At 43.7% G+C, this 272,731-nt stretch overlaps 2 protein-coding genes across 5 annotated transcripts; both read left to right on the top strand.

Annotated features, from left to right (window-relative positions):
* The first annotated feature begins 44,791 nt into the window (after nt 1–44,791).
* FILIP1 (filamin A interacting protein 1) lies at nt 44,792–220,618 on the top strand. Of its 4 annotated transcripts, none has more exons than XM_044289440.1 (7): nt 44,792–45,153; nt 149,215–149,493; nt 182,445–182,618; nt 184,792–184,970; nt 204,955–207,769; nt 214,474–214,695; nt 218,893–220,618. In XM_044289440.1, exons 2-6 carry the CDS (start codon nt 149,221–149,223, stop codon nt 214,678–214,680), a joined length of 3,648 nt encoding a protein of 1,215 aa, XP_044145375.1. In that variant the 5' UTR covers nt 44,792–45,153; nt 149,215–149,220; the 3' UTR covers nt 214,681–214,695; nt 218,893–220,618. The 4 variants fall into 4 exon arrangements, with proteins under 4 accessions (XP_044145375.1, XP_044145378.1, XP_044145374.1 ...); XM_044289443.1 differs by having other exon boundaries at nt 44,793–45,153; nt 214,474–214,531; XM_044289439.1 differs by lacking the exon at nt 218,893–220,618 and having other exon boundaries at nt 44,793–45,153; nt 214,474–216,750.
* A 10,669-nt stretch (nt 220,619–231,287) lies between these two features.
* Nucleotides 231,288–264,048, top strand: TMEM30A (transmembrane protein 30A). Its single transcript, XM_044288664.1, has 7 exons — nt 231,288–231,650; nt 249,565–249,681; nt 251,445–251,552; nt 255,158–255,245; nt 256,648–256,782; nt 257,155–257,364; nt 258,478–264,048. The coding sequence occupies exons 1-7, from the start codon at nt 231,423–231,425 to the stop codon at nt 258,669–258,671; spliced, it is 1,080 nt and encodes a 359-aa protein (XP_044144599.1). The 5' UTR covers nt 231,288–231,422; the 3' UTR covers nt 258,672–264,048.
* Nucleotides 264,049–272,731: the final 8,683 nt, after the last annotated feature.

The raw sequence follows: 272,731 nt of genomic DNA, 5'->3' as shown, positions 1-272,731 counted from the left end.
GGAGTGTCTTTTCTACTGCAGCTCAGGGGGCGTGTCTCAGCTCTCCCTATCACAGCTCAGGAGGCAGTAGAATTAAACTGAGCATGTGCGGCCTACTCAGTGAGCAGGTCAAAGAAATAAGAAAAAAAAAACAGCAGGTGGCGCTATGCAGATACATTTTATTGAATAACTCAGTAGCTATGCTTCACTTTTAATTACATGTAATTACAAAAGTATTCAGATCCAGGTGCTGGTTTGAAAACTGTAGAATATTTTTCGTGGGACAACCCCACATTCTTATCAATAAGAACTGAGCTATAATCAGTGTTTATAATGTCAGAAAGCAGAGATAAGGAGTCCGTCAGCTCCTGGTCTGACAGAAAATCCAAAGGGTGCTAGTAGAGCATGTCAGCTCTGTACAGAAAAAGGGACTCCATATTTTTAATAAAGACCAACTGGAAAAAAGATTTTTAGCTCAAAATTAGTACAATGCAATAATAATTTTAAAAAATTGCCCCAGGTGTACATAGCCTTTACACGGGCATCGCGGACAAGTCGCGGGTGCGTTGCGGGAAAATGTGCGATTTTTCCGCACGAGTGCAAAGCGCTTGAATGCGTCTTGCACGTGCGTGAGAAAAATCGGCATGTTTTGTACACAAAAAGCAGTATCTGTGGATCACTGCAGCTGGGTAATGGATTCAGGTGCTCTTGGTTTATGTGACCCACCCAGTCACAGAAAAAGGTTACAAAACATAAAGGATAAACCAGGCACTCAACTATGGAGTAAATGGATCAATATTATTTATTCCCACAATAGTAAAATATATACCTATAAAATACAATAAAATCACTTCAGTACATTAAACAAATAGCAGCAATAGTAGACATAAACTCTAAAATCACTTATAGCAGCACTGGTGGGCATGTATTCTGAGATCGCAGATAAAGCTTAAAATACTATAGTCATTGATCCAATCTAGGAAAAACGCAATTCCGTACTTTGTAACAAAGTCTTATGGGCACTCCTCAGTCTTGAGTCGGTAATAGCAAAGTGCAATTTGTGCACAACGGTGGCGTCTCACCTAGTTGAGCAACTATGTTGCTTTACCTTGCGTGTGTCTTCTTATCCTGCGTCCGGACCTGAAAAGGGTATGCTGTCGGCACGACGTCACCTGGATATCCACTCACGAGAACTATGTTTGTGGCCTTGTTTGCAGGGATTCCTCCGGTGTTTGTCGCTCTCAGCTGTTCAATTTCAACAGGTCCAGGGAAGCTACTGTTCCAGCATGCCGGTACAAGGTATTAAACCATACGCGTTTCGGGGTTCTCTGGATGAGGAAGGGGTCATCCAGAGAACCCTGAAACGCGTATGGTTTAATACCTTGCACCGGATGACCCCTTCCTCATCCAGAGAACCCCGAAACGCGTATGGTTTAATACCTTGTACCGGCATGCTGGATCAGGAATCTTCCGGCATAGAGCCCCGATGACGGAACTGTATGCCGGAAAAGAACAACGCAAGTGTGAAAGAGCCCTTAGCCTATGGGTGTTTCGAAAATTGCCAAGCAAGTGCGTAAATGTGCCCACCTCTCCATTCACTGCTATGGGACTGCCAGCACGAACTCCCATAGCAGTGAATGGAAGGTGCCTGCGCAGGCGCTCTCTGTTCACTTGTGGGGAGGGGGGGGGGCACACATCTGGAACCAGCTTCTATCTGAAGGCATATCCTGGATGGTAAATATAAGCTTCCAGGCCACGTTAGACCAAGACCACGTGTACCAGAATCTTGGCATGTCAATACTGTAGCAAAGCATCCTCTTTCAGGTCCTCCCTGCGCAGCGGAGCTCTCCCTGTATCACAAATTGGTTGTCCTGTAGCGTCTCTACGGTGAGATGTTACATGTTATGTATCATAGTTAACAACAGTCCGGAATTACTGGGACTGTCCCAGATTTTCAGAGATAGGGCAAATTCTGGCTGAAATTAGGCATGTGTAAGCCCTGGCCATAAGCAGACAGTCCTTAGGCGGCCTAAGTCCGTGTGCCTGGAGAAAGAATATTGTCACACGGCCATTAAAAAAAAGTCCCGCCTCAACATCTACCCTGCTGCAGAACCCAAAATAAAGGGTGTGCCACCTTGGTGTGATCATTGACCAAGCACCACTAGCAGTTTATACTGTGTCAATCGCATTAAGTTCCCAGGTCCCTTTTCCACAAGTGTATTTTTAGGTTTAACTAGTGCGGGGGGGCAGTTTGCTCGGGACCATGGACACCCATTTTAATAGGTCACTGAATTCATCAAACGTCTGCCGAAGTTTTGATTGGTGTACATTTCCTCTCCTCACTTGCAAAAAGTTAAATGAAAAATCAGGAGCTAAAAAGCTGAGAATTAAAAAAAAAAAAATTTCCATTGTCTTAAATTCCTCAGACCCTCAGTGTTATGTCGGGAGAAGGGCAGTGCCATCCTTCTGGAGAAGACTTGCCCTGTTTTCGCCCCCTGAGCTGTTAGTATTGTGAGTCCTCTTTGCAGTAGTTGAAGTGTATGACTTATTTGTCCGCTTGTAAAAGCAATGGCGGAATGACTGTACAATAAGAATGTGGTTTTCAGCCAAAAATGTGTACAATGCAGCCTTTCCGCCCACCAATACAACTGATGCCTATCTGTCCCATTCACATGGCACTTCTGTGCTACCAGGATACAAAGTCCCGGACACTCAGTCCCACAGTTACACAGTCCTCTTTCAGAACATGTATACACGTCGTCTCGCTGTGCTCAATACAGCATATCATCATTTTATTTGAACGTATCTGTCCAAGGAAGGGTTTGGAGGTCAAGAGATCGATTAAGATGCCAGGAAAATTTTGGAAGACTGTGGCTATTGCGGTGGTAAGCGATCCTAATATATACAATATGTAGCCAGTTTGGCTGAATGAGGATGTCTATGCAAAGTGCTGCATCCAGTAATATTTCATATAACTATTATGTGTACATATGTGTGCTGTAATGGTCATGATGCAAGGGTTGTTTTTTTAAACTTATGCCACTTTTAAATTCTTCTAACATAATTATTAGAAGAATCCCTTTAATATGATCCCATTGGATTTCTTTATGGTGGTCTTTTGGCTGGAATAATAGGGGAATATCCTGATAGAAAACCCTAATACACCAGTGAAGTCATGATCCACCATAAAACCAATTCCAAGAAACTGATCATACAACCTGAAATTCTAGAGGAGAAGTCTAATTCTTACTTTGTCAGAGAAGAAGTCTAATTCCCGCTTGCGCTGTATACAAATGTGTTTGCAGTCAAGGAGGTGAAGACTATAAGAGCATAAGTCAGCCTGTTCTCTTCCAAAAACCATCCCTTCTGTCTTGACTGACGGCCCTGAGGACAGGAAAAGACAACAGCAACATTGCCGAAATCCGAGAAATTTCTTGTCCTTGCTTCAATGGCACTCTGCTTATGTGTCGGAGGCTAGGAGTTCTTATTAAGTATTCCCAATAGATTACAGTAGCACATTAGCAGGATTTCGGCAGGGTTGCTAGGCGTAGGCCGTGTTCACACATAATGGTAGTGTACTACACAGCCAATTACCACCTATGGTTCTTACAGGTAAAACATTTTAAAAGATTCTTCTTAAAGGCTATGGACACCTTTGGTTGCATTTTTTTGTTACTGCATTCTACTTATTTTGGGCTAAAAATCTTTTTTTTTAATTAAAAATATTAAGGGACTCAGAAAGCAGCTATGATGACTCGGTCTGTAGCCCTTATTTGTACTTTCCTAATGCAGTGCCCCAGTGGAGCACTGCAAAGGGTTAATTATTGCTAAAATAGTTAATTTAACGCCACTGAGTTAAATATTGTAACTTACTGTTATAGTATAGCAGTTATTTCTTTCTGCATTATGTATACCTGCACCCCTCAGGCCAGGAATTGTAGAAGGACTTTACCGGTACGGAATAGCACGCCTGTGGTTTTAGAGAGAGACTCAGGGACTACTATACCATAATTGCTACTGTCTATACCCAGCCATTAGGGAAAAGTAAGCTCTGTGATATACCTCAGGACTGTACCAATTGCTGCTATATGTACTACTATGCTCATCATCAATTCAGAAAGAAGATAGATTTTAGTTATTGCCACCAACGGGCCTCCACCATCTGCTGGCCCCTACATCTAACCCTCCTGCCTTACACCCTGCCAAATGTCCACAGTCAGGGACACCCCAGCTACCACCAGGCAGGAGCCCCGGAGGCCCATCCCAGGGAGAGCCAGGGTGAAGATTGTCACTGTGAGTACTCCTACCATCATAGCCACTACCACTCATCCCATCCTCACCTTCCTCCACCCCCAGGTCCCTTCCCTAATAGTTCATAAACACTCATTATAGCTAAATGGTTATCAGTTTGATAAGATTTTAGCTATCATGAGTGTTTATGAGCTGTTAGGCGTTCAGACATAAGGACTATGGGTTGAGCTGTCAGAGCAGCTTTCTGACATTCATTGAAAAGGAGGAAGTGAAAGCTGTAGAGGGAAAACTCGTGAACATTTTTTAAAGGGCTTCTGTCACCCCACTAAAGTCATATATATTTTTTTGACTACTTAAATTCCTTATACTGCGATATATCAATATATAATGCTCTTACTCTATTTCGTTCAGCAGTTTCTTAAAAAAAATGGACTTTTATAATATGTAAATTACCTCTCTACCAGCAAGTAGGGTATGGATGGGGCTGTGCACGCCGCGTATTGAGAGGGGAGCACAGCTCTATGCACATGTGAATGAATGAGGAGGCGGGACCTGGATGCTTCTGGGATGATCACATGTTCATCATGTGATTGGGGTTGATGACGCGCGAGTCCGCGCTCCCCAGAAAAGGAGGACTCCCAAGCATCTGTCCAGGACTTGCACCAAACGGAGGACAGGGAACCAGACTGTCTGGGCACACTAGCCCCAGGACCTGGTTCAGTACATATATATATATATATACTATATAAAGCTGAGTGTATGTATGTGTGTATGTATGTATGTCCACTAAAGGAATCCGCAGTGTCGCATTTACAATCACGAAATTTGGCACACAGGTAAATCAGGTGTCCGGGAAGGTTTTAGACCAGGTCTCAGCTCTCTAGGACGTGCCGTTCCTGAGATATTCCCAAATAAATGCATTAGCCAATAGAAGCTTGGTCAAATGACCCTTATCAGCCAATAGAAGCTTGCAGGTCCTCTAGTCTCCACATACACAGGTTTACTCCAGGTTTCCATAACAACCAAGCCATTTTTCTTCACTGCTGTAGGAGAGCTTTAAAGGAAATCTGTCACCAGGATAATCGCTATTGAAGTAAATCCATGGCCTAATAGCACTTGGTACCTTATTTTTAGATGTGCCTTTGATCCAGCAATAGATGTTTTTATCCTCTGAAAATCCAGTTTATTTGGTATGCAAATGAGCCAGTAAGGTGCCCAGAGGGGCGTCACTCTTGTAGGAAGGAGCCCAGACACGCCCCCTGCCACAATGTGTCAATCCTCAAAAGACCAACTTAAAACCCTGCCCCCAGGTCCAGCTAAGCCACACCCCTGATTCGGTTAGGCCACGCCCCTCATACTCAGACAGCACAGTGCTGCTGTCTTAGAGTGAGCTGTTCAAAAGGACACACCAAATCCGGTTAGACCACGTCCCCTCCCACTCCTCATCTGACAGAGATTGAAAAAACAAAGTTAAAAATCAACTTCTAGGTCCCGCTAAGCCATGCCCCAATCTGGTTAGGCCACGCCAACTCAGCCGACAGGGATTGAAAAAAAGTTAAATATCAACTTCTGTCAGCTGCAGAGGTGGGAGGGAGGGTGACTTTCTCTCTGCAGCTCAGAGAGCACAGACGCTGTTCAAAAGGACACATCTCCGATCCAGTTAGACCACCCCACTCAGTCCACAGGGTTTAAAAAAAATAAAGTAAAAAATCAACTTCTAGGTTCCGCTAAGCCACGCCCCGATCTGATTAGGCCATGCCCCCGACTCCTCAACCGACAGGGATTAAAAAAATGAAGTAAAAAATCGACTTCTGTCAGCTGCAGGGATGGGAGGGACGGTGATTTTCTTCTTGCAGCTCACACTCAGACAGCACAGTGCTGCTGTCTGAGAGTTAGCTGTTCAAAAGGACATCCTTGTGTCCGTCCAGGCCCTGTGCCAGATGGAAGACAGGGAGTCTGAAAGCCGGACTGTCCGGCTTAAAACTGGACCTCTGGCCACCCTAAGGGCAGGCTGCGCTGGAGGTCACAGTTAAAGGGATGGTCCGCTATGGAGGCCAGTGTTAAGGGGCAGCTTGCTGTAAAAGCCACTGTTAAGGGGGCGGGCCCCTGTGGAGGTCACTGTCAAGGGGGTGGTGTGCTGTGACACTCACTGTTAAAGGGGACCGCTGTATGGAGGGGCTAACCATCGGGACGCTGCTCTGCCCTGGCAGCGGCCCCATGCTTGAAGGGTTAATCCCCCCGCACACAACACCCCCTCCTTTCAAGATGCAGAGCACACAGCACTCCTGCCCCCCGCTTTCAATATGGCAGAGCACACAGCACCCTCCCACCCCCACCCTTTCATGATGGCAGAGCGGCAGTGGGCAGAGAGCTGTAATGTCCAGCTAACACTCTGCTTGAAACGGCCAACATGCTGGCACAGATGTCGGCCGTTTAACCCCTTTCATGCAGGGGGTTAAAGGCAGGAGCCTGATCAGGTTTAGACCTCCCGGTGTCCCGTTGCCGTATTACGGACCGCATTTGTGGATCCACAATACACAGGCACCGTTCCATTCACTTCATTGGGTCCGCAAATCTGGAGGTGCGGAACGGAACCCTACGGAAGCTTCCATGGGGTTTCGTCCCGTACTTCCGTTCCGCAAAAAGATAGAACATGTCCTATCTTTTTGCGGAACAGGCTGATCGTGGACCCATTAAAATGAATGGGTCCGTGATCCACTGTGGCTTCCCCATGGTCGGTGTTCGTACATTGCGGCCCGAAATGCAGGCCTCAGCACGGCCACGGGGAGCACACGTTCATGTGTAGGAGGCCTTAGTGTGAGTTCAATACACTGCAGTACACTATATAGTGTACTGCTATCACGATCGGCGTAACTGTCACATACGTGACACGGAGGGAGGAAAAGAGGGAGGCCCTGCCCTAGTGAGAGGGAAGGTGGTGACCCCTGACTCACCTTGCGACTGGCGCCTGGCTGCCCTGTCGTCCCTAGACGGGTTCCTCACCCGTACGCCGATCACGTGCCTAAAACCCTGGCTTTCCCTAGGATGAGCCCTAGATAGTGAACAGGGCGGTGGGAACACTAGTCCGCACCACTAGCTCTAAAGGAAAACACCAAGGGGAGGACAGACAATACAAACTAAACATATAATCCCAGGAGGGCAACAACAGGAGACAACAAAAGCCCAACAGGGATCCGGAGGGTAGCACTCTGGAACAACAACCAGATTCTCAGCTCCAGTGGGTCAGCATAGATGTCCAGGCAGGAAGCTCTATAACTGGCAACAAGAGAAGTGTGAGAGGAGAATATAAGGAGTTTGGGAGTGGCAGACAAGAAACAGCTGAGGAGGAGAAGCTACGGATCCCTGAGTGAGACAAAAAGGATAGCAAGGCAAACACAGAAAACAAACACTAAGAAACACCGTGATCTTTAGACATAGAGCGCGCAGCCACCCGCTGCGACTTCCTGACCCCGGGTATAACGGAATCAGACGTGGCTCTTGACACCCTCGTGACAACTGCAGTGTATTGTAAGCCATCAGACGCACTGGATCTTCAAGAACCAAGTGGGTCTGGGTCCAAAAAGTCCAAAATAAACTTCCTATATCCACATAATTGGTTAAAAATGTAAAAAATGAAAAACACGAAACATGTTTGGTATCGCCACATCCGTAAGGACCTGATCTATAAAAGGATCATGTTACTTTTACCGCATGGTGAACACCATAAAAAAAAAGAAAAACTATGATGGAATTGCAATTTTGCCCACCACACTTCCCAAAAAATGGTATAAAAAGTGATTTAAAAAAAGTCATATGTATCCAAAATTAGCACCAATTAAACCCTGGCCTCATCCCACAAAAAATGAGCGTCTACATAAGCTAATCGTCCCAAAAATAAAAAAAATTAGGCTTTCAGAAAATAGAGACACAAAAAACGTTTTTTTTTCGAACATGCTTTTATTGAATAAAATAAACAAAATGCACATATTAGGTATTGTCATGTCCGTAACGACCTGTTCTATAAAAATAGCATGGGATCCAACTCATCTGATGAACACCATTAAAAAATGTGCCCAAAAAAATCTATTTTTTATCACCTTACATCACAAAAAGTGTAATACTAAGCAATCAAAAAGTCATATGTGCCCCATAATGGTACCAATCAAACCGCCATCTCATCACGCAAAAACGGAGACCCTACCTAAGACAATCGCTCAAAAAATTAAAACATATGGCTTTCAGAAAAGGGAAACAAAAAAATGAATTTTTTTTCAAAAATGCTTTTATTGTGTAAATTAAAATATAAAATGCACATATTAGGCATTGCTGTATCCGTAAGAACCTGCTATATAAAAATAGTATGTGATCCAACCCATCTGGTGAACGCCGTAAAAAAAAAAAATTAATAAAAAATGTGCCAAAAAAGCCATTTTTTTTAATCAGCTTACATCACAAAAAGTGTAATACCAAGCGATCAAGGCCAGCAATCTCAGCCACCAGTCAGTGCCAGCAGTCTCAGTCACCAGCCGCAGTCAGCCGTCTCAGCCGCAGCAAGCACTCAGTGCCAGCAGTTTCAGCCCCAAACCACAGCCAGCAATCTCAGCCACAGCCACCAGTCTCGGCCACCAGCCTCAGCCACCAGTTAGTGCCAGCAGTCTCACCCATAGCCGCCAGTCTTGGCCTCAGCCACCAGTCAGTGTGGTTAAGTTCCCTTGCCATTTAATATAGACTGTTCCTACTAATGTTTATGCACTACTGTTCTAGCGCCCGTTATTGTAATGGGCTTGATGTCTAGTCTAGTATATATATTTTATATATATATATATATATATGTATTACCCTGCTATCTACTGATGTGGGGCAAGGACCTTAAAAGAGCAGATTACAGAGGGGTGCCTCTTCCTTCCTTTTAGCTTGGACAAAATTCCACGTCATGTTTCAAGGTAAAAATCACTTGTAGAATATATCTAAGCTCTTGTGTTAATGGGTTAGACATGGACTTACAGGATAGTTTTCTTCCTTCTGGAGGAGAGATCATTTGCATCCCCAGATACGTGAATACATGCATTGGAAAATGGATCTGTATGTTTTCTCAGAGACACTTCCTGGTCAAACCACAAGAGGGCCTCATACTCATCTGTTTTATCATAGAACCTGCCCATCACAGTGTCTACCAGGCAGCAGTACACCATCCTATATACCGTACCGGTTTTCTGCGTCTTGCCACCATGTAGACAAGATACTCGTGTTTAGTAGTTTATGTGACCCCTCTTGGTGGATTCTCTCTTGGTCGCCTGGCTGAATGTATAGTCATTTTATAAATAAATAAATAAATAAAAGACAACATGGAAATCTTGAGGGTCTTGACTCCTGTCTATGCTTCCATGATAATATCTCCAGGGAACAAGTTAGGCTTTCATTCATCCAGGGCACAGATTCAGTTTGGTGCCGCTTCCCTACAAACTAAAATGTAACCTTACAGCTTTTTTTTGATGTTCCCACGCAGAAGTTACAGATTATCAGTCACATAGAAGTACCATAATTCTTCCTTCCAGTTCAATTCCCAAAATAGTGCTGACCAAAGAAGAGCACCAGGTCTCCTAGTGCCCATACAAGTGTGCCAGCAATATCAGCACCCGTATTGTAGGGTACACACAGTAGTGCCCTTTCACAGACCTAGCTACAATAGTGTCCATTGATAATGTTATCCGCAGGGTCCATTTATTGTATTAGCTATATAGACTGTCAGCTACAGTGCCCATAGATCATGGCTATTCCAGACATACTGTGCATAAATAAGGCCATATACTACTCAGATAGTGCCATATGAGTAGTACCAGTGCACATAGAGATATAATGCCCAGGTACTTTCCCAGAAACATATGGGGTCATTTATTAAGACTGGCGTAGATGCCGGTCTTAATCCCTCTGCGCTGGCACTCGAGGCTCCTAAGTTATGTAGAGTCACCGGCCTCACCGCTGGCACCTAACTGCCTTAAATCTACGCCAGCTCTCTTCCTGGAGTAGATTTAGATAGTTTTATAGGCAAAAAACTGGCGTAGAAAATGATAAATGAGACAGACTCGTCCCTCTTCCCTGCCCACTCCACGTACGCCAGTTCTAAATAAAGGGGAAGAAGTCACAGATTTAAGGCACCTTTGCAACAAAATCTGCACCAAATATATGCCACAAAAAGTGGTATATATTTGTTCATAAATGACTCCCATAGTGTATTAATTGCCCAAATATCATCCAGATCTACATGGTGCATACAGTGCAGCCACAATCTCCTGGCACCACAATAGACCCAGCCAGGCTCCACTTACATATACATCTCTGCATACTGCTGCCAGGAAGTAGCCCCCCTCCACCCACCCAACTCAATCTGCTGCCACATTTATGGGTATACTCATTTTTATTTAAAAGGGTTGCCTAAGATTTTTATATTGATGGCAGATCCTCAGGATAGGTCATCGGTATGTGATCTGTCACCCCTGTGACCTCTTTCTAGGCTAGTGACATTGTGTACATCGATCACATGTGCGACAGACTCAACAGAGGCAAAGGGTCCCTTCCAGTTTAGATAAGTGTTTGTTGTGACGCCAGTTGCAGTGAAGCAATAAGGGCACAGGGCCCCTTTTAGGGTCCATTCACACGTCCGTCGTTTCTTTCCTGATCTGTTCTGTTTTTTGCGGAACAGATTCAATGGGTCCTGAAAAAAAATCGGACATTGTGCTGTCCGATTTTTTTCAGGACCCATTGAAAATGAATGGGTACAGAACTGGTCCAGATCTGTTCTGCAAAAAACGGAACAGATCAGGAAAGAAACAACGGACGTGTGAATGGACCCTTAGTGATATGGTGGTACCCAGGTGTAGGAATGCCAGAGTGGTGTAGGGTGGCCTAAACATCCCTTAATGGATAACTGTCAATTTTCATATATTTTTTTTGTAGCATAGGATGTGGCTGATTAATATCACCTCGGTGCCCCTGTTTAAACTTTTAACTGTGTATTCAATAACTCTCAATTTCTGCATTTTGGTTCCCTCTCCTGGCTATAAATACGTACGCTGAAAATCCTGTTGCTATGTGTCCTCCAGAGGACGTACAAGCAGGCATTGCGCGCGCGCTCCCTTTAGATCCTGATGCAGCCAGGGTTTGAAGTTAGAATATACCATCGGATTGGAGAAAACTCAGATCCGATGGTATATTCTGAACCCGAGGCGTTCTCATGGTGATGGGGACGCACCTCTAACAGGGCGCTTCCATCCGCGGCACCCGAGGGGTTAATTGCGCGGACAACATATTCCTGTCAGAGGTTGGGTGCCTTCTACAATGTTTACATTGGTGGGCAGTGCGCCCCCCCCCCCCCTCCTCACTGACAGGCCGTTAGAGCATATAAAGTGACATATATTCATCTATTGGTCTTAATATGCTTAATTAAACGATACCATTATCACACCTCGCTGCCTTTCCGTTACCTATAAAAAGTGTTTTTATCAATATGCACAGTACCTTACTTTGTGCCCAAGGGGCTGTCCCTCATTCAGTTGTGTGCCCAGCCGCGCCCCATATGGCGATACCATATCCTAGTATCACCCAGCTCGTTAGTATTCACTGCACTGGGCTGCATTTTTTTCTCCCGACGCAGTGAAATCCTGCGCATGCCCAGTACTATTTTAATGGTGTTGCACGTGTTACGGTGCTCCTACCTGGAAACCTGGGCGTTGTCGTCTGAAGCAGAGCAAATGGGGGGGGAATAGTTGAGGGATTTGAAGAAATGATTGAGTCCAGACCTTATATATAGTGGAACAGCAACTTTACTTGAATAAACATTCCTTCAAACTGTTTACAGACTTTGTCTTGGTTTCCAGCAGGCATTGGCATTAACTGTGGCAGGAAAACTCCTCTCTGCTACGTCTGTTGCTCTCTGTTGCTAACAGGTTAGCTGTATAACTTGGCTTTCTCGTTATGCTGTACTTCACTTTGTAGTCTGCTCTGTCTCTAACTTTGTCCAAGGAAACTTCACTCCTGGTCTCTGAGGCTTCAGGTTTCTGCCTCCATGTCCAGCTGAGCTGAGGGTGCTTCAGTTGGTCAAGACAGGGCTCATCCAACAGGGACGGACGGGCTCCTGCTGCCTTTCCCCTAGCAGGGAGGTACTCTCCAACAATTCTAACTAGAACTCCACCCTCCCTGCAGCAAGTGGGACACGCCCACAACACCACAGAGGGGTTGTTAGAATGGAGGAACAGCTCCATTCTCTGTACTTATAGCTATGCCATTGATGCTGCCACCTGCTGGTGAACCAGGCACATTACACATTAACAGTTACATAACAAGATATAGGAGTACACATTTTGCAGGCTGTGGAAATAAATACATATAATGACACGTGGTTAACCATAGAAGATAGTGTCAGGGCATAAGGTAGTGAAACGTGATTTCGGCACTGTGTACTTTTCAGCTGCAGTTGGAGCCGGGTCCTCTCAATCACGTGTGCGTCCTTCGGAGTCCTCCATATTGATGAGCTGCCAGCACGCCCACCCACTCACCACTGATTCCCATGCACAGTATAGGGAGAGCGCTGTCCATCAGCAGGGCATGTTAGCTCACTGCCCTTGTCTACCAGGATCTTATGAACAGTACTGCAAGAAAAAGAGTAAGGGTCCATTCACACGTCCGTTTTTTCTTTCCTGATCTGTTCCGTTTTTTGCGGAACAGATCAGGACCAGACCAGGACCCATTCATTTTCAATGGGTCCTGGAAAAAATCGGACAGCACAATGTGTGCTGTCCGTTTCCGTTGTTCCGTTCCGCATGTCCGTTTAAATATAAAGCATGTCCTATTATGTTCCTGAAAAATCGGATCCTGGTACAATGCAAAGTCAATGGTTCCGCAAAAAACAGAAGACATTCGGATGTCATTCCGTATGTCTTCCGTTTTTTGCGGAATCCGTTCCTGGAAACACATAGCAAATTTTTATTTTTTTTTCATTTTTTTTCCAAAGAAATCCAAACAACTTTATTTGATTATTGAAATGTATACATGTTTCCGTTTTTTGCGGATCCGCAAAAAACGTATGACATACGGAAACATTTTCAGGAACAACGGATCCGCAAAAAACGGACCGAAATTCGGATTATAGAAAAATACTGACGTGTGACTGTAGCCTAAATGATACTCCACTGGAGACTTTATGCTGCCCTCAGAAAGGGCGCGATGAACCTTGTGACAGATAACCTTTTAAAAGGGTTTTCCGAGATTTTTATTAGTGATGACCTATTCTCTGGATAGGTCATCAGTATGTGATCAGTGGGGGTCCGACACCCGTTTTGAGAAGGCACCGGTGCTCCTGTGAACGCAGCAGCCTGCCCGAACCGCACCAAGCACAGCGCAGTACATTGTCATCACTCGGCCTAGGGAAAGCAGCGAGAAGGTCGTGAGCGCTGCTGCCTTCTCAAACAGCCGATTGGCAGGGGTGTCAGGTGTCAGACCTCCGCCGATCAGATACTTAAGACCTATCCTAAGGACAGGTCCTCAGTATAAGAATCTCGGAAAACCCCTTTAAGTACATGAGAGCTCTGCACAGTTGTCATTTAGACACAACTAGGGCTACTTTCACACTTGCGTTTTTGCTGGATCCGTCATGGATCAGCAAAAACACTTCCGTTACTGACGATACAACCGGCTGCATCCGTTATGAACGGATCTGGTTGTATTATCTTTAACATAGCAATGACGGATCCATCATGAACTCCATTAAAAGTCAATAGGCAATGGATCCATTTTCTATTGTGTCTGAGAAAATGGATCCGTCCCTATTGACTTGCATTGTGGATCATGCCAGATCCGTTTTGCTCCACATCCCACGACGGAAATGATGGGTATTGGATGGGAACGCAACCAAACAGAAGGGAAGGCATTTTGGAGCATTCTGTTCTGTTCAGTTACGTTTTGTCCCCATTGACAATGAATGGGGACAAAACTGAAGTGCTTTTCTCTGGTATTGAGACCCTATGACGGATCTCAATACCGGAAAATGTAAACGCAGGTGTGAAACTAACCTAGGGCAGGTTTTCAGCGGTAAAAGAGGACATTTTCCATTTGCTGACAGCAAGCAGACATCTTAAAGGGGTTGTGATAACTTGCCTTTAATAAGGTGCCTGGGAACCGGCGGAGTGGGCTGGCGCTCCGCTGTGTCAGTAGCTCCCATTGCCATGCATAGAAGCTATGGAAAGCAACCTATGCTGTATCCCAGTTAGGGAAACCCTTAAGAATAGCAAAGAAACAGTTGTGAGTTTTTCATTATACCTTGGTTTATGTTCAGAAAGCTGGAAAATCCCTTTTAGAATATCTCTGACCGCTTGTGTTAAACATCCTTCCCAGACCTAACGTTAGGAAAAGGATGGGAAGTAGACAACATTTGCTGAGAATCGCTGAAGATCTGTCAGGAATATATATTGTTCCAATTATTCACTGGATAAATGTTTAGATAGCAAAGCCTGAAGGCTAACAAAATGCCATATCTGCCATATCCATCAGCTAAACATATTCCTCAGACAGCAATTTACTACAGTTCTGTCAAAAGTAGAAGTGGATTATCAGAAAATCTGGACCTGTCTCCTCTCCTGACATGTCTGCTTTAGGACCTCATGTAATACCAGTTCTGGAGCAGCTGCCATTCCTTTCTTATTCCTGCTATAAGGTAGGAACTAATTATTAGTAGTTACGAGTTGGGGGTGTGCCCTGCACAGTCAGACATTATCCAATCAGTGCCACCAGTGACAGACTGTGCAGGGACACACCCTCATCTGGTAACACCCATCTGGGCCTTTATTGCAGACTGCTAGTAATTTGTTCATAACTTATAGCAGGAATAAGAAAGGAATAGCACAACATGGAGTCATAAGAATAGATGCTCCGGAATTATTTTTTACAAGTGAGATGCAAGTAGGAGAGGGGACAGACAGGTCAGGAGAGGGGACAGGTGGTCCTCTAAAAAAAACCACTAAAGGTACAGAACCCATCAGTAAAGTAAAAACCCCCGAGTTCTCCTTCCCTGTAAACTTTTTAACGTTTTTTTCTTGTCATGCCTTGTGTCGGATAAATGGGTGACTACTGGTGTAGATGCCTTCAGAGCTCCCACAGGGGATTACCAATACCATCATCTGGGGGCGTGGCTTAACTGTCATGGCGTGAAGACGCTTCTTGCTTCAGCTCCTCCACAATCCGCTCATTTTCCTGGCCATCTGTGCTTTCAGACAGTGGAGTTAGGCCTGACAAGTGCAATGAGCAGGACACTGGTACAATGGCCAATGATGCAGTGGGTCAGGATATGTACATATATATATATATATATATATATATGTTTATAAGTTGTTTGTGATGCCAATTGCAGCTTGCGCAGGTACTGTAGCAGGGCCCTTTAAGATGTAATAACTCACGTACCAGGTGGGGAATGCCAGAGGGGGATAATGTCTCTGTGTAATGTCAGCGGTGTCTCCTACCTTGGTACGGCTGGACGCCTGGATCCTGGCTCACTTGCAATAAAATGAGTGTTGTTAATAGGAGTAATGGAGAAATGATTGAGATCCAGACTGGATATATATAATCCAACTTGTCTTTACTTGAGGCAGCATAAATCCATATGAGTACAGCAATAGTCTTTAGGTCCCAGCAGGTATAGGCAATGTATGGCAGGGATCAGTATCTCTTCTGCTTCTATACTATATGCCTGGAGAATCTGGCAGGTATCTGTCTTCTGCTCTGTCTTTCTTCTGCTTAGTAATGGGCCTGACTAGCTGAGGAGGAATTTGGCTTCTCCTGGACTTTGGATATGTACTCACGGCTTGGCTCACAGGGAATGCTTCTTCCTGGAGGTGGCTGCTTGCTTGTCAACCAGCTGAGGCTGATGGGTCAGGCTGGGAAGGCTCTCTGGTCTCAACAGAGACAGGTTCCTGACTTGGGATCCCTGTTTCTGGGAGCTCCTACTAACACAGCCTACCCCAAGTGGGGGTAGCTGGTGCACTAAACTAACTTCCTTCTTCTCCCCATGAGACAGGACATGGGACAGACCAGCCCACTTCTGCTCACAGAGGAGGGGGCTAAAACTGGAATGAACTATTCCAGTCTAGCAATACTAAACTGGCTATGGACCTGATCACACATTGCTGCCACCTGCTGGTGTACAGGGAACTTACAGCATAATATAAAACAGGCCTAGAAATACATTAAATCACATTAATCACAATATAATTACACAAGATGACAATTTACATACACCTAACATGTTCTAGCGGGGAGAAAGAGTTTAGTAACATACTTCGGATTAAGGAGTCGTCTGGGGGTCCTGCACCTAACATCCAGGGACTTTAATCTCTTTTCAGCCTCCTACCTTGCTCTGCTCAGCGCGTCCCCGTCACCATCTTGGATCCCGGATCGCCCGGCTGCCTGCGCTCAGTCTCTGCGAACCTGGGACTGCTGGTGAGTCGGCTCCCTCGGCTCTCTTCCAGCGGCGCTCCTTAATATTGGATTTGCGTCCTTTTGGTGAACGGTCCGGCCACACACATACCTGTAACGGTCAGCAGAGGAAGAGACCGTAGAGCAGGACTCAAGTACAGTGCAGCGGACAAGGAGGCTGAAGTAGAAACCGGCTTTATTAAAAGGGAACTCTAACTGCCGGAGAAGCAGATTTACAATATGAACAGCTTGAGAATTCACAATAAAGATAATGGAAATTTGCATAAAGAACACAAATGAATCACAAACACAAGTACAGACAATAGCAGGCTACTCTCTTCTAGGTAGTCCTATCTGTCCCCGCTACCCGGGGTGCACCTCTACGGTGCACTAAACTAAATCCTATTCCACTATGTCCTAGCTCCGGTTAGCATCAGTGCACTCACAGTTCGGTGTCCGGCACATGCAGGCAGATACAGTCTGGGTCCCGATCTGGTTGCTTGCTTGCTTGCTTACTTGCTTGCTTCAGCGTGGCTCAGCTCTGGCCTCTCTTTGTAGTCTCTGTAACTCTGGTTAGAGATAATCAGCAGCTCTGGACGTGTAATCAGGCAGGGCCTGGAATTCACTCACGGTTCCTCTGGTAAGTGCCTCACACTACAGCAGTCTCTCTTCTACACCAGGACACATCAGCTCAGTCAGAGAGCAAACACACTCTAATGTCCCAGATACTGTGTCAGCAGGCAGGGAGCAATCACTCTAATCTTCCCTGTGGATCTCCCTCTCAGTGCACAGCGTCCTTCTTCCTGTGTACTCAGACACCTTCAGCCCAGGCTCTCTGTTCAGCCCGGGAAAAACACTTAACTCCTTGTCCTCTGGAAACAACTCCTCTCACTGTCCTACTCAGCCACAGTGGCCTCTGGTGGCTGGAGGGAAACATGACAGTCTGCTATATATATATGTGTTGGAAATGTTGCTGGATGATCAGGGCTGCCTCTTACATGCCTCCCCACTTAAAGGTGGCCGTCCTCGGCCTTGCTATATAGTCCATAGAAATAATGGTTAATGTAACTTTTTATACAGCAGTACAACATTGTCCACAATACATACAGGTGGACCAAATGAACTCATCAGCAGCGTACCTGTTTGGTGGAACCCCTGCAGTAAGCCTACTGGATCTCCGGAGGTCCTGGCTATCTGTTACGACCTGACTCTCTCCACTAGGAACTGCCAGTCTGGATTCATCCACCACAATAGGAGGTTCGGGTGTGTCCGAGGGCCCCTCTCCATTACGGGCTGGCAATGGTTCTGTGACAGTGCCTTCATCACCTGTAACCTGGGAGGCTTCTTCAGTGTTGGGAGCAGTCCACCAGTCTTCACCATAATCTCCATCAGAGATAACAAGTTCTGAGTATGGGGCAGGAGGAGGTGTCCTCTGAACAGGTGCGGGATCTTTGGACCGGCATGGCCGTAACATATTCCTATGTAGAGTCCGTGAAGCAAATTCCTCATTCTCAACCTGCACTTCGTAGACCGGACCATTAGGGTACACTCTCTTGATCACTTTATACGGCTGTACTTCCCAACGCTCACTCAACTTGCCTCTGGGACGTTTCTCTCGTACCAGTACCCGATCCCCAGGCTGCAATGGAACCTCCTGAACTGGAGGACGGTCTGTATGAGCTCTCTCCTGTAACCGCTGACCTGCCAACCGGCGAATGGTCTGGAGACGCCGACGGTGTTCTTTCACCCATGAGGTGGTTGATCGCTCTATTAGGTCTTCTGGCTGTTCTAGGTTTAATTCCACAATCTCTCGACCAGCCCTACCGAACAGTAACATGTATGGGGTGTAACCGGTGGTGGTGTGGACACGATTATTGTAAGCCCAGACTAATTCTGGCAGGTAGTCAGGCCAGTGTGCCCTCTTGTCTTCCTCTAGTGTCCTCAGCATTTGCAGCAATGTGCGGTTAAAGCGCTCACAGGCTCCGTTTCCTTGGGGATGATAAGGAGTTGTCCTGGATTTTTCAATGCCGTACAGTCGATGTAGCTCTTCCATCACTTTTCCTTGAAAGCACGCCCCTTGATCTGAATGGATCCGCTTTGGACACCCATAGACCCGAATGAAGTCTTGACAAATGGCTCGTGCAGCGGACTCGGCCGTCTGGTCCCGAGTTGGGGTGACTACTGCAAACTTGGAGAAGTGGTCGATCATGACCAGGCAATACTGTGGACCTCTTGACGATTGTCCCACAAGAAGATAGTTTATCATCAACACTTCCAGCGGTTCTGTGGTCTGGATGGACTGTAGGGCTGCTCTCTGTTCTGTACTCTTCGTGAGTTCACACACTCGACACTGTCGGCAAACTTCTTCAACTGTGGCCTCCAGTCGCGGACAATACACATAACGCTGCAGCCACTGGTATGTCTTGACTGGCCCGAAGTGAGCTCCAAACTCATGATCCTCTTTGGCTATCTCCCGTGCCATTCTTCTGGGTATCACTACCTGCCACCTCGCCTCTAGGTCGGCAGGCTGTTGCCACTTGCGGAACAAAACAGCTCCATGCACTTCCAGTCTGTCCCATTGATGTAGAACGGACTTCATCTCGGCATCCAGATCAGTCCTTTCTTCTTTGTTGGGTTTCCTGCACTGGGTTACCCAGCTTTTCATTTGCTGCAGTCCAATGTCTTCATCTTGCAATCTGCCCCATTCTTCATTAGTTCTCCCCAATGCTTTGGGTAGCTTACGGACCTCCCCACTTGTCTGGGCCGCGACTGTTGGGGGAGCAAACTTGCGGAAGTCAGGAGTTTCATCTTCTTCCTTTTGTTCATCCATATCCCCTACTGGAGTTTCAAAAGTAACCCTCGAGAGACCATCAGCATTAGTGTTCTCTGTAGCGGAGCGGTAGCGAATTGAGAAGTCATACTTTGCGAGGCGAGCCACCCAGCGTTGCTCCAGGGCTCCCAACTTGGCAGTACCCAGATGGGCCAGGGGATTGTTATCCGTCCGTACGAAGATCTTAGCTCCTGTCAGATATCCTGCAAATTTCTCCGTCATAGCCCACACCAGGGCAAGGAGTTCCAGCCGGAAGGAACTGTAGTTATGGGGGTTTCGCTCCGTATCTCGCAAGGATCTACTGGCATAAGCGATCACCCTCTCATGTCCATCTTGTACCTGCGACAGGACTGCCCCAAGTCCGTAGAGGCTGCCATCAGTAGCTAAGATGAATGGTTTATCGAAATCGGCATAAGCCAAGATGGGGGCCGATGTCAGGGCTTCTTTCAGGGCCTGGAAGGCCTCTTCTGCTTCTGTCCCCAGGGGATACTTTGGCCCTTGGGTTGCCCAGCCGTTCCTCTCAACAACTCATTCAGAGGGCCCGCTATTTTTGCGTAGTCTTTGATGAACCGCCGGTAGTACCCAGTCAGTCCCAGGAAGGCCTTCAACTCACGCAGTGTTCTCGGCACTAGCCATTGTCGTATTGCAGCCACTTTGTCTTGGGACGGTAGCACTCCGTCTTGGGACACCCTATGGCCCAGGTACTCGATCTCCCTCTTGAAGAGATGACACTTCTTTGGCTTTACCTTCAGGCCATGGGATCGCAGTCGCTCGAGTACCTGCCCTAGCCGATTCAAGTGTTCTTGAAAAGTAACAGAGTATACGATGATATCGTCTAGGTATATCAGAGTGGCTTCAAAATTCAGGTCTCCCAGGCATCTCTCCATCAGCCGCTGAAAGGTTCCAGGGGCATTAGTCAGTCCGAATGGCATCCTGTTGAATTCAAATAACCCCATGGGGAGTATGAATGCTGTCTTTGCCTTGTCCTGCTCAGCCACTGGTACTTGCCAGTACCCACTTGCTAGATCCAGGGTGGAGAAGTATTTGGCTCGTCCTAGAGCCGTCAGAGACTCCTCGATGCGTGGCAGAGGATATGAGTCTCGCGCAGTGCAAGCATTCAACCGCCGGTAATCCACACAAAATCGAATAGTGCCGTCCTTCTTCTTGACAAGCACCACTGGGGCTGCCCAAGGGCTCTGGCTTCCGCGCACCACTCCGGAATCTATCATCTGTTTCAATAGCGTCTTCACTTCCTGGTACAACTTGGGCGGAATCTGACGATATCTCTCCCGAATTGGTGGAGTGTCCCCCGTCGGTATATCATGTGTGATAGCATTCGTGCAGCCAAAGTCATCGGCGTGGCGGGCAAACGCAGCCTGATTCTCCCACAGCATGGTTTCAACTGCTCGCTGTTGGTCTAAACTGAGAGCCTTAACATCTATCTCCATTTGATCCAAGATGGTTCCCCCATTCCATTCTGGGGTCGGCGCCTCTTCTGCACTGGCAGTAACTGCCAGGGTCCAACCAGCATCCCCTACCGGAGCTAGAGTCACTTCTCTCTGACTCAGGATTTCTCCCTGATGTAGGTACACAAGAGCCAGTTCCACCCCTGGCGTCAAGGGAACTTCTAGATATCCCACATTCACAGCTCTTATGGGTACTCGTCCATTCTGGACCACTCCCAGTGTCCGGGCCACCAGGACGTCCTGACCCAGCTCTCCTAGGCCTGTTGGTTCAACGAACACCTCCATGCCTTCAAGATTACAGAAAGTTCCCACGGGTAACGTCAGCACGGTCTCCCGACCAGGGGGAAGGGTGAAGGTAGCCTTTCCTGGCGCTCGGATCGTTCCCACCGCCTGGTGTGCTGGTACACTTTTCTGTGTTCCACAAAAACGGATTAGCCGTTGAAATGCTTTCTGGGTAGGTTTGTGCGGGGTGGCTTGTTTCCAGTAACCCGGCCCCCGTTTGGTGAACATGATCTGATCCAATTCTCGCAGGATATTCATGCCCATTATCACCGGCACATCTTCTTTGAACGTTTCGGGGACCAACAAGATACCTTTCCGCCCCACTTCCTGTCCACATAGCCGTACATTCATCCACACGACCCCTGTGACAGGAATCTGTTGTTGGTTAGCCGCTGTAACCCGGACCAGTGTCTCTCGTTCTGCCTTGGCCAGCGCTTGAAAGTAACGGTAGAAGAATGACTCGGGCATAGTTGTCACCTGAGACCCAGTATCCACTAAGCAGTCGACAGGAACACCTTCGAACTCAGCTCGTATAGTGGGGCACCCTGCGACCAGGTGTTCGGAGCTTTGCTGGGTAACTTGGCTCTCCACCTCCCCTGCAGTACGCCCCACTACTGCAGGGGTCGGTAGTTTAACGGCGGCTCTTGGCGTCCAGCTGGATTATTCCGACACTCTCTGGCGAAATGTCCTAGATCTCCACACTGCCAACACTGTGCCCCTTGACGGCCCACTTTTTGCCTGCGAGTGGGAGGTGCCCTCAAAGCTTGGCTGGATGGCCCCACTGAAGGGTAATGAGGGGCTTGATGGTATGGTAAACTAGCATAAGGGCATTCGGGTGTAGGAACCCACGGAGTCGCCTGATAGGTTTGTTGTCGGGCTGGATAGGCAGCCTCAGTAGTATGGCGCGACTCTATCCGTTTCTCCAGGTGTGTCAACTTTTCGCGCATGGCACTCAGGGAGCTCTGCAAGTCTTGTACCACTCTGACCAGGACTTCCTCATTTCTCGTAACCCCGGGGGGTGTAACGGTCTGGGTCCGTATTACTCCAGAAGCATAGTCGTCTTCCTTGTTTCGCGTCACGGCCTCTGCCAAAATTTGTCGAAAGGTTAGGGTAGGGTCTACTCTGACTCGTTCCCGCAGAGCCTGTTTCAGGGGATTGCTGTAGAGCCCCAGAATAAATTGTTCCCGCAGTATCCGGTCTATGGGTCCCATGCCAGTAACCCCATCTGCCTCTTTTTTTTGTACCTCGGCCATCACTTCCTGTAGGGCTGTAGCGTACTGAGAGACACCTTCGTCTTCCCGTTGAATCCGGTAAAAAAACTTCGCCCGGAGGTGCCCTGCACTGGCTGTTTCCCCATATATTTCTTCCAGGAATCTCACCATCTCTTGCAATGTATTGCGCGTGGCTTCTGGTTGTAGGAGAACATTTCTTCGGGCCTCACCCTCGAGAGCGGCCAAAGCAATTTCTACTTGTAGTTCTGGGCTGACATTGTAAATCCTAACAGCACTCTGTAACCTTGTCACCCAGTCTGACAGTGTCATGTTCTGGCCATCAAATTTGGGTAGCAAGTTGAACAACGTGCCAATAGGAAGGGCCCTTGCAAGGGTTCCACCATTGCCTGAGGTACTCACATTAACATCATGCACATTGCCTTCAGCCGCCTCCATCTCTGTGACTGTACCCTGCTCGCAGCGCCACTTGTAACGGTCAGCAGAGGAAGAGACCGTAGAGCAGGACTCAAGTACAGTGCAGCGGACAAGGAGGCTGAAGTAGAAACCGGCTTTATTAAAAGAGAACTCTAACTGCCGGAGAAGCAGATTTACAATATGAACAGCTTGAGAATTCACAATAAAGATAATGGAAATTTGCATAAAGAACACAAATGAATCACAAACACAAGTACAGACAATAGCAGGCTACTCTCTTCTAGGTAGTCCTATCTGTCCCCGCTACCCGGGGTGCACCTCTACGGTGCACTAAACTAAATCCTATTCCACTATGTCCTAGCTCAGGTTAGCATCAGTGCACTCACAGTTCGGTGTCCGGCACATGCAGGCAGATACAGTCTGGGTCCCGATCTGGTTGCTTGCTTGCTTGCTTACTTGCTTGCTTCAGCGTGGCTCAGCTCTGGCCTCTCTTTGTAGTCTCTGTAACTCTGGTTAGAGATAATCAGCAGCTCTGGACGTGTAATCAGGCAGGGCCTGGAATTCACTCACAGTTCCTCTGGTAAGTGCCTCACACTACAGCAGTCTCTCTTCTACACCAGGACACATCAGCTCAGTCAGAGAGCAAACACACTCTAATGTCCCAGATACCATGTCACAGCAGGTTGGCAGGGAGAAATCACTCTAATCTTCCCTGTGGATCTCCCTCTCAGTGCACAGCGTCCTTCTTCCTGTGTACTCAGACACCTTCAGCCCAGGCTCTCTGCTCAGCCCGGGAAAAACACTTAACTCCTTGTCCTCTGGAAACAACTCCTCTCACTGTCCTACTCAGCCACAGTGGCCTCTGGTGGCTGGAGGGAAACATGACAGTCTGCTATATATATATATATGTGTTGGAAATGTTGCTGGATGATCAGGGCTGCCTCTTACATACCCGAGCAGGATCGGGTCTAAACACTGGGACTTGGCTGTGTGGCGGAGGTGAGCGGTGGCTGCTGCGCTGAGCTGCCTGCTTCCTGTTTGAGGTCAGTGTCGGGGACCTGAGGGGCTGAGCGGTGACCTGTTTACTAGCATTCAGGGTCCCTACCTAAGCTTACCTAAAGGTACGTCTGCTCCTTCATCTTGCTGCAGGATGGCATGAAGCCTTGATTCACAGCACAGTGGACGCAAGTATTGAGAGAGTGTGCTGAGACTGTGCACCCCATAGACTATTTTATTTCTTACTATTGGGGCATCTGGGACCTGTTAGGTTCCTGTCTCTCTGCTATTCATAAGAGACTAAGCCTACTTATCCTAAGGATCACCTGTTTCACGTGGTGACAGGGGTGACAACCCTCTTTTGGCGATTTATCATAAGCCTCATATACATGAGCCGCAAGACGGGCATTTCTGGTGGACCCCTTCCTCCTAAATTAATGGTGGACGTCATGAGTCAAACGGAAGATAAGGGTCCTGATGGTCCTCCTGAACAAGAGGCGATAGACTTGAGTAGAATAATGTCGGCTATCACACAGTGTCAGTCTACTCTCACAGTTAAAATTGACCACTTACAGTCTGACCTCACCTGTCTTAGGCATGACATTGATAAAATCTGTGACAGGACCACTGAAGTGGAGCAGAGACTGGGTGAAGTGGAGGATGTGGCCCATCAGGGAGAGAACCAAGTCAGAGCCCTGCAGCAACAAGTGAGGGCCTTGCAGGCAAAAGTGGATGATGCTGAAAATCGAAATAGGCGAAATAACATATGTATTATGGGCCTACCAGAGGGGGCTGAGGGCCAGTCGCCTGAGGTTTTTGGTGAGCAACTTATTAAAAAATGCCTGGATCCGATTTATATTTCCACCTCCTTTGTCGTTGAAAGAGCACATAGAATTCCTACCAAACCCTTGCCGCCGGGTGCTCCGATGCGCCCCTTCATATTGAGAGTTCTGAATTATCGGGACCGTGATACCATCCTGGCAGCAGCCCGTCAGTTATAGGACATTAAATTTGAAAACTCCAGGATTTCGTTCTACCCAGACTTTTCCTCGGAGGTCCAAAAATTACGACGCCAATTTACTGTGGTGAGGGCTCGCCTGAGGGAAAAAGGCTTCCGATATGCTATGTTGTATCCGGCTCGTCTCAGGATCCAGGATGGAGATTCTGTTAAATTCTTTACTACTCCGGAGGAGGCCTCGGACTGGCTGGACGGGAAAGGCTGAGTATCCATGGCCCCACGAGTTTTAATACCTTTGAGCAACTTACGGATGTCCACGCTATCTGCGGAAGCTGAGGATAGCTTGAATGTCTTCACTCACTGTAGACTTTTATGTTTTCAGAGTTTAAATTGGGGTCTGTTTAGTTTACTTCTGCTGGGACTCTCCGATTTAGCAAAGAATTGCTAGCCTTAAGTTTGGGATGATAGGCTTAGATAGGTTGGGGTCGTCTGGGCAGGGTGGGGGAGTATGCCTAACATTGCTATTTTTTAAGGTTACTAAATGTAATATATATGTCTGTCTTCTGTCTTGTGGTGGGTGTGGGTGAGTGAATGGCCTGGATGTCCTGGGACTTTTGCTTCTTATGTGGTTGGATTTATAACATGATGGCAACCTGTAATTTTATATCCTGGAACATCAGGGGGCTTAATGACAAAGTGAAAAGATCTCTTGTATTCAATTTCTTGAAGAAATTCTCCCCAGGTTTTATTGCAGGAGACCTACTTGAGAGGCCAAAAGCTGTTGGCATTGAAGCGTCCATGGGTAGGATCATCATTTCACGCGGTATATAGTAACTACGCTAGGGGAGTCTCTGTCTTGGTATCTAAATCAATCCCTTTTCAACTGCATTCTGTGCAGACTGATCTGTCTGGGCGTTATGTTACTGTACTTGCTGCTATACGGGGAAGAGACTACATAGTGGTGGACATATACATCCCCCCTTTCAGAGAGGAGTACTAGATGACATTATGGGCAAGGTATCGACTTTGCCGACTGATCCACTAATTATGATGGGTGACTATAATGCAGTGTTGGATCCGATTGCAGATAGACTTTGTCCCCAGGTCTCGCACAAAAGGTCACTTGTCAATAGGGCTGACGGGCATGCTCTGACTGAAGGATGTAGATTTCTTCACCCAAGTGACCGTCAATATTCCTGTCCCGTATAGATTTGGTGTTTGTTAACAGGGAGTATAACGGATCTCCTAGCACCCCGACCGGGTACCTCCGTCGATAGATGCTCCTAGTGCTTTCCGAGGACTCCAAGCACTCCACTTGACACCGTACGCCCTGCAGACCCCACGAACCGCCGCAGCTTGGTTGGTGTCTCACCGTCCTCCACCCACGCTGGACCTACGACAAGGCTTCAGGCTCCAGTGGGTGAACCTCTCCTACAGCCAGAGAGCAGGAACAGCTCTTACAAGAGCTAGTAGTTATGCCAGGGGAGTATAGCAAATCTTCAGCGTATAGCAATCCCCCAGTTTGATCAGTTATCCAAACACCAGTCTCAACATGATGAAGGATAAAACAGGAACACTTTATTGAGGGCTACCCACCCGTATTTATGCAGGTCCCCATCTGGTGGACACGCCCCCAGGGGACCAGAATGGAGACTGCGACACACCGAACAGATACAACACATCCCCACAAAGCATCATGGTTTCCTCCTCTCTGCCCCAGAGACAACCGAGGGATAATCCAATTATCTCTAAGGACAAAGGGGAGATCGCCAATACACATGTGGGGACAACAGGACAGACATCACCATTTAAACACACAATGTCACACCCTCCCAGCAACCACAGACATTTAACATATTCCCAGATAGCTCAAGTCTGAGTGCATATCATTAGGCGAATGACACTCAGACCACACGAATACAATTAAACTAGCCATCTGGGTGCCCTCACATAACAAATTACAATTCCAAAGAAAGATTTAAGCTGTGCGGCCGGCCTGTCTTCTTTAAAGTTAGTATGGGCCATAATCCTGAGGCAAGAGGCTTTTAAACAGGCCTCTCCAAAACCCAGTGGCGAGGTTGGTTTCACCACAGGGAGCTATTGCCGTGGCTGTCTAGGGTTGAATACCTCCCGCGGGGCATCTCTGATCATGCCCCGCTACTCGTGATTTTGGCTATGCAGCTGGCACCCCCGGATAGGCAGTGGCGTCTCATTGCTAGATGGCTGGAGGTCTTACCTGTGGCTTGTGCAGCTCTAGAGGGGGCAACAGATTATTGGGCTTCTAATGAGGGGTCAGCTAATCCTAATGTTGAATGGGAGGCCTTTAAAGCGGTCCAACGCGGCACTCTTATACATGCCATTGCCTCACATAGGAAAGAACTAGTGAGTACTAGGACTAAGCTAGAGGAAGAATTAGCTGATAAGGAGGTTGAATATACTAGGACCCCTAGCCCTGAGACCCGTGAGGTGTGGGAAGAGGCCCAGAGGAGATATCATCTTCATTTGTTGGATTATACTCAGAAGAGGCTACTGTATCAGAAACAAGTGGTGTTCTCAGAAGGGGACCAAAACGGGAGGGCTTTGGCTTATTTAGCAAAAACAGAAAATCCTCAGACAGTGGTCTCCCTTATTACTAGTGCGGAGGGTGTTCAGTTTTCCCAGCCGGGGGATATTTGTACTCAATTTGCCTGTTACTACTCTCACCTATATACCTCTAAAACACCTTATACAGCTAGTGATATCCAGGGGATTTTGAAGAATGTCCAGCTTACGCCTCTTTCCCGCTCGGACAGATCTTTTCTGGACGCTCCTATTGAGGTGGGGGAAGTTAGGGCAGCGATAGAAAGCATGACGTTGGGGAAGTCTCCTGGTCCGGACGGTTTTCCGGTAGAATGGTACAAAGCAGATGTAGACAAACAAAGTGCGCGGTTGTTAAATATCCTAAACTACGCCTTTGAGTGCAACAGATTGCCCCCATCATTCATGGAGGCGACTATTGTGGTAATCCACCAGCCTGGGAAACCTCCGGACCAGTGCAGCTCCAATAGACCAATCTCCCTTTTGAATGTAGATGCAAAAATCCTAGCTAAACTTCTCGCTAGACGACTCAGGGATGTAATCTTGTCTGTGATTGATCCCGATCAATCTGGTTTTATGCCGGGTAAGACCACTGATATTAATCTTAGAAGATTGTTTACTAACTTACAGGTCTCACATGATAATGCGGGATCCCGAGCGATCTCTTCCCTCGATAATGAAAAGGCATTTGACTCGGTTGTGGGAGACGTTGCACTGTCTGGGCTTCCCCCAGTCTTTCATAAGGTGAGTACAATTATTGTACCAGGCCCCTATGGCAAGGGTTAGGGTTAATGGGTACCTGTCACACCCCTTTGGTCTACACAGAGGTACTAGGCAGGGGTGTCCCCTATCACCTATGTTATTTGCCCTGTTTATGGAACCCCTTACTTAATTAGTTAATAGATCTGGACTGATTGAGGGATGGTCTATAGCGGGAATACAGGAAAAGATTTTGCTTTACGCTGATGACCTACTGGTGTATCTAGCTGATGCAGGTCCCTCCTTGGAAGCACTTTTGGATACCATAGATGGCTTTGGGAAATTCTCGGGCCTTAAGGTTAATTGGAGTAAATCTAGTCTCTGCTTAATAGATGAGATTGATCGAGCAGATATAACGCCCCTGTCGCGTTTAAAGGTAGTAGATTGTTTAGTCTATTTGGGGATTAAGGTACACAGAGACCCCAGACAGTTCTATCGGCTCAATGTAGTCCCCACTATGGAGTATATCACTCGTAAACTGGAAGCTTGGGAAAATTTGCCACTGACATTAATAGGTAGAACAAATATGATAAAAATGGCCTTGTTGCCGAAACTTCTATATCTCTACAGAGCAGCTCCCATAAAGATCCCCCATATCCACTTCGTTTCTCTAGATAAGATGTTCTCTCCCTTTTTGTGAAAGCATCAGTCCCATTGCATTGCTAGGAAATCTTTGAAAGCCTTATATATAATCAGGGGGGGTTGAGACTACCAGACATGTATGTGTACTATATCGCTGCCCAATTAGTGTATGCCTCTTGGTGGATTAGGGAGGTGCCAATAATCCTGCAGTGGTATTAGAGGCGGCTCTTGTGGGCCCTTATGAGGCATTAGCCAACTTGGTATATCGGGGGGGGGGAGGGGGGAGTGTCTCCAGTCCTGGATTACACTGAAGCAATGGCTGCAGAGGTGATGGCTTGGAAGCAATTTGTGGTGACGCACATCGAGGGTGAGGGATGTGATACTTGGTCCCCATACATTTCATTGTGGTGCAACAAACAGTTGCAAGAAATGTTTCAGTTACCTGATTATGAATTTTGGCCTCAAAGGGGTGTGAAGTACCTCACTCAATTGTATGTGGATGGGGTCTTCTGTTCATTTGAGAGCCTTCGCAGGGAATACAAATTGCCTCATACATGTTTCTATCGGTACCTCCAGCTGAGGCACGCCTGTGAGGCCCAATTTAAATCCTTATCCTTGTGTCTGAAATGTGGCCCCATTGAATATGTGGCTCGGTTGAAACAACCATATAAACCTATTTCATAATTTTATGTTGAAATTATGAAAATGCAGGATTCACCGCTCTGTCGCTCCTTTGAGCGTTGGAGGGTTGTTATCCCAGATCTGGAGGCGTCTCACCTAGAGGAACTGAGCTCTTTCTGGAAGAGCACGGTAATAAGCGCTCGTGATCAGCTCATTCAACTTAAATGAATACACAGGGTTTATCTCACTCCAGTCCGTCTGCATCATATGCGTAGGCTCCCTGACCATTCTTGAACCAGGTGTGGAGAACATAGAGGATCCTTGTACCATATGGTATGGTCATGTCCTGCTGTGCGGCGGTACTGGAATGAGATTTGGGATTTTATCTCCTCAAAGTTGGGGCTCCCAGGGATACTCTCTCCTATAGTCTGTCTGTTGGGATTAGTGGCGGATGTAGTTCCTACCAAATATGGAAGGAAGTTGCTCCGTTTACTTATGTTCTATGGGAGGAAAGCAATCCTTTTGAATTTGAAACCACCAAAGACCCCTACCCTTGGTTCTTGGATCCAACTGATAAACTCTGACCGGCAGATGTATAAACTCACTTTTGCAGCAAGGGGGACTCCTGATAGGTTCGATCAGATTTGGGGACTTTGGCTATGTGCGCAGGGTACTGTCTGATCTTATGTGCAAGATTCCGGGACTCCAGGTTGTATGAATGTGGGTGTGGATGGTTGTCTGGATCTGTACTCGTAAATATGCCATGATGTATTACGGGACTGCTCAGTTGTTTAGCAACACGATGTTATCGATTTACTCTGATGTATTTCCCGGTCAGGGATCCTTTTATGAGTACTGGATTTTGGATTTGTTGTTCTATTTCTATAAATAAACACTATTAAAAAAATAAAATAAAATACCATCATCTGTAGCTTAGAATATGAACTGCAAAGTCCACAAAAAATTATTATATTGATTAAAAAAAACTAGCATTATCATTAGGAGTAGACATTGTAGGTGTAAGCTATTATAGGGGTTGTCCCAGCTTGGTCTTTCAGTAAGCACTAGCCAGAGCAATGCAAACAGTGTAGTGCAGCAAGGGAATCTCTTTCCATATTTTGGGGTTATGGAAGCAAAGTAGCTTGCTGTGCGATCACATTCACTGCCTTTGGAGTTATGGCAACCGAGAAGAGCTGGACACTCGGATGTTTATGTGCAGTTAGCCCTGGAAGAGCCAGTGCAGAGGATGGGAGTGGTAGTGGCCCAGATGAAGTGTTATGTCACGGTGTACTGCCTCAGGCCGGGCATCAGATCGGTGGAAATGTAGTATTGTAGAATGAGGCCAGAATTAGACTTATAAAAATCTTTTTTTTTACTAAGTGCAACGTAGAACTTCAAATACATTACAATAGCAGCAGATTTTTAGTGCAGTCTTCTGGCACCAGTAGGGATGATGGTGGCAGTTTTTTTGGCTGCAGCTTAGCACTAGTATTATACTGGCCTAATAGTATTCTGGGTGATGGGTGTCTTAGCCGTTGCCCCTCACCTTACAGCAGTGTCTTTGATACTGTCACTCTGCTGTCTGTCTTCTCAAGGATTTACTTGAGGCATGAACAAATTTGATCTTTATGAAGAATCCTCTTTAGGAGCAGGAGTTCTGCAGTGTGCTTCCTCTCCAGTCTGTGCCTCAACAGGAACTCCACCTCCTGGCAGGAAGCCCTGTTTCTTGCCAACCATTTGCCATCCATATCTTTCTGGAAGTTAAGGCCAAACATACAAAAATAAATAACATAACATAACAATATAATACAATTCAAACTATGTACATTTGTAGTAACCCCAGGTCTGGCCTACTACATCTATAACTCTGTCCACCCCTGGCTGGCAATTATTGCAGTTTTTCCTGGCTCGGCTATGGAAGGGTGAGATGGGACAACCTCTTTAACTAGTTACTAGCAGTACAATTTAAGCTACCATTTGTGCCTCTAAATTTACTATTCATGTATGAAGTTGTAATACGGCTGTAGATTATACTTGAAATGAAACTGATCATGACAGGACCACTGATGATCCCAATGTTTGCGTTTTTTACCGCGGATTTCACCCTTTACAAATGAAGGGTTAGATCTGTGCCAAAACCGCTTCTAATCCTCAACAGAAGCCGCTATTAGAAATTGCGCTTTTTGGTGTAGTTTTGCCGCAGAAATATTGATAGATCCGCACAGAGAGATCTTCTGTATGTTCACCTGCACCCATGTGCAGGTAACCCTAATGGGGTCCTTTGGGTGTCCGGTGTGAATATCAGCATTTTGCCAAACAAAATACAGCCGTATGTAACGGTATGTCATCCTTAATTTTTTTCTTGAATCTGTGCCGGAGGCTGCAATCGCGAACCAAGCCTTATAATAAATGCATCAGAAGAATTGTCTTTGATGTTTAATATAGCCGATGTCTCCTTTTTTGGACATTCACAAAAATATTCCATTCACAGCCATTAATGCCATGCACACACTTCTCCCGACCTCTAAGTGCCTTCATGTTTCATGCTTATCTCTTCTATGTAATAAAATATTCAATGCTGCACCAAAAGATGATATTTGGAAGAAGAAAAGTTTCAGTACAATCTCCTCACACCCCTTTATCCCAGCATGATTCTTTCTTGCTGTCCTACGGGCTATATATTCCAGAATTCAATTTGCTAATGCTAGGAATAGGAATTGATGTGGAATCTGGAAACCATCTTACATAAAAGATTGTAGAAAATGTTCTGCATGGACTCTGGTTTCCCTCAGTGAGAATTATCTAAATATACAATGACTGTACAAGAGACATGGGAAGTCAAGTCACCAGATTAAGCTTCTTGCGTGACATAAAGCCAGAACGGACGCTCAAAATATAAGCTGTATCTGAGCAACGGTAATGGCAAATCTATATATTAGACTCGAGGAGCCTCGTCGGCCATCTCAGAAACGTTACGGGTTTATCTTATCCTGCAAACAGATGACTCTATGTTACACATGTTCAGGATTGTCCTATATTTGTTCTTTCTTGAGGTAAACTCCCATGTCATAGAGAACAAACCTTATTATAAGAGTGGGTAAAGTGAAGAAGTGAAGAAAATGCGGAGCCAAATGGATCCGTCCCGACTTACAATGCAAGTCAATTGGGGCGGATCCGTTTTCACTGACACAATATGGTGCAATTGAAAACGGATCTGCCTCCAATTGACTTTTCAGTGCAAGTCAAAACGGATCAATTTGCATTATCATGAACAACAACAAAAACAGACGGATCCGCACCTAACGCAGGTGTGAAAGTAGCCTTAGTGAGACAACCCCTTTAAGTTTTATTGTGGCCTTGGAATCAGTTCAGTCTTCCAGTGTGGTGCTTCAACCCAAAAAGATTGTGGATGTCTGATTCAGACCCATCCTGATGCAAGATATTGCTTTTTGAGTTTAATTGTATTTTTGTGCATTTGCCTTAAAACAAGACATACAATTGTTGTTTGTTCCTGTAGCTCTTAGTGGACAACCACAATATTATCCCAGTATAAGCTGTAATAGTAGCCTTGGCCTCTTGCCACTTTGTGTTGTGGAGAATATAGAAAGGAGGGTGTGATACTGGATATGTACAGGAAAACCCATATCATTCAGTTTCATAACAGACAAGTCCTCAAAGGCTTCCAGTTATCATACGAAGCAATGAAGAAAGTGGCTAGAGTAAGTAGTTCATATCTATCTATTGATCTCTCTCTATCTCATATCCATTATCTATCTGTCTATCTATCTATCTATCTATCTATCTATCTATCTATAGTATCTATCTATCTATCTTCTATCTATCTATCTATCTATCTATCTATCTATCTATCTATCTTCTATCTATCTCTCTATCTATCTATCTATCTATCTATCTATCTCCTATCTATCTCCTATCTATCTCTCTATCTATCTCATATCCATTATCTATCTGTCTATCTATCTATCTATCTATCTATCTATCTATCTATCTATCTATCTATCTCATATCCATTATCTATCTATCTATCTATCTATCTATCTATCTATCTATCTCATATTCATTATCTATCTATCTATCTATCTATCTATCTATCTATTGATCTCTCTCTATCTCATATCCATTATCTATCTGTCTATCTATCTATCTATCTATCTATCTATCTATCTATCTATCTATCTATCTATCTATCTAACTCATATCCACTATCTATCTATCTATCTATCTATCTATCTCATATCTATCTATCTATCTATCTATCTATCTATCTATCTCATATCTATCTATCTATCTATCTATCCATCCATCTATCTAATCTCATAAAGCTTTTTTTTAAACTTGGACATCCCCTTTAAACTTCTTTTCATTGGTAGTATAGTTGTTTGCAATCTATGTTGTCTGTAGGCAGATTTTAGCAGTTCTTAGTATCTGATCTTTCATATCTGATCCAGTAATGGTACAAACAATGGGTGTCATTTACGATTATAAATACGCCTATATTAGGCGTATTTCTGGCACTGGTTGTGTCAAAGGTTGTTTGCGCTGCAATATGCAACTTTTCTTAAAGGGTCACCAGAATTAACCCTATTAAGCGTGCTGACATTAGCGATGTGCTAATGTCAGCTAAACCTAACTAGCCTATTCCTACTTTTATCTATGCCCCAGTTATGCCAGAAATCTAACTTTTATAATGTGCTAATTCGCCTCTAGGAGCGGGAGGGGGGGGGGGGGGGGTTTGTTCCTGCTCCTAGAAGCTCCATTCTCCCACCTTTGTCGCTTCCCTCCAAGTCCTGATTGACAGGGCCAGGCAGCGCTCACATCTGTCTGCCAGCCCTGTGCCCTGGTGAAATCTCACGCATTCGGCGCAGGCGCGGTGAGGAAGCTGGCAGCCTGCGAGCGTCTTTCCCTCTAAAACGCCGGTCTTAATAAATGACCCCCAATGTTCCTGTGTACAAGGTAAAGAGACAACAAATAAATTACCAGAAATGTTTGTAATACAAGGTCCCTTAGTAGTGTCCGTATCTGTCTATGTATCCACCCATCCACTCACTCACACCTGCATTTTCATCGAGTTCCTCCACCCAAAATAATATTGTCTTTGGATGCAGCTGGATGAGTCTAATAAAAGAAGCCTGGGTTATTCCCTTCCTATTTCCCGTGCTCTTCTCTGATGGATGTTCAAGAGAAAGTTAGAGAATGTCACAGGGCTGAAAAACTGTGATTCTGAAGCATCGTACAGATCGATTACATCCACCATGTTGCTTTACAGGTCTCAGTAATCATATTTATCATGGTAAGGACCTAGAACACACTCCGCAGCCCCCTCCCCTGTGGAGCTCACAATCTAATTTTCTTGTAACAATCACATTCACGGACAATGTAATACGTATGACTATATTACCATTCTGCCAGCAGCTGCCGTATATGTGTGACCAGGTTATCAATATGGTTGTCAATGCTAAAGGTGGTCATGCATGCAGCTATTCCCCTGTATCCCCTGCCCCCCATACATATGCATGCTCAGTTTTACCCAGTGTGCATGTGTGTTATAGAGTAAGGTTAAAGGGGTTGTCTAACTTCAGGAAATGGCATTTATCATGTAGACAAAGTTAATACAAGGCTCTTACTAATGTATTAGGATTGTCCATATTGCCTCCCTTGCTGGCTTCATACATTTTTCCATCACATTATACATGGCTCCAGGGGTTACGACCACCCTGCAATCCAGGATCGGTGACCGTGTCTGCACATTATAGGAAAAAGTGCCGGTCTCTCTGGTGGCCAGAACCACCGGCCCCCTTGAATCTCTGCTGCAGCAGTGGTCGTAACCCCTGGAAAGGAGAAGTGTATAATGTGAAGGAAATATTAATCCAGCCAGCAAAGGAAGCAATATGGACAATCACAATACATTAGTAACTGCCTTGTAGTAACTTTCTCTACATGATAAATGCCATTTGATTCAAGAAGACCTTTCACCGCTCCTGACATGTCTGTTTTAATAGCTTAATGCATTCCCCATGTAATAATAATTCTAGAGCAACTTTCTTATGTCTCCATGTTGTGCCAATCCTCCCTATGTTATTTCTACTAGAAGTTATGAATGAATTGCTATTAGCCTTCAGTAAGGATACAGAGGGGTGTTACCAGCTGGGGGTGTACCTGCACAGACTCACTCTGTCCAATCAGTGCTGTAATTTTCAGACTTTGCAGGTACACCCCCCCAACTGGTTCCCTCCCCTCTGTACCGTTACTGCAGACTTCTAGCAATTATTCATAACTTCTTTTTTTGAATCAACTCATTTTTATTGAATGTTTTAAGAAAGCATTGTCAGGACTCACATTCACAGTACGCCATTATAAACACCAGAATAAGATACTATCACAGATCGGGTAATTATTCATAACTTCTAGTAGAAATAATAGGGGATTGGCACACCATAGAGCCGTAAGAATAGATGCTCCAGAGTGGTTATTACATGGGGAATGCATGAAGCTATTAAAACAGACATGTCAGGAGTGGTGAAAGGTCCTCTTTAACCGCCTCCGGACCGCCTAACGCAGATGTGCGGTCCGGAGGCGGCATCGCGAGACGCGAGATGACGCGCTATGCCGGCCCGCGCATGCGCAGTTCGGGCCGGCATTTCGTCAGGGAGTAAATCGTCATCAGCTTGCCAGCCAATGATCGTGGCTGGCAAGCTGATGATTTTTAAAAAATCCAATCAGAGCGCCAGATAGCAGATCATATTAGTAAATATGATCTGATGTATGGCTGCCTGCTCCTCTGCTGGTTCTTTTCGTCGGTTGGATCCAGCAGAGGAGCAGGCTACACAGTGAGTACACCAAACACTTCACACTTAGCCCCAGATCACCCCCAATTAACCCTTTGATCACCCCTTTGATCGCCCCTGTTAATCACTAGTGAAAGGAAAAAAGTGATCAGTGCAAACTGTCACTTTTTTTTTTCACTGGTATTGACCGTTAGGTTTTAGGTATAGTTTAGGCCCCTTGGTTAGGTAGTTTAGGGATCGGTTAGCGCCCAGCCCACTGCACCGCAGTCCGTTATTCGCTGATTAGCGTATCGCTAATCAGCATTTGTACTTTTATAGTATCTGGAAGTGATCAAAACTGATCACGGTCAGATCTATAATAGTATTAGTGTCACTTTAGTTCGCCCTCCACCCAAAACGCAGTGTTTGCCCGATCAGGCCTGATCGGTCGCCCACACGTGCGTTCGCCCACGCCCGCCCCACTGCAGTGACAAAAAAATTATTTTTTTTGATCGCTGCACATTCACTTTACACGCACTGCGGCGATAAAAAAATCAGTTTTGATATTTTTTATCAACCGCAGCGGCCTCCGGTACTTCGCTAGCCTCCCCTTTGTAAGACAGGCTTGCTTTTTTTTCTTGGGTAGTCTCAGGGAATACCCCTAAATTTAGTTGCCCAAAATGTCAAACAGGGGGTATTCTTCTGAAGAGGCCTACAGGCTTCTGACCCAGTCGGATGAGGAATGGGAACTGTCAAGGAACCATGAACCAGACGTACAACAAGAGATAAGTGGAAATAAGAAGGCTTTATTGAAAATCAAGCTGTAAGCAAAAGTCCAAACGGATGGCTAAACCGAAGCAGGGTCTAGCGTAGACAGAGGTCAGGAACCAGGAGGGTAGTCAGACGAAGCCTGGATCAGGAACCAGCAGGGTAGTCAGACGAAGCCAGGATCAGGAACCAACGGGGTAGTCAGACGAGGCCTGGATCAGGAACCAGCAGGGTAGTCAGACGAAGCCAGGATCAGGAACCAACGGGGTAGTCAGACGAGGCCAGGATCAGGAACCAGAAGCAGCAGCAGTCTTAGAAGCATGTGAACACAGGAGGACCAAGCAAGGAACTGAAGCCACAGACCTCCTATATGTATGAGCTAGGCATCCAGCTCCTCCCAGTGGGAAGGAGAAGCCGCAGGGTGGGAGGCTACAAGAAACCCAGAAACCAAGATGGCCGCCAGCACATGTCAAACGAAGGAGAACAGTAAGAAGGTAAGACCATGACAGGAACCCTCATCTGATGAATCCAGCGGGTCAGAATACGAACCTGTAGAAAGCAGTGGCTCTCTGACCCAAAGTTCGGACGAGGAGGCTGAGGTCCCTGATAGCACCAGGCATACCCGGCCCTGTGTCGCTAGACCGCAGGTTGCGCAGGATCCGCTTCAAGAGCAGCAGAGTGGGGCTGGTGCTGTCGGATTACGTGGTGAGGCATACACCAGCAGCCCAGCCCTCCCTGGACCTAGTACCAGCACTGCCGTACAACCTGGTGAAGTAGCGAGCACCAGAAGGGCAGTTGAAGCTGGTACGGTGGCACGTGCAGTAGTGACCCCGTCGCAGCCACCGCAAAGACGTGCCCGTAGAGCCCCTAGAATCCCAGAGGTGCTGGCAAACCCTGATTGGCAGTCCCCAACTTCAGCCGCACCTGTAGTTTTCCCTTTCACGGCCCAGTCTGGAGTTCGGGTTGAGACAGCTCAGATCGGTTCGGCCCTGGGATTTTTTGAGCTGTTCTTGACTGCGGAGCTCTTAGACTTAGTTGTGGCAGAAACAAATCGGTATGCCACACAATTTATAACCGCTAACCCGGGAAGCTATTATGCCCAGCCTTTCCGGTGGAAACCAGTCCAAGTTTCCGAAATTAAAACTTTTCTGGGCCTCCTCCTCAACATGGGTCTAACTAAAAAGCATGAATTGCGGTCATATTGGTCCACAAACCCAATTCATCACATGCCCATGTTCTCTGCTGCTATGTCCAGGGCACGTTTTGAGGCCATCCTGCGTTTCCTGCACTTTAGTGATAACAGCACCTCCCGTCCCAGAGGCCACCCTGCTTTTGACCGGCTCCACAAAATTCGGCCCCTCCTAGACCACTTCAACCTGAAATTTGCAGATTTGTATACCCCAGAGCAAAACATCTGCGTAGACGAGTCCCTGATACATTTTACCGGGCGCCTTGGCTTCAAACAATACATCCCAAGCAAGCGCGCCCGGTATGGGGTCAAATTGTATAAGCTCTGTGAAAGGGCCACAGGCTATACCCACAAATTTCGGATCTATGAGGGAAAAGATCAGACCCTGGAGCCGGTCGGTTGCCCTGACTACCTGGGGAGCAGTGGGAAGACAGTTTGGGACTTGGTGTCACCCTTATTCGGCAAGGGGTACCATCTTTATGTGGACAATTTTTACACAAGTGTGGCCCTCTTTAGGCATTTGTTTCTAGAACGGATTGGCGCCTGTGGTACCGCGCGAACTAGTCGCGCAGGCTTCCCCCAACGGCTCGTTAGCACCCGTCTTGCAAGGGGGCAGAGGGCCGCACTGTGTAACGAAGAACTGCTCGCGGTGAAATGGAGAGACAAGCGTGACGTTTACATGCTCTCCTCCATTCACGCAGACACGACAATACAAATTGAGCGAGCAACCCGTGTCATTGAAAAGCCCCTCTCAGTCCACGACTATAATCTTCACATGGGAGGGGTGGACTTCAATGACCAGATGTTGTCTCCGTATTTAGTTTCCCGCAGAACCAGACGCTGGTATAAGAAGGTGTCTGTATATTTAATTCAATTGGCTCTGTATAATAGTTTTGTTCTCTACAGTAAGGCTGGGAGAACTGGATCCTTCCTCAAATTTCAGGAAGAGATCATCGAGAACCTCCTGTATCCAGGAGGTTCCGTGGCCCCATCCACCAGTGTAGTTAGCCGTCTACACGAGCGACATTTCCCCAATGTCGTTCCTGGTACCTCAACCCAACCGTCACCCCGAAAAAGATGTCGTGTCTGTAGCAGGAGTGGAATAAGGCGTGACACCCGCTATTTCTGTCCTGACTGTCCTGACCACCCTGCCCTATGCTTTGGAGAGTGTTTCCGGAAGTACCACTCACAGGTACACTATTAGCATAGGGATCATCTCACCAGGACAGGCACACAGGGCTATTAGGGCCCATTCACTCACACAGCTGCTGCAAACCTCTCCTTTCACCTGGGACAAAGTGCATAACGCACTTCGCCACATCTTTGGGCGATTTGCGCTTTGCACATTGACCCATGGGGAAGGAGAGGTTTGTTCTATAAAGGTAAAAAAAAAAAAACACCAGTAAGCAAAAAGGTTAATGTTCAGTTAAAAAAGTTAACGTTTATATGTTCTGTTGCAAAGTTAATAAAATTATTGCGTTGCGGCCTGGTTTTTTTTTTTTTTTTTTTTTTTTTAAGGTGGACCTTTTCTTTTAAGGTGGACCTTTTCCAGGTGGACCAACCGATCGACCAGCTGCAGCACTGATGTGCATTCTGACAGAAGCATTGCGCTGCTGTCAGATTACATGCAAGTCGGTGTATGCGGCGCTGCAAGACGAGATTTCTACTCTGCAGTAACAGATACGTTTGCCGAGGCATATGAGCTGAGGAGGTGGCGGTGTTCCTATGCTTTGGCAAACACTTTGTATATAAAAAAAAATAAAAAATCCCGGCAATGATTTATTCATCCACATCGATTGATGTGAATGGAGAAATCTGGTTTGCCAGGGCATACGAGCTAAGTGGGTATGTATGTTGGGCGGAGCTCCTATGTCCTGGCAGACGCCTTTCCCCTCCTTTTTTTTTTTTGGTAGAGATTTTTTCATCCACATTGATCGATGCGAATAAAGAAATCTGTGCCGTTCATTTTTTTCTTTCAGCCCAGAGGCTGAACGGAAAAAAAAATCTCATTACCTGTATGCTCAATATAAGGAGAATAGCAGAAACTCCTAATGCTGGCCATACATGTAATGATTGCGGAGACCCTCAAATGCCAGGGCAGTACAAACACCCCACAACTGACCCCATTTTGGAAAGAAGACACCCCAAGGTATTTGCTGAGGGGCATATTGAGTCCATGAAAGATTTAAATTTTTGTCCTAAGTTAGCGGAAAGTGAGACTTTGTGAGGAAAAAAAAAATAAAAAATCAATTTCCGCTAACTTATGCCCAAATTTTTTTTTTCAATAAACTCGCCAGGCCCCTCATTGAATACCTTGGGGTGTCTTCTTTCCAAAGTGGGGTCACATGTGGGGTATTTATACTGCCCTGGCTTTTTAGGGGCCCTAAAGCGTGAGAAGAAGTCTGGGATCCAAATGTCTAAAAATGCCCTCCTAAAAGGAATTTGGGCACCTTTGCGCATCTAGGCTGCAAAAAAGTGTGACACATCTGGTATCGCCGTACTCAGGAGAAGTTGGGGAATGTGTTTTGGGGTGTCATTTTACATATACCCATGCTGGGTGAGAGAAATATCTTGGTCAAATGCCAACTTTGTATAAAAAAAATTGGAAAAGTTGTCTTTTGCCAAGATATTTATCTCACCCAGCATGGGTATATGTAAAATGACACCCCAAAACACATTCCCCAACTTCTCCTGAGTACGGCGATACCAGATGTGTCACACTTTTTTGCTGCCAAGGTGGGCAAAGGGGCACATATTCCAAAGTGCACCTTTCGGATTTTGCAGGCCATTTTTTACACATTTTGATTGCAAAGTACTTCTCACACATATGGGCCCCTAAATTGCCAGGGCAGTATAACTACACCACAAGTGACCCCATTTTGGAAAGAAGACACCCCAAGGTATTCCGTGAGGGGCATGGCAAGTTCCTAGATTTTTTTATTTTTTGTCGCAAGTTAGTGGAATATGAGACTTTGTAAGGAAAAAAGAGAAAAAAAAAATCATCATTTTCCGCTAACTTGTGACAAAAAAAATAAAATTCTAGGAACTCGCCGTGCCCCTCACGGAATACCTTGGGGTGTCTTCTTTCCAAAATGGGGTCACTTGTGGCGTAGTTATACTGCCCTGGCAATTTAGGGGCCCATATGTGTGAGAAGTACTTTGCAATCAAAATGTGTAAAAAATGGCCTGCAAAATCCGAAAGGTGCAAAAAAGCGTGACACATCTGGTATCGCCGTACTCAGGAGAAGTTGGGGAATGTGTTTTGGGGTGTCATTTTACATATACCAATGCTGGGTGAGATAAATATCTTGGTCAAATGCCAACTTTGTATAAAAAAATTGGAAAAGTTGTCGTTTGCCAAGATATTTCTCTCACCCAGCATGGGTATATGTAAAATGACACCCCAAAACACATTCCCCAACTTCTCCTGAGTACGGCAATACCAGATGTGTCACACTTTTTTGCAGCCTAGGTGGGCAAAGGGGCACACATTCCAAAGTGCACCTTTCGGATTTCACCGGTCATTTTTTTACAGATTTTGATTGCAAGGTACTTCTCACACATATGGGCCCCTAAATTGCCAGGGCAGTATAACTACGCCACAAGTGACCCCATTTTGGAAAGAAGACACCCCAAGGTATTCTGTGAGGGGCACGGTGAGTTCCTAGAATTTTTTATTTTTTGTCGCAATTTAGTGGAATATGAGACTTTGTAAGAAAAAAAAAAAAATAATCATCATCATTTTCCGCTAACTTGTGACAAAAAATAAAAAGTTCTATGAACCCACTATGCACATCAGCGAATACCTTAGGGTGTCTACTTTCCGAAATGGGGTCATTTGTGGGGTTTTTCTACTGTCTGGGCATTGTAGAACCTCAGGAATCATGACAGGTGCTCAGAAAGTCAGAGCTGCTTCAAAAAGCGGAAATTCACATTTTTGTACCATAGTGGGTAAACGCTATAACTTTTACCCAAACCATTTTTTTTTTTGCCCAAACATTTTTTTTTTAATCAAAGACATGTAGAACAATAAATTTGGCGAAAAATTTATATATGGATGTCGTTTTTTTTGCAAAATTTGACAGCTGAAAGTGAAAAATGTCATTTTTTTGCAAAAAAATCGTTACATTTTGATTAATAACAAAAAAAGTAAAAATGTCAGCAGCAATAAAATGCCACCAAATGAAAGCTCTATTAGTGAGAAGAAAAGGAGGTAAAATTCATTTGGGTGGTAAGTTGCATGACCGAGCGATAAACGGTGAAAAGAGTGTAGTGCCAAAGTGTAAAAAGTGCTCTGGTCATGAAGGGGGTTTCAGCTAGCGGGGCTGAAGTGGTTAAGTTAAGCCAGATACCTTTAAAGGGGTTGTGCAACTTTTTTTTTCACTATTCACCCCAGACAGCTGCACCTGCAGAAGAACCCATACTCACTTGCTACTAGGCTTCTCTGTTCCAGCTCTCTGAGTTCCTGGCTTTCTTTTCCAGTCTTCAGGTCCCCGTCCTATAAACTGTAGCCAATAACTGGCTTCTGTGGCAACGTACAGTGCCTTGCAAAAGTGTTAACCCCCTTGACTGTTTTTTTCATATTTTGGTGCCTCACAACCTGGAATTAACATGGATTGTTTGAGGATTTGCATCACTTCATTTACAGAACATGCCCACAACTATGAAGGTGTTTTTTTTAATTATTTATTTATTTATTTATTGTGAAGCAAACAACAAATAGGACAAAATAACAGAGAAAGTCAATATGCATAACTATTCACCCCCCTAAAGTCAATACTTTGTAGAGCCACCTTTTGCGGCAATCACAGCTCCAAGTCGCTTTGGATAAGTCTCTATGAGCTTGCCACATCTTACCTCTGGGATTTTTGCCCATTCCACGTTGCAAAACTGCTCCAGCTCCTTCAAGTTGGATGGTTTGCGCTTGTGAACAGCAATCTTTAAGTCTGACCATAGATTTTCTATTGGACTGAGATCTGGGCTTTGACTAGGCCATTCCAACACATTTACATGTTTCCTCTTAAACCACTCAAGTGTTGCTTTAGCAGTGTGTTTGGGGTCATTGTTCTGCTGGAAGGTGAACCTCCGTCCTAGTCTCAAATCACGCACAGAATGGTGCAGGTTTTGCTTAAGAATATCCCTGTATTTAGCACCATCCATCTTTCCCTCAACTCTGACCAGTTTACCAGTCCCAGCTGCTGAATGTTGGATGGTGTTCTTTGGGTGATGTGATGTGTTGGGTTTGCACCAGACATAGCTTTTTCTTTGATTGCCATAAAGTTCAATTTTAGTCTCATCAGACCAGAGCACCTTCCTCCATACATTTTGGGGGTCTCCCACATGCCGTTTCGCAAACTCACAAAGTACCTTTTTGTTTTTTGCTGAAAGTAATGGATTTCTTCTGGCCACTCTGCCATAAAGCCCATCACTATGGAGCGTACGCCTTATTGTCGTCCTATGTACAGACACTCCAGTCTCTGCTGTGGGACTCTGCAGCTCCTCCAGGGTTACCTTAGGTCTCCGTGCTGCCTCTCTGATTAAAGGGTGTTCGTCTCTTAGCAGGTTTGCTGTTGTGCCATGTTCTCTCTATTTGGTTATGATAGATTTGATGGTGCTCCTGGGGATCATCAAAGATTTGGATTTTTTTTATAACCTAACCTCAAGATTGTCCCTTACTTGTGTGGAGAGTTCCTTAGTCTTCATGGCAGTGTTTGGTTAGTGATGCCTCTTGCTTAGGTGTTGCAGCCTCTGGTGCCTTTAAAAAAAAGGTGTGTATATGTAATGACAGATCATGTGACACTTAGATTGCAACCAGGTGGACATCATTTCACTAATTATGTGACTTCTGAAGGTGATTGGTTGCACCAGAGCTTTTTATGGGCTTTCTAACAAAGGGGGTGAACATGCCAATTTTCTGTTTTCTATTTCTAAACAATAGTTTTATTTATATATTTTTCTCATTTCACTTGACCAACTTAAACTATTGTGTTTTGACCCATCACATAAAATTCAGATTAACAAGACATTGAACTTAAGGCTGTAATGTAACAAAACACGAAAAAAGTCAAGGGGTGAATGCTTTTGCAAGGCACTGTATACCCAAGCAGTGCGTCACATGCTACTTGGGTAGATGTCAGTGCTGAGGCCAGTCATTGGTTGCAGCAGTGCCCATGACATCGTCTGAGCAGAAGTTGACAGAAGCAGGCCGAAAGACCAGTGAAGGGAGCCAGTGAGCCGCAGAGGGCAGGTGAGTAGGGATTCTTTCACAGGTACAACTGGCTGGGGTACAAATAAAAATTAAATAAAAAAGAGCTGGACAGCCCTTTAAAGATTAGCACAGGTTTTGTTCAGGTGAGATATCGAACTGCTTTTGCATTGCCTGAATAGACAAGCTGATTATGAAGTTGACACTTGGCATGGACTGGGCTGAGAGCTACTCGCTCCAGTGGTATACGTTAAAGCTAGCGATAAGGTGACTGCCTTTGTTATAAGAATAGCTGCTTGTTGTCTGGCGGTGAGCTCACCGGACAGTAATCTCAGGGAGTCCACTGATAACTTTAGGCTGCTTTACAACAGCAGCAAGAATGCTCCAGACTTCTCAGCTGTTGACAAGCCTGACTGGCTGAGAACAGCAGATATATATAGCACCGCAGAAGCTGCTCCACATAGTCTACCAGAACTTCAGGAGACCAAAGGAGAGGAAACATTATCTCAGAAGCCATACTGCCAAACCCCAATAACACCTAGCAACAGTCCAAGGGAAAAGGCAAAAAAAACTAAAAAAACTTTCATCCAGCTGGGAGTATGTGCGACCTCCTCTTTCTATGACTGGGATATCTGTATCGTACCAGTAACAGCCCAGAGTGGAGCACATTCTGCTTGTGTGTGGTGGATGTTCTGTGACTGTCACAAGGTTCCTCTAAATAGGACGTTCTGCTTTTTAAGAAAAGTCAACAGCCGCTGCCCCTGTGACCCACACGTTCTGTGGTGCATCTATAGAGACGGGTAAGCAATGAGTGTTTTACTGATATCATTTTTGTAATGAGATTTTCTGTATTTGGAGATATATAGTGCAGTGCTCAGACTATATGGTGTTGTGATGATAACAATTGGTGGGATATAATATTGTATGATGTAATTGATATGGCAGCATGGGGATCAGTGGTTAGCATTGGTGTATTACAGCGCGGGGGTCCTGGGTTCAGATTAAGGCTATTTTCACACCAACAGTGTGAATTCCGGCAGGTTGTTCCGTCAGCCTTACGGAACTCACCGGATTCGGCACTGCCGGATGCGGACGGAATGTCCATCGGCCCCCTTAAGTATAATGGGGTCTGGTGGACACTCTGTCCACCTACCAGCTGGCAAGCGGAGAACCCGCCGGACACAAACCGTTGCATGCTGTGGTCGATCCACCACTTGCCTGCCAGAACAACCTGCCGGATTGTAGCTACCGCTGGTGTGAAGGTAGCCTACGAACATCTCCACAGAGTTTGTCTGTTCTCCCCGTGTTTGCGTGGGTTTCCTCCGGGTACTACGGTTTCCTTACACGCTCCCAAGACATATTGATAGGGAACTTAGATTGTGAGCCTCATTGGGGAATGTCTGTAAAATGTTGCGGAATATGTCAGCGCTATATAAGTGCATAAAATAAATATGTATATATAACACTACAGATAGATAATATGTTTATGTAGAGGAAGGCAACAATCTGAAGAAGTAGCATACTGGTAATATGTGGTTCATGTGTACTGTTATAAAGCTGGGGCTACATGGTAAACTTGGCCGCAGCACCCATAACACACTCAAAGATCACCGTGTAGAAGAGCAACCATTGAACTGAAAGGGGTGGGATTTTTTTGTGATTCTACGGTCGCAGCAACTTGTGAGTCACACTGCGACCCCATTGATTTCCATGGCTGCACTGCCACACAACGATATTTGTTTGTGTGACAGAAGCTTGCAGCCCGGATCGCCATGTAGCGCCACCATGTACCTAAACAAATGAGCTATGTGAGGCATGAGTAGGATCTAAAGGTTTGGATCTCTGTTTGCTGTCAGTGAATGGGAACATTCTTGTTTACAGTTTATCCAGAAGCTGAGAACTTGTACAAACATAATACTTCTCAGAGCGGAGATTACGTTCTATTGTGTTCAGTCCAGGCAGTCCTCTGCTGTCTAAACAACCTGAATTCCAGGCTGATGTCTTTTACCTACAGGTCCTTCTAAAAAAATTAGCATATTATGATAAAGTTCATTATTTTCTGTAATGTACTGATAAACATTGGACTTTCATATATTTTAGATTCATTACACACCAACTAAAGTAGTTCAAGCCTTTTATTGTTTTAATATTGATGATTTTGGCATACAGCTCATGAAAACCCAAAATTCCTATCTAAAAAAATTAGCATATCATGAAAAGGTTCTCTAAACGAGCTATTAACCTAATCATCTGAATCAACTAATTAACTCTAAACACCTGCAAAAGATTCCTGAGGCTTTTAAAAACTCCCAGCCTGGTTCATTACTCAAAACCGCAATCATGGGTAAGACTGCCGACCTGACTGCTGTCCAGAAGGCCATCATTGACACCCTCAAGCAAGAGGGTAAGACACAGAAAGAAATTTCTGAACGAATAGGCTGTTCCCAGAGTGCTGTATCAAGGAACCTCAGTGGGAAGTCTGTGGGAAGGAAAAAGTGTGGCAGAAAACGCTGCACAACGAGAAGTGGTGACCGGACCCTGAGGAAGATTGTGGAGAAGGACCGATTCCAGACCTTGGGGGACCTGCGGAAGCAGTGGACTGAGTCTGGAGTAGAAACATCCAGAGCCACCGTGTACAGGCGTGTGCAGGAAATGGGCTACAGGTGCCGCATTCCCCAGGTCAAGCCACTTTTGAACCAGAAACAGCGGCAGAAGCGCCTGACCTGGGCTACAGAGAAGCAGCACTGGACTGTTGCATGTCATTCGGAAATCAAGGTGCCAGAGTCTGGAGGAAGACTGGGGAGAGGGAAATGCCAAAATGTCTGAAGTCCAGTGTCAAGTACCCACAGTCAGTGATGGTCTGGGGTGCCATGCCAGCTGCTGGTGTTGGTCCACTGTGTTTTATCAAGGGCAGGGTCAATGCAGCTAGCTATCAGGAGATTTTGGAGCACTTCATGCTTCCATCTGCTGAAAAGCTTTATGGAGATGAAGATTTCATTTTTCAGCACGACCTGGCACCTGCTCACAGTGCCAAAACCACTGGTAAATGGTTTACTGACCATGGTATTACTGTGCTCAATTGGCCTGCCAACTCTCCTGACCTGAACCCCATAGAGAATCTGTGGGATATTGGGAAGAGAAAGTTGAGAGACGCAAAACCCAACACTCTGGATGAGCTTAAGGCCGCTATCGAAGCATCCTGGGCCTCCATAACACCTCAGCAGTGCCACAGGCTGATTGCCTCCATGCCACGCCGCATTGAAGCAGTCATTTCTGCAAAAGGATTCCCGACCAAGTATTGAGTGCATAACTGAACATAATTATTTGAAGGTTGACTTTTTTTGTATTAAAAACACTTTTCTTTTATTGGTCGGAAGAAATATGCTAATTTTTTGAGATAGGAAATTTGGGTTTTCATGAGCTGTATGCCAAAATCATCAATATTAAAACAATAAAAGTCTTGAACTACTTCAGTTGGTGTGTAATGAATCTAAAATATATGAAAGTCTAATGTTTATCAGTACATTACAGAAAATAATGAACTTTATCACAATATGCTAATTTTTTTAGAAGGACCTGTATGCTGATGCATGGGGGGCAAACTATCAGCAGAAGAGAGATTTTTGTGCTGCTGATTTGTTAAACGGGGTTGTACAAGATTAGATTTATCCCCAAAAAGGCACCACCCCATCCACAGGTTGTATGTGATATTGTGGCTCAGCCCCATGTACTTCACTGGAGTCAAGCTGTCAGACCAGACCCACCTGGCATGTGTGACCCTGGTTTAGAAATAAACTAGTAGCTCCTAGATGGGACAAACCCGGACACTCAGCATATACACAGATATAATCCAAAAATGTATCTTTATTGAAATCGATAAAACAAATAAATAAATAAATGCATAAATTGGCAAAGACAGACACATCCACATGGAGAGTGCACACAATACGTCGGGACATCACGCTATTCTTAATGAGGAAGCTGACTGCCAAACACGTGTCGGGGTCTCTAGGAGGTGCCACTAGCCTGGTCTGTATTGTGCACATGTTGTGAATCATGTTTTTTTATCTAGATGGGGGAGCCACATGGTTTGAGTTTATATTTATTCATCCCACCTTTTCCATTACTTGCAATGCTATAACTTGATGTCCCGACGTATTGTGTGCACTCTCCATGTGGATGTGTCTGTCTTTGCCAATTTATGCATCTAATTATTTGTTTTATCGATTTCATTAAAGATACATTTTTTAATATACATTTTTGTATTATATCTGTGTATATGCTGAGTGTCTGGGTTTGTCCCATCTAGGAGCTACTCATTTTTTACACTTGAGGTCTATTTGTGTTGTACAGCCACATTCCGATTTTGTTTTTTGTTTTATTTCTCATTGGTATCTTAGAAATAAACCAGCCATGTTTTTTTTTTACCTTGGACAATCCCTTTAAGCAGATAGGGGGTCTTTTACTAACATCCCTACAGCAGTTTTTGGTGTAAATACAGTCATAAGATCTTTTTTTGTGAATTTTTAAATGCCCCTGCGACAATATGTCATACGGGTGTTTTTACACTGACATCACCACTTGGGAGTGGCCATGGCAGGGGCCCGCCCTGGCAAATATGTCATACGGGTGTTTTTACACTGACATCACCACTTGGGAGTGGCCATGGCAGGGGCCCGCCCTGGCAAATATGTCATATGGGTGTTTTTACACTGACATCACCACTTGGGAGTGGCCATGGCAGGGGCCCGCCCTGGCAAATGTACCAACATTTACACCTGGAAACAGACGTTAAAAGAGGAGTAAAAACGACTCCACTAAAGGGCTGGAATAGTTTTCTCTCCAAGCGCAAGGATTACCGAAGCTGCGCCTAATTTATGACGAGGACTGAGCTTGAGGAGCTATCAAAGACCAGGGTAAAAAGCCAGTCTTTGACAAATGACCTCCATAGAGGATTGTGTACACTAGATATATTGTAGAAAACAGAGCTGTATGGAGTTGTAGATGGGTTGTTTCATGACAAGTACTAATGGCAACTAGGCTATTAGGATATGTTTCTCTGCCCTGTTTATGTGCTTTTAGAGCTCTGTCTATGATAATCCTGGAACTTTTGAGGCCATGTTCACATGGGTAAAATCTGCCATTTAGGTTTCATGCACACGGCCGTGTTTTGGGTCCGCATCCGAGTCGCATTTTTGCAGTTCAGATGTGGACCCATTCACTGCAATGGGGCCGCAAAAGATGCGGGAAGCACTCCGTGTGCTGTCTGCATCCGCACGTCTGTTCTGCTGCCCCGAAAAAAAAATAGAACATGTGCTATTCTTGTCCGTATCATGGACGAGGATAGGTCTGCTCTATTGAGGGTCAGACGTTCCGTTCTGCAAAATGCGGAACGCACAAGGCCGGCATTCATGTTTTACGAATCCGCAATTTGAGGACCGCAAAATGGACACAATCGGGTACATGAGGCCTTCATTGGCAGCTGAAAATGTGTGCTTTAAACACCGTTCCGAACATAGCAGCTTCGTATTGGTCTTTAGGCAGCACTATAGACTACCCATTAGTGCCGGTGATGTCACCTGGATCACTGCTAGGCGGAAGCCTCCTCCTAGCAGTGTGAGAATGTAAACAAAACAGTCCTTGCCCTGCGTGATTCAGCTCAGGGCAAGAGGGAGCATCGAAGTGCGAAATGCAAGTGCGAAGTGCGAGGAAGAGGCTATGCCCGAGTTCAGAGCTGAACCCTTTTAACCATGTGCACATGATAGAGGTTTTTTTCAGTAGCTGATTTGAAAAATGCTTGAGACGTGACACATCACTTCTTTGAAACAGATTTCCATAGAAGTCAATGAGGAAGCAGAGAAACCCGATTCAAAAACTTGTAAAAACAACTCCACTAAAACCACCACCAAACTATTTTTCTGCTGTGGATTTTGCTGTGTGAATGGGGCCTTAGGCTTATTGGCAAGGTAAGCACATACTGTAATTACTTAGCGTACTGTTCTATAACTTAGTGTTGATCCATGTCAACAGCTGCTTAAGTGGTAAGAAATGAATATACCAGTATTGAAGGAGATAACTAGAGAGAGATATTAATGCGGTGCAGATAAATAGACATCATTACGATGAGTGTTTGGCACACCAGTCACTTTTTGTGATACCAATTTCTTTTTGAGCTCGAATAGGGGATATAGCATTTTGTGTGATTGATCAGGACTGTTCAAAATAGTGAGAACAGTGCCATGTGCAGCATGGAGTTCACTAGATGAGTCATAGTCCTATGTTTGGGAATATGCTGGACGCCACATGACAGAGTACCATGAAACGGTATGGCATTATTAATAAGGGTCCATTCACACGACTGTAGGCTGTCCGTGCCCGTATTGTGGACCACAAACGGCGGTTCTGCAATATACTGTGAATCCCGTACCATGGATGAGTGGACCTATTAACTTGAATGGTTCCGTAATCCTCAAGTTACGGCGCGGAGGCACAGATCGGAAGCCTGCGGAAGCACTCTGAAGTGCTTCCGTGGACATTTTGGTCCATGCCTCCACACCGCAAAACATAGGACATGTCCTATCTTTTTCCGTAAATTAGCAATTTTCCAAATTTGAATTTATCTGCTTTTAAGGCAGCAGATAGTGATACATCATAAAATAGTTATTACTTTACATTTCCCATATGTCCACTTTCATGTTTGCATCATTTTGTTAATGTAATTTTATTTTTTAGGATCTTATAAGGCTTAGAATTTTAGAAGCAAATTTTTACATTTTTAAGAAAATGTCTGAAACCCACTTTTTTAACCCTTTCATGACCAAGGGTCATTGATGCCCCAGTGTCCAGGTCAAAATTTACAAATCTGACATGTGTCACTTTATGTGGTAATAGCTTTGGAACACTTTTACTTATCCACGCCATTCTGAGATTGTTTTCTCGTGACACATTGTACTTCATGATAGTCATATATTTGAGTCAATATATTTCACCTTTATTTATGAAAAGATCCCAAATTTACCAAAAGTTTAGAAAAATTCACAATTTTCCAAATTTCAATTTCTCTGCTTCTAAAACAGAAAGTGATACCTAATAAAATATTTATTACTTAACATTCCCCATATGTCAACTTTATGTTGGCATCATTTTGGAAATGTCATTTTATTTTTTTAGGACGTTAGAAGGCTTAGAAGTTTAGAAGCAATTCTTACAATTTGTAAGAAAATTTCCAAAACCCACTTTTTAAGGACCAGTTCAGGTCTGAAGTCCCTTTGTGGGGCTTACATAGTGGAAACCCCCATAAATGACCCCAATATAGAAACTACACCCCTCAAGTTACTCAAAACTGATTTTACAAACTTTGTTAACCCTTTAGGCGTTCCACAAGAATTAAAGGAAAATGGAGATGAAATTTAAAAATTTCACTTTTTTGGCAGATTTTCCATTTTATATATTTTTTTTCTTTAACACATTGAGGGTTAACAGCCAAACAAAACTCAATATTTATTACCCTGATTCCGCGGTTTACAGAAACACCCCACATGTGGTCGTAAACTGCTGTACGGGCACACGGCAGGGCGCAGAAGGAAAGGAATGCCATACGGTTTTTGGAAGGTAGATTGTGCTGGATTGGTTTTCTGAACGTCATATTTTTCTGCCGATCGTCTTGTGCAGGAGCTCGTTTTTTGCAGAAAGTGTTGAGGTTTTTATTGGTACAATTTTTGGGTACATAGGATTTTTTGATCATTCATTATTACACTTTATGGGGCAAGGTGACCCAAAAATTGGCTGTTTTGGAACACTTTTCATTTATTTATTTTTACAGCGTTCATCTGAGGAGTTAGGTCATGTGACGAGATGACGGTTTGATTGGTACTATTTTGGGGGTCATAAGCCTTTTTGATCACTTGCTGTTGCACTTTTTGTGATGTAAGGTGACAAAAATAGCTTTTTTGGCACAGTTTTTTTTATTTTATTTTTATGGTGTTTATCGGACGGGGTCCATCATGTGATATATTTATAGAGACGGTCGTTACGGACGCGGTGACACCTAATATGTGTTTTTTAAATTTTATTTAATTTTTTCATTTTTTTTATAGGAAAAGGCAATGTCTTTTTTTATTTATTTATTGATTTATTTTTACTTTTATTATTTTCACTTTTTTTTTTATCAGTTCCCTCTTGGATCTTCAAGATTCAGTGGGGCTGATAGTTGTACTATACTTTGCAATGCTCTTGCATTGCAAAGTATAATACTTCCAGATTGCCTGTAGGTGGCAGCACTGGACACCTTTGTCATGGCAACCGGACGCTTTTGCAAAGCGTCCGGTTGCCATGGCAACCATCGGGTGCTGCAATCACAGCGCAGCAGCCCCGATGGTGGAGAGAGGGAGCTCGCTCCCTCCCTCTGTTAACCTCATGGATGCCGCAACCACGGCATCTATGGGGTTACAGGAGAGTGTCAGCATAGAGCTGACACTCTGCTGATGGCGGCGGCTCAGGAATGGAGCCGTCGCCATCACACACAGAATGGGGAATCGGGGGCAGCGCTGGAAGGGGGGGGGATAGGTCGGAGGGTACAGACTACAGGAGGGGCGGAGGGGTGGCTGGAAAATTAATGCAGGGGGCGGGGAGGGGGTGGATCGCATGGCAGGAAGGAGATGAGGGCACAGATCGGCGAGGCAGAGAGCCACCATGGGCTTAGAGCGGCACAGATCGGGGGGGGGGGCATGAGGAACACTATCTGCTTTCAGGCTCTGATCTGCAGAGCGCAGATCAGAGCTTGAAACCGTCATTTTAACACTGCTGCGATCCGATTGGTTAGTCTGCCGGCAAGGGGCCACTCTGATTGGTCCCTTGCCGGCATTACTGCATTGTATGCTGTCCGTGACAGCAGCAGGGCAGGGGCAGAAGCTTTAATCCAAGCGCTTTGCAGCACTTGGATTAAAGAGCTGCCAGAACGTATATATACGTGGTAGCTGCACGGGGTATGTGCAGCTATCACGTATATATACAGATTGCGGTCGTGAAGGGGTTAAGGATCACTTCAATTTTAAAGTTACTTTGTGGGGCTTACATAGTGGAAACCACCCATAAATGTCCCCATTGTAGAAACTATACCCCTCAAGTTATTCAAAACTGATTTTACAAACTTTGTTAACGCTTTAGGTGTTCCACAAGAATTTAAGGAAAAAGTAGATTACATTTTTAAATTTAACTTTTTGGGCAGATTTTCCATTTTAATTCATTTTTTTCTGTAACGCATCAAGCCAAATAAAAGCCAAATATAACAGCAAAATAAAACTCTATATTTATTACCCCGATTCCGCAGTTTACAGAAATACCCCACATGTGCTTGTAAACCTCTGTACGGGCACACGGCAGGGTGCAGAAGGAAAGGACCGCCACATGAATTTTGGAGGGCAAATTTCACTGGGATAATTTTAAGTTGCCATATCATATTTAAAGTCCCCCAGATGCACCACTAGAGTAGAAACTCCCAAAAAGCGACCCCATTTTGGGAAATTATAGGAAAAGGTGACACTTTTATTGGTAATATTTTGTGATATGTATGACTTTTGATTGCTCTATATTACACTTTTTGTGAGGCAAGGCAATCAAAAAATGTTCTTGCACAGTTTTTATTTTTAGTTTTTTTTTATGGTGTTCACCTGACAGGTTAGATCATGTGCTATTTTTATAGAGCAGGTTGTTATGGACATGACAATGCCAAATATGTCTTCTTTTATTTTTCTTTTGTTTCAGTTTTACATAGTAAAGCATTTTTGAAGTTTTTGTGTCTCCTTTTTCTGAAAGCTATATTATTTTTATTTTTCGGGAGATTATCTTTTGTAGGGGCTCAGGTTTTGCAGCATGAGGTGATGGTTTGATTGGTGCTATTTTGAAGTACATACTACTTTTTGATCGTTTGTCATTACACTTTATGTATGGTGTGATGAATGGTGACAAGAAAGTGATTTTTTTGGCATGGTTTTTATTTTCTATTTTTTACGGTTTTCACCTTACAAGGTAAATTATGTGATATTTTTATTGAGCAGGTTGTTACGCACGCAGTGATACCTAATATGTCAGTTTTTTTCTATTTTTGACAATTTTATATGTCTCTTTTTATGGGAAATTGGATTTTTTTTATTGAAACTTTGTTTGTTTTTATTGTTAAGTACATTTTTTTTCACTTTTATTATTTTATTTTTTTGTCCCACTATGGGACTTCAACATTACAGGTTCTGATCCCTGTTTCAATGCAGCACAATTCACCGCTCACCGCGGCATATGAGGGGTTAATCCACCGGCATCGGCATTATCACCGATTCTGGTGGGTGCAGCAGGGATCCGTAACTGCCAAGTGCCTGCCTGTCAGTAACTGCCAAGTGCCTGCCATTTAGGAAGAGGATTCTCATCCTGGGTCCTTAAGGGGTTACACCCCTGTACAGGGATCTGGTCTCTGCTGCAGGGGAACTACTAGGCTTCTACCTCTTGGTGTAGTCTCTGTTTAAGTGACTACTTTCTTCTGGAGGTAAATAGACACTAGCACTGATGCAAAACTGTAGTCAAGGACAAGCCAAGATCAGGACAGGCAGAGTTAATTCAATCCAATTAATGGGCCAAAGGTTAGAGTGGTCAGCTCAGGTTCGACATGGAAGTCAGGCAGAGATCAGACAGCAAAGGGGGCAAATCCGGTAAACAGGCAGTGGTCAGGATCAGAACGATAACAGTGCACCTCCGCAGGGAACTAGCAAGCTAGAACACACTATTGCTCAGGCACTTTTCCAGCAGGAGGATAGGTGAGTGGTCCGACAGCCATACCCTTGTAGACTAGGGAGATATTGGAAGACACAGACCGCCAGTATAACAATGAGCGTTCGATCTCTCATTAGGTGACCAGTAGCACTTTTACATGAGATAGTTATCAGGAACAAGTCTTAGTACGACTGTTCATCCCTATCGCTATAGTCAGCCTGTATAAAGGGGCCCTTACTTCATATGACTGAAATATCTAATTTCTTTAGGATTTCTGTAGGAGATAATTCACTGGGATACATGTAGCTTAAAATTTCACAGAACAGACCATTGTACTATTATGTAATGTGCACAATGGGAGTAAGGCTAGGAAGCATTATCCGGTTCTAAGTGCAGCTACTGTAATTTGCTTCTGCTTCCACATTCCAGACATTACCACAGAGGAATCCTTATCATTCTTCTGAAAGATAAGTGAAGAGAAAAAATTCGAAAGCAGGTGCCAAGGGACGTGGGTGCTAGCAAATATGACCCAATAGATAATGTGTTTTTCAGAATAGCTTTATTAATAATTAAATACTTTATGTTGGTAAAATCACACTTCTGAAGAATAAAAGCACTTGTGAAGAAAAAAGCATTTGGGAAAGAGCATTTGATATCTTCTGCGGATGTTTTGACAGAGATGCTGTACATAAGTAACTTCAGGTTGAACAATATTACAGTATAAAGTTACCTCCTATCTGCGGCTTCCTCAGGACGTTATCCTACTCGTCTCCTGTTTTCCCCCTTTAACCCCTACAAAGGGATCCGCTCTTCGCTGCAGGTGAGCCGCCAGGCCACTACCTCTTGGAATTTTCGTGATGCATTTGGCAGCTACAAAACCAGGGTCAGAACCCGATTCAAAGCACCAAGGGGCCAGGCAGTTCTCATAGTCAGTAAGCAGGCGGAGGTCAGGGTAGGAAGAGTTTATACAATTCCATGAAACTAATCCGAGGTCAGGACAGGCAACAAAGGGTACTGGCAGGCAGAAGAGATTTGGAGTTGGTAAACAGGCAGTGGTACAATACACGGTCAGACAGTCAGACTAGCACCCCTTTACTGGTTAACTAGCAAACTAGGAACCTAAGCTCAGGCACCCCCCCCCCCCCCTGTTGGCGAAGGTGCTTTATATACCCCGAGATATATACCCAGAGATAGCCAGCCATAGGATGGGGAAGAATTAGTATGTGCATGTGCTGGCCCTTTAAGAGCCAAGGAGCATGCATACATGGTGAGAACTAGCCCAACAGTGAGCCGCAAGCTCTGGACTGCAGGAGAAGCATGAGCCTCCTGTGGCCAGGTCCGCTGTGGGTGAGGATGACAGCCAGGCTGCCAAACAGGAACGTGAGTAAGGCAGTATCCGTGCCCACCCGGAGAGCAGGACAGCGGTGGACACGGGCTACCATACTAACACATTCTCTATTCTCTGCATGGAAGGAAGTAGGTATTGCCTGTGGATAAACATAACCCAGGATAGGCTCCATTTTGGCTGTAGGCTTCTCATTCTCATCTCCACTGGTAAGAAAATTTTACTTGAAGATGTTCTAAGGAAAACAATTTGCTAAACTGTTTCCTGAATTTCTGTTTGTGGTACCAGCAAGGCAGTCAGTCATTGTGACCTAGTTGTTCTTGCAGAGCAGAAATGTGACAGAGTAAGATACAGTTTTTGAATGTGCAACCTCAGTGTTTCCTCAATCAACAGAAGTCCATCCTTTTCCAGCCATAGAGAAACGCTGAGGTTGTGCAAAGTTTGCAATTTTACCATGGGCATTGTGCAACTAAAAGTCCTTGTGAAGCTCTAGCCTCCCTCAAAAAATATCAAGGAACCACAAAGAACCACCAATACACATCACCCACATATACATTGATTGTATTCTCAATAGGGAGAGAGAAATAAGACATCTCTGGCATTGGCTTACCTACCTTGGCAACAACTCGGAACAAAAAGAGCGGGCATGAATCCAACATGCCTGACCCATCAGGTTGGATTGGGGGCACACCATACACATTAGATGGTCAGACGGTTCTTCTGAAATGGCCAGCTTGGCAGGCACTCCTCTAATGTGTATGGCCACTTTAGTTCTTTTCAGGTTTTATTCTCATGTTATTTGCTCAGCAGATTTGTGTGTCAATAATCTAATGAAGTATCTGACAGGTTGCTAAGACGGCTTTGGCATGTAAATGAAATGGTATTATTGCTGATGGTGCACATCAAAGGGGTAATTAGAAGAATGTGTCATGTAAACTAACCCTGACAATCCTGGTTGCTACTTCTCAGCACACAGTAAGACGTGGAGCCAGATTCTTGTGTTGGACGGAATGTACCATGCAATCTGTGTCTTTCCAGCATAAGGTGGAATATTTCCTGCTATTTACTGTTGATTCACAGATAATGTTAAGGTCCGTGCGGATATGATTAGATGATTAGACTGGGTGTCCAGTGGGAGCAATAACAATGTATTATTTTCATCTATGTGATTTGTGCATCAAAACTAATCCCAGGGGGGGTCAGTAGAAGGATGTTTTGAAGTATAGCAGGATCATTTGTGAATTGAGTGCTAATCATTTCCATGGTCATGTTATCTTTGTGTTCTACAGTATGTGGTCCCCCCAGGGCCATACATTGAAGCTCCTGAGCCCCACTGCAAAATCTGTAACAAGTCCCTCACTTACAATTTGTGATTCATAATTCTGGTGTCTTATGTGAAAGAAAGGCATTTGGGCCTCCTCAGGCACTACGGTCTAGGTAAAACCGCTACCTCTGCAGCCCCTATAGCTATTCTCCTGCATGGTCTCTTCTGCCTGATCCAGTATAATGGTGTCACGTAAGGGTGGGAAGAGTGCAGCCCTGATCTCCACCCGCACCTCTGTCACTACCTACTTGCACGGCCCGTCCTAACTGACGGCGTAAAACTTGGCAGCGGTCCCTAGCTTAGATACGTGCAGGGGCCTAAGGAGAGCTAGAGTAACATGTAACAGAGTTAGGGTAGCAAAGGTCAAAGCCAGGAGGTCACGCAGGTACACAAGGGAAAACACAATAGCAAGGTCAACACAAACCGAAGTCAGAAGCCGAGAGGTCACGTCAATTCCAAGGTCAGAGGCACAAGGCCGGCTAGATGTACGGGGCGACACATGCGCATTAAACGCTCTTGTGCCTCTGGCCATAATGGGGAATGAAGTGCGCAGGCGCGGCAAAACTTGTGAACGGTGCTGGCGCTGGATTTCTGAAGAACCTTGGGCGGGCCAGAGGGGTGAAAGGGGAGGGGTTTCATATGAAAACCGACAGGGGCCTGGGCACCAGCCGCTTGAACGCCGCCCCGGGGCACTTTCAGAACATAATTAACATATTGAATAAACGTGTTTTTTTGCGAAAATAAGCGAAGGACAGTTATGAGGTAAGTAGCATTCCAGTATCGGGACTATAATGCAGATCATGGTGTTAGTGTTCTATAATGGTCAGTTTAGGTGAAAGACTCCCTTTAAATCCACAATACAGAGGCTCTTCTGCTGTGTTTTATGTTAACGCGGCATGTAGATGAGAATTCAGAAATTCTCATCCACATTGCTGGTACTGTACAACACCGCAGAATTGCGACAGCAAGTCCACAGCTAATTAGTCAGGTGTGACCCCCTGCCTAACCCTTCTGTCATGAGATGTTACTTCACTTTCTATGCCACCCCTTTACTGCAGTAAGATTGTGACATTTTTTATGACATTTTAAAGGTTTAGGTTTTTTGTGTTTTTGATGTATTTTGATGTAGCTCCAGCGCCTACATGGAAGTCTATAGGAAATTATTTTTGCTTAAACTCCTGAAAAACTCCAGATTTCTGAAGTGCAGGGCTTGGTAAATTCCTCCCATAGTGTATTCATATACATTATTTATGGCTACTCCAACTGTAACTTAAGTCTCTGTCATCTTGTCTTCACCAAGACACATTCCAGTCTTGGCTACTACAACATATTTGCCCCAGCTGACTTTCCTGCAGCCATCAGTGCATACAGACATCTGTCTCTTAGTTTTTCTATTTCTGAGCCTAACCATCCCGGGGAATCTCTGCTCCCTGTAGCACGTGTCCCCAAAGAATAACTCACTGATGTTATCTGCTTTGTCACTGATCACAACACGGCCTAAAAATAGGAAATAGCTTAGATTGCCTGCATTCACTTGCAAATCTGGCATGCCTCTATCAAGTCGCTATTTCATTCATTTATATTAGTATTGTTATTTTTTGCCTTGTATTCTTTCTCTCTGTCTTTTTTGAGGACCAGGGTAAGGTCCATTTGAGCACATATTTTAGCAATTTTTTGCATGCATCCTAATGGCTATAACCTTTTTATTTGTAAGACTAATGTTTTTTCCCCCTGAATGTTTTTCAGAATAATAATTTATTTTAGTTTGAAAGAATAGTAAAAAAAAAAGCTTTTTTAATTTACATTTTGGCAATTTTTTTTTTTACATTTTGGCAACACTCAGATTGACATTTTTTGAGTTCATCATTGTCTAGCGAACAACAATTTCAGATAATTGACAGCTAGCAGTAGGACAGTGATTTTGGTGGGTAATTTTTTGGGGGTTGGGTTATTTATTTATTTCCTGTTTCCCTGTTTTAAACTTTTTCCCAGAAAATTATTAGTGTTCTTTTTTATTTTACACTATAATTTTCCACTGTAACTGGGGCACCACATAGGAAATCTCCTCAGGTGCAGTGACAATTGTAATTGTTAGGACTGTGCTAAGTCTAGTTGGAGCCAGCAGTAGTGTGACACCGGCAGGCCATGCCCATGAGCATCTCCCTGCTCCTGATAGGCACAACCACTAGTACGCTCACCTGAGCCTTTTCTCCAGTTCTCTGTTGGCTTGCCGACATCTCTCTGCTCCAGTATTATTTTATTATGTATATTGAACCTGATTAAGGGGCCTGTTCGACCCCGAAACATATTGTTCTGCTACCAGTAAGCACAACCTCTATCAATTTATTGGTGGCTTAGATTACATGAGTGCTACTTCACACTGCCATTGCCTGATCATGGACCTGAGAGTAAGGTGACCAGCAGCTTACCAAGCACATATCTAAGACTAAAAATCTTCAACCATAATTTGGTACCAAACAGTCCTGGCCATTTTGTGCTTCTTTTTCCTTTTGTATATCATCCTGGCAGGCATGGCCACTAGAGTAGTGCTGCTCAGTCCATTCAGTGCTGGGTTGCAGCCTGCTCCCATTCCTTTAGTGCATATGTCTCCCCATAGGGCACGCACACTCTCTCTGGCTCTTTAAGGGCCAGCACGTGTGTCCTGATATGCTTGGCCTATGAGTAGCCTTTCCTAGGGTATTTAAGGCACCTTGCTTTGGTTCCTGAGCAACAGGTATTCTAGCTTTCTTGCCCCTGTGAAGGTTTGCTATGTTCCATTCTGACTTCCCTTCCTCAACTTCTGCCTGTTTGCTGGATTTGATCTTCTGATTCCTGACCTGACCTCTCCCTGACTTTCATGTTGACCCCATGCTGCCTTCCCTGACCCCATGCTGCCTTATCTATCCCCTGAATGCTGCAGACCCGTGTCTCTGGACCCACATAGGTCAGCTATTATTGAACAGAGACTACGTTAAGTGGTAGCAGTCTGGTGGTTCACCCTTCAGTGGAGTCTAGATCATTTACATGAACACTGGGAGCAATAAAGGCAGTGGGCAGATAGCAGCACTGATTGCACAATGTCAAACTTGCATGGACACAAACCCAGAATAAATGCTTGTTACTACATCAGGAATACAAGTAATTACTATAATAGACATGTTAGGAGAGGTGACAGGAGTGGTGAGAGTTATCTCCCTAAATGTCTGAATATATGTTACAATGTAACTGTAGCTTGTCATAATTAGATATGGTAGCATGTGAAGTCATTGACAGTAAGGTGGAAGGCACTGGTCCCAAGACATCCATGCTATGCCTCTTTATTTCTCACATCCACTTTAGCAACATTCTCATTTAATCAGCAAGTTTCTGCCTCATGTTGAGTTAATCCTTAAATGAGTCTCAAAAATGCAAACTAGGAGCAACTGCAATAATGTGAACTGCCTTGTTAGAAATCTCTGTGGACTTGCAGCTGTCCTGTTACTGTCATTTTGCATTACTCATAGGCTCTAATCTGTGATTTCTGACCACCACTCTTAAGTAATGCTTACATTCCTTAGATTTATGTTTCTGAAAATCTGACATAACATTATAAATACATTGGGGCAGATTAACAAATCCTGTCTAAAATATGGACAGTGTACACTTAGGGGAAAATGTATTAAATGCCATGAGACAGGAAAGAAGAGTGATTTTGCTTGTTTTGTCACTGGAGTATGCATTTGCGACAAATTTATGATATATTTTACATTTACTATGTGGCAGACAGACACATTTTTAGGCAGAGTCCTATTAATACTGGGTGGCATCTCCTCTTGCTGGGATACCTACTCTGGCATGGTATCGGTCATACAGATGCTGGATATCCTCCTGTGGTCATAACAAGCGCTTTGAACTTGGACCTGTAGGTCAACCAAAGTGGTTGTTGGCTGCTGGGCATGGAGGATCCGTCACCCCATAAAGTCACAGACGGTCTTGATAGAGGAAAGATGTGGTAATTGAACTGACCTGCCCCTCAGTGCCATCAGCTGTCCCCCTAGTGCCACCAGCTGCCCCCCAGTGCCATGAGCTGCCCCCCAGTGCTACCATCTACCCCTCCTAGCCATGTCCCCAGTGCCAGTGAAATAAAATACTTACCTCTCCTGTAGGGGCACCGCCAACACTCCACAGCTCGTCCATCTTCTCTGCACGCTGCACTATCCTCCTGACGTCAGGTCATAGTGGCCGCTTACGTGCGCTATTTCCTGACGATGTGTCAGGAGGGCAGCGCGGTGCGGGCTGACGGGTGACCACGGAGCAGTGAGTAATAGCAAGAGCTTCACTCCTGCTCCATGGTCACATTACACAAACGAATCCTAGATGCCAAAAATTTGCATTGAGGATTTTTTTGTGTACAGTTACTCAATTCAATCATTTCAGCCCTATAACAAATACAGTGTCCTTTACTGAGGTAGTTTAGACAGTTGAAATACAGATATACTGGCAGCCTTCTGTTCAGACTCTCCAGAGGACATCCACAATACTTCCAAGACTGAACATGAGATACCAGGCAGTGAGATGGCTGACTCTGTGTATCTCTATCAAATCCAAACCTCTTTCCAAGTTGATCAAAGGGGAGCACATTCACAATATGTACTACCGTTCCCACAGTGGAGCATAAATCCTCCAATGGGTAGCTAATCCATAGTAAAAACATGGTGGGCGCCTGAGGCGATGTACACTTTCCACTAGCAGTAAGGCTTGTTGCTATATAACAGCGATTACAGTTAGGCCCCTTTCACACGGGCGAGAATTCCGCACGGGTGCAATGCGTGAGGTGAATGCATTGAACCCACACTGAATCCGGACCCATTAACTTCAATGGGGCTGTGAAGATGAGCGGTGATTTTCACACATCACTTGTGCGTTGCGTGAAAATTGCAGCATGTTCTATATTCTGCGTTTTTTACGCAACGCAGGCCCCATAGAAATGAATGAGGCTGCGAGAAAATCACAAGCATCAGCAAGCAAGTGCGGATGTGGTGCGATTTTCACGCATGGTTGCTAGAAGATGATAGGTATGAGCAACCCCGGACCCCATTAAAGTAAAGTCACTGTATTATTTTCCCTTATAACATGATTATAAGGCAAAATAGTAGCATTCTTAATACAGAATGGTTACTAAAATGTCGATTGAGGGGTTAAAAAATAAAAATATTAACTCGCCTCATCCACTCGCGCAGCCATCATTGTCTTCTTTCAGGATCTGTAACAGGGCCTTTGCTCACGTGGTGAGCGCGGTGAAATCAGCACAAGTCCTGCTGAATGAAAATAAAATGAATAGAACACCTAACCCAAACCTGCACTGCAGTGAAGAATTCTGGGTTCGGGTCTGGGTACCACATTCAGTTTTTTCTCACGCACATGCAAAACGCATTGCACTCGCGCGGAAAAAAATGATCATCGGAATGCAATCGCAGTCAAAACTGACTGCAATTGCATGCCTACTCGTGCGGTTTTCCCGCAATGCACACGCGACGCATTCGGAGCAATTCCGGGATGCCTGTGTGAAAGAGGCCTTACTGTTTGACCTTTGCACCAGACCTTTAAATTGTCCCTCAAGAGTCTGTATGTTCTGTACTTCTTTCCCTATCAGAGGATGGTGGTAGTTGATGAGATGTAAAGATAAGGATTCATTGCATGAGGTAGCGGCACATGCCGCTACCTCCTCTTTTTAAGGGTCCATTCACACGTCCGCAGAATGGGTGCACATCCGTTCCGCAAATTGCTGAACAGGTGCGGACCCATTCATTCTCTATGTAGACACGGTTCCTCTGGGGCACACTCTGTATATAGGGACCAGGCCTGATGGTGGATGAGGTGCCCTGGATGTTATGGGTATTTTGAGTGCCTGGGGCAAGGTCCCTGTTGTATTCGTGACGCCAGTGCCTTTAGAAGGTGGCACGCCGGTTGGTAGTTGGAATGATGGAGGTACACAAGTAGAATAGTGAACCAAACGTAATTTTACTGAACAATCCAACTTTGTACAGCAGGTAGTAGTACAGTCTTTCAATCACAGTTCCACAAGTAGGCTTATTCACAGAATGGCAGGTAATATTTATGCAAGATACGCAGAGGGTAACTTCACAAGCACTCAGCAGCAGGTTGTACCTTTCCTCAGACTCAATGTACACTGTCCTTTCTAGAACTCCTGCTCTGGCTTTATCTCCCAAGACCCGGATGCCTAAAGGGTGGCTTAAATCCTTGGTTACTTTCTTCCTCAGGTATTAGATTCTTGCTGCACTTTCTAGTTTCATCTGCCCATCAGGGTCACTTAGCTTACCCTGGATCGCCCTCTCTTGTAAAGTGGATAACTGTGGGTTTCTCCCAGGAGGTTGGGTCCTGCAACTGGGGTGTCTCTACTGAGCTGATCCTAGCTTCAGGAGCTTCAGGTGGACGAAGTAACTCCTCTAGTCCCCTGGAATGAACTAACTCTCTCCTGTCTGGGCCTTCCTATATGTATCTAGGGCTCTCTAGCTCCCGCTAACGTCCGGGAGGCTAAACTACACCCTGACAGGCCTGATACCCAGATAATACAGGGAAAAACATGCACATGACATTTAATGCAAATAAACACATTAACCTGTGCAGTGCCCACCTTTACCTAGCGGGACACTACAGAACTAACTACAAAGCTGACCCTAGCCTGTCTCCTCCGACTGAGCATGACAACCTAACTAAACAGTGTTCCCATTTCAGGTGTTGGATTACAAAGATCACATTGAAAAAGTGCATTAACAATAAACATTAACCCATTAAAGGGGTTTTCCAGACATACTCTTATGTTCACCCAGGCAGCCCCCCTGAGGCTAGCATCGGAGCATCTCATGCTCACCGGATCTCCAAAAAATGCCTTTGACCTGCGCGATTTAGCGCAGGGCAAAGGAGAGCATCAGAGCACGAACTGCTCCGATGCTCACATCAGGGGGGCTGCCTGGGTGATAATGGAGGTATGTCCGGGTTCAGCTCTGAACCCGGACAACCCCTTTAAGTAGCAAATGAACCATTTGCAGTAAACCTGTGGTATATTGAACTGGCAGTAATGACAAGACTGTTTCAGTCGGTCATAGATTTGAGACTGAGGTGCAAGTTCACCTAAACATATTGCTAAGGTCCCATTCACAGGACTGTATTTTCAGTCCGCATCTGATCTGCATTTATTTGCAGATCTGATGTGTACCCATTCATTTCAATGGGGCCGCAAAACATGTGGACAGTAGAGATGAGCGAATTTTTCCAAAATTCTATTTGCAGGTTCGCTGAATTTTTCGGTGGAAAATTTGGTTTGATCCGAATATATTCGCGGAGAATTACATTAAAAACCGGCTATTTCCTGGCTGCAGAGAGGCTTTATAGTGGTGTAGAACACTGTGCCTTGCAGTAACACACATAGGGAGTCTGCTTTGGTAGTGAAATAATAATGTGAGTCAGTATGACATTCAGATGACAGGCGTTGCTCTTAGAATTACTGCACACTTTACTTATTTGGGCAGTTACGGGGCCAAAACTGACCAAATAACTCGAGAATGAACTTAACGTTACAGGTCGATGTTAGCGCCAAGTAGAAGCGCACTCCTATTACACCGTCATCAGCTGATTCCACATAGATGTTATCAGAACCTGTTCTATTAAATGCTTATACAAGTAGAGCCCCCCCGACAGAGTGGAAAGGGTGTGAGCAGTTTGTGTTGACGTCACTGATTAATTTGCCCTTCTTCTTGATCCGTCAGAACAATAACCCCCAAAAAACGGATGCTGTATGTGGAGCACCCGCCTTCATTCGGTCAGCATTTGGTCAGTAATCCATCAGTGTTGCTAATGCCAAAAAAAACAGGAGTGGATCTAAAACAGAGATGACACGTGAATGGAATATTTTCATGTCTTCTCTGTTTTGTACCCACTCCTGCTTTTGGCTACCAAATCATAAGCCGATTTTTATGGGACCATACAGGCCTTACAGCTGCTACACAAAAGGATCTGTTGTGCGTCTCATTTTTCCTTCCTTCTGACAGATCAGAAGAAGGGTCAAACAAATGCTGATGTCAGCCAGGCCAAAAGGCAAAATAGTGGCCCAGTCATGAAGTGAGGAGGGTGGGAACAGTGTGAGGAGATCACAAAGTGGCCCAATGACAGGGTCTGGAGGTTGCGGCAGTATCAGGAGGCCACATAGTGGCACAATGACAGAGTCTGGAGGTGGTGGTAGCATGAGGAGACCACAGAGTGGCAAGGTGGCATAGTGTGGAGTTGGCGGCAGCATCAGGAGGCCACAGAGTGGCAAAGTGACATAGTGTGGAGGTGGCGGCAGCATCAGGAGGCCACAGAGTGGCAAGGTGACATAGTGTGGAGGTGCCAGCAGCATGAAGAGGCCACAGCATGAGGAGGCCACAGAGTGGCACGACGATGAGAGATTGTGGAGGTGACAGCAGCATGAGGAGGACACAGATTGGCTGCTTCGCCATTTATAGGGAATATGAGACAGAACAGAAGGTACAAATTTCTCAACTTTATAACGTGTTGCTTAAAACACGATTTAATAATACACGTTCTCTGGCACAAAAGGATTGGCATAATTTTAATCAAGTTTTGGTTCAATTTAATATTCAATAATTAATAAATGTAATAATAAAAATTAAGTGTTGCCCAAGACAGGAGAGAATCCGCCAGTCTTCAGTTTTTTTGACGACGTGGTTACGATGGAGAAAGCATTCCAAAAAACGAATCCTGTCAAGATTGATGCAAGTGCTGTATTGACTGTTCATCGACCCAGATGGTTCTGGAAGAACCTGCCTGGCATTAACATCTAGTAGCTACAGACAATGAGAAGACAAAGCGTCAAGATAGCTTCGAGTCCGGAAGAGTCGTGAAGTTCATCAAGATACGTCACTAAAGATTTTACCGCATATAACCGCAGCGCTGACCGCTGAATTTATTTTGTTTTTCAACCGAAATACGTCACTAAAGGTTTTACCACATATATCTGCAGAAGTGAAATGCGTATATATTTTTCTTTTTGTACTGAAATAGGCCACTAAATGCTTTCAACACAAATAACCGCCTAAGTGAACTGAGAATATATTTTTCTTTTTGTACTGAAATACAAAATAACACATATAACGGCCGTACTGACTGCTACTGCCGCTACTTCCGTGAACCCCTGCACCACTACTTCCCGGGCAGGTAGGCTGCTGCGAAGCAGGTGGTCTACCCAGGGCACATTTGGCTCCCGACCTCCCACTGCTGCCACCCTGCTGACTCCCAGCCATGCTTTCAACACATATAACCGCTGACGTGACCTGAGAATGTATTTTTCTTTTTGTACTGAAATAGGCCACTAAACGCTTTCAACACAAAATTTCCCGGGCAGGTAGGCTGCTGCGAAGCAGGTGCTCTACCCTGGGCAGGTTTGGATCCCAACCTCCCACTACTGCCACCCTGCTGACTCCCAGCCATGCTTTCAACACATATAACCAACCGCCCACGTGAACTGAGAATATATTTTTCTTTTTGTACTGAAATAGGCCAGTAAATGCTTTTTAGCAGAAATAAGTGCACCAGTGAAGTGCGTATAATTTTTATTTCTATAATGAAATATGCCACTAAATGCTTTTGCAACAAATAAGTGTAACAGGGAAGTGCGTATATTTTTTTCTTTCTGTACGCTTTTTCTTTTTGTACTGAAATAGGCCAGTAAACACTTTTGCCACAAATAACTGCACCAGTGAAGTGCATATTTTTTCTTTCTTTCTATAATAAAATAGGCCACTGAATGCTTTTGCCACAAATAAGCGCACCAGTAAAGTGCGTATATTTTTTTCTTTCTGTACGCTTTCAAAACATGTAACTACAGAAGTGAACTGAGAATATATTTTTCTTTTTGTACTGAAATAAGCCAGTAAACTCTTTTAGCAGAAATAAATGCACCAGTGAAGTGCATATATATTTTTCTTTCTGTACTGAAATAGGCCACTAAACACTTTTGCCACAAATAAGTGCACCAGTGAAGTTCGTATATTTTTTTCTTTCGGTACGCTTTTGACACATATAACTGCAGAAGTAAACTGCGTATATATTTTTATTGTTTGAAAAGATATAAGCCACTAAAGGCTTTTCAACATAGCACTTTCACTCCAAGAACAAATTTCTGGAATGACAGAGCTGTTTAATGGCTATTTGGATCCCCAAATAATCTTTCTCTGCACTTGTAAATCGCTTTTCTGCCTTCTGATGTCTCTCCCTGCACTAAGATTCTGTGAAATGATTCCTCCCTATCCTTTCCCTGCACTTGTAATCTGCTTTTCTAGCACTGTCCCTAGTGACTTCTGACGTCTCTCCCTGCACTAAGATTCTGTGAAATGATTCCTCCCTATACTTTCCCTGCACTTGTAAATCATTTTGTCAGTTTTTTTTCCCACAATGAGGTTTTTCCAATTGCTGTCCATAGCGCCTTCCCTATACTGTCCCTGCACTCAGAACGCTTGAAAATGTATGACTCTAAGATGGACGCTGTATTTATAGGGCTGTGACATCACAGGGCTGCTGCTGACTGGCTGCATGCATGGCATTATGAGTCAGCCCGCCTTCCCAGAGTTCCTTGCCCCATGTCCTCACACGTGTAGCCGACACTTTAGGAAAGATTGCGATTCGTCACCACGAAGCGCGAGGAAATTCGCATTGGTTGCGAATCAAATTTTTCCTGAAATTCGGATCGAATTACACTTCATCTGATTCGATTTGCTCATCTCTAGTGGACAAAACACAGTACAAAAATAGAACATGTCCTATTCTTGTTCAGTTTGCGGAAAAGAATGGGCATTTCTATGAAGAGTCGAACGTTTCGATCCTCAAAATGTGGAGTGCATGTGGCTGGTATCCATGTTTTTCAGATTCGCAATTTGGGGTCTGCAAAAAACAGATATGGTTATGTGAATGGGGCCTAAAACTACACTAGAGTAGTTTAAGGGGGAACATTTGAGTGTCTTGGAATGACCTAGTCAAAGCCCAGACCTCAGTCCAATTGAGAATCTATGGCAAGACTTGAAGACGGCTGGACACCAACACAATCATCTAACTTGAGTTGGAGCAGTTCTGCCTGGAAGAATGCTTAGAAATCCCAGTGTCAGGATGAGCTAAGCTAATAGAGACATAGCCCAAGAGACTTGCATCTGCAATTACAGCAAAAGGTGTCCACAAAGTACTGAATACTTATACATATTAAAGTTCTCTGTTTTTTGTCTTAATTAAGTGGGGGGGGGGGGGGGGGGCATTTTGCACCTTCATAAAAGGTAAAAGGATAAATGGATGAAATGCAAAGTCCCATCATCCTTTAACCAAAGAACTGCACATTAGTGAACCTACTAATAATCTCCAAGACTTACTTAAAATGTTACTTTTTACTGAAGGAGAATCAGGAAGAAACATCACTTTTGGCAGGACCATGTGCTGGAAATGCCTTTTTAACAAGCTAGACTATTTTCATCATACGTAGTCAGGACTGGATACTCTACCTACTTAAGTAGTATGAAGTGGCGAGCCAAAGTATACAGCGTCACACATAGAACTGTCAAGAAGCCCAACATAACCAGCAGGATTTACAGGCTTTACTGTTCTGGTCTCACTGATGGACAAGTGGTATTTTTAGCTGGTTCTCAGCAGGAAATTAGTACATTTAGAGTAACAAACTGTGTACAGAAGTGACCCCAGATGGAGCACATATAAATATATCTTATATTACACTTGTACATGGACACTTTCAGGATGAAAAACACATTTACAGTTGGAAAATATCAAACCCGGGACTTTGGGGTCTGTATGACCTGTCACTACTGAAGGGAGCATCACTGGCCCTGATGGCCTGAAGACCTAGAGATTGCACCACCAATTCCACAATTGGTGCCTGAACAAAACAAAAAAAAAAAACAGTTGCCCAGGTAATATTTATTTAATAGGGTTTCTAGGAACTTCTGTCAGTGTTATCTGGACACCTTACAGCACTGTAGTGGGCACTATATGGCAGTCCATATGACTCAATCAACGTTACTACAAAGGGCACCAGCCAACCTAAGCTCAGCACCATATGAAGTTACCCATAGCTGTTAACATGGCTCATTTTCATGAAACATGTAAGCACCTTTCTGTGCTTACATGGTTGTATCATAAAAACAAACTCGGCTGAAGATCATCAGATGAACGCTGTAAGTCGGGCTTCCTAAACAGTGATTGCCAGTTTGGAGTGTTCGACGATGAAGGCTGATGAAGGCTGTTCTCGGAACTGCCTGCTCCCGGTGACCGCATGTGTTTCAGAGCGGCTCGCGGCGCAGGCATAGGTAAGGACTTACCTCTGCATCGCCGGGCTTGGGAATAAAGATGGCAGATCGCATGTGTTCGTTGGCGAACACTGCGAACTGGCCATCACTGTTCCTAAACCCCTGGCAATATCAGCTGTTCACTAGGGTCTCAGAAGTGCAAATTGCAGAAGCTGGATGCTGTGGCTGACCAGACAAGGAGAATGGTAATATCCAGTTGTCAATTTATTCATACACTTCTAGTAGGAATTATAAGGCAACAGTGCAATGCAGAGCTCTGCATTTTAAGGCCTCTTTCACATGGGCGTCAAGTGTGAGGGCCGGATAGAATGCGGGTGCGTCACGGGAAAATGTGTGATTTTTCCTCATGAGTGCAAAGCGTTTTAATGCGTTTTGCATGCGCAAGAGAAAAATCTGCATATTTGGTACCCAGACAATAACCCTGACTTCTTCACTGAAGTTCGGGTTTGGGTTAGGTGTTCTGTAGATTTTATTATTTTCCCTTATAACATGGTTATAAGGGAAAATAATAGCAGTCTTAATACAGAATGCTAAGTAAAATGTCCATTGAGGGGTTAAAAATAATAAACAAATTTAACTCACCCCATCCACTTGGTCGCGTAGCAGATGTCCTGTTCTTTCTTCAGGACCTGGGTAGAGGACCTTTGATGATGTCACTGTGCTCATCACATGGTACATCACCATGGTGATGGGCCATGTGATGGACAATGTGATGAGCGCAGTGACGTCATCAAAGGTCCTTTACCTATATTCTAAATATTCGCGAATTAATGAAGTGGCGATATTCGCGATTAATATTCGTGATTTAAATATTCACGCCCAACACTATTTAGAAGCACGTTTATTTAATTATGCTAACATTACCTGTTGAGATAAATGATCATTGTTGCATATGCTGAAATTCATTATAGTAAGGCTACTTTCACACTAGCGTTCAGAGTGGGTCCGTCTGATGTCTGCACAGACGGATCCGCTCCTATAATGCAGACGATGGGATCCATCTGCATTATAGTTTAAAAAAAATTCTAAGTCTGAAAGTAGCCTGAGCGGATCCGTCCAGACTTTACATTGAAAGTCAATGGGGGACAGTTCCGTTTGAAGATTGAGCCATATTGTGTCATTTTCAAACAGATCCGTCCCCATTGACTTACATTGTAAGTCTGGACGGATCCGCTCGCCTCCGCACGGCCAGGCGGACACCCGAACGCTGCAAGCAGACTGATGCCAGACTGATGCATTCTGAGCGGATCCGCATCCACTCAGAATGCATTAGGGCTGGACGGATACGTTCGGGGCCACTTGTGAGCCCCTTCAAACGGAGCTCACAAGCGGACACCCGAATGCTAGTGTGAAAGTAGCCTAAATTAGATTAATTTCTCATTATGCTATCTTGCTTATTTTAATCAAATCAATATCCGATTGTGCATGACTTACACGTGACTTCACTGGAGCTTTCAACCTCCTGCCAGTATCATTTGCTGGTCCAAAAGATTACTGGGAAAATCACACTCTTTCCCAGACAAACATGAGTAATGTTGAGTAATAAAAGAGCACAGAGTTCTTTCATTTTCTTCTTTAAGTTCTTCCTTCAGGGACAATTTTGTGGCGTTTTTAGCTGTAAAAGCTGCAGTAACTTTGCAAAATTGTGGCAAGAATGTGAGAGTCACAACAAAAAATGGCGCAAACTAGCCCCTGTGGATACTAGCCCCCTTTACATGTGGCAATTTTGCAGTAAATTGTCAGGAAGCATGCAAGTGCCTGCTCGTCAGTGAAGGAGAAGGCAGCTTTTTCATGCAGAGATCCCCTCCACAGTATGGGGAGGAGCAATCACTAACGTCATTGCTTATCCCCATACAGAATTATTATTTGCCGGCAGCAGAGCATATTTACGCACCACGATCTGCTGCCGGCAAACACCGATTTTTGTGACTGCATGATTGATACGATTATCCAATGAACAAGCGTTTTGCTCATTCGTCGGCGCCACCTTCACGCCACCAGATAATCGCTAAAAGTATTCTTATGAACACTTATTAACGATCATCTGGCCGAGAATTGGCCTGTGTAATAGGCCCTTTACACAACTTTCAGCCGAGCACATGTGGTCTGTCAAACATAGTCCTTATCACGGCTGACCTGAACTCACTGCATCATAGTGATCAATGATGCTGCGAGATCCAGCCTGACCGCAGGTCTACTGTCCTGTGCTCACATAATGCAGTGATTTCAGGTCAGCCAAGGGCCAGTCTGTCTGGGAAACGTGGCAGTGACTGGGCCCCACATACATTAGATGAACATCACAATGTGCAGTGTATTCTGCAGCAGAAACCGCCCTGGTGCAGACCCACTGAATGGAGCTAAACTACGAGCAGACCCCTCTGAGTTTCCCATGATGTCCACGTGGAAGCTATACTTGGTGTGGTCTGGAAAACCGTGCATAAGTGACCCGCAGGCGCATGAACAGTGGCGCAGACACTGCACATGCACACAGTGCAGGACTTTCATTTGACTAAAAATCTGTTCCATGTGTCTGAATGAGGTTGTTTTGGCAGCAGACAGGCCCCATTCAGATGAATGTAACTGGTTTTCAGTTACAGACATTTCTGCAACAACTTCTGCTGTGTGTGAATGCACTCTTACAGTTCACTTTATTGAGGTAGCCTATCAATATTTATCTTCCCATGGCACTGGATATCTACTGACAGATTAATCCTAAAGATGGATGATGATGGTCCTCAGACTAAAGATGTGGTCCTCAGACTAAAGTTATGTAAGTATATGAGTGTCCAACATGACGGCTTGGGTTCTTTGTGGAGATCCTCAATGCCCCTCCGTGTGTATATACAGGGTCTATAGGAGCAAACGTTTATTACGTGTTTGAGACAAGATGAAAGGGGAAAAGTTGTGTGTTTCTCTGTCCCTGCCCAAAATCTGACTTCATGGGGTGGAGTGTGTTTATGAAAACTGGAGTACAGGAAAAAAGGTGATGTAACAGAGCAACCTTTCAGACGCTGAGACATTGACATCTGAATCACACCGTCCTCTTTCTTGTACCCCCGTACAATAGTAGTGAGTAATGTCCCATATATCATAGTACACACTACAGACAGATGTTCCAAAAATACCAATTTCATTCCTGGACATATAGCTTGAGTGCAGGTGACAGTAAAGGGTTAATTCTTTTTCTTCCTCCGTTCTTAACATGCCATAAAGCTTAAAGTCTCTCTCAATGCACGTGACAAAAATGACATGTATGGTCGTTAGTATGCACTGTATTTAGGGCAGTGGTGGAATTCCATATAACAGCCCCCATGTACTATGGAAGCTAAAAATGAAACTTGACCTCTTAAGGCCCCTTACACAGGCTGAGAATCCCACAGATAATCACTGCACATTTTACACTGCCAGATTATTACTAACGAGCATTCCCATGAACGCTCGTTAGTAATTATCTGGCAGTGTAAATGTGCCGTCAATTACCCGATGAACAAGCGAAACGCTCGTTCATCTGTTTGCCAGCGGCTGATCGTGCTGTCTAACCACGATCTGCTGCCGGCAAACAACTAGTCAGTATGTGGACAAGTGATGGCATTAGCGATCACACTTCCCCATCTGTGGAGGAGATCGCTGAGGGTTCCTCCACCAGTGAGCAGGCAGTTATTGGGAAGGGACCTTAAGGCCACTTTCAGGTGAGTGAGTGTCATGCTGCGGACTCGCAGCACAGCACCCGGCCTGAACTCCCAGCACTGCTGGAGTCGCATAGTATTATATTGATTTATGATGATATGTAACCCTTACAGTTCTGGAATGTATTGGATAACACTGACTGTATTATACCAGTGTTATACAATAAATTCCAGAACTCTAAGGGTTACATAGCATCATAAATCAATATAATACTATGCGACTCCTTCAGAGCTGGGAAGACAGGACTGGTGCTGTGCTACGAGTCCGGAGCGTGACACTCGCTCATCTGAAAGGGTCTAAGACTTTATTAGACAGGCAAATTTTCTGCCAGATGATCACTAACAAGTGTTCGTAGTAACGCTCTTGAGCGATGATCTGGCAGTGTAATACTGCCGCTGATTACCCGATGAATATGCGTTTGCAATCCAAATCTTTTGATAGGTTTAAGAATTATCATTTGCAGGCAGCAGATCATGCTGTCTTATCACGCTCTGCTGCTGCCAAACAATGATTCAGTATAGGGAAGAGCGATGGTATAACAATCGCTCCTTCCTATACTGAGGAGGAGGTCGCTGCACATAAAAGCAGCGGTCTCCTCCACTGATGAGCAGGCGATTGCCGCAAAGTAACGCTTCCTTCCCAACAATCTATCATAAGGTATAATGGAAAGATCTGCACCTGTTCTTTGTTTTTGACCTGCATCTGGTTTTGGCTCACAATCACTGACCAAAGCATGTATGGCAAAGAAAGGAAAGGCGCTAAAAGGGTGTTCAGGTGCAAAACGTGCCAATAGTCGTGCTCACCTTTTTGTGTTGTGCACACGTAGGTACCACGTGAGGGCGAAGGGTCGGTGCTGCCGGTATCTTCCAGTCCTCGTAAATGGAGTAGCCAATTCTCCAGGGGAGTGATGTGAAATAAAATAAAGGGATGTGTACTGGTACAGTACACAAAAGTGATACCTCCAGGCGCAAAGACACAACCTCAATGGATGTATATAGGATCTTTTTTATTATTAGTAATAAGTGACAACATGTCTCGGAGTGAGTCTACTCCTTTCTCAAGTCTATGTGGTCCGTGCTGGTGCAGATGCCACGAAGTCTCACATATGAATGGTCAGGGCTGTGGGATCCGTGTAGATGCAGACAGCGTGGGAAATCAGTGAAAATCACTGTTCAAACACTGACTGTGTAAAAGTGGCTTACAGTTTACACTGATCTCATTGGAAGTTACAGACAGCTGTACTATAACAGCTGAACCCGGACATCCCTCCATTTTCACCCAGGCAGCCCCCCCCCCCCCCTCCTGACGTAAGCATCGGAGCAGTTCATGCTCCGATGCTCTCCTTTGCCCTGCGCTAAATCGTGCAGGGCAGAGGCATTTTATGGAGATCTGGTGACGTACCGGGCTCCCCATGGGGCTGCCAGGAAGCCCGTTGACGTCACCAGTACTGATGGGTGAAACGGCTAGGGCAGCGCTGAAGCCCGCCCATCTGAGCCGGTGACATCACCGAAGAGTGTTATGATAAACAAAAGAGCCTGTGCCCTGCACGATTTAGCACAGGGCAAGTGAGCGCATCGGGGCATGAGATGCTCCGAAGCTAGCCTCAGCGGGGCTGCCTGAGTGAAAATAAGGGTATGTCCGGGTTCAGCTCTGAACCCAGACAACCGCTTTAAGACAAGGCAGCGGATAATTGAACAGTTTGTCAGCCTTGATGTTCTGCTACATACTTCTGCATACTTGGTCAGACTTTCTATGTAGACTTTCAAAGCCAAGATAAAAGAAGTACCGATCTGCATGAAGATGACTACAAGGTTTTCATCAGCAGATTTTTGGCAGCCGTACCAGTGCTGGTTGTTGTCAGAATTGCCATAGGTTAGAGGTGAGAAATCAAATGTTATCTCTCAGCAGTAACTGTCAGCTACGTGAATAAAACAAGCAGCAGCTGCATCATGCCATTAACATGAGAATATAGAAAGCCATGTCCAGAATAACTTTAGGAGTCAGAAGGTTTGTTGTGATGAGTCCTGTGAGACTTTTTCTTTTCATAGAGGAAACAAGATGGATTCCTGGGAGAAGAGAGCTGTCTAGGAAATGCTTATTTATTATGATAAGATACCCCTAGTAATTTATCCAGTGAGAATGGATGTTGTCCCGTGGCCTTTCAGCAATTTAAAACAGCAGTGACACTGTGAAATGTAGAGTAATGCATTATAGGACCAGGACGGAAACAGGATATACCTGGATAAATAATTAGGTGGTAGGTGAGCCAAACACATGATGTTGGAGAAGGTAAGTATAAAAATGCAACCCTTGTACAGCGCTGTCATCCAGGGTCAAGAAGAATTTTTTTTCTTATTTTCCAAGAAGATAATTTAGAATGGATTCTTGTAAACTAGAACTTTATTAATTATGTCTTTAGAATCCTAGGAGGATCACCCTCTTCAAGGTGGATAACCCTCTTCATCAGATGCTTTGTAAAGACATAATTAAATGTTTTTTTTCAGGACCTTCATGGCGGGCTGCACCCTAGCACCCTCCCCAATCAGCTGTTTGAAGAAGCCGTAGTGCTCACCAGCATTCTGGTGAGCAATATGACCTCCTCACAGCTTACCAAATGCAACGTTGTTCACTGGATAGTGGATGGGCTTGGAATTGCAGCTCAGCCTCATTCACTTCAATGGGACTGAGCTGCACCTTGGCCATGTGACCAATGAAAATGACCTCACGTTGTAAGAAGAGGCGTAAGTGCTCATGGAGTAATGCAGCCTCTTCATACAGTTGTTTGGTAGGGGTACCAGACCTCCATCAATCTCATATTGATGACATATCCTAAAGATAGGCCATCAATACGAAAATCCCAGAGAACCCTTTAATTAAAATTTCAGTTCACTAGAATACATTCTGAATGATCTTCTTGACCTCGGATGACAACGCCCAAAGAGGATTGTGCTTTTACACTTACCTTTTGTATGTTCCCCTGGGTTCCTGCTGGTCTTGATCCCAGGCTGCAGTCTCTTCTATACAGTTTTTTTCATTGTACCCGTGGTTCTTCATATGAAGCACTGCCTTAATCACATGATGTTGGCATCTAGTGTGGAAACTGTTTTAAATGTCAATTATCTATTTCAGTCCAGACCTTAAAGGATATGTAGACTTTTGCAACCATTTTCTTTTTCTCCGATTGCATAAATCAAATACAAAAATTAGTCAACTTTGCATATAGTCTTGATTAAAAATACCCTACCAATTTGTGTATATGTATACAGCTCTTATGAAGAACTGTATGTCTCCGTGGTTACAGGCTACAAAAAATCCTACGCAGTACTAGTTTTGTTACCCCCTTCCATCGAGCCACACCCTAGCTTTTTAACCTACAGGCCATAGACTGAGGGAGTGGATTAACAAATGATAGTAGTATCAGACTACGTACAGGATTTCACTGTTGTCTGTAACCATGGAGACACATATGCCTATAGATGCTGTATACACAAACCATTAACCATTCTCATGTTTTACCTCTTATTCTCTTTTCACTCTTTTCCTCTTATTTTCTTCCTGTCATTCCTCTTCTCACTCCTTTCTCTTCCTCTTATGCTCCTCTTCTCACTCTCCTCATTCCCTTCTCATTCTCTTTCGATTCTTCCTCTCACTCTCTACTTCTTATTCTCTTCTTCTAAATCTCTCCTCATTTCCTTCCTCTCATTCTCTTACTTTCTTCCTCTCACTCTCTTCTCTGATTACTTTTCCCTCATTATTGTTCTCATTCTCTTTCTCTATTTTCCTTTGTATATCCTGTATATCCTAGTTTTTCCCTTTCTCCACTCATTTATTTTCACGCTCTCTCTCTTTTCTTACTCTCAATTTCTGTCTTACTCTCTTCTTCTCACTCTCTCTCATTCTCTTACTCCCACTCTCCTTCTCTGATTATCTTTTATTAGTGTTCTCATTCTTGTCTCATTTACCTTTTTATTCTCTTTCCCTTAGTTTTTCCCTTTCTCCTCTCATTGTATTTCTCTCACACTCTATGACTCTCTATGTTCTCTCTCTTTCTTCTTCACTTTCTCTCATTCTGTGTAGCTCTGTGCCCGTATTGGACCAGAAATAGCGGGTCCGCAATATACTACACTGGTCATATGCTTTTCGTGCTGCCGACCTATTGACTTGAATGGGTCCGTGATCTGCAAGATACGGCCAAAGATAGGACATGTCCTATCTTTTGTAGAGCGGATGCATGGATCGGAAGCCCACAGAAAACACTACAAATTATACCATGGACTTTCAGGTCCATGCCTCTGCACCGCAAAAGATTAGACGACCTAACTTTTGCTGTATCTTGCGGTTTGTGGACCCATTCAAGTCAATAGACACGGCCAGTGCTTGTGTAGTGCGTACCACTATTTGTGGTCCACAGCATAGGCACGTTCGTTGGCATGAGCCCTTTCTCACATTCTCTTTCTCTCTCAGCCCTCCCCTAATGCATAAATGATTATATATTAACAGTTATATGCATTGGGTGACTCAGACATATTTATCTGAAAATGATATAGTTAGTTTTGGTGGGATCCACGCTCCCTGTTTCCACAGGGACTTCATAACCCTGATCCAATAGATTAGATTGGATCTTCTTTATAATGTTCTATCGCCTCCCACTACATAATCAGATGGAAGTCATGTGGTAGCTTTCTTTCATTTTGCTTTACAATCTAAAAGGTAAATGAAGCGGTTTATCATTGGTCATCATCACTTCATGTTAAATTCTAGGCAATCAGCCATTCCCGTATAAATACACAATTTAACATATATACCGGATGCCTCTCCAGTAAATTATTCCCATCGGTGCTGCTTGTCTGAATATTTTACCATGCGTACCCCTAACCTTACTGCTATAAATTATACTCTGATTACTAAGCATTTGGTGGTACTGTTTATGGGTGGTCTCCGGTGGAATGCTGTAACATTGCAGTGCAGTTATATGAAGAAAACATATATATATATTACATGTAAATAAAACAAGCTAGGAACATTTTGTCCATGAATAACTTGGATGTCCATAACCTCTGAAATACTCCTCACCACATCTGTTCTGCATTAAACCATATATTGTGATGAGATAAAATATGCAATTTATCATAGACGTTTTGTATGATTTGCTTTATTTATGTGTTATTAAAGCTATAGCTTTCAGCAGAATTGGATGGAATGCCATCTTCCAGGCTATATCATCTGAACTAACAGCACTCAATTACCACTTGTGCTTTGCTTGAAAACAAAAGCCTTTACAGAAAATGAAGTTTGTTGCATTTGGTAAATGATCACATTTTGCATGTAGATATGCAGCAGTTACAAAATTGTTCCCTCCATGTTCATCTGGTTTATCCAGTCACACCTTCCATTGCCAGAAGTAGAGAAGGGTGGCTTAACCTTTGGGTTAGTTCCCCTCTCTGTCATTAGTTGATGTTGTAGAGAAAATGGCATGGGCATAGCTATAGGGGAAGCTGCTGCTTTGGGGCCTTTATGCTAGAGAGCATAAAGATTGGACTCTGGAGCAATGGAAGAAGGTCATGTGGTCTGATGAGTCCAGATTTACCCTGTTCCAGAGTGATGGGCGCATCAGGGTAAGAAGAGAGGCAGATGAAGTGATGCACCCATCATGCCTAGTGCCTACTGTACAAGCCTGTGGGGGGCAGTGCTAGGATCTGGGGTTGCTGCAGTTGGTCAGGTCTAGGTTCAGCAACAGTATGGATGCCAAGAATGAGGTCAGCTGACTACCTGAAAATACTGAATGACCAGGTTATTCCATCAATGGATTTGTTCTTCTCTGATGGCACGGGCATATTCCAAGATGACAATCACAGAGTCCAGACCTTCACCCCATTGAAAATCGTTGGGATGTGCTGGAGAAGGCTTTGCGCAGCAGTCAGACTCTACCATTATCAATGCAAGATCTTGGTGAAAAATTAATGCAACACTGGATGGAAATAAATCTTGTGACATTGCAGAAGCTTATCGAAACAATGCCACAGCGAATGTGTGCCGTAATCAAAGCTAACAATAAGGGATAAAGTTGCAGCCCACTTGCTGTTCGGGTGAAGAGCACAAAGTTTAGGCTCCTCACACATCTGCAGACTATAATGACATGTTCGGGTATTTGGAGTGCCACAGGTTGCAGACCACTGATTCATTCAATGTAAGTCAATCCATAAATAGTTAACTATTTAGTTAAAATGCCTAAATAATCACATGCATTTTTAACTCCCCAGTTTAATCCATGGCTGTTAGCCATGCTGATCTATGTAGTTCACATGCCTGCCTACCTTCTGGTAGGACACTCCCAGTTTTCAGCCGCTGTTCTGTAGTCCCAGGATGACTGCAGCATGTCCTGATTTAAACTGTATCTATGTCATGAGGATGCAGATGTAGTTGAATACAATGGGGAAGCAGGGAGCCGTCAGTTCCCTGCTTACACCATTCACCAGGCTGTGCTGCTTTCCCCCGCGCAGCGGCGCAGGCACAATGCAGCGACGTCATTGCGACTGCTGCACTGGGTCACAAAAGGGGAATTCTTACTGTAAAGTGAGGCACTGGGGGCATTCATACTGTGATGGGGTATTAAGAGGCATAACTACTTTGAGGGGGCACTAAGGGGTTAAAGCATAGGAGGCATAATAACTGTGTGTGAACACTATTATAGTGTGTCAAAAAAAGAGAGCACTCTTTTAGGTGTTTATGGGGAGAAATAGGGCTGGGTTAGAGGAGTTACATAAGGTAAAAAAATAAAAATACAGCTGTATGCGCCAAACTTTGTCCCACTTTCCTTGCTTTGAAAGTAGGGAGGTATAAGATCAGTGATGGCATTTTTTCTTTACATGTTACGACGTGCAGGTTATTTAGACTTTCTCTTTCACATATGTCATTGGGTAACTTATAGCTTTAGAATAAGAAAATGCAAAGGTAAAATTATAGAGTTATAACAAATAACTGGAAATTGTTGTAGACGTTATTGCACATACTCGGAATGTTTTTTTGTTGTTGAGATCACTTGTAAATCTATTTTAAAATTTTACAATATAAGCTCAAAGGCCAAAACCATAAAAGACAGCCCTCGCCAAGTAGTCTTACTCTACAACACTTTACCATAGGCACTGAATAGTCGAGCAGGTCCACCAAAACCAGATTCCTTTCAGAGTTCATGGACATTTAAAGGGTAAGAAAAGTTTTTATTTTTATTTTTATTTTTTATTTCATACAGCCCCTGCTTTGTTCCAGTTTTTAGAAAATGTTTTAAAACATTATTAAAGGTTTAAACCTCCCTCGCACACACTTGACCGGACCTGCTTACTTACCTGCTTCCCGGCTCTTTCTCCTCCCGGCATGTGATGCTTCTCTGGGCTCCCTCGTTGGAAACATCTGGAAAACCAGGAAAGATGAACAGAAGATAATCCAGCTTCCACTTTTCTCCCCTCTTTTTCTTCCAGCACTGTGCTCCAGTTCTCCTTGCTGGTGTTTGTTTTCTTGGCTGCAGCGGTGACGTTCTGTGCACATCATGTGACTGCTGGAGCAAGCACGTTCCATATACTGCTGAGGTCAGAGATTGGCCACCTGGTGTGCACAGAAGGACATCACCGCTACAGCCAGGTAGATGACGTCAGTGCTGCAGGACCAGAGCACAATGTAGGCAGGTGACTTCTTTTGTTATTTTAGACCATTTACTATTGCTACCCAGTTTAATGTTAAACAGTTAAATTGAGTACTTTTTATTAAAAGCCACATATTTTTCAAGTTGCCGTGACTATGTGTGCAGCATAAAAAAGACCTATTGTGTTCCAGGAAGTGAATTTCTACATTCATTGTGAAGTCCAAGCTGAATTCCCAGATGTCAGGTTAGATGATATCATATACCCGGATACAGGGCTGTTGGTATACTAGTGTACTTATGTATGTGTGAAACAATGCAGCCTTAGTTACCATGTCAATGTTGTTGGGATTAGTGTTGGGATCAGCTATAACACCCTGAGGGCTATATACTGTACGTACACAGATGGTTATGTCATTGTTTAGACACGTGACGTAATAATGACATCACACCTTTGTTGGCAGACCCATTAGCTTCATGGTGTCTGTGGATGATGCAATGTATAAGAATTGCCAGACAGTTTCTGCTATTAGATGATAGAAAGATCTAACAATTTGGACTTAACCCCCTGGTGACCAGCCTATTTTTGGCCCTAATGAAACAACCAATTGTTTTTTACTTCCTTTGTCATCACAGTTCAAGAGCCATAACTTATTTATTTTTCGGTCAACACAGCTGTACGGGGGCTTGTTTTTTGCATGACAATCTGTAGTTTTCAATGGTACCAATGGGATTTCTGTGGGTACATATTACATTTTGAACACGTTTTATTCTATATTTTGTAAAGTAGGCTGAATAAAAACAGCGATTCTGGTATTGTTTTTAGTTTTTGTCTTTTAAATGGTTCACCATACTGGATAAATAACATGATAACTTTATTCTGTCACCCAAATTTATATTTTTTTACAACTTTTGCACAGAAAAAAACACTTACTAACAAAATAATTTTTTGGGTCTTCATATTTAAGGTTGAGCGAATTGAAGTATCTGAAATAGATTTCGATCCAAATTTCACTGAAAATTCAATTAGTTGCAAAGCCGAATTTCCTTATGCTTCAGGGTAACAAATCAGTTTTCACAGAAATGGCTTAAAAAAATAAATAAAATAAAAAACCATACTTACCTCATCGACTTGATCGTGAAAAAGCCATCTTGATTAAAGATCCCGCACAAAATCTTGTGTGCGGTGACCTATGACATCACCGCGCCGGCCATCGTGAAGACGTCATAACGCACCGCGCAAGATTTTGTGCGGGATCTTGAATCAAGGTGGCCTCTTTGCGCTCAAATGAAGAAGGTGAGTATTATCTAGTCTATTTTTTTTAACTGATTGACCCCTGAAAGCCATAATTTTTAATCTCAGATGCCACGATCAGCAATGAACGCGGCATCTGAGGGGTTCAATGACGGGGGCGGCACAATTGCCATTCCCAGCCATTGCATCGGCTACAAAGTAATTCCTCACAAAGCAAATTTCTTTGTGAAATTCAGCAAAGCAGCCAAAACGAATTTTGGTAAACTTCGCTCAACACTAACCATATTCCAAAAGACATAACTTTTATATTTTTCTGTTGAAATTGCTGGGTGGGGACTTGTTTTTTTGTGGAGCAAGTTGTAGTTTTCATTGGTATTATTGCATTTTTGGGTAAAGAAGATCCGGGATTTTTTTAACTTGCATTTTTACTTTAATAACCCTTTATTTATTTTTTCTTTACATTTTTTACATCTACAAGTGGATTTGTACCTGCGATTGTTTGTTCACTAACATAATACACTGCACTACTAAGGCTACTTTCACACTTGCGGCAGTGTGATCCGGCGGGCAGTTCCGTCGTTGGAACTGCCCGCCGGATCCGCCGATCTGCCGCTGACTGAAAGCATTTGTGAGACGGATCCGGATCCGTCTCACAAATGCATTGCAAGGACGGATCTGTCTCTCCGCTTGTAATGCGGACAGACGGATCCGTCTTGTATATTTTTTCACATTTTTACCGGTCTGCGCATGCGCAGGCCGGATGGACAGATCCGTCATTCCGGTATTTTGAATGCCGGATCCAGCACTAATACATTCCTATGGGAAAAAATACCAGATCCGGCATTCAGGAATGCCTTCAGTTTTTTTCGCCGGAGATAAAACTGTAGCATGCTGCGGTTTTCTCTTTTGCCTGATCAGTCAAAACTACTGAACTGAAGACATCCTGATGCATCCTGAACGGATTGCTCTCCATTCAGAATGCATGGGGATATGCCTGATCAGTTCTTTTCCGGCATAGAGCCCCTAGGACGGAACTCTATGCCGGAAAAGAAAAACGCAAGTGTGAAAGTACCCTTATATGTATTATGCCTGTCATTTTACACTGACGGTCCGCTTATTATACCCTGCCCCAGCGAATACTGATGAGGTTCTTGTGTGTGTGTGTGAATTGCTTTAAAAGGAATGTGTCATCAGAAAATAACCTTTTGTTTAACTCACATTTTTATGTTAAACATATTTTAAATAATTTTTGGTGATGTTAATTTTCCATGTCAATATCTATATTTAAAAAAAACATAAAATACTGCAGTATTCCTACTGGACACTAAGGCCTCTTTCACACTTGCGTTGTCCGGATCCGGCGTGTACTCCACTTGCCGGAATTACACGCCGGATCCGGAAAAAAGCCGAATCCGTCTTCAAAATGCTTTCAGTGTTACTATGGCACCCAGGACGCTATTAAAGTCCTGGTTGCCATAGTAGGAGCGGGGAGCGGGGGAGCGGCATACTTACCATCCGTGCGGCTCCCGGGGCGCTCCAGAGTGACGTCAGAGCGCCCCATGTGCATGGATGACGTGCCATGCGATCACGTCATCCATGCGCCTGGGGCTCCCTGACGTCACTCCGGAGCGCCCCGGGAGCCGCACGGATGGTAAGTATGCTGCTCCCCGCTACACTTTACCATGGCTGCCAGGACTTTAGCGTCCTGGCAGCCATGGTAACCACTCTAAAAAAGCTAAACGTCTTATCCGGCAATGCGCCGAAATGACGTTTCGCTTAAGGCCGGATCCGGATCAATGCCTTTCAATGGGCATTCATTCCGGATCCGGCCTTGCGGCAAGTCTTCAGTTTTTTGGGCCGGAGCAAAAAGCGCAGCATGCTGCGGTATTTTCTCCCGCCAAAAAACGTTACGTTCCGGAACTGAAGACATCCTGAGGCTTCCTGAACAGATTTCACTCCATTCAGAATGCATTAGGATAATCCTGATCAGGATTCTTCCGGCATAGAGCCCCGACGACGGAACTCTATGCCGCAACGCAAGTGTGAAAGAGCCCTTAGTTTAATAGACGCTACTTCTTTGTCTGTACAGATGACTTGTCATGCACCATTTTTGACACAAAATACTGGTGTAAATGAAGACAATATGTAGCATGAGAATTAGAAATACGTCTCCACATTTATCATACAGCATGCATCATTGCAAACTTTGGTACAGCTTCCTTCTGTCTGATCTAGATTTATTCTATCTACATTAGGTACAGAGGAAGGACAACCAGTGTCCTCTTTCCCCAGGGATCTGCCTTCTCAAAGTCACTGCAGGGACTCCAATAATCAATCATCTTGAGCGTCTTGCTGCTGCTGTCACTTTCCCATTTGCATGTAGCTGTACATTGGGCCTCAGAATGAATTTTACTGGTGGGCGCTAGGCACCCCACACCAAAACTGGTGAGGGTAAAAGCTGCATATATGGCTGTGTGGTGGTAGTATGCTCATTGCAGGTGGTAGAATTTTCTGGAAAATATGTGTTTTCAGGTTGCTCTTGAAGGTTTGGATGTTGGGGCAGAGTCTGATGTGCTGGGGTACCAAGTTCTAGAATATGGGAGATACACATGGGAAAACTTGTAGATAATTGTGTGAGTGGAGAGCAAAGAAGGAGGTCCTGTGAGAATCAGATATCAAGTGTGGGGATGTATCGAGAAAGCAGGGCGGACATGTAAGGAGGGGACAGGTTGTGAACATCTTATATTCTATTGTTAGTATCTTGAACCGAATTCGATGGACAATGGGGATCCAGTGAAGGGATTGGCAGAAGAGTGAGGCAAAGGAGAAACTAGGGGAGACGGGGATTAACAGGGCAGCGGAGTTGAGAATAGATTAGAGGGGTGTGAGAGTGCTAAATGGGAGGCCACACAGGAGGGTGTTGCAGTAGTCCAGGTGGGAAATAACGAGGGCATGCGCCCAAGGCTGAGGAAGGAGATAATACCAGTAATGTTCTTGAGTTGAAGGCGGCAGGTGGATATTAGGGTTTCGATGTGTGGTTTGAAGGATAGGGTAGAGGTAGAATCAAATGTTATCCCAAGGTCAACATTCCCCTTCCAATGCCTCATGAATACCCAGAATGCTAAACTATTTGAGGGTATAAGACATCGCCATCACTAAAGCAATGTAAATTTTGAAAAATCTAACAGATTGCCTGCTTGACTGCATAGGCAGAAATTTTGTGTGTCAGCGACAGCTAGTGCTCTCTGACACTGTTTTTACTTAGTGTGGCAGTGTGTTTAAAGAGGTGGACGAGTTCTGTAAGTCTTGCCCGACCTGCCAGGCTACTAGCCCCAGCACCTTTTTCACAGTCCCTTGGTACCTCTCCCGTTCATCGAGGTACCGTTTAAGCGAATCTCTATAGGTCCAGTACCGAAGTCCGCTAGTGGACACCAACACATCTGCGACATACATCGGCGAAACTTATAGCTAAGGAGCTAATGGAGAGGTTTTCCCAAGTAGGGCTTCCTAAAGAGTTTCTACCTGACCAGGGGACCCCTTTTATGCCCAAGGTCATGAGGGAACTCTGTAAGTTGCTGCATATTAAACAGTTACGGATGTCTGTGTACCATCCACAAACAGACGGTCTGGTGGAAAGGTTTAATATAACTCTAAAAACCATGATAAAAAGGGTGGTGTCCAAAGATGGGAAGGATTGGGACCTTCTTCTGCCCTATCTCATGCACGCAGTGCGCGAGGTGCCCCAGGCCTCTACTGGGTTCTCGCCCTTCACATTGCTATATAGCAGACATCCTCGTGGCTTGTTGGACGTAGCCAAAGAGGCGTGGGAACAACAACCCACTCCGCATTAAAGCGTCCTTAAATATGTTACCAAGATGCAACAGCGAATAGAGACAGTTTTGCCTCTTGTCAGGGAGCATATGGAGGCCGCTCAGCGAGACCAGAGTCGGATCTATAATCGGCAGGCTCGAGTCCGGATCTTTAACCCGGGCGATCGGGTATTGGTTCTGGTGCCGAACATGGACAGTAAGTTCCTGGCCAGGTGGCAGGGGCCCTAAGAGGTACAGGAAAAAAATTGGAGAGGTAAATTGCAAGCTACACCAGCCAGGGAGGCGAAAGTCGGAGCAGGTTTACCATGTTAATTTACTAAAACCTTGGAAAGAAAGGGAAACCTGTACGGAAGACAGCCCGCGACCAGATTTTCTAGGGGAAGAGGATCCGGCTCCTCTGTCTGATGCAAGGGAAGCGGTTGACACAATAAAAATTGCTGACAGCCTCTCCTCTAAGCAGGCTCAGGAGACCAGGGAGTTCGTTAGTTGGCACACGGATGTGTTCTCGGACCTCCCGTGTTCTCGGACCTCCCGTGTTCTCGGACCTCCTTGGATGCACTTCCGCAATCCAACATGACATTGTCACTAAGCCTCGGGCAAAAGTCTGGTTAAAGCCATACCGGGTGCCCGAGGCTTGGCGAAAAGCCATCTCGGAGGAAGTGCAGTAATTGAGGAATTGAAGAGTTACGATTTTGTAACGATTTTAGGAAGTTGAATGAAATATCTAAATTCGATGCATATCCCATGCCTCGGGTAGATTAACTAATTGAGAAGTTAGGCCAAGCCAGGTATTTTTCTCTTTTGGACCTCACCAAAAAGGGTACTGGCAGGTACCCTTGACGGAGGCTGCCAAAGAGAAAAGCTGCCTTCATCACACCAGAGGGGCTGTACCAATATAAGGTATTACCCTTTGGCCTGCATGGCGCCCCCGCCACTTTTCAACATCTAATGGATATTGTACTTCGTCCCCATCGGTGGTACGCCTCGGCTTACCTAGACGATATTATCATTCACAGTACAGACTGGGAAAGTCACCTGCCCAAAGTACAGGCCGTAGTGGACTCCCTTCTAAAGGCGGGACTAACAGCTAACCCAAAGAAATGTGCGATAGGGTTAGAGGAGACTAAATACCTTGGGTATGTCATTGGGTGCGGAGTCATCAAACCCCAAGTAAACAAAATAGAGACTATACGGAATTGGCCCCAACCTGCCACCTCTAGACAAGTAAAGTCGTTCCTGGGAATGGTGGGCTATTATATGAGATTTGTCCCCCATTTTGCCACTTTAGCGGCTCCGTTGACAGGGCTCTTAAAGGGACGGAAGTCCGTGATAGTCCGCTGGAATGACCAGGCGGAAGAGGCTTTCTCCGCTTTGAAGTCGGCCCTGTGTGGGTTCCTGGTTTTGGTGATGCCCGACTTCAAGAGGGAATTTGTGGTACAGACCAATGCCTCTGAAGTAGGCCTCGGTCCGGTGCTGTCTCAGGAAGTCAACGGGGAGGAGCATCCCGTTGTCTTATTCAGCCGTAAGCTCACTCCAGCGGAGACCCGGTACAGTATAGTGGAGAGAGAGTACTTGGCCATCAAGTGGGCACTCGAGTCTCTTGGCTATTATCTTTTGGGGAGGAAGTTCCGTCTGGTGACTGACCACTCCCCTCTCAAGTGGATGAGCCAGGCCAAAGAGAGGAATGCTCGGGTCACCAGGTGGTTCTTGTCTCTACATAACATTTAAGTTTACAGTAGAACACAGGGTTGATGCCCTGTCCAGAGTACTCTGTCTGGCGTGTGTTCACCCCCTCGGGGTGGTATGTAGGAAGGCGCAAGGGTCCGTCGTTGACAGAAGGTCTATGTCACCGAGGTTCCTGGTATCGGTGAGATAGGAACCAGTAATTTTGTGTGTCAGCGGCAGCTAGTGCTCGATGACACTGTTTTTACTTAGTATGGCTGTAAAGCCGATCCGGGCCGGTTCTTATTGGGAGCAGCCAAAGAGTAGGGTGGGTTGCTGTTCCCCACGTTCAGGCCAGTTTTTGGCCTGGGATTTAAAAACCCAGTCAGCAGCTCAGCTGGGTGTGGAATGATCCTCCAGGTGATAGTGGAGCTGTGGAAGCTCTGTGTTTGGGAACTGAGGAGTACCGCCATGTTGCAAGGCTGAGAGCCGCATGAGAGCTGCCTGCTGGGAGTCAGGCGCCCTAAAGCCTGTTGTGGACTGCCAGGTGACATGTTTTGTTCTGTGGAGTCTTGCTGTGTGAATTCACACCAGGACTCTGTAAACAATTGTTTTTCTTTTCTGCCTTTTTGTGTGAATAAACACTGAACTGTTGCTTTTCAACCGTGGTCTTGCCTCTGTATTGCATCCTCTTACCCTGCCTACCAGAGCAAATCCCTACACTATGTACTAATAAATAAAAAGGCAGAACCATGGGATATTTCCCTACTTGTCTGACACTCTCCAATCAGTGCTGACAATGCTATAGAATCATAACATCTGTACATTTACAGGTGGAATAACAGGGGAAGGATTCTAAGAAAAGATGGTCCAGAATTGGTCTTTTATCAGGAATGTGCAGTAAGTATTTACTAAAAGGACATGTCAGGAGAGCTTTAAGAGAGGGGTCAGTTATAAAGGTTTATCTGCTCTATATAGATTTGGTTTGTGTGAAGATGTTGGTTCACCTCATCTGCTTTCTTTTAAGGCATAACAATGTCAGAGAGCATTAGAGCATTTGTTTTGAGGAAGCACATCTTCAGAAATGTTAACAATTAGTATGACACGAGGATAGTTTAACGTGATGAGGTAGTGCTCTCCAGAGATAGATACTACATACCACGTGATAGTGATTCATTCCGATTACTGAAGGAACAAATGAACGATTCTTGAATTCATTGAAAAGAAGAAAATTTGGTTTGGAACAGCAGAGAGAAGTATATTTCTTGTAAGGAAAGGCAGGAAAAGTATTTGATAACATTGACTTAACATTAACTTAAGCTGGAAAAAGACATTATACTTATCTCAATCTGATATATGTGGGGAAGTCTCTTGTCAGCCTGTCCAGTCTGGTAATTTCTTCCAACACAAGTGGTGCCAAAGGTGTCTGGCAGCTGCTTATCTTCCTATACTAAAACAACATGCACATTACCATGCCAAAAATTGTTTATTGGGGAGTTGGAGAACATAGCTATTGCATGTCTGGGGCCAACATAATCCTTATAGCCATTAATCACATAAGCTTATAATATTGTTTATTTACTGGCTACAGATTAATTGACAGTACCCATTAACCTGCATGCACAGTATGCATGTGTCATGGTCTCTCCTGTGACAGGGGTCAGAAGATCTAAGAGACTGGCCGCACGTGATGTGATCTGACAGCCTCTTTGGTTTTACTTGTTTCTGATTATGACCACACCTCTTGTCTCAGGTGTAGCTTAATTGGTCATTCCAACTCCTCTATTTAGTCTGGTCTCGCCCATCATGCTATGCAGTTGATAGCTTCTTTCTGGTTGTGAAAGTGCTGGTGTTTAGTTCTCCTCTGAGTTCCTGCTTGTCCGCATACTTTGGCGTTAAGTGTCTTTTTCCTATTTCTTGTTTGTTGTATTCCCCTTTCTTTTGGTGTTAGGCCTGAGGGAGTCTACTGTTCCTTTAGCTGGGAAGGAACAGGTCATCTTTTGTCCTGACACTATTTCCAGGGCCCTTTAAGGTCATATAGGGCTCTAGGTTCCTATATATGAACATTCCTACCATCGAGGTCTGTTCATACTGATAGTAGTCAGGGCTTGGTTTAGGGATTCACTAGGTGGTGACCTCTCCCCTTTCCCTAGTTTCCAGGCCTAGTACCTCTTCCCTTCCCTCCTGTGTTCGGTGTACAGTTTACCTCCCACACCGCGTCGTGACAGCATGCACATGATACCCCTGGAGAAGAGTCTGAGACTCATCTCCAGCAAATTCTAATGGGGTCATTCATTATGCTGAAAGACACCTAAATTAGGTGTATTTCAGGCACGCTTCACCCCGCTCACTCCAGGTCTAAAATTGTGGGTGCGGAAGGGGACAAGCCGGCAGGCCCATCTCATTCACCACTGTCTATGCCTGTTTTAGGAGTACAAAATGGTCTAAATGTAAGAACTGCCGCTGGATGCAACAAAGTTATAGAGAGACCTGCGCCTCTTCACACCTTCGGCCGATCCACAGCCAGCAATATAAGTGTGTTAGTAAAGAGAGTCTGTCACCACAATTTGCCCTTATAGACCACTTACATATTACTGTAGCATAACTATAGATCAGTCAAATGGTACCTTTATCTTTTTGTTTGGATGTTCACCAGGGGCAAAAACTGAGTTTTATTCATATGTAAATGAGGGCTCGAAAGTGCCCAGGGGCAGCGTTCGGGCTGTAAGTGCCCAGGCCGCTCTGCCTTCTTCTCACATAACCCCTCCCTAGCCTGTTTTTAACATGTTTTTAAATATTTTTTCTTAATGTTATTTTCAATTTTTCATGTAAGTATAAATATTAACCCCTTAAGTACCGGGCCCATTTTAATTTTTGCATTTTTGTTTTTTTCTTCCCATGTTCCAATAGCCATACCTTTTTAAAATTTTCGATCATATAGCCATATGAGGGTTTACTTTATGCGGAATAAGTTATATTTTGAAATGCACCATTTAATTTACCATGTGTTTTTTGGGAGGGCTTAAATAAAAAAAACACACAGAATTACGGCAATGTTTATTGTGTTTTTATATTTCGGTGTTCAATATGTGTTAAAAATAACATGACATCCATATTCTGTGGCTCAATATGATTGCGGTTATACCTAACGTGTAGTTTTTTTGTTGTTTTACTACTTAAAAAAATAAAAACCTTTGAAATAAAAAAAATCTTGGTATTGCTATTTTCTGACAGCCATAATTGTTTTTTTTGCCGTCCACAGAGCTTTATGAGGGCTTGTTTTTTGTGGGACAAACTGTAGTTTTTATTTGTACCATTTTGGGTAGTTTTTAATCACTGTTATTCAATTTTTGGGGGGATAAGATGACAAAAAAATTGTGAATCACATGTTTTTATTTTAGGGGACTAGAACTTGGGATCATTTGATCCCTTGTCGCATTCACCCTAATAGAGATCTATAAGGGTGAATGGCATTCTGACGCACTTCATGCTTGGCAGTGCCTTGTGCACAGCTAAACAGGAATCTTACCATGACAGGCCTGGGAAGCTTCAGAAGCACTCAGGCTGTCATGGTAACCAAGGAAGGTAGAAGGAGCTGCATCCCTCTGCCTAACCTCAAAGATGCTGCAATCACTGTTGAATGCGATATCTCAGGGGTTTAATGACCAGTTTTGTTGTCATCCCCGATGTCAGTTATTGCAGATGGGTGCCTGCTGTATTATACAGCTGGCACCTGCCACATATGGAGCAGGCTCACCGCAACAGCCATACAAGCCCTCAGCCACTGTGACGTACGGTGGCTGAAGGGGTTAAAATAAACCCATAAAATCCTGCATTTTACGACAGTTACCTGCTTATCATTGCAGACAGGATAAACATAGAAACATAGAATGTGTTGGCAGATAAGAACCATTTGGCCCATCTAGTCTGCCCAATAAAAATGCCAGATATCATATATATATATATTGTGAACTGTTACGCCTTCCTGCGGGGTTGTTTTGGGCCGAAACAGGTACACTTACACCTTTGTAGCTTGTGCGTCACACTGTTGCTAGTTTATTTTGCAAGTTGCTCAAATTAACAAACAAAACCAAAAACAACGAGAAATCTAGATAGAAGTAGCTTCTTTATGGATAAGATGGCTAGGACGGAGGCAACACAAGATGTCGAGACCATTAACAATAAAATCATTTTTCCATTCACGAAGAGTTATAAGCGATTACAGAAAATTGTCAAAACCCACTGGCACCACATTTTATGTGACAAAAAGATAGGCCATCTGTTACCAACCACCCCGGCCTTAATATTCACCAAGGCACCTAATCTAGGTTTAAAAATAGCCCCCTCAATCAAAAGATCTGAAGTAATAAAAAAGGAGAATACAATTTTGGGCTCTTGGATGAACTTAAAGGGTTTCTTTAAGTGTGGGAAATGCATGGCCTGCAAGGTCAATCCCACACTCAGAAAAACCACTACTATCTCCTCAATGCAGAATAACTTCATATGGGAGATTAAAGAGTGTATTACTTGCAATACGTCGGGAGTTATCTACCTTGTCCAGTGCCCCTGTAGGAGACAGTATATAGGGAGAACTAAACGTCCCTTGAAGACCAGGCTAGCTGAACATATAGCGAATATTAGGAAGGGCTACGACAAGCATTGCCTGTCTAAACACTATAAAGATATACATAATAAAGATCCTTCCGGCCTGGTCTTCACGGCACTGGAGAAGGTAGACAGACATTGGAGGGGTGGAAACTATATCAAACAGATGTCTAGGTTGGAATCCAAACATATTTACCAGTTTGGATCTCTGTTGCCAGTGGGCTTGAACGCCGAATTGGAGATTTTTGTTTTTTTGTAGATTGGGTGCCCCCATTTCGACTCCTACGACTTAGTTTGGTCGTTTAACGACACTAAGTCGTGGACTCGACTGTGGGCACTCAATCTCATTCACCACATCAAGTTGATGAAGCCAGTCTGAACCAGAGTATGGAAACTGACGTGTAACTGTCCTGAATGTGCATTTTTCAATTTTTTAATTTTTATATGTTATATTTTTTATATTTCACACATTTTATATATTTTGTTATATCGAGATTTTGAGATTATGATGGTCTAATCTCTCTCTCAGCCTATTTTATCATTTTATATATCTGTACTGAAATAAATGTATGTATTACATAGTACCAAGATACCAATGGAACAGATATTTAGATTTTTATACACAAGAGTTATGTTCTACTGGTAATTCATATTTTATACAGTTTTATTGCATATTTTTTATATATAAGTATAGATACCTAGATGCTACATATGCCATCTATTATGGTTCAATCAATTCAAATAGGATAACTTATAGTGCAGGTTGCTAGTTAAATGATATTATCCAATATCCATTTGGATACTAACCTTTTTTTCTGTAATATAAATGTAAACTACATATATGACCTATGCAGAATACATAGATTGTCATAAGGAATTCATTTTACATCAAAACGCATGTCCTTTAAAAAAACCGCACCAATACCGCTAAAAAAACGTATGTATATTCCATGTATTTGAAAGTCAATCCGGTGATCCAGGTTTTTTGGGAGCTAATTGGAAGTATAAAAGGCGGAGTAAAACAGGTGTAGCTGGACCACTGACGAAGGGAAGGAGTTCCTGAAACGCGTCTGGGCCGTACACCTGTATTAGAAGCATCTCCGCAATAGACGCATGGCCATGCAAACAACTCAACTAGCGGAAGAAGCAAGACTCCTGAGACGCTAAGTACAGAACTTCGAATCACCGCTGTACAGTCCAGGGTCACACCACGTCCGAAATCCCGCGAGACTTGGGAACAGCTGATCACAGATCACAGACACCACGAGCGAGACGCTGGAACAGCCGCTTGCAGCCCATCCACCGCACACGTCCGACGGGACGTCCTCGAAATCAGAGGAAGGTAGGAACACTATCAGTCCAAACCTCACACGGTGAGGCGTACCAACGGAAGGTGCATGTTTATAAGATCATTGGCATCTAAGGATATCAAGCCCTGTTTATATGTGGTGGCGGACATTATTGAATCCTTTTGCACTACTGTGGGGCCGCTATCGGAGCAGCACTTAAGAGCCAGCTAATTCCATTGACTATTGCTATATGCGCATGGGATACTGTAGTATAGCGGTATAACTTATTTGCTACATTATCAGCCTTGAACAGAAGAGATTGTCATTATTCAACTAATTTCTAAGTGGCATCTTTATTGTATTTATTACACTTTAGTTTATATGGTCCATTTGTATGTCATATTGTTATATGGTGATTCAATAAATAATTTTATGCAACACTAACTGATTCCAGGTGTTGAGTGCTCGCCCTTACTTTTAATTTCTGTTACATTTATTACTAGAGGAGGGGTGATCCTCTAAATTGGGCTAGCAGCACCATCCAGAACCCTGCCTGAGGTGAGCCACCAATTTTGAAATCCAAAACCAAAAACAACAATAGCCGTCTGGCTCCTGCCTATCTCACTCGGCAGCCCTAGCTAAACTCATAACACAAAACACAAAGAGCATTTTCAAGGGGAAAACAGAGCAACTTACAGTTCAGTAGTTAGGTGGAGAAGCCAACCGCTCTCTGAGCTCCTGGGCTTGCAGCTTCTCAAACAGACTGCCAGAGAGAGAGCTCCTGGGTCAGGGCTGCTGACTTAATTAGTACCGTATTTTTCGCCGTATAAGACGCACCGGCGTATAAGACGCACCTAGGTTTTTGGGGAGGAAAATAAGAAAAAAAATATTTTGAACTAATTGTGGTCTGTGGGTGATGCACTGTTATGGGGATCTGTGGATGACGCACTGTTATGGGGGATCTGTGGGTGACACTTATAGGGGATCCTCTCTGGATGGCGCTGTTATGAGGATCTGTGTATGACAGTTATGGGGGGGATCTGTGGATGACACATATATAGCATCTTATGCTATGTGTCATCCACAGATCCCCTCCATAAGTGTGGGGGTCGCATTTGCTTTTATAATGGGGGTGGGGGTCGCATCTGCATTTATAATGACAGCGGGGCCCGTGCAGTGACTGTATTCTACTACACGGGCCCCGCTTACTGTACAATCATATCCCTAATACCGTAGTTAATTGTTGTGTGCACTGCATGTAAAAGCATAATGAGCGATGATGAGCGCTATTACTTACAATTAGAAGCGCTTGCCGTTCGGAGCAGGGAGGAGGGAGGAGGCAGGAGGCAGGCCGGGAGGACGGGCGCTGGCAGTGTGAGTCATCCGTCATGCGCCCACGCCGCCTGCTTCATTCATGAAGCAGGCGGCGCAGGCGCGTGACGTATGACTCACACTGCCAGCGCCCGTCCTCCCGGCCTGCCTCCTGCCTCCTCCCTCCTCCCTGCTCCGAACGCTGCTCCGAACGGCAAGCGCTTCTAATTGTAAGTAATAGCGCTCATCATCGCTCATTATGCTTTTACATGCAGTGCACACAACAATTAACTACGGTATTAGGGATATGATTGTACAGTAAGCGGGGCCCGTGTAGTAGAATACAGTCACTGCACGGGCCCCGCTGTCATTATAAATGCAGATGCCGCCCCCAGCCCCTCCTCCCTCACAGCTGATATACCCGCCGCACGGCATCGCGGCGGGTGTATCATTGAAAACTAAGCAAAATCGGCTACATTCGCCGTATAAGACGCACTGCTATTTCCCCCCCACTTTTGGGGGGGAAAAAGTGCGTCTTATACGGCGAAAAATACGGTACATCTGTGTGAGCAATCCCCCAGGCAGCTAAAACCCGGACTGGCTCCGGGTGGTCAGGGAACCCACCCAACTCTTCCCTGACCGGCTCCAGGACCCTAAAGTGGTTTTCTTTTTCCCAGAAAGCTTCTGGATACAAGGAAAACCAAACCTTCCTGGAGCCTTTTAACACATGAAGTGCTGGAAACTTGGTGCAATGTACACACCATCCAGCACTTTCTCTGCAAAACATTGTGACACCCTGTCACATACCCCCTGCCTCTGTTCGAACCCGTGGGTACGGACACTTTCCGAGAACATACAATGAGTTCGGGAGAGAGCGTCAGCATTGGCCTGCAGCTTTCCTGCTCTGTGCTCCACTGAGAAATTATAGTCCTGTAGTGACAGGAACCAGCGGGTCACCCTTGCATTATGGTCTTTGGCCCGTGACATCCAGGTAAGAGGGGAGTGATCTGTCACAACTGAAATTGACGGCCGAGCAGATAGTATCGCAGAGTCTCTAAAGCCCACTTGATGGCCAAACACTCGCGCTCCACAATACTATAGTTTTTCTCAGCTGGGGTTAGCTTCCTACTCAAATATATCACTGGGTGTTCTTCTCCATGCACCAACTGTGACAACACGGCCCCTAGGCCCACATTGGAAGCATCTGTTTGAACAACAAACTTTTTTTTGAAATCAGGAGTGATCAAAACTGGCCTACTGCATAACACCTCCTTGAGTTTACAGAACGCAACCTCAGCATCTTTGTTCCAAGAAATTCCCCCTGAGCTTTTGCCCTTGATTAGGTCCGTAAGCGGAGCAGCTATGGTGGCAAAATCTGGAATAAACCTTTGGTAATACCCTACCATGCCCAGAAACGTCCTCACCTGTTTTTTTGTGCAAGGTTGAGGCCACTCCTTAATTGCCTGTACCTTTTGAGCCTGAGGCTTGATGAGGCCTTTACCAATAATGTACCCTAGGTATCGTGCCTCTTCAAGGCCCAGGGCACATTTCTTGGGATTGGCCGTCAGACCAGCCTGCCGAATTGAGTTTACCACCGCTTGGACCTTGGGAAGATGACTTTCCCAATCCGAGCTGAATATCACCACGTCGTCAAGGTAGGCCGACGCGAAGTGCCGGTGTGGCCTAAGGACTTCATCCATCAACCTCTGAAAGGTGGCAGGGGCCCCATGAAGCCCAAACGGCATTCTCACATACTGGAATAGGCCCTGAGGAGTAGAAAATGCTGTCTTTTCCCTAGCCGTTGAAGTAAGTGGAATCTGCCAATAACCTCTGGTTAGATCCAGGGTGGTAATGTACCTGGCTGGACCTAACCTTTCTATCAACTCATCCACCCGTGGCATGGGATAAGCGTCAAACTTTGAGATATCGTTTAATTTGCGAAAGTCGTTGCAAAACCGCCAGGACCCATCCGGTTTTGGTACCAACACCACAGGGCTAGACCAATCACTATGGGACGGCTCAATAACACCTAGCTCCAACATTCTCTGGATCTCACCGGCTACTGTCTGTCTGCGAGCTTCAGGAATGCGATATGGCTTCAAGCGAACCCGAGCTTGTGGATCTGTAACAATATCATGCTTAATTACATGAGTGCAACCTGGCCACTCTGAAAACACATCAGCATTCCAAAGGAGGAATTCCTTTACCTCTTGGGCTTGTGCCCTTGACAAAGTCTCCGAGACCTTCACCTCAGTAACTTCCCTCTGAAGTGTAGGGCTGAGAGGCTCAGCCACCATAGAAACTAACGGTTCCTTCCAGGCCTTTATTAAATTGACATGATAAATTTTTTTCCGTTTGTCAGGTTGGTGGACTTTATAATTCACCTCCCCTATCTTCTCTACAACCTCATAGGGCCCTTGCCATTTTGCTAGGAATTTTCTTTCGACGGTGGGAACCAGGACCCGGTCACCCGGCTGAAAAACCCTGAGTCTGGCTCCCCGATTGTATATGCGACTTTGGGCCTCTTGAGCCTGCCTCATATGTTCTTGTACTATGGGCATTACAGCTGTGATGCGATCCTGCATCTGTAGAACATGTTCCACCACGGAGCGGTGGGGAGAGGGCTCCTCTTCCCACGACTCCTTTGCAATATCCAAAAGCCCCCGGGGTTGTCGCCCATACAAAAGCTCAAACGGGGAAAACCCAGTAGACGACTGAGGCACCTCACGAACAGCAAACATCAAGTAGGGGAGCAGGCAATCCCAATCTCTCCCGTCTGCCTCAACAACCCTTTTTAACATTCTCTTGAGGGTTTTGTTGAAGCGCTCAACCAACCCATCAGTTTGAGGGTGAATGACAGATGTCCTTAACTGTTTTATACCCAGCAGATTAGACACAAACCTTTCATTACGTTTGACATAAAAGGCGTTCCTTGATCCGTCAGGATCTCTTTTGGAATGCCTGTTCTAGCAAACATATGAAACAGCTCCCGGGCAATTGTTTTAGCTGACGTGTTCCGCAGAGGAACCGCCTCGGGATACCTAGTGGCATAGTCTAACACCACAAGAATGTATTGATGTCCCTTTGCAGATTTTACCAGGGGCCCCACCAAATCCATTGCAATCCGGTGAAAAGGTACCTCAATGATGGGTAACGGTACCAAGGGTCCCCGGTAATGAGGCGCAGGGGACGTCAACTGACATTCTGGGCAAGACGAACAGAATCGTTTGATTTCTGCAAATATGCCAGGCCAAAAAAACCTCTGGAGTACCCGTTGCTGCGTTTTCTCGGCTGCCAGGTGTCCTCCCATGGGGTTTTTATGAGCCAGGTCAAGTACCACTTTCCTATGCGATTTGGGAACAACTAGTTGCTCTACGACTTCACCCCTTATATTATCAACACGATAGAGAAGATCATGGTTGACAGCAAAGTGAGGGTACACCTTCTCCAAGCCTGTACTGTGGGCAACCTCATTAACCACAGCCACATTTTCCCAAGCATGAGCTAACGTTGGGTCCCTCAGTTGGGATGTGCCAAAGTTATCTTGAGAGCAGTTTATTTCTGGCATAGGTAACTCTTCCACAGACTCTTGTGGTCTCTCGGATTCCCCCACTAGCACAGAGAAGGGAAACTGGTCAGGCTCAACTGGGGTCAGTCCACCGGCCGGTGCTTCAGAACCGGAATCCCCAAAGTTAGGCAGGCTAGCCAGAGTTTCATCTCTCACACTTAGGGAAACTTGAGGTGGAAAGTCGACCGCCCACAGGTCCCAGAACAAAGGAAAGTCCCGCCCTAGTATGACACTATGCATCAGGGATTTAGACACTCCAACCTCATGGGATGTCACACCAAACTGAGTCTCAATGGGGACCACCGCTGTACCATAACTTTTTGCATCACCATGTATGCACACAACACCCATGCACTGGTTTTTCAGCTGGTCTGGAGCTACCAGGTCTGAGTGTACAAGCGTAACGAGGCTCCCAGAATCCAGCAAGGCCTGGACAATCCTTCCATCCACTTTGACTTGTGCCATGTGAGCAAGCGCAGATGTCAGACACGCTAGATGAGCAAAGAAGGAAAGGCGCCGAGCGGCTCCACACTCCATAGGTACTGGGACATCAGGACATTTAGCAGCCACATGCCCTCGGGCTTTGCACCTCCAGCACTGGACACCGGAGCCTGGTAGGGTCTCTTTCAGCAGCCTAGTATCCATGTTGGTCTTCACCCACGTTTTCAAACCAGGATCAGCATTTAAGGTTGAGGCGCCTCTCCCCGCCACTGCGGGCAGACGCCGCTTTACAGGCAAGTTCTCGGGGTCAGACCCCCCTGCCAAAAAACCCTCTGCTGCGAGGTAGCGTTCAACCATCTCAACTAACTCATTGGCAGACTTTGGATCAGCGTGACTGACCCATTTTCTTAATTCATACGGCAGCGCTGTCAGGAAGCGATCCATTGTGACCCTTTCGACAATCTGGGGTGCCGTGAGTATCTCAGGTTGCAACCACTTTCGTACCAGATAAATTAGGTCATGCATCTGTGACCTGGGAGATTTATTAGGTTGGTAATTCCAGCGGTGCACGCGTTGGGCCCGCACAGCAGGAGTGACACCCAAACGGCGGAGAATTTCAAGCTTTAGCTTCTCGTAGTCCTGGGCATCCTCGGCAGACAAATCAAAATACGCTTTCTGAGAGTCACCAGTTAGAAATGGAGCAACCAACCCCGCCCACTGAGGCTTAGGCCACGCCTCCCGATCTGCGGTACGTTCAAAAGTATTCAGAAACGTTTCCACGTCATCGTGTGGGGTCATTTTCTGAAGAAAATGGCTTGCTTTGATCAACCCACTATTGCTAGGTCGATCCGGATGCGTATTCGCCAGCTGCTGCAGAACCTCTGTAAGAGTTTCTCTGTCTTTCCGAGCCTCAGCTAGTGCAGTCACCTGAGAACTCAACAGACGTACAATTTCCTGCTGCGCCTCCTGCTGGGCAGCCAAAGCCTTTTCATGTCTGGTATTAGTCTCTCGCTGGACTGCAATTGCGTCTTGCTGGGTTGCACAGGCTTGTGCCAACCTCAACACCAGGTCTTCCATCGTACTGGATGATAAGATGAAATGCAATTCAAGTTGCTAGATGGGTGGTATCTGGCAGGGATCCGTGTGCCCGCATCCTCCACCAATTTGTGAACTGTTACGCCTTCCTGCGGGGTTGTTTTGGGCCGAAACAGGTACACTTACACCTTTGTAGCTTGTGCGTCACACTGTTGCTAGTTTATTTTGCAAGTTGCTCAAATTAACAAACAAAACCAAAAACAACAATAGCCGTCTGGCTCCTGCCTATCTCACTCGGCAGCCCTAGCTAAACTCATAACACAAAACACAAAGAGCATTTTCAAGGGGAAAACAGAGCAACTTACAGTTCAGTAGTTAGGTGGAGAAGCCAACCGCTCTCTGAGCTCCTGGGCTTGCAGCTTCTCAAACAGACTGCCAGAGAGAGAGCTCCTGGGTCAGGGCTGCTGACTTAATTAGTACATCTGTGTGAGCAGTCCCCCAGGCAGGTAAAACCCGGACTGGCTCTGGGTGGTCAGGGAACCCACCCAACTCTTCCCTGACCGGCTCCAGGACCCTAAAGTGGTTTTCTTTTTCCCAGAAAGCTTCTGGATACAAGGAAAACCAAACCTTCCTGGAGTCTTTTAACACATGAAGTGCTGGAAACTTGGTGCAATGTACACACCATCCAGCACTTTCTCTGCAAAACATTGTGACACCCTGTCACAATATATATATATATATATATATATATACACTCACCTAAAGAATTATTAGGAACACCATACTAATACGGTGTTGGACCCCCTTTTGCCTTCAGAACTGCCTTAATTCTACGTGGCATTTATTCAACAAGGTGCTGATAGCATTCTTTAGAAATGTTGGCCCATATTGATAGGATAGCATCTTGCAGTTGATGGAGATTTGAGGGATGCACATCCAGGGCACGAAGCTCCCGTTCCACCACATCCCAAAGATGCTCTATTGGGTTGAGATCTGGTGACTGTGGGGCCATTTTAGTACAGTGAACTCATTGTCATGTTCAAGAAACCAATTTGAAATGATTCGAGCTTTGTGACATGGTGCATTATCCTGCTGGAAGTAGCCATCAGAGGATGGGTACATGGTGGTCATGAAGGGATGGACATGGTCAGAAACAATGCTCAGGTAGCCCGTGGCATTTAAACGATGGCCAATTGGCACTAAGGGGCCTAAAGTGTGCCCAGAAAACATCCCCCACACCATTACACCACCACCACCAGCCTGCACAGTGGTAACAAGGCATGATGGATACATGTTCTCATTCTGTTTACGCCAAATTCGGACTCTACCATTTGAATGTCTCAACAGATATCGAGACTCATCAGACCAGGCAACATTTTTCCAGTCTTCAGCAGTCCAATTTTGGTGAGCTCGTGCAAATTGTAGCCTCTTTTTCCTATTTGTAGTGGAGATGAGTGGTACCCGGTGGGGTCTTCTGCTGTTGTAGCCCATCCGCCTCAAGGTTGTGCGTGTTGTGGCTTCACAAATGCTTTGCTGCATACCTCGGTTGTAACGAGTGGTTATTTCAGTCAACGTTGCTCTTCTATCAGCTTGAATCAGTCGGCCCATTCTCCTCTGACCTCCAGCATCAACAAGGCATTTTCGCCCACAGGACTGCCGCATACTGGATGTTTTTCCCTTTTCACACCATTCTTTGTAAACCCTAGAAATGGTTGTGCTTGAAAATCCCAGTAACTGAGCAGATTGTGAAATACTCGGACCGGCCCGTCTGGCACCAACAACCATGCCACGCTCAAAATTGCTTAAATCACCTTTCTTTCCCATTCTGACATTCAGTTTGGAGTTCAGGAGATTGTCTTGACCAGGACCACAACCCTACATGCATTGAAGCAACTGCCATGTGATTGGTTGACTAGATAATCGCATTAATGAGAAATAGAACAGGTGTTCCTAATAATTCTTTAGGTGAGTGTATATATATATATATATATATATATATATATGCACACATTCACAGTAGATGATTGTCAAAGCTTATTTACTACCTTCTAAACTCACACTGGTGTAAAGTTGAACTGGCTTAGTTGCCCTTAGCAACCAATCAGATTCCACCTTTCATTTTCCAAAAGAGCTCTGAACAATGAAAGGAAACTGATTGGTCGCTATGGGCAACTAAGCCGGTTCTACTTTACACCAGTTTGATAAATAACCCCCGGTGAGTCCCTTCCTATGCATTGTGTGTATGGCCCATGTCCTGCTGTAAAGCAATTCTCTAAATTGTGTTAACAACAGCTCTGACAAGATGGCAGCCTCCATAATCATGTTTATGAAAAAGAATAAAAAATCTACAATCAGAAAATAAAAACTGATTAGAAAAAAGGATATGTGTTGGTATGTGGTTTTAACTGGCAGAAAAAAAAATTGACAACACATTCCCTTTAAAAAACAACTTTGAGAGCACACTTTGCATATATTGCAGAATATCTGGCGGTACAGGGAATATTTCATATTTGCCTTGCAAAGGGAGCATTGTAAATATAAACTGTCCGGCTGACGTTTTAGCTATCTGTACTTGTTATGGTACATAGCATAAAATGATCTTGTATATAGTAAAACAACATCCGTTAATTATACACATGCGGAACATATAATACATTGGTTTGACTACACCAGACACTATATTGTATCTCAGAGGAAATTGTTCCATGAACAGTTCTTTGTTAGTTGTCCTTGAAAATAAGGGTCATTATTTCTTAATATTTGAGGTGAAAAGTGCATTTTGTTTGAGAAAGGCCTTACTTGCAGAGGGGCATGCGAGGGAAGGAGCACTCTTACTTGCACTGTTGTCACTGAGATTTTAAGAAAGTGCTAGTTAACCAGTTTCTCTTAGGAATTAATAATTAACTGAAAAAAAAACAAAAAAAAACTATTTAGTCTGTGTACTAATCACTGGCAAAAACATTTGGACCACTGCCTAGCAACAGGAACAGCAGGACGTAGAATACACAGGTTGCCCATCTCATGTTCTGGTCAGTTGTCTGCAGAAGTATTGTTAGAAGTTCCTTTAACAGAACAATAGAAAAGTCAACTATGTCGAGATCTCGGCCTAATCAATCCCCTCCATCAATCACTGAGCATACTTGCTCTCTGATAGTCATTTATGGGAGTCTTTTTTCCCCCAGAAGATAAGTGAGAAGATGAACACTTGCCCCTCTAATCACCCCTCTGCACCTAACTGGGCAATGCCACACCACACTCCAGACATTTACCAGCGTCTGGATCACAGCGTCAGATCAGTTGCACCAAAAAAAAACAATCAATAAACATTTACATTTTACTCTGTTCCTCCTGTCTATACTGGATCTTTAGCGTACAACATGTGGACTGCTTCTCCAGCAATATCCATGACTAAAATCCCCATTTCACCCACATATATTTGGCCAGTGTTTTTTTTTCTTGTTGTAAATGGTAAACCTAGTCTCATGCAATGCAGACTTTGAATCTGCATGGAAAAAAATTTGAGCAAGTAGGAACGGTAATGTGGATTTTCATTGAAGACAACAGGGTGTGGATTTCACAAGGATCTTACTGTGCAATGCAAACCATAATTTGCATAAAATTTCCATGTGAACATGCCCGAATAATGATTTCTTTAAGGAAAACATCTTCAACTTTAGATTTTCTTTAGACTTTCCAATTGACTACACTTAAAATAGTGTATTACAAGGTTAATGGGGGTTTACAGGGGCATATTTGAATTTAAAGGAGTGTAATGGGTTAAAAAAAGAGGGATTACTAACGTCAGCGATCCCACCACTGACATGTCAGTGCTGGTCTGGTCCTTCCTGCTCTCAGCTTCCTGCTCTGAGACTTCACACAAAGTAAATTACTTCAACTGCTTGCTCAGCCAATCACTGGCTATTGGAGCGGGCTGCCATCGCTAGAAGTTTATGGACAGGGAAAGCATAGACATGCAGAAACACTGCTGGTTCTAGTACATGTATATAGTACTGTCTCACCCCAGTGCTGGATTAGGTCTTCCATTCCTACTGTTACTTCTGAGGGTGTGAGAGACAGAGAGACATGGGAGCAGGAGATCCTCTTCTATGTGTGTGCTGTGTATGGGAGATATCATAGCAGCTAGTCTCCACCCACTAACTCAGGCAATCCTGACAATTAGAGACAGAGCCTACAGAGGGGAAAACTAGCGATAAATGCAGGATACAATGATATAATTGTTATTCATCTTGTACAGCGTATTCAGAAAAGTCATCTGAATCAATAGGTACAATCTGAAGTACCACTGATATTCACTAGGCCAGTTTGCTACAAAACCAAACTCCAGTTTTAACATAATATCATACACAGAATATTTCCAAATTCTGAAATAATTATTTACCTTAGTTTTTTGTGTTTCATATTATTATAGCAAGATTGAACTGTCACTCCCGGGTTTGATGACAATTTCATCTACAATACAATATGGCAACTGTCCAGCCACAGTAGCATAACTTGAAACTCCTGTGCCACAAGTAAAACTCTTCATGCCATGTGCTATTGTCACGAGGGTGTCAAGAGCCACGCCTGACTCCGTTGTACCCGGGGTCAGGAGGTCGCAGCGGTTGGCTGCACGCTCTATGTCAGATAGGGAAGTTTCCTTATTGTAGCTTTCTGGGTTTGCTTTACAAACCCTTTTGGCTCACTCAGGGATCCGTAGCTCCTTCTCTCAGCTGTTCCTTGTCCAGCACTCCCAATCCTCCTTATATTCCCCTCTCACACTTCTCTGGTTGCCAGATATAGAGCTTCCTGCCTGGACATCTATTCTGACCCACTGGAGCTGTGTTGCTGCGTTCTCTGAGTGTTGCCTTAGAACGCTACCCTCCGGATCCCTGTTGGACCTTTGTGGACAATTGTTGCCGTCCACCTGGGTGTTTGTGTTTGTCTGTGTTTGTCTGTCCTCTCCCTGGTGTTTCCCTCTTAGTGCAGTGGTGAGGACTAGCGATCCCACCGGCCCGTTCATTATCTAGGGCTCATTTCAGGGAAAGCCAGGGTTTAGGCACGTGATCGCCGCACGGGTGAGGAACCCGTCTAGGGACGTCAGGGCAGGCAGGTGCCAGCTGCAAGGTGAGTTAGGGGTCACCACCTTTCCCTCTCCCTTGGGCAGGGCTTTCCCTGTTTTCCTCCCTGTGCGTGTTGCCGGTCATTACAGCTATTTTTTTATGATAATGCTGTCTTCCCCTGTGCCACTGAGACCTTTGGGCCCCCTTAGGCACCAGATCCAAGTTTGACTTATGGCAATGTACCCCATATAGCTGTGTCCCTGTACCCAGTGGTGCTAAAAGGGAGCTGCTTTGTGCTCTGGAAACAGTAACCAAAATTCTAAATACAACTGAGGTTTTCTGACTATTAATTTTCACTAAAATGAATCCTTAGAAAGTTTGATGGGTCAAAATAAGTACAAAACTTGAGATTTCTATATATAAAAAGACTCTCCCACCCCTCAGTGATACATCTGTTGTGTAATGAGAGTTTAATATTAGCCCATAGCGAAGGCATTTCCTCTTCCCAGATGACTGAGGTGTAATCTAACCTGCATAAAATGTGATTGGGGTTAGATGACTGCCAGGATAATCTGCTGCAGCTGACACATAGATCACAGCACTGCCCGGATTATACATACTCCAGCTAATAAAGTACGTTAGATGTATCTGTGTACGCTTGGGTCAAGAATTCAAAGTATCCACCATGTTCTTACAGTTTCATCTGTTAATCACATTTGTCAAGACATGGAGATGTTGTCACAGACCCACCCATTATCCATTTGTTATGTGATTAACCCTCCTCACTACCACACTAGGACCTCATGCACGCAGGCAGACTTAGTATCTGTATCACACTGATCCCCAATATGGTGTTACGGCATTTCAATGAGGCTATGTATTCTTCTTAAAATAAATCGCAGCATGCTTCATTAGATGCCATAGATTGGATACAGCTCTCCAATAGACGTTCAGTTTTTAGGACTTCTAGAGGAAAACTTTTTCTATAAGGGCTCGCTTACACGAAGGTGTGCTGCCCGTTGCCGTATTGCGGATCCGCAATACATGAGCACCATTCTGTGTGCATTCCGCATCACGGATGCAGACCCATTCACTTCAATGGGTCTGAAAATCCGGAGATGCGGAGCGGAACGGAAGCACAGAACACTATGGAAGCACTACAGAGTGCTTTCTGGGGTTCCGTTCAGGGCCTCCAAACCGCAAAAAGATTAAACATGCTCTATCTTTCTGCGTAACGGAGGGGTCGCGGACCCATTCAAGTGAATGGGTCCACGATCCCCTTGCGGCTAGGCCACGGTCGGAGTCCATGCATTGTGGACCGCAATTTGCTGTGAACGAGCCCTATAACAGAATGTCACACTCAACAGCTTACACATCACATTATGAGGCAAATGGCAAGTGCATGCGGGCTAAGTTTGGTCTCCGTCACGGCACCAACTTTTGACCTTTACTCTTGTAGTCGTTTAACAGCTGTATCTTGGTTAGGGTAACTTTTTTATTTAGACATACGTTGTGCTTCTGTAGGTGGAGTTGTTACCGTGAACCTCTTGAAGCTTACAGACTGGATTTTGCAGGGTATCATGTTCACCTCTTGGTTAAAATTCAACTGTTTTTCCAATTATTAACTTTAATGTCATTAAACACATAATGGTGTAAAGAATCTGGGACTGATCTCAAGAAATTACTGACCATGGAAGTAAGGACCGGGGCCTACTTGTTTATGGCATCACCCCCACTCCTTTGGAGGCAATTTTTTTTTATGATTGCATTTTACTCATTTTGGGCTAAAATCATATTTTCAATTGGCCTTTATTAACAGATTGAGCTGTTCTGTCACAGAGGGTTAACAGTTTTTTTTAGCCCTGTGACTAATAACCCTTATCACTAAACTACTAAGAGGTCATAAACACTTATTTAAGTTAGATAAGAGCTGAGCTATAATGAGTGTTTATAATGTCAGAGAGCAGAGATAAGGAGCTCGTCTGCTCCGGGTCTGACGGAAAAGACAGAAAATCCACAGGGTGCTACTACAGCATCTCAGCTATGTACAGAAAAAAGGATTCCATATTTTTAATAAAGACCAATTGAAAAATTGATTTTTAGGTTACGACCACCCTGCAATCCAGCAGTATGGCTGTGCTTGCACACTATAAAAATAGCCAGTCTATGTGCACTCCCACTGTCCCAGTCACCAGAGAGTCCGGCACTTTTTCCTATAGTAGTGTGCAAGCACGGGCACCACTAATGGATTGCTGGGTGGTCATATCCATGGAAACGAGAAGTGTATAATTTGATGGAAAATTTTATCAAGCCACCAAACAAAGCGATATGGATAATCACAATATATTAGTAAGTGCCTTGTATTAACTTTCTGTACATAATAAAATGTCACTTGCTGAAGTGAGACAACCCCTATAAGCACTGAGCTACTATTGGTAGAAGAATAAATGATACAATAGAAGAAGACCATGGACAATCACCCTGAAACAGCTGTCTACAGATGAGGTGCTGGCTTATTTAAAGGATATGGACACCTTTTGTTAAAAAAATATATATTTTTACACTAATTTATTTTGTGGTTCTATTTATCTATCTTTTTTTGTTTTTGTTCTATAGCCTGCTGTGCTTCTTATGCACAGCAAGCTGCTCTCACTGAGTTTACAGAGAATCCATTATCTGAGGGATTTTCTGTAACTCTTCCTGTGTGCACAAAGGAGCATGCACTGTCTCCCTCCTCCAGGTGGGCGCAGTGTATGGCAGCGGCAAGTGGGCGCTGTGTATGGCAGTGTCAGGTGGGCGCTGTGTATGGCAGCGTCAGGTGGGCGCAGTGTATGGCAGCGTCAGGTGGGCGCAGTGTATGGCAGCGTCAGGTGGGCGCAGTGTATGGCAGCGTCAGGTGGGTGCTGTGTATGGCAGTGTCAGGTGGGCGTGTGTATGGCAGCATCAGGTGGGTGCTGTGTGTGGCAGCAGTGGTCTTATGTTTAGTGTATGATGTTGGATAAATGTAAAATTGTCTACATTTATTTCTGCATTGGAGACTAGCAATGGTTTCCCTGCAGAAATAATGTTATGTGGGTCTATGCATTATATATGTGAATTACCGCAAAATGTGTACTACTCCTCAGCTAAAATAACTCATTAAAATTGTTAAGAGGAGTATTTTTACTCTTCTGGAAAAAATGTAGTGTGACCTCTGCTGTCAGCTGTAACATACAGCTGACAGTCTTCTTCAAACTGCAGACATAACCCCTTCCATGCTGTGGTCCTTAGGGACAGCTGTATGGAAGGGGCTAACCATTAGGCCGCTGCAAGTCACGGTTTGCAGAGCGGCAGTGGGGCAGAGTGTTAGCTGTAACATACAGCTGACACTCTGCTTGAAACGGCCAACATCAGTGTCGGCACCGATGTCTGTCGGCCATTTAACCCCTTCCATGCCGCAGTCCTTAGGGACCGCTGCATGGAGAGGATAATCATTGGGCTGCTGTGGCAGTGGCCCGACGCTTGAAGGATAAACTGAGGGAGGGAGCTCCCTCCCCCATCGGGCTGCTACGCTGCTGTGGCAGCGTCCCAGTGGTTACCATGACAACTGGACGCCACAGGCATCCGGAATGCCATGGTATAGCTGAGCCTGATCAGGCTTACTGTGAATGACAATGCACTGCCGTGCACTATATAGTGTACTGCAGTGTATTCTAGAGGCATCAGACCCACTGGACCTTCAAGAACCAAGTGGGTCTGAGTCAAAAAAGTAAAAAAAGTAAAAAAAAAATCTAACTTCTTTCTATATCCGCACATATAATTGGTTACAAATGTAAATGTTTTGTATCGCCGCGTCCATAACAACCTGATCTATAAAAGGATCACATACTTTTACTGCACTGTGTAACGCCATAAAAAAAATAATATATATATATATATATATATATATATTTTTAAAAAAAACTATGATGGAATTGCAATTTTGCCCACCGTACTTCCCACAAAATGGTATAAAAAGTGATCAAAAGAGTCATATGCACTCCAAAATTTACTAATCAAACCGTCATCTCATCCTGTGAAAAATGAGCCTCTACCTAAGACAATCGCCCAAAAAATAAAAAAGATATGGCTTTCAGGAAATAGAGACACAAAAACATGATTATTTTATTTTTTTTAAATGCTCTTATTGAGTAAAACCAAAATATATTACAAAAAACAGACATATTAGATATTGCTGCATCCGTAACAACCTACTGTATAAAACTATCACATGCACTAACCCGCCTGGTGAACATCGTAAAACAAATAAAATAAAAACCGTGCCTAAAAAAACATTTTTTATCACTTTACAACATAAAAAGTGTAATACCAAGCAATCAAAAGTCATATGTGCCCCAAAATGGTACCAATCAAACTGTCATCTCATCCCACAAAAAATGAGCCCCTACATAAGACAATCGCCCAAAAAATAAATATGGCTTTCAGAAAATGGAGACACTAAAACATGATTTTCTTTGTTTCAAAAATATTTTTGTGTAAAATAAAATTTAAGAAATTCCCATATTAGGCATCACTGTGTCCGTAACAACCTGCTCTATAAAAATAGCATGTGATCCAATCCATTCAAGATTTCCTTGTCCTATGTTATGGATCTCTCTTTGCAGCTCTGTAATTTGGTTTTGAAAAGACTCATTCATTGCTCTTGCAATAAAATGTGCCAAAAAAGCAATTTTTTATTACTTTACAAAACAAAAAATGTAATACCAAGCGATCAGAAAGTCATATGTGGCCCAAAATAGACATATTAGGTATTGCTGTGTCAATACGACTTGATCTATAACAATATCACATTATCTACTCTGTCAGGAGAACATTGTAATAAAAAAAATAAAAAAACTGGGCCAGAACAGCCATTTTTTGGTTAACTTGCCTCACAAAAAGAGTAATATATATACACACAGTCTAGCAAAAGATTTATATACTGCAGGAATAACCCTAATATATAACAATGGCAACACATCAGGCCAAATATCAATATGGGGGTGCAGGCCAATGGATCCAGCAACAAATCCAGGACAATATACTGTAAGAATTAAAAAAAATGGCAGCAAAAAAAAGAAAAACACTTTATTCACGCCTGTGGTCACAACTAGGAATGAGCGAACTTTTATTTCAAGTTTGGCGTACAAGGTTCAGGATCGGGTTATGTAAGAATTCTGTTATGGATTCTGCTATCATGGGCCATAACTATGTTCGCATAATGGGTCCACATCTGTTCCACAATTTTGTTGAAGGGGACCCATTCATTTTCAATGGGGCTGCAAAATATGCGGACAGCACACCATGTCCTGTCCGCATCTGCACTTTCGTTCCGCGGCCCCGCAAAAAAAAAAATGCATGTCCTATTCTTGTCCGCAGCCACGGACAAGAATAGGCATTTCTATCCTAGTGCTGGCCATGTGCGGTCCACAAAATGCAGCACGCACATGGCCGATGGCCGTGTTTTGCGGATACACAATTTGCGGACCGCAAAACAGTTGCGGACGTGTGAATGCACCCTTATGGTCCGTGGTAGTGGAATCCATAACGGAATTCTTAGATAGCCTGAACCTTGTACGCCAAACTTGAAAACAAAAGTTCACTCAACACTAGTCGCAACGTTTTAGCTCATAGCTTGAAAAGAGACTCTGTAAATGAGCTGAAAACATTGCGACCATAGGAGTAAATAAGGTGTTTGAGAGTGCTGTCATTTTTTTCTGATATGTCATTTATCAAACTGGTGTAAAGTAGAACTGGCTTAGTGGCCCATAGCAACCAATCAGATTCCACCTTTCATTTTTCACAGCTTTATTGGAAAATGAAAGGAGGAATCTGATTGGTTGCTATGGGCAACTAAACCAGTTCTACTTTACACCAGTTTTGATAAATCTCCCCCACTGTGTACTTCTATGTGTACATAGCATTGTGTGTCGTCACACTGTACTAATCTGTGTGGGAAAAGTGACGGCTCACTGTGCGGACTGCACACAATACTGTATTCAGAAGAGAGCGCATGTCGTGAGAGCTGTCAGTAATGAGATCTATATCCTGCTTATAACGCCATGGTTCTGACTGTACATTGCTGCAGAAATATCTATTGTGTCTACAAATAATGGACTTTCTACAGAATGGAAAGTGAGAAATAGGTCTGCTGATTACAGGCAGTCTGTATGTAAGTGGCTGCTAGTGTTGTGGAATCATATATCTATATATCTAGTATCAAATGTATACTTGCTTGTATTATATCTAACAGTTTGCTTAACAAACAAGATGGCCCCTGAAGTAGCAGCCAGCTCCCTTAATAATCCCTTACTAAACACTTTATGATATTGAAATTGCTGACATAGTGCTGACATTGCTAAAGTATGGAGTGATAATGTGATACCTTGTCATGGGACTTAGTAATGTGACAATTAGATCATCAAATTAGCCGAGTCATAAAGTTCCTCTTTTTTGCTATAAAATATCATGTAATCTCAATAAACGCAGCATCTTGCATTGACTGACTTCTCTGTGACAGTCTGTGTGTGATCTCTTTCAAGGCGTACGTATGCCAATTATTTTATATCATTCGGAGCAATACATCAACAATACATCACTGACTATTGGAGTCAGATCCAGAACCATATCACTAGCTGTGCAGCTATGAGCTATGTAACTGCATTATGGTCAGATATAGGGTTATTGATTTTTAGTGCACAAAGGTGTCCATAGCCTTTAAGGCCCGAGTCTTGTCTCAAGGCCTATTTAAAGGGTCGAACACTGACTGCTGCCTTACATCTGGTGGCATCAGAGGCAGAGCTTGTTAGGAGATCATTTGCATCCCTTCTTCCCAGAATTCCAGAGGAGCGTGTATGGCCTATAAGTCTCCTCATGCTGATTAAGGCGCTCTCTCCCCAAGGACAGGTAGTACCTCCCAAATCAATGGAGAGGATGAAACCCAGAGACTTTCCAGCATAAACCGCATGCATATGTTTTTACCACAGTTTTTTTGGCCTTTTTGGCCACAGATCCACAGCAAACTCTGCAGCAGACCTTTCCACTCTATTTTCCGTCGCGTGTGGCTGTACCATAAGGAAAGTTATTTATTATCTGAGAATCCAGCAATTACTCTCAATAGGAATGAAGCCACAATACATATTCTTCATGCAAATGAATTTGAAAGGCCTAAGAAGCAGCATACATGTGACACATATCTCTACATAATCCCAGACAAAGGCAGGATTGTGTGAAATGAAGTCAGTGTAGTAGGGTGGTTAACTGGTAACCTATTAAACTTCACCCAGCCCTTCAGATCAATGAGCTGATCATTATTCAGCATTGGTGAGGTCAGGGCTCTTTAATATGTATAATGGCTGTTTCTGCAAAACAAAAAGTCATTCTTCACTTCAGAACCATTCTTTTCTACAGAAAGCAGAGATTCCTACGTATATATGTTAATATGCTCTGACTTTATAATATAGCGTAGTACACTGTAGTGTCAGGACTCTTCCTACATGTCATTCATGGCTATATCAGTAGAAAGCCAACTTCATATGTGGCTCATAGTCAACATATCTGTAATAAAACCTTTATTTATAGACTCATCATCTAAAGACTTTGACCCCAGTGACCAAGCCGATTTTGGTGGTGTTGTTTTTCATAGATGACATCATTTTTATATTTTTTCATCAACATAACTGTATTTGGGGTTTGTTTTTTGTGGAAAGAGTTGTAATTTATAAGGGCATCTTGGGTGAAATGTACATGATCGGAGTTATCTCCGATGTGATGTTGCATATTGGTGGCAGCTGTATAACACAGTTGGCACTAATCACATACAGGTCAAGATGAGCTCCTAAGCCCACTCCATACAATTCCTGAGCTCCACAGTGCGCTAGTCAGTCAATAGCTAAACAGTCAATAGCTAGTCCTGAGCGCCAGTAGTCAATAGCTAAACTTCTTAAAAACTGTAGTCCAGTGGGGTAACTAGAAAAAAAAATGAAAATTTTGAACAGCACCCCACACCAAGAAACTCTTCCACCCGTGCAACCCCCACTCCTGTGTCTAGTCAAGATCGCTCTCTCAGATGAGATCCGACAGCAGCTCCGTCTGTTTCCTACAGTGTTACTGTATATAATGTAATTGTATAATACTGTCGAGAGGGCTCTGACAATAAATTCTTTTAGTCTTCATCCTGGGTAAGCCCCTTCTGAGTTCGGGCCCCAAAGCAGTTTGAGGTACCAGTCGGAACTAAAGCCGAGTTTGGTTCCAAGTCTTAAAGTAGTATGGCGATGTGAACAGTAAAAAGCAAGGGGAAGTCCCACATGGGGGCTATATGTCTCCCAGGTTCCTCAACTGGCTGAGGTGGGTGAAATCCAGAATGGCGCTGGCTTCAGTAAATATAGTTGCTGGTGCTATTTTCTTTACTTATTCAGGGCTTGATTTTATTTGGATTGTGATAGTAGGTTTAGTAGTGGAACATCCCAATCCACCCTCATTCCAGGGCAGGTTTTTCCCTAGCAGGAAGGAATCCCTAGGTGAAGCCTGCTCTAATTAGGCTGGGATAAAACCCCTCCTAGAATGTCAGTCAGAGAGAAAGTGTGATCCTAGAGCAGAGACCTGTGGAGGATCTGAGTGGTCTCAGCCGCGTAGGCTGAGAGGCCACGAGGCTGTGTGATAGCCCGAAGTTTGGGGGACCCAGCGACGCCTGCTGGAGCGAGGGTTGCACGGCCAGAGTAGGTAGGACTACTGGGCCACACTCCCCCATAAAGGTACTGGACTTGTTACAGCCTGGAGGCTGCAGGACTGTTAGGCTGAGAAAGCTGCATGTGATTACTGTGTGTGAACGTTGCTTTAGGTGAGTCAGGGACATGATTCTGTTTAGGTAGAGCCCAGACAGGCAAGGTGTTTATTTTGGATTTGTTTGTTTGTTTTGCTGACGTGCCACAATAAAGCACAGTTTGGCCCCTAAATCCTGGTGTCCCGAAGAAGTATGTGGTTGCGACCCCCTGAAAGAAAGGTGATCCCTTACAGTGGTTTTTCACTTGAAAAATCACTTAGTGAAGTTATTCAACGAAGTCACACGCGACTCCATGACTTCGGCTCATTGAAGCCCATACATTTTAATACTGTACGGAGACCCATACAGTATTAATCCGAAGTTTTGAACAAAACGACTTCGCTCATCAATAATCATAATCGTACTGACCCACAGAATAAAATGATCATGTTACTTATACCACACAGTGAACACTGTAAAAATAAATCCAACAAACTAATGTTAAATTTTTTTAATTTTTTTTCCCCTTAAAAATAAAACAATAAAAGTAATATAATACACAACTATATTTATCTCAAAGTGGTTAAAAAAATTACAACTCGTCCCGCAAAATTCAAGGTCTCATACAGCTAAACTGAAGAAAAAATTAAAAAGTTATGACCACTGGAACACAGAGTAGGAAAAATCTTGTAGGTCCTTAAGGCTAAAATTAGTTATATCACTAAGACGTCATGCACACGACCGTGCCGTTTTTTTGCGGTCCGTAAACCGCGGATCCGCAAAAAACGGAAGCCGTCTGCGTGCCTTCCTCAATTTACGGAACGGGCGGCCTATTGTAGACATGCCTATTCTTGTCCGCAAAAACAGATAAGAATAGGATGTGCTATATTTTTTTAGCGCGGCCTCGAAACGGAGCAACGAATGCGGACAGCACAGTAAATGGGTCCGCATCCGCATCCAAAAACTGCAGCTCGGATGCGGACTATAACTTCGTGTGCATGAAGCCTAAGGGGTTAAAATGCACTTTAGTCACCCGAGTTGTGCGTCAACTATATTTAGAGTCTATATAGACTCTACAATAAAAAAGTGACATTTTCTTGAATTTCTTTTCCAATTTTAATATGATGGGGGTTAAAAGAAAAAAAAAGCCATATCTCCATCCTGAGAATTTCTGTTTTTGTACAGATGAGTATACCAATGTTGATACTGATGGATTGCCTCCTTGGAAGCCACAAGACAGCGGCACCAGGCAGGCCGACGCGGATAAATAATTTTTGTTTTCTAATTTTATTAATGTAATGGGACATGGGATGCCACAATCAGTAATAGAGTCTATCTTCAATATTATGATGTTGCGGTCTCATCGCCTGCCACCCTTGACACGGGGATGGCGACGATGAATTCGATTGCCTCGATTTTGGGATGTAAAGCCTTTTTGAGGATAGTTTTTTCCAATATGGGACAGATTTATCCAGGACTAGGACGGGGATGCTTGGTCACGTCACAGTGATATCAGGATCCCATGATCCTAATAGGGTGCAGTGTCCTCAGCCGTGTAGCCCCTGGGCGGTGACTCTGTGAATCTCAGCCCTGATTGGTGAAGTGAGTGTACTACGATAAATTTGCATACTGTATAAGGGCTGTGAGTGAGGGTGAAGGTGGTGATCCACTATCTGCCCGGTTCGTAATTTCAGCCTGCATTCCACTACGGGGTTAACATTATGGAGTGAATAATGATGGAGTGAGTGGCGGTCATGTGCCGCGATCATGTGATCCTGAGAAGCGCATCCACCTCTTTGTGGGCTGATGTGTGCAGTACTCCTTTACTGCCGGGTCGCCATCTTGGTTGTGGCTTCGTATGCCCCTTAGGTGTAACATTAGTCTCGCGGGAAGACAAGCATTTGACGCCTGCGCAGTACGTTTTACATAACGCCGACCAGGTCCTGCCGTCTGTAATTGCCTATTTATTTTTAATCACGTAATCATGTACCCTTGTGGTTGGATTTACGTCAGTAAAGGTTTTTTCATAACATGGATCGCGCTAATTGTATTTTTATATGGAATATTAGCACTTTGCACTTTATATATCACTTTTATGGAATTCTGATATGGAATTAAGTACCTGTTTATGAAATTATTTTGGAATTATGCATTTTGATATCGATATGTAATTATTATATTTAATGATGTATTGCTATATAAGCACCTGATTTTGCACATTGTAACATGGCTTGACAAAGGCTCCCTAGAGAGAGCTGAAACGTTGCTGTCACATGGGCTAATAAATCACCCGCTTTTTTTCACTTATTTTGAGTGCTACCTTCGCTTTTTTCCGATCCATCCTGAGAATAGTTATGTAAGTGAAGTCTTGAGTGGTAGGAGGAATCTACAACAGGAACGATGAACAGCCAGAACATCATGTAGAGCACATTCCCTATGTAGCTCGCCTCATACATCACTCATGCACAGAGTACAGTGACTGAATACCTAGCACATGGGAGGAAGTCTGGATAATAGAGGGAGTGACTACACAAGTCCCAGAAGTGTGCAGAAAGAGAAAGCACCTCCAGTCAAAGTTCGATGAAGGTTCCCAAAGGGTGAGAGAGGGGCAGAAGGCTGGTTACTGGGCGACATACTCTGGTAAGTCAGCTAACCTCTACAGCACTGCTGCATCCTCCACCAAACGTCTCTGGGAGGGAGAGGATTAATGTAAGTTCATATTGCTCTGTCCATGGCGAGACTATTACTATGAAGAAGTATTTCCTGAGAAGGTCTTGCAGCTTAACATTTCACTTCATTGACTGATGCTATAAACATGCAGTTGTGAAATGAATGTGCTTCTTGCACGAGAGTTTTAACAGCACAATGACAAGGAGGTAAATGATAATGATGTTTATTAACTTAACTCGTAGTTTTATTCTACGGCGATAATGGAGAGTCATCTTTAACCCCTTCATTACTGGAGCACACGGTACTCTCTGCGGATTGATGTGTAACATTTTGCTTCGTTTGGCTATATCTCTGATTATTATTTTCATGACCTCGAAGTTTTAATTGAAATTTCTCGCATTTTGCTCCTCTGGTTAAATGTGTCTTTGAAGGGGTTGTCCAAGTTAATTACCATTATTTTTCCCTATAAGATGCACCTGCCCATAAGAGGCACCTAGGTTTTAGAGGAGGAAAATAAGAAAAAAAAGTTTTTTCTTTTCATCAGACCTCAGCTCAGAGCCCCAATCAGACCCTCTGTGTTAATCAGACCTGAGATCAGATCCCCAGTGTTAATAAGATCCCCAATTAGACCTCAGATCAGACCCTCAATGTTAATAAAAACCCCATTAAGACATTCAGATCAAACCCCCAATGTTAGGACCCCTATTCAGACCTCAGTTCAGACTGGCATATTAATAAGACCCCTTTTCAGACACTCAGATCAGACCCCCAATTTTAAGACCCCCCATTCAGACCTCAGATCAGACAAAAACAATAAATCAACTTACCTTTCCTGCTCCAGATGCCGCTTCTCCGGGGATCCAGCTCCTGCTCTTCCAGCTCTTCCTGCCATGCGCTGTGCTGTGACCCGATGCGTACTGCGTGAGGTCACAGCGTGCTGATATCCTCATGCTGTGCGCAGTCATAGCACAGTAAGAGGCCGAGGACTAGGAAGTGATGAGTACAGAGCCCAGGGAGTGCTGCATTCACTGCTTTCCAGTCCTCCGGTACTAATGAGATTTCCACTAATGGAAGCGCTCATTAGTATTTGCCCAATGGGGGAAAAAGGGTTGTCTTCTAGGGTGAAGAATCCGGTAAAAAACAAAGCCATACTTACAATTCTTTCTCCCCTGCAGCACAGGATTTTTTCTCCGTCAGTGTTTTTCTGTCTGTAGTAGTGATGTCCCATACTTAACATCACGGCTACAGCCAATCACTGGCCTCAGCGGTCACATGCCATCCATTGCTAATACCAGTGATTGGCTGCATAGTAGTGAAGCGTTTACGGGACGTCACCGCTGCAGGACCAGAGTGCTACGCTGGGAGGGGCAGGGGAGTAAAGTGGTAAGCACGACTTCATTTGCTATTTTATTACATTTACCACTGCTGGGGAAGTATTTAACTTGGGCAACCTCTTTAGTATAGTCTTAATATGTTTGACTTTTATTTTAAAGGGGTTGTCCAGGTGATGGTCTAACCTTAGGATAGGTCATCAGTATCTGATCGGTGGGAATCTGACTCCTGGTGCCCTCGCCGATCAGTGACACCATGAGAGCTGTGGCCTCTTCACAGCATAACCAACTTCCAACCAGCCACAGTTACATCTGAAACTTGCCCTGATAGTGGGACAGTTCTCACAGTTAGAATTGGTTCTTCTCGTCTTTTTAGATGCACTGGCTTCATGTGATCTGTGAGATGATCCTCAGGAGGCATAAAGCATTAGTCCCTACTACCAGTATATGAAGTCATGAAGAGAAGGCAGAAGTTTAATGTCAGATACCCTCTTACCACTTGCCACGCTTGTGTACATTTAGATGCTCAAATTGTCAATTTTGCCTCTGGAAGACAACCACTAGGTAGTCACTTAAAACAATGGTTGGTATGGATACTGCAGAGAAAGTATGTGTCAACATTGTGGTTTTCTCCACCCCAAACAAACAGAAGATTAGGGGAGGATTCCAGCAAGGAAACCTACATCTTCCCACCATATCCTGACCACAGCTTTCATTATCTGCCAAGAGGTTCCATAATCTAAAACAGGGTTGACCATCTTCCTGAGAAAATATTTGAAGAATGATTTATAGTATAAGATACAACAGGGAATTTATCATGGCCTTTGTGCCAAAAAATTAGCGCCAAAAAGTCTAACATTTTTTGAGTATAACACTCCTCACAGCACCTTTTAAAAAGGTTGGGCTTGATAGGTTTACAGTGCAATAATTTACTACAGAAACTCGTGTAAATTATAATATAAATCTATGCCAACTCATAAAAATTGCAACTTTTTTTACTACCGCATGCCCATAATACCCTGAAAATGTAAATCTATACAGGTCCGCAGCACTCGCCATCCAACAGTAAAGCGATTTACTTAGAAATGGACAACTCATCCAGTGGCTGTTTTGTGTGTTCATGTGCTTCCTCAAGAAAAAAAAAAAAAGCTGGATCAACTTGGAGGACTTCCTCTGTTAATACTGTATTCTACCAAACCTCTTAATATTTGGGTCCCTAGTATGAGCAGGTACACCCATATACCTGCATATAATCTACACCTCTTTGAGGTCCACTTCACAAGACAATCCCTTGTGCAAGTTTATCTCCTGTTTCCTTTTATAATTTTTTTATAATTTTTTTGCTAAGGGGCTGACTAAGTGCATGGCAGACCATTTCTCTATTCTTTTTTGGACAATAGATGCTAAGTTAACAGGAAATGACTGCATTAGTAGGATAATAACAAGTGTGGTGAATGTTATCCTCAGAAGCGATTTTGCTGTGAATGATTTTGGGTTTAATTGTAATTTCCATAAATTATTTATTAGATACTGTATGTGGATAATGAATCCTTTCATCAAGAGGAACTTGATATGTCTAGCGCAATGTTCCTTTTAGGGTGGTGTTTCCAAAAACTGTCCTTTAAAAAAACCAACAAATCATGTCTTGATGATTTCCTCAATGTTGCATGGAGGAACTCATTTGACTAAATCAATAAATAGCACTTGTGTTTTCTCTGTGGGTAATCATCATGACATGGCCAGTTGGGGTTTCTTGAGGATAGGTTTAAGGAAGCGTCTGTGGAATGGTGGTCCACCCTTTTTTGTATTTGGTAGATCTGAGACTTTATAGAAAGTGAGGGCGCTCTATTGCTTTTTTGGTCTCCAAAACTGGGACGAAATTACAGTGAAAAGAACTTTTAAAATTAAGAATGTCTTCCAGTGCTCTACAATGTATTGGAAATTCACTGGACACTTTTAATCCTTTCTTTGAACCGTGGAATCACTTCTTACTCGCCCCTTCACTTAGTGAGCAATGAAGCAGCTCTGATGAACATTGCACTATTCTTTTGCAACTTTACCTCTTTGTAAAAGGGAACCTGTCATCAAGATTTAGGGCCCCAAACTTCCACCATTCTGTTATCGAGGACAGTGACAGCTTCACAATGATGACCTTGTAGATTCAGAGTAGTTCAGTGTATGTGAGAAAAATAATTTTGACGGCTGTATTCCAATGCATGTCAGGAGTCGTGGGAGAAGAGCTGTTTCATGGAAGCGCTGATCTCAACATTGCCTGATTGATGTCCATCATCACTAGCCGACTGTAGTGGCTGGCATCCAGCGCATGCACAAAGAAGTGAGGTGCACTGATCTCGGCTTTAACAGTGTATTGAGCATGAACTGGATGTCACTGGAGGTGGCTTGTGGTGATGTCCCCAGCCTGCCCCCCCGGAAAATCAATAAAAAGTGATCAAAAAGACGCATGTACCCCAAAATGGAACCAATAAAAATTACACTTCATCTTGCAAATAAATTAACCCTACGGCCTCTTTCACATGGATGTCACGGGTGAGGGCCGGATGCGTTCAGGGTTCATTGCGGGAAACCCACGCGAATAGGCACGAATTTCATTCAGTTTTGTCTGCGATTGCGTTCCGTTCATTTTTTTTTTCCACGCGAGCACAATGCGTTTTACACGCGCGTGATAAAAAACTGAATGTGGTACCCAGACCCGAACCCGGATTGCTTCACTGAAGTGCAGGTTTGGGTTAGGTGTTCTGTTGATTGTATTATTTTCCCTTCTAACATGGTTAAAAGGGAAAATAATAACATTTTTAATACCGAATGCTAACTAAAATGTCCATTGAGGGGTAAAAAATAAAAAATAAACTCACCTTATCCACTTGATCGCGCAGCCGGCATAGTCTTCTTTCTTCTTCCTGCAGAACCTGCAAAAGGACCTTCGATGACATCATCGCGCTTACCACGTGGTGAGCGCAGTGACGTTAGCGCAGGTCCTGCTGAATGACGATAGAAGGTCCTATTCATCGGGCTGTGTACATGAGCGATGTTTTTCACGCATCACATCGCTCATGTACACAGCCCCATTGAAATGATGGGTCAGGATTCAGTGCGGGTGCAATGCGTTCACATCACGCATTGCACCCGCGCGAAATACTCGCCCGTGTGAAAGGGGCCTACATCTGTATACATGTGCATGGGCTGAATATCACTGGAGGTGGCTTGTGATGATGTGCCCAGCCTGCTCCCTCAGAAAAATCAATAAAAAGTGATCAAACAGACGCATGTACTCCAAAATGGAACCAATAAAAATGTAATTTCGTTTTGCAAAAAAATGAACGCTACATCTGTGTACAGAAATATAAAAAAAGGTTATGGGAGTCAAAATATAGTGTCACAAAGCATAAGAAAAACAATATAAATTTGGCATTGCTGTAATCGTACTGGCCCCTAGAATAAAGGTAACATGTCTGCTTTAGCCTACAGTAAACAGGGTAAAAATTAAACACAAAAAATAATGGCAGAATTGTATTTTTTATTTTTTATTTCCCACACACATATTAAGAAGCCGAAAGAAGGGTGTGTATGGACTTTGTCTCTTTTATCGCTTGATGTGCTGTGAATTGCTCGTTTGTGAGTATAATCTATATTCACTTTATCTGAACTAATGAAAGATCTGAGACTTTATTACTCTATGTGCAATGTTTCCTTCCTTGAATGCCGGTGACATCTGAATGATAGGGGCAAGACCACATGGGTATAAGGCTGATGAGCGCTAGCCAGATCGCTTTAATTGAATAGTCATTGGTTTCTTTGGAATCAGACTAGAATGTGTTCCCTAAGAATCATTGTGGAGTGCAACAAGCTATTACTATTGATACCAATTTTGAGGTTCCGCAGTATCCAGTGGGCATTAGTCAAGATGCTATCAAGGTACCTAGATAGTCAGGACTGGTTTCCATTGACAAAGAGAACCTAGTGAAACCCTGCACCTGATATAACAAGACATAAAACCCAAGTAATCATTTCCATTTACTTTTTACATTCATCTGTTTACCGAGAAGTCAAGAATTTTAACACTTGACTGTAAAGTGGTCATCTCCCAATTAGAGAAAGTCATGTAACTGGTCCTGCTATGCTGCCTTGTTTACTGTCTGAATGCCTAAGTAGCAGGAGTTTCAGCCAGTGTGGCATCTGTAAAATGTCCATAGGTATCAGGGTCCGACGTATATATAGGATGTACCACGTGACTTACCTATTCTGCACACAGGAGTAAGTACAAATGGTAAGCAGCCCTTGAGATTTGGGATTAACATTGACCTCTTTGAAGTGTAAATGACTGACAACTATTGGATTATTTAAGCGTCACAGTACACAGCTGGAGAAGACTGCCAGGGCATCCTGGGAGCTGTGGGCATGCAACCGGTTATGGACCACTGACCTGTGGGGTGCATATGTGCCACCCACATATCAGAAGCACAGTGTCCCAGTGGTTAGCAATATGGACAAAATCAGCATGGATTTGGTATGTTCTTCCTGTGTTTGCATGGGCTTCCTCTCATGTGCCTAAAACCTACTTATGAGACCCAATGAGGACAGGGACTAAGTAAAGACAATCTTTGTACAGCACTGCAGACTATGTAAGTGCCATATACATGAATAAAATGGCTATTTTCTGGACAATAAAATACTGCTTCCCAGCTATGTCAGATATAAATTATTTTTTACAGTTAAAGGCTTTGGGATATATAATTAATATTAGGGTGTCTGACATACCACCTCCCCCCAATCAACTGTTTTAGGCTGCCACAATGCCAAAAACTACTGTGTAGCAGACAGCTCCATACAATGTGTAGTGGGCATGCCAGGTGTCACGACCATGGTCATGGTCGTGACTCCTGAACCGCAGGCTGTTGCCTGCAGTTTGGTTTGGTTGTTCAACCACAGATGAGGGCCGCTAGTATGTTGCCTCACTTGTGGTTGCCGCGGGCAACAAGTTGTTATTTTGTATGTCGCAGTATAGCAGCCTGATCTGGTGCTAGGCAGCTTGCTGCAATGTGCATGCGGTTGCACCTGGCAACCTGTCTTTGTTAGGTGTGTCTTTTGCATGTCTGGTGTGCACAGGGTTTTAGTTGTGTGCACTTTCTCCTTTTAGTGGCTGTCATCCCTTGCCTGGTGTAGGAAGGGTTAAATCCCTTCTGTGTGTGTGTGTGTGTGTGTGTGTGTGAACACTGGGTGTGTCTGTGTGAGTGTGGCTACTTGGACCTATATAGCTTCTGTTGTGATTCAGAAGCTGAGGTGTACTCCAGCCTTGTAGTGAGCTGGAGGCACCCTCCTGGTCTCTAATACCATCTGCCAGTGAGGGCCACCCTTGGGGTCATAAATGTTATATGTGATGTTAAGTTGATGTTGCCTTCCTTTTCATGTTTATTACAGCTATAGATGTCCTGGTTTCCTGTGTGTTCTGTCTCCTTAGTGTTTGTGTGGACAGCAATACCTGGTGCATGGGTTCCAGTCAGCAAGGCTGTGGCAGGTTAGTTTGGAACCGGTGTTGTTCACCTGCCATATCTATATGTCTGTATATGTCTCCCCTTCCTTGCAGCTTGGCCAGTGAGACTCCCGTTCCTCCGTATCCAGGAGGAACAGGTCGTCTTACCCTGCTCCTAGTAAGGGCCACCCTGAGGGCTAGTAGGGACTTAAAGTTTATGGAGTATGAGCCCTCCCACCATCAGGGTCGACTCATATAGCTAGGAGTCAGGGTCAGATTAGGGACGTTATAGGAGGTGACCTGCTCCCTGATCCTGTGCTCTTGGCCAAGTGGCGATTAACATCTTCTGGCATTGCACGGCTGAGGGTTTTCCCCATCCTCAGCCGTGACACCAGGGCACCAGAGCTAAGCCTATAAAACCCTTTTGATGCTGTTTGTCATTTGGTAAAGACCAGTGATGTATTAAGAAATATACCATAAATAGCTTTTTTGTTAATGGTGAATTAATGTTTCTATATAGTTGACTTTTTCAGTGACATATTGCTAATATTACTGTGATATCATACAAAACACACAACATAGCACCAAAGTCACTGCTCTACATAGTGCACAGCTTTTTTTGGGAAGAATTGGTGGGGTCCAAATATTGCCCATACCAACATAATCTTCTGACAAACCATAAAATGGTTATTGGGATTGGAAAAGCCACTTTCAAATACACTATAAGGGAATTCTGATTAATTAGAGGAGGGGTCCCCAATTCAGGATTGTCATCTACCAACCAGATAGGAGAGCAGCTAAAAAGAGGGTCTTTTAAGACCCCTTTACACTAGCCAATGATCGGGACAATTATTGAGAAGGAGCGTTCCTAGGATAATTGTCCTGTGTAAAGGTGCCGTCGATCACCCAAAGACCAAGCAAACGCACACTCATTGGATGAAAGCATTGTTGAGAGGACACCAAAATTCATCATTTCTGGTCAGCAGATCACCTGTCCAGAAACAGCAAATCAGTAGCGATCTCACATCTCCATACAGATGAAATGATCGCTCCATCTTTGTCAACCCGTTTGTCCTTCCCGATAATTGCCAGCTCAGTGAGCTCATTTAAAGAGGCCTTTACTTCTAATCATTGCATGTGCATAGACAGTGACAGGGGTATTGAACAATTGCAATAAGGTCTATCACAGATTAGAGCTGACCAATATGGGTTGCAAGCACACCCTGCGATTGTCCTTTTCCAAAATTGAATAGTCCCACACATTGTGAACCGTAGAACTTCTTCATTGTGTCTGCTAGAAGAAAGATCTGCATCAAACAGGTGGAGTCTACCTTGGGAGATAATTGGGTGCCCGGTAGCGGAACGGTTTTTTGAAAACCTGCTGGTTAATGATACATCCATGCCCTGTTGGTTAACAATCAGGCATATAAACTGTACTGATAAATGCTGTGAATAGGGGAATTGGATTGCCCTGTGAAGCATGATGATGTAGACTCAGCGTGACCTCTGATTACACGGGAAGCCATTCCACCCATTGTAGCATAAGATTTAGTATTCTTAGGACTTCATAATTACTATGAAAGTACATTAACTTTATCAAGTAGCGATAATGTAATCTATATAATGTACATATTCTTTCCTGAGCAGAAAGTAGAAGAGTTTTATACTGCAGATTGACACGACCCTGTGTCTCTGTAAGCAATTAGAAGCCATGAAGTCATGTTTAATGCTCTAGGGGAAGGCTTTTATTTCTTGTCAGCAGCATGTAATATTTGTGATATCATCCAAACCACTCCAAACAAAGCCAGTAGGAACAGAGGGAAATGTTCTTCTTTCTGGAAAAAGGGAAACACCACTGGTGTACTTCCTGTTAAAACCTTTTGAACAAAAGTTAATGTGTGTCCAATGATTGTCAGATGTTGGAGGTATGCAACTTTTATGAAGTGCTCTAGGTTTAAGATGCCGTAATCATTTTCTTCCTTAGAAAACATAAACTAGTAATAGTCAACTCCATTTTTATAAATTCTGGGGTCTAGCTTCAAAGAAATTCATCATAGTGTGCGATAGCTTTAAGAAAAGAGGAGAAAATGTTAGAGCCCATATAAGCATTTCGAGATTAAAGGGGTATTCTCACTAAATAAACGTTACTCTATATATAATGGAGAGTTACACAATTTATTCTAATATAATTTCTGCATCCATTGCTTACTGCTTAACCCTTTGAGGACCGACTAAGGGACATATTTGTCCCATCTTTTTAATTGCCTGTATCATCTGATTAAGAACTTAAAATACTTTTTTTTTGAGTTTTGGTTTGAGTCAAAATAGTAGTTCTTATCAACAAATGGATCTAGCTTTATTTATTGTTCAAATACATTCTTAAAGGGAAAAAAATATAATTATTTTTATATTGATGATGGTAATCTTATGGTCCGCAAAGGGATAAAGTGCAGCTGCCATATCACTACTAAAAATGAAATTCCTAACGTATGTGATGCTGAACGGAAGATATTCATAATGCTTTATTTTTCAGGTAATTTTACCTTTCTGATGTGTGTATTAAGCCCTTAGCAACCCTATTTCTCTGTGCCTCTATTTCAGCATCTTCCTAAAATGGCCTCTGCTGCATTTCCGGTGGTGATCTTTGACATGTCCTCTAGGGGAGCCTGTATTTCCCTCACTTCCCATAACGCCTTGCTCTCCTCCCATGAACTAGCAGGACCAATCAGAATGCAGATAACCTCCCCCACTACTCCAGAGCAGTGTATAGCCTCTCACATATAGCTAACCAGGGACAGACAAGACCAATCAGAATGCAGATAAATTCCCCCACTACCGCAGAGCAGTGTGTATCCTCTCACATATAGCTAACCAGAAACAGACAAGACCAATCAGAATGCAGATAACTTCCCCCACTACCCCAGAGCAGTATGTATTCTCTCACATACAGCTAACCAAAGACAATCCCTGGAATTACAGGGGTTCCCTGTTTGAATGGAGAAGTGGCAATTGCACTACTGTGCCATTCTGTCAGTCTCGTAGACTTTAAAAAGGAATGGTACAGTACTGCACACATCTGACAACCACTCTGTTCAAGCAAGGGAAACGGGACGCCCCATTCTTATGAATGGTAGTTCATCTCCCATGATCATACATTTGTCAACTATTCTTTTGTGGGCCAACCAGTTTGTTAAAGTAACAGATCAAGGATTGTCATTAGATCTACATGGTGCAGACTGCTGTTTATGGCAAACTATAGTCAGAAAATGGCAGACCACACAACTGCTACCAGGCCCGATCCTGAACTCCTTCTGAATGCCTCTTTACAAGAAAATATGGCATTTACATGCAGCCGTCACTAGGGGGACCTCAGGGCAAAGAGATTATTTCTTCTTCCAGTCTAGTAAATAATAACTGTATAAATTCCTATGCACTGAGCTCCCCCTAGTGGCAACTCCAGGCAGCAAGCTTTGTAAGTACATTTACCAAGATATTTTTTACAGATGTCTGGTAAAGAATGTTATTTAGAATGAGTGCCATATTTGTGAAGCTCTTCTTACATTCTTTGTGACATAGAATTTGGTTAAAGTGTGTGAGATAGGGCAACTTGTATTTTTAGCTACAATTTTTTTAAATTAAAATTCCTTATTTAATAATATTTTTTTTTAAAGGGAATCTGTTGACCTTCCAATCCAGCTGTCTGTATATACACATAGCTGTGGTTCACCTGATTAAAATGCTATTATTCTTTTGTTAATCTGAGGCTCGCTTACCAAGTTCTGATATTTTTCTTAATATGCAAATTAAGCCTTTGGTGCAATGAGGACATCACATTTGTCTTTATTGCACCCAAGCTCCGCTCATTTCTATGACCAACCCTCCCTTGCTGCTTTGATTGACAAGACCTTTGCTTTGCCCGGGAGTGATAGTCGCACACGTACTGGGAAACTGAGTGGGGCAGGGAGGGGTCATACTAAGTTTTGCTAAAGGGATTTTTCTGTGTACGTCCCTACCTGTGACTAAATATGTATCTGTTTTATGCAAAAACATCTAAAAAAAGGGGAGATGGGAACTGGGCGGCAGTACCCCAGCATGGCCACTACACATCCACTGTGTCGTTTCTGTCTTTAACAGCTGTTGTCGCTGCTGAAATAAGCTGATCGCTGCAGTTGTCTGGTGTCAAATCCCACCGATCTGATACTGATGACTAGAGATGAGCGAATTTTTAAAAATTTGATTCGGCTGGTTTGCAGAATTTTTTGAAAAAAGTTGGTTCGATCCGAATTTATTTGCGGTGAATTACGTAAACAAATGGCTAATTCCTGGCTGCAGAGAGCCTGTATAGGGGTGTAGAACACTGTGCCTTGCAGTAACTTGCATAGGGAGTCTGCTTTGGTAGTGAAATAATACTGTGAGTCAGTATGACACGCACATGACAGGCGTCGCTATTAGAATCACTGCACACTTCACTTATTTGGGCAGTCACAGGGCCAAAACTGACCAAATAACTCAAGTATGAAATCAGCCTTACAGGTCGATGTTAGCGCCAAGAATAAGCGCACTCCTTTTACACGGTTTGCAGCTGATTCCACATAGATGTTATCAGAACCTGTTCTATTAAACGCTTATACAAGTAGAGCCCCTCCGACAGAGTGGAAAGGGTGTGAGCAGTAAGTTTGTGTTGACGTCACTGATTATTTTGCCCTTCCTCTGATCCGTCAGAACAATTACCCACAAAAAACGGATCCTGTCTGTGGAGCATCCGTCTTCACTCGGTCAGCATTTGGTCAGTAATCCATCAGTATTGCTAATGCCCAAAAAAACAAGAGTGGATCTAAAACAGAGATGACTGAGTCAACCATTCAAGAACCGCTGGGTTGCTGGTCAAGACACAACCGCTAAATGAGGAGCTCAGGCCTCTCACTGCGACTCCTGCTGCCACACCCCCTTAATATGCTGTGACCTGTGCCTGCGCCAGAAACATTCAGGCCTCTACCACTCTCCTGTGCAGGGCCTGGCACTTCTCTATCTGACATACTGTTAGATCAGATAAATAAATAAAAAGAAAATTAAAACACCCCAAAAAGTCTGTATTTTTCTCACTTCACCACACAACGGCTAATAAGCCCTTTTTTTGCCACTAATATTTGCCAAAAAGGGCTGTCATTTTCTCACTTCACCACACAACGGCAAATACTTTTTTTGTGCCACTAATACACGCATAAAAGGGCTTTAGAACATATAACTGTACTGCTGAACAGCAAATATATTTTTTTCTTTTGCCACTAATACACGACAAAAAGGGCTGTAATTTTCCACTAATACAACTGCACCACACAAGGGCAAATAAGACGTAGAAATATTTCTTTGTAATAAACCCTGTTAATGCCTGTATCAAACAGCAACGGTTTGCTGGAATTACAGATCTGTATAATGGCAATTTGGGTGCCCAGTCAGTGCAGCAAGGTATACTAGGATTGTTCCTATTACCCAGGCTGTAACCTCCCCTACTGAACCCTGGTCTACATAAATGCTGTGGAATCATTCCTCCCTATCCTTTCCCTACACCTTGAATAAGCTTTCAGTGAACTTGTAAATACGGTAGTTATTTTTAGCACAATGAAGTCTTTCCTAGCACTTTTCCTAGCGCATGTCACGTCTCTCCCTGCACTAAGTACACTGGAAAATGGCAGAATCCAAGATGGCTGAGGGTATTTATAGGGCTGTGACATCACAGCACTGGCTGGCTGCTGATTGGCTGCATGCATGGCATTATAGGTGATTCCACCTTCCCAGAGTTCCTTGCTCCATGTCGTCACACGTGCAGCAGCCATTTTAGGAAATTCGTTACCACGAAGCGTGAGGAAAGTCAGATTCGGTGCAAACCTAATTTTTCCTGAAATTCCGATCGAATTCCACTTTGTCAGCTTCGATTCGCTCATCTCTATTGATGACCTATCTTGAGGATAGGTAATCAGATCTAGACACTGGAAAACCTTTTTAGGGAGGCATTCTTCCCTAAAAGGATTACTTGTAGAGGAGAATATGGGGCTATAGTGACTTTATGCTCCTCAGTATGAGGCCTAAATGAACTGTAACTCACATAATCCACCCATATTTTGGCAATTAGCTTAAAAAGTGAAACAAAAGCCGGAAGGTTCATTCCTTTTCACTTCTTTCTATGGGTGATGCTGAAAGTCCTTAGAGATTGTGCTGAAAAGTTAACCCTATAAATTCAAGATTTGCATAATATTCAACCAAGTTTAAAGAAAAACAATGACTACAATATTCCACTACAAAACAGGCAAGTCATTTGTTTTTGTGGTGACTGTTATTACCGTTCTTAATGACCATGTTTTGTCCTGATGCCATCGGTATTATTGCCAGGAGCTGACTAATGAGAATCCCATTTGTTTTTATTGGAAGCCAGGTAGCACAGCACTGTCAACTGTCACGTGTCCCTCAGCCCTAGCACATCAAACCATATCATGCGTATCACCTTGTTCCTGCCGCCCTTCTAACAATTGTAAATGCACAGGCGCGGCCCCGGCCATGTAGAGAAAACATTACAGCATCAACACAAGGTGTAGGAGGACTTCCTGAAGAAGTCTCACGCTGTCACAGTCGGGAACGCAGGGGCCTCGCAGTGTCGCTGTGATCCCATAGAAATGAATGGGTTTGCAGGACGGAATCACACATATGTCGCGGCCCCTGAATCGCAAAAATTCCAACAGGTTTTTGTGGCAGTTTTTTGAGCCAAAGCCAGAAGTGGGTTGGGAGAGAATTAAACACCTAAACGAAAAACTTAAGCCTCATTCACACATCAGTGTTCGGTCAGTGATTTCCATCAGTGATTGTGAGCCAAAACCAGGATTAGAGCCTCTACAGACATCAGGTATAAGGGAAAGATCTGCACTGGATCTGTGTTTAGAGCCGCACATGGTTTTGACTCAAAGTCGCTAATGGAAATCATTGACCGAACACTGACGTCTGAATGAGGTCTCATGCACACGACCACAAAACACGGATGGCGTCCGTGTGCGTTCCGCAATTTGTGGAACGGCACGGACAGTCTTAAATATAATTGTCTATTCTTGTCCGCAAAGCGCGGACAAGAATAGGACAGATTATATTTTTTTTGCGGACCACGGAACGGAACAACGGCCATGTGCACGAGGCCTGAGACTTATACTTATTCTTCCTGCTTAGTCCACTCAATAACTTGCTACAAAAACCCACCCTAAAGGCTGAAATTTAGGAGTGATGCAGTTTGACAGACTCTCTCTGTACTTGAAGCAGATGAAGTAGTAGAACAGCACACCAGAGACTTGGGAGGGCTTCAAGTGATTTTATGTTACATGCATGAGCTCAGATCCATAAATAGGTGTGCTTGTGATAAATTACATGCAGCGTTTCAGGTAAGGACATATTTGCACCTGCTGTTTGCAGTTCCCTCTGGAGCACATGTATCTGTGTTAGGATTACAAGGATATTGTGTCAGGGTGTGACTCTCGTCTATTTTAAAGCATAGACATCATACGTTAATATTGGTGGATAGTCCTAAGACCTACGGGAACAGTGAACAAGATCCTATTGACTGATATCAAACACGTATTACCTTATTTTAATCTATCTATCTATCTATCTCCTTGTACAGGGTATTCAAGAATGTTTAATGCATGCTGTATTCATCTCATATAAAGTGATGCTGTAGGTCTGTGTTCTCCAACCAGTGGCCCAACAGCCACATGTGGCTTTCAGGCTCCCTGCTTGTGGCACCCCAGCTGTTGGCAGTTTCAGTCACTATCATGCACCATGGATATCACAATGCTACTAGACATGGTCACCAGGGTCAGATAAAGTTATACCAGACTAAAAACCATACATTGATATTTAGCTTTTGACTCAGAAACCTGCCTAACTTATCACATTTTCTGTTTAGTAATTTTATTTCCTTTTTATCAGTAATTATTTAATACATTTAAGGCCACTGTAATGATCAGTGGATGTCACTGTCCCACGTGACCAACCTCCTCATAGGGCAATGTCTAAGTGCACCCGTTGTTCTTCACAATACCTCTAATGGTGAAGATAGACTTTCCTGAGGGGTACACTGGGTGCTACTTCTGAGGTGGGTTGGAACACCAGGGAACAGAAACCTGGGTGTGGATCCACTGGACTGACCTTGTAAAGTTTGTCAGTGAGGTCCGAGGTCCAGGCAGGCATCACGATAAGACAAGATACAAGATCGGGGCAGCCAGCACTAAGGCAAGGTCCGTTAAACAAGATAAAGGTTCCGGTACACAGTAATGGCAAAAATCACAGTAACACCTTAACTCACAGGAACTAGACAAAGCTAGGAACCAAAGCTGCTCAGGCGCCTTTCTAGAGCAGAAGGCCCCTATTTATACATATAGAAGACCAGCCATAGGCTGGGGAAGATTGAAGGTGCGCGTGCTGCCCCATAAAGAAAGGAGAGGCATGAAGCTCTGTGCACGGAGTGCAAGCCCTAGCCACAGGAGGAAGGGGATGCCAGCAGCAGGTGCCGCTGCTGCACAACACATCAGAGGAAAGGCAGAAGCGCTGGCACGGAGCGCGATGCAGATGAAGGACTCGAGCCCCTGTACGGCATGCAAGACAGGAGAGCAGCTACAGGGAAAAGTGAGGGACCCGGTGCCTGTGCCTGTAAGTGGGGACAGAAGCGCAGGTGGAGAGCGTGGGGCTAACAGCCACTTTCACACAGTATTTAAACAATGATTTCTATCAGTGATTGGCGAGCCAAAACCAGAATTAAAGCCTACACAGAGAGAACACATGATGGAAAGATTTGCACCTGTTCTGTGTTTCTGACTCTCATCTTGTTTGGGATCACAATCACTGACCAAACAGTGACTGTGTGAAAGCGGCCTACCAGTGATATGGCTGTGGTCAAACATGTTATTGGCGTTTTCTTTGTAATATATCAATAGTATATATTGTGATATATTATATAACAATATAATAGTGCCACTTCAGTATTGTCCTTTTGCAAGTAATGCGTAAATAACCTTTTTTTACTGTTCCAGAGACAAGTGGGCAGTTCACACCATTTATTACAGCGATATACACACTTGATATAGTAAATTCTGTTTATAGGAGGAACAACCAAATGGACACAGTGCAATCTACTCAAAAGAAGAGTTTATTCATATTCCCAAACCTTAGTGCCCCAGAAGAATTTCATATATGTAGAAACTTACAGAATACTAAATATCTGTAATTATCAGTTTCCACACAGTTTGAATGTCATTTTATTTGAGGGGGTTCAATTTAATTAAGCTGCCTATATACCTGATTACTGCAGCAATACCCAAGGTGTAGCGGCAATCTACCTGTGTGTATTAACAGTAAATTCAGCGTCTGTTGACATGGTTGCAATTTTTTATTTTTTTGGGGGAGTTTAATTTAGTTAAGCTATATTACTGCATCAATACCAACATTTTAACACCCCTACATCTGATTCTAATGAATAGTCCTTGCCTTCCTGGCGGTGCCCCATCTTGCCACTGTTGCTGCCTGTCTGCATCCCAATACCCAAGGTGTAGCAATAATCTACCTGTGGGTATTAACCCAAAATTGAATGTAAAGCCTTAATCATCCATTTCCGTTTATTCAGTTTTCACACAATGGCAAATTACATTTTTTTGGGACTTTTTGAATTTAATTAAACCAGCATATACAGGTCCTTCTCAAAAAATTTGCATATTGTGATAAAGTTCATTATTTTCTGTAATGTACTGATAAACATTAGACTTTCATATATTTTAGATTCATTACACACCAACTGAAGTAGTTCAAGCCTTTTATTGTTTTAATATTGATGATTTTGGCATACAGCTCATGAAAACCCAAATTTCCTATCTAAAAAAATTAGCATATTTCATCCGACCAATAAAAGAAAAGTGTTTTTAATACAAAAAAAAGTCAACCTTCAAATAATTATGTTCAGTTATGCACTCAATACTTGGTCGGGAATCCTTTTGCAGAAATGACTGCTTCAATGCGGCGTGGCATGGAGGCAATCAGCCTGTGGCACTACTGAGGTGTTATGGAAGCCCAGGATGTTTTCGATAGCGGCCTTAAACTCATCCAGAGTGTTGGGTCTTGCGTCTCTCAACTTTTTCTTCCCAATATCCCACAGATTCTCTATAGGGTTCAGGTCAGGAGAGTTGGCAGGCCAATTGAGCACAGTAATACCATGGTCAGTAAACCATTTACCAGTGGTTTTGGCACTGTGAGTAGGTGCCAGGTCGTGCTGAAAAATGAAATCTTCATCTCCATAAAGCTTTTCAGCAGATGGAAGCATGAAGTGCTCCAAAATCTCTTGATAGCTAGCTGCTTTGACCCTGCCCTTGATAAAACACAGTGGACCAACACCAGCAGCTGACATGGCACACCAGACCATCACTGACTGTGGGTACTTGACACTGGACTTCAGGCATTTTGGTATTTCCCTCTCCCCAGTCTTCCTCCAGACTCTGGCACCTTGATTTCCGAATGACATGCAAAATTTGCTTTCATCCGAAAAAAGTACTTTGGACCACTGAGCAACAGTCCAGTGCTGCTTCTCTGTAGCCCAGGTCAGGCGCTTCTGCCGCTGTTTCTGGTTCAAAAGTGGCTTGACCTGGGGAATGCGGCACCTGTAGCCCATTTCCTGCACACGCCTGTACACGGTGGCTCTGGATGTTTCTACTCCAGACTCAGTCCACTGCTTCTGCAGGTCCCCCAAGGTCTGGAATCGGTCCTTCTCCACAATCTTCCTCAGGGTCCGGTCACCTCTTCTCGTTGTGCAGCGTTTTCTGCCACACTTTTTCCTTCCCACAGACTTCCCACTGAGGTGCCTTGATACAGCACTCTGGGAACAGCCTATTCGTTCAGAAATGTCTTTCTGTGTCTTACCCTCTTGCTTGAGGGTGTCAGTGATGGCCTTCTGGACAGCAGTCAGGTCGGCAGTCTTACCCATGATTGCGGTTTTGAGTAATGAACCAGGCTGGGAGTTTTTAAAAGCCTCAGGAATCTTTTTCAGGTGTTTAGAGTTAATTAGTTGATTCAGATGATTAGGTTAATAGCTCATTTAGAGAAACTTTTCATGATATGCTAATTTTTTTAGATAGGAATTTTGGGTTTTCATGAGCTGTATGCCAAAATCATCAATATTAAAACAATAAAAGGCTTGAACTACTTCAGTTGGTGTGTAATGAATCTAAAATATACAAACCGGATTCCCAAAAAGTTGGGACACTAAACAAATTGTGAATAAAAACTGAATGCAATGATGTGGAGATGGCAAATGTCAATATTTTATTTGTAATAGAACGTAGATGACAGATCAAATGTTTAATCCGAGTAAATGTATCATTTTAAAGGAAAAATAAGTTGATTCAAATTTTCACGGTGTCAACAAATCCCCAAAAAGTTGGGACAAGTAGCAATAAGAGGCTGGAAAAAGTAAATTTGAGCATAACGAAGAGCTGGAAGACCAATTAACACTAATTAGGTCAATTGGCAACATGATTGGGTATAAAAAGAGCTTCTCAGAGTGGCAGTGTCTCTCAGAAGCCAAGATGGGTAGAGGATCACCAATTCCCACAATGTTGCGCAGAAAGATAGTGGAGCAATATCAGAAAGGTGCTACCCAGCGAAAAATTGCAAAGACTTTGCATCTATCATCATTAACTGTGCATAACATCATCCGAAGATTCAGAGAATCTGGAACAATCTCTGTGCATAAGGGTCAAGGCCGTAAAACCATACTGGATGCTCGTGATCTCCGGGCCCTTAAACGACACTGCACCACAAACAGGAATGCTACTGTAAAGGAAATCACAGAATGGGCTCAGGAATACTTCCAGAAACCATTGTCAGTGAACACAATCCACCGTGCCATCCGCCGTTGCCAGCTGAAACTCTACAGTGCAAAGAAGAAGCCATTTCTAAGCAAGATCCACAAGCTCAGGCATTTTCACTGGGCCAGGGATCATTTAAAATGGAGTGTGGCAAAATGGGAAGACTGTTCTGTGGTCAGACGAGTCACGATTCAAAGTTCTTTTTGGAAATCTGGGACGCCATGTCATCCGGACCAAAGAGGACAAGGACAACCCAAGTTGTTATCAATGCTCAGTTCAGAAGCCTGCATCTCTGATGGTATGAGGTTGCATGAGTGCGTGTGGCATGGGCAGCTTGCATGTCTGGAAAGGCACCATCAATGCAGAAAAATATATTCAGGTTCTAGAACAACATATGCTCCCATCCAGACGTCATCTCTTTCAGGGAAGACCCTGCATTTTTCAACAAGATAATGCCAGACCACATTCTGCATCAATCACAGCATCATGGCTGCGTAGGAGAAGAATCCGGGTACTGAAATGGCCAGTCTGCAGTCCAGATCTTTCACCTATAGAGAACATTTGGCGCATCATAAAGAGGAAGGTGCAACAAAGAAGGCCCAAGACGATTGAACAGTTAGAGGCCTGTATTAGACAAGAATGGGAGAGCATTCCTATTTCTAAACTTGAGAAACTGGTCTCCTCGGTCCCCAGACGTCTGTTGAGTGTTGTAAGAAGAAGGGGAGATGCCACACAGTGGTGAAAATGGCCTTGTCCCAACTTTTTGGGGATTTGTTGACACCATGAAATTCTGATTCAACATATTTTTCCCTTAAAATGGTACATTTTCTCAGTTTAAACTTTTGTTCCGTGATTTATGTTCTATTCTGAATAAAATATTAGAAGTTGGCACCTCTACATCATTGCATTCAGTTTTTATTCACGATTTGTATAGTGTCCCAACTTTTTTGGAATCCGGTTTGTATGAAAGTCTAATGTTTATCAGTACATTACAGAAAATAATGAACTTTACCACGATATGCTAATTTTTTTAGAAGGACCTGTAGGTGATCAGTACACCAGTATAGAGGCTAGGGTAACAATTTTAAGGCAATAATAAGGGTCGGGGCTCAATCGTCTGTATGTATTTTTGAAGAGACGCTGACGCCTATGCAACAGGTGTCCCTGTAACCGGGAAATGTTTTTGTCTCAAAGAAAGGGAGGTCAAATTTTGTTATTACCAGGATACACTTTATACGCAGCTTGCAGCAGCATGTCTCAAAGAGAGGCTCCTCACCGCCCCTCCACAAAGTCACTGCCATTTCAGTCTCCTCAATATGATGGAGCAGTTTTTCCACAAGCCGCGCCCGACAGAGAACAGTTAGCAAGTCAACGGCTCCCGACTCAATACCCAGGTTCAGGCCTACCTAAACTATGGCTTACCTCTGTTGCATACCCAGTTCCCTAACCCCATGGGGAACAGTGGCTTGACCTGGCACAGTGCACTCTCTATCCTCTTTCTTGTCCAGCCTCTAGTGTCATCTCAGAGAGATGACACTTTCCATCATATTCTGCATGGCTGCTGCTGCCACCACCTCCATCATGCCACTGCTGCGACCTGCTGACCATCATCTTCCATAAGGCTGCTGCCTTCATCATGCTGCTGCCTTTCTGCCAACATTTACTATATGGCAACTCCTTCAGCTGTTATGGCTCTTCACTCTTAATCCCCTACTGCCACTACCATTAATGCAAAGAATCTACTGCCACTATCACCACTACTACTACTACTACTACTACTACTACTACTATTACCCATAGGCCCAAGGCTGTATGTTCCATGTGTGACACAGTGAGAGGTTTTGTCTGGGAAAACAGGTATTTTCCTCCCAGCATGTGCTGTCTCTATATCATTTGTGCCAGGTGGAAGTGGGAGACACTCCGGCAGAGGCTCTGCTTGACTCAGGGAGTCTGGTGACCCTAGTAAGGGCTACCCTGGTGCGGTCCACTGAGTATACTGACCGGAAAGTTGGGGTTATGTTCATCCACGGAGACTTAAAAGACTACCCCACCACGCTGGTGTCTCTAACTACGGTGGCCGGTAGATGGACCCACGAGGTGGCTGTCGCCACACATCTATATTATGAACTCATAATAGGGAGAGACTTCCCGGGCTTCCCGGCACTGTGGCCTGCTCTAAGAGTGACTGATACCCATAAGACAGGGGTAACCCTAGCAGAATGGCCTGGCTAAGGGGGGAGACCAGAACCCTGGGAACCTGAGACCGAAGGGCCAGCGGTAAGTGTGATGGTGGGAGACGTAGAGGACTTGCCGCTGGGTCCTGAATTGGCAGACCTCAATGTCTCCGGGGATATTCTACAGCAGTTTTACTGGCCCAGCATATTCAAAGAAGTGGAAGAGTTTTGTATGTTTGCCTGACCTGGCAAATAACTAGCCCCCAGCCACATTTCCGTAGTCCCCTAGTACCTCTCCCGGCATCCACACATCTTAGTCATTCTAGACTACGCCACTCGGTACCCGGAGGTGGTGCCACTGCGACATACCTCGGCCAAACTCGGGTCTATAATCGTCAGGCTTGGGTCCAGATCTTTAACCCGGGTGATCAGGTTTTGGTTCTGGAGCTAACCGTGGACAGTAAGTTCCTGGCTAGGTGGCAGGTGCCCTATGAGGTACTCAAGAAAATTGGAGATGTAAACTACAAGATACACCAGCCAGGGCGGCGAAAGCCAGAGCAGGTTTACCATGTGAATTTACTCAAACCATGGAAAGATTGGGAAACTTGTACAGAAGACAGCCCACAGCCAGGTTTTCTAGGAGAAGATGGACCGGCCCCTCTGTCTGATGCAAGAGAGGCATCTGCCACAGTAAAAATTGCTGACAGCCTCTCCTCTAAACAGACTCAGGAGGCCAGGGAGTTTGTTAGTCGGAACACAGATGTGTTCTCGGACCTCCCTGGACGAGCATGACATTGCCACTGAGTCTCAGGCAGGTGCCCGAGGCTCAGCGACAAGCCATGTCGGAGCAGGTGCAGCTAGACGTCATTGAGGAGTCAAAAAGTGAGTGGGACAGTCCTTTAGTATTGATACCCAAGCCGGACGGGACGTTGCGGTTTTGTAACGACTTTCGAAAACTTAATGAGGTTTCCAAATTTGATGCGTATCCCATGCCCTGGGTGGATGAGCTCATCATAAGGTTAGGATAAGCCCGGTATTTTTCTGTTTTGGACCTCATGAAAGGGTACTGGCAGGTTCCCTTAATGGAGGCTGCCAAAGAGAAAACTGCCTTCATCGCGTCTGAGGGGCTGTATCAATATAAGGTCTTACCCTTTGGTTTGCATGGCGCCCCCGCTACTTTTCAGCGACTAATGGACCTCATGCTTCGTCCACATCGTCGGTACGCTTCAGCTTACCTGGATGATATTGTCATCCACAGTGCTGACTGAGAAAGTCACCTACCCATAGTGCAGGCTGTATTGGACTCCCTTCGAAAAGCTGGCCTAACCTCTAACCCCTTTGGGGTATGTCATTGGGCGCAGAGTCATCAAACCCCAAGTGAACAAAGTAGAGAAGATACGGAATTGGCCCCGACCTTTCACCACTAGGCAAATAAAGTCATTCCTGGGAATGGTGGGCTATTACATGAGGTTTGTTCCCCACTTTGCTACTCTAGCCGCACCCTTGACAAGACCCTTGAAGGGACACAAGTCAATGATGGTTCGCTGGGATGATCGGGCGGAAGAGGCTTTCACTGCTTTGAAGTCTGCCCTGTGCGGGTCCCTGGTTTTGGTGACACCCGACTTCAAAAGGGAGTTTAAAGTACAGACCGATTGTCACGACCATGGTCATGGTCGTGACTCCTGTAACAGCATGCAGTTGCCTGCGGTCTTGGTTGTGTTGTCAATCACAGGTGAGGGCTGAAGTATGTTGCCTCACCTGTGGTTGCCGCTGGCAACATTTTTATGTGGCAGCTTGCTGTTTGTGTATGTGGTTGCACCTGGCTACCTGTCTTTGTAGGTGTGCCTTTTATGTGTTTGGTGTGCACGAGGTTTAGGTGTGTGCACTGTGACACTTTCCTTCACTGGTGGATGCCCGTGGCAACGTGTTCTATATTGTACATGTGGTGGCAGTGTTTTGGCCTTTTGGCTGACTCCCAGGACATGGTTGCCATGCATGCCGTTGCCGGCGGTAACAGCTCCAGTGTGTTTGTGTGTGTATTCCCCTTTAAGTGGTTTCACTTCCCTGGTTGGTCTTGGAAGGGTTAATTCCCTTTCCTGTGTGTGTCTGTGTGGGTGTGGCCACTTTGGGCTATAAAGCCTCTTTGGAGACTTGAAGCTGAGGGGTTCTTCAGACATGCTTTGCTGGAGACATCCTCCTGGTAATTCACCATCTGCCAGTGGGGGCCACCCTTGTGGTCATAAGTTATGTCACACATGATGTTATGAAGGTGTGTTTTTGGTATGCTCGTTTATTGCAGCTTATGGTCCTGTGTTCCTGTGTGTTGTGTGGTGTGTGCTGTGTCCATGTGTGTTCTTTGGACAGCAGCGCGTCTGCATGGATTCCAGGCTTTGTTTCTGTGTGCAGGTAGGTGCTATACTTGTTGCATTTACCTGCCATTGCCATAAGTTGTTTATGTTTCCCCTTTATTGTAGCCTGGCCTGTGAGACTCCTGTTCCTCCGTGCCTAGGAGAAACAGGTCATCTTACCCTGCTCCTAGTTGAGGGCAACCCTGAGGGCTAGTAGGGACTTCAAGGTTCCGGAGTATGAGCCCTCCTACCATCAGGGTTGGCTCATACAGCTAGGAGTCAGGGTCAGAGTTAGGGATATGATAGGAGGTGACCTGCTCCCTGATCTCTGTCCTGGCCTTGCAGCGACTCCATCTTCTGGCATCGCACGGCTGAGGATTTCCCCCATCCTCAGCCGTGACACCGATGCCTCCGAAGTAGGCCTCGGTGCTGTACTGTCTCAGGAAGTCAACGGGGAGGAGCATCCCGTTGTTTTCCTCAGCCATAAGCTCACCCCAGCTGAGACCCGGTATAGTATAGTCTAGAGAGATTGCCTGGCTATCAAGTGGGCACTAGAATCTCTCCCCTATTTATTGGGGAGAAAATTCTGCCTAGTGACTGACCACTTCCCTCTCAAGTGAATGACCAAGGCCAAGGACAGAAATGCCCGGGTCATCCGATGGTTTCTCTCTCTATAAAACTTTAAGTTTTTGGTGGAAAACAGGGCAGGCTAGTTACAGAGAAACGCGGATGCCCTGTTCCAGGTACACTGTCTGGCGTGTGTTCACCCCCTCAGGGTTGAACAAAGGGGGGATGTGTATGTGACACAGTAAGAGGTTTCATCTGGGAAAACTGGTATTTTCCTCCCAGCATGTGCTGCTGGGCTGATTTACAGCCAGGTGAGGTCAAATACCGGACCGGATTTTAGGTGCTGGTCTTGGCAGCACCTGGCTGTCCTTAAAAAGGCAGCTGGGCTCAGAAGCGAGGTCTCTGTGTTGGGATCTGGGAGCCTTGTGTCTGAATGAAGGCTTGCTACCTGTTTGGTGTGAAAACAGGTTAGTGCTGCTATGGTCAAGGATTCTTTGAGGCAGAATTGCCGCATGGTGTGCGTGTCGTTCGGGCAGGCATTCCAACCCTGTCAAGGCATAATTTTTGGACACTTGGTCCCTCCCAAGCCACTTTTTTTAAATCTTTAACATCACCTGGCCAATTTTTGGAAGCTTTGGGATATGAAAAAGCATGAGACTTGCCGGCTCGGTGTGTTTTAAAGCATGCTGCATTATAACACTGTCAAACGTGAGTTTACCCATAGTTATGTATGTCAGTGCCACTCAGACATCATTTACTATTGTTGTCATTGCTTTCCAGAGCTTGCGTCATTTATTAAACAGAAATACACCAATATTACCGCTTTATTCTGGCACAGATTACAACACAAAGGTCCTTTGCGCCGCATTCAGCAACTTTTCCCCACTCATGGCAGGTCTAAAAAAGTGGGCCTGGCGGGGAAGGGAATGGGATAAAGAACAGAAAAAATGGAAGTTAATTCAGACCCGTAGGGATCACAATGTATCCCAAAGGAATGAAGGATTTGGGCGCCGACAGGGGTGGTATTGGAGTAGCAGAAAGGAGAGGTGAGGCAGCTCAAAAAGTGTTTGTGACTACAGACACTTAACAGGATAGTAAATAGGTGTATAGGGTGATAATCTACAGTGTTGAGGAGTCAATCACTTGTAGTTTAGACCCCCAAGGCAAAAATAAAGGGAAAAAGAGCGCCAGACCCCGTATCAAGTACAGTTAGAAATAGGAGTAGAGAGTACCGCTAAACAGTGGTGAATACTATATCGCACAGAAATGTGTAGTGGAGCGATAGTGTGGAGTCAAGATGGTGGGTGCTCCGGGTGGAAGACCCTAAGTATACACTGCTCTGCAAAAGAGACCATCTAGAACCTAATAGTCAAATGATGATTTGGTTGACAAAGATAAAAATTGATAAAATGATATAAATTATACAATATAAATGGTAAGTAGTAAAAGTGTGAGATGCCCAGTAGGCCCGTCTCACTTACCATTTTCTACGTCTGTTTTAGGCGTAGAATATGATCTAAATGTAAGACAGCTCGGAAGCTGTTTTACATTTAGAAGCAGCGGTGGATCTGTGGAAGTTATGTAGAGGTTCGTGCCACTACCTAACTTCGTCGATCCACAGCCAGCGCAGGGCCTTATTAAGACCGGCATCTAAAACGGCGCTCTTAAAGGGGTTGTCTCATCTTAGAAAATGAGGGCATATCGCTAGGATATGCCCCCATTGTCTTATAGGTGCAGGTCCCACCGCTGGGACCCGCATCTATATCGGGAACGGGGCAAGGTGGTGGCTGGAGAACTCCGGTAGGACCCGCATCTATATCGGGAACTGAGCCCCGCAAGGTGGTGACTGGAGGACTTCAGTCCGGCCACCACCAAGCTGGCTCCCCATATAAGTGAATGGGAGTGCACCGCACATGACCGGCCACCGCTCCTATTCACTTCTATGGGCTCAACGGAAATAGCCGAGATAGCACAGCCCCATAGACAATGAATGGAGGGTGGCTGCGAATGAGCAGTGTGCCCCTCTTCACTTTTTGGGCTCCGCTCTCTATATAAGTGCGGGTCCCAGCGGGACCAAATGCCCCAATAACCCCCAAAAAATTATATCCTAGCAATATTATTATTATTTATTATTAAAGAGCCATTCATTCCATAGCACTGTACATATGAAAAAGGGTATACATACTTAATACAGACAATTGCACTAAGCATAGACGAGTTACAAACTGGTACAGAAGGAGAGAGGGCCCTGCAGTGAGAGCATACAATCTACATGGTATGGGAGAAGGACAAAGTAGGTGAGGGTGAAACTGGTCATGGCAGTATAGAGGCAGCAGGGTCACTGTAGGCTTGTCTGAGGAGGTGGGTTTTTAGATTTCTTTTGAAGGATTCCACTGTAGGTGAGAGTCTGATATGTTGGGATAGCTAGTTCCACAGTGTGAGGGATGCACGGGAGAAATCTTGGAGTCGATTGTAGGAAAAGGTGATAGGAGGAGAGGAGAGGAGAGAAGGAGGTCTTGTGAGGATCGGAGATTGTGTGTGGGGATGTATCGGAAAAGTAGCTTAGAGATGTAGGGAGGGGACAGGTTGTGGATGGACTTGTATGTATTTGTTAGTATTTTTAACTGAATTCGCAGGGCAATGCGGAGCCAGTGAAGGGATTGGCAGAGGGGAGAGGCAGAGGAGTAACAGGGTGAGAGGTGGATTAGTTGGGCAGCAAAGTTGAGGATAGATTGGAGGGGTGCAAGAGTGATAGATGGAAGGCACAGAGGAGAATGTTGCAGTAGTCTAGGTGGGAGATGATGAGGGCATGTACACGCATTTTCGCAGATTCAAAGTTGAGGAAAGCGCAGATGCGGGAGATGTTTTTGAGTTGGAGGCGGCAGGTGGTGGCAAGGGCTTGGATGTGCTTTTGGAAGGTGAGAGCAGAATCCAAGGTCACTCCAAGGCAGTTGACCGGGGAGAGTGTGCAGCCATTGAGCGTGATAGATAGGTCTGTTGGGGGGTTGAGCAAGATGGGGGAAAGCTGATGAATTCTGTTTTATCCATGTTAAGTTTTAGAAAGCGAGAGGAGAAGAAGGATGATATGGAAGATAGGCATTGTGATATTCTGCATAATAAGGTAGTGATGTCTGGACCAGAGGTAGATTTGTGTGTCATCAGCATAAAAGTGATACTGAAAGCCATGTGACTCTATGAGATGTCCCAGGCCAAAAGTTTAGATAGAGAAGAGCAGGGCCCTAGGACAGAGTCTTGCGGGACACCATCGGAGAGGGAATGAGACGAGGAGGTGGTGTGAGAGTGGGAGACGCTAAACGTTCAGGTTGTGAGGTATGATGTGATCCAGGAGAGGGCCAGGTCAGTGATGCCAAGAGATGAGAGAGTTTGAAACAGAAGAGAGTGGTAGACAGTGTCAAAGGCAGAGGATAGGTCAAGGAGAAGGAGGACAAAGTAATGTTTTTTTGGTTTTGGCTGTTAGTAGGTCATTGGTGACTTTGGTAAGGGCAGTCTCAGTCAAGTGGTGGGTTCAGAAGCTAGATTGTAGCCGGTAAAAGAGGGAGCAGGAGGAGAGGTGAGAGAACATTTCAGAATGGACAAGTTCAAGTAGCTTTGAGGCATACAGAAGAAGTGATATGGGGCGATAACTGGACAAAGAAGATGGGTCAAGTGAAGGCTTCTTGAGGATGGGTGTAATGGTAGCAGAGGGGAAGACACCAGAAGTTAGTGATAGGTTGAAGAGATGGTTGAAGAGATGAGTTAGGGCTGAGATAAACACTGTGGTGAGCTTAGGGATGAGGTGGGATGGGATTGGGTCAAGTGCACAGGTGGTGAGATGTGATCTGGAGAGTAGAGTGGAGAGTTTTTCTTCTTTAATGGTGGAGAATCAGGTTTTGGGAGAAGAGGGCTGAGCAGTTGTGTAGAAGGTCTGTGGGGACTGTGTACTGAAGCTTTCTCTAATGTTGCCTATCTTTTGTTTGAAGTATGCAGCAAAGTCCTCAGCTGAGATGAGAGGAGAGGATGGGGGTGCTGGGGGATGGTGAAGGGAGTTAAAAGTGTTAAAAAGTTGTTTAGGTCTTTGGGCCAGGAAAGATATGAGAGATGAGAAGTAGGCCTGTTTTGCATCAGCGAGTGAGGATTTGAATATGAGAAGGTATTGCTTGTATGCGGTGAATTGATCTTTAGAATGGGATTTCTTCCATCGCTGCTCAGCAGCCCTGGAAGCTTGTCTGAGTTTTTTTGTCAGGTTGGTGTGCCAGGGTTGTATGTTGATTTTTCAGGCTTTGTTGTGTGTGAGGGAGGCAACTGAGTCCAGAGCTGTACTTATTGTGGTGTTATACAGGGTGGTGGCAGCATCTGGGTCTTGGAGAGAACAAATAGTAGAGAGTGGCAGAAGACAGTCAGAAAGCAAGCGAAAGTCAAGATATTTAAGGTTCCTGTGGGGGTGTGCTAGTGTGTGGACCAGGGGAGCAGCAGAAGAGACCAATGAAGAGAAGGTGAGTAGGTTGTGGTCAGATAGGGGGAGAGGCGAATTAGAAAGGTTAGATAGGGAGCAGAGGTGGGTAAAGATGAGATCCGAAGTGTGACTATCTCTGTCCGTGAAAACAGAAGACCACTGTGAGTGTCCGAAGGAGGAAGAGCGTGATAGGAGTTTAGAGGCGGCTGAGTGGCAGGTGTCAATAGGGATGTTGAAGTCACCCATGATGATAGTGGGGATGTCGGCAGAAAGAAAGCTTAGTAGCTAGGTGTTAAAGTGGTCAAGAAAGATGGTGGGGGGGTGGTAAATAACTCCATGTTTGCAGCCGGGGCGAGGGGTGTGAGTGAAATTAAATTCACTATAAGAGAGTGCAGCAGGGGAGGAGGTGTCAGAGGGTGACAACCATGTTTCTGTTAGACCCAGAAAGAAAAGTTTTCAAGAGATGAAGAGGTCATGAATGTAGGACAGTTTGTTACAGACAGAGCATGCATTTCATAATGCTCCTGCAAGAGGAACCAAAGGAGCAGGGGTCAGAGGAATTAATGGTTATTAGGTTTAAGGGGTTGCAGACATTTGTAGTGGGGATTTGCTGAGGGGGGCCTGGATTTGGAGAGATATCACCAGCAATAAGGAGAACCAGAGAAAGTGTTAGTAGGTGAGAATAAGAGAGGGCACACGGTATCTCTGTGTGTTTGGGAAGGTAGAGTTTTTTACGTTGCCAAATAGGTTTGTGCAAGCGGTCAGATGAGAAGGTAAGATGGAGGGAGCGATGAATGGTTCCTTGCTGGGTGAACGGATGTGGGAGTATTTCAGGAGGTTTTGGAAAAATGGAAAGAGTAAGATAAAAGCCCTGTGGAGAGTGCAGCTGGTATGCTTGGAGACTGGACCTCCAGTCTCCAAGCATACCAGCTGCACTCTCCACAGGGCCCCCCTCTGTCTGACTCCATCAAACAAATGGACAAGAGGTATATATCTGTATACACAGCGCAATCAAGTATGCTAAGGAGCTAAGTACCATCTCACTCTTCTAAGCACCATCTAAAAATTAGCTTTCTCTATTACCTACGTTTATTACACCTTTATCACCTCCTGATTAGCTGCTGTATGCAGCCGAAACGCGATGGGGTTGTGTCTTTATATTATTTATATTAGACTTATTCTTTTAGTTTTTTTCACTGGACCAATATTTCCCGATCCAGCTTTGCTAAGTAGGGCATCACTAGGGCCATATCTAGGCTTAGGTACGGGGGCAGGGTGTCTCCACCATCAGGGGACATCCCTGTGCTTCAGGACATAGTTCCATAGGGTTATCTAGGGAAAGAAGTTTTCCCACAGATTTACCTATTATCACCCCCAACCCTCTAGTGATTCATTATTCCGCCACCTATCTATAATAGGAGGTTCGTTTTTAATATATTATAGCATCTGAGCATATTGATGATCTTGCTCATACCCATTCATTAATAAAGGTATCAAGTTTCTTAAATAAGCACGTTAATTTTCAATTTGTTTCTGACCTATTTCATACGTGTAACTTATCGTTAATATCCTTCCAAGTGTCTTTATGTCTGTAATTACCTTTGGTCCTCTTCTGGTTCTATTCTGGTATAATTCAGTATGTGCACTTAAAGAGTGGCACTTGAAAGATGTTGCATTTGGAAAGACCAAGGTCTGGAAGACCTAGGAAGTTAGATTTATACCACTCAGTGTTCAATCAGGTGTGACCAAGAGGGGAGGGGGCTACATTTGGCCTAATCAAGGAAGGACCAGATACAGGGGTGAAATATGCCCCCATTGTCTATGATGAGACAACTCCTTTAATAAGTGTGCCCCTATGAGTCCTAGGAGGCTAGAGGGGGGATATATACCAACTTTTAGGGCAATTGGAGGAGCTTCGGTTCGGTCCAATTCGATTCAGGTCTGAACCGAACATTTTAAAAAATTCGGCAAACAGGACCCGAAATGAATCTCGAGTGGTTTGCTCATCTGTAATGGAAAGGACTCTATAAAATAGCTTTCTTTTATACTTCCTTCTAGATAATTTTTTCATGCATTCAAAATGTATTTTAACATCAGAATGACCCATCTGTCTTAATTATGAATTTATTTTAAAGGACTTTTGTCATTTCAGTGTGTGAAATTCATTTTGGTCCTACTGGTGAGATTAGGAGAGTTATTTAATGTTCAAGTAATGGTCATTTTCTAGTTACTGTATTTGTATTCAATTAACATCCACGGACCACGATAGAATTCTACGTATATTTGTAAAATTGCTCTGCTAGTTCTTTATCTTACATAATGTAGTGGTGATGTGTGTACAAGACGAAGAAGAAATGATGTCCCATTATAAATAAAAGATCAGGCCTGAGGCCACTTATAAGGAGCAATATAAGCAAATGAACTGCTGAAGCTATCAAGTCATATTTCTATGACTTGCATGGCCATTTGTATGCCATGGGTGGCCAAAGTTAACAGCCAGCTTGTCTTTTTCCCCTAACTCTGGCTACCTTTGCTACCACTTGAGATGGCTATCCTGACAAAATTTCTGGTCTGCTAAGGGTCTGTCCTCGGCCACTACTAAAGGAAGTCTAGGGTACATTCACATCTGCGGAAGTAGATCCTTTCGGCTGTTCTGGCAGCCTGCCCGATTTCACCAAATCCAGCATTGGCAGATTCTACAGTTGACCTCCGGATCCGCATTGGCTATTATGGGGTTTGACGGTGATCCGGCCACTTTTGGTATAAATGCTGGGTTTCGGCTGGACAAAAACCTTTCCGTTTAATAATTTTTGTCCAGCCGACAGCCAGCATTTATACCAGATCAGGCTGCTAGATCAGCTATGCCGGAGATGTGAACGTACCCTTAGGAGCTTACTGCATATGATTTATACACTAAATGCAATAATTATTAACAGTATTTAGTAAGCTTTTTCTTCTTTAGGCAACCAGAATTTTATTATTTAACAGTATGGCTATGTATCGGATTTCGAGCTCTGAATCAGAAAAAATTAGCACAGAATATTAGACCTAAAACTGACATAAAGTTAAAAGGTGGAGATTCAGAGAGGTCTATGGATATCGTTTATGTGGGAGGCTGCCCATAGGTTTACATAAGACATCTTCCCCCATTGGTTTCTTCCATTTTATCCATTATCCCCAACACTTGAATTAACATACATGTCCATTTAGTTCAACTGTATAAGCTTATTTTTATAGGCAAGGGTTATAAGTGGCTGTCCATAGCCTGTATGTACGGACACTGCCCATCTAGGAAAATATGGACTGCTTGGCTCCAAAGACATCAGACTAAAAATAACAAGATAGAATAGAAAATGAAAAAGAATGGTTAGTATGTAATGTATTGTGTAGAAGTGTGCAAATAAGCATGTGGGCATATAATAATTTGATATCATTTTCCCATATCATTTCCATCTCCCAGCTCAACTATGTTACTTTGGTTTTATTAGGATAAATCTGTGAGTCCTATAAAATGCTGAGCTTTATTATTTGATGTTCTTGCTATGACAACATAAGGATATGAGCGCATGGTTAAACAAAGACAAATCTCCGGTTCCTAAAATGGAAATACTATGCACTTTTCTAATTACCATATTTACATATAGGCCATGTAGCCATGTAAGCACGTTAAATCAACAACTTGGTTGTCAGCCAATTTATCCTTCGCTGATGATGCAGCTAAACTAAGCAAATGACTTCCCGGTCAGGAAACATGGGAGAATGTGTTTTTCCAGAGCACAGCTGGTGAAGGACATGGCTTTGGATGTTTTATATATGTGTATGTGTGTGTATATATATATATATATATATATATATATATTAGATAGATAGCAATGACTAATGAGGTGGGGGGACAGTTTGATTTACAATAAGTTGGGGAAGAGTGAAATTGTAATAAAAATGTTGAATTCTTGGCTTAATTTTCATTATTGTATTTATTTATTCTGCCTCATCTTGGGTTTTAGGTAGGAATGAGATCTCGAAACCAAGGTGGAGAAAGCTCAAGAGCAGGGCAGATTTCCTGCTACAGCAATGGGAATGCAACAGAAAATGAGAACCTCAGCAGTGATGGCAGAAACAAGAATAAAATGCACAGAAATAATGAAGGAGATGTACAGGTCTCTGGAACCGTTAAAAGACATGCCAAATTTTCTGGACTGTGTGATAATAAAAACAGAAAAATGCAAGACCCATCCAAGGAGGATCTTGTAAAGCTGCTAAGTGTTATGGAAGGAGAACTGCAGGTATGGTGACATAACTGATATATTGTAGGCTGATACCAGGATATCTATCACTTCCTAATTACTGGGGGTCCAAATTCCAGGACCCTCACTGATCCCTTATATAAAGACTGCTTCTCTGAATCCCTGCATGGTGACAAACCCAGCTACTCACTATGCAGGGGACTACAACACAGCCACACTCAGTTGAATGGAGGTGGATTGCAGTTTCCCACACAGCAAGTGACAGGTAGCAATTATGCATTAGGACTGCAGAAGGAACCAATGTCTCTTTGTATTTGGGATCAGTGGATGTCCCAGAAATGGAATGGAATCCTAGGGAATTTCCCTAAAATGTAAGATTGGAAGATATTCTGGAATATTATCACTTCCCAGCTAAAACCGCCATGTTTCATGTGCCTTTGCCATTTTTTCTCATTTGTTATCCAGTATGTTGCTTCTGATGAAGGGAAGATGTACATATGAATACACAGAACAATGTATCCTAAAATGCAGGGGCGTAACTACCATAGCGGCAGACCATGCGACTGCTATGGGGCCCATGGCAAGAGGGGGTCCATTGTTAGTTGGGATTATCTCCTCTTCTACTGGAGGTGAAAACTTAATCAGGACTCTGCCCTAAAAGGAACAACTTTTAGCAAATGGCCCAAGGGTCATTGAAAAGGGTTTAGGCAGAAACCCTTCTGTCCTGTGTGGGGGGCCTGGTTTGATCCTTGCTATGGGGCCCTTACTTCTCTATATACGCCACTGCTCATATGTAGATGATGTAGGTTTATATGCTAATTAGGGCTCATGTCCACGAACATAAGGGCTCAGTGTCCGTATTGCAGACCATCTGTGTGCACTCCGTCACATTGACTCGAATGGTTCTGCGATCCACACGATATGGCCGAAGATAGGACACGTCCTATCTTTTGCAGTGCAGAGGCACGGATCGGAAGCCCACGGAAAGACTACAAAACGCTTTTGTGGGCTTTGAGGTCCGTGCCTCAGCACTGTAAAAGATAACACATGTCCTATCTTTTGCTGTATCTTGCGGATCACGGACCTATTCAAGTCAACGGGTCCGCATTTGCAGCACAGACTGCACACAGACAGTGCCTGTGCATTACGGACCACTATTTGAGGTCTGCAGCACGGGCACTGGGCCCTTACGTACATGGTCATGAGCCTTTACAGTGATCATAGTTCAGTGAGAGAGCAGGACTAGAGATGCCCACCACCATGTTCTACTTTATGTCATGCATGCAAACCTTGGAAAGCCATCCAGAACCTTAATGGATTGTCTTGTTTAAAAATCCTATTTTCCTATAAGCTTATAGGGAGTTAACAGAGGGGGGAAGAAAACAAAAGATATTTTGATAAGTCTTGTGGAAGTGTTGCTGTGTGTGAACTGTTCCTTACTGATGAAGTTCAAGTGTGGACCCTGAATTGCAGTTTATTTTAGTTAACAGAGGAGGGTCTCTGTTCAGGATCTTCATCTATTGGCCCGAGTTCAGAGCAGTTACCAAGAGTGTTTCTTAGGGTCCATTCACACATCTGTAGTTTTGGGTCTGGGTTCGGACCCATTAATTTAAATGGGGCCGCAAAAGATGCGGACAGCACACCATAGTTCTGTTCCGTGGGCCTGCCAAAAAGATAGAGCATGTCCTATTCTTGCCTGGTCATCACCCTTAAATCCCTATACAGGGAACTGGAATCCACTGCAGGGGAACCACCAGGCCGCTACATTTTAGAGTAGTCTCTGTTCAAGTGACAGATGACCCACGTGGGTCAAGAGACCCTGGTGCAGAGTACTAAAGCATCAGGCAAAACCACAGTCAGGGACAGAGCAGGCAGAGTTTATGTCATCTGATAAGGTCTGAGATCAGAGCGGGCACCTCAGGGTCAGAACGGAGATCAGGCACAGATCAGGTCAGACAGCGAACAGTCAAATCCAAGAAATAGACAGAGGTCTGTACACGTGCATATTAATGTAGAACCAACACACCTTTGCAGAACACTACCAAACTAGAACCTATTGCTCAGCCACTTTCCCTCAGAGGAAGGTGCCTCAAGTACCCCAAGGTTGCCAGCCATTGGCTAGTGAAGATTAGGGTGCATGTGCACTGTCCCTTTAAGGGGCAGAGGAAGCATGCAGGACGTGCCTGCATTAAAGAGAGGAATGCCAGCAAGTGGCAGGTGGTGAGGAAGAAGGGGGATATTCTGGTGGCTGGACTCCAGTGGTTCTGAGCCACTGGGATCTGGGCCGCCGCTATAAAAATCTGCTTATTGTCACCCACATAAAAGGTAGGGATTGTTGAAAGCGGAGAATTTCTTTAAAGTGTTACCTACCTGCATGGGTCTTAGATGCCAGACAGTCTGTGCATATAGGTTTCTGTGATGTATATGGGCTTGTTCACATCACCGTTATGGATTTCGTTATTGTTTTCCGCTATAACAAGGTTATAACGGAAAATAACAATCCATAAGACGGAAGTCAAAATGGAAGCCTTTCAAAAGCATTCAGTTTTGATCCGTCATAATTGAAGTCTATGGACAATCATAACAGAACCATATGGTTTCCGTTATGCAAGACGGAAAACAAAGTCCTGTCGACAGGACTTTTTTTTCGTTCTGCATAACGGAAACCAGGTGGATCCGTTATGATTGCCCATAGACTTCTATTATGATGGAAAGCAAAACGAAATGCCTTTTTTAATGCTTCCATTTTGCATTCCGTCATAGTACAAGTCTATGGGCAGCTTAACAGATCCGTCCTGGTTTCCGTTATGCAGGACTGGACTCCTCCATAATGGATCTGTTATGCTGCCCATAGACTTGAATTATGACGGATCAAAATAGAATGCCTCTTAAAGGTTTCCGTTTTGACTTCTGTCTTATGGATTCAATTATTACCATGTTATAATGGAAAACAATAAAGGAATCCATAATGGTGATGTGAACCTGGCCTATCCAGTATACATATTATCACTCACCATAATTGACATGTTTTGTGCATTTTACATCATTATCACAAGGATTAAAATGTAAGCCATGATGTGACATCCTTGCTGGTGGAATAATAGCTTAGGTTGGGGCTACATGGTGACATCTGATCATACATAATACTGTGTAAAATGTTTTATGATGGCCAGCCTAAACTATTTTACCCACAGTAAACACTGGTGGAATTCATCACTCCCCCACTCCAGTTTTCTGGTGTAAAAGAAGACTCTGAGGTGGTGTAGAATTCACTTTAGGGGCATGGGCTGCTGGAGGATGCACCCTAATTTATGACAATGTTCATCCTCTGGTAGACAGGGGGATATCATAGATGTAGATGTGGACCATAGCAGTTTCTAGGTTGATCACAGTAATCCCATGATGTTACCAGACTCACATGCACCCAATGTCACCATGTGACTTTATTTATGCCAATGGTTGCATAGTGTGGATTTCATAAGGCATATGCTTGTATGTTGTGATTAAGTAGAAGTAATTCATGGTTTACAGGAACTACGGTACTCATGGAGTAATGTAATGTAAATGATCTAAATGCAATCTTCCAATCTAAATATCTAAATGCAATCTTACTCGCATTATTAATACTTTGTTACCAGAACAGAAAAACATCTTGTGCTTAAAGTGACCCTCTGGTTCAATAAAAATAAAATATCACATTAACTTGAGGAATGACAAGAACACTAACCCCCTTCCCCAATTTCATCTTTTCAGATCACCAATCCCCGGGCTCTTCTTCTGTTATCCAAGATGGCCACACTGCTTCTCACGCTGCCTTATGCACACTTGGTAGTCCAAGACACTTCCTGCTGCTCATGAGCAGTGATGTCCAATCCAAGAGCAGGGCTGGACAAGCAGAAAGTATCTTGGACTGCTAATGTACAGTGTACATCCGGAAGACTGAGAAGCGGTGCCGTCATCTTGGATGGCAGAGGCGGGAGGTGGGGGATTAGTAGATCTCCAGTTGAAAAGATGAAAAGGAGGGCACCAAGTAAGTGTCCTGTTCATTCCGGCAATAATGTGGTTTTGTTTTTCTTGAACCAGAGGGTTGCTTTGATTGTTGTTGAATGTTATTTCTAAGTAACTTTTAAGTACTAGTACTTCTAAGAGGATAGAGGTGATAGGGGTCTGACCAATGGGATCCACACCAATCACGAGAATGGAAGCTGTTTTCTGCACTGCTGCTTCCACTGAAGTAACTTGGAGCAACAATACAGTAACCAGCGCTATCCTCCACACAGCTGACAGAGCTGTGCAGTTCAGAAGCCTATTTCCAGCATCCAAGCTAAACCCAAACAGCTGATTGTTGGGGGTGTCAGACCCTCACTGATCTGATATTGATGAGCTATCATACGTACAAGTCAACAACTGTTAAATTCCAGAGAACCCCTTTAAAGCCATAACATTAATCAGCACATTTTGAACCATTTTAGATCAAATAAAATGAAATATGTGCACTTTCCAGTCTGAGACTATATTAGGTGTGACTCTATAAAGCAGCTTAGCACACTGTGGATAATAATGTATCCCTGTAACCATCCCAGATCACCAGAGAAATTTGGTTTTATCCTCTAAACCTTTGTTCACCACTAGGAATATTACTATCACTGACCCCCTCTGTTTGCCATTGAACATGCTATGCCATGGGGCCCCATGAATTCCTGTTATGGCCCTGATGTCAGAAATGATTACATTTAATAGAGAGGATTAATAGGAGAACGATTATGTGTGCTCTGTATGGAGCGTGAGCTTTGAGGAGGAGCAGTGTGATTCTGTCTGGGACACGCTTCAGGCATTACCCAGAATTGCAACTGACATTGCCAGTGCCGTAGATTTTTGCCTATACAAGAGGATGCCACATACATAGGACTTCTTCTTCATCTCTGGTGCCACCAATCCTGGTAGCTGATTGGCTTGTTTATGTGGGCAATATCCTGTGTGTATTACGAAGAATTGTACATATACCTGTGGTTACTACACACAGCAGTATAGGCAGCAGCGGTCAGGCATGCTAGTTGAATTCTGGACATTGATAGTTGGCGCAGTCACAATACACACCTTATCCTTGTCAGTTGTTATTGAGCCGGTGGACGCTACTGGCTCATGGACTGCTGCACTTTTATGCACATCTTTTATGGTCATGGCAGTGATTTTATTAGTGAATTGATTATTACACTCCAGAAATGCATCCAGGTCCCTCTTGAACTCTTTAGTTCACCATCACCAACTCCTCCTGCAAACCGCTCCATAGTCTTACTGTTCTTACAGTAAATAATCCTCTTCTATGTTGATGTAGAAACCTTTTCTTCTTTCCTCTAGACATCGAGGATGTCTCTTGTTTCTGTTACAGTCCTGTGAATGTGGATTTACTGCCATATGAATCATATCATGTAAAAGTACATTTAGGTGGAGAACTGTCGGGACCGAAATATATAATAGAAGAAACAGAAGAATGTTATTGGTTGGCTACTTCTAAGTAAATGTTGGTACAACTGTATAAAAGTCCTGTTACTCTGCACATGAATAACTGTAAATGATAGCACAAGGTTGTGGAAGGTTTCTGTGATCACATTCAATTATTTGTACATCTGAGATGATATGGATCCATTTAGAACAATCACTATCATTGGTAAACATTTCAGATTTCTGGAAATATGACATGAAAGTATTGTTTCTGTCTCCCTATATAAATAAGCTGCTTCCATGATATCTTTGTACTAAATTTTGATCAAAATTATGGAGACGTTTGTTATTTTCTTTGATCTTACCCGACATATTTTGTTAGTTTTCCTGCTTGTGTTCAACATTTGGATTGTATTGAGTGTAAAGTATGGAAAACATTAGTAGGCAGTCTAAAAAACCTGATGTGCTCTACACAAGTATTTTTTATTGCATCTTCTCACAGTTCATGGTTTTCTTTAAATTGGTTTATGCACCTTATAAATGCAAGAGAATATCACAAATTGTGCCACTTAGCCCTCCGATGTTTGTGACAATCGAAACTGTTTGGACGTTTAGCACCACCTAGTGGTAGCTGAGACTTTCATACGTACAAAATTATTATTTCTTCTAGTATCATCTATGTATAACTACAGAAGTAATAATTTTGAAAACTAGTGAGTAGGGATATAAATTAACCCAAGTTATACTGAGCACCATTAATCCTGACCAAATTCCAAACTCCATTTGCTGAAAACTTAGTGAAGCAGATGAAGAATATTATACTTACATCCCTTCAAAGTCAGAAGATGTCCAGCAGATCCATCAACATAGAACTGGCAGAAACCAGTGAGACCCAAGTACATCCATCTATTTTTCAGAGAAGTTGGACTAGAAGTGTTCTTCAGGGAAGAATTCAGCCAAAAAGCCATAAATTCGACATGGAAACAAGGCTAAGGGTCTCAACTATGCAGGAAAACATTGGAACTGGCTTGCAGAAAACTGGCAGCAGGTGCTCTGGACTGATGAGTCAAAACTTGAAATATTTGGCTGTAACAGAAGGCATTTGAAGGCCCGGAGAACAGTACAATAATGAGTGTCTGCAGGCAACAGTGAAATATGTTGGAGGCTCCTTGCAAGTCTGGGGGCATTTCAGAAAACTGGAGTCAGGATTCGAAGGTGTCTTAAACTATTAGAAATATTGGCAGATACTTATCCATCATGCACTGCCATCAGAGAGGCATCCGATTGGCTCCTAACATATTCAGCAGCAGGACAACACTCCAAATATATAGCCAATGTCAATAAGAAATATCTTCAGAGTAAAAAAAGAACAAGGAGCCCTGGAAGTGATTATATATAGTAGCCCCCCTATTTCACTCTATTTATCATTTACTATGTTTTGGTGGTAGCCTCAAAGTATTCATTCAGTGCTTTTTCATAATCATTTGTCCTGATGGTAGCCTTAGGCTACTTTCACACTAGCATTCATGGGTCCGTTCGTGAGCTCCGTTTGAAGGAGCTCACGAGCGGACCCAAACGCCTCCGTCCAGCCCTGATGCAGTCTGAATGGAGCGGATCCGCTCAGACTGCATCAGTCTGGCGGCGTTCAGCCTCCGCTCCGCTCGCCTCCGCACGGACAGGCGGACAGCTGAACGTTCAGCTGTCCGCCTGGCCGTGCGGAGGCGAGCGGATCCGTTCAGACTTACAATGTAAGTCAATGGGAACGGATCCGCTTGAAGATGTCACCCTATGGCTCAATCTTCAAGCGGATCCGTCCCCCATTGACTTTACATTGAAAGTCTGAACGGATCCGCTCAGGCTGCTTTCACACTTAGAATTTTTTCTAAGTTATTAATGCAGACGGATCCGTACTGAACGGAGCCTCCGTCTGCATTAATATGATCGGATCCGTTCAGAACGGATCCGATCAAGCGCAAGTGTGAAAGTAGCCTAACTCTGTTAAAACATCAAGTGATTATGTGGCTGGAGGTATATTAGACGGTCATTGGATATCAATTTTACTGTAAGCCAGTGGAGTACAGGCACCAAACATTAGGCATTCACCGGACAGAAAACATCAAGTGATTATGTGGCTGGAGGTATATTAAACGGTCAACGGATATCAATTTTACTGCAGGCCAGTGGACTACAGGCCCCAAAAATTATTAATTCACCGTACAGAAAAGAACAAGTGATTATGTGGCTGGAGGTATATTAGACGGTCATTTAATATCAATTTTACTGCAGGCCAGTGGACTACAGGCCCCAAACATTAGGCATTCACCGTACAGAAAACATCAAGTGATTATGTGGCTGTGAGAAGGCCAGTGGAGTACAGGCCCCCAAAATTATTCATTCAATGTACAGAAAAGAACAAGTGATTAAATGTCTGGAGGTATATTAGACCGTCATTGGATATCAATTTTACTGCAGGCCAGTACAAATACATGTTAAATACATCTGTTTAAAAGAACTAAAAATATTAAATTGGACTAAAAACATGGCTAATGAAATCCCCACTCTTGACAAAAAAAAAAAAACACGTGGTCGGCACAGGTGTTGAATTGCTCCGTGGCCCCAAATATTAGGCATTCACCGGACAGAAAAGGCATTTTATGCAGCTGTATTTACATCTGGATGGTGGCGGATATGTGTGGGCTGGCATAAGGAAATTCAATTAAACGTGGTCGTCACAGGTGTTGAATTCCTCTGAGATCCATGCCTCATTTATTTTTAGAAATGTGAGGTAGTCCACATTGTCGTGGTCTAGGCGAGTGCACTTATCGGTCACTATCCCACCTGCTGCACTGAATGTCCTTTCGGACAGGACACTCGACGAAGGGCAAGCTAAGAGTTCCATGGCAAATTGTGCCAGCTCTGGCCACAAGTCAAGCCTGCACACCCAGTAGTCAAGGGGTTCCTTGCTTCTCAGAGCATCCACAACATCCTTTAACCCTATGTAGTCGGACACCTGTCGGTCGAGGCGTTCCCTGAGGCTGGATCCAGAGGGCTGCTGAAGATGGGTTGGCTGCAAGAATTATCTCATATCCAAAGTGACCAACACATCTTCAAACTGCTGCAACTGTTTCTGTGTGGGTGGAAATTCATCTGCCAGCGCCCGCAACAGCAGAATTCAGCATCTCTCGAAGCAAGGCTATGCTGCATTCTGACAGCCCTCTGTGATGCTGGTAACATGTCCGCCATTTAGTGTTTGTACTAGGGGTCTAAGTACGTTGCCACCCAGTACTGGTCCTTGCCCTTTATGCTTTTTATACGGGGGTCATGAAGGCCCCAATTCACACTAAATTGGAAGCGGTGGAGCGGCCTGGCTCCTGCTCATCACCCACGAGAATGTTGTGTTCGGTCTCCTCCCCCCAGCCACGGATAACACCATGGATCCCAGAAAAGTTTAAAGCCTGCTCTTCTTGCTCCTCCTTCTCCTACTCCCCCCAGGCACCATCCTCCTCTGACTCCTCTTCAGACTCCTGCTGACTTGTCTCAGATGGGGTAGCCCCCCCTGGGATTTCATTCAGCATTGCAACTTCCTCATCTTCCTGCTCCTGCTCCTCGACGGCTTGATCAATGCACAATCCAGAAAGGAGGAGTAAGGTATGATGTCACTGATGGCGCCCTGGCTGCGACTGACCAGTTTGGTGATCTCATCAAATGGCCACATAAGTCTGCATGCGTCGAACATGAGCAGCCACTGGGGCGGTGAAAATAAAAAACTATCTCCCAGAACCTGTCCTGCCGCAGAGTTCGTACAGGTAGTCGTTAACGGCATGTTTCTGCTGGAACAGCCTATCAAGCATATACAAGGTGGTGTACTTCCAGCGCTTCGGGCAGTCACAAATTAGACATCTGACAGGCAAGTGGTGTCGCCGCTGAACGTCAGGAAGGTGAGCCATGGACGTGTAAGATCTTCTAAAATGGCGAGAGATTTTCCTGGCCTGCCGCAAGACGTCCTGGACCCCGGGGTATTTGGCAACGAATCGCTGCACAACTAAGTTCAGGGCGTGTGCCATGCACGGCACGTGTATCATTTTGCCCTGTTTCAGCACACTCAGCAGATTGGCACTGTTGTCGCACACCACTTTACCAACTGTCAAATTGAGTGGGGTTAGCCACTGATCGGCCTGTGACCGCAGAGCTGAAAGGAGTGAAGGATCGGTGTGTCTCTTGGCTTCCAGGCACAACAGCCGCAGCACAGCATGGCAACGTCTCACCTGGCAAATCAAATAGGTTCTGGGGAGCTGTAGGGTGCAGCGGAAGAGGCGGTAGCAGGAGGAGTCAGCCGAGGAGGAGACAGAGGATGGAGTAGGAGAAGAAGAAGCAGGCCTGAATGCAATCCGTGGCTGATAAATCAAACCCCTTAATCAATATTTGGTGTAAGCTGTTATATCGCAGGCCTCAATCAATATTTGGTGGAAGCCAGTGTATCACACCCTCAATATTTTGTGGAAGCCAGTGTATCACACCCCTCAATCAGTATTTTGTGGAAGCAGGTATATCGCACCCCTTAATCAGTATTTTGGGGGGCAGCAGGTATATCACACCAGTTACAATTAGTTATTCGAATAGCGTTTGTCCCTTTTATATAGCTGCGGTATCTCAGCAGAACCGCACACAACTGCTGCACAATACAAATGCACTATAATATACTTTCTATGTTAGAAGATATATTATAGGTATTTCACACTGCTCAATCAGTTTTTTTTTGGGGGGGGGGCAACAGGTAAATCACACCAGTTGCAATTACTTATTTCAATAACGTTGGTCCCTCTGTCTAGCGGCGATCGGGTAGAGACGGTGTTGCCTCTTGTTAGGGAGCATATGGAGGCAGCTCAGTGAGCCCGGAGTCGGGTCTATAATCGGCATGCTTGGGTCCGGATTTTTTACCCGGGTGATTAGGTTTTGGTTCTGGTGCCGACCGTGGACAGTAAGTTCCTGGCTGGGTGGCAGGGGCCCTACGAGGTACTCGAGAAAATTGGAGATGTAAACTACAAGGTACACTAGCCAGGGTGGCAAAAGCTGGAGCAGGTTTACCATGTGAATTTACTCAAATCATTGAAAGATAGGGAAACCTGTACAGAAGACAGCTCACGGCCGGGTTTTCTAGGAGAAGAGGTACAGGCCCCTTGTTCTGATGCAAGAGAGGTGGCTGCCACAGTAAAAATTGCATGTCAGCATCTCCTCTAAACAGACTCAGGAGGCCAGGGAGTTCGTTAGTCGGAACACAGATGCACTTCCATAATCCAGCATGACATTGTCACTGAACTTCTGGCAAAAGTCAGATTAAAACCATACCGGGTGCCCGAGGCTCGGCGACAAGCCATATCGGAGGAGATGCAGCTAATGTTGCAGCTAGACGTCATTGAGGAGTCAAAAAGTGAGTGGGCCAGTCCTATAGTATTTGTAACGACTTTCGAAAACTTAACGAGGTTTCCAAATTCGATGCGTATCCCATGCACTGGGTGGATGAGCTCATCTAGAGGTTAGGACAAGCCAGTATTTTTCTGTTTTGGACCTCACAAAAGGGTACTGGCAGGTTCCCTTAACGGAGGCTGCCAAAGAGAAAACTGCCTTTATCACGCCTGAGGGGCTGTATCAATGTAAGAGCTTACCCTTTGGTCTGCATGGCACCCCCGCCACTTTTCAGCAACTAATGGACATCGTGCTTCGTCCACATCAATGGTACGCTTTTGGCTTACCTGGACGATGTTGTCATCCACAGTACTGACTGCGAAAGTCACCTACCCAAAGTGCAGGCTGCAGTGGACTCCCTTCGGAAAGCTGGCCTAACCGCTAACCCCCAAAAATGTGCGATAGGGTTAGAAGAGACTAAGTACCTGCGGTATGTCATTGGGCGCCGAGTCATCAAACCCCAAGTGAACAAAATAGAGACGATACGGAATTGGCCCCGACCTGTCACCACTAGGCAAATAAGTCATTCCTCGGAATGGTGGGCTATTACATGAGGTTTGTTCCCCACTTTGCTACTCTAGCCGCGCCCTTGACAGGACTCTTGAAGGGACACAAGTCAATGATGGTTTGCTGGGATGATCGGGCAGAAGAGGCTTTCCCCACTTTGAAGTCGGCCCTGTGCGGGATCCCCGATTTTGGTGATGCCCGACTTCAAAAGGGAGTTTATAGTACAGACCGATGCCTCCGAAGTAGATCTCGGTGCTGTACTTTCTCAGGAAGTCAACATGGAGGAGCATCCATTGTCTTCCTCAGCCATAAGCTCACCCCAGCCAAGACCCGGTATAGTACAGTGGAGAGAGACTGTCTGGCTATTAAGTGGGCACTCGAGTCTCTCCGCTATTATTTATTAGGGAGAAAATTCCGCCTGGTGACTGACTACTCCCCTCTCAGGCAAAGAGAGAAATGCCCTGTTCATCCGATGGTTTCTCTCCCTACAAAACTTTATGTTTTTGCTGGAACACAGGGCAGGCTGGTTACAGGGAAACGCGGATGCCCTGTTCCGGGTACACTGTCTGGCGTGTGTTCACCCCCTCAGGGTTCAACAAAGAGGGGGGGGGGGGTATGTGACATAGTGAGAGGTTTGGTCTGGGAAAACAGGTATTTTCCTCCCAGCATCTGCTGCTGGGCTGATTTACAGCCAGATGAGGTCAAATACCGGACCGGATTTTAAGTGCCGGTCCGAGTTTTGGCAGCACCTGGCTGTCCTTAAAAAGGCAGCTGGGCTCAGAAGTGAGGTCTCTGTGTTAGGATCTGGGAGCCTTGTGACTGGATGAATGTTTGCTATCTGTTTGGCGTGAAAACAGGTTGGTGCTGCTATGGTCAAGGACTCTTTGAGGCAGAATTGCCACATGGTGTGAATTACCACCAACACTGCAAGGTGACTTTTTGCTTGATTATGACTGCTTGTTTTGTCAATTGCCTAAAGTGTGAATAAAACACTGAACTGTTTGATCCAAAGAACTTGTTGTTGCCTCTATACTGCGTCCGCTAATCCTGTATACCAGAGCGAAACCCCACAATATGTAACATGACTGGAAATGTCCCTCTTACAATAAAAACACATTTCACACGTTATAGTATATCGAGTTCTGGCATGTTGCTATGAGTTATGGTGGCAACACCACCTTAGGGTACTTTCACACTAGCGTTTGTCTTTTCCAGGATAGAGTTCCGTCACAGGGGCTCTATACCGGAAAATAACTGATCAGGCATGTCCCCATGCATTCTGAATGGAGAGTAATCATGCTACGTTTCTATCTACGGCGAAAAAAACAGAAGACATTCCCATAGGAATGTATTAGTGCCAGATCCGGCATTAAAAATACCAGAATGCCAGATCCGTCCTTACGACCTGCGCATGCGCAGACCGGTAAAAATGTGAAAAAAAATACAAGGTGGATCCGTCTGTCCGCATAAGGCCTCATGCACACGACAGTATTTTTTCATGGTCCGCAAAAACGGGGTCCGTAGGTCCGTGATCCGTGACTGTTTTTTCGTCCGTGGGTCTTCCTTGATTTTTGGAGGATCCACGGACATGAAAAAAAAGTCGTTTTGGTGTCCGCCTGGGCGTGCGGAGCCAAACGGATCCGTCCTCAATTACAATGCAAGTCAATGGGGACGGATCCGTTTGACGTTGACACAATATGGTGCCATTTCAAACGGATCTGTCCCCATTGACTTTCAATGTAAAGTCTGGAGTCCCTTTTATACCATCGGATTGGAGTTTTCTCCAATTCGATGGTATATTTTAACTTGAAGCGTCCCCATCACCATGGGAACGCCTCTATGTTAGAATATACTGTCGGATATGAGTTAGATCGTGAAAACTCATTTCCGACAGTATATTCTAACACAGAGGTGTTCCCATGGTGATGGGGACGCTTCTAGTTAGAATACACTACAAACTGTGTACAATTGGTGGCCAGTGCGGCCCCCCCACTCCCTCCCTCTATTGTAATAATTCGTTGGTGGCACAGTGTGCGCCCCCCTGCCCCCCCCTTCCTCCCTCTATTGTAATAATTCGTTGGTGGCACAGTGTGCGCCCCCCCCGCCCCCACCTTCCTCCCTCTATTGTAATAATTCGTTGGTGGCACAGTGTGCACCCCCCCCGCCCACCCGGCCCCCCCCTTCCTCCCTCTATTGTGATAATTCGTTGGTGGCACAGTGTGCGCCCCCCATCGGCCCCCCTCCCTCTATAGCATTAACTACATTGGTGGCAGTGTGCGGCCTCCCATCTCCCCCCCCCCCGATCATTGGTGGCAGCGGAGTTCCGATCGGAGTCCCAGTTTAATCGCTGGGGCTCCGATCGGTAACCATGGCAACCAGGAAGCTACTGCAGCCCTGGTTGCCATGGTTACTTAGCAATAGTACAATAGTAGAAGATTCATACTTACCTGCTGGCTGCTGCGATGTCTGTGTCCGGCCGGGAGCTCCTCCTACTGGTAAGTGACAGTTCATTCAGCAATGCGCCGCACAGACCTGTCACTTACCAGTAGGTGGAGCGCCCGGCCGGACACGAACATCGCAGCTGCCAACAGGTAAGTATGAATCTTCTACTATTGTACTATTGCTAAGTAACCATGGCAACCAGGACTGCAGTAGCGTCCTGGTTGCCATGGTTACCGATCGGAGCCCCAGCGATTAAACTGGGACTCCGATCGGAACTCCGCTGCCACCAATGATCGGGGGGGGGGGGGAGATGGGAGGCCGCACACTGCCACCAATGTTGTTAATGCTATAGAGGGAGGGGGGGGCGCACACTGTGCCACCAACGAATTATCACAATAGAGGGTGGAAGGGGGGGGCGCACACTGTGCCACCAACAAATTATTACAATAGAGGGAGGAAGGGGGGGGCGGGCGGGGCGCACACTGTGCCACCAACGAATTATTACAATAGAGGGAGGAAGGGGGGGGCAGGGGGGCGCACACTGTGCCACCAACGAATTATTACAATAGAGGGAGGGAGTGGGGGGGCCGCACTGGCCACCAATGATATTCAAACTGGGGAGGGGGGGGTCTGCCCCCTGCTGCCTGGAAGCCCTGATCTCTTACAGGGGGATATGATAGTACAATTAACCCCTTCAGGTGCTGCACCTGAAGGGGTTAATTGTGCTGATCACGGCCCCCTGTAAGAGATCGAGTGCTGCCAGGCAGCAGGGGGCAGTCTTGTACACAGTTTGTAGTGTATTCTAACTAGAAGCGTCCCCATCACCATGGGAACGCCTCTGTGTTAGAATATACTGTCGGACCTGAGTTTTCACGAAGTGAAAACTTAGATCTGAAAAAGCTTTTATGTAGACGGATCTTCGGATCCGTCTGTATGAAAGTAACCTACGGCCACGGATGCCAATCTTGTGTGCATCCGTGTTCTTTCACAGACCCATTGACTTGAATGGGTCCATGAACCGTTGTCCGTCAAAAAAATAGTACAGGTCATATTTTTTTGACGGACAGGATACACGGATCACGGTCTCGGCTGCAAAACGGAGCATTTTCCGATTTTTCCACGGACCCATTGAAAGTCAATGGGTCCGCAAAAAAAAACGGCACAACGGCCACGGATGCACACAACGGTCGTGTGCATGAGGCCTAACAACCGGAGAGACGGATCCGTTCTTGCAATGCATTTGTGAGACGGATTCGCATCCGGATCCGTCTCACAAATGCTTTCAGTCACAACAAAATCGGTGGATCCGGTGTGCAGTTGCCCGCCGGATCACATTGCCGCAAGAGTGAAAGTAGCCTTAGTTGCACTGTTAAACAGTTATGTGATTGAACACTGAGAAATATGCTAGTGATATGCTATCTCATATTTAATTGTTATAATGCTACCTCATTGTATTAATACACACCTAAGTGTGTGCTATATTATGTGGGTGATATGCCCTGTCTACTCTGAGGCCATGTGCATAGCTGTATAGTATTAGTTACTGTGCATCATTTGTAGGTTGTGACAAGGAAATGACACCCTGGGAGTCATATACCTCCAGAGAGGATGCCAACCGATGAGATACACATTGCAATTGTGGCAGAAACAACCGGTGCATATGTGGCTATGGAGGAGTAATACCGCAATGTTGGGCTGAGTCAGAGGTCACACCGCTGAGCACATCCTGCTAAGGGAGAAATAGAGGTGCTTGATGGGAACTTGTGGGCCCATAGACAGCAGGAGATAGAGCTAAGAGACCCTGCAGCTGGAGAGCCAAGAAACCTGCATGGTAGTTAGCTAGCTTTGGAGAACAAGAGATAGAGAGGCATAGACAGGATCAAGATGGGAAGAAGAAAAACGTAGCCTGGAATAGGGGTAGGCATTCAGGGGCGGATTGGGAATTTAAAGTGGTGCTGAAAAAAAAACTAAAAGTGGCCCTATGTTCTAGCCAGGCCCAGATTTACAGAAGATGGGGCCAACACGAGTAGGCAGGGTCAACTCAAGTAGGTGGGGCCAGAATACCATAGAGAAAGCAGTATATTGTGCTGTAATTTTTTATTATTATATATATATATATATATATATATATATATATATATATTTTTTTTTACTTATTATACCACAGAGTAGAGGTTTTTGTCCTGCCGTCCGGTGCCAAAGGACCTGACATAAGGAGGGTTGCAAAGGCGGGCAGTTGCGCATTATCAGGGGTGAGGCGGGCATATTGTGTCATGATGATAAGATTACAGCAGGGCCAGCGGCGGCCGTCTCCCTCAGTACAATACACATCGCGTCCGCCTGCAGCCCTGTGATTATCATGACAATGGCACGATAATGATCTTGCAGCAGGCTGACTGCGGCCTGTAATGTGTACTGTAATGAGGGCGCCGGGATGCTGCTGGCCCTGCTGTAATCTTATCATCATGACATAATGTATTAAGGCAGGCATGTCCAAACTGCAGCCCTCCAGCTGTTGCAAAACTACAACTCCCAGCATGCCTGGATAGATTACAGCTATTAGGGCATGCTGGGAGTTGTAGTTTTGCAACAGCTGGAGGGCCGCAGTTTGGACATGCCTGTATTAAGGAAAGGACTCCGCCAGCCCAGAGCATACTGTAGGCAATCGGACCTCTGGGAGGTTTCCTGGTAGGGTACATTGCCAATCCACCTCTGCTTGCATTTCTTAGCTCTTGCACCCTGGAAAAGCGAGGACCCGTGCCCAGACAGGTCAGGGGAAAAATCTGTTTTCAACAAGAAGACGCTTTTGAATAGAGTTCCATGTAAACTGTGTGCGTAAAAATACATACATTAATGAAAATGTCCATGTTCCTAGTTTGTCTCCTTCTGTAAAAGAAAATTCCTGTTTTTTTATCGGATACAAGCTTATTTTTAGTTTGAGACTTACAGCAACCAAAGGGAATCATTATTCAACCATAATGGTTGTATACCAATTAGACACAGATGTATCCCCTATCCTTTGTTACTCCTCTCACACAATAAATAATTACCATATTATTGGCTTTCCCAGTAGAAATAAACAATCATCTGTAGATGTTGTGAATAGTGGAAACCAGAGCCGGCTTGTAACATCTGTGCTGTCACTATAGAGTGTCATTATTTATTACTAGATTAGAGTGGTTCTATAGCAACACTTAGGGTCCATTCACACGTCGTAGTGTATTGTAGATCCGCAAATTACGGATCCGTAATACACCCGGCCGGCACCCCTATAGAACTGCCTATTCTTGTCCGCAATTGCGAACAAGAATAGGACATGTTCTATTTTTTTTGGAGCCGCGGACTGGAAGTTTGGGGCCGCGCTCCGGAAATGCGGATGCGGACAGCACACTGTGTGCTGTCTGCATCCATTCCTGCCTCATAGAGAATGAATGGGTCCGCACCTGTTCCGGATAATTGCAGAATGGGCGTAGACACATTCTACGGACGTGTGAATGAACCCTTAGAAAGATGGATGATTCTTTGCTGCTGAGGTGTGCAAACAAGGGATTTCTATAGTTGTGTAAGGCTACATTCACATCTCCGGCAACCTGATCCCGCAGACTGTTCAGACAGAGAACAGCCTGCCAGAGTTCACCGGATCCGGCATTGCCGGGTACTGCTGTTAACCGCCGGACACCAGAGACTAGTGATGACTCCCAGCATTCTTCAATAATTTCTGTGGAGTTCTGAGAACAGCCAGGAAAGTGTGCATCTTGGGAGTTGTAGTTTTACCACAGCTGGAGTGCCAGTGGGTAGCCATTACAGCCATAGACTATAATGGGATCCAGCAGGGACCTCAACGCTTCTCTGTTGCAACAGCGTGCTGGATCAGGTTACTGGAGATGTAAACATAGCCTAACATGATCATCATACATGACCATGGCCTTCTCAGAAGTGTATTGAAGGGAATACATTTACTTACATTGTGGCTTCTTTATATTTCTCTTTAATATACCATTGGTTGTGTTTTCAACTGAGATAAAGAATAATGAGTCAAAAATAGGTGCAATAAATAAACGTTATGTATATAAAGGCTAACAATACAATAGCATTCTACATTTGTTGTAAATAGTAGGAAGCTGCAGGGACCATTGTGGCAGGCGCAGCACTATGAAGTGCCTTTGCACTGTGGCATTAGAAGAATTTTGATATCTCTGACTTTTTAGTCTAACCAGACTATTACTCTGTAATTGCTCTAGCACCGTTCTATGGAAACAGTAGGTTTAAAGGGCACACCAAATGCTTGAAATAACTTCTTTATTAACTTCAACTTTTTTTCATATATAACACTGCCACCTCCACAGCAGATAGTCCATGTACATCACACGTGTTGAAAAGATATCACAAAATGACGGTATGCATAAGATGGTGGTTCAACTGTAAATTTTGTCATTCAGCATAAAATGGTGGATATATTTCTCTTTTGAGTACCTGTACTCTCACTTTAAGTTATTTAAGCACTCTATGATCTCTCTGAGAGGTATATCTGAGGTCTAACTAATAGTTCACTTGCTGAATTTGGTCGCAATTTGCAGTATGCAGTTAGCAGTAACTATTTGCAGATTGGTTAAGTATGATCTGGTATGGTTGTATGCAATTTGTAATTTGAATTTGTATGTGAACTTTGTAGTTTGCAATTGGTGGAACTGTAAGTAAACACATATATAACTGGTTCAGTATACAGTTCTAATCACTATATTAACAGCAGGAACATTATATAACTGTTTTAAATACCTATTTTGGCCTCTCTGCTTCCATAAAATACAGCTCTTAGTGGAGTGAATGTCTGTTCAGCTTCTCTCCTCTGGTGTAATGATTCTAGCAGCTCCTGCTAGGGGAATTTACCACACAGGCTGTGTGTGAGGCTGGCTGTGATTGGTCAAAATTCTTGCTGTGTGAGGCTAGCTGTGATTGGTCAAGACTCCTGCCCAGCAACAACAGTTTAACTCTATGCTTTCTGTTGTTTCTGCTGTGTCATCGAGCTTACCTTACATTATATAATGAATCTTAAAGGCATATTATCTTTTCTGCTTCTGTGAACACAATATATAACAGTTTTATGACATCCAAACACAAAGTCACTGTAAATAACTCTGCTTTTGTCTTTAACACACAAACATAGGAACTGTATTAAGGTTATTGGCAGGTTTAGCTGTATAAACATATAAGCTATATTAACAACCTAGGACAGGTTATAGCTGGCCAGCTACACTCCCACCAAAATTAGCTATAATTCTATGTTCTTAGTGGTAGGATTTGAACATGAATTTGAGGAATTTTCCATCAGGTTCTCATCTTCCAAGTGTCTTTTATCACTCTCAAGTAGAACAACTAACTTCTGTATAGGACGTTCCAATTTGAGTGGAGTAGTGAGACGTTTTCCTTTTTTGTCAAGTTTTGAGTCTCCTATTTGTAACAACACTCTTCTTACTAGTCTATCTTCAGCCTTTTGAACTTCTAGAACTTTGGCCAATTTCCATTGACTTCTAGGTAAATCTTTTTCTTTCACTAACATTATGTTACCAACTTGGACATTTCTTCTGGGTGTTTGCCATTTACTTCTTAGCATCAGATTGGCTAAGTACTTATTCCTCCATCTATTCCAAAACTGATAGCTACTGAAATCTTCTCCATCTTTTAGCATATAAATCCTCCTTGGTGAACTTGCCAGGTGGTGGCTGTATGTAATTAGACCTAAAGGGATTCTGTCACCTCCCCTCAGCCAAAAAACGATTTAAAAGCAGCCATGCAGCACAGCTTACCTGGATTAGGCTGTGCTCTTTTATCTTGAAATCCGTCCAGCAGTTACTGCAAAAAACGACTTTGATCGATATGTAAATGTGTCCTGAAGGTGCCCAGAGGGGCGGTTTTTTCTTCTTAGTGAGCCCAGTACCGCCCCTCTTTCAGTGCCCAGCCCGCCTTCCTTGTACTTTCTAACCGCCGCCCCCAGCCTGCCACAGCCTCTCCTCCCTCTCCTCCCCCTCCCTCACGCCGAACGAAGTCTCGCACAGGCGCAGTACCCACTGAGGGCTGCGCCTGTGCGATCATCAGGAGACTGAGGGCGGCAGCTTCATCTTCGTCACTGGGCATGCGCCGAGCCCAGTGACGTCCGATGTTAGCTCTTTCCCTCAGTCAGCCTGGTAGGAAGCGCAGAGGATTGCCGATCGGCTGCTGCACCCTGCGCTTTCTCCAGTCTGCCTGCCACAGTGAAGACGGCCAGCGATTTCTTTCCCCACCCTCCCTTCAGGAAAGAAATAAGTATTTGTTGGGGCGAATTAGGTATTATTATATTAAGTAAAGCTTTACTGAATTTATACATTTTCACTGAGCAAAAACAAATACTTATTTCTTTCCTGAAGGGAGGGTGGGGAAAGAAATCGCTGGCCGTCTTCACTGTGGCAGGCAGACTGGAGAAAGCGCAGGGTGCAGCAGCCGATCGGCAATCCTCTGCGCTTCCTACCAGGCTGACTGAGGGAAAGAGCTAACATCGGACGTCACTGGGCTCGGCGCATGCCCAGTGACGAAGATGAAGCTGCCGCCCTCAGTCTCCTGATGATCGCACAGGCGCAGCCCTCAGTGGGTACTGCGCCTGTGCGAGACTTCGTTCGGCGTGAGGGAGGGGGAGGAGAGGGAGGAGAGGCTGTGGCAGGCTGGGGGCGGCGGTTAGAAAGTACAAGGAAGGCGGGCTGGGCACTGAAAGAGGGGCGGTACTGGGCTCACTAAGAAGAAAAAAACGCCCCTCTGGGCACCTTCAGGACACATTTACATATCGATCAAAGTCGTTTTTTGCGGTAACTGCTGGACGGATTTCAAGATAAAAGAGCACAGCCTAATCCAGGTAAGCTGTGCTGCATGGCTGCTTTTAAATCGTTTTTTGGCTTAGGAGAGGTGACAGAATCCCTTTAAGGTAAATTTTGTCATTCAGCATAAAATGGTGGATATATTTCTCTTTTGAGTACCTGTACTCTCACTTTAAGTTATTTAAGCACTCTATGATCTCTCTGAGAGGTATATCTGAGGTCTAACTAATAGTTCACTTGCTGAATTTGGTCGCAATTTGCAGTATGCAGTTAGCAGTAACTATTTGCAGATTGGTTAAGTATGATCTGGTATGGTTGTATGCAATTTGTAATTTGAATTTGTATGTGAACTTTGTAGTTTGCAATTGGTGGAACTGTAAGTAAACACATATATAACTGGTTCAGTATACAGTTCTAATCACTATATTAACAGCAGGAACATTATATAACTGTTTTAAATACCTATTTTGGCCTCTCTGCTTCCATAAAATACAGCTCTTAGTGGAGTGAATGTCTGTTCAGCTTCTCTCCTCTGGTGTAATGATTCTAGCAGCTCCTGCTAGGGGAATTTACCACACAGGCTGTGTGTGAGGCTGGCTGTGATTGGTCAAAATTCTTGCTGTGTGAGGCTAGCTGTGATTGGTCAAGACTCCTGCCCAGCAACAACAGTTTAACTCTATGCTTTCTGTTGTTTCTGCTGTGTCATCGAGCTTACCTTACATTATATAATGAATCTTAAAGGCATATTATCTTTTCTGCTTCTGTGAACACAATATATAACAGTTTTATGACATCCAAACACAAAGTCACTGTAAATAACTCTGCTTTTGTCTTTAACACACAAACATAGGAACTGTATTAAGGTTATTGGCAGGTTTAGCTGTATAAACATATAAGCTATATTAACAACCTAGGACAGGTTATAGCTGGCCAGCTACACTCCCACCAAAATTAGCTATAATTCTATGTTCTTAGTGGTAGGATTTGAACATGAATTTGAGGAATTTTCCATCAGGTTCTCATCTTCCAAGTGTCTTTTATCACTCTCAAGTAGAACAACTAACTTCTGTATAGGACGTTCCAATTTGAGTGGAGTAGTGAGACGTTTTCCTTTTTTGTCAAGTTTTGAGTCTCCTATTTGTAACAACACTCTTCTTACTAGTCTATCTTCAGCCTTTTGAACTTCTAGAACTTTGGCCAATTTCCATTGACTTCTAGGTAAATCTTTTTCTTTCACTAACATTATGTTACCAACTTGGACATTTCTTCTGGGTGTTTGCCATTTACTTCTTAGCATCAGATTGGCTAAGTACTTATTCCTCCATCTATTCCAAAACTGATAGCTACTGAAATCTTCTCCATCTTTTAGCATATAAATCCTCCTTGGTGAACTTGCCAGGTGGTGGCTGTATGTAATTAGACCTAAAGGGATTCTGTCACCTCCCCTCAGCCAAAAAACGATTTAAAAGCAGCCATGCAGCACAGCTTACCTGGATTAGGCTGTGCTCTTTTATCTTGAAATCCGTCCAGCAGTTACTGCAAAAAACGACTTTGATCGATATGTAAATGTGTCCTGAAGGTGCCCAGAGGGGCGGTTTTTTCTTCTTAGTGAGCCCAGTACCGCCCCTCTTTCAGTGCCCAGCCCGCCTTCCTTGTACTTTCTAACCGCCGCCCCCAGCCTGCCACAGCCTCTCCTCCCTCTCCTCCCCCTCCCTCACGCCGAACGAAGTCTCGCACAGGCGCAGTACCCACTGAGGGCTGCGCCTGTGCGATCATCAGGAGACTGAGGGCGGCAGCTTCATCTTCGTCACTGGGCATGCGCCGAGCCCAGTGACGTCCGATGTTAGCTCTTTCCCTCAGTCAGCCTGGTAGGAAGCGCAGAGGATTGCCGATCGGCTGCTGCACCCTGCGCTTTCTCCAGTCTGCCTGCCACAGTGAAGACGGCCAGCGATTTCTTTCCCCACCCTCCCTTCAGGAAAGAAATAAGTATTTGTTGGGGCGAATTAGGTATTATTATATTAAGTAAAGCTTTACTGAATTTATACATTTTCACTGAGCAAAAACAAATACTTATTTCTTTCCTGAAGGGAGGGTGGGGAAAGAAATCGCTGGCCGTCTTCACTGTGGCAGGCAGACTGGAGAAAGCGCAGGGTGCAGCAGCCGATCGGCAATCCTCTGCGCTTCCTACCAGGCTGACTGAGGGAAAGAGCTAACATCGGACGTCACTGGGCTCGGCGCATGCCCAGTGACGAAGATGAAGCTGCCGCCCTCAGTCTCCTGATGATCGCACAGGCGCAGCCCTCAGTGGGTACTGCGCCTGTGCGAGACTTCGTTCGGCGTGAGGGAGGGGGAGGAGAGGGAGGAGAGGCTGTGGCAGGCTGGGGGCGGCGGTTAGAAAGTACAAGGAAGGCGGGCTGGGCACTGAAAGAGGGGCGGTACTGGGCTCACTAAGAAGAAAAAAACGCCCCTCTGGGCACCTTCAGGACACATTTACATATCGATCAAAGTCGTTTTTTGCGGTAACTGCTGGACGGATTTCAAGATAAAAGAGCACAGCCTAATCCAGGTAAGCTGTGCTGCATGGCTGCTTTTAAATCGTTTTTTGGCTTAGGAGAGGTGACAGAATCCCTTTAAGGTGAAGTAGATGGTTGGGAGTTAAAGGGTCCAAACTTATTGGATTGTTGATATTATCAACTGTAAGTGGACGACTGTTAACAATAGACATTACTTCATAGAATAGGGTCTCTAAGTGAAGCATCATCTATTCTTCCGACATTCTTTTTCAACACTGAACTTGTCACAGGGATTTTGTGTATAGAGCTTATGCCATGGGTTGCTAGATGGCCGCTAGCACATCCGCAATACCCAGTCCCCATAGCTCTCTGTGCTTTTATTGTGTAAAAAAAACGATTTGACACACATGCAAATTAACCTGAGATGAGTCCTGTCCCTGAGATTAGTCAGGGACAGGACTTATCTCAGGTTAATTTGCACATGTATCAAATCGTTTTTTTTACACAATAAAAGCGCAGAGAGCTATGGGGACTGGATATTGCGGATGTGCTAGCAACCCATGTCCTAAGCTCTATACACAAAATCCCGGTGACAGGTTCCCTTTAACACATTTCTTACAGTTCTGATTTGTCTTTCCCAAACTCCTCCTGTATGGCTTGCATGTGGAGCATTCATGTGAAAATCACACTGTTTCTCTAACAAATACTCAGTTACTTTTTCTTTATCGATCTCTTTTAGAGCTTTCTTCAATTCATTCTTTGCTCCGACAAAATTAGATCCTTGGTCAGATCTAAGCTCTCTGACGGTACCTGGCTATGAAACATCTTAAGTCGTTGATAAATGCATCAGTTGACATACAGTTGCAAGAAAAAGTATGTGAACCCTTTGGAATGAGATGGATTTCTGCACAAATTGGTCATAAAATGTGATCTTCATCTAAGTCACAACAATAGACAATCACAGTCTGCTTAAACTAATAACACACAAAGAATTAAATGTTACCATGTTTTTATTGAACACACCATGTAAACATTCACAGTGCAGGTGGGAAAAGTATGTGAACCCCTAGACTAATGACATCTCCAAGAGCTAATTGGAGTGAGGTGTCAGCCAACTGGAGTCCAATCAGCGAAATGAGATTGGAGGTGTTGGTTACAGCTGCCCTGCCCTGTAAAAAACACACACCAGTTCTGACAAGAAGCATTGCCTGATGTGAATGATGCATCGCACAAAAGAGCTCTCAGAAGACCTACGATTAAGAATTGTTGACTTGCATAAAGCTGGAAAGGGTTATAAAAGTATCTCCAAAAGCCTTGCTGTTCATCAGTCCACGGTAAGACAAATTGTCTATAAATGGAGAAAGTTCAGCACTGCTGCTACTCTCCCTAGGAGTGGTCGTCCTGTAAAGTTGACTGCAAGAGCACAGCACAGACTGCTCAATGAGGTGAAGAAGAATCCTAGAGTGTCAGCTAAAGACTTACAAAAGTCTCTGGCATATGCTAACATCCCTGTTAGCGAATCTACGATACGTAAAACACTAAACAAGAATGGATTTCATGCGAGGATACCACAAAGGAAGCCACTGCTGTCCAAACAAAACATTGCTGCACATTTACAGTTTGCACAAGAGCACCTGAATGTTCCACAGCAGTACTGGCAAAATATTCTGTGGACAGATGAAACCAAAGTTGAGTTTTCTGGAAGAAACGCACAACACTATGTGTGGAGAAAAAGAGGCACAGCACACCAACATCAAAACCTCATCCCAACTGTGAAGTATGGTGGTAGGGGCATCATGGTTTGGGTCTGCTTTGCTGCGTCAGGGCCTGGACGGATTGCTATCATCGAAGGAAAAATGAATTCCCAAGTTTATCAAGAGATAAGATCAGGTGAACTTAAGGCCATCTGTCCACCAGCTGAACCTTAACAGAAGATGGGTGTTGCAACAAGACAATGACCCAAAGCATAGAAGTAAATCAACAACAGAATGGCTTAAACAGAAGAAAATACGCCCAGTCAGAGTCCTGACCTCAACCCGATTTAGATGCAATAGCATGACCTCAAGAAAGATATTCACACCAGACTTCCCAAGAATATTGCTGAACTGAAACAGTTCTGTAAAGAGGAATGGTCAAGAATTACTTCTGACCGTTGTGCACGTCTGATCTGCAACTACAGGAAACGTTTGGTTGAAATTATTGCTGCCAAAAGAGGGTTCAACCAGTTATTAAATCCAAGGGTTCACATACTTTTTCCACCTGCACTGTCAATGTTTACATGGTGTGTTCAATAAAAACATGGTAACATTAAATTCTTTGTGTGTTATTAGTTTAATCAGACTGTGATGTCTATTGCTGTGACTTAGATGAAGATCAGATCACATTTTATGACCAATTTGTGCAGAAATCCATATTATTCCGAAGGGTTCACTTACTTTTACTTGCAACTGTATCTTCTAACATTTCCAGGTGAATTGCTCTGGAGCTTAGACATGTAAATATTAGTCCATATCTCTTGTACTCCTTGCAGTTCTGTTTGGTGATGAATGGGCCAAAACAATCCATTCCGCTATAAAGAAATGGTGGTGAAGGGTTTACACGATCTGCCAGTAAATCTGCCATTCTTTGTTCTTCTGTAGGTCTACATGCCTTTCTGCAGACTACACATTTAATTATATACTTTGCTATAACTTTGCTCCTTTTCACTATCCAGTAACCACCTTCTCTCAAACAGCTTTGGGTAAAGCTTCTTTCTTGATGCAAGGATTTGTTGTGGTAGTGATCAATAATCAATCTTGTGAAGGTAGAGTTTTTGGGTAGACTTGCTAGATGCTTCACTTTGCTAGGTAACGATGCATTTTCCAGTCTTCCTCCCACCTTTAGTATACCATCCTGCAGAACAAGATTAAGCGTGTACAATGGGTGGTTGTTTGAAAGCCTTTTAGGTTCTTGACTAAGTCTCTGGAACTCTTCACTGTAGAATCTCTATTGAATGAGTCTTATGACTGTTTCTTCAGCTTTTATTCTATCTTCTACATTCAACAATTCCTTCTTTCTGATTCCCTTTGCCAAATGTTGTATTCGAGCTACTACGTTTATGATCGTATTCCATTTTGAACATCTGGCTAGTTTTCAAGTATGTCAGCTTGACACTTGGCAGCAGTGCTCAATAATATTTGTACGACTTTTACTTCTGGATCACCCATAGACAATTCTGTGTAACCTTTACTGGGCCTGATTTGCTTTTCCCAAACGAACTCTGGGCTTTTGAACCAATTAGAATTTTTCTATTCTGTTACATTCAGGCCTCTTGAAGCATGATCTGCTGGGTTAGGCTTTGTGTCAATGTGATGCCAATGTTCTGGATTTGTTATTTCCTGAATTTTCTGAACTCTGTTGGCGGCAAAGATATTGAATCTTCGGGCTTCGTTGCCTATGTATCCTAGGACAACTTGTGAGTCTGTCCAAAAATTTTCTTCATCTATTTTCAATTCCAATTCTTCTCTCAGAAACATGCTTACTGATGCTGAAATAACAGCTGCTATCAGTTCAAGTCTTGGTATAGTCTGAATACTGGAAGGTGCAACTCTGACCTTTTCCATAACCAGGGAACAGTGTATATTTTCTTCTCTCTTATGTAGGAGCACTGACCATAACCATAATTACTGGCATCTGAAAAGTGATAAAGTTCTATTTTCTTGTACTGTCCAAAATCTTGAGGTACAAAACATCTGGGTATCCGAACTTCTCTCAAGTTTTGCAGGTCTCTTATCCAACTCTCCAACCTTGGCCCCAATTTTTGAGGTATGGGCTTATCCCATCCCAACTTCTGTCTGCATAATTCTTGTAGTATTTCTTTTGCTCTGAGGATTACTGGGGCCAAGAATTCCAATGGATCATATATAGAAGTCACTGCGGAAAGAGTGGTATGGTACGTCTAGTTGCAATTTTCTCTTTAATAGATACTTCAAAGAAGAACTTGTCATTCTCTACATTCCATCCCATGTCATTCTCTACATTCCACCAATTAGAATTTTTATATTCTGTTACATTCAGGCCTCTTGAAGCATGATCTGCTGGGTTACGCTTTGTGTCAATGTGATGCCAATGTTCTGGATTTGTTATTTCCTGAATTTTCTGAACTCTGTTGGCGGCAAAGATATGGAATCTTCGGGCTTCGTTGCCTATGTATCCTAGGACAACTTGTGAGTCTGTCCAAAAATTTTCTTCATCTATTTTCAATTCCAATTCTTCTCTCAGAAACATGCTTACTGATGCTGAAATAACAGCTGCTATCAGTTCAAGTCTTGGTATAGTCTGAATACTGGTAGGTGCAACTCTGACCTTTTCCATAACCAGGGAACAGTGTATTTTTTCTTCTCTCTTATGTAGGAGCACTGACCATAACCATAATTACTGGCATCTGAAAAGTGATAAAGTTCTATTTTTTGTACTGTCCGAAATCTTGAGGTACAAAACATCTGGGTATCCGAAATTCTCTCAAGTTTTGCAGGTCTCTTATCCAACTCTCCAACCTTGGCCCCAATTTTTGAAGTATGGGCTTATCTTAACCCAACTTCTGTCTGCATAATTCTTGTAGTATTTATTTTGCTCTGAGGATTACTGGGGCCAAGAATTCCAATGGATCATATATAGAAGTCACTGCGGAAAGAATGGTATGGTACGTCTAGTTGCAATTTTCTCTTTAATAGATACTTCAAAGAAGAACTTGTCATTCTCTACATTCCATCCCAATCCAAGTACGTACTGGACTGGAAGATGATCATAATTTAGATATACATTCTACATTGACGATGCACGTTCAATTCATTGATGATGCACGTTGATCAAAGATTCTGGCGACCGGGGTGGGGGTTGTTTGCAGCCTATAGCAGGCTGTGACGGGATGAGTCTCTCTAGCATCGCATGTGATGATAGGAAGGCTCATCCTCGTTGCGGCCTGCTATTGGATGCCCAACGCAATATCCCCTAAGCTAGTTTTCCTTTGCACCAGTTTTGATAAATCTCCCCCTATGTGTTGTCTATAATGACATGTTAGGCTGGGGCAGTAATTGTCTGCAGCAATGACGTGTCTTATCCAAGCAGGAACAGACCAGTATCACAGAGAACAACTTTAGAGAAAAGGGTTAATATAACATGTTTTTTTATTTTAAAACATTTTAGAGACTTTCTTCATTCTTTCAGTATATTGCACCTTGGTACACAGGCTCCTTGCAGCGCGGTAATATAGATCCAGGGTGCTCTGTGTACCACAATACTACATGGTCATTCTCCTCTAGAATGAATGCCATGATTTCACAGGAATAAAATTAAAAGCATATGGAGGTACAGTAAGGCCACAGAATTACATCCCCATACAGCTCTTACACTTATTTGTTTTATGATTTGTATGTGTTATCAGTTCTTTTACTGTTTTTCTAATATTCCATTACAATAAAATGTAATTATAACATTTCTTTAATTGTTTGAATATTCTTTCAGAAGAACCAACCTCCACCAGTGCATGGAAAGTATTCCCTGCTTCTGAATGTTGTCACTGTTTTTCCTACATCAGTCTTGATGTTAGACCAGTTTTAGATATTATCCTCTGCCTTCCCCTGCCACACAGGTCTACTGTGAAAAACGTTGTCATTACTCCTGGAAGTCTGTGCAAGACTAGGACACTCAATGTATGTCCTATAGGCTTACACAGAGAGACTTCTGGACTTAGATAGTCAGACTGTGGGTCACATGTTGCAATGGTGGACCAGAAACATTTCTAGTCTAGGAAAAAACGAAACCATTGTTAGAAGAGTTGCATGAGTGATATCTTCCTGTTATAGACAGTGAGCGTGGACCCACTGTGTCACCTAACCAGTTTGTTTTTAGACTGAACCTAAGAGCATTGTCCTGGTGATCTCCTGGTATTCTCCCTTTATCCCCTGTACAGGGATAAGGTCTTCACTGCAGGGAACCAACCAGTCTGGCATCTTATGGAGTAGTCCTGGTGTAGTTGACAGCTGACCCACGATGGTCAGAGACACCTATGCAAAGCACAAATGTTTAGACGACACTTGAAGTCAGGAAACTAGGCCTAGGTCATGGCAGGCAGAGTTTGTGCGTCTACCAGAAAATAATCTGAGGTCAGGGCAGGCAGTGTTCATGGGTATCCAAGAAAGTAATCTAAGGTTAAGTCAGGCAGCACAGTATCACAGTATCAGAGTTGGTAAACAGGGAGAAGTTTGGTACATGACAGACAGATAGAACAGCATACCTTCACTGGTTAACTAGACAACTAGAAACTTAGGCGCAGGAAAGGAGTGAGAGAGCAGAGCAGCATTTGTAGCAGAAGCTGATAGAAGCAGTTAGAAGTAGCAAGCAGAAAAGGGGAGTGGTGGCAGCAGAAATGCGAGTAGTAGTAGCTGAATCCATGACTATGGGGAGGCTTGCATGCAATATACTTGGTGTCCTTCCAGAGAAACAAATTCATATGTGTTAAATCACAATATTTCCTGCCTTGCCACAATAAGCAATTATAGAAATGGTCTATTAAAAGATTACACATCTGCAGTAAAAATGCAGCTCTACGGATTAATTACCTTGACCCGCAATGAACTTTGGAGAATTCTCATACATCATGTCATGAGGTTCCCTGCTCAGGTGGAAGGGAATTAACATCAATTAAGTTAAATGAAATCCCACTTTGTGTCAGATATATAAACATAAAGAAAAACATTCCCTCAAGTGTGTGAAGTTAGAGTGTCTGCTGAGCGTGTTATGGGATGTTTCTTGCCAAGCACCAGACTGCAGATAATTAGTGATGTAATTGAAAGCTCCCATGGCCAGCATTCCTCAGAAATCTAGTGACATCATTGATGAAAAGTCCTGGCAGTGAGAGAAGAACACAGATATGTGGGTTGGAAATAATAGTCAGATGTCTAGTGAATATTTGATTTAGCGTTACGCTTGCTATGGGGAGTTCTTAGTCCTTCAAAAGGTTAACGTAAACAAAATGTACCCGCCAAGTTCCATCCTTCAGTATGTAGAACATCTACTTGTACTGATGTGAACTTTTATGTAAAAGATTAATGTAAAGCTAGAGATTGTTGATAAGGAAAGGAACTTGTGAACCCATCTTGTTCTACTTAAGCATTTCCTAATAGTTTTAGACTACTCGGCCGAAGCTCTATATACAAAAATAACAGTGTTATCATCAGGGTTTATAATAAGATCAGGCAGCTCTTGGTAATATTCTTCACAATATTGAAACCGCGCTGCTCTCCAATAACGCCACTCGGACCACTTCAGCATGTGCCGACATTCATCAATACGCCAATTACTGTCTTCTTGCCACACATCTATTCACCTCCCCTATATTGGTCAAGACCAGATAGGCAAAGGTAGTGAAGCACCGCAAACAAGCTTTTATTATACTCACAAACTACAGGCATATCAAACAATTTGACCCGTTTCCCGTCTATCACTAATTAGCGTATTGATGAATGTCGACACATGCTGAAGTGGTCTGAGTGGAGTTATTGTAGAGCAGCGCGGTTTCACTATTGTGAAGAGTTGAACTAGGTGTGAACAGGACCCACCACACCCGTAACCTGCAGCCTTCAAAGTAGAATTGACAATTCGGAATTGATTTTTTGCTTTTATCCTTGGTAATATACAGACCGAGAAAGGCTACTTGATCACTATACTGTATAGGAACTCTAGCACCATCCATTAAAATCTGAATTTTATTTTGAAATCTGTGGATTACACAACAAGTGCCCTGGCTAATCTCCATACATCAATTGCAGGGCTGGACTGGCCCACCAGAGTTCCAGAAGATCCTCTGGTGGGCCCTAGTTCTGACAATACTGGACCAAATAATAAAACAGAGGCCCTTAGGTCCTATGTAGACAAAGGCTTCGGTCATCAGAATAATTTCATCTAGTGGGCCCAAGGGAATTCACTCTGACAATGATAGATTGTATCCCCCCTTCACTTGTACACCTGGGTCTACTTTGGTGGTGACCTGATGTCTTACTTTTATTTTTATACTTGATCATTATGACTGCCAATAGGGCATGGTTTTTTATTTCCTCATGCATTCCATGCCTCTATGAGTTGATGTTCTGACACAGAACAAAATATTTGGTATCTTTACAATTATGTTAGCATGGACAGTCATTTTAAAAACAGATCTACACTGTTTGTCTTATGATTCCCTATTATGGATCATCTAATAAAAGATTGCTCCTTGCTGCTCTGCTCCTCTGCCCTCGGTCCCGTTCCACCATCTTACGTACTTTAGCTGTTTTTACTTCCAGACTGGTATGGACATGGTCACATGTGCCACTGAAGCCAATGTCTGGCGTTAGCTGTGACATGTAGTTACATCTTCCCTATGCTTTTTTTTCTTAATTTGACCTCGCTGTGTACACAAATCACTCTGGTATACACCTTGTCTGTAGTACCTCCTGTTTCTTTATGTTATAGCTGCGGCTGCTTCGCTTACCCTACCTGGTGGTCTGAACCTGCCTCCCACTGTCCCCTTCTAGACGGTCTGGCCACCAGGTCCACTCTGTGCCTCATCTCAGGCTGTGGCCTAACTCCCTAGCCTCCTCTATTGTGCCCATAGGGCATATGCATGTGCTTCCTCTGGCTCTTAAAGGGCCCGCACACAACAGAATCTGGTCCTAGTCCTGGTGTACTTACTTTCCCCTGTGAGGAGGTGCCTGAGCTAAAGGTTCCTTAGCTTGCTACCGTAAGTTCCCTAGGTTGATCTGTTGTCTGCCCATGTACCAAACTTTGCCTGTTTACTGTTCGCTGACACTCTGCTGCCTAACCTAACCTGTGTCTGTTACCAATATTGATTCTACTCTCACCCTTATCGTACTGCATGTACTCAGCTAGCCCTGACCTTGCTTGTCCACAAATTCTGTCTGACCTCTTGGGTGCCCAGGACCAGTGTCTCCAATGGGTTAGCTGTTAACTACACAGAGACAATTCCAGGAGGTAGTGACCTGGTGGTTCCCCTGCAGCAAATTCCAGATCCCTGTATAGGGGTTATATGGTGAATACCAGAGGACCGCCAGGATAAATCCCTTAGGATTACCCCCAATCCAAAGCCATTGGTTAACACAGCAGTTCCACACACACTGTTACCAACCAAACCCATCATGCACTTCTCCAGTCTCTGCCACAGCTCCAGCACCATCCCTAAGAATGCCCTGCTAGTTTATAGCTCCTCCCACCCAGCTGGTTACATAGACACTCCTCTATCACTGCCCCTGCCTTGACACATCCATGGACATAACATCACAGGAAATAAGCAAGAACTGCATGGACATGGTCATGTGACCACATCCTAGAACGAAAGATGATAGGAGCAATAAAGGTAAAAGAAATACATTACAAAATTACAGCACTTTCATAAATGATTAATTTAAAGGACGTTAAAACAAATTGTAAACCCCTTCAATGTATTATTAAGAAATAAAGTAATTGATTGTAAAAACTGTTGAAGAAATTGAATATGGAAATGGTTTACTGCACTGGTGTAGAAGCTGTATGTGGACAGTACACAGGGACGCTTCCTAGCAACATGTCATGCAATATGACTGCAGCCGTCTGTATTTGGCAATGTGAAGTGGATTCGAGAAGAAGTTCTTGTTGAACTAGCCGATGGTTTTAGCTCTTGCACCAAATGTCAATTTATCAGGAATGATTTAGGCTTGTGTTATATAATCTGCAACGCTTCTAATCATATCATATTTCATTTCCACAGGCTAGGGAGGATGTCATTCATATGCTAAAGACAGAGAGAACAAAACCTGAAGTTCTGGAAGCACATTATGGATTTTCAGCTCCTGAGGAGGTCCTGAGAGCACTGCACAGAGATGCTATACTTGCAAAGGAGAAGTCCATAGGAGAAGATGTTTATGAGAAGCCAATGGCAGAGGTACACCAATTACACTGATCACTGGGATCTCATTTTACCATACAGTATTTACTACAAAGATAACTTCACAAGGGTTTTCATCTATCTATCTATCTATCTATCTATCTATCTATCTATCTATCTCTGTCCATTATATATCTTTTTATCTATCTATCTATCTATCTATCTATCTATCTATCTCTATCTATCTATGTATCTATATCTGTCCATTATCTATCTTTTTATCTATCTGTCTATCTGTCTGTCTATCTATCTATCTATCTATCTATCTCTCTATCCATTATATATCTCTTTATCTATCTATTTTATCTATCAATATCTATCTACCTATCTGTTTATCTATTTTTATGTATTATTTATCAATCTCTCTATTAATATCTATCTATCTCTATCCATTATATATCTCTTTATCTATCTATCTATCTATCTAGCTATCTATCTATCTATCTTTATGTATTTTCTATCTATCTCTCTATCAATATCTTTCTATCTATCTGACTATCTCTATCTATTATCGCTATCTATCTATCTATCATCTACTATCTATTAAAAATATCTATGTTTATATGTTTTTTATATATATATATATATATATATATATATATATATATATATGTGTGTATAATAAAAATAATAAAAAAATAAGTTCTGTTATGGAGTGAATAGATAGAGTGATAGATGAGAGATAGATATTAGATAGATAGATAGATAATTCTATCTATTCCCAAAACGTGTGCATGTTTATATGTTATACATACTTCTTTTTGTTCTATTTCTATTAATATATATGAGGCCACTTGGTTTACGGGTCAGTTTACCTTTAAGAAACTGATATGCTGTGCTGAAAACGCCATGTACTTTATGGCATCTTCAAAGCCTCTACTTAATAGTGTCAGAGTATTAATAATACCCACACCACACTAATCCTATCACGTCACCCTTCTCTCCTCATAAAAAGTCAGCATGCTCACTCAGAAACCTCACGGAACATAGTGCAGCCATGGCACATACTCAGCTTGTTATGGACACACCTATGCCTGTCCAATGTATATTCAGTGGCTCTAGAGGTTGTATAATCTCTCTACTCAGTGGCTATATGGACTCCATAATCTAGAAGCAGTGACTAATAGAAGACCTTGTACAATGCCTGTATATCACATGCAATCTATCCTTTCCTTATGAAGCGGTGAAACGGATAGTCTGCTGCAGTCTTTGTCCTGGTCCCTGGAGCTTCAAGCCATTAAAAAAAAATCAGAAAATTAATCAATACTGAATATCAACATTTAGAAGAGTAATACTGTTTTATGTGAAATTGTATATTATACAGGTTAAATATGTTTAATATGAGAATATGCAATGACAGGGAAGGGGACCTGTTATATGGACAGGAGACCACAGATCCCATAATTCCAAGCTGATAGGTGGCATTATTACCAGAGTGCCAGTCAGGGGCGGAAAATTCCCCTTCCCCTCCTTGAGCCCCTTCAGCTATTTAACAGAATGGAGAGATTCCTTAGACAAAAGGTGTAGCCCTACAAAGACTAAGGCTCACTGTTTCTGGTATTTTGCTACTTAAAGGGCTATTTAATGAATCAAATTAATTTATACCTTGTGAAGGACTCCCCATTTTCAGCACAGAATACAAAGTATCACTATGTAATACAAGCTTAAAGATAAGAAGCTTCAGATATGTAAATGGTCAGAAGTCTTTGTAGAGTAGTAATCTTTAGTGCATGAAAGTATCTAATGCAATGGGCAGTGAAGAGAGGAGAAACCTTAGGGGATAGATAAGTAGATATGGGATAGATAGATATCACATAGATAATAGATATTAGATAGAATAGATAGACAGATAGATAGTTAGATATTAGATAGATATTAGATATAAGAGAGGCTAGATTAGATAGATATTAGATAGATAGATATTAGATAGATATTAGATAGATATAAGAGAGGATAGATAGATATTACATAGATAGATAAGAGATATTACATAGATAGACAGACAGATAGATACATATTAGATAGCTAGATAGATAGATATAAGAGAGGATAGATTAGATAGATATTAGATAGATAGATATTAGATAGATATTTCTTTCCCCATGTTACTATGTGCATGTGGCTTTTTCTTACAAATGGACTCACGGAACATTTTATTAAACATGCCCAGCTTGACCGGCTTGAAGAAAAGCAAAAAGAAACGTACAGACGAATGTTAGAACAGCTACTCCTGGCAGAGAAGTGCCATCGCAGGACTGTGTACGAACTGGAAAATGAGAAGCAGAAGCATACGGACTACATGAACAAGAGTGATGACTTCACCAACTTGCTGGAACAAGAACGTGAAAGGTAGGTAGACCACGAGACATCTGAACTACATACCCTCCTGCCATTGTACTCCATGTGCTTGGCTCTTTCCATAGCTCATTTCAATGGAGAGAACAGTGAGCAAGCTCTGTCACCTATGCATTCTATGGCGAGAGGCCATTGTGACTCAGGACCCCCATTTCCCCTACACCTAGCAGCCATTCATAGCATATACTATGGATATGCCATAAATGTTTAAGGTGTTTAAATATTGGGTAGCTGCTGATGTCCTAAAATAATATATAGACACCGCTTCCTCTTCTGCTCTAGCACCGCCATTCCCATATCATAGCTGCAGCAATGAGGGCCATAACGTCTGGTGACCACACACAGTGACATCACTGTTCCCACCTTTGATTGGTTGCAGCAGTTGGGTGTCATTACATTAGCGATGTAACCGGAGAGGACCACTTGACTAGAGGTACTGAGGTGGCAGGGCATGTTAGTTATTTTATGATATAAGCAGCTGTCCGAACTTTTTAAAAATAGAAAACCCCTTTAAGGCTCAATCCTGAAAAATATTGAATAAGCAAATTAGGTTGCCATGTGCATAGTTGTCTCTGGTTAAGTGCTGCAGAGCTCGTCAGATTACGTTTGCCTGATGGAGGCCAGGTACAAAGTTAAAAGTTCATGTTCAAGAAGTTATTAATGCTTTGAAATGTAATAATCTGCAAGCACAGATGAGAGCCAACATTTACAATTAGCATTTTAAAATAACTCATAGGCAGGGCATTTTTATGTGTCATACCTGCTTCTGGGGTAGATTTACTAATATTCTCTAAAATACATATTTACGATTGAAAATGTGCTAGTTTTTGGTGTACATGCTTTGCATTGGAAGTGTTTTGGACACTTTTCTAACCTTTTTTATGCCTCCTTCGATAAAAGGACATGGCTTTGCAGGATAGGGGCATGGCTTAAACGCACCTCCATGTGCCCAAAAAAATGACGAAATTTTGGCGCATTTTTTGAGTAAAACAAAGCCAAGTAAACTTAGACTAGACATTCTAAAGATACAACAGATTTGTCATCCAGCATCAGTCACTATGATAAATCTGGAGTAGTTTAAGACAATGGCCCTGATTTACCATACCTTCACTCCAGAATTCTGGCGTCAAAAAGTTTTTCTTTTTTGCACTTGCTCGCACAAAATATTAGCTCTTGTGCAAAAATTAGTGACTTTTTATATGCACTATTTTGCATTTTACACCACTCATTTCAGTTTTGAAATATGGATGGACAAGTGGGTGTGGTTAGCTATGTAAAATGAAAAAACGGAAATACGGAAACGGAATGCCTACGGGGTACATTCAGTTTTTTTTGCGGAACCATTGAAATGAATGGTTACGTATACAGAACACAAAAAACGGCCCGCAAAACAGAAAAAAAAAACAGTAGTGTGAAAGAGGCCTAAGGATGAGACAAATTTATCAAACAACATGAGACATTTGATAAATGTGGCATAAAGTACTCCAAAACAAGCAAAAACTGACTTCAAATATTCTCTTCATGATAAAGTCTCTTGAATCTGTCTAAGTTTACATGGTGTTACTAAATCTGTCCCACACAGTCTTAAACTGCACCAGATGTATGACAGTGACTGGTGATGGATGATAAATCTGTCACATCTTAAGCAGTTTACACCACCTATGTTAGCGTAGATTTAATCCAAAAATGCACCAACATTTTGGTGCATTTTTTGGCCCCACAGGGGTGCATTTAAGTCATGTCCTTTTCTTGCAAAGTCACCCCCCCCCCCCCCATTCCATTTACCCATGCCCATTGTCGGCATAAAAAGATTGGAAGAGTCTAACACAATTAGTAAGTGCAGAGCAATGCATGTATGTCAGTTTATTGCAGCAAACTGTGCAAAAAAGGGAACATTTTCAGTAGTAAATCTGCCCCACCATATCAATGATGAGGTCAGGTCAAGATTAGGCAATATACGCTAAACAACTTCTTAACCACTTCCCGACCGCCCATTGACTATGAACATCCTGGGCGGTCGGATTTATCTCTAAATGGACATTCTGAACATCCTTTCAGAGATGGCAGTTGGGTGTCCCTGCCTTCTGGATCGCTGTATACGAGCACTATGTATACAGCTGAGGAAGCAATGTGCCGCTTCCTGTCCCGGCCTGGTGATCATGCAACCACAGGGGCCGGGTGAGTGCAGGAGCTGTCGGGTCTTCCATAGACCACAATCAGCCCTGCACTGAGGCTGTTCAGCCTCTCTGGGGGGTGTATTTCCCCTGTAATTGGGGCTACTATGTCAGCTCCAGTTACAGGAGAAATCAATAGTAAAAAAATATATATATGAAGTTAACTGTCCCCCCAGAGGTCTTGTATGACCTTATGAGGGACACAAAGTGTTCAATAAAAAAGAAAAATAAAGTGTTTTGAAAAAAAAAAAAAAGTTTCACATCAATTTTTTTTTTGCCCCCCAAATCCTTTTATTTAATTTTTTTTTTTTTATTTTAGAAAAAAAAATAAGATAGATATATTTGGTATCACTGTGTCCACAACGACCGGCTGCATATTAATATCATATGATCTACCTCATCAGGTGAACGCTGTAAAAAAAAAAAAAAAAACATTGCACCAAAACAGATTTTTTTGTGAGCTCACCTGCCAAAAAACATAACGTTAATCAATCAAAAAATCGTATGTACCCCAAAATGGCAGCAATAAAAATTCTACCTTATCCTGCAAAAAATAAGCCCCCACACAAGACCAGAAAACTATAAAAGTATGGCTCTAAGAAAATATGTTTTTATTGTGTAAAACGTAAAAAAAAAAAATATTGTGTAAAACGTAGAAATAAAAAAAAATTAACATATTTGGTATTGTTGCGTCCATAATGACTGGATCTATGAAAATATCACTTGATCTACCCCATCAAGTGAACTGTGTAAAAAAAAATATATAGAAAAATGACACCAAACAGCTTTTTTTGTGACTTCACCTCCCAAAAATGAGATAAAAAGCAACTAGACAGCCAAATGTACCCTAAAATTGTGCCAAAAAAGACTACAGCTTGTCTTCCACAAAAATAAGCTCTCACGCAGCTCATTCAACGAAAAATAGTAAAAGTTATTGCTCTTAAAAACCATGACAGAAAATTCCATGTTAGAAAATCCAGATGGCTCTCCTTCCCTTCTGAACCCTGGCGTATCCCCAAATAACAGTTTACAACCACAATTGGGGCGTTACTGTATTCAGGAGAAAGTGAGTAGCAAATTGTGGGGGGGATATTCTCCTGTTATCTTTCGTGAAAAAGAAAGTTTGGGCCTAAAGGACAATTTTCTTGTAAAAAAAAAATTTAATTTTTTATTTTCACACCCAAGTATAAAAAATTTGATGAAACAGCTGTTGAGTAAAATGCTTGCTACAACCCTTAAAAATTCCTTGGGTGGTGTAGTTTACAAAATGTGGTCACTTTTCTGGGTTTTTCACTGTGGGGTTACCTCAGGGCCTTTTCACATGCAACATGGTGCCCAAAGACCATTTCAGCAAAATCTGCCCCCAAAAAAACATATGGCGCACCTTGCCTTCTGTGCCCTGTCGTTTGCACAAACAGCAGTATACTACCACATATGGGGTATTTCTACAAACTGCAGAATCAAGGTAATACATATTGATGTTTGTTTTGTTGTTAACCCTTGATGTGTTCCAGGAAAAAAATTATAAAAATGGAAAATCTGCAAAGAAAAGTGCCATTTTGAAATTTCACCTCTATTTTGCTTTAATTCCTGTGGAATACCTAAAGGGTTGACAGCATTTCTAAAACCAGTTTTGAATAGTTTGAGGGGTGTAATTTCTGTAGCCTGTTAATTTAAAAAGCTTAACTAGATCCAATGTAAGGCTACTTTCACACCTTCGTTAGGTGCGGATCCGTCTTGTATCTGCACAGACGGATCCGCAACTATAATGCAAACGCTTGTATCCGTTCAAAACGGATCCGTTTGCATTACCATGATAATGCAAACGGATCAGTTTTGACTTACACTGAAAGTCAATGGAAGGCGGATCCGTTTTCAATTGCACCATATTGTGTCAGTGAAAACGGATCCGTCCTTATTGACTTGCATTGTAAGTCAGGACGGATCCGTTTGGCTCTGCATCGTCAGGCGGACATCAAAACGCTACAAGCTGCGTTTTGGTGTCCGCCTCCAGAGCGGAATGGAGGCAAACTGATGCATTCTGAGCAGATCCTTATCCATTCAGAATGCATTGGGGCTAAACTGATCCGTTTTGGGCCGCTTGTTAGAACCCTGAAACAGATCTCACAAGTGGACCCAGAAACGCCAGTGTGAAAGTAGCCTAAGTCGTTACGCAGTAACCATTTATTTCTCAGGGAAGGATATGATGGCGGGAAAGAAGCTGAGCTCTGTGGTATATGTTTATATGATGTGAAACAGAGAGAAAAATCGGCATGTTTGGTACCCAGACCCGAACCCAGACTTCTTCACAGAAGTTCGGATTTGGGTTCAGTATTCTGTAAATTTTATTATTTTCCCTTATAACATGGTTATAAGGGAAAATAATAGCATTCTTTAATACAGAAGGCTTAGTAGAAGGTCAATTGAGGGTTAAAAAAAAAATTATTTACTCACCTCCTCCAATTGATCGCGTAGCTACCGGTCTCCTGTTCTTTCTTCAGGACCTGTCAAAGGACCTGTGATGACGTCACTGAGCTCATCACATGGTCCATCACTAAAAAGCAGAGTAAGGCCTCATGCACACGACAGTTGTTTTTTGCGTCCACAAATTGTGCGTCCGCCCAGAAAACTGATGCGGCATCCGTTTTTTTGGGAAGATCCGTTTTTTCCCACAGATCCCTTGTAATAAATGCCTATCCTTGTCCGTAAATGTGAAAAAAGTAGGACATGCACTATTTTTTTTTGCTGAAGGGAAACACGGACAACGGACGCGGAACATAAACAAATAAACTATCAGCATTTTTTTGCTGACCCATTGAAATGAATGGGTCCCCATCCTATCCGCAAAAAAAACGGAACGGAGGCCGATAGAAACAACTGTCGTGTGCATGAGGCCTAAAACCCAATAGGACTCCTAGCAGAGACAGTGAGAGATACATAGAAGGTTGTCAATCAGTCATGTGGGTAGGATCGGCAGGGCTCTGACTCTCTTCAAGATTGTTTTGAGTTGAAATATGTCAGATTAATTTTTCAAGCCTGTTTTGCATCTTTTAGAATATTCAGCTTTCCCAGTCACATACACCCTGTTGTAAAATTACCTAAATGCATTGGCATTAAAATGTTAATTATAGGGCATGGGCATTTCTTCCAGTCTTCACTGACTGGTTTGTAGAATTTAAAGTCATTTTAATTGTGTGCAAAAGAAGAACCATATAGAGTCATACATTTCATGGACTCTATTATAACATTCTTTTAGTGTGATGTACAACTTATGCATCAGAGGATGTTCTATTATACATATAACCCATGTGTAAGATATTGATATAAAACTTGATCTTTTGCTGATGTATGTCCTGCTGTGACGTTTTGTGGCCATACACATTAGATGAATATCACCAACGACCTCCCTATTCAACTATTTGCATAGACACATAGCTGTGGTTCTCCTGAACAGAAACGCTGTTAGGGCTCATTCACACGACCGTGGTTTGGTTCCGAATCCTATTGATTCCAGACCCACTCACTTCAATGAAGCTCCACTAAAGAAGTTACATAGTTGATAAGGTTGATAAAAGACACCAGTCTATGAAGCCCAAATACTGTGTTGATCCAGAGGAAGGCAAAACCCCCTAGGTATTGGTCACCAGTTACCCCATAGTAGGGGAAACATGAATACTTTTCACAATGCATGGGTAGCATTATACTCAAGACAGCATGGATAAAACGTTAAATATCTAATCAATCATTTTTCTATGGCTAAGTCAGAATCTTCCTCTGATCTTCACATAACCTCTTCTAAGCAAACTGCATATTGGCTGAGTTGTGCTAAAACATTCTTCTGTCTTGAGTCATCCTGGCACTCAGATACTTCTGGCTGCTCTTCCAGTGATGTAATCCTGAAACGGCATCACCTGCAAAAGAAAGTGATCTGCAAACAATAAAGAACACAGTTATTTTAAAGTGAAATTGTGTACGGTAATTGATGTAAGCAGGCTTAGGGCTTGTCTTGCGCTTGTTATTTGAGCCGGTCAAACTTCCTTTCAGAGAAAGAAATAGAATAAAACTCACAAAATCTAAGTGTGGCAACAAGGCCACACAAAAACAGACATGAAATATGTGAGAGTTTACACATATTTAACAAATGCAAATAAACCTGAACTGAAAAATAAGAAAATCACATTATACCCCATATGTTTCCTCAAAGTGGACAGTGGGCACATTGTGAAAATCCACATAGTACTTTTATTCCGGCCGCCTCTCGGCAAGTTTGCCGTGCTGCCGCCGGAACTCCGGCCCGCCCCCATTATAGTCAATGGAGCAGGTAAGTATGAAACTGCGTGATGAGAATACCCCTTTAACAGGGCCAACCCCTGCCTGTGTTTACACACACATGTTAATGTCATAAGTAACAGTGGATTGTTCTGCACAAGAGTCCAAAAATTATGCATTAATGGGGGTAGAATGTCTGCTCATATTTATACACACACAAGTGTTAATTGTCAGAATACACAATGGCTTGTTCTGAAGTTGAACAATCCTGGAAAAATGTTCAAATTTTTGGGGAGCAGTAGCAATAAAATGTGGATGAATAAAAGGTAAGGTGTTTAGGGGTAATAACCAGCAGCAATAGTAGTGCCAGCAGTTGGAAAAGTCAAGGCAGTAGATGTGCATGTGGTTGTATCTGCATGGTAGTAGTAGCAGTAATAGTACTCTAGGTAATGGAAGTAGGGGGATTAGCAACGAGGAGTTGGAGCAGATGCGATGGTGGCTGCAGCAGCCATGCAGTACAGAACATGATGGTAGGCTGGCAGACAGCGGCAGTGGTGTGATGGTGCTGGTAATAAATAGCTACCACCAGAAATGGCAGATCTATTAATTGGCCTCAGCTGGAGGTTGTTAAAATGCTAACAGATCCATTCCACATTAATTTTTAACAAAAGTGATGTTTTTTACACTGGTGGGTGACAACTTTGTCCATTTGGATGTGAAAGCTGTCGAGCTAAAAAACCCTCTCTGAGATGACACTGTCGGCTGGACAAGACAGTACAGAGAGAGCAAACTGGGTCAGTTCCGACCACTCTTCCAATCTGCCTACCCAGAAGTCCATGGAGTCAGGGAACACAGAGAAAGGCCACAGCCCCAGGTAGGACTTAACCTGGTTGTTCAGGTGATACATCTCCATTTACTAATTTGCATCAGTCTGGCATGGCACAAAAAATTGCTCCATCATGTTGATGATACTAAGCTGGCTGCTGCTACTGTGGCTTCTGGATTGTGATAGCAGAGATGGTGAGAGGTGGGTGACTCAGTATTCATCTTGTGTTTTGTATTGGAGGGTCTCCCTGCTTCGTTGGTTCTGGGTTTACAGTGGTTAAGCAAGCACAATCCAACCATCGATTACCAAGCTAGACAGATTCTGGATTGGGGTGATTATTGCATTGGCAATTGTCTGAATACATCATTATCTGCTTTAACCACTAAAACATTACCATCTTTTATATCTGATTTTACCTATGTATTTTCTGAAAGTGGATGCCAGAATTTACCTCCGCATCGGGAATATGATTGTCCTATCAACCTTATTCCCGTAGCTAAATTGCCCAAATCTAGGTTGTATAAAATTTCTGGACCCGAAAGAACGGCCATGAGAGAGTATATTACCGAGAGTTTGGCTAAAGGACACATAAGACCTTCCAAATCTCCAGTGGCAACAGGGATTTTCTTTGTTAAAAAAACAAGACGGAACTCTTAGGCCATGTCTGGATTTCCGTGAGCTCAATCGGATTTCTGTCCATGATCCTTACCCCTTTCCTTTGATTCCTGATTTGTTTAACCATATTGTTGATTCCAAAGTGTTCTCCAAGTTGGACTTAACCCCTTAAGGACACATGACGTACCGGTACGGCATGTTTCCCGAGTCCTTAAGGACACATGACGTACCGGTACGTCATGTGTTGTTCCGATCACTGCCGCCCGGCCGGCTGTGATCGGAGCAAGGTGCCTGCTCAAATCATTGAGCAGGCACCTCGGCTAAATGCGCGGGGGGGTCCCGTGACCCCCCCATGTCCGCGATCGCAACAAACCGCAGGTCAATTCAGACCTGCGGTTTGTTGCGAATTCTGCAGTTTCTGATCCCCGCGGTCCCTGACCGCGGCGATCAGAAACTTTAGTGTGGCGAAAATATATATTTATCAACCCCCCTGCACCTCTGAATGATTTTAGCCCGGTGGGAGGTGCAGTGGGGGTTGCGGGCGGTGCGGGAGCCGCCTCCCATTGAATAATCGTTGGTGTACAGTGGTTATACCAGGGTGTCAGCACATTGCTGACACCCTGGTATAAACGGCTGACATCGGTGATGCGATGTCAGCCATTTAACCCTTTCCATACAGCGGTCCGTACGGACCGCTGTATGGAAAAGGTTAACAGCTCAGGGAGCTCCCTCCCTCTCCGATCGGGGGGCTGCTGTGCCTTTGCAGCCCCCCGATGGGAGAGGGAGAGAGCCCCCAGACAGCCCCCCGAAGCCCCGTCCTCACCCTTCCCCGTCTGCGAAGTTGTGGCAGACGGGGAAGGTTCCCATGGCAACAGGACGCCTTCTCAGGCGTCCTGCTGTCCATGGTGCTGAACAGATCTGTGCTGAAGGCATAGATCTGTTCAGTGTAAGTAAAATACAGTGCAGTACCCTATATAGAGTACAGTACTGTATTATACAGACATCAGACCCACTGGATCTTCAAGAACCAAGTGGGTCTGGGTAAAAAAAAAAGTAAAAAAAAGTGAAAAAAAAGTAAAAAAATCAAAAAACACATTTATCACTGATTAAAAATGAAAAAAAAAAATTCCCTACACATGTTTGGTATCGCCGCGTCCGTAACGACCCGATCTATAAAACGGTCATGTTACTTTACCCGAACGGTGAACGCCATAAAAATAAAAATAAAAAACTATGATGAAATTGAAATTTTGCCCACCTTACTTCCCAAAAAAAGGAAATAAAAGTGATCAAAAAAGTCGCATGTACGCCAAAATTGTAACAATCAAACCGTCATCTCATCCCGCAAAAAATGAGACCCTACTTAAGATAATCGCCCAAAAACTGTAAAAACTATGGCTCTTAGACTATGGAGATACAAAAACTTTTTTTTGTTTTAAAAATGAAATCATTGGGTAAAACTTACATAAATAAAAAAAAATTGTATACATATTAGGTATCGCCGTGTCCATGACAACCTGCTCTATGAAATTACCACATGATCTAACCTGTCAGATAAATGTAAAAAACGGTGCCAAAAAAGCTATTTCTTGTTACCTTGCAGCACAAAAAGTGTAATATAGAGCAACCAAAAATCATATGTACCCTAAACTAGTACCAACAAAACTGCCACCCTATCCTGTAGTTTCTAAAATGGGGTCACTTTTCTGGAGTTTCTACTCTAGGGGTGCATCAGGGGGGCTTCAAATGGGACATGGTTTCAAAAAAACCAGTCCAGCAAAATCTGCCTTCCAAAAACCATATGGCATTCCTTTCCTTCTGCGCCCTGCCGTGTGCCCGTACAGCATTTTACGATCACATATGGGGTGTTTCTGTAAACTACAGAATCAGGGCCATAAATAATGAGTTTTGTTTGGCTGTTAACCCTTGCTTTGTAACTGGAAAAAAAATATTAAAATGGAAAATCTGCCCCAAAAGTTAAATTTTGAAATTGTATCTCTATTTTCCATTAAATCTTGTGCAACACCTGAAGGGTTAACGACGTTTGTAAAATAAGTTTTGAATACCTTGAGGGGTGTAGTTTCTTAGATAGGGTCACTTTTATGGAGTTTCTACTCTAGGGGTGCATCAGGGGGCTTCAAATGGGACTTGGTGTCAAAAAAACAGTCCAGCAAAATCTGGCTTCCAAAAACCAAACGGCGCACCTTTCACTCTATGCCCCGCTGTGTGGCCGTACAGTAGTTTACGGCCACATATTGGGTGTTTCTGTAAACGGCAGAGTCAGGGCAATAAAGATACAGTCTTGTTTGGCTGTTAACCCTTGCTTTGTTAGTGGAAAAAATGGGTTAAAATGGAAAATTAGGCAAAAAATTTAAATTCTCAAATTTTATCCCCATTTGCCAATAACTCTTGTGCAACACCTAAAGGGTTAACGAAGTTTGTCAAATCAGTTTTGAATACCTTGAGGGGTGTAGTTTATAGAATGGGGTCATTTTTGGATGGTTTCTATTATGTAAGCCTCGCAAAGTGACTTCAGAGCTGTAGTGGTCCCTAAAAATTGGGTTTTTGTAAATTTCAGAAAAATTTCAAGATTTGCTTCTAAACTTCTAAGCCTTGTAACATCCCCAAAAAATTAAATTTCATTCCCAAAATAATTCAAACATGAAGTAGACATATGGGGAATGTAAAGTCATCACAAGTTTTGGGGGTATTACTATATATTACAGAAGTAGAGAAACTGAAACTTAGAAATTTGCACATTTTTCCAATTTTTTTTAAATTAGGTATTTTTTTATGCAAAGAATAATAATTTTTTTACTTCATTTTACCAGTGTCATGAAGTACAATATGTGACGAAAAAACAATCTCAGAATGGCCTGGATAAGTGAAAGCGTTTTAAAGTTATCACGACTTAAAGTGATACTGGTCAGATTTGCAAAAAATGGCCTGGTCCTTAAGGTGAAATAAGGCTGTGTCCTTAAGGGGTTAAGCAGAGCATATAATCTGGTCAGGTTCAAGGAAGGGGGTGAATGGAAGATGGATTTTAATACCCCAGAGGGTCACTTTGAGAACCTGGTCATGCCTTTTGGGTTGACCAATGTTTTCTAGCATTTTGTGAATGACATTTTTCATCACCTGGTGGGGAGGTTTGTTGTCTTGTATTTGGATTACATAATAATTTATTCTCCAGACGCGGAGACTCATCAGGATCACGTTAGACAGGTGTTACAGATCCTAAGAGATAAATTGTAAGCAAAATTAGAGAAGTGTGTTTTGCTGTACATGAGGTGCAATTCTTGGGCTACCTGCTGTCATCTTCAGATTTTCAAATGGATCCAGAGAGATTGAGATGCAATTAAACATCCCTCCCCTTCTACAAACACATTTCCCACTGGTATTTGCAATTTACGGAGAAAATAATGCAGTTTTTGCAGTAAAATGCTTTTGCTGTAACTGAACGGTATCCTGAAGTTGTACAACACATTCGCTAAAACAGGTATTATGCAGCTTTTGTAGTAAAATGTGTTAACTAGAATGAGTATAGTCATAGCATTTTTTTCAGTAAAACATGTTCACTAACAGGTATAATAATTCAGTTTTTGCAGTAAAACACAGTCACTAACACGGGTATAGTAATGGCGTTATTACAGTAAAATGCATTTAAGGGTCCATTCACACGTCCGTAGTGTATTGCGGATCCGCAAATTGAGGATCTGCAATACACCCAGCCAGCACCCCCCATAGAACTGCCTATTCTTGTCCGCAATTGCGGACAAGAATAGGACATGTTCTTTTTTTTTTTGCTGAGCCGTGGCCTGGAAGTCTGGGGCCGAAGCCCGGAAGTTCCAGGCCGTGGAACGGAAATGCGAATGTGGACAGGACACTGTGTGCTGGCTGCATCTTTTCTGTCCACATAGAGAATGAATGGGTCCGCAATTTTGCGTAACGGATGCGGACCTATTTGCGGACGTGTGAATAGAGCCTTAATGCAATTTTCTTGTAACTGAGTGGTATCTTGTAGAAATGCAATGCCTTTACTAACACGGGTATATTGATGCACTGAAATGCTTGAAAATGTGCAATTATAAATGGTTTTTAGAAAATTAAAAGAGGCAATTGCTCAGTGTTTGCAGCAGAATGTATGCTATTGGGGCACTGGCAATAAGCTTATGAACTCTAGAAACTTGAGGTTTTTAGAATGACTATGTACAGAAAACATGAATTTGTTGCAGGATTTTGTATGCAGAACTTGCCAGCAAGCTGTATGAACTATAAAGCAACACACAACTCAGAATTACCAGTCCATCGCTCTTTTTGCAAAGCTTTCCCTGATAAAACCCTAAAATCTACCCCATGTTCCTTCTGCTGCAGCTCTCTCTCTAACCCGCATAGGAGGCATGTCATTTCTGCTGCAGCTCTCTCCCTGTATCTGTTACAGCTCCTAACAGTAGATATGGTTGGTGGTAGTTGAAGGATGGAACTGAGCGTGTGTGACCACCTCAGTAGGTGGATGTATACAGATACAGATTGTCAAGTCAACCAATTGGTGCCTCAGGGTTTTGCAGTGGGGCTCCAAACAGTAGTAGATTATGTCTCAAAATATGATAATGTATAATAGTCAGGCCTGATGAAGAAAACATACTTTTCATCAAAAGCATGGTGATGTTTCTATACATTAACCCCTTCCTGATGCAGTGATTTTCCATATTTTTATACGTATTCATTTTTTGCTTCCAGGAACCATAACTTTATTTACTTTATTGTTCATATAGCCATATTAGACAAGTCGTACTGTTGTACTTCGCATCATTTAATATTGTGTATGATGTTGTAGGAATCCAGGGGAAAAAAATATAATCTGTGTGGAATTGGGAAACAAAATTCTGCCAGTTTTATGGGTTTCCTTTTAACAGTGTCCCTTGTAAGGTAAAAATGACATGTTAACTTCATTCTGTAGGTCAGTATGATTACAACAATATCATATTTTTATAGTTTTTCTTGTGTTTTAATAATTTAAGAAAAATTTATTAGAAATGTACTTGCATTGCCTAATTCTGACTCCCATAACATTTTATATTTAAGTCTATGGAGCTCTGTGTGGGTTCATTTTTTTGCAGGGTGATCTGTAGTTTTCATTGATACTATTTTTAATCACTATTTATTAAAAATTTTGTGGGGGAGCTGAAGCGATCAAAAAATTGTTTGTTTTGATTTTTCTTCCTGTTACGCCCTTCACCATATGGGATAAATGCTTCATATATTAATAGTTTGCCATTTTGGGAAACACATTTCATTAGGTTTTCCAAAAATATTACAAACACAGAAAACTAGGGGTGTTCATCTATCCCCAAAGTGCATCTGGGTACAGTCAGAAAGGCAGATACATTGGAACATACTGATATTTCAGACATGTCCATTTAGTAGAAATTAAAGCGACAAACTAACTCATAGCTGAAAAACTCATTCATTGATCCTGTATTTAGGGGTTGTCTCACTTTAGCAAATGGTATTTATCATGTAGAGAAAGTTATTACAAGGCACTTACTAATGCAATGTGATTGTCCATATTGCTTCCTTTGCTGGCTTGATTCATTTTTCCATCACATTATACACTGCTCATTTCCACCTGTAATCCAGCAATGGTGGCCGTGCTTGCAAAGGGACGTTATTAGAATTTTTATATAATATTTTTTTTTTAATCCCCCTAGGGGACCTTAACATGTGATCATCTGATCAATTATGTCATAGACTGCAGTGATTTACCATTGCAGCCTATGGGAGAATCAGCCCACTTCTATCAAACCATACATAGGGCTTGATAGGGACTTCACTAATGGCAGGCTTCGAAGCCTTCAGAAGGCCAGAGGTTTCCATAGCAACTAAACAGCTCCTGCGATCTCATCGCCAAGGAGCCGCTCGGTCACCAGAGCGCAGTGCTCCTGGTAATTGACCACTCAAATCTTGTGGTCACAATTGGGTTTTACGCCGAGTACCTGCTTTGTAAAACAGCAGGTAATTGGTGGCTATGACACCTGAGTTAACGTCATCTTTAAAGACCTGACATGTACGAACATGTGCGACCCAAACATTTATGGCGTATGTCGGGACAGAGTTAATACAAGAATACAAAATACAAATAAAAAAAAAAAACAATATTATATATCTGCAGGAGTCCTACGAGGTTTTAGAATGAGCATTTTGGGGTTTATTTAAGTGACATTTGCCACTTCTGGTGGGGATCCAAACTTATCTTTGGAAGAACTGGATGGATTTCAAGACTGTCAAGTTTATACTCTGTAGTGGGATTAGCTATAAATAACGTCATGTAGTATTTCATCTAAAGACTTCCAAGAAAAGTGCTAAAAACAAGTTAACTGTGTGCTGTGAGAGACACTGATGTACACTCTGCTAAGTGTCTAGGAACAACTCAGAGTCAAGTTCTTGTTAAAGGCTTCTTCTGTATCTGGATCTTGTGTGAGCTCACCCAAACCTCCTATACTATAGCGTACTATCTGAAAGCGTAGATGTGTAATATGTGTGGCACAATGGCCTACAACACCTATCAAATACGAATGTATTATCAGATTTCGTAGCATTACTTACTAGAGGCTGTCTTTTATAGATGGGAAAGTTAATTGTCCCTGGCTGGCAGGCCACCAAAACCCTGAAGTGATTGCTTTCTTGCTGCTTTTAGTCAATCTTCTTCAAGAACTGCTCCCACTACATCATCTGAATGGAACCTGCAGTTTGTTTTGGCATTAACCCTTCCTCTGCAGGGGGGTGCTTTTGTATGTGGAACATGAGGCTTCAGCAGGGTTGAGAACGACTCTCCCATTGGCTGTGTGTGTGATGGAGGTGACTGATGCCTCCCTAGGCTGCAGCCTGGGTGCCTTGCAGGGAGATTGCCCTCTTTGTGAAGTCTGGGGGGAACAAAGCCTTGAGGATGGGCTGTTGTGTTACCGCACAGCCATGTGTTGTCGGACAACACCGACAGTGTGCACTTTGTGTTCGTTTTCCGAATGGCGAAATGCAAGCATGCACACACTAGATGAAAACAAACTATGTGCAGGCCATTAGCCGCACTTTATTACACAAATGAGACAGAAAACGGACTTCTATTGTCACGTTCTCCTCCACCCCCACCACTTTCTACATGGATTAGCATGACAAATCCCTCTCCTAACACTGTGCAGTATGAAGACATGAATCCCATGATTCATTCTAAGGCGCACTTGGTGTCAGTCTACTATTTTATTACTATTATACTACAGTAGTACATGATAGTATCTATAGTGGCGTAGTATATTCCAATAATACAATAACAATGGTGTATAATATATAGTAACAGATTTCAGTAGCTATTCTTGTGTAATATACTGTAGTATACAGCATAAGTAGATTTAGTAGTATATTATTAGTATATTATTCTGCAATATAGTAACTATAACAGTTATAGCCTGCATACACTTGTGGACATGGACATTACAAAGCAAAACCCCAGGGTGCTGCAACTAATTTCTTTTCCTGAAATCACATTTTAAGCTAATTCTTCCCCCATGGTTCAGTATGTGTAAGAGACTTTATTTGTAATGTCAATCCCTGCGGAAACGGGTTGTAGAGAAGTTTGACTGTTTTCCTTGTGTTTGGGGCTTTTGGTGCTCCACCCCTCCACAATGAGTGAATGTGCACAATAATGAAGCATGTAAGAAGGGATGACATCACCATTCACTGGTCCCAGCTCCTATGCACAGCAGTCACCTTTTATTGTCCTCATGACATGGTTGGAATGTGTTGGCAAATCCCCTAGAGATGCAGAGCCAGAAACCATCTTGTTAAGGTTTCCGAGGAGAACAGCTATGTCTGCTGGCTGATAGCAAAGGTAAGAGGAGTCCAGATCGTATTCACTCTAAGACATGCTGCTTGTGAACAAGAGTGCGCTCTTTTGTCCACGGAGTCCTTTCTGGCTGTTTGGCAGTGTGATCGCAGATAGACCTTCTGGAGGCTGTGAGGATGGTGCAGCAATACTGATGAGTCAGGACATAAATATAATTGTACATCACACAGTAGTGTGTGTATCATTGTATACTTATTATTGTGTCACGTGTAATGTTAGGTACTTATTGTGCTGGTATTTATGAATGATTATTCATGGTAGATATATGCATATTATATATTATGCATATATTATTATAACTTCACAACAGGGTACAGACTAAGTGTCCAAACTGTATCCCAAAACCCACAAATTTATTGCAAAGTGCCAACACGGCAATTTACCCTGAATACTACCATCCACTATAGTATATCTTCCATGTGCTTTATCATTTAGCTATAACACCCTGCCTACATTCAGTGCGCTGCCTGTGCTGTTCATAGTGCGCCCTGCGCTGATGAATGGCAGGAAACGTCTAAGGCTACTTTCACACTTGCGGTAGCCTTCTCCGGCAGGCTGTTCCGGCGGAGGGATAGCCGTCCGGATCCGTGCTATTGAAAGTCCACTGTGCCGCCGGAAGTCCGCTCCGGCCCCATTCACTATAATGGCCCCCAGAGGTCCGGCAGCAGCACGGCAAAAATGCCAAGAGGCGGCCAGACAAAAACAACAACATGCTTCGGTTTTTGTCCGGCCGCCTCTCGGGTTGTTTGCTGTGCACCTTTAACAAAATTTATGACTTCACCGATATGTTTAATTCTATTTTGTGACACATACAAACGGATCCTATTGACTTTTGTTTTTTTTTACTGAGGAGAATAGTGCAGAAGACTACACTATTCTGTCTGTTGCAACAGGCAACTGATTGAAAGACACATGCCGCCAATGTGTACAGAGCCCAACTAATATGTGCAACGTATGGTGTAATATTCTGCTAGAATATGTACTATTAATATTTCCAACAATAGACTTTCAAGGCAATGGATTTGCCATAAAAGCCTGATTGATGAGATCCTAACAGATAGGATCCCATGATTCCCAAACTAGGGCTACTTACTTCAGCAAATGGCATTTATGATGTAGAAAAAGTTAACACAAGGCACTTACTAATGTATTGTTATTATCCATATTGCTTCCTTTGCTGGCTGGATTCATCTTTCCATCACATTATACACTGCTTATTTCCATGGTTACAACCACCCTACAATCCATCAGAGGTGGCCATTCTTGTACACAATAGGAAAAATCTCTGGCCTCTCTGGTGGACAAGGGCTTAAGAGTGCGCATAGTCCAGAACTTTTTCCTATCATGTGCAAGCACGGCCACCGCTGCTGGATTGCAGGGTGGTCGTAACCATGGGAACTAGCAGTCTATAATGTGATGGAAAAACTAATCCAGCCAGCAAACGAGGCAATATAGACAATAACAATACATTAGTAAGTGGCTTGTATTAACGTTTTCTATATGATAAATACCATTTGCTGAAGTGAGACAACACCTTTTAAATGAACTGTTTGCATATCTCCCATAGCTGCTTCTCTGCCAAGAGACAGCTCCATCATTCTGTGTATTAGTGGGAATCCCAGCAGTCTGAAAGACATGAAAGCAAGCACATTTATTTCACTGTTTCTGAATCCCACATATAATGTAATAGGTTGTCCAGCTGGTAAAGTGTTTTAACAAAAGGTCAGAATGGCTGAAAAATATATAAGAACTCAAATTCACCAATCCCTGCTGCTCTCATTCCTATGCTTCCTAGTTCCTCCTACAGTCTCTGTAGGCTAAAAAAAAAAACTGGCTAAAATCTCTGCTCGGTTTCCCTGGCATCCAGGTACCTAGTTAGTTAGTCAATTTGCAACGGGCGCCTCCCCCTAGAGTCCTCTATATAACGCGTCCCAGGTGTAGGAAATGCCAAGTGGTGTAATGGTGCAGCCCAAATGTCTCTTTAAGGGCTCTTTCACACCTGCGTTCTTTTCTTCCGGCATAGAGTTCCGTCGTCGGGGCTCTATGCCGGAAGAATCCTGATCAGTTTATCCTAATGCATTCTGAATGGAGGAAAATCAGTTCAGGATGCATCAGGATGTCTTCAGTTCCGGACCGGAACGTTTTTTGGCCAGAGAAAATACCGCAGCATGCTGCGCTTTTTGCTCCGGCCAAAAATCCTGAAGACTTGCCGCAAGGCCGGATCCGGAATTAATGCCCATTGAAAGGCATTGATCCGGATCCGGCCTTAAGCTAAACGTCGTTTCGGCGCATTGCCGGATCCGACGTTTAGCTTTTTCTGAATGGTTACCATGGCTGCCGGGACGCTAAAGTCCTGGCAGCCATGGTAAAGTGTGGTGGGGAGCGGGGGAGCAGTATACTTACCATCCGTGCGGCTCCCGGGGCGCTCCAGAGTGACGTCAGGGCGCCCCAGGCGCATGGATGACGTGATCGCATGGCACGTCATCCATGCGCATGGGGCGCTCTGACGTCATTCTGGAGCGCCCCGGGAGCCGCATGGACGGTAAGTATACTGCTCACCCGCTCCCTACTACTACTATGGCAACCAGGACTTTAATAGCGTCCTGGCTGCCATAGTAACACTGAAAGCATTTTGAAGACGGATCCGTCTTCAAATGCTTTCAGTTCACTTGCGTTTTTCCGGATCCGGCGTGTAATTCCGGCAAGTGGAGTACATGCCGGATCCGGACAACGCAAGTGTGAAAGAGGCCTTAGTGTGTCATGGTGCTCCTTATATTACTTTTAAACCTTTGCCCCTCTAATTTAAAACGGTGTCCTCTTGTGGTAGTTTTTCTTCTTTTAAATATGCTCTCCTCCTTTACCGAGTTGATTCCCTTTATGTATTTAAAAGTTTCTATCATATCCCCTCTGTCTCTTCTTTCTTCCAAGCTATACATATTAAGGTCTTTTAACCTTTCCTGGTAAGTTTTATCCTGCAATCCTACCAGGCTTTGGCTCCGAAGCAATAAATAGGGGAAATAATTGAGGGATAAAAGAATAATTTTAGTCCAGACCTTGAGATGAAGTTCAATGGCAGCTTTACTTTGCATAAACGTTCTCCAGAATGGGTTACAGGCTTTGTCTTTGTTCCAGCAGGCTTTAGCATGAAACTGGCAGGCAAACTCCACTCTGCTATATTTGTTTGTCTCTGAATCTGCTGTACTGACAAGCTGGCTGTATAACTCAGCTTCTTCTGTGTGCTGCACTTCACTTTGTAGTCTGACTCTAGGTTATGCCAGGGAACTTTCCTCTTGGCTCCTGAGGCTTCAAGCTTTGGCCTCCATGGCCAGAGGAGCTTAAGGTGCTCTGGCTGGCGTGGGCACGCCCAGCAGAGATGTGCCCCTGTACACCTTTCCCCTAGCTGGGGGTAAACTAGACTGACTCTAACTGGTCCCCACCCTTCCTGCAGGAAGTAGGGCTGGCCCACTCCCCTACAGAGGGGGGTTAGAGTGGAATGGTAAGTTCAACTCTCTCTAATTATAGCTCTGCCATATTTGCTGCCACCTGCTGGTGAACCAGGCACATTACCTAAACAGTTACATAACATTAGAAATGCACAGTGTGGAGGAACTGGAATAAATGCATAAGATGACATGAGATTAGACCAATAAAGCCAGTAGCAAGGTGCATAAATGGTAACACCACTCTGTGGTTTTACAGATTTACTGAGGAGAGAGAGGCTGTCAATGAGTGTAATCATCAAGGAGAAACAGTTATTCATCAATTTGGAACAGTTATTAGATATTCAGCAGTAGTGAAACTGGAGACAGGCTCAAGAGTTGTGGAAACCTCAATAAACTCCTATTAGTTCACCCAAGTTGATCTGAAGTGTATTTTGTATAATACATTTTATATGAAATATGTCATAGGCATATAAAAAGATTTACAAAGTTTAATTGCAGAATATGAATACATTTAAAGTGTTTTGCAAATACAATTTTTGCATTTAAAGGCAATTTTGTTATTAGGCTAAAATAAACTGTATCATGAAGTGGTATTATTATCATTATTATATACTTGATGGTACCTGTACACTGACAAATAATACGCAGCAGTATGACAGTTGCATACATTGACCACATAATACCAGCATGTGGTACTTAAATAATGTTGTTATTCAATATCCTATGTTTTGAAATGAATATTTTAATTGTTTTTCAGGTTAAAGAAGTTATTGGAACAGGAGAAAGCTTATCAAGCCCGAAAGGACAAAGAATATAACAAGCGACTGAATAAAATTAGAGATGAACTAGTGAAGCTAAAGTCATTTGCACTGATGTTAGTTGATGAAAGACAAATGCATATTGAGCAACTTGGACAACAAAGCCAGAAGATACAAGAGCTCACTCAGGAACTCCAAGAAGCAGATTCAAAAATCAAAACAGTTTGTGCAAAAGCCTACGAAGACAGCCAGAAACTTGTTAAATTGGAATTAGATCTTGAACACAAAACTTCAAAATATTCTCAAGAGCATGAGGAGATGACTGCAAAACTTGCTACTCAAGAATCTAATAACCGTCACCTACGACTGAAGCTGGTGGGTCTCAATCGCAAGATTGAAGAACTAGAAGAAGTAAATAGAAACCTTCAAAAAGCTGAAGAAGAGTTGAAAGAGCTAAGAGAAAAAATTGCTAAAGGAGAATGTGGAAACTCAAGCCTAATGGCAGAGGTGGAAAATTTAAGAAAGCGTGTTTTAGAAATGGAAGGAAAAGATGAAGAGATAACAAAGACAGAATCTCACTGTAAAGAACTCCAAATGAAACTTCATGAAGAAGAACATCACAGCAAGGAGCTGAAACTGGAGGTCGAGAAACTGCAAAAAAGAATGTCAGAATTGGAAAAATTAGAGGAAGCCTTCATGAAAAGCAAGTCTGAGTGCTCTCAGCTTTATGTCAAGCTGGATAAAGAAAAGGCCCAAACAAGGGAGTTGATTAATGAGGTAGAATTGGTTAAAGCTCGTGTTAAAGAACTGGAATCTGTGGAAGGAAGACTTGAGAAAACTGAGCATACTTTAAAAGATGACTTAACAAAGCTAAAAAGTTTCACTGTCATGCTTGTTGATGAAAGAAAAATTATAATGGAAAAGATAAAACTGGAAGAAGGAAAGGTGAATGATCTAAACAAGTGTTTAAAGACTGAACAAGGAAAAGTTATGGAAGTAACAGAAAAACTGATAGATGAAAGCAAAAATCTTTTAAAATTAAAGTCAGAGATGGAAGAAAAAGTTTATAACTTGACAAAAGAAAGAGATGAGTCAATAAGAAAACTAAGAACTGAGGAAGAGAAAAACTGTGAATTAAGCTGTAGATTTGACCTGCTGATGAAAAGATTAGAAAGCATGGAGGCAACAGAAAGAGAAGCAACACGAAATAGAGCTAAAAAAAGTTTTGAATCTGTACATCAAGAAGACAAAAAGACAAAAGAGTTGATTTTAGAAATAGAAAGACTTAGAAAACGTCTACAGCAGCTTGAAGTGGTTGAGGGAGACTTAATGAAGACTGAAGATGAATATGATCAACTAGAAAGAAAATATCGAACTGAGCAAGACAGAGCGAATATTTTGTCTCTCCAGCTAGAGGAACTGAAAAGTCAGATAACAAAAAATAAAGCTATTGAGAAGGGAGAAGCTGTAAGTCAAGAGGCTGAACTTCGACATCGAATAAGAGTAGAGGAAGCTAAAAACAGAGACTTGAGAGCAGAAGTCCAAGCACTGAAAGAGAAGATTCATGATATGATGAACAAAGAGGATCAACTTTCGCAACTTCAAGTAGACTATTCAGTTCTTCAAAAAAGATTTTTAGAAGAAGAGAATAAAAATAAAAATATGGGAGAAGATGTATTGAATTTGACAAAAGAGCTAGAGCTCTCAAAACGATACAGTCGAGCTATAAGACCAAGCATGAATGGAAGAAGAATAGTAGATGTTCCTGTAACATCTACAGCAGTCCAGACAGATGCAATAAGTAATGAGATGGTTGAGGAAGAGACACCAGCAGTGTTTATCAGAAAGTCTTTCCAAGAAGAAAACCATATTATGAGCAATTTACGACAGGTTGGACTTAAAAAACCTACAGAGAGGTCACCTGTCTTGGAAAGGTATTCACCTGCATCTAATGAATTAAATGCAAGAAAATCATGGATTCCTTGGATGAAAAAAAGAGAAAATGGCTCTCCTGGGACCCAAGTCACTCCAGAAAGAGCAGTTCGCCCAAGCCCCAGTCCAGGACGCCCTAATGAAGTATTTCTTTCACCAAAACAAGGTCAGCCTTTACATATAAGAGTAACACCAGATCATGAGAACAGCACAGCTACTTTAGAGATCACAAGTCCACCTGCAGAGGACTTCTTTTCAAGTACTACAGTAATACCAACCTTAGGGACACAGAAGCCACGGATTACAATTATTCCTTCTCCAGGTCTCATGACACAAAAAGGAAAAGGTTTGGAAAGCCCAGTATCCCCAGAAAGGTCTATGTCACCAGTTACAATAACAACCTTCTCACGGGAAAAAAATGCTGAAACTGGCAGAACCAACTTCGGTGAAAGGCCTACTTCACCAATTCAGATACTTACTGTATCAACATCTGCTGCCTCTCCAGAGATATCTGTGTCACCTGATGCACAAGAAATGACTATGGGACGTGCAGTATTTAAGGTCACTCCTGAAAAACAAACTGTGCCAACACCAATAAGAAAATTCAATTCTAATGCAAATATAATTACAACAGAAGATAACAAAATCCATATTCATTTAGGTTCTCAATTTAAACGGAACCATGGCAGTTCATCAGAAGGTACCCCAGTCATCACTGTTAGACCTTTAAATGTTGGCACAGAAAATAAGGAAGTAACAACTGGTACCGTACTCAGATCTCCTAAGACTAATCTGTCAACCAGACCTGCAACAAATAAAGTGACCAGTTCAATAACCATAACTCCTTCCTCAACATCTTCTACACGTGCAACCCAATCAGTGGTAAGTATACAAATAAACTAATTACATTTATTAGCAGTGTCCATTTGTAGGCCTTTGGGTCTCTTCTACATATACAGTAAAATAAGGAATTCTATCAATATGCTGCAGACTTTGCTCATGCTGAGTGCCAAATTCCCTAGCTGTACAAATTCTATGGCAACAGATGATGAACATATATAAATATGCGTTGCATGAAGTTCACTATAATCAGTATAAGGGCCCTTGCACACGACCGTATGCCCTCTGAGACATTGATCGTGCGCACAAGAGCACACAGCATCATAGATTACAATGATGCTCTGCATGTCGGGCCGCCCGCTGATGCTCTGTTCAGTTTTTACAAAGGAAAATGAAGGAGAAGGACCTCAATTAGGAAAGAAGACTAATGAATCTTTTGATGCATGTGTCTTTACAGAGGAAGAGGTTCTAAGAAGAAAAAAGGGAGTTATAGCCAGCTCACCTCCAATGTCCTATGTAGCGGTGCGCGGGGCGGACTCAAGCCAGTCCTTGATGTGAATTCAGGTAAGGAAGAAGGCTCCAGCATCAAACGTGGACGTTTCAACAATCCCAATCTTTATTCATCAACATGTTGATGAATAAAGATTGGTATTGTTGAAACGTCCACGTTTGGTGCTGGAGCCTTCTTCCTTACCTGAAGAGGTTCTAAGTCAACTGTCTAAAATTAATACAAATAAGTCACAGGGGCCTGATGGGATACACCCAAAGCTATTAAAAGAGCTCAGCGGTGAACTAGCAAAACCATTAACAGATCTATTTAACCAATCACTGGCAACAGGAGTCGTCCCAGAAGATTGGAAATTAGCAAATGTTGTGCCCATTCACAAGAAAGGTAGTAGGGAGGAATCGGGCAACTATAGACCAGTAAGCCTGACATCAATAGTGGGGAAATTAATGGAAACCATACTTAAGGAGAGGATTGTGGAACATCTAAAATCCCATGGATTGAAAGATGAAAAACAGCATGGGTTTACTTCAGGGAGATCATGCCAAACTAATCTTATTGATTTTTTTGATTGGGTGACTAAAATAATAGATGGCGGAGGTGCAGTAGACATCGCTTATCTAGACTTTAATAAGGCTTTTGATACTGTCCCACATAGAAGGCTTATCAATAAAGTGCAGTCTTTGGGCTTGGACTCCCATATTGTTGAATGGATTAGGCAGTGGCTGAGGGACAGGCAACAGAGAGTTGTAGTCAATGGAGTATATTCAGACCAAGGTCTTGTTACCAGTGGGGTACCTCAGGGATCTGTTCTGGGACCTATATTGTTTAATATCTTTATCAGCGAAATTGCAGAAGGCCTCAGTGGAAAGGTGTGTCTTTTTGCTGATGACACAAAGATTTGTAACAGGCTTGATGTTCCTGGAGGGATACACCAAATGGAAAAGGACTTAGGAAAACTAGAGGAATGGTCAAAAATCTGGCAACTAAAATTTAATGTTGATAAGTGCAAGATAATGCACCTGGGACGTAAAAACCCAAGAGCAGAATATAAAATCAGTGATACAGTCCTAACTTCAGTATCTGAGGAAAGGGATTTAGGGATTATTATTTCAGAAGACTTAAAGGTAGGTAGACAATGTCATAGAGCAGCAGGAAATGCTAGCAGAATGCTTGGGTGTATAGGGAAAGGAATTATCAGTAGAAAGAGGGAGGTGCTCATGCCGATCTACAGAGCACTAGTGAGACCTCATTTGGAGTATTGTGCGCAGTACTGGAGACCATATCTCCAGAAGGATATTGATACTTTGGAGAGAGTTCAGAGAAGAGCTACTAAACTGGTACACGGATTGCAGGATAAAACTTACCAGGAAAGATTAAAGGACCTTAACATGTATAGCTTAGAAGAAAGACGAGACAGAGGGGATATGATAGAAACTTTTAAATACATAAAGGGAATCAACAAGGTAAAAGAGGAGAGAATATTTAAAAGAAGAAAAACTGCTACAAGAGGACATAGTTTTAAATTAGAGGGGCAAAGGTTTAAAAGTAATATCAGTAAGTATTACTTTACTGAGAGAGTAGTGGATGCATGGAATAGCCTTCCTGCAGAAGTGGTAGCTGCAAATACAGTGAAGGAGTTTAAGCATGCATGGGATAGGCATAAGGCTAGGCATAAGGCCATCCTTCATATAAGATAGGGCCAGGGGCTATCCATAGTATTTAGTATATTGGGCAGACTAGATGGGCCAAATGGTTCTTATCTGCCGACACATTCTATGTGTCTATGTTTCACTTATAAGATAATATGATGAATTTTTACATTTGGCAATGCATGCTCTAAAGTCAACATAACTTTTCACATAATAACATTTAAGACTCATGTGCACTTATACAGTGCATTCAGAAAGTCTTTAGACCCTTTCACTTTTCGCACATTTAAGGCAACCTTTTAACACTAGCATTTTTGCTGGATCTGACAGGGTTCAATAAAAACAGTTTTGTTACTGATAATACAACCATCTGCATCTGTTATGAACGGATCTGGTTGTATTATCTTTAACATTGCCAAGACAGATCCGTCATTAATGACATTGAAAGTCAATGGGGGACGGATCCTTTTTCTATTATGTAAGAGAAAATGGATGCGCCCCCATTGACTTGCATTGTGGGTCATCACAGATCTGTCTTCCTCTGCATCCGATGACGGAAAGAAAATCGCATGCTGCGGTTTGCTCTCTGGTATGAGAACGCAACCAAACGGAACGGAATGCATTTTGGAGCATTCCGTTCTTTTCAGTTACATTCTGTCCCCATTGACAATTAATGGGGACAAAACTGAAGAGTGAAAGTAGCCTTATCATGTTGTGGTGTTGTGCTAACACAAACAGAAAATCAAGTGCACCCCATCAATCTCCTCTTAATACACCATAATGAGAAAGTGAAAACAGAATTTTAGGATTTTTTTACAACTTTTTAAAAAGGAAAAACTAAAACTTTAAATGGACATAAGTATTCAGATCCTTTACTATAACACTTAAAATTTAGCCTTGGGGCCTCCCATTTCTCATTATCATTTTTTAGATATTTATACACCTTAATTGGAGTCCATCTGTGGTAAATTCAGTTGATTGGACATGATTTGAAAAGACACACCTGTGTCTATATAAAGTCTCACAATGCATTTCAGAGCAAAAACCAAGAAATAAGGAGTTGCCTGTAAAGCTCAGAGACATGATTGTGTGGAGTCACAGATCTGGAGTATGGTCCAAAAGAATTTTGCTGGACTGAAAATTTCCAAAAGCTGAGTGGCCTCCATAATTCATAAATGGAAGATGTTTGGAACAACCAGGACTCTTCCTAAATCTGAATGCAAAACCAGACTAAGTAATCAGGAGAGAAGGGCGTTGTTAACTCTGGCTGACCTCCAAAGGTACTGTGTGCAGATGGGAGAAACATCCAGAAGGTTAACCATCACTGCAGAACTCCAACAATCTGGGCCTTATGGTAAGAAGGCCATGAAGAAGCCTCTTCTCAGTAAACAACACATGAATGCCTACCTGGATTTTGTAAAAATTCACCTAAAGGACTGATAAAACCAATCAATTCTAAGCGATATGTCTGAAGGAAACCAAGCAAGGCTTATCACCGGCCTAATAGCATCTCTACAGCAAAGCATAGTGGTGGCATCATGCTGTGGGGGTGTTTTTCAGCATCTGGGACAGAGTGACTGGTCAGGGCTGAATGGAGCAAAGTACAGAGATAACTTAATCTCTTAATCTTTACTCTCCAACAAGAAAATGATCCTAAGCACACAGCTAAAATAACACAGGAGTGGCTTAAGGACAACTCTTTGAATGTCCTTGACGGGCCCAGTCACAGCCTTGTCTTGAACCCATTTGAACATCTCTGGAGAGATCTGAAAATGGCTATCCATGGACTTTCCACATCCAACCTGACAGAGCTCAATGCAAAATTTAACTTTTTATTTATTTATAAATTAGCAAATATTTTGAACATGCTGTTTTCACTTTGTCATTATAGAGTATCGAGTGCAGAATGATGAGGAAAAGCTTGGATTTTGGCACAAGGCCACAACATAACAGCATGTAAAATAGTTGAAAGGGTCTGAAGATATTCCAAAAGCACTATATTTTACCTTGATAATGTGATAATGTCTTTGCCATGTATACTACACATTTGGTATAAGCTTTTCCAGTCTAAATTTGAAACCAAGACATCACTTAATCACTCTTAATTTTTGTCAAGTATCTCCAACACAGCCTGGAAGTGTAATTTGGGTCACAGTCCTGCTTCCATGCTGTCTTGACTAGAGCTAGAATTATATGGATGACTGGTAATTTGATTGCCCTTGCAAACTGTTGCAAGAGAGCTGAAAGGACAGGTACTACTTCCCCAACAGCTGAGTAAAAGGGGTAGGAGAAGATCCAAGATGATCAGGTGATTACCAGGCCAAAATCCATTTTAAAACGGGTTGTTTTCATGAAACAACCCGTTTAAATAGTAACACTGCTAAAACAAAAATAATAGATGTGTAGGCACACCATACTGGGTTTGGCCTTTATAACTGAAGCTCATTGAACTGTGTCATGCTTCAAACAAAATACTCATTTTATGTGTGGGTAAATTAATGAAGGATATCGTTGTACCTTATATACATTCATCATGATACACATCTTCCAGCATGCTCCCAAAAAGATCTAAAATCCTATTCAGCTTAAATTTTAATATACTAATCTGCTGTGGGGCCGCTAAAAAAAGAATAAAATAACTTAAAGGAGTTTATTATTATTATTATAATTTTTTTTTTTTATTGATGACCTATCCACAGGATAGGTTATCAATATCAGATCAGCGGGAGTCCAACTTTCAGCACCCCAGCTGAACAGAACTGAAGAGAAGGCAGCGATCATGTTGCCATCTCTGCTCTGTCTACCTGCTTTCCGCAGGAATAGCAGTGGTGACCAGGTATAATAATAATAATTATTTATTATTAAAGCGCCATTCATTTCATGGCACTGTACACAGGGGCGTAACTACCAAAGCGGCAGACCATGCAACTGCTATGGGGCCCAGGGCAAGAGGGGGCCCAGTTGGGATTATCACCTCTTGTACTGGAGGTGAAAACTTGGTCAGGACTCTATCCTCTAAAGGAACAACTTTTAGCAAATGAGGCAGTTGAAAAAATGGCCCAAGGATCATTGAAAGTGGTTTAGGTGGAAACCCTCATGTCCTGTGTGGGGGGCCTGGTTTGATCTTTGCGATGGGGCCCTTACTTCTCTATGTTGCCACTGGCTGTACACATGATGACAGGTATACATACATAATACAGACAGTTGCAGTAAGCATGAACAAGAGAAGGTACAAACCTGTACGGAAGGAGAGAGGGCCCTGCCCGCAAGGTATGGAGGAAGAACACAGTAGGTGAGGGTAAAGCTGGTCATGGTAGTATAGTAGCAGCAGTGTCACTGATTGTAGGCTTGTCTGAAGAGGTGGGTTTTCAGGTTTCTTTTGAAGGATTCCACTGTAGGTGAGAGTCTGATATGTTGGGGTAGAGAATTCCAGAGTATGGTTGATGCACAGGAGAAAGTTTGGAGGTGATTGTGGGAAGAGGTGATAAGATGAGAGGAGAGGAGAGAAGGAGGTCTTGAGAGGATCAGAGATTATGTGTGGGGGTGTATCGGGAAAGTATCTCAGAGATGTAGGGAGGGGACAGGTTGTGGACGCCTTATATGTATTTGTTAGTATTTTAAACTGAATTCGCTGAGCAATGGGGAACCAGTAAAGGGATTGGCAGAGGGGAGAGGCAGAGGAGTAACACGTATGGCATCCCCATTCACTTCTGTGGGATGGCTCTGTCTGTTAAAGTAAATACTACATAGCCATCCCATAGAAGTGAATGGGGACATCATACTTGTAATTACACTGCTCATCATTGCAGTTGCTACGGCGAGCCGGTAAATAGAGCAGAGAAGGCAACGCTCATACAAGCGATGCCTTCTCTTAAAACAGCTGATCAGCGGAGGTGCCGGGAGTCGGCTCACTGCCGATCTGATATTGCTGATATACCTTTACCAGTCCTTCTGATCCAGTGTTGTAGATCGTTCCTCTCCTATGGACTGCAGCCAATAAGACTTTGTTATGGATGCAGCAGTGAAGTCTTGTATACCAATTCAGCCAATCACTGGCCTTGCTGGGGTCTGGCAGGAGACCACTGAGGCCACCACTGCTGTCACAACAGTATTTCCCTTGCTGCAGCCCATCAGCAGTGCTGGATCAGATAGGCTGGTGAAGGGTTTACCAGCCTCACAGCAGATTAGTATAATAACATTTGAAATCAGACAGAAAAACATGGGTTAAAAAAAATTGTGTTAAGCACAAATTGCACTACAGTTGATATTTTAGCTATTGCGCATGACTTACACAAAGTTTTACCAGAGTTTGAATTTGTATACTGCAAAAAAGTAAAGAGCCATATTGCACCTGTTTGTGTGTGGTTCATAAATGGCTTGCAAATGAAACTAGTTGAGTGAATGATGCTATTAAGTCATGGCTGGCCTCTAGAGTGATGAGTATGGTGCCCATTTCTTACCAACCATCAGACCTGAAACAGTTGTAGTCATTTCTTATAGTATCATTTTTTTGCATGATATACAGTCTGTCAAGTTGTATTCACTTTTTGATATATAAGTTATATTGTTATATTTTTCAAATTCTTTAGACACCACAGGATGGGTCAACCCAACGCCACATCCCTACCCGCATTCCCATGTCAAAAGGTATGAAGGCAGTAAAGCCAATAATGGCTGTGCCAGGAGCAGGAAATCTGTCAAAATTTGAGCCACGTGGCGAGAGTCAGTCTATGAAAATAGAATTGAAGAAATCGCCAGCCGGCAGCTCTACCCCTCTCGGAGGGGGGAAGGGCTGAGGCTAAGTCTCAGGGGTATGTGCAGGTGTTTCTGCTACCACTAAAAGCAGTTCCCTGTTTATCAAAGTTGTTAGTTTCATACTAATTCATGAGTTCTCGTTCATCTCTGCTGTTCGAAAGATTGGCAGACTGATGAGCTGTAGACCTTCTCAATGTAGAGGCTACAAGTAACACAAATTAAGAAAGATAACCATGTGTCTCAAAGATTAATTCTGAATATTGCTGTACTGTAAAACATTGTCTGCAGAGAGGTTTGATTCACATCACTATAGGCACTGTCCACAAAATGCCTGTTTCCAGGATTTACAAGAGACATATCCTGTGTATATAAAGCAGCAAAAAAAGAATATTCATGAGTTAATCCCGCAGTGCAATGTTTTACAGTCTAAAATGCTATATTATTTACTCTTGTTACTGAAGCAAGTAGTGAGATGCATGCCGACGATGATGGCATGAAGATGTATGTGACCTTGCCAATGTGGAGTGTGAACTGCTGCATAGTTTTCTACTGAACATGTTAAGCATGTATGTATATGTTATCTTCAGAGCCACAAGGGACGTGCTTTCCAAAATCACATGTAATACTGCCATCTCCTGTTATATGGAGGAGTGACTATAACGTAGATGTCTACATATTTGCACGTTCTACAATACATTGTTTTATCTGGCTTGTGCATCTACCACTAAGTCATGTTAAGTTTACATTTTGCATTATGTAGTGTATGATATGAGACATATTTTGGATGTTTGTACTTTATTTATAATGAGTAATTCAAAATGTACATTTTCGTTGGATTCGGAAAGCAATCGTGAAAACTATTTAAATTGTTTGCTGTGTCACTTTATCAGAAGAGCCATAATAATAAAACATATACAGATGGGATTTTGGACCAATCTTCTTGTAACAGCACTTTCGGTAAACATTGTCTATCTTGACTATTCATTAAACGAGGGGCCCAGTGCACAGTATGGTCACCATAACTAAATGTTGGCCTACAATCTTCTTAACTAGAGATACAACAGCAGTATGGTCAATCTTATTTATTCAGGACCTGGATTGCATTGGTGCTTTTGTAACAGCAGTCTAATAGTCTTCTAACTACCATGATTATATATATATATATATAGGGTGTAATGCATGTGTTCATATAATCTGTTACACAATCTTACTTGACTTGGCTTGACTTAGATTTTTACCACTAGGGCTGAGGTGCCCTATTAATTGTAACACATTAACACCTTGGCTTTCACAAGTACCTTGACCATGAACCTTTGCTACAAACCTTTAGGATAAGGAAAATCATGGCTTCAACAGTACCTAATTTACTTCCCATGGTGCACTTAGTGTAGGTCTGTCTGCATTGTTAGTGGGCCATTTGTTAGGCATCACAGTGCTTACAAGGGTATTCTGATTTCAGCAAATAAAGTGTATTCATTCTAAAATTTTAAAACAATGCAATAGCCTTCACACATTTAGTAACTGCCCTTGACTTTCATAAAATACCCTGGCTAAGGCAATATCACTTGTTGCTACCACCCCCATCCTGGTACCCAACACCAGAAAAGTATGCCTTGTAAGCACCCTCCTATGTATATTTCATTGGATTGATGTTTTTACATTGTTCTAAAACTACTAAAACCTCTCACAATCACAGTACAACTTACTTACAATACATCATGGAAAATATTAATATATGAACTAATTTTTCTGAATTACTGTAACTGTGCTAAAAGCTCTCCCATATACAAAATTATTATTATGTCAATCCTTTCTGAATTCATTTTAATTATAATGGCTTATATTCTGCAGGAGGCAGTTCAGAATTCTGGGCTATGAACAGGGTGTTTTTTTTTTTTATATACCATCTAAGTTATTTTACTATTTGATGGTGCCTATCATCAATCTCCTTTTTACCACATCCAACAATTGAGTACAAAATAGCTTAAAGGCCAGGGGCAGAATGGGAACTAAAAGGCCCTTGAAAAAAAAGGTAAAAGTGGCCCCATGTTACAGGCAGGTCTAAATTGACAGAAAGCAGGGCAACATAATTAGGCAGTGCCAACAACCTGTATGTAGGCAGGGACAACAGACGTAGGCAGGGCCAGGAATACCATAGTGCAGAGCAATAGACCGCCCCAGCTGAACCAAATACCACAGTGCAGCACAAAATACTGCCACCTGCATCACAGTATTCAACTTTATCACTGTCCTGAGGACCTCAATACAGTTGAATTCAGGAGGGCACCTGCAGCTGCTGGCCAGGTGCGTAAGAGAGAATCAGATCATTATGTACCCAGCTGATGGCCGTGAGAAGGGCTTGGGTGGCCCCCAAGGCATCAGCCCACCTTGAAATTTCCCTGTTGGGTCCATGGCCAATCCTTCCCTGTTAAAGGCTATGTACATCTTCACGGGCAATTTTTTTTATGATTGCATTTTACTCATTTGGGACTAAAAATCTTTTTTTCTATTGGTTTATATAAAAAAATATTGAGCCGTTCTGTCACAAAGGGTTAACTATTTTTCTAGCTATGTGCATCCTACTTTCACTTTATGCTGGTCATCTAATAACCCTTATCTTTAAATTACTAAGAGGTCCTTAAAGGGGTTCTCGGGTCTTTTAATATTGATGATCTATCTTCAGGATCGGTAATCAATATCAGATCAGCAGGGGTCAGACACCCAGCACACCCGACGATCAGCTGTATAAAGGGAAGACGTGCTCAGTGCATGTCCCATCTCCCGTCTCTCTTCCTTCTCGTTGCCGCTTTGTCATAGACATAGCAGCAGTGAGCAGGAAGAGAGACAGGAGACGGCACGTGCACACTGCATTCCCCGTCCCTTTATACAGCTTATTGGTGGGGTTGCCGGGTGTAGGCCTATCCGGAGGATAGGTCGACAATATTAAAAGCTCGGAGAACCCTGTTAAGCCACATTATTATTAATAAGATATGGATTGAGCTTTGATGAGTGTTTATAAGGTCTGAGAGCAGAGATAGAGCCCATCAGCTCCCTGTCTGACGGAGCAGAGAGAAAATTCAGATCCTGCTAGTAGAGCATCTCAGCTCTGTACAGAGGAAAGGACTGCATATTTTTAATAAAAACCAATTGAAAAAATTATTTTCAGCTCATAATGAATACAATGCAATAACAAATATCCCCAAAGGTGTACATAGCCTTTAAATGATGCTAAATTATAGCATGGTTCATTTAATTTAGAAAGCCTATGAAATATAATACATGCACAATGGTAAGGAAGAATTGTAGGTACAGGATGACCACTACTGTCTGCTCACAGCTATTCATGGTGCCAGTACTTTGTAAATACATAATTTATGTACTACGCCATTCTTTAGATAACCATGTTATAAATGTTTGTATCCCATAGATAATGGATGCAAACGATTGTGCAAAGAATTAGAAGCTGTTAACCTCAAGTAGATTTTTGAGCATCCATGAATAAAATTGATCCTTCCCTTTTCCCTTACATATGGTAAGGATCGGTCTCTAAATGTATCACAGGCCTTAGTCAACAGAGATAAACCTTTGTAAGATGTCTCACTAAGCAGGGTTGGACTGGCCCACCAGAGATCGAGATGATTCTCTGGTGTGTTTAGGTTATGACACAATAATGGGCTCCAAATTTCTAGCAGAAGACAGCTTCATTTTGGAATCAATTGCTTACTTTGGAGTCAATTGCTTGCCACTAAGGTCTATTTCTTGTGTTGAAAACGTTTTGACACAATTAAAAGTAGGCATATACGTATTTGTGGTCTCTCTGAATAAATTCCCATATTTGGCCCAAAGAATCCCAGTTTAACACTATCACTAACCATAGATGCTGGTGATTCAATAGTTTCAATATGTATGGCCAATATTAGAGTCTAGAAGCATGCACTTGTGGTTTTGCCAGCATCTATCCTGTGATAAATGATTTGAATAGAAATGGTCTCCATAGTAGATATATTGGTGGTGCACATTTTAAACTTGGATATATCTGCTCAAGTTTTGAAACCAGCATGCTGTGAAATTACGTTTTGGTCTAAATGTTCTAATAAGTCATTCAACATAGAAGTGGGCAGAGATTAAAACATCAGTGGACAAACCTTCATCATAAGACTCTGGAGAAAATGCTTGGAACCTGGTGAAGATGGAGTCACTATTAAACCGTGGTTTCCTAAACACTGAAAAACATGTCTCTTTTTCTCTTTTAGAGAGCATTGTTATTCATCAACTTCGAATGAACACTAGATGATGTGTGGAAGGGAACATGAATTTATGAACTTCTTCTGATCCGGAATATTTGCGGATATTTTCCGGATTGCACACTCAGACATCTTCACAACTTTTTATGCTACTGACACATCAAAGAAAAGATCTTTATTTTGTGTACAATTGCCAGTGTTTGAAATATGTCAGATTTACAGGATTATATTTTGTGAAAATGCAGTACATTTTTCATGATACTTTCTCCGCAAGGTTTTTAACTTATTTTCTAATGTTTTTAAGCTTTTCCTTAAATATTGTATTTTTGTATGAAATATTTCTAGAGTACCCCTTAGAGAATGGTATGGCCGGAAAGTATTATTTCAACATGCATACCTTATCTCTGTGGGTCAAGCAATAGTCATGATGGGGTGAATGTGACATTAAAAACAAAATGATACCATGTGTTAATAAAAATTAGAAACGTTGAAGTCTGCATGGGAGTGTAATTATGTAGCACTCCATCTATTTCAGGAGAGAGTGTGCTTAATAAATTGTGCTAATATGGTGGAAAAAAGCAACCAATCACAGTTGATCTCATTAGTGCATGAAGACTAAATGGAATGTATCTAGTATCTGATTGGTTAGTATTTTTTTAATAAGCAATAATATCTACAACGGTGCTTAAAAAAGATAAAGAATATGAAATCCATTATTTCAGAGTATGACAAAACTGTACAGTATTTTGTACCATCCTTTTGTGTGTATTTAAAGAAAAGAAAATCATTGTCAAAGATCTAGATTTCTGAATAATCACAATAATCTAAAAATGTAACAGGATAACTCCAAATACAGTGTTAAAAGGGGTTGTCTCATCTCAAACATTGGTGGCATATCGCTAGGATATGCCACCAATGTCAAATGGGTATGACTCCCACCTATCTCTAGAATGGAGTGCCTAAAGTGAAGGGGAACACACTGCGCATGTTTCACCGCCATCCATTAATTCTTATGGAAATGCCAAAAATAGGCAAGCAGTGTACTTGCCTATTTTCTTAAAGCCTAGAGAAATTAATGGAAAGCACACCATGGACACAGTTCAATTGACTTCAGTATAACTCCCGTAAATAGCCAAGCCAATGCTCATCTATTTTTGACATTCCTATAGAAATGAATGGAGGGCGGCTGTGCATGCACAGTGTGCTGTCGTTCACTTTGGGAACTCTGTTCTAGAAATATGTGTGGGTCCCAGAGGTGCGACCCGCACCTATCAAACATTGGTGGCATATTCTAGTAAAACACAACACATTGCTATTATGTACCAATTTTGGGCTCTATATGACATAATACTGTATAGAACTGTACTCAGCTATCTCTAGCAGTGGAAATGGGATATGTTTATTTCGTGGCATAGCCCCCTTTAAGTTCCCTCTGATCAGGAGCCCTGGGGACTGTACAGTGACTCTTACATCCACTTGCTTAGTGTTGTGTTATTAGGGCCTCAGAGAGATCTCGCTCCATCACACATTCTCTGGATGTCACATATGTAACTGTGATGTTTGTTGTGGGCTGTAGTTCATATGTGCCAGTTTGCCAATAACATGCACAGTTTAAAGGGGTTCTCTGGGAGAGATAAAAATTAAGATACTGAATTATTTTTAAAATTAGAGATAAACTCTTAAATGGCTTTAGTTATTTAGAATGGCTCGTTTAGTCTAGGGGACAAACAGTGAAGGAGATAAAATGGCCACTCTTAGATTTATGATCATAAAATCCGTCCTTCTCGTGACACTGCAGGACGACCGGTGTGAGAAAGCAGAGCACAGAGCCCTATGTAAAGTCTGCCGGTCTCAGCACTGTGAAGTTGTATATTATGTGCACATGACAGCTGAGATAACTGCTCCGCTGTGTCCCTGTGCTTCAGAAAGGAGTTTCCTCATCCCGTACTCGCAGGCTGAAGTGTTTTCCTTTGACGCTCCTCCCCATACAGCAGCACGTCTGGTCCTCAGTCCACCCTTAAGTCTCCGAGTACGGGCTGAGAAAACTCTTTTCTGAAGAACAGGAACACAGCGGAGCAGTTATCTCAGCTTTCATCTGCACATAATATACAGCTTCACAGTGCTGAGACCGGCAGACTTTACATAGGGCTCTGTGCTCTGCTTTCTCACTGCAGTGTCACGAGAAGGACGGATTTTATAATCATAAGAGCCGCCATTTTATCTCCTTCACTGATTGTCCCCTAAACTAAACAAGCCAGTCTAAATAATTAAAGGAGTTTATTTATAATAACATGTTTTTTCAGTATTTTCAATATTATCTTTCCTGGTGAACCTCTTTAAGTATGTAATTCGGGAAGTTCTAGCCATAATGAGATTTACCATGTTGGCCCGTGGCAAACAATTTGTCCCTTATGGTCTGCACTATATTATAAAATGTCACTTTTAATTGGTTTTATTAAAATCACATCTTTAAAAGAGGCATTGATTCCAATGGTGAGATAATGTTGTATCAGTATGTATGCCTTTGATAAAGATGTGATTTTAATAGGACCTATTAAAAGTGAAGTTTTATAGTACAGTCCAGGTAATAGGGGGATATTATATTTCACCGGGTAATTTGTACATTTTTTATGAACTTCTTCAGGCTTCGATCACATTAAGCTTCTTATGGACATTTTGGGAACTGCATTTTTACTATATATACTAAGGGGTACATTTAGACACCGATCTTAATAAAGCCCTAAACTGGCGGTGGATCCACTGTAGTTATGAAGAGGTGCATCCAGCGCCAGTTCTAAATGTAAGACTGCTTCCTAGCTGTCTTACATTTAGACATTTTTCTACACCTAAAACAGGCATAAAAAATGGTGAATGAGATGGGCCTGACAGCCCCCTTCCCCGCCCACGTCACACCCACAATTTTAGACCTGGCGTGAGCTGGGCAAAGTCGCAGATAGCGGCTCAACAAACTGTTGCGCCGCTATCTGCGCCTGAAATACGCCTAATTTAGGCATATTTCAGCATAGTAAATGACCCCCAAAATTTCACTCACAGTGTATGGGGTTATCCGTCCGCACCGCAAAAAAATAGAACATGTTCTTTTTTTTTTGCGGTGCGGAGGTACGGAGAGAAGCCCCACGGAAACACTCAGTAATCACTTGAATGGGTCCGCATTCATGATGCGGTGCAAAAATGCCCAGGGCCCATATATTGCGGACCCACTCTTTGCGGGCTGCAATACGGGCACGGCTGGCACACGTTCGTGTGCATGAGCCCTTAAAAGACATTCGCTAAAAGAATACAGATTACTTGCAATTTCAAAATTCTAAGGACTAGCTCAAGTTGCCTATTAATCCCATCTACTCATATAGTGTTTTGGAGACCCATGATTCTACTGCGAGTGCCAAAAGTTGTCAAGGGACCCTAGCATTAATAAATTTGATGGCAATAAATTCAAAAGTTTGGTAATCATATGATCTGCATTATAAAAAATGTGCCTTTTCAATAGGATTTCCAAACTAAAGGGGTTTTCTGGGAGTTCAATATTGATGGCCTGTGTTTAGGATAGTTGATCAATATCTGAAAGGTAGGAGCCTGACTCAGCACCCCCGCCACTTAGATGTTTGAAGAGATCTTATCACGCCGATGAGGCTACAACCTCCTCAAAGCATACCAAGCACAGTGCTGCACGTTGTATAGTGGCTGTTCTTGGTATTGCAGCCCAGGCCCTTTCACTTGAAAGGGACTGAGCTGCAGATAGATCATGTGATCAATGAACATGACGTCACTGACTTATGAAGAGGCTGCCGTGGCACATACTGAAGCCGTGCAGTCAGTGAGGGTGACGAGAGTTGGACCCTCACAATCAGATATTGATGACCTATCTTGTGGATAGGTCATCAATATTCTACTCCTAGATAACTCGTTTAACACTTTCTGAACCTCTGTTGTTCATGTGCGCTGGAAGTCCGGTCTTTAAAGATGGCGCCTGGTCGCGAACACTGTAGGCGACATAATCGCTGAGTTTCTGCTGTTTTACACAGGCCTAGGCCTAGGGATAATGTCTGCGATTAGCGATAATGCCGATCTCAGACAGAATATGGAGATGAAAAGATTATTATTATTTTTTCCTGAAGTTTTTATTTTGTTTTCAGTATTAAAACAGAAGACAAAACTACAGTGTATATAACTGTGGTATTGCCATAATCGTACTGACCTAGACAATGAAGGTAACTGGTCAGTTTTACCAAACAATGAACACTGTAAAAACAAAACCCATAAAATGTTTTTCCGGCTTCCCAATACATTGTATGTAATAGTAAATGGTGCTATTAAAAAGTAAAACTTGTCATGCAAAAAAACAAGCCCTCAGATGGCTATATGAATGGAAAAATTAAAAATGTATAGCTCCGGGAAGGCAGGGAGTGAAAAACAAAAACGCAAAAACCCTCAGAAAATCTCAGGGTGCTGAAGGGGTTAATCGTCAAGCTGATCCCCACTTTAAGAAAAGCAAAGAAACTTTTAATTTTAAAAACGATGAGACTGGAGTTGTCTCAATGTCTTTTGTTACATAGAGAAGTACAGGTTTGTATGAGTTATTAAAAGCTTGAAGCATGTGCGTTTTGTGATGGTACTGGTACGTGGCGTTCTGTGGCCACCGTGGATGTACAGGGAAAGCCTGAAAGTGCAGATCTAGCAGATGCTTGTATGGAGCAGCTATCGAATGAAAGTTATCTAAATATAGCTGACCTGGAATGGCAGGTGACTAAACTGAGCGTTTCTTGGATGACCAGCGCTTTAAATAAAGCAGATCTAAATCATGAATATATTAATAGAAATATCAGAAATGCAGCCAATTTATGTGGATAGTCCAAATTCATTCTGTTCATGTGTAAGTACTGTATATTACTCTAAAGAGCCAATGTGTATAGTTGTCAGCACCTTCTTCTTTACACATGTACACAGTATAAGGAGTTCTAAAATAAACTCTTCTTAGTAAATTCATGGATTTGTGATATATTCAATACCCACAGTTTCAGATACAACTGGAAAAGCCCCCTCCAGGCTCCTTACCTGATGGTCATATTTGAGCTTTTATACTTTTGTATTCTTATGCCAGTTAACAAGAGAGCAGTGGCGTGCCTAAGGTGTTTGGCCCCTGGGGTGGGTCCTTTCTCTGGCACCCCCCTCCAATACTTAAAAGAATTGTACCCCCTCACAGTAGTATTGCCTTCATGGCACAACCCTCACAGTAGTTAATTATTATATATAATGGCCCCTCTGTATAATATATAATGGTCCCCTTGTATAATTATTATATATTACGGCCTCTCTGTATAATATATAATGGCCCCTCTGTATAATATATAATGGCCCCTCTGTATAATTATTATATATAATGGCCCCTCTGTATAATTATTATATATAATGGCCCCTCTGTATAATTATTATATATAATGGCCCCTCTGTATAATATATAATGGTCCCCTTGTATAATTATTATATATTACGGCCTCTCTGTATAATATATAATTGCCCCCTGTATAATATATAATGGCCCCTCTGTATAATATATAATGGTCCCCTTGTATAATTATTATATATTACGGCCTCTCTGTATAATATATAATTGCCCCCTGTATAATATATAATGGCCCCTCTGTATAATATATAATGGCCCCTCTGTATAAGGCCTCATGCACACGGATGTTTTTTTTGTGGTCCGTGTACACGGATCACGGACGCGGATGACAATCTTGTGTGCATCCGTGATTTTTCACGGACCCAATGACTTGAATGAGTCCGTGAATCGTTGTCCGTGAAAAAAATAGGACAGGTCCTATTTTTTTCACGGACTGGAAACACGGATCACGGAAGCGGATGCCAAACGGTGCATTTTCCGATTTTTCCACTGACCCATTGAAAGTCAATGGGTCCGCGGAAAAAAACTGAAAACGGAACAACGGCCGCGGATGCACACAACGGTCGTGTGCATGAGGCCTAATATAGCACCTCCATAGTGCCCCCAGTACTTGCATAAAAAAAAAAATACTCACCATCGCCTCTTGTAGCCTTTGCTCGGGCGTCCTGGCGCAGGCGGTCAGAAACACATCTCCGTGCCCTCCTGCGCTGCGTCATCACGTCATCTCATGAGACCCAGCGCAGGACGTCACGGTGATATAATCGCGATCTCCTCCGCCATTCTACTGCTTCATAGGCTTCAGGCCTGGTCTCAAGCTTATGAGACAGAACGGAGGGGATGAAAGCCTATGGCTTCTATCACCCTCATTATACTGCCTGCTGCCTGGCGCCCCCTACAATTTGGCGCCTGGGTCAATGGCCCCCCCCCCCATGCTACGCCACTGGGAAGCAGTCATTGCTTGGGGGCTCTGGCACCTCGCTGGGAGCAGACACCAAGGACGGACCCCCCCCCCTCCTTGGAACGCCACTGCAAGAGAGTGATATAAAAAAAAAAAAAGAACACTTAAAGGGATTGTTCACCTTTTATTAAGTGATGGCCTTTCCTCCGGCTAGGCCATCACTAACCGACCAGTAGGGGTCCAACACCTTGCACCTCCTATGATCAGCTGTTTGGCAATAGCTCTGGTGTTTCTCTACGGTTACATCCGGGTACTCTGCTCTCCTTCTACACTCCAAAGATATGCTGATAGGGAACTTAAGCTTGTGAGCTCCTTTGGAGACAGTGAATGATGATGATAATGTCTGTAGAGCACTGAGGAACGTGTCAGCGATATATAATTATTGGCTTCTGGTGCCTAAGCTATTGCCATGCCAAATAGCTGATCTATGGGTGTGCCGCCCATCAGCTAGAGATTCGAGGCTGAGGTCGGGTTTCTTAATCGGCCGGTTGATGAATTTTGAGGAGAACTTATCGGAAGTAATAAAATAAGTTGCAGTAAGCGGTCTTGAACTAAAATCAGTTTAAAAGCAGCATGAAAACAGAAATGACTTGCACACAAATGAGCATCAAAGTGGGCAGAGAAGAGTGTGATTTAAAGGTATAAATGAATTTAGGCCAGTGATCTCGCACTGCCAACATAAAGAGGGCGATGCCCTGCATCATATGCCCCTGAGTTCAGCCTGACTCAAACAGGTTATGGGCATAAGACCTGGTATCAAAGTGGGCAGACAGACACTTTTCACTGATTTGATTAAGTAACTGGTGTTTTTAAAGGGTTAAATGAAAGGAGCCACTTAAGTTCAGAGGGTGGTGCCCCGCAAGTTCTGCCTGGCCAGAATAGGTTCTTGGCACAAGAACTGATATTAAAGTGGGCAGAGGGACACTTTTTACTGATTTGAATAGGTTTGGCTGGGTTCACATTTGTGTTTTGATTGACATTTTCTGTTCCATTGTGATTACGGTATGTGTTTTGTCATGTTTTCACATTTATACCAGTTCTATGTGATTGTTGTGCTTTACATTGTTATGTGTATTTTGTGACTAGCCTGCCCCAGTCTGGACAATAATCAGTCCCATGTAGGCCCAGCACAAGCGAGCGTGTGTTCTCAATAGGGAGAGCAGAGTGAACCGCTGACAGACTTCTCTCCTCAGGAACAAGAGGAAATCCTGCTGGCCGATACACCATATTTTCTTGGGCTGTTAAAAAACGCCATGAAGTTCAAATGTTTTTTAAAAGCATTTATGGAGTGGTCATTTTTTTTCTCACATTACTTTTTTGGAGGACTTTTATTTTTCATCTAGATTGGAAAATATCTACCACACCTAGGAGCCTGAAAAACGCCAAGGGGATTAAATAATAAAAACACCAGGAAAATGCTACACAAAAAAAAAGTCAGAGGGGGGACTGTATAAAAGCTGGTGTTTCTTACACTAGTCTTATTAGCAAACCCCGCTGGAGTAACATGAAGTACCACAAGCTATTAATTAGGGTGCATGCACACGATCGTATAAATGGATCCGCATCCGTTCCACAATTTTGCGGACCCATTCATTTCAATGGGGCCTCAAAAGATGCTGTGCTGTCCGCATCTGTTGTTCTGTTCCGCGACCCCGCGAAAAATATGGAGCATGTCCTATTCTTGTCCGCGGTTGCGGACAAGAATAAGCATTCTCTATATGGCGCCGGTCTTGTGCGGTCAGCAAAATGCGGAACGCACACGGCCAGTATCCGTGTTTTTCGGATCGCAAAACACTTACGGGATCCCGACACATCGTTGCCAGTTCTTTGAGCCAGAAAATGCTCCTCTGCAGAATAGGAGCTGGTGTAATGTGTGCCCGTTCTCTGGCACATCTGTTGTTAAATGTTGGGCTGAGGATGTTCTGTTGGCAGCGCATCTTTTTTATCCCAAAAAGTAGTTGGGGTGGCAAAGTTTGGCACAAAATAAGGACTAGCAATAATTTTTGCAACTTTCGTAGAACATAAAGCAGGCATACAAGACTGATACATTCCTCCTATTGCTTGTAGGGTGTGCTATATTTTAATATTGCAAAACGTAACATCGGGATGCAGCATTTTTTACTGCAAAAATGCAATGAAAATTGCCACCAAAAATGTAATGTGCGATTATCTGCAAAAAGATGTAGTGTGACACCAGCCTTATAGTGTGACAGCAGTTTGCAAAAAAAGGAGGAACTGTTTATTCATGTGCAATGTTTTATCTTGCTTGACAAACATTGCATTTTTTTTGTGTGTAAGGCATGTGAATAAACACTTAGGGCTCATGCACATAACCATATGTATTTTGCGGTCTGCAAAAAATAAGGATGACGGAAGAGCTGGCCCCTAATAGAACAGTCCTGTCCTTCTCCGTAATGCGGGCAATAATAGGACATGTTCTATTTTTTTGCGGAACGAACATACGGAAACGGAATGCACACGGAGTAACTTCCGTTTTTTTTGCGGACCCATTGAAATTAATGGTTCCGTATACGGTCCGCAAAAAGACGGACACGGAAAGCAAATATGTTCATGTGCATGAGCCCTTAGGGGTATATTTAATATTAAAGACACATATTTTGGTTTGTGCCATTTTTACAGCAAAATCTGCCATTTTTCCTCCTTCAAGCTTCAAGAAGTGGCGAGAAAAGGGGGCGTGATGAGGACAGGGAGGAGCGTTGCGGCAGGTCTGCCACATTTATCTTTACTCACGCCAGTTTTCTGGCGTGAATAAAGACAAATACGGCAGCTAGGAGGGGGATGTGACAAATCTATGAGAGGCCTGCACCTCTACATCCTCTGACTGCACAGGGGGTAATTAGAGATGAATGAAGTTCTCGAAAATTCGAGTCGGCTGCTTTGCCAAATTTTACAGAAAAACTAGCTTCTTGACAAATGACTTCGTCATGAAGCGCATTTCTTTGTAAATAGCGAGTGCAATGACAGGGAACGGCAACTGCGCCACCCCGTCATTGAATCCCTCAGATGCCGTGTTCATCACGGATCGCGGCATCTGAGATCCATCATTTTAGTGTGTGCAATAAAAAAAAAATGTAATTGTACTTATCCCATACATTTGATTGCGAAGAGGCTGCCGTGGCCATCTTGCTTGAAGATCCAGCGCGAAATACGTCACCGCACACAAGATTTTGTGCAAGATCTTCTAGCAAGATGGCCGTGGCGGCTTTTTTGCACTTAAATGGATGAAGTAAGTATGATTTTTTTTTATTTTAACTGCCATTTCAGGGAAAATTGATTCTTTACCACGAAGCACGAGGAAATTTGGCTTTGTGACTAATCAAATTTTTCCTAAAATTCGGATGGAAGACCACTTTGTGAATTTTGATTCACTCAACACTAGGGGTAAACTAGACCGACATGGAAAACGCTGGTCTTGATAAATGTAGTACACAATATTTATGTATTGCAACAATTAGTACATACGGTACATAACAAGAAGAGCCAGCAGGTGGCAGCATCATTTGTTAGAATAGGCTTTATCTAGTGAATTATTTAGGGGGTCATGTGGTTACTGGATGTCAGTATATTTGGAGACAGTGTGGCAGTGACTGTGTTGGGAACACTGTGGCTGTCACTGTAGTTTGAGGCGGACACCATATTGGGTGACACTGTGATTTTCACTGTATTTGTGGCCACTCTTAATACCAGATCTCTAAATTGTTGCATATTTTCAGTTCTGAATCTGCACCAAAAATTGAGCAACATCTGAATTCACCCCAGTGGTCACTGATTTGTGGACACTGTGGCTGCCACTATAGTGGAGTGGAGCAGTGCCTGTCACAATGTATGGGGGCGATGTATTTGAGGGGCATCTTGCAGTCACTGCCTCAATAACCTTTAGTGCCATTGACTGTGCTCTTTACTTCAAGCACAGTCCACACATTAGTACTACAGCAGACGCTATCATGATGGTGGCAGTTTTATTACTACAAAACTTCAACTAATCTGGAAACCTCTATCCTATGGCCACTGTGAATAGAGAGGTGGCTGTGCGTGCGCGGGTCTCTCCATTTACCTCAAGCACAGTCCACACATTAGTACTACAGCAGACGCTATCATGATGGTGGCAGTTTTATTACTACAAAACTTCAACTAATCTGGAAACCTCTATCCTATGGCCACTGTGAATAGAGAGGTGGCTGTGCGTGCGCGGGTCTCTCCATTTACCTCAAGCACAGTCCACACATTAGTACTACAGCAGACGCTATCATGATGGTGGCAGTTTTATTACTACATAACGTCAACTAATCTGGAAACCTCTATCTTATGGCCGCTGTGAATAGAGAGGTGGCTGTGGGTGCGCGGGTCTCTCCATTTACCTCAAGCACAGTCCACACATTAGTACTACAGCAGACGCTATCATGATGGTGGCAGTTTTATTACTACATAACGTCAACTAATCTGGAAACCTCTATCTTATGGCCGCTGTGAATAGAGAGGTGGCTGTGGGTGCGCGGGTCTCTCCATTTACCTCAAGCACAGTCCACACATTAGTACTACAGCAGACGCTATCATGATGGTGGCAGTTTTATTACTACATAACGTCAACTAATCTGGAAACCTCTATCCTATGGCCACTGTGAATAGAGAGGTGGCTGTGCGTGCGCGGGTCTCTCCATTTACCTCAAGCATTGTCCACTAAAACCATATTGTGGCACATTATACTGCCCCAACAGAGCCAAATACCACAGCCCATCACAAAATACTGCCAGCAGCACAAAATACATCCCCCAAAACAGCCACTTGCCAGTGGTGAGGAGGGCTCACTTGGCCCCCTGGGCATTGGCCCGCCGGGAAGTTTCCCTGTGGAGTCTATGGCCAGTCTGCCCCCGATTTACCTCCATGGGAGTAGCCAAGTAAGCATGCTCAGATGTAAATTGACATAGCGGCACATGCACGGCCACCTCTCCATTCACTGTGAGGCAGACGTCAGGGAACCCATGTCCTTGAGACAGGTCCCAGAGGTTTTTAAAATATAGACTTGGAAATTTAGGACTGTCCCGCTGGATTTGGGACAGTTGGGCGGCAAGTTTTAATTCTAGTTTAGAAACTTGAATTTACACACTGAGGTGCATGTCTAAGTGATAACGGACGGCGCGTTTAAGCATGGCAGGTCCACATTGTCCTATGTAGCATCAGGACAGCAGTGCTACAGAGAATACCATGGTGAGCAAATCATGAGGAATGCCCGGATAGGCCTCCCTTATAGTTCTCAGGGGGTGACCTGCTGCACACTGAGGGAGATTTATCAAAACTGGTGTAAGGGAAACTGGCTTAGTTGCCCATAGCAAGAAGATTCCACCTATCATTTGTCCTTTGTAAAATGAAAGGTGGAATCTGATTGGTTGCTATAAGAGTCCATTCAGACATCTGTAAGTATTTTGCAGTCCGCACATTTTGGATCTGCAAAACATGGATACCGGCTGTGTGCGTTTCGCATTTTGCGGACTGCACATGGCTGGCCCAATGATAGAAATGCCTATTCTTGTCCACGATTGCGGACAAGAATAGGACATTCTCTATCTTTTCTGTGGGGCCGCGGAGCGGAACTACGGATGCTGTCCACATCTTTTGCTGCCCCATTGAAATGGCTGGGTCTGCACCCTTTCCGCAAATTTGTGTGATGTGTGAATGGACCCTTAATGTCCCCTATTCTGTACGTGAATGGACCCTTAATGTCCCCTATTCTGTACAAGCACAACTCATACACTTTGAGGGACTGCATTAGGCTAACAGCCTCTCATCCTGCTCCAGCTCTACAGAACTTTCCAAAGAAAGGAGGAAATTGTAGACACTAAGAATTTCTCAAGCTACACAATTGCACAACTGTAACTACAGTACAAGAATTTAAGTAGCTGCTAGATGCTGCTCTTCAACAAAATGGCCGCACTCCTGAAAAACAAGTTTGTCTAGCTGAATTAAACCTCTACTGTCCGTAAAGAACGCATGCGCAGTAGAGCTAGCGTCTTCCGCATTAGTGCCGATCCGCCCGTGACGTCCGTGTAGTCAGTGGTAGGGCGGGTTTGTTGTAGTGGGCAGCTGTGGTAGAACTCTTCACACTGGTTACGGTTTGGGGGCAGGAGAGAGACCCCCTTCCTCATGGCTATGAACTACAAGGAGGAAGATGGGCACCAGGGTCTGGGGCCCGGGCCGGCGGTGAAAAGTAAGAAGCCGGATAACACTGCTTTCAAGCAGCAGCGGCTTCCGGCATGGCAGCCGATTCTCACTGCCGGGACCGTGCTGCCCGCCTTCTTCATCATCGGGATCATCTTCATCCCTATAGGAATCGGCATCTTCGTCACCTCCAATAACATCAGAGAGTACGAGGTGAGGTGGTCGGGCGTGGCGGGTGACTTCTAAGTCCAGCTCTGGACCATGACCCATCTACCCTCTCACCCCCCCCCCCCCCCCCCCACCTGCTGTCAGGGACCCCTCTCACCCCCCCCCCCCCACCTGCTGTCAGGGACCCCTCTCACCCCCCCCCCCCCCCACCTGCTGTCAGGGACCCCTCTCACCCCCCCCCCCCCCACCTGCTGTCAGGGACCCCTCTCACCCCCCCCCCCCACCTGCTGTCAGGGACCCCCCTCCCCTCCTACTGTCAGGGACCCCTCTCACCCCCCTCGCCTGCCCTGCTGCCAGGGCCCCCCTCGCCCGCACTGCTGCCAGGGATCCTGCCCATCCCAGTCATTCTCAAATGTCTGATTCTAACTTTTATGGAAACCAGTAGCGTTTGTAAATGCTGTGCCAGGCAGCCTATATGATGGCGCCTATAATAATGGTGAAATTGGCGACTTCTCGTGGTAGATACAGCTGCTGGTAATCTGAGTCATTTATGCCTTGTTCCCACATATGTGTCTGTGATGACATCCATAACATCCGTCAGTGGTTTATCCGTGACCATGTATGAAGGGCAATCTTTGTGCCCTCCACGTGTCATCCATATTCCACACACACTGCTCGGCTACACAGTGGATTTCTACCAAACATCACTGAGAACCACTGACAGAACCAGGATGCCGTTCTGTCCCGTCAGTGGTTTTCTATGGAACCATAGACTTTAATGGGTGTGTGTGTGGTCCCCCCAGTAGTGCGCTATTGTTTTTCCACCGACAGTGGAAAACCGATAAAGCCTGAATAAACACATAAAAAAATCAATAAAAAAAAATCAATGGATATGTCGCTGTTCATGGAGAACACGGACAACACATGTCCATGAGTGACTGAATAAGGCCTGGCTGAGGTGACCAGATAGGAGTAGTTCTTCCGAAAATAAAAAAATAGTCCCAAATATCATGATATGAAGAAATTGACCAGTGTGTGTCTAATCCTGAGCAGCACTGCGGTGGTCTCAGCGTTCTGGCTGGGATGGGAGCCATGACGCCAGTAGTATGGAACACTGAGGCCACTGATTGGCTGCAGAGGTCAGGTGTCTTCCTGCCCATCCACCACGTGACCCCTGCTCCCATCACTGATCTCAGCGGTGGTGACTGTATGTACGCCACTAGATCATTGAGGCCAGTGATTGGCTGTCACGTGAAAGTCCATGTCTTTGCTCCAGGAAAGTAAGCGCAGAGTGGCAGGGGGCGGCCGTGGTGCTGGATCGGTCAGGTGAGTAATGGTTGCTCTAACCTGCAGGTACAGTCACTTATTATACTCTTGGTTTCATCTGGAATGTCTAAGATCTGACAACAGTGTGACATCTGGTGAACATGTCTGCACCATGGCCGTTACTACACATGGCATGTGCCCATTCTACCAGACAGGAATACCAGAGTGGCATTCAGCTGGTACGGTAATCGTTGTGGAGGTGATGCAGCCGGTCCCGGGTGGTATATTTAGTGTATACCTCGGTTGAATTGTGAGAGTGCTGCAGGTATATTGTCCACAGGTTCACCAGATATCGGGGCATCGGTGTCGCTGTCATGTCTCAGTGAGGCCGTGCCCTTTGTGTGTACTGAACCACTGCCCAGTTCCAGAAGCCTTGAGTGTGGGCACATTCCTCGCAGACACTGGTGTCCTTGGCTCAGCGGCAGCTGCTTTCCCAGTACAAGCGGTCTGTGTACTTCTGGGTGGTGAGAAATCTGTGAGCGGTCCTGCAAAACAGATCCAACCGCAGGCCGTGCTGGCAGAAAGCAGCCTGCCGCATTCTACAGTACACCGCCGGATCCCCATTGACTATAATGGAATCTGGCGGTGATCTGGCTGCTTTCAGGTCAGACCAAAACAGTTTCATGCAGCGTTTTGTTTCCAGCCCACAGATGGCATTTGTGCCGGATGTGTGAACATAGCCTAAGGTGGCAACTCCTCCTTCTGTCAGGATAGCCATTTGATTTGTGATGTTACCAAGAGAAGCCGTTAAAGGGGTATTCCCATCTCAGACATGGGTAGGGCATATAGGCGCTTGTGTGGTGCTCTCCGTCACTTTGGAGATATGTGGTATAGGTGGGACCTGCACCTACCTGGCATTGGTGGCTTACCCTAGTAATATGGCATCAATGTCTGGCCTGAGAACTCAGTGGGCACTCTGGGGGGACCTCTGTGGTTTCTCCCCGCCCCCACGGTTTCTGCTTGGAGTAAATTTGAAAAAAGTAAAATCTGGGTGAGACTTCACCCTTCTCCTGTAAAATTCAGCAGTCCATCAACAGGCTCAGGACTAATGGCATCCTTATTCTGGCGTCGTTAACTCCTCCAGTGCCAGTGAGGAGTCTCCATAGAAACAGTCTAAGGCCTCATGCACACGGCCGTTGTTTTGGTCCGCATCCGAGCTGCAGTTTTTGCGGCTCGGATGCGGACCCATTCACTTCAATGGGGCCGCAAAAGATGCGGACAGCACGCAGAGTGCTGTCCGCATCCGTTGCTCCGTTCTGTGGTCCACAAAAAATATATAACCTGTCCTATTCTTGTCTGTTTTGCGGACAAGAATAGGCAGTTATATTAATGGCTGTCCGCAGAATACACACGGACGCCATCTGTGTTTTGCGGATCCACAATTTGTGGACCGCAAAACACACAACGGTCGTGTGCATGAGGCCTAAATCCGGGATCAGCAACTTTCAGCACCCCAGCAGTTGGGAAACTACAACTCCCAGCATGCTCTGTTAATTTCTGTGAGAGTCCTGAGAAGAGCAGAGAAGTATGCATGCTGGGAGTTGTTGTTTCACAGCTGGAGTGGCGGAGGTTGCCTACCTCTGGTCTAAATCCTCCACCACATCACTCAAGCTTTTTCTGATTGCTTAGAGAGCCGGCAGCAATATGGCCAGATCCCCCTGATCAGCCGGTGGGACCCCATATAAGCCCATTCTGTCCGTGGCATTGTATTTAGGCACACTTGTGTACTTGCTATCATAGGGAGTAACTTTGCAGGTATGCATGGATTTGCCACATGTAATTATCTCCTGTTGTGATGCCACAATGTAAGGCTGGCACAACCAGCACAGGAACCAGGCAGGTTTTACCCATCTGGATAAGTCTGGGTTGTACAGTGACACATCAGTCTCTGCCGATCTCCGCAAACCACGGCCACATCTCCGCGATGGCGGTCCCTGCCGCTCTCAAGGGGTTGTCTCATCACAGACATTGATGGCATATCACTATATCCCATAGCAGTGAATGGAGATCGCACGTGCAGTTTGCTCTCCTTTACTTCCGGGGCTCCTTGCTGGAGATAGGTGTGGGTCCCAGAGCACCTGTCTGAGGTGGGTCAGCCGCTCTAACTGTTGTCTCTGTCTCCTGCTCTCCTTAAAGGGGTTGTCCTGCCATACGTCGTCAGGATAGGTCATCCATATCTGATCGGCAGGGGTCCAACAGCAGTCACCCCCGCCAATAAACTGTTGGAAGAGGAGACGCCGCTCCATGCTAGCACTGCTTCCTGTACATACCAGTACGTATCGTCCCCCGCAGCAATTACACTGCACTTCTGAGATGAAGAGCAAGCAGCGCTCACATAAAATACAGACTATAAGGGCTCATTCACACCACCATATCCGTTTTTGCAGTCCACAAATTGCGGATGACTGTATACAAAGATAGCTGTCAGTCGCTGATAGGACCGCCTCCTTAACTTCAAAGCCCAGAATGAGCGGGAATATGAATGTATAATATACAGGTTATACAAAATATTTTCCCACAAAGCTATATATCAATCTGCTCCACTCCTGCTCTATAACATGGATGCTGGTAGCTTACATTGCATTATCCTGTTGATAGGTTACCTTTAAAGAGGTTGCCCAAGACTATTGGCTGCTCCACCCCGACAACAGATGCAACGGTAGCGTGGGGAGCCAGGTAAGTATATTCAGTGTGAGGGGCCCAGCATATAAGGGAGCATTTTATATAGTCTTGGATAACCCCTTTAAGCCTAAAAATGTCACATCTCACATAGGGCTGCAACGATTAATCGATGTAATCGATTATATTCGATAACTGGATTCGTTGTCGACGAATCCAGTTATCGAATAATCGCCGATTCGTTGCTATGCGGGCGGGCGGGCGGGCGCTGCATCTTTATTTTACCTTTTTACAATGACGCTCCCGCTCCTGTAACAGCCAGGCAGAGCGGACGGCGGCGTAACGTCACTCACTCACGTGACACGACTGCTCCGCCTCCTTCATTCATGAAGTGGGCGGAGCAGGCGCGTCACGTGAGTGAGTGACGTTACACCGCCGTCCGCTCTGCCTGGCTGTTACAGGAGCGGGAGCGTCATTGTAAAAAGGTAAAATAAAGATGCAAGCATCGGGGCCGGGGCTGTTAGGGGGAAGGGGGAGGGGGGATCTGTCTATGGCACTGCTATGGGAAGGGGGGGTCTGTGTATAGCACTGCTATGGGGAGGGGGGAGGATCTGTCTATGGCACTGCTATGGGGAGGGGGGTCTGTGCACTGTTATGAGGAAAGGGATCTGTGCACTGTTATGCCCATAACAGTGCACATATCCCCCTCTCCATAACTACGCCGTCCACAGACCCCCCTCTCCATAACTACGCCGTCCACAGACCCCCCTCTCCATAACTACGCCGTCCACAGACCCCCCTCTCCATAACTTAACGTCGCCACAGATCCCCCATAAGTGTCGTCCACAGATCCCCCATAATAGTGTCGTCCACAGATCCCCCATAATAGTGTCGTCCACAGATCCCCCATAATAGTGTCGTCCACAGATCCCCCATAATAGTGTCGTCCACAGATCCCCCATAATAGTGTCGTCCACAGATCCCCCATAATAGTGTCGTCCACAGATCCCCCATAATAGTGTCGTCCACAGATCCCCCATAATAGTGTCGTCCACAGATCCCCCATAATAGTGTCGTCCACAGATCCCCCATAATAGTGTCGTCCACAGATCCCCCATAATAGTGTCGTCCACAGATCCCCCATAATAGTGTCGTCCACAGATCCCCCATAATAGTGTCGTCCACAGATCCCCCATAATAGTGTCGTCCACAGATCCCCCATAATAGTGTCGTCCACAGATCCCCCATAATAGTGTCGTCCACAGATCCCCCATAATAGTGTCGTCCACAGATCCCCCATAATAGTGTCGTCCACAGATCCCCCATAATAGTGTCGTCCACAGATCCCCCATAATAGTGTCGTCCACAGATCCCCCATAATAGTGTCGTCCACAGATCCCCCATAATAGTGTCGTCCACAGATCCCCCATAATAGTGTCGTCCACAGATCCCCCATAATAGTGTCGTCCACAGATCCCCCATAATAGTGTCGTCCACAGATCCCCCATAATAGTGTCGTCCACAATTTGTTTTAATATGGCCTTTGAACATAATTTTTCAAGTAAGATCATATAAACCTCTGTTTTGTAATTTTGTCGTTTTTTCCGATTAATCGATTAATCGTAGTAATTAATCGGCAACTAATCGATTATTCAAATAATCGTTAGCTGCAGCCCTAATCTCACAGTAGTCTTCTTTGAAAACCTCTAAAATTGTAGAACCAGACTGTAGATTCCCTTGCCTTTTTCTCTACAGATGTGGCACCTCACAGTAGATTCCCTGACCACCTTCTCTACACATGTGGCACCTCACAGTAGATTCCCTTGCCACCTTCTCTACACATGTGGCACCTCACAGTAGATTCCCTTGCCACCTTCTCTACACATGTGGCACCTCACAGTAGATTCCCTTGCCACCTTCTCTACACATGTGGCACCTCACAGTAGATTCCCTTGCCACCTTCTCTACACATGTGGCACCTCACAGTAGATTCCCTTGCCACCTTCTCTACACATGTGGCACCTCACAGTAGATTCCCTTGCCACCTTCTCTACACATGTGGCACCTCACAGTAGATTCCCTTGCCACCTTCTCTACACATGTGGCACCTCACAGTAGATTCCCTTGCCACCTTCTCTACACATGTGGCACCTCACAGTAGATTCCCTTGCCACCTTCTCTACACATGTGGCACCTCACAGTAGATTCCCTTGCCACCTTCTCTACACATGTGGCACCTCACAGTAGATTCCCTTGCCACCTTCTCTACACATGTGGCACCTCACAGTAGATTCCCTTGCCACCTTCTCTACACATGTGGCACCTCACAGTAGATTCCCTTGCCACCTTCTCTACACATGTGGCACCTCACAGTAGATTCCCTTGCCACCTTCTCTACACATGTGGCACCTCGCAGTAGACTCCCTTGCCACCTTCTTTACAGATGTGGCACCTCGCAGTAGACTCCCTCGCCACCTTCTTTACAGATGTGGCACCTCGCAGTAGATTCCCTCACCACCTTCTCTACAGTTGTGGCACCTCGCAGTAGATTCCCTCGCCACCTTCTCTACACTTGTGGCACCTCGCAGTAGATTCCCTCGCCACCTTCTCTACACTTGTGGCACCTCGCAGTAGACTCCCTCGCCACCTTCTCTACAGTTGTGGCACCTCGCAGTAGATTCCCTCGCCACCTTCTCTACACTTGTGGCACCTCGCAGTCAGTTCGGTGACCTTCTTTACAGGAGTTTTCTCACCTTTGACATTTATAGCATATCCACAGGATGTGGCGAAATGGTATTTATTTCTTCTTCAAAGCAAAGAGATGGCCTTGTTTTAAGCCAGGAAATCATTGTTTGGTAGATATGAGAGGTACATTTCATCCTCCAGTTCTTAAAATAAGTAAAGTAAGCAAAAAAAGAAAAAATATACTAAATATACTCTACTCTATAGATCTGAAACCTGAGGTAGAATGTAGTTGCTCCATCTAGAAAGGACACATAGCCCATTGCCCACTGGTGACTTGGTCTTTTCAGAGTTAACCCTCTGGGCATTTAGAGGTCTCTTGCCCCCACAGTAATGTAAATTGGAGTCATAAACTGCCTTTGATATGCCATCTGATGGCCGGGTGACTCCTAATGAAAAGATCCCATGGGATAAGATTCTCCTTTAGGGTTAATGTAGTACTGATTTCATTACCAGTGTACTTTGAAGGGGTTATTCTGCAAAATTTAATACTATGCAGTGCGATTATTGCAATCTGCATGCAATATAAATATGGTTGTTTTTATGTACATTGGCTCTGATTTATCATTCCTTCACTCCAGAATTCTAGCATCAAAAAGGCTCAAAATAGGGCTTTTTGCATTTTTACCTCCACTCACTCCAGTTGTGTAGTGGGCGTGGTTAGCTATGTTAATGAGGTTCACTCCAGATTTATCACTGAGACTTTTTTAACCACTTCAACCCCGCTAGCTAAAACCCCCTTCATGACCAGGCCACTTTTTACACTTCTGCACTACACTACTTTCACCGTTTATTGCTCGGTCATGCAACTTACCACCCAAATGAATTTTACCTCCTTTTCTTCTCACTAATAGAGCTTTCATTTGGTGGTATTTTATTGCTGCTGACATTTTTACTTTTTTTGTTATTAATCAAAATGTAACTATTTTTTTGCAAAAAAAATGACATTTTTCACTTTCAGCTGTAAAATTTTGCAAAAAAAAATGACATCCATATATAAATTTTTCGCTAAATTTATAGTTCTACATGTCTGATAAAAAAAAAAATGTTTGGGCAAAAAAAAAAATGGTTTGGGTAAAAGTTATAGCGTTTACAAACTATGGTACAAAAATGTGAATTTCCGCTTTTTGAAGCAGCTCTGACTTTCTGAGCACCTGTCATGTTTCCTGAGGTTCTACAATGCCCAAACAGTAGAAAAACCCCACAAATGACCCCATTTCGGAAAGTAGACACCCTAAGGTATTCGCTGATGGGCATAGTAAGTTCATAGAACTTTTTATTTTTTGTCACAAGTTAGCGGAAAATGATGATGATTTTTTTTTTTTTTTTTTTTTTTTTTTACTACAAAGTCTCATATTCCACTAACTTGCGACAAAAAATAAAAAATTCTAGGAACTCACCATGCCCCTCACAGAATACCTTGGGGTGTTTTCTTTCCAAAATGGGGTCACTTGTGGCGTAGTTATACTGCCCTGGCAATTTAGGGGCCCATATGTGTGAGAAGTAGTTTGCAATCAAAATGTGTAAAAAATGACCGGTGAAATCCGAAAGGTGCACTTTGGAATATGTGCCCCTTTGCCCCCCTTGGCTGCAAAAAAGTGTGACACATCTGGTATCTCCGTACTCAGGAGAAGTTGGGGAATGTGTTGTGGGGTGTCATTTTACATATAACCATGCTGGGTGAGAGAAATATCTTGGCAAAAGACAACTTTTCCCATTTTTTTTTTTATACAAAGTTGGCATTTGACCAAGATATTTATCTCACCCAGCATGGGTATATGTAAAATGACACCCCAAAACACATTCCCCAACTTCTCCTGAGTACGGCGATACCAGATGTGTGACACTTTTTTGCAGCCGAGATGCGCAAAGGTGCCCAAATTCCTTTTAGGAGGGCATTTTTAGACATTTGGATCCCAGACTTCTTCTCACGCTTTAGGGCCCCTAAAAAGCCAGGGCAGTATAAATACCCCACATGTGACCCCACTTTGGAAAGAAGACACCCCAAGGTATTCAATGAGGGGCATGGAAAGGGGCAGGGGCAAGTTAGCGGAAATTGATTATTTTTTTTTGTTTTTTCTCACAGTCTCACTTTCCGCTAACTTAGGACAAAAATTTCAATCTTTCATGGACTCAATATGCCCCTCAGCAAATACCTTGGGGTGTCTTCTTTCCAAAATGGGGTCAGTTGTGGGGTGTTTGTACTGCCCTGGCATTTGAGGGTCTCCGCAATCATTACATGTATGGCCAGCTTTAGGAGTTTCTGCTATTCTCCTTATATTGAGCATACAGGTAATGAGATTTTTTTTCCGTTCAGCCTCTGGGCTGAAAGAAAAAAATGAACGGCACAGATTTCTTCATTCGCATCGATCAATGTGGATGAAAAAATCTCTGCCAAAAAAAGGGGAAAGGCGTCTGCCAGGACATAGGAGCTCCGCCCAACATCCATACCCACTTAGCTCGTATGCCTTGGCAAACCAGATTTCTCCATTCACATCAATCGATGTGGATGAAAAAATCATTGCCGGGATTTTTTTTATTTTACTTTTTACATACAAAGTGTTTGCCAAAGCATAGGAACGCCGCCTCCTCCTCAGCTCGTATGCCTCGGCAAACGTATCTGTTACTGCAGAGTAGAAAATCTCGTCTTGCAGCGCCGCATACACCGACTTGCGTGTAATCTGACAGCAGCGCAATGCTTCTGTCAGAATGCACATCAGTGCTGCAGCTAGTCGATCGGTTGGTCCACCTGGAAGGTAAAAAAAAAGAAAAAACCAGGCCGCAATGCAATAATTTTATTAACTTTGGAACAGAATATATAAACTTTAACTTTTTGAACTAAACATTAACCTTTTTGCTTACTGGTGCTTTTTTTTTATTTTTTTTTTTACCTTTATAGAACAAACCTCTCCTTCCCCATGGGTCAATGTGCAAAGCGCAAATCGCCCAAAGATGTGGCGAAGTGCGTTATGCACTTTGTCCCAGGTGAAAGGAGAGGTTTGCAGCAGCTGTGTGAGTGAATGGGCCCTAATAGCCCTGTGTGCCTGTCCTGGTGAGATGATCCCTATGCTAATAGTGTACCTGTGAGTGGTACTTCCGGAAACACTCTCCAAAGCATAGGGCAGGGTGGTCAGGACAGAAATAGCGGGTGTCACGCCTTATTCCACTCCTGCTACAGACACGACATCTTTTTCGGGGTGACGGTTGGGTTGAGGTACCAGGAACGACATTGGGGAAATGTCGCTCGTGTAGACGGCTAACTACACTGGTGGATGGGGCCACAGAACCTCCTGGGTACAGGAGGTTCTCGATGATCTCTTCCTGAAATTTGAGGAAGGATCCAGTTCTCCCAGCCTTACTGTAGAGAACAAAACTATTATACAGAGCCAATTGAATTAAATATACAGACACCTTCTTATACCAGCGTCTGGTTCTGCGGGACACTAAATATGGAGACAACATCTGGTCATTGAAGTCCACCCCTCCCATGTGAAGGTTATAGTCGTGGACTGAGAGGGGCTTTTCAATGACACGGGTTGCTCGCTCAATTTGTATTGTCGTGTCTGCGTGAATGGAGGAGAGCATGTAAACGTCACGCTTGTCTCTCCATTTCACCGCGAGCAGTTCTTCGTTACACAGTGCGGCCCTCTGCCCCCTTGCAAGACGGGTAGTAACGAGCCGTTGGGGGAAGCCCGCGCGACTAGTTCGCGCGGTGCCACAGGCGCCAATCCGTTTTAGAAACAAATGCCTAAAGAGGGCCACACTTGTGTAAAAATTGTCCACATAAAGATGGTACCCCTTGCCGAATAAGGGTGACACCAAGTCCCAAACTGTCTTCCCACTGCTCAATGAAACAGGTATAAGAGAAAAAAAAGATATAGAGGGTTAATCACAAGACTTACTTGGATCAAAGTCCAAGGAGTCTATATAATTAGGTGCAGGGCGCCAAAGGAGGTAAAAGTCGGATGAAGTAGGTCAAAGAGTAAGGTTAGGTGTTTGATAGGCAGCCGGATGTGGTCAATCGTGTGAACAAGTTCAACACATATATATAGTCTTGAAAAGGAAAAAAGAGGGTGAGAGAACCACAATGTTAGGCGCCAGTCAAAGGGGAAGGAGACAATACCTATATTTGTAAGGAATATATATTTTTTCTCAACACGAGCGGATCAGTGATAGAAAGTCGCACTAGAAATCTAGAGATATTGAGACCAGCTAAATTGTGTTCATAACAGCAAGTGAGGTAAATAGCAGAATCACACCCGAATCTAGTACATAACCTAGAAGGTGCAGATATAAACTGGTATTACCAGATTTTGGACCCCTAGGGGCCTATACATATAGGTAAAACAATATAATTAATAGGATTTTTAAATGCTTAGTAAAAACAATAATGGTATTTTCCACTCACTTCACAGGGAGGAAATTTTGAGGGATAAAACTCAAGACACCCAAAAAAGTTTCCTCCCAATCCTGGATCGCTTTAATGGTTTTAGGAAGAGGCAGCAGTTCCAGATTCGGTACTTCTTGCGAAATTCCTTTTATTTATTTATAAAACAACAGGAACAAAAACAAAAACAAAAAGAGCTCTACGCGTTTCGGGGCATAGAATAGGTCCCCTTCATCAGGAGCAGCATGTTATCACATAGAACAAACAAACATTTTATACCTACAATATGGGGTCAGGCAATATGGTGTCCTGAGTGATGTCACTTCCGGGTCAGACTTGGGTCATCAATTTAAAACTCTTTCTGTGGGACAAGTGGTGGTTTTGCGTGCCGGAATATATTTCCTATACTCGGTTATATGATCCCTAACTTCCAGGGTCGGTATAATATCTTTAATACCTTTAAAGTCGGCGGTCCGGGTAACGGAGTCTGCCGGGGGACTGTTTCCGGTTCCTGGACCGCATAGATGGAGCGCACGCTAGCTTAGTGCGCATGCGCCAGGCTCGGACCCGGAAGTGCCGTGTTCTTCTGGTAGCACAAAGGGAGACGTGGAACGCATCATGCGTTCCACTTACAGCAATTGCGGTATCGCCGATTCATAGGGAGTGAAGACTTACCAAAAAACTGATGTTGAAAGAGAAATAGGGATAAACATTGGGGGTCAATGTATATACATATCCATATCCAGATGGACCATGATATTGTTGAAAATACTGTTTGGGGATACATATAAAATGTCTGCATGTATATACATATATACATACAGTACACAGAGAAATCAGATTTAGACCACTGTATATATATACATACACACACACGTCTCAAGGCTAGGTATTAAGTTTAAAAATGTATAAAAATGTATAAAAAAGAAATGATATATATATATATATAAAAAATTATATAAATAAACATTACTAAATGAGGTGATAAAGAGAGCACTGATAAAATGCATAATAAAATACATTTCTACTATGTCTTTCCTACCGAGTCCAATGGAATATACATCATAAAAATATAATGATATAATGGAAAAAATTATAAAAAAAAATAAATAAAAATATGAGAATAAAAATACGTATAAAAAATTCGTGGCTAGATTCAAGGCTCAATGATCAATAGTTGGTATACTCCAGGGTTTCATTAAGGCCAAAAGGGGACAATGTGTTCAGGCGATAAATCCAATACATCTCTTTCCGTGATAAACATTGATATGATTGGGGTACCCATTCGAGGGGTGTAACTTTTAGCAGTGTTGCGTCACTATTGTGGTACTCCTGAAAATGCTTGGGAACACTATGTGTAAAAGTCTGTCTTTTTATATTCGAGCGATGCTCGTTCATGCCCCGAAACGCGTAGAGCTCTTTTTGTTTTTGTTTTTGTTCCTGTTGTTTTATAAATAAATAAAAGGAATTTCGCAAGAAGTACCGAATCTGGAACTGCTGCCTCTTCCTAAAACCATTAAAGCGATCCAGGATTGGGAGGAAACTTTTTTGGGTGTCTTGAGTTTTATCCCTCAAAATTTCCTCCCTGTGAAGTGAGTGGAAAATACCATTATTGTTTTTACTAAGCATTTAAAAATCCTATTAATTATATTGTTTTACCTATATGTATAGGCCCCTAGGGGTCCAAAATCTGGTAATACCAGTTTATATCTGCACCTTCTAGGTTATGTACTAGATTCGGGTGTGATTCTGCTATTTACCTCACTTGCTGTTATGAACACAATTTAGCTGGTCTCAATATCTCTAGATTTCTAGTGCGACTTTCTATCACTGATCCGCTCGTGTTGAGAAAAAATATATATTCCTTACAAATATAGGTATTGTCTCCTTCCCCTTTGACTGGCGCCTAACATTGTGGTTCTCTCACCCTCTTTTTTCCTTTTCAAGACTTCCCACTGCTCCCCAGGTAGTCAGGGCAACCGACCGGCTCCAGGGTCTGATCTTTTCCCTCATAGATCCGAAATTTGTGGGTATAGCCTGTGGCCCTTTCACAGAGCTTATACAATTTGACCCCATACCGGGCGCGCTTGCTTGGGATGTATTGTTTGAAGCCAAGGCGCCCGGTAAAATGTATCAGGGACTCGTCTACGCAGATGTTTTGCTCAGGGGTATACAAATCTGCAAATTTCAGGTTGAAATGGTCTATGAGGGGCCGAATTTTGTGGAGCCGGTCAAAAGCAGGGTGGCCTCTGGGACGGGAGGCAGTGTTGTCGGTAAAGTGCAGGAAACGCAGGATGGCCTCAAAACGTGCCCTGGACATAGCAGCAGAGAACATGGGCATGTGATGAATTGGGTTCGTGGACCAATATGACCGGAATTCATGCTTTTTAGTTAGACCCATGTTGAGGAGGAGGCCCAGAAAAGTTTTAATTTCGGAAACTTGGACTGGTTTCCACCGGAAAGGCTGGGCATATTAGCTTCCCGGGTTGGCGGTTATAAATTGTGTGGCATACCTGTTTGTTTCGGCCACAACTATGTCTAAGAGCTCTGCAGTCAAGAACAGCTCAAAAGATCCGAACCGATCTGAGCTGTCTCAACCCGAACTCCAGACTGGGCAGTGAAAGGGAAAACTACAGGTGCGGCTGAAGTTGGGGACTGCCAATCAGGGTTTGCCAGCACCTCAGGGATTCTAGGGGCTCTACGGGCACGTCTTTGCGGTGGCTGCGACGGGGTCACTACTGCTCGTGCCACCGTACCAGCTTCAACTGCCCTTCTGGTGCTCGCCACTTCACCAGGTTGTACGGCAGTGCTGGTACTAGGTCCAGGGAGGGCTGCGCTGCTGGTGTATGCCTCACCACGTAATCCGACAGCACCAGCCCCACTCTGCTACTCTTGAAGCGGATCCTGCGCAACCTGCGGTCTAGCGACACGGGGCCAGGTACGCCTGGTGCTATCAGGGACCTCAGCCTCCTCGTCCGAACTTTGGGTCAGAGAGCCACTGCTTTCTACAGGTTCGTATTCTGACCCGCTGGATTCATCAGATGAGGGTTCCCATTCCTCATCCGACTGGGTCAGAAGCCTGTAGGCCTCTTCAGAAGAATACCCCCTGTTAGACATGTGGGCAACTAAATTTAGGGGTATTCCCTGAGACTACCCAAGAAAAAAAAGCAAGCCTGTCTTACAAAGGGGAGGCTAGCGAAGTACCGGAGGCCGCTGCGGTTGATAAAAAATATCAAAACTGATTTTTTTTTATCGCCGCAGTGCGTGTAAAGTGAATGTGCAGTGATCCCCCCCCCCCAAAAAATTTTTTGTCACTGCGGTGGGGCGGGTGTGGGCGAACGCACGTGTGGGCGACCGATCAGGCCTGATCGGGCAAACACTGCGTTTTGGGTGGAGGGAGAACTAAAGTGACACTAATATTATAGATCTGACCGTGATCAGTTTTGATCACTTCCAGATACTATAAAAGTACAAATGCTGATTAGCGATACGCTAATCAGCGAATAACGGACTGCGGTGCGGTGGGCTGGGCGCTAACCGATCGCTAAACTACCTAACCAAGGGGCCTAAACCATCCTAAAACCTAACGGTCAATACCAGTGAAAAAAAAAAGTGACCGTTTGCACTGATCACTTTTTTCCTTTCACTAGTGATTGACAGGGGCGATCAAAGGGTTAATTGGGGTTCAGGGGGGTGATCTGGGGCTAAGTGTGTAGTGTTTGGTGTACTCACTGTGTAGCCTGCTCCTCTGCTGGATCCAACCGACGAAAAGAACCAGCAGAGGAGCACAGCAGCCATATAACAGATCATATTTACTAATATGATCTGTTATCTGGCACTCTGATTGTTTTTTTTTTTTTAAATAATCAGCTTGCCAGCCGCGATCATTGGCTGGCAAGCTGATGACGAAATGCCGGCCCGAACTGCGCATGCGTATATGCGTCAGTCTGCGCAGCGCTGCCGCCTCCGGACCGCACATCTGCGTTAGGCGGTCCGGAGGCGGTTAAAGAGTCGCAATCTCACTCCAGGAGGGTGGAGTAGGAAAACTGGAGGAGCTTCTCTAGACAGATGTGTGAGGTTTAATGATGAGGCAAATTGATCAAACATGACACATCTGATAAATGTGACATAAAGTACACCAACACAAACCGACTTCAAATACTCCCTTTATGATAAATCCCCCCCTGTTATACTATCCTTATTGATGAGCGATTCAGAGCAGCAGTACAGGTGGGAGATGGTCAGGGCTAGTCCAAATATCCGTCCCTGCTCTGCTTCACCTGCGGGCCTACTGGTGGGTGGGACTGAACAATTTGTTAGAATGAATTTGCTCATCTGTGACTTTCCTCTCTAGTAGCGCCCCCTGCTTTTATCCTTCTGGTCCACTGCTCGGTAGCTGACTTCTTCTGTCCTCCTCCCAGTTCTGGTGCAGTGATCTCGGAGAGAAGCAGGTCCAGTGCTCCAGACACCTTTCATTCCTTCATCCCTACTTCTAAATTGATAGTATGTAGACCAGGGACCAACAACTTCCGGAGTTGTAGTTTCACAGCGGCTGTAGACAGTGAAAATGGAAATTGTGGGGGCACTACATAACCATGTGTATCTTTGGAGCTGTATGTGAGGGACTATTTCCTATGTATGGGACAGAAAACTACCATTGCTTGGCGCTTGCGCTGTAACCCTAGTGAGTACAATGCCCACTGCAAGGGAGTCATTGCGCAAGCACAGGCAGTTAACTGTCCTGCAGTTGCACAAGATTTCGGTGAGGAACACGGTGACGTTGCAGAGGAGGGGGTGGACATGCATTGAATTGTATTATTATCCTGTCCTCAAAGGGGTCTTGCCAACCACACCACTCCGTCTATAGTGAGTTCTATTCTACAATACCCCCCCATGCTCCATTTTGTGGTATAAAAAAAGTTGCAAACCCTGTGTGTGTGTGTGTGACTTTAACTCCTTCAACCCCGGGCCAGTTTTCACCTTCCTGCCCAGGCCATTTTTTGCAAATCTGAAATGTCACTTCATGTGATAATAGCTTTGGAACACTTTTATTTATCCAAGCCATTCTGAGATTGTTTTCTCGTTACACAATGTACTTCATGATGGTCATAAACTTGTGTCAATATATTTCACCTTTATTTGTGAAAAAATCCTGAATTTACCAAAAATTCCGAAATTTTCTAATTTAAATTCCTCTACTTTTATAATAGATAGTGATACCTCATATAATAGTTATTACTTTACATTTCCCATATGTCTACTTCATGTTTGGATTATTTTGGAAATTACATTTTATTTTTTGGGGACGTTAGAAGGCTTAGAAGTTTGGAACAAATCTTGAAATTTTTCTGAAAATTTCCAGAACCCACTTTTTAAGGACCAGTTCAGGTCTGAAGTCACTTTGTGAGTCTTACATAGTAGAAACCACCCAAAAATGACCCCATTTTAGAAACTACACCCCTCAAGGTACACAAAACTGATTTTATAAACTTTGTTAACCCTTTAGGTTTTCCACAAGAATTAATGGAAAATGGAGATGAAATGTCAGAATTTCACTTTTTTGGCAGATTTTACATTTTAATACATTTTTCCAGTAGCAAAGCAAGGGTTAACAGCAAAATAAAACTCAATATTTATTACCCTGATTCTGCGGTTTACAGAAACACCCCACATGTGATCGTAAACTGCTGTACGGGCACACGGCAGGGTGCAGTAGGAAAGGAACGCCATATGGTTTTTGAAAGGCAGATTTAGCTGAACTGGTTTTTAGATGCCAGACGTGGCAATATACCTAATGTGTGTGTGTGTGTGTGTGAGCATATGTGTGTGTGTGTGTGTGTGTGTGTGTGTATATATATATATATATATATATATATATATATATATATATATATATATATATATATTATTTTATTTTTTTTTTCTTTTTCACTTTAGCACAATAATAGCAGTTTTGAAACAAAAAAAAAATGTTTTAGTGTCTCCATGTTCTAAGAGCTATAGTTTTTTTATATTTTGAGTGATTGTCTTAGGTAGGGGCGGACGCGGCGTGTGCTGTTTTTTATTTTATTATAAAATAAGGGGAAAGGGGTCTTTTTAATTTTGTTTTTTTACTTAATTTTATTACAATTTTTTTTTTTTTTTACTTTTATTTCTGATGTTTACTTTTGGGGGTCTGATCCCCTCTGCAGTGCACTACAATACACCTGTATTGTAATGCATTGCCTGTTCGTGTACTACAGTGAGTAGTACACAAACAGGTTGCCTAGGCTGGATCTCCTCGGCACCCGTTGAAGGCTTGTCCCAATGCATCGGGCTGCCTTCTGACACATCGAGTCCCCGCCACAGCAGCGCAGGGACTCGATGCGCTCACTCACCTGACACAAACCGTAGAAGGGGTTAATCCGCCGGCATCAGCTTTTACAGCGATGCCGGCGGATACAGCAGGGGCCCGGCTACCAGGGACTGCTGGACCCCTGCAGTGATCGGGTGGGCACTGCTCCGGTGCTCGCCCGATCACCATGAAGTACTATTACGTCAAATTGCGGGAACGCAGTGGTTTCTATGACGTAGTAGTACGTTATGGGTCGGGAAGGGGTTAACCGCCACTGTTACAAAATTTTGTCGCAAGTGGCGTTTCCTCACCACTTTCTAAAAAGGGGGCTGGGAGGCCTGGCATGTTTTTCTTCATATATGCCAGTTTTCTGGTGTAAATGAAGACCGAAATCTAGGAGGCCGCCGTGGATTTCAGTCTGATGCACAGCGTGCCGGAGGATGCACCTCAATGTAAATTTCCGGCTGTGCAGGGGAAACCAAGGACAGGGAAGAAAATGGCAGTCTAAATAAGTTTTTATAACTTTCTGTATTACCTTTTTGTTTTCGTAGATTGACTACACTGGAATAGATCCAAATAGCCCTTGTTACAAGTGCTTGAACATCTCTTGGAACAACAACAGCACATGTCTTTGTACTATTAATTTCACCCTGGATAATGCATTTGAGGTAAATATATTTTTCCTCTTCTCAGATTGCAATGTAACTTTTTTTGTCATGCAAAGTTTTATTCATTTACCTTAGTTTTAAGAAAAGGAATAAAGAGCCAAATGATGTACAAGTCCAAGGCACACAAGTCAAAACTGGCGCAAAGGAAGTCAGTTGCCCATAGTAACCAATCAGATTGATCATTTCATTTTCTAAAAGAGCTCTGGAAAATGAAAGGTGAATCTGATTGGTTGGTATGGGCTAATGAGTCTCTTCTTCTTAGCACCAGTTTTTATACATATCTACAGTGTAATGCATTAAAGGGGTTGTTCCATTCCCCCCCCCCCCCCCCCCTTGGGACCTTATCTGGTTCACTTGAAGCATGAGTGACAAGTCACCCCTGTGGCTAGTTATTGACCAGTCTGGGTCACTTGACGCATGGGTGACAAGTCACCACAGCGGTCAGTCATTGACTGCGCAGTGGCCTTGTGACCTGAGTCAAACCAGATGTTTACCAGGGACACCCAGGATCTGCAGCGGAGCTGGAACCCAGCAGCGGAGATTAGGTTAATACTGCTCCCAATGGTCCCATGAACGAGCAAACGCTCGATCTTCAGGCAATCCAAATCTTTTGACATGTTAAAAAAATAATCATTTGCAGGTGGCAACCACTATACAGCATGGCGAAGGCATAATGATCGTTCCTCCCCATGCACTAGAGGAGATCGGGGGGGGGGATTCTCTGCTAACCGGCTGTATTAGAAGGCCCAGCACCCCTATGAGCGCCGCAGCTTTCTTGCTGTTTACCCTAGGCCAGTAGACTTGTATCGGGAGGAATGATCGTTACTGCTATCGTTCATCCTCAGTTTCCTTATTTGTCAGCAGCACATCCTGGCTACACAGAGCAACGTGCGCTGAAAAACGGTAGTGTCTCAAATGACTGGATCACCCAACTAACATACGTTTTGCTTGTTCATTGAGTGATTGGCAGCACATTTCCATGGGACAATTATCAGGAACAAGCGTTAAACTTAATACAAACATTCATTCCTGATAATCTGCCTGTGTATGTGGACCTTCAAACAGGTGTTTATGAGCTGTCAGGAAAACAGAGGGGAAGTGCCACAGAAGGCTTTTTTTATTTATTTTTGCTGACCATGGGGTGCTCTATAATTTCCTATTCTGACCACTAATTTGGGGAGAGAGAAAAAAAAAAAAAAAAAAAAAGAGGTAGAATTATCTAAACTGGTGTAAATGAAACCTGGCTTATTCACCCATAGCAACCAATCAGATTCCACCTTTCATTTTCCAAACGAGCTCTGAAAAATATATGGTGAAGTCTGATTGGTTGCTATGGGCGACTAAGCCAGGTTTCATTAAATCTCCCCATAGTGTGAAACCATCCTTCAGCTTCTATCACAGATTTCTTTGTGAAGGAGACGGAGCAGCCCACTCTGTATGTGAAAATGGGTTTTAGCCCAAAAGATGCACAATCCAGTAATTAACAATGCATTCAAAGGTGCCCATAGCTGTTGTGTCAAGTTAAGTATGTGCTAGTTTTTTAGCCCAGCCAGAAATAGACTGAAAAATGTTATTTTTAAATTCCATGAGAATGTGCTAGCACCGAGCGTCATCATTCCAGGACCCGAGAAGGGGGTTTATTCTCATTTCACAATAAAGCTTCCATATACAGCTGAGGACCCCAGAAATCTATTTGGGTAATTGTTCTGGGGTAGTCAGTATATCTGTTGAGTGTTAATAGCTGCCTGTGTTTTTCTTTGAAGGGCAACGTGTACATGTATTATGGGCTGTCTAACTTCTATCAGAACCATCGGCGGTATGTGAAGTCTAGAGATGACAGTCAGCTGAATGGAGACTCGAACTCTCTTACGGTAAGTCGTGGCCAGGGTGATTGATGCAGAGGGTCATAATATTCTGGTAGCATGGCAGGAATGGAACGGTGTTACTCTGATTAATCACATAATCCCTGCGTATGAATCCTTACATCCCCCCCCCCCCCCCCCCCACCATAGCTGTGATTCCTGACATCACATTACCTACATACCCTACCATAGCTGTGATTCCTGACATCACCACATTACCTACACCCCCCCACCATAGATGTGATTCCTGACATCACCACATTACCTACATCCCCCCCACCATAGATGTGATTCCTGACATCACCACATTACCTACATTCCCCCCCCCCCACCATAGATGTGATTCCTGACATCACCACATTACCTACATTCCCCCCCCCCCACCATAGATGTGATTCCTGACATCACCACATTACCTACATTCCCCCCCCCACCATAGATGTGATTCCTGACATCACCACATTACCTACATTCCCCCCCCCCACCATAGATGTGATTCCTGACATCACCACATTACCTACATCCCCCCCCCCACCATAGATGTGATTCCTGACATCACCACATTACCTACATCCCCCCCCCCCACCATAGATGTGATTCCTGACATCACCACATTACCTACATCCCCCCCCCCCCACCATAGATGAGATTCCTGACATCACATTACCTACATAAGAAGAATGGTTAAGTCACCCGAAGGTGACGTGGGACACCAGCGCTGGAATAGCAGAGCCCACCTGCTGCCACCTTCTACGTCTGGGATTAGTTGGTAAGTATTGATAAGAGGAGGAAATGGAAGGGGCGGGTAGCGAGACCGGAGCGAAAAAAATATATATAGTAGAGAAGTAAGCAGCCTGATACGCTGGCCTGTTATATTGAATTGAGGGAGAAGGCAAGTTCAAGCAAGAAAAAATCTCAGTGTGCAGTGTACAATGCGATATATAATTTGTACCTGGTAAGATCCTGCCTGATGACGGTCTGTATTGTATCCTCTCCGGTTTGTTTCTTTCTTTTAAAATCCAATGGGTGTGCTGTGATGAGTCCGTCCTGTGTGCTCACCTTCTCGCACCACGCTTGCTTCCGGCCGGGGCAGCGTTTGTGCTAGAAGGTGAGCACACAGGACGGACTCATCACAGCACACCCATTGGATTTTAAAAGAAAGAAACAAACCGGAGAGGATACAATACAGACCGTCATCAGGCAGGATCTTACCAGGTACAAATTATATATCGCATTGTACACTGCACACTGAGATTTTTTCTTGCTTGAACTTGCCTTCTCCCTCAATTCAATATAACAGGCCAGCGTATCAGGCTGCTTACTTCTCTACTATATATATTTTTTTCGCTCCGGTCTCGCTACCCGCCCCTTCCATTTCCTCCTCTTATCAATACTTACCAACTAATCCCAGACGTAGAAGGTGGCAGCAGGTGGGCTCTGCTATTCCAGCGCTGGTGTCCCACGTCACCTTCGGGTGACTTAACCATTCTTATCTTGAAATTGAAGGAGGACAACAGCTCCTTTTGACACTTAGCAGCGGAGTCAGTTTTGCTGATTGTTCGCAGACCCACCAGTAGGGAGCGCAAGGTGGACTCATCTTCTACTTTACATTACCTACATACCCTACCATAGCTGTGATTCCTGACATCACCACATTACCTACACCCCCCACCATAGATGTGATTCCTGACATCACCACATTACCTACATTCCCCCCCCACCATAGATGTGATTCCTGACATCACCACATTACCTACATTCCCCCCCCACCATAGATGTGATTCCTGACATCACCACATTACCTACATCCCCCCCACCATAGATGTGATTCCTGACATCACCACATTACCTACATCCCCCCCACCATAGATGTGATTCCTGACATCACCACATTACCTACATCCCCCCCCCCACCATAGATGAGATTCCTGACATCACATTACCTACATACCCTACCATAGCTGTGATTCCTGACATCACCACATTACCTACACCCCCCCACCATAGATGTGATTCCTGACATCACCACATTACCTACATCCCCCCCACCATAGATGTGATTCCTGACATTACCTACATCCCCCCCCCACCATAGATGTGATTCCTGACATTACCTACATCCCCCCCCCACCATAGATGTGATTCCTGACATCACCACATTACCTACACCCCCCCCCACCATAGATGTGATTCCTGACATCACCACATGCCCCCCCCCCCCCCCCCCCACCATAGCTGTGATTCCTTCACTCATCTTATTGCACTACTTGGGGTCCATTCAGACAACTGCAAGGGCTCCGTGCTTGTATGGCGGTGTACAAATTGTGGGTCGCAGTATACTGGCACCGACCATGTGCACTCCGTGTGACTTGAATGGGTCTGTGATCCACAAGACACAGAAACAGATAGGACATGTTCCGTCTTTCGCGAAATTGAGACATGGATCGGAAGCCCTTTTCAGGTCCGTGCCTCTGCACCGCAACAGATAGGACATGTCCTATCTTTTGCGGTATCTTGCGGATCACAGACCCATTTAAGTCAATGGGTCCACACCGCAGCATGGAGTTCACACGGCTGGTGCCCGAGCATTGTGGACCGCAATTTGCAATCTGCAGCACAGGCATGGAGCACTTGCATTCGTCCGAGTAGACCCTTAGCGTAAACCAGCAGGATGGAGTGTTCTAGCAGTGCTCCCTGAGAAAATCGAATCTTCTTTGTTAAGCTCTATTGGCCAGACAACACAATATTTCTTTGTGCCCTTGATCTAATAGAATAGCCGGCCTGTCCCTAGACCAGACTGCTCTTTAAAGAGTTCTCCAGGATTTAACAATTGCTGGCCTATCCGTAGGGCTTGACACCCCGCATCACCGCCAATCAGCCGTTTGGTAGTAGCTCTAGTGGATGGAGCTGGTTACTGCGGGGCTGCTCCCGTTGAAGTGAATAGAAGTAGCGCTGTAGTAACTGGCTCCATCCAGAGTAGACTTGTTTCAGTGGGGCCGCAAAAAATACAGACTGCACATTGTGTATTGTACGCATCCATATGTCTGTTCCACAGTCTCACAAAAAAGATTTGCGGACAAGAATAGGCATTGTTACAGTGGTTGCAACATGGGCGTCATCCGTATTTTTTGCAGATCCACATTTTGTGCGCTGTAAGATACATATGGTCATGTGAATGCACCCTAATAGTGGGTTGTGGACATCCAAGTGCACCCAGACAGGTTGCAGAGTTTGTTTCTGGCCCTCCAGAAGTTTTGCTTCAGTAATATGAATACATATCCCCACTTCATTCCTGGGACGTGCTTAGATGCAGAAATCTGCTGAATTATTTAGGTGGTTTTAAGATCAATAAGCCCTTTCCTTTTCCTGCTGTTTGTATGTCCGTGTATACACAGTGACCTTGGTGTGTGCTGAGGGTATGTGACTCGCTGCACCTGATCGATGCCGAGTCGGCATTCAGCGTTGAGCGCAGTTTTACAGTTTATCTTTTGTATGTGAACAATAGTTAAACCATCTGTAATAGAATAACTTAAAACCATTATCCCATTCTTGATCTGTATTCTTTATGTACTCTGCTCACGTATCATATTAATGTCTTCTTTTTACCCTTTCAGAACCCCAGCAAGGAATGTGACCCCTATCGTGTGAATCAGAACAAACCCATCGCTCCCTGTGGGGCCATTGCTAACAGTATGTTCAATGGTAAGTTTCTTACTGTGTAAAATATGGGATCGTTTTCAGAATCATTCCACACGTTTGCTTTTTGGTGTGATAACTGTGTGCTTTGTGCACTTTGCTTTTGAAAAATTGGAATCTGTAATGGATTAGGAGATATAACTGTAATTTTGTGTTTTCCCTATCACTAGCATGGTACTAGCCCCCCCCCCCCCCCCCCCCATATAATACTAACTCACCACCAATATTCTAGCAGTGTAACTTTTCACACCCTAACTAGTAGCATCAATACATTTTGAATCTTTTCATTATAAGAAACTGGTCATGTGACCTCAAGTCTCACTACCAGCCCAGACAGCAGTGGTCAGTCTCCCAGCAGTCTCTCTGTGTGAACTACAGCATGACATCATTACCTATCCAATCCCTCCCCACTATCCATGTTCCTCTGAATATTCCTGTATATAATGTCTCCCCTATCTTAAAGACCATGAGTGTAAAAAAAAAAAAAATATATATATATATATATATATATATATATATATATATATATATATATATATAATATATATATATATATATCTCTCTCCCTTAGTAGGTAAGTGTATACAGTAATTAGTTGCACTCGTAAACCTCCTGACTCACACTGCCTGTTCTATCTGTGTGTGCTGACTCTCCAGTGTGGTTCTGTGGGATGTAGCTTCACACTCCTCACCCCTCCTACATGTAAGAACTGACAGGGGAGAGAGATGACAGGGCAGACAGGCTCAAGCTATATCACATAGGAATACATGGAGACCCTGCAGTGTGAGGAGTCAACAGGTCAGTGTAATCGTTGTCCTTACACAGTGCAATGTGTTCACACTCTGCCCCCTCCGTCTCTGCAAAGCCAGGCATTATGGGAAATGTAGGAAAACCATATCTGAGGGTTAGAAGGAATGAAGATGGCTGGTATACAGGTATACACAAGGCATAGACAACAGCCTCAATCTTATTCTTTAATAAAGGCCTATCCGAAATTATATAGGCAAAGAAAAAAAATTCCAGAGTGCTTCCTTAAGGCCAGGTTCACATGAGCGTGTTGTGAGCTCATATGTACACTCATCATGTGGATAATGCTGTCAGTTGGGGGTCAGTAAACCCACAGTGGGGCTAAGACTCTCGTCTGTATTACAGGAAAACATACTCGCACGGTGAAACTGGCCTACTGGGTTATTCCTGTTTTTAGACATTTTATGGAATATACACCGGATGTGCCAGAAGTGTCTGATAGATGCTATTTGTTACTTCTAAATACCAGTGAAATAAGTGTTTGTATCACTTTAAGCTGAATTAATAAATCGGAATGGGAGGAAGTGATCTGCAGCATGTGAACTTATGGGTCATCAACTAGAATCCACTGACGTCTAACTGGTTGTGTTTTTGGTTTCAGATTCTTTTAGCTTATATCAGATCAAAAATGGAACCGAAATAGAAATTCCACTGGCCAAAAAAGGTCTTGCATGGTGGACCGATAAAAATGTGAAGTTCAGAAATCCAACAGGAAATTTATCTGATGCACTTAAAGGTAACGTTTTATTTTTATTTTACTTTGGTATTAACTGAAAGGTTACGTTTGTACATCTTGGTCTCTGTTCACACGGCTGTCAGACACCATGTAGTGTTTTTTCATCAAAATGATTGAACTCGACAGAGCCAATATACCTCCGCTAAGTCTGAACATAGCCTTATCAATAGACATGCAGGCCCAATCTGCCTATGAAGTGGATCCGTGGTTTGCAGACCGCAAAAAAACGGCACGGTCGTGTGCATGAGGCCATAAGCTTAGTACGGTACATGTGAACAAGATGGGTCGGAGTTCCTTGACCACTCAACATGCTACTGTCTGTTGCTGAACCCCGTAACGCTAGTAACTTTATCTGACATCTCTGTTACACAGATACCACAAAGCCAATAAATTGGCGGAAACCAGTCTATGAGCTAGATCCAAACGACCCAGAAAACAATGGCTTTATCAATGAAGATTTCATCGTGTGGATGCGCACTGCGGCACTGCCTACCTTCAGAAAGCTTTATCGGTTGATAGAGAAGGGTGAATCATCATTTGCTGCCTTGGCGCCTGGAAATTACTCTCTGCATATAGAATACAGTATCCTTTTATAACATGAGGGTAATCTGCAGTCAGTTTATGGCGGCTCTTAAAGGGGTATTCCCATCTTCAGTTTTAATACTTACCTTCGTCCAGCGTGACATCCACTTCCTGGATTTGGCTGGGCTTCAGTGACGTCTTTTCCCGACCAGGCCGCGCTTGCGCAGAAGACTGAAGTTTTTCTTCCGGCCGGGCCACGCAATGTCCTGAACGCGCACACACGCCGCGCATGCGCCATGGTGACTTATTCCTGGCCTGTATAGTACAGAGCTGGCGTGCGCGTTCGCAGCTCTATACTATACTGGCCAGGAAGAAGTCATCATGGCGCATGCGCGGTGGCGTGCGCGTTCGGGACATTGCCCGGCCGGGAGAGAATCTTCAGTCTGGCCTGGCTGGATTCGACAGGAGAAGTGGCCATAACCAGGGGAGACGAAAGACATCAGGTAGGAGGGGACTTATTTTCTCAAAAAGGGTGGGAATTGGTCGATAAAATATATTTAGAAAAATGATCACTGTCCAATCATTAACACATTTAATAATAGTGATCATTATGATGGGAATAGCCCTTTAAGTATCTGATCGAAGGTTGGGTTTCACTGGTCAAATGGAGTGGTAATTGAGCATGCCTACTACTATTCCATTCAAAGTCTGTGGGGCTGTGAAAATGGCAACAACAGCACTTTCCCTGTAGTTTAAATGGAGAGGCAGTGCACATGCTCAACCACCAACTGGGGCCATGGGACCCTCATGATTGATGGGGGGGGTCCCAGATGTCAGACTCTATAACTAGGTAAGTGATACACTGTCATTCTGGGAAAACCTCTTTAACTTAAGTCTTCCATATTTTTTATTTTTATTTTTTCAGTTAGTTCTAACTGTTTGGGTCATACCTCTTGAGTTTTGTTTTGTTTTGTTTTTACTAGAAATTACTGTACTAAATTGTACAGACTAGAGAAATATTGAAAAACCCCATGGTCCTTCATTTAGCACCATGAAAAAAGATGGGTTTAAATTGTGTTCGCTGCGAGGGCTAATGGTCAGTAGGATTACGGTGATACCAAATGTATATAGTTTGTATAGTTACGTGCAGCTGTTTTCCTATACATTTCTCAGATTACCCTGTTCTCAGCTTTGATGGAAGGAAGAGAATGATCCTCAGCACAATCTCCTGGATGGGGGGAAAGAATCCGTTCTTGGGCATTGCATACATCACTGTGGGCTCCATCTGCTTTTTCCTGGGTGTTGTGCTGCTTATTATCCACCATAAATATGGAAATCGCAACAGCGGTGCTGATATTCCCAACTAATCCTTTGCATCATGTCTTGCATGTGCATCTAGGCAAGTCTGCACTAGCCGCCTCCTCTAGTATTTTGATTCCTATTTATTTTATGAAATGGGGTTCTTTTAAACCATGTCTTTTACTGTACCTGGGAATAAAATGCAAGGAAAAAGTTTTACCAACCAAAGTGTATCTCGTGAAAATGGAAGCTCATTCCCTTGGTCACTCCTCATTGTAACACAGATGCAGGGCAAGTTTCCAATGAGATATATGCATCATTTCCTTTTATATATTAAGTATTTCTAAATCTTAGTTTTTTTGGGCCCAGAATTATTACTTTGTTTATAGCTTTGCTGGATCCATTTTTGGAAGCTGACAGATCCCATTCTCTTATAGTAGGATCTATTAGGACTCCAGTATTTTTGAGAGCCAGAATAGCCCTGAAGGTTGCCCTCTTCTTGCTGTCATAAATCCAAGTACCCCAGATGGAAAACACAAAATGTTAATGTGTGTAGACCAGGGATGCCCAACCTGCTGTTGCAAAACTACAACTCCCATCATACCAATACAGCCTACTGCAGGGCATGGTGGGAGTTGTAGTTTTACGACAGCTGCGGCATCCCTGGTATAGACCATACAAAGCGTATAAGGTAAACTTCTCAAATAACCTAATGTGGCCATGCTAACAGCAGCACTTCCCTGTTCATTAGCAGAACAGCAAGTATTAATTGTACACGTTTAATGAGCACAACAATGTGATTATTGACCTGATTTGGGGTCGTGCCGATATTTACACTGTACACAAATGTCTCCATTATGGGCAAGCAGTTCTTAAAAGGTTACGTAAAATCTTCTCAAACTTTCCTCTAAAAAGTGAAGTAAACTGTTTATAGAGAGTCAACTGAAATGAGCCACTACTCTTTTCTGTACAACTGTATATAAAACCTGTCTATGTATTTCTGATGTAATAAGATGTCACCACTGCTATCTGTAGATGGGCGGCCCTGCATTGTCTCCATTTTTATGCACAATCTGTACAACCTTTAGAACTGATCTCTGTGGAAAAATCCTATAGTTTGATTCGACATGTCTGGGTGGTTACCAGTTAGTATTTTTAGCACATGGATTTTCCATCTGGTTGAAGGGTGATGGCCACCACTGGTGCTGCAGATGATCTAAGGGTTTTCTTCTGTAGTCCATACAGGTACATTTGGGTTGAGTTCTGGCTAGTTGTGATGTTTTCTCACTTACATCCGCCATTAGGATTCTGTCACAGAAGAAGTTATCCAGCGAACTCTCCACTGGTGAACAAATTCTTGAGGGTAGCAGTAGTCTTGAGGGTAACTGCCCATCTACACTACTGTTTCTATTTCCATTGGTGAATGTACTGTTAAGCAGTATAAAATATATGCATCACAATAACAATCCTAAAATAATTTTCAAACTGTTGCATCTGAAAAAATTATTTTTTTCAATTTTAGGAGGCCAATTTAAACTTTTAAAATATATATGGTATGTGTTCAAATTGTTTCAGCCAAAGGCAAAAGTGGATCCAGCAAACAGGGATTATAAGCCCTTCCTTTATATTTCTGATACCTTTTTTAAATCCATTTCTGTCCTTGGCTTAAAAATATACAGGAAAATCTGCATCCAAACCTCCTCCAAAAAACTCATTTTGAACCTAGCCATAAAGTGTCTTGTAGGAACCTGACTAAGGGCTCATGAATCTGGCCGTTGTGTGCACCATCGTGATCCGTCCGCACCGTTCCTCCGTTCTGCACAGCACCATCCAGATTGCGGACCCATTCAAGTGAATGGGTCCACATCCGTGATACGGTACACAAACTGCTGCAATACGAGAACGGCCGTCTGCATGAGCCCTTACAAGACTTTGAAAGCTGATGGAAATCTTGATTATGGCACTGAACATGGAACATTGATGCTTAAGAAAAAACGTTAGACCCCTTTCAGACAAGCGAGTGTCACACTCTGGACTCGCAGCGCAGCACTCGTCCTGAACTTCGAGCACTGCTGAGGTTACATAGCGTTATATAGATTTATGATGCTATGTAACCCTTAGAGGTCTGTAATGTATAGGATAACACTGACAGAATTATGTCAACGTTATCCAATACATTCCAGAACTGTAAGCGTTACATATCATAAATCAATATAATGCTATGCGACCCCGGTAGTGCTGGAAGGGGACGGGTGCTGTGCTGTGAGTCCGGAGCGTGACACTCGCTCTAAAAGGGGCCTTACGGGAAAATGGCAACTAGAAATTCTTAGCAATTAAACCTATGCAAGATAATCAACCCTCACCCCAACCACCTTTTTTGTGTCCTTTTCTTTGCTTGTGCTCATGTTAAAGTGTACCTAAATGTTATCTTATTTTTCATAATTCAGTAGTATAGGTGAAAATGGTGAACTTTGTAATATTTTCTTAGTTTCTGCACTTTCCTCCCTACAGAGTTCATGGTTACCTTCCATACTATTGAATGATGACAAATAAATTAAAAGCTTAGGTATGCAAATTTTCTCAACAGCTTCCCCATACACATATATATGCAGTAAGTATATTCTATGGGGAGAGCGGAGAACAAAAGGATCAGACAAAAATATTGTCTTCCCCCAACATCATCTGTCCAGAAAGAGAAGGGAACTCCCCACACACATTAGCGTGTCAGCCGAACCTGCCATTCTTGTATGGCCAGCTTTAAAAATGAAGTTACCGCTAAGATTGGATCTAGCACATGTGTAAGAGGAATGGCCGTACTTGCTTGAAATATGATGCTCTCTTGCTGCTTGTTTAGTTGTATGTTATATGCACATGGTGAAGGGTATATTGTAGGTAGATAAATGATGTGAATATTCATTCTAAAATCTGTTTTTGCGTAAGTTATTTCTTCATCCTTTTTATCTTACATTTTAGCATATGTGTATATTTGTTTGTATGTTTTCACAAGAAGAATTCTTGCACCAAAAATAGCTAGAAATGGTCTTCCAGCTCTTGAAATTGTCTCGCTGGTATAATTTTGTTCTCTGTTTGGTTGTTGAATGCAGTAGCGAAGTCTATATATCCGGCATATTTTATGAATGTATACAGTGTCTCTTTTCAAGGGTACATGATAAAACCTTTGGGATATCCTAATGATCTGTTAGAAGATTTGGTAGGTGGAGCTACGATTGCTGAGACCACCACCAAGCACCACTCCCGCTCTTCTATGATCAGCTAGTGATCACAGCCAAAGGGCGGTAGTGCTTTTCCCCTCGTTTCAGCAATCTGTGGATCTCAGCACCTAGGCCTCCACAGATGAAAACTTCTGATGTCACTATGATATGTCAAAAGTTTTATGACATGACCGGTGCCCTTTGAGATAGTGTTGTTTGATCTAATACAGTGTTTCTCAAACCAGTCCAACACTCCTCTGGATTCCTATATACGGTAGAAAACACATGCTAAATGATTTCGTGAAATTTATTTAATCAAACCACCCGTGCAATATTAGGGGTATGTTCACACACCGCTTTTCATCTGCAAGTAAACTATTGAAAATATGCATGAGTTTCTGTTGTGATTTTCAAAACCACAAACACATGAAAAACTAAAAAAAGAAAAAAAAGAAAAAAAAAGAAAAATATATATATATATATATATATATATATATATTTTTTTTTAACCGCACCTCAACTGCTTTGTATAAACATAACCCTAAGGAATTTCTCAAGTCAAGAACTAGATTGGGAACCATTAAAGTATAGCCTTACCCACAATAACCAATAAGGTGGCAGCTTACATTTTTCGGAGGCTTGTTTTTAAATTAAAGGTATACCCTGGTTGGTTGCTTAACAGCAAAAAATTAAATAAAAAATCTGTCCCATAGGCTTTATATACTCACAAGCCAGCCGTAGTAATGGGGCTCTGAAGCTATTGAGCTGTCCTAGTTCCTTCTACTCTTTGGAGGAATACTTGAATAGGAGATATGCAAGGCATCTACATCTTTATACATTGATGCAGCAGATGGCTATCATCTGGACCCTCGATTGGCGGCGATCTGTCCTGGCCCCCATGAACACACACGTCCTCTGTGGGGAGAGGGAGACAGTTCTCTGCATGAGAGACTACTCACATGAAGGCATTGAACCTGTGTGAATAGAGCCTGACAGTTTTGTCAGCAGCTTGTCTCCCAGAAAAAATAATCGGCAGGTTCAAATCTAACATGGCCAATGCACAACCATGCTGCTCTCCCTCATACACATTTAAATATTGTCAAGGCTTAAAGGGGTTTTCTGAGGTAAGGAGGAGTAATGCGGTAAAGTGATGAAAGATCATTTCCACACCTGATGAAGCCCCTTCCGTTCAAGCACTGGCAGTCTTTGTTCAGGCTAGTTTCAGGCCCTCACGGCATGATGATTGATAATGCTGTGTCTCTACCTGACCGGCTGTAATGAATTGTACTGGCGGCCTCATGTCAGTACAGTTACAGATGATGTCGGGCAACGACACGCAGCATTATAATGCTGTTAAGTCCCATTACAAGAGCATAGTCCAGGACAGGAAATCACGTTTTCCTGCAGAAAACTTACTTGTCTGAAGGTCTGGCCGTTCTGTGCATTGGGGACCACAATTTGCGGTCCCCATTGCACAGCAACATCCATGCGGCGGCCGCAGACAGATCCAGACCCATTCAACTTGAAGTCTGTGATCTGTCCACACCGCAAAAAAGTAGTGCATGCACTACTCTTTTTGTGGTGCGGAGGCACAGACAGAAAACCCACAGAAGTACTCCGTGGGCTTCCGTTCCGCATCTCCCGGATTGCGGACCCATTGAAGCGAATGGGTCCGTGATGCAGAATGCACACGGCTGGTGCCAGTGTATTGCGGGCCGCAGTACAACCATGGGCAGCACACGGTTGTGTGCATGAGCCCTTACTGTGATGATGTGCCCTTGTACCCACATGACCAGTACAGCCAATCTCTGGTCTCATTGGTCTTGCGCTATGTACTCAGCTTAGGTCATTAATCGGCTGCAGCCAAATTCTAGCTTGTAAACCAGACTGCTGCCAAAATAAAATGCAGTTGTATAAAATTAGAGTAATAGGCTCTATAGGCAGAACAATATAATAGGACCGTCAGCTGGAAATATTTTGAGGAGCAGCTGAGCATGGGCTTCATGCTTACCCGTAGTGTCCTACTAGTAAAGCGCCAGTAAATCTTCCCTGGTTGCAAGATGGGGTGTGGAAAAGCTACTGCCACTGGAACCACTGTACTGTTTTCCTAGTTCTGTCATTTTACATTGTTTTCTTCAGTTAATACACCATCTTCTAGAATGTAGACCTGGTATTTGTGTCATTAATGGAAAACTTTATGGACGGAAATAAAATTGTAACATTCATTTTGAAACTTGTATTCTCTGTACGTTACTACTATACCTGGATTGCAGTGGCACAAGCAGATTGGTCATGTTATGTAGACCTTTGTGTGATATTACAATTGTATTTATAGGGGTTGATGTATGATTATGCAAAACTAAACCATTTTTTTTCTATTGTAATCATTTGAAAGGAAACCATGAAAATGCATTGTAATGTACCAGCAGCATGGTATACAGCAGCAGGAGATGCTGAGCAGACTCCTATCGTTTTCTGGGAAATGGATTCTCCAAAACTTATATATGGTTTTCTGGGAAAACTTGAATTAAATAAGTCTGCTTAGCTCCTCCTGCCCTATAACATGCTGCTAACACGTTATACACAATTTTTGTGGTGGCAGGTTTCCTTAAAAAAATGCTCCTGTTTCTATATATTACTGGTACATACAGGGGTGCCCCCGGTGTTTTTGATTCCATAATGGGGTAGGTTTATCAAAACTGATTTAATGGAAACCTCGCTTAGTTGCCCATCGCAACCTATCAGATTCCCCCTTTCATTTTTCAGAGCTCCTTTGGAAAATAAAAGGTGAAATCTGATTGGTTGCTATGGGCAACAAAGCCATTTTTCCTTTACACCAGTTTGATAAATGTTCCCCAATGTGTCCAGTGCTGTGGTCTCACATGATCAGTAGTTCAGTCCACCTGTCCAGATCATTCTAAGCAGGAATGGCTCTGCCACCTGTGCAATTGTACTGGCCAGTAGATAAGAATCAGGACACTAGAAGTGTTGGATACATACACTACTCACAAAAAAGTAGGGATATTTGGCTTGTGGGTGAAATTTCAGGATGATCCTAAAGTATACTGTAACCCTGTGATGACTAACATCCAGCACTCCAGATGTGGTAAAAAAAAAAAAAAGCAACTCCTAAGATGCACACTTGCTTGGCTGTTCTCAGAACTCCATAGAAATGAATGGAGCATGCTGGGAGTCGTAGTCTCACCACAGCTGGAGTGCCAGAGGTTATCCATCACTGCTCTAACGTTTACAGGTGAACATAATGTGACCAACTTTTGAAGACCTGTCCAATTGTTCAATGTTTCAGTGCTTTTTGCACAACTTGCTGTTCTCTAACAAGGAGCTTAACAGCAAAATTCACAGCAGGTGTTTGATCCATGAATCACCCAATAAATTTCCTGGTTCAATTAGAATTGATATTTAAACAGTCCTCCTCATCATGCTGTTCACGTTTTTAAAATCATGAGACCAAGACGACACCTAACAATTGATCAACATTACCTCGCCATTGCGAGGCTTCCTTCAAGCAGGTTTTTCTCAGATGGCCGTGGCCACTGAGCGTAGAGTGTCAGAGTGTCAGCAGCAGGTTGCAACAGAGATACAGAGACCGGAAGAGTCACAGAAAGGCATAGAAATGGACTTCCTTTGGCCAGTGTTAGACTGGGGTGCCTTGGGCACACCGTACAGCTACCATAAATAGAAAAGTTTTCAGTCTCATGCACTTGATCGTGTGCATTTTAGTACACAATACAGTGGGCAAAACAGAATTATATTGTGCACTATTACACTATATCAAAGTTTTTTCATGAAGCAACGAACACATGGCTTTTAGTTGATAACTTGTTGGTTATTTAGGGCTCTTTCACAAGAGCGGATGCCGTGCGGGTAATCTGCTGTGTGCAAGAGAGCCAAGCCCCGCTCCGGACAGCAGAGACACAGAGCATTAACATGACTGATAATGCGCCGTGCCTCTCTGTGACCTTTTTACTACAAAATCACAGTGAGATAAAGTTGTCACCGCGATTCTGTACTAAAAAGGTCACAGAGAGGCACGGAGCATTATCAATCATGTCAATGCTCCGTGTCTCTGCTGTCCGGAGCGGGGCTTGGCTCTCTCACACAGCGGATTACCCGCACGGCATCCGCTCGTGTGAAAGAGCCGTTACACTCAGCAGCGTGGATGGTACTAAATGAACCACCCAGTCCCTCAGCCAGGCTAAATAACATCCAAAGTGAAGAAAGTGTTTGCCAGCAACTGAAAAAGTTTATTAAGCATAGGGCTACAAAGTGACACTGGCTGCACAGCAGCTGTCACGGCCAGGATCGCCAAATAAAAATGATTTATGTAACGAACGAAAAAACCTTATGGCTGTCAAGAATGTATGTACTATAAATAAATAAATAAATGGAAAACGTGCCTGGTCATGAAAAGCTCAGGAAGAGGACCGGTCATGAACAGTCTAACCTTTTATTTAAATTTTTTTGTAAAGGAATGGGAAAGAAAGAAAATCTGCTTTTTTATGGCATGCACTGTAATTAGATTTTTATTAAATTTTTTGGTGTTTTACTTTATACACTGTCACCATGTACTGAAAATGCTATATCATATATATTTATAAGAGGTGCCATGGTCGTAAGGACGCTGTTCAACCTAATGGCTGCCGCATGGCCACAAACACCAGAAGTCTGCAGAGTCTTTACTACTTGCTGGTGTGATTCTAGGCAATCTCTTAATTTATTTGTATACCGTACAGACTTTTGTTTTTTGCTACATGGGATGACACCACTGTTCAGAATGCTGGCTGTGTAGAACTGCTGGCAACAGCAAATGATGGTTTGGATGCAACCTCGGTGACCATCATTATTGCAATGTAGGGGTGCAGATTTTGTGGCAGAATATTTTGCGACTGAAAATCAGTTGCATTCATTTGAATGGGGCAGTGAGCATGTGGATTTCTGCAAGTCCCACATTAAGGCCTCATGCACATGACGACAGTATTTTTTCACGGTCCGCAAAAACGGGGTCCGTAGGTCCGTGACCGTTTTTTCATCCGTGGGTCTTCCTTGATTTTTGGAGGATCCACGGACATGAAAAAAAAGTCGTTTTGGTGTCCGCCTGCCCGTGCGGAGCCAAACTGATCCGTCCTGAATTACAATGCAAGTCAATGGGGACGGATCCGTTTGACGTTGACACAATATGGTGCCATTTCAAACGGATCCGTCCCCATTGACTTTCAATGTAAAGTCTGGAGTTCTTTTATACCATCGGATTGGAGTTTTCTCTAATCCGATGGTATATTTTAACTTGAAGCGTCCCCATCACCATGGGAACGCCTCTATGTTAGAATATACTGTCGGATATGAGCTACATCGTGAAACTCAGATCCGACAGTATATTCTAACACAGAGACGTTCCCATGGTGATGGGGACGCTTCAGGTTAGAATATACAAAAAAACTGTGTACATGACTGCCCCCTGCTGCCTGGCAGGTGCTGCCAGGCAGCAGGGGTTTTTAACTCATTGGTGGCCAGTGGGCCCCCCCTCCCCTGTAGTTAACTTGTTGGTGGCCAGTGTGCGCCCGCCCCCCCTCCCTCCCTCTATTGTAATAATAGCATTGGTGGCAGTGTGCGCCCCCGCCCCCCCTCGCTCTATTGTAATAATAGCATTGGTGGCAGTGTGCGCCCCCGCCCCCCCCTCCCTCCCTCTATTGTAATAATAGCATTGGTGGCAGTGTGCGCCCCCCCCCTCCCTCTATTGTAATAATAGCATTGGTGGCAGTGTGCACCCCCCCCCCCCCCCCCCCCTCTATTGTAATAATTGCATTGGTGGCAGTGTGCGCCCCCCCCCCCCCCCCGATCATTAGTGGCTGCGGAGTAGAAGCATCATACTTACCTGGCTGCTGCGATCTCTGTGTCCGCCCGGGAGCTCCTCCTACTGGTAAGTGACAGGTCTGTGCGGCGCATTGCTGTCACTTACCAGTAGGAGGAGCTCCCGGCCGATCGCAGCAGCCAGCAGGTAAGTATGAATCTTCTACTATTGCTAAGGCTAAGTAACCATGGCAACCAGGACTGCAGTAGCGTCCTCGTTGCCATGGTTACCGTTCGGAGCCCCAGCGATTAAACTGGGACTCCGATCGGAACTCCGCTGCCACCAATGATCTGGGGGGGGGGGGGGGAGAGGAGGAGGCCGCACACTGCCACCAATGTATTAAAAGAATAGAGGGAGGAAGGGGGGGGGGGGGGGCGCACACTGCCACCAATGTATTAAAAGAATAGAGGGAGGAAGGGGGGGGGCGCGCACACTGCCACCAATGTATTAAAACAATAGAGGGAGGAGGGGCGCACACTGCTACCAATGTTAATGCAATAGAGGGAGGGAGGGGGGGCCGCACACTGTGCCACCAATGCTATTATTACAATAGAGGGAGGGGGGGGGGGGCGCACACTGTGCCACCAATGTTATTAATACAATAGAGGGGGGGGGGGGCGCACTGGCCACCAATGAAATTTAAACTGGGGAGGGAGGGGGGTCTGCCCCCTGCTGCCTGGCAGCCCGGATCTCTTACAGGGGGCTATGATAGCACAATTAACCCCTTCAGGTGCAGCACCTGAGGGGTTAATTGTACGGATCACGGCCCCCTGTAAGAGATCGGGTGCTGCCAGGCAGCAGGGGGCAGTCATGTACACAGTTCGTTGTATATTCTAACTAGAAGCGTCCCCATCACCATGGGAACGCCTCTGTGTTAGAATATACTGTTGGATCTGAGTTTTCCCGAAGTGAAAACTCAGCTATGAAAAAGCTTTTATGCAGACGGATCTTCGGATCCGTATGTATGAAAGTAACCTATGGCCACGGATCACGGACACGGATGCCAATCTTGTGTGCATCCGTGTTCTTTCACGGACCCATTGACTTGAATGGGTCCGTGAACCGTTGTCCGTCAAAAAAATAGGACAGGTCATATTTTTTGGACGGGCAGGATACACGGATCACGGTCTCTGCTGCAAAACGGAGCATTTTCAGATTTTTCCACAGACCCATTAAAAGTCAATGGGTCCGCGAAAAAAAATGGCACAACGGCCACGGATGCACATAACGGTCGTGTGCATGAGGCCTAAGGTGAATGGAACTGATTTTCAGTCCCGGAATTTACTGCCACGTGTGAAGGCACGTGATGCAGATTATGTGCCATTTGTCTGTGCGGATTTTTATATGGAAAAAACGCTGCGTAATACAGTTACCAGTATTAAACGTATTAGATTAGACATGTACACATGTGCAGAAACTGACCTGGCATGTGCATTTAGAAGTCACGTAAACTGTTGGTGCGATCCTTTGGCACATTTCACCCATTGCAATCTGCAGCAAATCTGCCATAAAAACCACAAGTAACACATGCAGTTTTTGGTGCAAATTTGGTGTTTCCTGCACATGGTTACAGGTATATGCATAACTGCATGTGTTTTGGGCGAATTTGCTGCCGTTTTCTCACAATTTGCACCCTTGTATTGCAAAGGTTGAAATCTCCAAAAACAATTGACAAGTTGTGGATTTCAAAAACACACAGCGGGTCAATTTCGGCATTGAAGAAAAAAGCAAAGTGTACATGAGATCTCATCTCTTTGCTGGTACTGTATTACACTTCTGTTTGTCGGCTTGAGAACCCATGTAGAAAAACATGTCATCTGCATCATCTGCAGGCACTCTAAGGATCCATTCAAATGTCTGTAGTTCTGGGTCTGCATCCGTTCTGCAATTTTGCGGAACTGGTGCGGACCTACTATCACAGGTTCGCAGAAGGCACATAGCCGCTATCCGTGTTTTGCGGATCTGCAATTTGCGGACCGGAAAAAATACTTATGGATGTCTGAATGGACCCTAAAGGTGCAGCATTTTGCAGTATGGAAAACTGCAACTTCCAGCAGGTCCTGAAGGTCTGCATTTGACAGGACATGCTGGGAGTTGCAATTTCCAGGTGGAAAGGCAGAAAAACCCGAAAATGACTGCAGTTTTTTTCCACAGTAAATACCTATTTTATCTTGGGGACTGGCATGTGACACTATGGCTTACTGTTTCTTTCACATTTCACCACCCACCACCTCCTTAACTGGAGTGCAGAGGCAGGCTTCTGTTCTGGCTGCCTTCATCAGTCACCATCCTGTCTGACTGCAAACCAGCCACCGCGCTCTGCAGATTGTAGAATGTGGGCAGGCAGCTGGGGATGCTGCCTGTCTCTGTGTGCTGTCAACAAGATGACGAATGAAGATGTAGTTCACTCTTCATGAGGAGGGGCGCACAGTGAAAGAATATGGGCCACGTCTCTGCAGCAACCAATTACTTGCTGCACTTTCCCCTGGACCCACCGAAGCTAATTCAGTTTGTAGAGAATGTACTGTATATACATCAGCAGCGTGACACCCAATCAGCAGGCAGATTACATGAAACTGCCTGACGGTCGGGTGTGGCACTAATGATCTATATACATTAGCAGGCAGGGCACTTACATTCCTGTAAATGAGTCTGTTAGTGTAGGCTAGGGCTCACCGAGAAATTCACCGGCTCCTTGGTGGGCCAGTCCGACCATGCCTTTGGTCATGTCACGGATGATGTTGCAGAAAGCTGGAACTTATAAATAAACATCCGACTGGCTTGATCCCAAACTAAGGAGCATATAGGTGACCCCTATAAAACCCTAAGAGCTCACCCTGACTGCTAAGCACATACAAGGGGCTCAAAGGTAGACGATTGTATGCCCACGTACCTAAGACTGTGTGACACCTGAAAACCCTATAATAGTGAGGGGACACGACCACCGGCTCCCTGCACTTCATATGGAGGGAGTCAGGGTCACCTAGAATCAAGCCAGCAAGGAAACACAATACATGAAAGGACTTATCTGAACAAGCAGCAGCAGAAGCCTCCAGCACTGAACACTTCATCCAGGAAGTAGTATAAACCGCAAAGTGAGGCAGTATGGAAGGGAATATAAAGGAAAGAGGATTAGTCTAAATAGGTGACACCTGGGAGAAGGAAATGAGATGAGAAAGTGAAACCAAAACAAAACATCGTGCAAGAGGTAGAGAAGGACGTCTGTCAGACCTGCTCACAGAACTGGCGGTGACAGATCACATCCCACACTGATGACTGTTCATCGTGAACAATGCTCTGCGGAACCAGATGATGAATGCCACACAACTGCAGGCACATTTAAGGGAGGCAAGAGGCACCCAAGTGTCACATCAGACCATTCGAAACCATTTACATAAACGTGGTCTGAGTGTTAGATGACCTGCAAGAGTACCTGACCACAGGCGTTGTCGTCTTGCATAGGCCAGGGAGCATCTACTTTGGAGGACAGACCAGTGGGCCTCAGTGCTGTTCACTGATGAAAGTCAATTCACGCTGAGCAGAAATGATGGCTGTCACTGATGTTGGAGACGTCAAGGAGAGCGCTATGCATCAGCCACTGTTGTCACCAGACGAGTCTTTGGTGGTGGTGGTGTTAGGGTGGGCAGGTGTGTCTAGTCAATACAGAACTGCCCTACACTTTCTGAATGGGTACATTGACAAGTCCATACTACGTGAATAACATCATTAATCCAGTCATTGTGCCTCTGCATGAACAACACAGGCTTAATTTAATCTTCATGGATGACAATGCACCAGCTCATCAAGGTCGCATCATTAGGGAACGGCTGCTGTAGACTGGGGCACCTCAAATGGTGTGGCCTGCACTTTCTACAGAACTGAATCCTATTAAAAACCTATGTGATCAGCTAAGTTGCCGTGGCCCTGCAAGAAGAGTGGGATGCCATGCCACAGCAGACAATAAGTCGACGTGTGAACAGCATAAGACGTTGTTGTCAAGCTGTAATTGATGCTCAAGGCCACATGACAAGTTATTATTGAGACATTGACATTTTTTGTGGGGGTATACCCACCACTGTTGTTGGCTTTTGTTTCAATAAATTGTTTTTAGATAAGGAAATCACCATTGCATGCTTCTAGCTAAATGGCCTACTTTCATGATATAATATCACTGTAGCGTAAACTTTTTACATTTTCCATAAATTTCACCCGAAAGCCAAATATCCCTAACTTTTTGTGAGTAGTGTAGGTGGATGTTCTCAGAGGGAATCAAAAGAACAGCAGAGGGCGTGATCTAATGAGAAATGTTACATCTCATCACGGAACAGTCTGACCTGGATCTAATGGTTGCCAGGCCCAGTATATTACAAAAAAGGCTTCCTTTATTCTAGTGAACATTAGTTCTCATTTTGACCACCTTTGTTTCACCAATTAGTGGAACTTGCTGTACAAGAATTGAAGTCTCTGAATGAACTGAAATGCAGCTTGTTCCTCATACTGCTAGGAACATCACACATGTGTGGCTGTGGTATACGCAATGGGCTGAGGGGGTCCCAGTGGTAAATCTTGTTCAAAAAGGATGATCACTGGTCAGAATAAGAGGTGGACTTTATTTTAGCATGGACTGCTTAGTACAGTGATGGTTGACGTGCAATGCTTTTCATGGTTCTCGGCTGACTTCCCCATCATTCCCTGCAGAAGTGGCTGTATATGAGAATGAAAACTACTACCCCTTATATGTCCCTACACTACCCCTGCCTATAAGCAGAGTTAGGCCTCATGAACACGGCCGTAGTTTTGGTCTGCATCCAATCCTCATTTTTTGTGGACCCATTCATCGCAATTGGGCTGCAAAATGATGGGAACATCTGTATCCGTTCCGCGGCCCACTGTAAAAAAATATAAATACATTTCAATTTTTGTCCATTTTGCAGAAAAGGATAGGATATTTCTGCAGGAGGAAGAAAAATGGCAGCAGGCACTCGGCCGGTATCTGCAGACCCCTATCATTTACTGGGGGTACTATATAGGGGTAGTTTATACTGGC

Source organism: Bufo gargarizans, chromosome 4, assembly GCF_014858855.1.
Source record: "Bufo gargarizans isolate SCDJY-AF-19 chromosome 4, ASM1485885v1, whole genome shotgun sequence".
Lineage (NCBI taxonomy): Eukaryota > Metazoa > Chordata > Amphibia > Anura > Bufonidae > Bufo > Bufo gargarizans.
Note: the sequence above shows the minus strand (reverse complement) of the source record. Positions and strands in the feature narration are given on the sequence as shown.

Bases quoted from the DNA above. Each gene is read 5' to 3' on its own strand.
- FILIP1 (XM_044289440.1), top strand. From the start codon at position 149,221: ATGAGATCTCGAAACCAAGGTGGAGAAAGCTCAAGAGCAGGGCAGATT. The intron at 182,619-184,791 runs GTACACCAATTA...AAACATGCCCAG, and splicing joins ATGAGAAGCCAATGGCAGAG to CTTGACCGGCTTGAAGAAAA. The intron at 184,971-204,954 runs GTAGGTAGACCA...ATTGTTTTTCAG, and splicing joins CTGGAACAAGAACGTGAAAG to GTTAAAGAAGTTATTGGAAC.
- TMEM30A (XM_044288664.1), top strand. From the start codon at position 231,423: ATGGCTATGAACTACAAGGAGGAAGATGGGCACCAGGGTCTGGGGCCC. The intron at 255,246-256,647 runs GTAAGTTTCTTA...TTTTGGTTTCAG, and splicing joins TGCTAACAGTATGTTCAATG to ATTCTTTTAGCTTATATCAG. The intron at 256,783-257,154 runs GTAACGTTTTAT...TCTGTTACACAG, and splicing joins TTTATCTGATGCACTTAAAG to ATACCACAAAGCCAATAAAT.